Source organism: Chaetodon auriga, chromosome 5 (assembly GCF_051107435.1).
Source record: "Chaetodon auriga isolate fChaAug3 chromosome 5, fChaAug3.hap1, whole genome shotgun sequence".
NCBI classification, from domain to species: Eukaryota; Metazoa; Chordata; class Actinopteri; order Chaetodontiformes; family Chaetodontidae; genus Chaetodon; species Chaetodon auriga.
Window position 1 is genome coordinate 8,308,738 of NC_135078.1, and position 203,763 is coordinate 8,512,500.

Here is a 203,763-nt window from a genome sequence, read left to right on the forward strand (position 1 = left end):
GCAGCTAAACTGGTAGCATTTATGAGCCAGAATCCAACCACGATTTCATACTAACAAAAAAGACTAAAACTAAATCCTGAGAGGGTCTGAATTGAAACACATTACAGTCCAACTGCTGAACACACATGAGCCGACCAAAAAAGGAAGGCAGACAAGAGATTTTACTGTCCTGCTGCTGTCCTGGTGTTTCAGTGTGGACGGAGTTCTGAAAATGGACGTTGTTCTTTAAGAGCGTTTTCAGATTTAGCGGGTTTAATGTGACCATCGTCCGACTGTTTTGACCTAACTGACTGACTCCTGGAGAGGAGGGACGCTGAAGAAACCTTCATCCTGCTGGAGAGAATCCCGATTCAACCAAACCAAAGATCCTTTTTTTTCCAGCAGAGAAGAGATAAGGGGACTGGACTAATGAAGTGAGCGTTTTGTGGATGAGGATATTTATTGGAGACTTTTGGGAATCCCGTCAGGTTTCCCTCCAAAGAAAACTCTTTCTTGAAACTGGGACAAAAACAATGAAATACCAAAAAATCCAGACTGAAGTTCTGTCTGTAGCTTTACTTCTCAGTTTCTTTTTTCTTTTTGCAGCAGCGATGCCAAAGGAGGGCGTGACCAAAGCGAACAGACTGAGAATGCACAACAAACAACGACACAAACATCACAAAATGAACAAAATAAGATGACGAGAAGTATGTATTGTAAAAAAAAAAAGTAACAAAAAATAACAAAAGAAAAAGAAAGGACAAAAGAAACAAAGTCTATTTATCTTGTTGCTCATATCATGCTTCGGCCACTTTGTTTTCAGGTGTTGCTAATTTAAGTTGCAGGAAGGAGGTGGAAGGAGAGAATACTGACATGATTTCTTATAGAAATAATCCCACAGTTCATAACGAGCTGTGCCGAAGATGAAGCCGACACAGCATGTGTTTAAAATGGATTTGGGTTAAAGTCGCTCCATGTTTTTTCTCATCTGAGCAAGTGAAACATTTCTTCCTCTGTGCTCCGTCTGCTCAGTTATTTTTAATCTGACATCTGATCATCTGAGGCACAAACATCATAAAATCCAAAAAGGGCAAATGTTTCCGGTTCCATAGATCCTCTCTCATCTCATAGTAAGTGTTGTCTCATAGAGTATATTTGCTACGCAATACGAGTTTGAATCCATTCACAAGCAATCTCAGATTTGTAAATAGTCCTGTGTCATTACGATACACTTTGTATGAAACCGAGTGAGGAGAAAAGCACAGTTATTACATGGACACCAAATAGGTTTTTGTGCCTGAGAGTTTAAAAAGCTTTAATAATAATAATAATAATCTGAAAACTGTAACTTCCCAAAGACCAACAGAGTGTTGAACCTGTAAATCTACAGTCCAGACCAAAACTCAAAGGGATGTTTCACTGCAGGAAAACACCTTTAATGTTCACACACAAGCGTCTGTAAGAGTTCCTGAGCGGCTTTGGTCACCGTCAGAGAGTCGACATGAAGACCGAACCTCCACACTCGACCTCAGCCATTCGATTATTGTGAATACAAACTGCAGACGTGGAAAATCTGCTCACATCTGAAGTTTTAACTTAAAATAATAAAAGATCTGTTTTAATAAGAAAATCATATTTAAGTTTCTAAATTGGAAAGCTTTTTTTCCCCATGTTTTCCGGTGAGCTCTGAACACAACAGTAAGCCTTGAACAGAAGCTTGATGCATGCTAGCCAGAAGTGTTTCAGACGCTTTATCTCCGTGTAGATCAGTGCTGCGCCGCGATGAGGCGTCCTGATGTTTGTGCTGTGGTGGCAGATCCACAGGACAGACTTTGAACAGCTCTTCAAACTCTTCCAGACGTGTTTGTGTCACTAAAAGTAAAACCGTTTTGAACCAGAGTGAGACATCTCTTTACTCAGAACGCTGATTGATCCAGTGCTGTATATAGAAAAATACAAACCATGTGCTTTTTATATGAGGGGTCGGTGGGACAGAGGTGAAATAATCTGACTCAAACACAGATGTGAATATGAACCAGAGCTCTGAGCAAATTCACCTTCTGTTCACATCCGTCACCATCCAGGACGGAGCTGGAGAGACAAGCCGTCCTCCAGCTGCCCTTTGTTTAAGATACAAGCACACCCGAAATTTCTGACCGAACAGAGACGACCTGGTGACATGTTTACATGTTTCTATGAGAACACATTGCTACAAGTCATTCTGGGAAATGTAGGCAACCCATGACTAAAGTACAATTACACCTGTAAACTCACTGTTTAGTCTTCAGAAGTGAGAAATTCAACCCAAATTTGGTGTTGTGTCATAAATTAAAGGTTCCCAATAGTGAAGAAAACTATAATTAATATGCAGAATGATTTTTTCCTCAATCGGCTGAAAACATAAAAGACTCTCTGTGGATGGAATCGACCCTTTGGATCAGCTGGACAGAGGATGAACGTTGCTCAGGCCTTCTGATGATGATAATCATTTCCTCTGTAATATGACTGACAGACTCTGATGGGACAAACCTGTCATGCCAAACAGAAAGACTCTGTGAATCTGTTTTGACTCGATCTTGTTTGCATGATTTCTCTGACTCCTTTCCCCCCCTTTTTTTTAATGAATGACAAAATGAGATCAAAAACCAAAAAGACGTTGTTCCATAGGAAATAAAGCTGAAATCCAGTTTTGATTCTTATCAGTGATTCTCTCTGTGATTTTATTGCTCCTCTGTGTTTAAGCAGGCAGCTGTACAGAGGATATGTTAAAACCAGCGATAACAGTCTTTTCTGATTCTGCAGCACGACACCAAACCTCCCTGACTTTCTCTGCGCTTACAGGGAAGCGCCAGCAGGAGGTGCTCAGAGCAAATTAGACAAATTGAAATGCAATTAGACCAGCTGAAAAAAGCTGATCCTGGTTTGAGCTGTTCACTCATAAGTTTTAAAGGAGTTCATAGGCAGATGACGACCTGCGGCCCTTAGCGCTGAGCGTTGGAACGGGAGCTAAAGATGCTGCGGTTGTTGCTGCTCCGATGCGGAGAGAGCGAGCAGCGTAGCGCTCTGGTGGAAGGCTACAGGATTGGCAGTGGAGGCGAAGGCGAGAGGCAAACCAAGCCCAGGACATGGATTTTCATGTCAGGCAGGTCGGGCTGGATGGCGTTGCCTCTGGGCACCGTTGGCGAAACTTCTGAAATTTAAACCGGGATAAAGAATCAGCAGTTTGGTTATTCAAACGTGGAATATGAGCTGCTCGAATTATGAAGTTACCCAAGACAGATGACCATGTACGGCCTGATGAATCTGTTGATAAATGGGACTGAGGAGTGTCCTTTGTTGATGATACTGACAGTCGCCTCGTCACAATATTTGTTTCCAGTGTTTACCCCACAGAAGACAAGCAACGACAATTGGGTATATTTCCATTAGAGCTGTGGAAGAAGTGTTAGCTGGGAAAGATGACAGTTCCTTCAGCCATACATCAGCAAACCACTCATTATCAAAAAAAACCTCCAAAACCAATGGAAGGAGCTGCATCTGTGTACAACTTGAAAGCCATTCCATTCGTCAAGCAGACGAGACCTGAGGCAGAGCTCGGACCTGCAGCCTTGCGTCCAAGATCACCATATCATGAAGTTTCTCTACAGTTTTGAGGGGATCGAGAAGCCTTTAAAGGAGCGAACGTGGGGATTAACACGTATGGCGAAATTAAGAAGCGCAAGCAAGGAGAGCAACTCTTTTTTTTAGAAATGGCTCCTTGAATGTTTTTCATAACTTCACTGATGCAGTTTAATTTTTCCAGAGGCAGGGAGGCCTGCATCATGTTGGTATCTAAGGTGAAGCCAGATCTAACGGACCTAACGTCACAAAATCATCCGTGTGACTGAGAAATCCAACACTTCTCTACATTTAACAGCAAGAAGATGCCACTGCGTTGGTTCTGAAGGCGTCATTGTGATCTCTGCCTTGGCTCGCCATGCGCCTGAACTTGCGCTATGCTTCTTTTCATGCTCAACTGTGATTGGAGCATTTCAAAAAGGGGTGTGGCTTCTGTCCTGCACCACGCAAATCACCTGAGATTCTCACTTAAATGTGTTTTGAGCTGAAACGATAACATGAACTCCCACACAGGAGGTTTACTGACCGATCAACAGCTGCCTCTACTTACTGTTAATAATCTGTAACACACACACACACACACACACACACACACACACACACACACACAGAGCGCCGCCTTGACCTCAGCTCTGTCAGTCTGCACACACACAAACTGGACTTTCCACTTTCCAGTCTGATTTCAGAGATTATTCCTGCGAGGATTCCACAAATTCACCAAAACAAACACAGTCAGAGCTTTCAAACATCAATCACAGCTGTTTTTTCACCGTGGGAACCGGATCCCAAACCCCAGGCCAAACACATGATCACACAACCAAGAGTTTCATGTCTTTCTCCTCTGTGTGTTTTTTTTTTTTTTTTTTTATAAAAACGTTCGAGTGAGTCCAGATTAGATTACGTGTAATGAGATTATGGAAGTGGTAGTTTTAATTAGAAGCAGTTAGTGTGAAGGAAGGAAAGCAAACGGAGAGAAAGTGCTGACTGAGAAACAAGCGTGAGGAGGACGAGAAGGGTTTTAGCTGGTCGAGTTTTATTTATTTGAACAAGTTGACATCAGAAAAGACATCAAAGTAATGTGGAGGGAGAGGGAGAAAGCCCTCAGGAAGGGCCCGTTCACAGGCTGAGTAATCGAAAACACTCACAATGTGAAAGACACGTCCAGATACACCGCAGCAGAGACGGCTGCGCGAGTAACGGCTCGTTACATCATTACAGTCAGTGGGTGCTCAGACACCAGGTTGGCGTGGGGGAAATCATTTTTGATGAGAGCTGCAGACAACAGCACTGACATCTGAGTGTGGGGACGTCGATGTACTCAGATTACAAGTCATGGATGGCTTCTGTAAACAAAGATGAAGTCAGTGATATTTAGGGGAAAAGTCACTTTTAAAAAATGCTCCTGGTGTGAAAAGTCAAAGTAAATTGTAAATCTAAAAGAATAAAATCTGCACAAGTGCCTGACAGTTGGAGAGCAGCATGATCATCCCTCTGCAGTGCTGTTTGTTTGTGTCTGCCTGATGAGTGGAGGTCCAGTCTTCACTGAAGGAAGTCTCTGCTGCTGAACATCCACCGGCCGCTTTCTGACTGTGTCTGTGCTGTTTGGTGCTGAGCTGGTGCTTCTTAAAGCTTTTCCACTCAGATCGACTGCCTGCTGAGGCTGATGATGGCAGTCAAGTACATTTATTCAGATAGTGATATCATGTGCCTTAACACAAGAAATATGAACAAATAGAATTGAACATGAATGCATATTTAAATGTATGTAAAGGGAAAACGTTCATAGAAGTCATTCATCCCCTTCCTGGAGTCAGGTGATAATTGTCCGTGGGTCCGTCACTATGAGTCATGTGATCCATTGTTAGCAAAGAATATTCATTATAGGTGCTTTAAAGGCCCAGTGTGAAGGATTTAGTGCCATCTAGTGTTGAGGTTACAGATTGCAACCAACTGAATACCCAATGACTCGCTCTCCACACATTGGCCACTGAAACACAAAAAGGCGCTCATGTTGTGTTTGTCCTTTCTGGGCTACTGTAGAAACATGGTGGAGCAACATGGAAGAGGACCCGCTCGCTGTAAGGGAACGAAAAACAATGAAGCTTATTTTCAGGTGACTGCACACCAATGAAAATATGACTAAAACCTGAGTTTAAGCTCTGAATCCTCAGTTTAACTACAGTATTTCTTCATGTCAGCAAGGTGTGTGTGTGTGTGTGTGTGTGTGTGTGTGTGTGTGTGTGTGTGTGTGTGTGTTTAATGGGTGTAATGGTTTGCTTTTGGTGGTATTTCCTGTCAGGGAGGAAAATATTAAGCAGGCGAGAGGTCGCACTTTCTAAACCAATTAGACATGAAGCCATGGAGGGTTTTTTTTTTTTTTTTAATTGGAAACATGTCAGAGGAGAAAAGTGGGAAAGTTTCACTGTGAGAAAATCTGTCTGCTGTTAACCAACCCGACCACCAGTTCAAACATGAGCGCTTTCACCTTTCGTACTTTAAATCAAGTTAACTGATCACACTTGTCATTTTTAAATCAAATGCAGGACTTTTGCTTGTAACGTAGTATTTTTACATTGTTGTATTGGTACTTTTACTTCAGTCCAGGATCTGAGTGAATGAAAGAATTAAAGTTGATTTGAGAAGAAGAACAAACGCGGACACACTTCTGCCTTCGTCTGTTAAAATGTTTGCTCTCATGTGCCTCTCTCACTCTCACATCACCAATAGCCTCTCAAAATTAAACGTGCACATCAATGTTACAAGAAGAAAACTTGCAGTATCAGACGTCAGACAGCGTAGCTTTGAACTGAACTTTATCGAACCTGCGTCACTGACGACAGATCAGTTTCAGTTCACAGCTCCTCCATGTTCGTTACTTCTTCCTCTGAATTCTGATGAATGTCTGACGTGAACAGACACAAAACTCAGCAGTGACGTCTGATCTTTTCTCATATTTTAAAAAGGTTTTACTTTCTCTAAACTTGGCTAATCAATGGCCACAAAAATCTGGTTTAATGTAATGATGTTAACAGTCAGACACGACAGTCATCTCCTCTGTAAACTGAAAACAACTCTGTTCTCTTCAGAGTCTAAGTGAACATCGCTGGTCCCCCCCGTCAGCGTCTGTTGAGTCCTGCAGCAGTGGTGGGTGGGGTCAGCATGTTTTTCCAGGTTTGATTCACAACAAATGCAATCCTGTCCCGTCTCCAGTGTCGCAGAGTGTAAACAGGACCCAAACTCTCCACCGGAGCTTTAAACGTGGAGCGTCTTCAAGTTCCTCCGCAGGAACGTTTCTCCACTGGTTTCGAGCCGTTTGGTTGAAATGTTCTACAGCAACTGAGAACAAGTTTGCACCTCATGCATGAAACCTGTGGTGATAGATACGGAGGAGGAAGTATTCACATCATTTACTTAAGTAAAAGTACTAATAGTACACTGTAGGAATACTCTGATGCAAATCAAAGTCCTGCATTGTCAGGGGTTAAATGAAAGTTTGTAGAGCAGCCTCAGCATGACCAGGAACAGGGATGTAGAGTATTAAAAGTAAAAGTACTCAGTACAGAAAAATGTCTCCCATGACTCCTCTTCTGTTATATTTTCTGTCATTAGATTATTATTAGTGGTGCATTCAGGTAAAAGCAGGTTTTTACTGCTGTAGCTGGTTGAGGTGAAGCTCATTTTGAACTACTGCAACTAATGATTATTTCCATTTAGTGATTGTGTGTTTGGTTTGTGAAAATTCTGAAAATAGTGTGAAATGTCATCACAGTGTCACACCCAGAGCCCAAAGTGAAGCCTTCACAATGTGTGCTGAGCAAAGAATTCAAAAGAAAAACAAATCTCCACATGCTGCAACCATTGACAAGGTTTTACATAAAATAATGATTTAAATGTCAAATTAGCTGCCAACTAATTTTCTGTCAACCAACTCATTGATTAATCAACTAATTGTACTTGAACAGTTTAATTTCAAATAAAACATCCTATTTTATCAACTTATTATCAATGCCATGTCATGGTTTGTAGCAAAAGTCTTTATTTGTAAAGTAATTAGTAACTAAAGGAGTAAAAAGTACAATATTTCCCTCTGAAGTGATGAAGTGGAGTACAAGGAGAACGTGACAATGAAAGAAAATACTAAGAAAATACTAGAAAATTCATAGCTTACAGTACTTGTGTAAATGTACTTCGTTGCATTCCAGCGCTGTGTGTGTGTGTGTATAATCTGCTGTGTGTATGAGCTCGTTATTTGAGCTATGAGGATAAACTGTGGCGTTCCTTCTGCTTCACATGAATGAAACAAAAACTTAAAAAAATGTTTAAGTCAACTAAAGTATTTTAGGATGCAGAGCTGCTCTGGTGCAAATGGACCCTGAGCGTAAAGATGGCGGAGGAAAACGCCACGAGTCACCCAGTGGATGCTGGGGGTCAGAGGTCACAGCGCCTCTGACTCAGTTATTTACAGCTGAGACTTGGTCAAACACACTGAACTATGATTCATCCAGTTTGACATCGTAGAGCCGTTACTTTGAATATGATTAGGATTAATTATGTCCTCCATGTTGTTTGACCTGATGATCAATGTGTGTTGATTTTCTGAGTTTGCGTGATTTTTTTTTTTTTTTGCTTTGTGTTTATTCTTTGGTTTTGTTGTACTTTTCGTCGTTTCACAGGTGATGATGTGTGTTTGATCATCAGCCACAGAACTCAGATCAGAGCTAACAGGTTTACAGATACACACACACACACACACACACACAGCTATGGACTGTGTGTGTGTGTGTGTGTGTATCTGTAAACTTTGTTTTTGCACTAATTTTAAGTCATGTTAAGCCAACATGCCCCGAAAAAAAAAAAAGTGAACATCTGCAGTTGTTCGACATCAGAGGAAACTGATCATGTGATACGTTTTATTTCAGAAATCCTGAACAGATGGATCCGCCCTGTTCAGTCACGTGTGTGTTTGGTGTCTGCAGTCAGTGTGTGTGTGTGTGTCAGTCAGTTATCAGTCAAAACAGGTTTTACAAGCTTGAATTCCAGATAAAAACACACACAGCTGATAAGATATTAGAGGGGGATTTCACTTGAACGTCACATTTCTTCTTTTGTCTCTCGTTATCTTCACCCTTCTCCTCTTCCTCTCAGTAGATGGATGAGTTGGGAACATCTGTTCAGCATCAGCGCAGAGGGCCCAGATGTCAGCGCGCACACACAGATGCAGTAGAGTGTGTGTGTGTGTGTGTTAACATGTTGTTGTACATGTGATAACGTGTCGTCTGTCTGCTGTCGACCTCCAGCCGCTTCTCTTCTCACAGCTTCAAGTTATCGGCTTTTAATTCCAAGTGTTATACTTCATAATACAGTTTTGTTTTTCAAATTTATTTCTTCTTTATTTCAGGTATTTTCTGTTTACTGGACTTTTTTTTTTTTTTAAATTTGCGACAAAACCTTTTATTTATGTGCAGGTTTGCATTTATTCAAGCACTGTCCTCTGCAAAAAGAAAAAATAAGTTTTACATTCAGGAAAATGCACAAATATTTAACAAATCATATATATATATTTATTTGTTTACATTAGTTTTAGTCAGAAAAATCTAAAAGCACTCCTCCACATAGTTAAATGTTTCAATATTGCATATTTTCATATGTAGTTATTTTTGAAAAGCTTCAATAAATCAGAGCAGAGGCTCTGGACTCAGTTCATACTGGAGCAGGAAAAACATATAACTAAGACACACAAACATCGTCAGTAAACAAAATATGATTGAGATAAAAGTCAGCTTTTACGTGTACTGAAGAATTTGCACTGAGCAAATGAAATGACTAAAATGATTTAAATAACACAGTCTGCTCCTCTGAGCTGTAAGATCAACACTTTAATTCAATATTCAATGAAAGTATGTGAGCATTTCCACAATGTGTGAACCAAAGGAAAGACAAAGGATGAGAAAAGAAATGATCTTTATTTGTTCATCAGTGTAAACATCACTCCTGTGGCTCTGACCGCCTTCACAAAGCAGAAATACATAAAAACTCTTCAGATAACAAAAACACACATTTACTCAACAGATTTCATCTGAAAATAATTTATTGCAGACAAACACAGAAATCAGCGTCGCTCCTGATGCTAAAAAATAAGTTAATGTCTCTCAGCGTCTGCAGGTCAGAGGACTGTTTGCAGGTTTCTCTGAGGCTGTAGCGCCACCTGCTGTCACATAAAATCCTCTCATCAGAGCAGACAATACTTTACAGAGTGTACATGAACTCATCACCACATCTTCTAATACCTTAATCACAGATTTGACTTCCTGTTCTGTCACTTCAGGTTCAGTGATGCTCCAGATGTGAATCCTCTGATACTCAAATAATCCTATTAAAGGAACAGGCAGCTGGTTTTGCATGTTTAAGTACATCAACTACTAATTTGACAGCATTTATCAAATGAAATATGAAATAAGAACAGTCAGTGTTTAGTCTATTTTACATTTCCTGTGTGAAACTTCAATTCTTGTTTTGTCTCTTTGGTTGATGCTCTGACATGAGAGCAGAGTCAACTTCCAAACAGCTGTGCCGCCTTAAACTCTAATCCACACGACCAACAAGCAGATGTGGATTCATCTGCCAATTATTTGCTTTATTCATGTTCTGTTTCTAAAATGTCAGTAAATATTCGTCACAAGTTCACAGAGAGAAGATGTTTTCAAACAGCTCCTTCTGTCTGCCTAGCAGCCTGAAAACTCAACTTATTCAATATCGTACAAGTTAAAGAAAACCAGCAAAATATTCACATTTGAGATGCTGCAGCCACTCGTGGATCAATGTTCTGACAATCATCAAGTTGATAAATCGACTAAATCGACCATTGAACGTTGTGAAAAGGACTGTGCAGATCATAAATGTCGGAGTGTCCTTGAACGCATCAACAGGGTCGGTCGTGATAAAAATGTCCAGCAGTTTTCAAAGAAAAGGTTCAGGTTCTCAGATCTGTCTTAATGCAGCATCACACGCCCATGTGGACAGTTCCAGTAATCATCACTGCATCCATTTTACAACCAAGAGACTCCCCACTCTGATGGTGGATTTGGTCTCACTTTCAGGACCAGTGTGGACAGAAAAAACAGCTACAGACACCAAAACCCTCTTGCAGACATAAGAGTGTTGCATTCAAACTGTGGACCTCTTCAGAAGAATGTTGTCTGAGGATTATTAAAGTATGAACACAGACAAACAAAACATCACTGATATAAAACACATGAGCAGCCAGAGAAGAAGAGAGATCCCATCTGTCATCTCCTTCAGCACACGGACACAAACACACAAACAGCCGTCACAGCTCCAATCTGGAAAAGATTCAGACATTAGATCTGAACAACTTTATCACCAGTTGTCCCAGTTTGGTTTAATGGCACTAACAGGAATCGTTAATATACTCTCATCACATCTTAAACAGTCTGTAGTCTGAAGGAGACCTGAAGCATCTTCTGTGGTTCATCTATGGAGGCCTGAAACTGACAAATTGTGGCAAGAGTTTATCAGACAAGTCAAAATATAGACGAATGCGTCAATATATTCTAATTTCCCCTCAGGGATCAATAAAGTGTTCTGACTGATTCTGGAGTAACATGGTTTGGTAAATACTTTATTACAGAACATAAATTATGTTGTAAAGTGATCAACTTGAAGCTTGTAAAGGGAAAAATAGTATTTTGCTCTTTCTTACCAAATAAATGGATGTTAGAAAGTTTAAAGCTTTATTTTTCTTTCTTTATTTGAATGATTTAAGATATTATTTACTGCTGTACGCAGCAATCTTTTTTGACTTGTCTGACATGTTAAAGGAACAGTGTCATCTCATGACTGTGTGTTGAGTACACAGCTGGTGTTGGGATGTAGGTAGCCTAGCTTAGCATAAAGACTGGAAGCAGGGGGAAAGATGAAAAATACACTGACTGACAGCTCTCTAGTTAACATGATCGTTTGTGCACAAAAGAAACTCCAGCATGTAACTTTGCCTAAAAGTCATTCCTCTCCAGTCTTTATGCTAAGCTAGGCTAATGAAGCCCTGACTCCAGCTGTGTGTCCAGCATGAGACTGACTGAACTCTCCCTTTAAATATTCACAGAACTTGTTCATATTTTGTTTCAGCCATAAATTGAACCAACACACATCTGAGCTGAATTGTGAACCTGTACGATGGCGGCTTTCTTCATCTGTCACATCATCTTACCTAACGATATGTGTTTCTGTAACAGTGGATGGATCACATTAGGCACTTTGAGCTGCAGAGTAAATGCTGCCTGAGAGGATGAATGATAACCTGCAGCAGACGTACAAACCCCCTCAGAGCTCAGGTGAGTCCTTCTGCCAACAGCGGGGTTAGCTGCAGCCTCAGGTGTGACACTGTCTCTGATTGGTCGGTTCCAGCAGCTGTCAGAGATTCCCCCTGTCCCTCATGGCGTCCTGTATCTGTCTGTTTAGCTCAGCGATGATTCGGTCCTCGTGGGTGTAGACTCCGGTCCTCAGCAGAGTGTCTCTCTCCTCCAGCAGGCGGCTCAGGTGTTCGTCAGCGCTCTCATTGACACTCTGAGCGGGGGCGGGGCCACACAGGGAGGAGGCGGGGCCTAATCTGCCCTCCTCCTGCTGCTTTAATCTGTGAGAGAAAATATCAAAATGAAAAGCTGTAAATCTTCACAAATGAGAAGCTTAATATTAACATTATTAGATGATTATTATTATTATTATTATTATTCAGATTAACTGATTGACAGATCGTTTCAGCTGTACACATTTTGATGTGCTAAAGCCAAAGGTTTAATCAACGTTTGTGTATAAATTTTGGACTCACTGGTGGTTTGAACGCCTTTAGTAAAATGTGAAAATGTATCTGATTTCATTTGTTTCTCAGTTTCATTTCTAATGAGGCTTCTGATGCTGTGATGCTGCACTTTGAACCAGTTAATGAAACACGATGATCTGACGTCGTCGTCACCTGTTGAGTTCGTTCCTGATGCTGTCCAGCTCCTGTCTGTCCTGCTGAACAGCCTCCTTCTGCTCTGTTGCTAGGTAACGCAGTCTCATGGCCTCAAGCTCCGCCTGCTGCTTCTTCAGACGCGTCATGGCGTTTTCCTGCTCCCGCTGCAAACACACACACACAAATGAAGCTGTGAATATTCGAGTAACTTTTACACAAATATTTTTTGGTTTTCTCGAGCAGACTGACTTCCAGTTCAGTGATGGTTAAAGACTTCAAGGCTTCCCTCATGGTCACCTTCAGGACCATCACAGTGATTTCAAACACATTCGACTTCCACAGCTTGAATCTAACTCGAGTCCCGACGTCCTGGACTCGTCTAAAGATCCAATCTGAACTGAGAATATTTCAAAATAAACCTCTGACCCCGGTGCTGAAATGTGTGCGTTAAGATGCCAAGAAACTGTTTTTCCTCATTACACAGAGCGGAGTTTGGTGATAAATTTGTCTGGTTTCACATTTTCATAAAACCTCCCTGAGAAAATGCTGCAGGAGCTGAAGAATTCACACGCAGACCAACACCAATACAATGAGAACAGAAAGAAAACTTCATAAAAACGTCTAAAAGTCGTATTTCTCTCAGCTGCTCCGGCCTCCAGCGCAGACTTCCCAAAGTGACCCATAATACCAATCTGGGCTCTGTCTACTGGCTTACAGCTGGATGTTAATACATCAAGGAAACAGTCTGAGATGGGAAAACAAAAGTCTAATCTTTCATTATAAATCAAATGGGACGCAATTTAAAGGTTTACATCCAACAACCTGCTGGGAAAATGAGGCTTCAGAGAGTGACCATATGATCAATGACTTGCGCTGACGTTCCTTCTTCAACGGAGCTCATGACGGCACACAGCTGAGGGCTTTCTGGACGCAGTGTTTGAGCCTGGACTGTCTGCCTCAGCTCGCTCGTTTCTAGGGGTCGCTGCTCCGTCCAAGCTGGACAATAAACAAGGTTGTGAAAAATGTCCAGCCGCTGAATGCTGCCAAATAGTATTAAAACAACACAAACATTTATATTCCACTTACACTGGGGGAAATAACTATTCCACAGGTCTACATTTCTTTCATCAAACATGTTCATAGTGCAGATATTCACATGACATTGAGACCAGACGATGGTATTAACTCGATAAAACTGCACAGATAAAGAAAGCGGAACATTCCAATCCATAACAAAGTGACATGTGATCAAGTGGAAGGACACAGGATCCCTTCCACAAATGTCCTGTTAGGTTTAAGTCGGGCCACTCCAACACCTTTACGTTCTTCCTCTGGAACCAGTTCTCCTCTGCACCGTGGTTTGGACTGCTGTCCTGCTGGAAGGTCCACCTGTGCTTCACCTTCGTCGTCCTGGTGGACACAACAAGTACACGGCTCCATTCAATCATTTGGGTTGTGCCCGTACAATGAGAAGAGGAACATCCCCAAGCCGTGATGCTTCTGCAGGTATGGTTCGTATACTGTTTCTCCTTCACACGTGGTGCATTGTGATGTTGCCAAAAAGAGACACGACATTCTCCAATAATCTACAGGTTTCCACAAATGTAGTGAAGCAAACTTCCAAGGAGCTTCAGTGTGCCTTTTCTTCAGTGATGGAGTCTTGTGGGGTGATGCACTGTATCTGCTGCGTCCAGGTCTGTCTGCACCTCTTTTTGAGTGATTCTTGGCTCTTCGGCAACTCTTCTGACTGCCTGGTTGGAAACCTGCGAGGAGCTCCTGTTAGCAGTCGGTTGATGATAATGTTCCTTCCAGTTGGGGATCTTGAGTCAATACTAAAGTATGGTCTCATTTTCATGTGACTAGCTGCACTGGAAATATGTTTAATGAAAAAAATGTTGACATGTTGAATACTTGTTTCTCCCATTGTACAACTAATTTCTTGATCAGCTTAATCAAAGCGTGAGAATGGGTGAGAAAGCAGTGCCCTTTCATGGCAGTTTATCGGTGTCACCGACAGTTTATCAGTATGTGACTTGAAGTCAACTTCATCTGTCAGGCTGCATCTAACTATTATTTTCATTATGGATTAATCTGACAATTATCTCCTTGATTAACTGTTTAATCCTTTGGTGTATAAAACATCAGAGACCATAGAAAATCACAGTATCATAGAGCACAAGGTGTTTTTCTCCAGTCCAGTCAAAATATTTAAAAGATATTCATCCTTCAATAATGCAAGACCAACAAAAGCTGAAAGTTCTCACAATTGAGAACCTGGAGGCATTTCTTAGGTTACAAAAGGGAACATTATAGTTTACGGAATGACAGCACACGCTGCTGCTCAACCCAGAGAGTCTAAAGATGAGTATAGCATAACTGACTGCAGACTACAAAAACCTACAATCCTAGCTGACTTTTTAGATTTAAAAAAAGACACAAAGTGGGATTTGACCTCTTTGGCAGAGCGTACAGACAGACACTGGCTTGCAATTCACATTTATCAGATAACAGCCAAGAGTTTTACTCTGTAATCTGGTGAAGTCACGATGGAAAAGTTGATACAGCTCGTGAAATCTTGAGAAGTCTGCTAACAGCATCGATCCTGCCTTTGATTTCATGGATGACGACTGGGCTCAGGGAGGCTGTAATGATGGAACACTCTCTTTTTGACAGTGATTACTGTCCACTCTCATTACAGGAAATATCTTCTCATGGACTGAAGTGCAGGAGGAACAGACTGACTAACAGACATCTCCACCCCTCAGCTGCTTTGCTAACCAGATAAAAATGGAAAACGTGCCAACCAGCAGGCTGTGGGCAGTGGGAAGGTGATTTGAGAAACTGGAATCTGTCGGTGTGTTCTGGTGACACAGAGCAGAACGACCAGCCGGCTGATTCTGGATGGGAAAACTAACATTTTCACATTACTGCACGACTCTCTCACACACACACGCGCACACACGCACACACACACACACACACACACACACACACACACACACACACACACACACTGCTTCCATTTTCACACGCCTGATCACCTCACCTCCAACAAGAAAAAAAAACATACATTCACAGACACACATAAAAACACATACAATCTCTCATGAACACATCATTTACACACACACACACACACACACACACACACACACACACACACACACACACACAGACGGTGTGTTGACACAGGCTCAGCTCCCTGTGGACCATTAGCAGTCTGTATTACAGGCCATTTTAAGGCTAATTACTACAAAAACAAACATGCTAAACATTTTCTCTGGTGCCCGCTGCCAAGGACAATCTGAGGCCGAGTCCTGAAACAATTAAAGGACGAGGGGTGATACTGAGGCCTCGACGGGAGGGAGAAGAGGAAGAAGGGGTGAAAGAGAAAAGCTACTAAAACTCAGTACCCTGCAGCAGATATTTCACAGTTATGTCATGAATCTCCCAGCCGCTACAGCTGACACCATTGTGGCGAACAGCACAGGACAAAAACCAGAGAGTTTGTCATTCTTGGTTCAAATTAACAGCAAAATAGGATCAAATGTTTCATGTCTGGACCGAAGGAAATGAAACCTGATCCAACAGAGAACAGCAGGAGTGGGCGGGTTTCTGTCCACCTGCTTCTTTGTGCAATTTATCAATCACATCAATGAGGCTGATGAGGTCAAACATTAAATATATTGTCTTTGTGCTGTTTTCAATTGAGTGCATGTTAAAAGGGATTAGCAAACGATCCCATTCTGTGTTACTTCTCTAATATGTAACTCCTGTTAACCCTTTGCACCACGTATAAGCTCAGCTTTGGAAATGCACCTGGCTGCTATTAGAGAAGTTATGTATTATACAAGCTGGGTACCACAATGGCAGCAAAGCCGAGTGGCGGCGCCGGGTCTTGATGAATACGGCTGATAATCATTCATTAGTTAACATTGGTCCCCACGGCTGCCCTGTGGGGCCGCAGAAAGTTCAGCGCTTGTTTAAATATTTTTAAAGAGTGAAAAAATAAATGAAGAGAACATTCTTCTGAACATACATGAGATCACACAAGAAACATGATATCAGGCGTCATGCTGCTCAACACAGAGGCAGCAGAAAATGACATCCACCGGTTCAAACAGGCACGACGATGCTTAACTAGACAAGCTGTGAGTCACACAGGGACTGAGCGCTCGGAGAGGAAGTCCAGGCGAGCAGGATCGAGCTCTGAGACAGTCAGGGGGCTGATTTTTGGGATGGATGACCAGAGAATGACTTCTTCTCCCCCAGGTTCCCCTCCGTCTTCCCTCCATTACTCACCTCTACTTTCAGAGGTCAACAGTTGGAGCAGCTGTGAGAGGACGTCTCATACAAACACTTTCATCCCATCGCTCACACGTGGACACACTTTTCTCAGCTCAGATGGAGTTTTTCTGAGCAGCCCACCACCTGTGGGAGTTCACGGTGAGTTTTTCAGCACCACTGTGTGAGGTTTTTCGGGGATGTGATGGATAAAAAATATTGAAAGGGACGACTGGGACTCACATTAGAGACAAATGAGCGTGTTTATGCAACAGCTGACAAAAATATGGATACATGTAAAAAGCCTGTTTTCTGTAGAGCTGACAGACTGAAACGGAGGTAACTCTACACCTGAGGGGGTTCAAGGGGAGTTTTCCGGCTCTGATGTACAGTCAAGTGAATATCATTAGAACTTATGAGAGGAAAAGAAAGTCAAAGCTGCTGCTACCCAGGACTGATTCAGGCTGAAACCAGAAAACCTACGACACGACTTTTCGCTGTGCGAGCCACAACCAAAACTTTACTTGGTCTGCATTACATTGCAGCACCGTCAGCTGCAAAGCACCCCTGTTTACTACCTGCCTCTTCGTAAATCACTGCATTATGACTGTGATTCAACTTTGAACACAGCGACGAGGAATAACAGCACAGCGGCACAAAAAGCCCAAAGCAACATTAGCTCTCTCCATATGAAAACAGTGCAAATGATTTTGTCACTACTAACACACAGAGAACTTCACGGTGGTCAAACCAGTCACAGGTTAAAAACTGCTGAAACTGAAGGAAAATACACAAACAGTGCCCAGTTGTTGTGTTGTGATGTTGAAATGTATTGCCAATAGATACTTAAGTGGAAAAAAACATAATCAGTAGCTTGAATTAAGCTATAAGTAACCTGTCTTATCCAAACCTTGACTGCAGCTCTGAGATCAGATTTGTCCCACACAGAGTTAAATACCAATTGTCCAGCAGTGCTGTATCTGCTGTAACTGCGTGGATGTAGTGTCTGAAAGGTTAAGATCAGTATTTTCAGGCTGCTCTGTCGGGTTTTTAGACTGATAAGCCAGAGATAAAACACACAGGAGCTGAGTTTAAGAATGTGGTCTGTTTGTCTGAGATAGAGGCCGCTGGTCTGGTTGAAACGCCTCTTAATACAAAGATTAAAACCACAGATCCCACTGCTGTACTCCTTTAGTATTCTCTGACTACAACTGGGTATATTATTATACTAATACCAATACCAGGCCAACACTTTCTTCTTGTGCCATACAACAAGCCAAAGTTAATAAGTGATCATATTAATGAGTGAAGAAGTTATGACTTCAATGTTCAATTGATTATCTGAAAAGTTGCTGATCAATGTTCTGTAGATCGACTCATTGTTTCAACTCTATCTGACAGTTTCTCTGTGCTCTGAACACATTTCAGTCGGTACCAACAAAGTACCGAGGTTTGATATCCAGCCCTGTCTGTGATTCAAACATACTGTATCTTTAAGCTTCAGGCTGTAGCTGTTTTTTCAACTAGTTGAACAGTTTCCACTCCAGCTGGGGTGACAGACATCTAATGTGGTGACTGTGAGAATCATTCTGGAAAGTAAGTTTGAGTAGGAGGCAGGTACCCTCTGAGGCCCAGAGGAAAGATTTGATGGGCCTCGTGAGGACAGGAACACGTCAGAATGATAATGCCTTATACTAATAATACTGAAATAAAATCTATAACTAAGACAAACTTAATGCAAAATAAATATGTTCAGCATGTGATCATCATCATATCAGCACGCCACCTCAAACGATTCCCTCTTTATTTCTGTGACAGTGCAGCCCTGCTCTGATGACAAACGGGTGATACAGCAGATGTATTATTAATATTTTCTAACATTTCGTTTTTTGTTTGTTGATGTTGGTTTTTGTTATATTCATGTGAAGTGTAATATTTCTGGAAATCCTTAATTTTCTCAAGTAAATGTTTCGACCTCCCTGACCTTCCCCGTCTGGAACATGCCCCTCATACTGGAGCTCCATAATATTCCAGGAATGACCACTGGGAACCATCAGAGAGTCTCCTCTGAGACCAGCAATACTGAAATTCTCCCAGTCGACATGTTACATCTGCTGTTTGACAGACAGATTTATACAAACAGAGTCCCAGCATCATGTGAGAGGACAGTTTTGGTGCAGACGGCCTCTGAGGGATGTCACAGCGTGCGTGCTTTGGCTCTCTGAAGTTATGATGAAGGTGAAGTGGTGTGAACAGGACAACTGATGACCAGGGCCGTATCGAACCTACTGAAATAATACTGATATGTTTCTGAAATGTGTCACTGAGTCTGGAAAACTGGGAAGTACCAGAAACTGGCACTGACTGTTTGTTTGGACTTGTTTACTTCTCCTTCCATCAAATATTTCCTGATTTAGATCAGAATTTTGCTCATTTCACACAGGGATCCAAAGCCAGTGCTCTCTTTGTCTCCATATACAAAACTTTCATGTCAATGTTCTAAACTTTTACAGACTGATTAAAGTAATTTAACTTGATTAAACAGAGAAAACAAAGACAGGTGTCCTGATAAATGAAAATAATGGACAAAGTGGAGTGCTGTCTCCTCCACCTAGATCTCATTCACCAAACATCAAAAAGCATCTTTACAAATGTCTGATTTGTAACATCAGGACTTTCATTTAAGCTGTCAGATTCTGATTTGCTGCCTCAGTTCAGCTCCACGCACTCATGACATGACACCTGCAAGGCCAACTGGTGCCTCAGCTCACATCAGGGCAGCAGTTCTTTCATGGGGTTCTGCTTTGGTGACCTGTACTTTTGTACTGACGGCTCATGTCACTGTTGGATTTACAGATAGAAACATGTTATGAATTCTTTCTTTATGGCCCTTTAAAATGACCAAGTTTAGTTGTCTCTCCCAAAGCAGCTTTTAAAAAGCCAAGTTTAGTTTCCTGACCTTCCACTTAGGCTTTAAAAATACCAAATTTAGCTCCTCGGCTCAGAACTTTAATCTCTTTGTCCCAATATTTTTGCTCTGAAAAGACCAACTTAAGCTCCTTGTCCCAATATTTTGAATTTAAAAAGAGCGAGTCTAACTCTCTGATCTAATACCTCAGTACTGTCTGGATATTAATTCTCGCTCTGCCTCTCCGGCCGCCCGCACCTCCTGGGTTGAAAAGCACATTATTCCTCGGACAAGAATTTTTATGATCCGACTTCAGCTAAACAGAACGCCATGCGAGGCGCTGAGAGGAGAGAATAAATAGGCGAGGAGAGGCCGAGAAAAACCAAACAAGCGCCGGCTTTAAAAACCACCGAGCGCAAAGATGGATGGTCGTGTAAACACAGGCCTGATATTTTATAAAAAGCGAGAGTGTGACATCTGAATAGTTAGCGGCTGGCTAGCTTATTGCTCAACACAATCCCATGGATGATTAATAGGTGGGGGGTGACACTCGGCACTGAACCCCCTTAGAGCTGCATAAATCACACTGTGTTTTCTTTACAATGATGTGGCACTTAGAGGGAAGGAAGGAGGGATGGGAGGGGTGAGAAGGAGAGAGAGAGAGAGAGAACAAATAGAAAGGAAAGGAAAAGACAGGAAGAGAAGCGAAAGACTGAAAACAAACGCTGATTTCAGACTGGGAGACAAAAAAAGAGAAAGGGCATTATGACCACAAAGAAATGAGGTGTGAGACGGACAAAAGATGGGAAAAAGAGGTGTGAGAGAGAAAGAGAGATCTGCATACAGGGAAATGTTAGATAACGTGGAAGCTATAAAAAAAACTGACAGAGACTAAGAGAGGAGGAAAAAGATGGCAAAGAAAGAAAGAGAAAAAGATGGAGAAGGAAGAAAAAAGAGCAGTAAGAGCAATAAAGACTGAAGGAGGCAGAGAAGGACAGAGAAAAGGAGTAGATGTCAAACAAGAAAGAACGAAAAGGGGAGATAGGAGAGGTGACTGAAGGGAGAGATGGAGAGGAATGGGACGGATAAAACAGAAAGAGGAGAAGTGATCGATGCGAAAAGAAAAGGGAGAGAGAGACAGAGGAAGAGGAAAAATGTCTGTCCACTTTTCCAGCTGGTTAATGTCGGTAACAGTTATTAGTTTGTCAGAGAAGGTCTGTGTGTGTGTGTGTTTACATTAGTCTTAGGCTGACTAAAGCCCCACTTAGTGCTGTGTGCATGCCTGTGTGTGCCTGTGCATGTGCATGGGTGTGTGTGTGGTGCTGTTAAGAACTGATGGCTCTCACACATTTCATTGTCTACTTCACCTCAGCTAAATATTTGGCTCTGGTGTAAAAACATACCTCTCACTCGTTCTCTCCCGCTCTTTTCTTGTCTTTCCTTTTACACACACACACACACACACACACACACACACACTCACTCACACACAGATAGCTGTGCCGTGCTGTGCCGAGCCGTGTGCCACTGCCAACCCGAGAATGTCTCCTCCCTTCAGCACCTAAGCTCATGTGTCTTTTTTTTTTTTTTTTTTTTAAAGTCTGTCTGCTTTCATCTCTCAGTACTTTTGTGGTTTGGAGTTTAGTTTCCTGCTTGTATTTTCAGGTATCAGCCTTATTCTACTGTTTACTGATTTCCTGTAGCTGTATCAGACCTACTTGTATCTACAGCTGTCAAAATTGGCCTAAAACGACATTCAATGGTCAGTGGTTGCTTCTAAAAACACACAGGTTTGAACCACTGGATTATCTATCTTTGTCCTTAAGGGGGATAACCAATACAACAACAGACACAGTACTATTATTTCCAAATAAACATGTCTTTTAAAAGGTCTACATACCTACACATTACAGAAAGAGCAAATAAAATAATGTCCTGTAGCTTGACTTCTCATTGTCAGTCAATCAAAGTGCGGTTGTGTGTGCAGTTTCCAATTGGAGTCGGTGTCCACGTGTCCTGGACGATTTCAATGTCCCAGACAAACAGGAGAAATTCTGGTCAAATATTATCTGATTATGGACCCTATTCTCCCATGTTTTTCTATCTAAGTGACTAATGGAGACAGCATTTTTGAGGTTATTCTAGTATTGAGTAAGAACGCAGCTGCCAGGAGACACGAAATGTGCTGCAATGTAATCCGTTTGGATGTTTGTGTACCATCACTGTGCGTCCACCAAAAGTGTTTGTTTTCACCACTGACAGATTCAGACTGTCATTCTAAGTGTCTGTCAACATTATACAGAGGATCCTTAAAGAGATACCTTCATGTTAAAGATCCTTTTTGTTAAAGCAGAAACACCTGTGTCGCTCTCTGCAAAGCCACCAGACTCCATTTACAGAAACAACAATTTTATCATCGTAAAATATGCTTCATTAAAGGCAACAAAAACAAAAAAAGAGATGCAGCGAGAAAGGCGTGTAGAGCCGGAATATTGTCACAACGAACTCGGAAATTAGTTTCACCGGACATTATGACGGGAGCGATTTAAATATGTTGGACTTAAACAAGTAGTTTTTCCAAAAGCGAATATTCATTTTTACAGTCGAATGCATGGATGCATTTCCACCGGTGGTTGTTTTTAATCACAGGTATGTCTGTATGGTATGTATGTGACTAATAAATATTAGTTGAGAAATGTGATACGTTTGAGGTCGTGTACAGTCCTTATCAGAAATGTTTATGTTGCAAGAAAGAAAGTTGTATAAAAATGTAAAAAAAAGATCAGCCCATATATTCTTAACAGATATATATATAGTTAATATCATTCATTCATTAATTAATTTTACTATTTAAAATATTACATCCAAAAAAATAAAGGCTCTTAAAGTCTGCTGCATTGCTGCACATTACATTCTGAAAAGAAATGATACAGCCTCTGCTGCCTTTACACACACCGATCACTCACATACCCACTGTATTTGTACACTCGTGTGTTTGTAGACGCTCCCACAGCCACGGTGTGATGTCAGCAGACAGATGACGGCCGGGCTGAGCTCAGTTTCCTCTGCTCGCTCTGTGTCTTTAAACAGAGCTGTTAAATGTCCCAACATTGTCAGCTTGTCTCCAGCAGCAGATTAAAAACCTGCAGCATCTGAACTCGCCAGACGTCCCGACACAGAAAAACTACCATTATCTGCTGTGAAATATGACTGCTGTCAGGACACAGAGGCCTGGGCTTGGCTTTCCATGTTGTCCTGATTTTGGTTGGTAAGATTTGTCTCAAACATGCATCTTTCAGTTTTGTTAGTTTTTTACTCGAGGTAGAGTTACCTGGATTCCAATGTTTAGATTTGTATCCTTTGCTTTGACTTTACAGGACTGGGATTGTCTTTCATTCTAGCCCATTAACTCCATTTTGCAGCAGTGCTGTCCATCAGTCTTAAGGACATTTTCTATCATCCATGCAGTCCTTGGTTTCACTTCATTTCAATGCACAGTGAAAATAAACTGGGTGAGACTTCACATTGATAATCCATCACAATGAACACAAACACTTCTCTGTGACAGTGACATCACCGTCATGTGCTCATTCATTTTCCACAAGTAAAACTTTCTCTGTTGGTGCGTTCAGGGAGGCTTGGACATCACCCACCTCTACTGTCTGTCTGTGAGAAAAACTGACCTGCTTTTATATCAATGTGCTGTTTTATCTCTTAACACGGCTCTGCGTAGAGCTGAAATGATATGTCAACAGATATTAGCTGTCAACTGTTTTGATAATAAGATCAGATTCACTGGTTCCAGCTTCTTAAATATGGCAATTTGCTGCTTTTCTTGGTTTTCTGTGATTGAAAGTTGTATATGTTTGGGTTTCGGAGTGTTAGTCAGAAAAAAATTGAAAGTCAAAAACTATAACAGTATTTTGAAAAGTTCTTGGGGATATTTTATAGACCAAAGAATGAATCAATTAATCAGGAAAATAATGGGCAAATTAATGGATAATGAAAAATATTATTCACTGCTGTCCTATTTCTGTTTGGCAATCTGATGTCTTTTTTGTGTCAAGACTTTTGGATGCTCCATTTGAAAAGAAACTCGATTTAGTTTTATACACTCATTTCCAAATTCCTCCAGCTAAAACAATACTGCTTAACAAGGTAACTAATGATCTTTTGGACCACAATGTTAGGCCTTTCAAAGTTAACTCTCTAAATCCTTAATGGCCATTTTTCACTGAAACAGCTGAGAGTTTACTGTTAACACCGCTCCCTCTGGATAAACAGTACCTGTTTGAACCTGGCCAGCTCTTTCAAGGCGCGCCCCCACTGCTGCTTGTAGTGCAGCTTTGACTTGGTGGTGGACTCCAGCTTCCTCTCCAGCTCCACCTTAATAACCACAAGAAAAAAACATCAGTCACACACACACACACACACACACACACACACACACACACACCTCTAGACCTGTAGTGCTACTAAAGGTCAAAAACTGGACACCCATAAATGCTGAAAGCATTGAAATCCTGAATGCTGAAAAATAAATACTGAATCAAAAACCTACATGTTCATATAATGTTGCAAAGCAGTCCTTGATGTGCTGCACGTGTATACTGTCAGTGTCGGAATGTAACTTACTCACTCATATACTTACTCAAGGACAGCACTTAAGTACAATGTTGAGTACTTTACTTGAATATGTTCAGTTTATGATACTTTGTACTTTGGCAAATATAGTACTTTTAAGTCCACTCTACTCCACCAACTCTGCTACTCCAAGTATATTTTTAAATACTTTTACTATTACTTGTATTTTTATGTACTTTGAATGCAGGGCTTTTACTTGTAACAATGCGGCATTACTACATTTATTTAAGTAAAATATGTCAGCACTTCCTGTATAAAGTATAGCTGCAACTCATTTCCAACTTTCATCACGTCTGATGTACCAAGTACTAATTACCCTTGGCAGTACTGATGTGGAAAAGCAGCTGATTACCTTCTCTAGAGTCAGTAAGTTGATCTCTGACTGCAGCCTGAACTCAGGCCTGATGTTCTGTTGTTCTCTGTAGAGCTGGAACTCTTTTTCCAGCTGCTTATAACGAGACTCCCCGTCTGCAATCTGGACAACAGAAACACAAGAGAAGAGTAAAAGAAGCCATTATTTTTAGGTAAATTCCCTCTAATGCAAACAAGCGTCCTCCCTCCGTACCTGCTGCAGCAGCCGGGCTCTCTCCTCCTCCATCAGTCGCACTTTGTCTCTTTCCAGGGCCACCCGGTGATCACACTCCTGCTGCAGCCTCCTGCTGCTCTCCTGCAGCTCCCTCTGGGTCAGATCGTGCTCTGCCCGCAGCTCCCTCTGCAGCCTCTGAGTCTGAACATGGGAGAAGAGTCGCTATCACAAAGAATCACTGGAAAACAGGCTTAGAGCGCTGGCTGAGTAAGCTGCATTTTGTGCAGAAAAGTGGGTCATAATTTGATAACATTGTTATTCTGAGTGCCCAATGAACACATTTATAAATGTATTTATTGGACACGTTTAAGCTTCAGTGCTGCAATATGGCACGTTTTAATTTTGCAGAACTGCGTTCATAACCGTCTTTTAAATATAAATTCTACATGTCATAAAAGTGAAAAACTAAAGTCCAATTAGTAAAATACTGCTGGTTCATTTCATATGTATCTGATTCATACAGACACAGGTAGTTGATGACAGAAAATAATTTGCAACTACTTGATCAACCGTTCAAGCCAAATTTCAAGAAAAAACACTGAACATTCACCTGTTCAAGCTCTAAATTCTGAGGATTTGTTGCTTTTGTTTGTTTTATGTAATAATAAGCAAAATGTCTAAAGTGACTGTTGGTCAAACCAAGACATTTGAAAATGCCACCATAACATTTGATAAACCAAATGAATATTAAGATAATTACTGGCAGATGAATCAATAATATAAATAACCATTAGTTGCAGCCCTGTATTTAACAGTATTTGTTGTCAAAGGGAGAAATTTATTATGATGTTTCAGTCAAAATGACCTTCAGACCTGAGCTATAGTCTTTTTTTTAATTGTTATGAATCTTTTCATTCACTTCTGCGTCTGAACTCCCATTAAATTCTACTGATAAGTGTTGTGTGAAGTGTCAGAGGTGAGTCTCACCTCCAGCTCAGCCTCAACCAGCTGTTTCTCTCGTTTCTCCAGATCAGAAAGAGTCTTCTGGAGCTGCTCCTCCAACACATTATACTCCACCTCCTACAAGCAGATGGATATTTGGGGATAAAAAACATGGACAGTCACTATTTGAAAAAGAGTTTTAGCGCCTCATTAAATTCACATTTAAGTGCCCCATGAGTCTGTGTGAGGAGGAAATCTTGCAGTACATCATGTAAGCTTTGTGTGTGTCTGTGTGAGGAGGTGTGAAGTCTCCACCTTCTTCTTGACCAGAGCTTCCCTCTCTCTGTCTCTTCTCCTCCACTCCTCTGCCAGAGCCTGCATGTGGCTCAGCTCTTTCTTCCTCAACTGAAACAAACACCATATTTTTATACCTTTATTTGTGCTCATATTTAATTTGAAATTTTCATTTTGTGTGAACCCAGAGCTTCATGTTGATATAAAAAACGACCCAGTGCTGCTGATCTGTTGCTTTGTTGACATTTTTCCACACGTGAACAGATTGACACACAAACTATGACATAATACTAAAATGCCCATTATGTTCTAAATGTGTCTTTAAATTCTGCCTTTTGAGTAGAAAAAACCCGTTGAAATGTCTAACCGTTCATAAATGTGAATGAAACAAAGTGAAAAAAGTAACATCATTATATCTACAGAATATTAGATATACGACATTGCTTCATTTAATGTTGGAAATTTTTGCGATTCAGTCTTTTTATGAGATTTTTCAGCTGCCTTCAGTCCTGTGTTTACCTGATCATCAAACAGATCCTCCTGCTCTTCCTTCCACATCTCCAGCTCTAGAGCCGTGCGGTACTCCAGGGTGTCTCTGGGGGCGGTCGGAGCCGTTTGGCCCAGCGAGCTGGGGTTCAGGCTGGGCGCAGCAGGTCTGGGTGCTGCAGGGTGGGAGGGTGGCTGCGTGGGGACTGCAGGTTCGTTCTGATGGCATGATGACAAAAACAGGGAAAACATCTCAAGAGGTTTACAGACTCATTGACCGCTTTTTTAGGGACACTTGTAAAATCTAATGCAGTCTAATAGAACAGCTCAACCATAAATTCTCCCTGTACGAAGTAATGTTCAGTTTTGATTGCCATTGTGAGAGCTATTAATTAAACTACAGGTTTACTGCTGAGGTGTAATTTGCAGTAGTGTCTCTCATCCAAAATGAAAGAAAATTCAATATTTTGACACAAAATGTTTAAAATAAATGAAAAAAGGCTATCTAAGACCTATTTAACATTCATGTGCAGATCAGATGAAATGTGAGAATCCAGACAAGTGGGTGGTTTAAAATAAGACATTTTAAAATAATATACACATTACTAAAAACATAAAATAGCATGCATCAGCACATATTCCTTCCTTAGGGTGTCTGAACTCAAAATATTTTATCGTCTATCAAAGGCTAAGCTGTTGCTCAATTCTGTATCAATCAAATCAACCAATCCAATTCATGCACATGCAGATGCAGACACACACACACACACACACACACACACACACACACAACTGTCTCACCTGTGAAGAGTCGGACACGATGACTTCTCTAGCTTTAACCAATCCCAGGTCGTCCAGTGTTGCCACATAGCTCAACTCTGCCACCTTTTCACTGGGTCTGATGGATGGAAACACAGTTGTTGAACAGTGGTTAACAAGTACCATGTGATCAGTCTGTCAGTCAGTGATGTTTCCTACCGGTGTGTTTTGACCACAGGGACCCGGTCCTGGTGAGTCTGTCTCCAGCTCTGCTCTCCTGTTGATGCCAGTAATCTGCTCCTCTCAGAGCGCAGCAGGTGAGACAGCTGGATGGAGGCTCGTCCTATCAGCTGGTCTCTGCTGGTGGAGTCTCTGTGCCAAACCTCCACCACCAGAGGAACTCTACAACACACACAGATACACACAATGAGTTCAAACGCACGGCAAAAAAGACAGCACCTAGACTGAATGCCTCACAGAGAAAAACAATGCCAACACAGTCATATGGCACCACCTGCTGGACAAAAGTGATTTTGCAGAAAACAAAGAAGTGATCATCACAAATCATCAGCAATCTGTAAAGTAGCACTGTTAGAATAGAACACAACTTTATTGATCACCAGGGAGGACAAGTGTCTTTGGCCCATCTTTTCAAATCCATTAAAACAATGTAAAAATAAATACCCTTGGTGACTGAATTCCTTTGCAGATCAACTATTTAACTATATTTTCCTTGATATTTTATGAAAGATTTGGTTATCCTTTATGCAAGTATGTATTATTTTATTCTGACAAACACAGCAACCATAAAGGTGATATATTAAACAAAAATGGAAGTGAAAATGTATTAATTGATTTTTGTATTTGCGTTAATTGTTGCTCCTTCCATCTGTAAAACTAACTGAGCCTCTAAGATTCTACAATATTTTACATAATATACAATACTCTACCAACAGGTCAGTACAGTGCATGTAGATGTGTATACAATTTAAGCATGAAGTATGTAAAGGAACAAGTTCTACCTGTGTGTGTGTGTGTGTGTGTGTGTGTGTGTGTGTGTGTGTGTTCCTACCTGAGGAATGTGTCTTGTAGTTGTTGTGGCAGAGCAGCAAAGTCAAAGGCACAGTAGGACTGAGGCAGAGACACCTCCGTGTTCCTCTGCAGCTCTACTGGAGGATTGGTCATGATGGGAGCTGGACTGCCGAAGAACTGATACGAATACCTGAAATACAACAAATACACAACAATCATTAACCAACAGAATGTGATTGAAACGTGTACCGCAATGAACGGTTGGGCACACTTTCATAAAGGCCGTGTATAAAATGGTTTTGCCTGTTATTTTGATCTATCAAATGTGATTTTGTGTCTTTACAGTGAAGCTTGAGAGTAAGCTGTTATCTCACAACCTTGTGGAGGAAGGTGGGATTGATGTGCGCAAAATATCTACCCATATACATGAACACATTTCACATGTCACATTACAATTTATTTTTTTGCATGAAACCTGAGTTGTGACTCATATAGAAAGCACATGAAGTCTTTCACCTGAGAGTGGCAGCGATGGGGTGAGTCAGACTGAGCTTTCCCAGGCTGCGGAGGTCCAGAGAGAAGCAGAAGTGATGGGCGGAGGATGGGATGGACACTTTGGGAGCCGAAACACTGACAGACGATGCTCCACCCTCAGCTGCAGCTTCAGTCTGACTCTGGTGCTGCACAGGAACCTCCAAATCTGCAGCTGGACACATGACCAAACAAGTTCAATGTTGCTCCTCTTGGTCATCCACAGGCTGACTTCATTTGTCTAACTTCTTGTATGAAAGCTACTTGTGGGATTCCCAGGCTCACCTGCCAGTCCTGCCAGGTCTTTGCCATGTTGAAGCTCCTTCAGCAGACTCTCTGCTTCGCTCTCTGTATGAGAGGAAGGAGAAAGAGGAGGACCAGGAGGAGAAGAATCCGGAAGCTTTCGGACTGGAGAGGAGCTTTGCGGTCTCTGCTCAGCAGGAGGAACAGAGGGAGGGACAGTTGGGTTGGAGCGTGTCTGAGCTCCACTTTCTTCTTTATTCATTAAAGACTGTAAAGACTGGATAAAGGACAGAAGGTCATATGACTGTCAGTCCAAACTGATGCTGAGTGAAGGCTTCTGCTGCGCTGCTGCACAGATACAGGATACTTTTCTGTCCCAGACTGTTGTTATATTGAAGTGAGGGTGACCAACCAACATAACCACCAAACTGAACGAAAACATATGAGAAATCACCACGTGTGTCTCTGTCCCCTTTCATCTCAGCTCCGAGTTTCATTACACTATTGGCATAATCACAGCTTGATTTTACTTTATGCAGAGTAACAAGAAAAACCCAGCTGATACAGGTTCAGGTGTTAGGGGAGCCATCATCATCTTTTGAAGACAAAACTTTATCTATACTTTCGCATGAATCAACATCAATTTGATTATATACTGGCAGTCATCAAAGAAGACATCAGTAAGAACAAAACGAACTTCATAGAGCCTATCATTGCCAAAGAAGGTTTGGCAGTATGGCTCAGGTAAAATTACATTTTTTTTTGTGGAATTTGCAGTCTAATATTACGTTACAAGTTTTTAATAAGTTGTATACCACACTAGCAATCCTCATGTCTGTTAATAAGAGAGAGTTTCTATAATGAATGAAGAAAGACCTCGTCAACACGAAAAACCCGCTTCTTCAGGGATTTTTAGTGCGTGCACATGCACCAAAGGACCCCTGACAGATATGGTAATGTTAGTGAATGTAAACTTATTGGAGAAAAATATCCAAAAATTTGCTTTTGGGTTGTGGTTCACACGTGAAACAAACATCTAGTTCAGTGTCATCTTTGTTTGCCAAGGCCCTCATAAGATGAATCATGACATCATGTCCTTTACTGGGGTGTGGAGAGAAAATAAAAATCCACTGCAATACCTGTGGTGCGACCTCTTCCCTCCTGAGAGTAACAGCCACTCCTACGGTCGGCTGCAGGTCAGCAGGCAGAGCCGGCAGTGTCTGCCTGATGCGTTTAGGAGGTTGTAGTATGAATGCCCCCTCTACCGTCGCTGTCTTGTTCTCCAGATCCACAGAAACAGCAGACAGGGCTGAGAGAGAGATGTCTGTGCTGCCCAGAGACTGATTCCCACAGCACAGGTGGATCTGAGGGGGACAGATGGGGACATATGTTGATACATGGCCAGGTACTAACAGGTAGCGATGACTTGTTCATCACAGACTCTACCTCTCACCTGGAAACTGGACTGCTGCGACAGGAAGGTCTGGAGGATCTGTTTGCTGCTGCGGATGCGCACAGAGGCGCGCTCCGGCTCGAAGTCGGGGCTCAGCAGGTTGTGGAAAGGTTCACTGGTGATGTCGTTCCCCAGGAGAGTGTAGTAGAAGAAGAACTCTGACCCCTCTGCTGACAGTTTCATAGTGCTGGGAATCAACTGAGGGAAAAAACAAGAAGGCACATTTAGCCGTTTTTGCTTGTTCTAAAAATTCATACATTGATACTCTGACTCAATCGAATTGAATCTGACTGAATCGTTTAAGTTTAATATTGTTTGATTCATCACATTTTCAACTGAGGGCTTTCTACTGAACACTACATGCTGTCCCTTCTCCCTGCCATGAGAAAGAACAGGTTCATGTCACACAAGAAATTGGTTTAATTTGGCAGCGACGACAGTCTGTGTCTTCAGTGTCTTCTTATGACACTCTGGGGGACAGACTGTCCTTTCTGAAGTGGTTGAGAGTTAAAGCAATAATGTTTAAATGACAGTTACCACCTGAGATGTTCTTTCGTTGTTAGACGATGATCAATCTGTGAATTTCAGCACATCTAAGAACTCATTTTCTGATTAACTGTTGTAGTTTTATTTCTTCAATTCTTTGCTCAGCGTCAGTTCAGTTGTCAGCTGGGTTTATTATTATGTGTGAAAAGTGGAAAAAGCAAAAATGACTGTCACAGTGAGAACAAATGAGCAAGTTTCCAACCAAGAAAAGAGTGTTTCTCTATTTTCTGCTATCAGCCATGTTTCCAGAATTTCCAGAAGCAGAAATTTCTGTATGCAGCATCACGTTGGTCACATTATCTAAAGTTATCTGATGAAACACTTCGCTGCCTGGCATCAGCTCAGGTCAGAAGTTATCAATCAGAAGTCAAATGAGTACTGTCCTCACCTGTTCTAGTTTGGTAGCAAAGGCCACAGTGACGGACAGGACGAACATGTCAGAGCAGTGATCTGCAGGTCCAATTTGATGGTAACCCTGGTCTGGGATCAGTACGGCCTCCAGGTTGTCTGGGAGCAAGTCAGTTACTGCAGGAGAACCTATAATAACAGAGTTAAAACAGGAGAGGGGCAGGAAGCGCAGAGAGCAGAATGAAAGGTGATAAAAAGTTCATGTAAACAGAACTAAGTGGTGCAAGCAGAGGAGGTCAAGCCAGAAAAGCGCTGGTTCTTTGCAATAACACAAACAACTCACTTTCACCATTAATTCACTGTTTTTCTGCACTTACTGAGGTGGTTCATTTTACCAAACTCCCATACAACAAAACTGTAATCAAATAGGTTTTTTTTTTTTTGCTAGAGCCAGAGTAGTGACAGGTTTATTTTTCAAATCTAAAACGTCCCACCCTTTGGTATAGAGTCACAGTCCTTAAATAATGTAATTTAGGGGATCGTGATCAAATATGCTGGTGTTGTATATTGACATTTAAAAAATGAATACTGGCTCATGTCTTCATCAGATTTTTAAACTTTTAATTATCTACACTGACATCCAGTATGGGTCATAAGACTTACACAACAACTGGAGCTGAACCTGAAGTGACCTTTCACAACTACAGAAAACACTGATGAGCACAATCAATGTTTAAACAGGCTGGAAACATTTGTAGCAGTGCAGACCAGTAGGGAGTGAAAAAGTCAGACATATGAGATATTTTTCAGAGTTTTAACTGTAACGAGGCACTGATAGCAAAGTACACAGCACATGCACAGTTTCTGATATTGAGCACATACTGTACACAGTGTGGGATGTTAACACAGGTCACAGGCTGGCTAATAAATGGACCAGACACTTCAGCATCACAACAGCCATTATTCCGATATTATTTTTAAAGCCCTCATAGCGAAGAAATATTATTACATAAGAACATTACAACTTCACAATTAACTGTGTGGGATATTAAAATTCATCAATTAATTAACTAACTGTATCAACATGTATCACTTTCTAGCTAAGTTTTTGTTGTGTGCCCTGCCTATGTTATATCTTAAAATCAAATGACCAAAATACTTAAGTTTGACACACAAGTAATGGGTGAAGAGGAGCTCTTACAGCACTTTGAATGTAAAAGGTTCTGTACAAAGTGACAAATCATCATCACTGCGCTAAGAAAGGATCTGTAACTTTTACTTTACAAACTGCACATGACAGGGATTTGAGGGATCTGGATCACTGCAGAGTTTTGCAAATATCACACAGAAAATCTGGTGTGATGCAGCACTGACAGCTGGCCAGAGAGACAGAGCAGACAGATCGTAACAAAAAAAAGTTAGTGGAAAAAAAGTGTCTATCTTTAAGAGGCTGTTTTTAGTCAGAAACTTTACTGATGAACATGTTATTTTCCAACATTACACTGATTTACAATCAAATAACCAGTGAACTGGGGTCTCAGTGCCTTGCTAAAAAGGCACCTGATTTGTTAACTTCCTTGTCCCTAGACTTCCCAGTTTGAACCATCACCTCTACATTATGAAATTGCTGCATGGATCAGGGAGATAAATGAGAAGCAATTTTCTGAAATGATATCAACTAATAAATTTACAGCACATATAACATACACGAGAAAAAAAACTGAAGTGAGAATAGCACAAACAAAGCAAGCAGTACTGATGAACCAGCTGACCTTGTCGGGGCGGGGCCTTCTTGGCTTTGAACCTATCAGGAGAGGGTTCCGAGGGCTTGGTATCATTTTCCAGCACCATGCTGAGGAGGAGGGCTGGTCTCTGCTTGGTGTATTTACTGCTCAGCAATGGATACCAGCGAGGCTCCTGGAAACAAATCATGTATTTCCATCACTCAGAACAGGACAAAAATATATTTCTACTAGTCCCAGTGACACTGGATGTCACTGATTATAACACAAATCTCAACAACTTCAACATGTCACCCAGACAGACGGAGAAGAGGTTTACCGTCTTGACTTCCTGTACAGATCGGAGGTCCAGTACGATGTAGCCGACACTCTCTCTCTTCTTACTCACAGAGTCAACAGTGAAACACTGAAGTTTGATGGGAGTCCTCTGCAGTCTGAGAGGATGGAGTTGTAAGATGCATCAATATTACACAGTTTAGCAACATTTTTGCAAAATCCAACACAAGAGATGGATAGAAAAAAATGACATGCCAACAACTATAAATACAGACAGATGAATTATAGTTATTTCCTTGTGGAACATCTAGCAACAGTGATTTGAAGAATAACTTTTCATTGCTACAATTAAGCACAGTCCGTAAACTGAATATCTTTGGATTTTCAGCTGTTTTTGATTGTTTGGCAAAAGCAAAACCCTTGATGATGTCACATTGGGCTGCGAGGTATTTGTGATGTGTATTTTCCATTGTCTGAGGTTTTGTAGATCTATCAGTTAATCCAGAAAAACAGAAAGCCCATCAGACTGACTGATTATGAAAATAATGGTTAGTTGTAGCCCTACAGTCTATCATTAACTAAATCTAATGGTACTTCTCGAGACATCTTCAGACCTGTGTTGGTGGAGCGTCCTGCGGTCGAGCTCCCAGGCCAGCTCAGTGCTGAACTGTGGCTGATCTCTGTGCTCCACTGGGTCTGTGGAAAGCTGCTCACCATCAAAGCCTGCCTGGACCACCAGGCTGAGCCGGGGATTCTTCGGGAAGTGACGACCTGGGGAAGGGAAGATGGGTTTACAAAGCTCAGCTGAACAAATTTTCACTTTAAGTCTCAAAGCTGGTAAACTACCACAAGTCATTGGTCAAACAGCAAAAGATGTTGGAGTTGTCTGGTAGACTTGCTTATCCAGCAGTCAGTGACGCATACCCTTGTTTTGAGTCTTATCTATTGTTGACAGTGCATAGCAATAGATAGGTAATAAATATACAAGTGGTCAGCCTAAGTGGCTTTCTATGTGTGAAAGCCCATGTGACTAGCCAAACTTAAAAAAAAGTTGATTTAAAGGAAAGTCTACTCTGCCTGACTTATCATGAATCAAACAAACAAAATCAAAAATCAACAAATAAGTGCTAAAAGACTACAAAACGACAGTTTTTTGTGAAAAAGGTGCCCATGTCAAACTCACGGTCTGCAGACATAAGAAGCATAGCATAACGTGCAACACGGGTACACATACAGTGCTGTGGCTGCATTTCCACAAGAAAGAAACCGTTCCGTTGTAATATCTGTTTTGTACTGACAAAGTTAAGTTTACATTGCACCCTCCAAAAGCTCTCTCTGAGCTAAATGTGCCTTTAAAAACCGGGTGCTTGGTGACAGATTTAGAAAAGGTCTCCAGCTCTGGAGGTCTTACTGTAACAGAGAACAGCTAATTCCAATTCAGGGTGGCCAAGTTAGCATAACCAGCAGCAACAGGCTGCATTTAAGACAACTTACGTTACAAACCACATTCATGTAACTTCAGCAATGTTACAAATGTTCACTGTATATTTTATTTAAGAAGCTAACAGTGTGCTGTAAACAGGTTATAATCCACCTTCTTGAACTACTTACCCTCCAGGATGGACACAACGATAAGAAGTTGGTCTGTCTTTGTAGCCATGGCGACATTTGACAGCTCTGCCCGAAACTTTTCAGCTGCTTATTATGATCAAACTGCGAAACTCCCTTTTAATTTAGAACTCACTCGTGAACACGACACTTCAACACAGCAGAGATTATGTTTACTCCGGGGTTAACTGTCCGTTGCAGGCAGCAAACGGCCGCTCAGCTTTGTTGTCAAGCTTTGGCGCCACCCATTTTGTTTTAAAAGCGGAAGTGATGACGGAGGCACTTAAGTGTTCAGCGCCCTCTGCTGGTAGGAGGTGGAACAACAGGGTGAGGACAGTATTGGCACTAAGACGTTTTTCATGCAGGACTTTTATTTGTATTTGTAGTATTTCCGAGTAGTAGTAGTAGTAGTAGTAGTAGTAGTAGCAGCAGCAGCAGCAGTAGTAGTAGTAGTATTGCATCTTTTACTTTAGTAAAAGATCTGACTACTTCCACTACTGGTCATTAATCAGCCCATGTTACTGCACTAAACAGGAAAAAATGAGTGTTAATAACACTGATTGATAGTAATTCATTCACTCAATACTCAATACATAGTCTTTTTCCTAATGTTTTAGATAGTCATGAGCCATTCAATACTGTAATCTTAAACTATGCATCACATTTTTAAATTCAAAGCATAAATGAGTCCTGCAGTAGCCTACTGTTAATTATTAAAGGATTAATCTTACTGTGCAAGGCTGTGTCTCCTTTTGTTCAACAAAAACAAATACTGACTAACTCCATAACGTGACTATATAAGAATACTATGGTGGTTTACCATTGTAGATAAAAGTTGGTTAATGTACTGTAGCTTACTTACAAATAGAAAACTCCACAGACAAAAGAATATATATAAACATCCTTTAATCATGATTGCCAAACATATGAATTAAGGCATATACAGTATAAAAAAGCAACAGCAGGTTTCATGTTTATACGATTTCAGTGTGTTATTAACTGGATACACCGGGTGGATGAACTGAACATACCAAGCAGCCTTTATAAGACAACACTGTGTCTCCCAAAAGATGACAGCATTTTGTAAACAGGGTTCATAGCACTATATTCAAGTAATAGAATGATCACTGATACTATGCAGGTAAGGTGTTGTGTAAGTGAGGCAGAGCTGCTGATAGACAGGTTGGGCCATTGGGTTTGGGATTATCCATCCTGTAACTACTTCAACCCCACATGATGTGAACACTACATTACGCTGCATTATGCTACGCTGGCAGGAGTGCTCCTGCATTATTCCAAGATGGTTACCCCTAATGCTAGCCATACCATGACAATGATACAAATAAAATCAAGCCTAAATTAGCCATATTTATTGTGTTACATATTTGTAGGACTCATTTTAATTATCTGAATCAATTGTATAGTGTCAATATACAATTGTACTTGGATGTTTGCAGTCAATTTGACACTTGTCTAACTCTTTTAATTACAGAAAATTCCTTATGTCTCTGGCTCAGAATTACAACAAGCAGGCTAGCCTGACTGGTTTGACCATTGGGCTGCTTTGAATTATGGATCTGTCACATACCATGTGAAGGCATTGTGGTTGAAGTTGATAAACTAGTGGCCATATTGGACTCAGTTGCGCATACAATATCAAATGGCTAGCTAACTACAATATCTGATGAGCTGTCTGTGGTGTTAGTTTGATTAGCTGTTTTATCTGATTCGTACAGTAGCTAATGTTAGCAGAAACTAGTGTTAGCAATAATTAAGCCTTACAGAAGCTAGCAGAAGTTAGTGTTAACATGTTAAGATTAAGGCTCACAGTAGCTAGCAGAGGTTAGTGTTAGCATGTTAACATTAAGCCTCACAGTAGCTAGTAGAAGCTAGTGTTAGCATGTCAATATTAAGGTTAACAGTAGTTAGCAGAAGTTAGTGGTAGCATGTTAACATTAAGCCTTACAGAGGCTAGCAGAAGTTAGTGTTAGCATGTTAACATTAAGCCTTAAAGTAGCTAGCAGAAGCTAGTATCAGCATGTCAATATCAAGGTTTACCGTAGCTAGCAGAAGTTAGTGTTTCATGTTAACATTAAGCCTTGCAGAAGCTAGCAGAAGTTAGTGTTAGCATGTTAACATTAAGGCTCACAGTAGCTAGCAGAAGCTAGTGTTAGCATGTTAATATTAAGGCTGTGTCTGAAATCACTCCCTCTGCTATAGAGTACACTACATTTACATTTACTATTTTATACAATTCGTAGTGTGCAAAAATATCCACCATACAGCGCCCTCAGAAATTACACAATGGAACAAAAAAGTAGTGTACATACCAGGGACTTTCTCCTAACAATCCTATAGTGCAATGCAGCACATTTTGTATAAAAGTGACAATTACAGTTGTGTGATTCAACAGATGTCAGTGATGAAGCAAAATGACGAAGATTAATACGTTTCTGAAAGCCCTGCACACTGTTGAGCCAAGTATGTCCATTATATAGAGATTAGTAAATGACTGAACAAGGGAGTAATTTCCGATGCAGCTTAAGCTAAGTTCCTTTGCTAAATGATCCTGTTAACTGGTTAGCGACCTATCTGTAATTTCTGCAAAAATGCTGCATACAGCTCTATTTATGTTGCTTCAAAGAAACTTATTACCACATTACATGAACAAACATGTTGTGTTGTGAGCAAATGTCAGATGGACACCACAAGTAACAATATCAGTGCCAGACAGAGCGAGCTTTAGATTTACAGTGTGAGAAAAGGACAGAATCAGAAAGATATCAACCACAAGCCAGTCACAGGCAGCCAGACTAAATGTTGCTGGATCCAGGATGAATGATGCACCAGAATCAGCCCAATTCTTGATCCTTTTTTATAGAGAAGTGGCAGTTGCTTGGCACCAATGGTAAAACCTGACAATACTGTCTAGCAGAGGCTCTGCAGTGAGCTAGTTAGCTTGTAGGAGGCATGAGAGCAGGGGCAGGGCAAAGGATTGTAGGACTCCTGACAAGGGTGCTTCCACACGGACACCACTAACAGGAAAAATGTTGGCATTTTACTTAATGGACAATTCCAGTGTGATTTACTGAATTCCTGCACCGTCATGTTGTTTTCTATTGCTGTACTGTGGGTTTTCCAGCTACTGTAGTATGTTGAATTATGTCTTCTATTTCTCTGGTCCTGGTTATTATTCAAAACAATATTCTGAAAAAAGCACTGTTTTAAATTATGACTTGTTACCAGTGAAGAAGAAAGCATCAGTTTTTGGAGCTGTTAGACTATACTCAAAACTAAACTGAATTAAGCATGTTCTCAAACTGCTGTTGAATTATGGCGCTGCAAGCAAATACTTTTAAACACAACTTGTAAGTTCCTACAAACAAGACACACATTTACCAAAGCTGGTGTAACTCTGTGAACTAAACTCCTATGGCCAGTATGAAAAATTGACAAGTTTGACTTACAAATGATGAAGCTTCTTTTTGGTCACAAACTCACTACTATACCTGAGCAAAACACCAAATTCCATTTAGTTTGAGTATAGTGCTGAATGGAGAGGTAATCAGAAAGCCAGAGATGCTGAAAATGAGCAAAAACTCATGTAAACACTGGAATTGTCCTTCAGACAAGCTGGAATTAAAAGTATAACTGGCACATGTGACTTTCATGTTCAAACAAATGCCTTTGGCACGCACTCACTGGCATCCATCATTCACCTAGCCCCAGGCTGTACCTCTCATTTGAGCATTTTCACATTAGAAATCTCTGCTGATGACTGTATGTTGATTATACTCGAGTCAAATACTAAAAGAAATGAGTCACAGTTTCAGCGACAACCCAGCACATCATTTATCAACCCTTAGCACTTTTTGAAGTCATATCCAAAATCCTTGCACACTCTTTTATTCTATATTTTCTCTGGTGTGCACTGAATTTGACACAAGGCAAGTCTCCACTCCTTGACCTAAACAAAGATGACAACTGGAAATGATAGCTCCAGGTTCCAGTTCCAGTCCAGTTGCCATATTTCTTCTACTTTGTTGATCTTGGGAAAGATCAAGGGTTGGGTGAAAATGAACAACTTGGTTAATGTTAAGGCGCTTAGTTTTCACTTGGCATAACAATCTCACCATACGGTACATTTAGCACCTGTCTGGAGCTTTCAATCATATCACATGTGTTTGCAGTTCAAACATAACCCAAATGCAGGAAACCAGGCAGGCAGGTTGATAAAACAAAAAATGAGCTTTTAATAACATAAAAGCTGATTCCAGAAACAGAAAAAGGCAGGAACAAAACTTCTGGAGCAGACTGAGGAGTAACCTAAAAACACAGGAGAAATATGGATTGCTAAAATAATAACTGACTGAGATGACACGAGGAAACCAGACAGGAAAGCTGACAAGAAATTCAAACCATGAACGCAGAAGGCCTGACAACTGAAAGAGGGAAAACATATGGACTAAATACACAAGAGGCTGATTAACTACTGAAACACAGGTGATCGAGAAAACAGGTGGGAAACACAGAGAGGCAGGAAGTAAAAGAAAACCTGATGCATGAGCAGAGTAATCTTCAAAATAAAGCAGGAAACAGACTAAACAAACTCCCCAAACCATAACACAATCACCCAATGCCATGAAATTGAAGGTGGACTACACGGTCCATTCAGAAAAACAACTTTCAGTCTCACCTATGATACTAACATGGACAAGGAGTCCTTGAAGTGCTCACAGGGATGGAAATTTGAATATCCATAATTCCATGGCTGCTGAGGAAGATGGTGTAACATGATTGAAAGCTCCAGATCAGCTGCTGAATGAACCTTATGATGAGACTGTTTTGCCAACTGCTGCACCATCATTAACTGCTGGTGGTAGACAGGAAAGAAACAGCAGCCTCCCGTGTCACAGTAGCATGTGACATTGAATTGGATTGTTTGTTTGTTTTTGTATTTTTGGAAGCCAGTGTCCAAAAGCTCGAGAGGCACAAACTGGGACTAACATTCAAAAAATGACACACATACCCTAAGCTGTAACACAATGGGATATGAGCAACATCATATGTGCAACACACTGTGAATTAGATCACAGGAATATGTGCCTAAAGTACAAACTGCAGCAGATTAACTGGAGTCAGTCAAAGAAACAGTGTCACATAAAGAAAAGCCACATAAATGGGTACTGCGGGTCTTCCCGCTCTGCCCGCTGCCCCCCTGCATGGCTGATGGAGATCAACATAGACTACAATAAAGCATGTTAGTGCTCTGCCATGAATCTGTACAGAATATATACACCACTGGGTTCCTACATGGCACTGGGCAGGTCGATGTGAAGGTTTACTCTCACATAAAGACAATACAATCAACATGGTTACGCTCAAGTACAGGTTAGTAATACAAATGTAGCGTCAGCACTATGGAGGGAGGAGGACCACTTCAATAATCATAATGAGAATAATAAGGATAATAATAGACTTTTTAGCTTCCTAATGCTGTATCCCAATAGGAGTTTAAAAAAACGATCAACACTATTGGGATAATGTAAGTCGTCATCAGTACATTCAGTCATATCATCATCATCATAATACACTAGGATAAATGTGCATTTTATAAAGCCACGGCTGGGCTGAGTGCACTGGGTTGTTTCATTTTATACATGCCGCCTGCTTCTGTCAAAATCCTGCAAAACTGAAAGCTTCAAAAGTCAGTGATCTGGAATCGTACAGATAGGTCCTCCTTCAAAAAGGTCCCGATCCTGGTTTCTGTCCCTCCATCGGCCCGTCTGCTCAGTGATGACGTGTTATAAAACAGGTGGTTGTCATTAGTAAGAAATGAAAGAGGTTTTTAAATGTTTGTTCTCTGCCTCTCAGCGAGGCGAAGCTTATTCAACACCATGGAATTGATGTCTGATAAATCTGCCGTTCCTCATGTGAGACGTGGTCACATGGTCCTACTTCTTCCCATCGCTCTCTGCGGAGGCAAGAGGACAAAACACAGACATTCAGTCACATATTTGCCCTTCAGCTCAGCAGTAGAGTCAATACTTAAGGTGTGTTCAGACTAGAAATGGTGCGATTGCTTACAAAATCTAACAAAAGACATTAGTGCCGGCAGGTTTGCTTTAAGCAGGGCACACTGAAGGAGAGAAGCGTCCATAGAAGCTGAAAATGGTTGAACTTGAGCAGTCTGAACACACCGTTACAGAGCATTCCTGATAGAGCGCACAGGTGAATTTCACAATTGAGAACTAAATCTCAGTTCGAACTTGCAAACATTTGGGAAAAGCTTTCAAGATTAACATAGACAATGAAAAAAAATTCATGAAATTATTGACGGCAACGGGAAAAGGGAAGCCTGATCATCAAGTACAATGGCAACGTCTTCTACAATACAAATTCTGAAGAAAAGGGATGCAAGCAAATACATTTCTCAGGAAACCTGCACCAGTCAATCAAATGCTCGCTCATCATAAACACACCCACAAGTTTGAAGCTCATCACAGACAGACGACCGCCTGCCTCTGTGTAGGTGTGTATGTTTTTTCCACCGGTTATCTAGAACGGTCATATTCAGCTTTTAAGCCCATTTTCACAACATTTTGTAATGATGTCTTTATAACATTAACAACACACCAAACAGTTTTCTTGTGATCACAACATAAATGTCCCTTAAGCCTTCAGATAAACTGATAGATCCAGAGGACAGCAGCCTCGAATGCAAGATGATAACACACACAAGTCCACACACATTAATATAACCATTATGATATTTTCAGATAATGACATAACGAAGTTGTGATTGTAGGAAAACGGTTTATTCACAAGATAAGAGGATAATTAATTAGTGATCGTCAGATATCAGGCCAAAACTTTAGAAAGCGCTGCTGCTTTTGGCTTCTGTGGAAAACTCCTGGTATTCTTCTTCATTCCTTGGCCATTGTGTGCATCCACTGTCAGCATCACTGCTGTTAATCTCCTCTATTTCACAGCAATTACCATTTATAGATAACTGCAGTCATTGCAACAGTAAGGCAATCATCACATTATGCTGTTTAACTGCCTGGCAGGTTCCCTCTGCATTATTTCACACTTTCAAACAAAGGCAGTGATTTATGGCTCCTGAAAATATATGGAAAACACTGCAAAGCAGATAATGATCTACTGGATGGCAATTTAGGCAACAAGACACAAGCCTCAGAGAGCCGATTAAGCTGTGAGCTGTTACCCAGAGGAGAAGGCTTAGATATTTGATTTATTGACCCACCAGAGAGGACGAGACAGTTCTCCAGCTTATTCTGTTCCCAGTTTGTATTTTATGATTTTTCTTTCAGCAATTCACATCATACGATCTAAACTCAGTGGATAATGTATGAGTCTTTGATCCACACTGAGAGTATACCTGAGCTGAAGAAGAAGATTCTGTGCTGAATGCACAGAAACTCACAAATCATGGTTCAATCAACCAGTGCTATGCATGCTATTTAATCATAACCTGATTGAGTGAGCGCTATTAAAACTGACATTTTAGAATATGTGTTTATTTTATAATCTCGTGTACAAAGCTGTGTTATTCAGAATTTGTCCATTAAGCGAGTCTTTATCCCATTTTTATTGTACGTTTTCCAAACACAGGATAGATAGATAGATAGATTTTAAATTTACTAAGATCCAGACAAGCAGGAGCATGGGATAAATTAATTAATGTAATCCAGAACTATTATTTACCACGTTAAACAGGCAAACCCCATGACTAAAGCTATCTAAAATATTGCTTTGAAGCACAGACACTCCCTGGAACCCCCCAATATCTTTCAGGAACAACAGGAAAGCAGAGGAGCAATAAATAATCATGCTCCTGATTGTCACAGTCTTGTATTAACAGCAGATACCTTCAGTCTTTCAAACTTACCAGAAGAGGAATGTCCTGACACCTGCTGACTGGAGACCAGCGACCTGGAGCTCAACCCTTCAACACAGTGAGAAAAGCAGCTGTGAAACATCACATTTCAATAGGAAAAATGTTCTGCAATGCTCCAAATACACAGACAGTGAGACAGCTCAGCCGTTCATCCAACTCTGAGCAAACCACTGACAGTAGCAGATGCTGCTGGGTGAAAGAGAGCTTAAATAGATTCTGCTGAGAATGTAAGCTGACTGATATGGCGGTTGTCCAAACAGGAGGAAAACCAGTTGAAAGACAGTCAAGTCAAGAAGAACGGCTGGGTAGAAATTAGCCGCTGGCAGTCACTTTCAGTTTGACACATTTTGGGCTCAGCTCGTCGTACCTTGGTAGATGTCGTACTGTCCTGACATCAGGTTGTAGCTCATACCCAGGTGTGTGTGATGGTGTGTGTGCAGGTGTCGGGCGAATGACACGTGGTTCCTCTCTCGCTCCGTCTCTCTTTCTCCCTCAGGGGAACCCTTCTCGCCAGGCTGTACCAACACACACGTCTGCAATTACACTTTTTCTCAACCTTTCCTTTCTCCAGCCCCACCAGCAGAGACTTTAATCACTGCATGATCTTACAGTAAAAACACACACACAGCATCTCAGCATCTTTTCATAGTGAATTTAACTCTCAACATCTCATTTCATGTCAGTTTGATTGTTGGATTTTATTATACTTGTTTCATTAAGATGTCATTTGTATTGCCTGAATTTGTGTTTTCGGGCTCCGGTAGGTAAAGTGAGACAGAAAGCAACTCTGTATGATACAGTTTGAAGCCACAGCAGTCATAAAACTTACGCTGCAGCATCACATCATTATCAAGTGGTATGGAACAGCACAGCATGCACACAAGTAATGAGTCACTTTAAAACAGAACTTAAACGATCATATAGGAATATTTGAATGTTCTGTTTTGTGTGTTTTCATCAGCTGTTTTCCAAACTGAGCTGTAGTATGTCAGATCTTTTACAATGTCTTTCCTTCCAGGCAGCAATCAGTTTTTATCTGTCTCACTGCACTTTGAAATTCAACTTGAAGACATCTGAAGCATACTTGATACGGCACACAGTCTCAACAAATGCAATGCCTGCTGTGGTGTCAACGCACGGTGCTGCAGATGAGTGTGCACTACTGCACAAGGAAAACATACCTTTACTTTGACAAGAAAGAAGAAGAGTAAGTGTTTCATTATTTATCTCAAGCAGTTCTCAGCTTTCTACAAGTTGAATATCATTCTGTCGTTAAACTAATGGAAATCAACAGCTGCCTAGAAAAAAGACCACTAAAGGGTTTAATCACACTGCAGTATGTCTAACAAAATGCTCAGCAGTGATGTTGAGCATTCTTAATTACTTATTATATGGGTTAATATGCACCAAAACACTGGCCTGCTCCTGTTAATATTCATTTGTTGGCAGACACTGGCCAGTGTTTTCTTTCTTTCTTTCTTTTTTTTTTTTTTTTTTTTTTTTTTTTTACAATTTTTATATATTCTGATAATAACTCTGCAATATTTTAACTCTCTTTTTCCATTTCTGATTACTGTGCAGCCGATCAGTCTGTTGTTGGTCGCTTGTTCGAAATGTGTCTTTATTGATTTGTCTTCATTCTTTGTGTGTTAATGTAACAGTTACAGTATGTGAGTGTCACACTGGTGTATGTGATGTATGTTCTAGACTCATCATCATCATCATCATTTTCAATAGAAATGTACTAGTGCAATTATAGTGCTCATGTATCAAGCAGCCTCTAACAGCTTCCTGTGTCTTGTCTTTTTAGTCTTTACTTTTTTGTGTGCGCTCATCAGGAAACATCAGATCTGTGCCGTGTGAATGAAAACAAACATCAGAGTGACGCTGTGCTGCAGTGTGGACGTGGCAGTAAAGTGAGCGGTGTCTCACAGCAGGTGATTTTCCGTGGTACTGATGGCTCTGCTGCTGCAGCAGCTCCATGGCCGAGGATGATGACGAGTCGCTGCTCTGCTTGCTGCTCACCACTCCTCTGCTGGCTGTAGTCACCTCCGACTCCTCCCTGCCCGCCGTCTTACCATACAGAGGGTAGTGGAAACCTGGTGAACACAAACAGAGATACATACACAGAGCCACAGAAAAACATGTGCACAAAACACGCACACACGCACAATGACTTTATATATCTATCAAAAGTAAGTTGTACATTTTGAGGCCTTTATTTGCTATATTTAAAGGTGCAGCTGCTGAATATGTCATAGTGTCTATTAGTGCAACCTATTGGATATTCGAGGCTATCAACACAAGGCAGTCTATCTTGAATGTGGGTGTGAGTGCCTTGAAAATTTCAGCAACTTCTGTTGTTTTTAAATGTGCTTTACATAAAGGAAGTGATTTGCTACATGCACTTTGCAGCACCTTCTTTTGCCATTGGCTTTATAATTTCTGCATTTCACTCTTTTGTTTTTTTCTCTGTGTCTTTTATGCTTTAAAATTTTTGTGAAAAACATACGGACCATAAGAATTAAGAATTTGTCTCTTTATAGGTCCCTTTATTTTTGGTTAAAAGTGTAAATTCAACTTAGATATTTACAAAGCTTTTTAGGGTGACTGATACATACATTCATGCATTATATCATTTTGAGGAATTATGTTTTCTTGTGAATGAATTACAGATCTTAAGGGTTTGAAACCCCTTCATTTTCCGAGTAATTACAAAATAAACATTCGTATGTTTTCAGCTAACTTCACTGTCTTGTTAACAAATCTGCTTTGCAAATAGCAAATATGTGGCTAATAGCTAGGTGGCTATCTAAAAGTTTAGGCTTAGAGATGCCTATTTACACATACTGCAGACACAGCGTGACACAATCCCAGTCCCGCTGGATCGGACAGTCTAATGAATATAAATCCAACATTCTTCTTTTGGATCTCTTTTGGTCTCCACCAACTCCTGAGAAAAAATTCTGGCTCATTACCTGCTAAATGTTCGTTTTCATTCATGTTTCTAACTGTGTCTGTCTGCTGTTTGCTGCTAGGCAGGAAGTGTGCAGTGGGCAGAGCTTGTTTGAAGAACACAAGGGCCTTACAATGAGCTAAAGGGGATAAACAGCTGAGTCGGGCTTTAGAGCTGATGGCAATTCAACTGCTTTCATCTCTCACACTTAAACTGACAGGACTTTTGACTTGACTGCTTTTGACATTTGACTGCTGTCAGTACTTAAACATAATCTGGCATTTCAATTGCTTAATCTCTTAATCTTCAAGTGTCAGGTCAAATACTTTAAGCACTTAGAAACAAACTGAAAATCAGCTGTCCACAAACAACTGCAACTTTAAGTGCTTTCAGTACTTATACTTCGTACATATAGAGTACAATACACTTCAACTGACATATCAGACCCAGTGCTTCTACTTCAACTTACACTTCAACTCTGTTAATTCCTTCACTCATAATGTAGCACTAATGCAATATTATGAAGTAACATTTTAGGACATTTAAGGAGTTTTTAAACCTGGAAATTTCCTGGTAAGAGAACACATGAAAAAAACAAACTTTTTCTTGATCCCTGCGTGTTTGTCGCTGTCATTGCATCACTGCATCCACTGTTAATATAAAACGTATTGGTTCATGAAACTTAAAAGGAATAGTTCGACATTTTGAGAAATATGCTTATTTGCTTTCCCAAAATGGTCAATAATTCCTTCAAAGTAAACACAAACTTTTACTCAGACTCCTACCTGGGTAATTGTGGACCAGGGTTGGGGACACCCCTCTATAGGAGGCCCCGCCGCTCTCACACATTGCTAGGTAGGGTGGGTAGGAGGAGTGCTGGTACTGGATGTAAGGCTGCTGGGGGGTCATGGGAGGAGACACTGCTGCCCGGGCACTCTGGGACTCCTCAGACAGCCCTCCCATTGGTTCCTGGCCTTGATCATCTAGCCCCTCCAGCCGGTCTGACTCCTCCATGTCGATGCTGGGCAGGAGATCGTGGGACCCATGGACCCTGGATTTTTTAGCATCCCCACACACACCTCCTCCCCTCTCTCCTCCACTTCCTCCTCCTGAGGTCATCTTGGCTCCGGTAGGCTCCACGGTAGCTCCCCATTCTTTTCCCCTGTCTGCTTCACCCTCCTCGGCCTCCTCCCCATGTTGACTCTGTAGCTCTGAGTATTTGCTGTGAACCAGGCAGTGAGCCCAGGCCGGGCCGTCTGAGGGCTAGATCGATGGGGACAAGTGTTGGTGCTAGTTGCAGTGTTTCCCCTATAATTCTTTGTTAACAGTGGTGGGTGGGAGTCATTTTGGGGTCAGTTCAACTTCGGTCCTCGTCTTTGTCCCAGTTTTTGTTCATATGGCCAGTTGCAGAGCTAAAACTAAATATCTATTTCATAAGTCAAAATGTTAGCCCTTTGGCGTTTTGTCTCTTTTGGGGTTTTTGGAGGGAAAGGAAGGCTAATTTAAGACTTTCATTTGTGCGTTTTCTTTTTAGCAGGGTTGGAGAATTTCTTGCTGCGGTGGCCCACCGCTGCTGAATGACTATAGAGGAAACACTGTGTACTTGAGTGAACAGAACCATAGACAGACCACCTATCACTGGCTCTGGGTGTGATGTTGATGAAGGATGACGACGTTTCAACAGCAGGCGGCCATTCACAGGTGGGATGTAAGGAGAGTGGCATCCGTCTCAATGACACAAATCAAGACACGTCTCACACATGATCAACTGCAGAATTTAGGCCAAACTGAAGGTAAAAACAAACTACCCTCCCAAGCATGGCTTTCATTCAATTCATACAACCTTTTTATATGACCCAGCATGGCTAGAATTAGCAGTTAACTGCATCATGAGATGACATGGTTAAAAATCTGTACAAGCTTTCTGAAAAAGCAGCTCATATCAAAACCAACACTTATGTATTAGAAATGTTTCTTTTGTTTCTTCCTGTGTTTATGTTTTACATTTACAGCTAAAGTGAATTATACATTTCCCCCTGTTAATTCTTACTCTAAACATTAAAAACATTTGCATCCATCAAATCAAACCACATGATCTTGATTTCAACCAAAATGACTAAAGCAGTATGTCAAATTCGAGCTACAGCACCACAGAAGCCACACGGTCTTTGTTATTAGCACCTATTGGTTTGGCTGTACACAATTTGTGATTAATCTCTTTGTGACACTCAACAACAGTCATTAAAGCACACCAACAACACCATCAGCGGCGGCGGCAGGTTATAGACAGAGGGAGAAACTTACACTGGAAAAGGAAACATTTGAGTCCAGATCTGTCTGACTGTTTGGGTTGTGGAGTGATGAAGAAGAGGAAGAGGACGGTGACTTGATGTCATCACAGTCTTTCATCAAGACCTGGTGCTGGTCCACCATGCCACCATGCACAGCCTTTATGCCCAGACTCTGTCCCCTTTCTCCCCTCTCACTCATCTCCACGTAGGAAAGGACGGGTTTGGGACAGCAACCTTTAGCACCATCTGGACCTTTACCTAGCATGGGTCCGCCGGCTGGACCCCCAATCATATGTTTATCATCCTCACTGTCTCTCACCCCCTGTCCTCGCTCACCCCTCTGCTTGCCACTGTGCATCTGGTCACAGCATTTGGAGGCCAATAACAGCTTCTGGTCCATGTATAGTCCTCTGGAGTACTGGCCATAGTATAGTGACTGAGCCAAGGCGGTCTGGGTCTGACTCATGGCCAGCTGGAGCTGAGACTGAGGTGGCCCGTCACTTTTCTTTGAGTCAGAGAACTCATGGGAGGAGCTTTTGTCATCCTCTTTCACCTCTTCCTTTCTGTCTTTCCCTTTCCCATCAAGGGCTGAGCTTTTGTGGAAAGCAACATTGCTGCTGTTTTGCCTGTCTGACTGCATGTACCCCTGCAGGTAGTAGGGCTCGTAGCTGTGGTAGTATGGGGATTGGGGGTCTTTCGATGATGGGGCAGACGCTGTGGGAGGGGTTTTACCAGAGCTACCGTGGTTACTGTTAGAGCTGACCTCTGAAGAGGTTGAGGAGCTAGACTTGGATCTGATTCCATCTGAGCGACATTCGGAAGATCCCCCATCATCTCCAGCATCTGAGATGTCAGAGTAGGCGGGGCTGTTGTTCTTGCTGTTGCTGTCTGTTGTTGCCAGGCAACTACCACTGGGGTCAAGTCGTGATGAACCACCAATGGAGGGACTGGGGGCATTGTCAGTGAAGGTGTAGACCTTGTCAGCCTCAGCTCGGATACTAGCCATCCTGCTCTCCTGGCTCTCTGTGAGCCCATTCATTACATCCTGCTTGCTGAGGTGCTCCTTTAGAAGACTTCCAGAAATTTCCTTGACACCCATTTTAGAACCACAGCCACCATCTTCCATTTTGATTCCAGTGCTGTCACCATTTGGCGTCCTGGTTGGTGCATCTTTATTATGTTTGTCCTTCAGCCTCCGTTTCTCTTTCTTTCTGGTCTCTTTGCTGCATGTAACCAGGGTGGCTTTGACAAGGCTTGGTTCCACAACAATGCTGAGCTTTGGTTTGATGGGTTTCAGAGGAAGGTTTTTACTGGTGAGGCCTACGGCTGCCATGGGTGAGGGCTGCTGTGAGGTGGCAGTATCTGCTGTGCCAGTTGGATATGCTGTATTGGGTATGGCAATCAGCTTGGGGGGAGCAGGGGCTGGAGCAATCGGCCGGTTGGTCCGTGACTTGGACAGCTTCTCTACCTTCCCATTGGCCTTCTTGCCCTTGTCACATGCACCTCCCTTTTTGTCGATCAAACCTTCTGCTTCGAGTTTGGGCATCTCAACCGTGGAGTTCCTGTCTGGTACCATGCAGTTCTCCAGAACCACAGTCATGTTGGAGATGATGGGCAGATTACTGAGGTCATCAATCAGCCCATCTTTCAATAATGAGGTTCTTCTGGTCTTGGAGTTAGCTGTGGGCGTGTGGTCAGTACTGAGGAGTAGTCTTCTGTTCTTAGGAGATCCTACCGTGGTCACCTTATAGAGAGGAGCAGGTTTCTTAGACGAGCTGTTGGCATTGGTGCTGTTGTTTGTCTCTAAGAGGTCATATGTCATGTTGCTGATGGTGTCCTCACAGTCTGATAGTCGTTCCTCACTCTCCCCATCCTTCATGGTTTCCAGCTCAGGCTTCCTCTGCTCCTCAACCTCCAGGTGTGCATGCGTCTGGTGGTAACGCAGGCCGTTGATGTGCTTGTAGCGTTTAGTGCAGTTGGGGTGGGGGCAGTCAATGAGGATGGGCGGGGGAGGTGGTGAGGAGGCACAACCTCCTCCAGGGTCCATGAATGAGGGGTCAGATTTGCCCTGTGGTGTGGATGGGGCACTGCGGGATTTGGCTCGGATCCTCTTCCCATTCCCGTTTTTAATGTCGTCAGTGGAGACCAGACTGAGGTCCAGGTCAGCTGGTGGTTTGTTCTTTCGCTTCCCAGAGGAGATAGAGGAGGTGCTATTGGCAGGTTTCACCTCCTCCACAGTGAAGAAAGAAGGAGGCGTTCGGCAGTTACTGTTGATGAGGTTCAGGCTTCCTCTCCGTCCCTTGCTGTGGATGGGTGCAGTGGTTCCGGCCACACCACCTCCACGGCTCCTGTGCTGTGATAGACCCCTGACTTTGCCAGCAGGGGCCGGCTCAATGCAGGGACGCTCAGCCATGGCCATTCGCATCCGTTTCCCACGGCCACGCCCACCTGGCAACTCAGGGTCACTGGAGGGGGACTCACAAAACCTGGACAGAGGATGAGGAAAAACAAGGGGTTTAGAAGAGAGTTCCTGTTAATAATCACTTACTGACAGGCTGGAAATGCTTGATGATCACATCATGTTGAACCGTATCACATCTTATTGTTTCAAATTGCATTGTTTTACATCGTATTGTATCATATCTTATCCTATCACATCTTACAATATTGAGTTGTCACATTGCAATGTATTGTATCACATGATTTCATATTGCTTTGTTTCACATCATGTTACCTTGTATTGTATCGTGTCATGTTGTTCATGAAAGCTTTTTATGTCCTGATAGATAAACTGAAAAACACATCGAACCATCAAGCTGAAAAGAAGGCCATTTTCCTTGTTGATGCTGTTGTTCTTGAAAGGTTTTAACCCAAGAACAACTTGTTCATATCATCACCCAAATTGAATTCTTGTACCATCAGACAGAAACCTTGGAAGATAACAGATTATCATTCAAGCCTCATGTGGACCACTTTACCAAGACATCAAGGATAAAAAATTGATTTTTTTTTCTGCACAAAGCCTGCTTCTCTTTTGATAACAGAAAAAAAAACTTGTACAATCCACAGTTATCTCTGCATTTGATATTAAGGCATTTTGTATTCACATACCGTCCGTTCTGCTTTGAAGTCTTTTGATGCTGTTTACCAGAGTGCCTCACATCTTAACACTGGAGATGCTTTGTCACACTCACACATTGTTATTTATATCAAAAACCTGTCTGCTTGGATGGGGAAAATGCATTGCTTTATATTTATCTACACAGTTATGCTCTATTTTCAAAGCTGGACCCTGAACCTTGTATCTGTGCTGGCCTTTTAATGCATTAATTATGACACTACATCTCAGGACTGGTTGGTGTTAAATACTCAGTGAATAAATTCTGACCTTGGAAAGACTGTTTTGTGCATTAATCACCTTATTAATGGAACAGACTGCAAAGCATGTTGAGACTAGACTTTCTTGTCCCCCTCTGCGATTTTAAAATGATGATATCTCACATTTCCTGTGATGTTTGTAATTGCGTTTTTACATCAGTGTGTCCCTGAATGCCACTAAAGCTGCTGGAATGTCCAGCTGAAATTTTATGCATTTTCTTTGGCATTTCAAGGGTATTTGTTGCTCTCATGCCTCTAATTGGTTTTGTTTTTAATCTCAAACTTGCTTCCCATATGTGTTTGTTACATTTTCGTGCTTTTAATTCAATCATTGCATCTTTTATCTTGGGTTACAGGTTCATTCAAAGACAGATAATGACTCATCGAAGAGGAAACATATTATTCCACTGCATTATTTTATATAATAAAGTGTATGCGGTGACAAGAGTCCAAATGAAAAAAGCAATTTAGTCCCTGGGTTCTGAGATTAAGCTGTAATTGCCATGACAACAATCATTTACATACAGGAGCAATAATTGAGAGGTTTCAGCCCTGTGAGGAGGGACTGTCACATTTTCCACTCAGCAATTACAAAAACCACTCTCCATTTGTAAAACAGTTGGGATGCAGAGTGGAGAGTGTTTTTGTTAAAGCTCATCATGGAACAACAGCTGACGGCCCCAGAGCCAATTTAGCCTTTTTTTTGTTAATAATAATTTTAGCAACATTAAAGCACTTTAAAAAAATAGGTGCTTCTTTCAGCTAATCAAATAAGCAATCAGCAGCAAATAAAAGTCAATAAAAAAAACAATAAAATGTTTAAACATGATAGATCAAACAGCGTAATATGCCAAGCAGAAGTGAGCCAGAATAATTATATGAGGCCTGTCATTAAATGTGTTTACAATTAGAATAAGAGTTGATGTCAAATATAATGTTAGGCCTGATTTCACCAGGCTGAATGCTCACTACATGTCTGACAGTTGCGATGGACAGAAACGCAGTCGCTGTACATACAGATATTTCTGATCGAAACACACTGTAAAGCATCACCTCATATTCAGTTTTTTTCCTTCTGCGTTGCCTTGTGGTGATGTAAAGAGCCAGTCGCAGTCAAATCTGAGGAAAACAGTTCTCTGTTTTTTGAACTGATATCAACAGTCAGTGGCAGCTACGAGTGTCCAAACATAGAACCAAATATCCTACATGAACAAACGTCATGGAAGCAGTGTTTTCAATATATTAGCTGATGTTTTGCCATGACCATGATGTTTGTGTCCAATTAAACACTGACTGGCTGCATACTAGCTACTAAACATGGTTAGTGATTTACATTAACATTTTCTGCAACCCATGTAAATAATGTTGTATATGACAAGGATGAACAGCTAACCATGCTTGCAACAAACAGATGCTGTGTCCTCAGCTTTATCTCAACCTGTTTTGGAGAGTGTTTGGTACGTAGCCAATACTGATCAACAAACAAACAGTATGCTCAAATCCATTTTACTGTTCCAAATCCAAAATGACTATAGCTGCCATCCTCCAAGCATGAGGATAACTTCTCAACAAGCTAACTTTTCAAGCGCAATTATTTATTTATTTATCTATTAATTTATGTTTACCTAGGAGGAACAATTACTTTTTAAAAATCATTCCTCATTCAAGTCTGCAAGGCCAATCTCAATTAATGTTTAAAGACTGTTTCAGCCACTCATGTAATGTTCACTAACTCAGTGCTGAGTGTTTGGAGTGTTCACTGAGGTTTGATTGTGCAACTCTTTCTTTTTTAGTGTTTCGAGTGCAGTCTGCTGCTCACAGAACTGTCGACCTCCAGTATGGCTGCACTGACTACATACTTTAGCTTTCATAGTACAGGAACTATTTGCTACAGGTGACAACTGCTGGATCATAGTAAATGTTAAAACATAGTGTAACGGTCACACAAGTACGGACGACTCATCACATCAGTCACTCCATAGTATCACTTACACAGCAATATCTATTTGAAGTTAGCTAACATTAGGCACCGGTCAAACCAGACCAGGAGTGCAATTAGGTGACAGTTTTATTGCTTGTGAATTAAACTTTTCATTAGTAGGGTGAAGAATATGTTTTCTTTTAAAAGTTACATTGTATGGCTGTGATTTTTCATAGATCCAACCAAACATCCCAGCTCACTGTTTCTCATAACTCATCTAAGCTCCTCTCATCTTGAGTCTCAGCAGTGAGCTTGTAGAATTTTGAGAATGCTATAAAAAATATTACAGTGTGTCTTGTTTGGTGTGCCTTTAAAGTTCCCTGTGGAGAAGCACAGAGGCAGAGAAAGACAAGAAAAAGTACAAACAGAGTATAACATCACCTTGGAGGAGCCCAGTCATGTTTGGTGCAGTCTAACAGAGTTCCCACATAGGTTCTCTTCCTCCACGTCACATTCACCACCAGAACACCTGTCAATCACACAGGACAGAGACAGAGCGGTTAGTCCTGGATCCGCTGGGACCATAACAGGCTTCTATATGAGTATCAGGCTTAAGAGGTCAGAGAGTGCTGCAATTCTTGGCAACACAATTCACAAGTACATACAAGGTACAATAACACACAACAGGAAAAAAGGTCTCAAAATGCATTTTTATATCATATAAGTTATTTCACAACACATCCAAGCCTGTCTGACTGTCTGAAGGGAGCTTTCTACCTTTTCCTTGTCTTTTTCAGACTTTCTGAGCAGCACGTCCTTTCTTGCATGTATCACCACTCGTTTTACCACTGCACACATTCTAATTTCTTTGTTCTCACTTGTATCTAATGAGGAATCAAGTGAAACACCGATGAAAGACAAATGCACAGAAATCAAAGGAGAGCACTGCACATTAAAAGAAAGAAAAATCAATCTGATGAGCAGCAGTTGGCGGTCAGGAAATGAAAAACTGCAGCAACTCAAAGAACGGAGGCGACTGCTTTAAGAGGCTCAAATTGTTTTCAGAACGGTTCTGATTTTTAGTTACAGTCTGGAAAATTGCTCAAGCTGATTTTAGTCAGCAACATCTGTCGAGGAAAATACAGTCATCCGTTTCTCTGGCCAGGTTTTGGTTGGAAGGAAAGCTTAGTCTTCATGTTTTAAGCTCTAATCTAAGAGTTGACGACCCTTGAGCCATCTAAAATAAGTGTCTCTCTCTTTCTCTTTCTCTCTCTCACACTCTCAGACTGACATTTGAAAACCATTAACCTCCGTTTTGTGATGCGCCAACGGCAACGCTGAGCAAATCAAATTTTGGATGCATTACAGCCTTAAAATGAGGTTTGACTGCAACACACGACTTCTTGCTCTTCAATTAAGACTGATGGTCACCACCATCGCAAAGCACTCTCACAGATAAATGAGAGCTGAGAAACACTGCTGAGTGTGTCGTTCATTTTCACAAGAGGTGCATGGTGATCAGGAAGATTTTGGATTTTCAACAGAAGGCACTAAAATCTCCAAGTAATGAGCTGGATGGATTTGACTAGTCAACAACTTAATATTCCCAGTGTTCTTTAAACACCTCCTTACTAAAGTTGGACACCTTATAAAATATATTTTCTACATTGTACGACAACCTCACATTTATATTCTGTATCACTTTATTCACTGAAGCCATAATGACTGAAAATTTAAACCCAAGACGTTGTGGCGTTTTTCACACCTGCAACATCACATCAGAAGGAAACATTCTACATGAAGTTACTGCATGTAAACATCATATCTTGGGCAACTATGCTTGGTGGAGTGTTCCAGAGAAATTGGAATACTAAATATCTCACCTGGGATATTACTGTCTGTCAAATGGCACTAAAACTGAGTTCGGAATTGTGTCTGATGAAATTTAAGTCATAGCAGAAACATTGGATTTTATGACGACACTGACAAAGACACAATATTTCAGTGTGTGAGTGACTGGATGCTGAGTGGTCAAATAGCACATCTGCACAAACTCAAATTCATCAGAAACCATAAACTTAGAATCACAAAGAAAGTTGTAAAACCAGGTTTCTCATGTCCCAAACATCATATCCTGAATATGATCAAAACCAGTAGTGCACATGTAAATACACTCAGTATGTTCTTCAGTGTTTTCCAGCACAGCGCAAGTGGAACTGAACTAAATCAGTTCCAGTCCACCTTTTGGAATTTGGCCCCATGTCCTCAGAGTCTGTTCAGCTGGACTGAGTTGTTGTCAGGTCTGTTTGGTTTTTAAAACATCTTTGGGTTCTGTTAAGACAGATGAAGGTCTTTAATGGTCAGACATAGATTTTGGAGTTACCATAAATTCCTGTAGTGCACAAAGCCTAGCGTGTGGTCTATGATTTTATTACTTTAAAAGGATTTAAGTTTGACTAAGTTGGCAAACAAACACATACTGACCAACAGTGGTGGAGGAAGTATTCAGATCCTTTACTTAAGTACGAAAAATATCCTGTTACAAGTAAAAGTCCTGCATTGAAAATGTTACTAAGTAAAAGTATGTATGACTAGGAAAATGTAATAATGCAGTTACTAAAGCTAACAGTGCACACACAGCTCGGCTTTTGTTATCCTGAATTTTGTGGACAGATGTCCTAAAATTTTGGTTTCCCTTTCATATATATCCATGATGCTCAGACAGTGATCCTGCTGCACGTCACAGCTGTTTGCTCTTCAGTGGTAGATGCTTCTGTCAAATAAATCAAGATCAGTTCACAATTTATTGTTACTCTCTCCACATATAGCACATGGAGTGCAGAGAATATGATGGTGAGAAAATAGTTGTGCTTAGATGAAGTGCAACTAATGGTTATAAAGTGCAGTCTCACATTTATGCATTGGTTTCATTGTGTACAAATCAACTCTAAGTGGGTCAAGTCTGTATGAATACATTGAAAAATGTATCTTGTTCTGGTTTATTTATGTCCTGTGTTCGCCCACTTTCATTTATTATTGAAATCACTGACGATAGGAAGATTTTCCTGCTTTTTAAGATCTGTTAAGTTCATTTCAGTGACTGTGCTGTAACTCCTGTCCCAGTTCAAGATCTGCAGCCTACAGTAGAGGTTCTCCTCTCCACTCTCATGTACCCAAAAGCCTTGTTGGGCCTGAAATGTGACAGTGTTTCTATTTTTAGTCAGCGTCACTCTGTCTCTTCTTGCGAAGACGCCAAAACACAGACAGTTCATCAGTTTTAGTTTCACTGCCATTAATGTGGGTGTTCATGAAAATATAATGTTCTTCAGAACTTGTATGTCCCTTAAAGCCTGTTTTCAAATTTCTAAATCCTCATGAAATAAACGTCCTGCCTGCTTCACAGTCTGTGCAGAAGCAAACAGTTCTTTTACATGAAGGAGAGCAACGATCAGAAAGTCCTGGAACCAGCTGTCCCTGAATCTGAGCATCACTGACTTCAGGGTTTGTTTGCTATCACTCGATGAAGAAGAGAATGTTCTCTCTCTTCGTTCTTGCCTCCCCACTGCACATATGTTGTAATATCAAACACATCAAATGAAAAAATTAAAAATGAAGTCATTCCTTTTTGCAGGCCGTTTTTACAGCCTCTCTGTTTTCTCATCTGTTGATTTTCTCCTGAACTGAGCCTCTGATTCTGCTGCTAAAATCAAAGAAAAGCTATCACAAATGGAGAAAACCCTGTGAGCCAGTTCAGGCAGTTGCTGCTAAATTCGCATGTGGCATGCCGCACTCTTTGCACCACCAATCCAACGCACTCTCTATCTAAGCTGAGTCCATACGGTGGCCGACAAGGGCAAAGGTGCCCCAAACGGCAAAACGCTGCAAGAGAAAAGTTCTGCAATCACAGAAATGAAGCAGAAGCAAAAACTTACAAACCCACAAAACAAATGCAAAAGAAAAATGCTGCAAATATCAAAAAATACACAAAACCCCAAAACAACTGCAAGAAAGAAATGCTGCAAATTCACTCCACAAAACGGAAGTGCGCCAGGCCACTAGGGGGATTCGACCTGAGGGATGGACCGGTCCCATGGGACCAGACCCTCTTGAAAGACATGAAGAAGAAGAGTTTGCAGTGTTTTGCCGTTTGCCCTTGTCAGCCACCGTAAGTCCATCTTTCCCTCTGCTCTGTCAATCTTCTGTCAATCTGTGTCTTTGCTCTGCACGTATTTCCACAGTCGTATTTTCTGCTACTGCTTTGCTTTAAGCTCTCAGCATGGTCTCTGCTATTCAACAACACTATGTCTCCTAGAAATTACATTTCTGTAGCACTGAACTGTTTTCCCAATTGTGCTACCAAATACAATCATGCCTGGACTTTGTGTAGAGGAAACATTTCTTTGAGTGATGAAGCGCTGCCTTTAGGTGCCACACTAGAGTCGCAGGGAGGTGGTGGGTGATGTGAAGGACTGTGAAACCAACCGAGGTTCATAGTCTGATCCCCCTCTGTGCTCGGTCACAGACTGTATAAAGTCAAGTGGATGTAGCCTCTGGGTCTGAAAAGTGCCTTGAATCTGCATTTTCTCAGCAAAGGGAAACTCCACTAGTTGCAAAAAAATGTCTGGGTTTCTTGAAGTCTATGAGAAAATGACTCCCCTTCTCACTTTTTCCTAATGACTTAATTTTTTCACCTGTTAGTTTCAAGTCTTCTTCAATACAGCATGATGTTCATTTTTTAAATTATGGTCAAATTCAGAGTAAAAAAGACGATAAGGCAGGGTCTGCTTTACGGCGTGGCTACCTTGTTATTAACAATTCACGACCACTGCTAAACGTAATTTATCCACCTATTCTGTTTCCTTTTTTTTAGTGGCTGTATGTCGCATGATTTCATAAGTGAGTTCTTCGTGTCTTTAGGAATAATTTTGTTGCCTGTTTGCGGTGTGTTTTGGAAGGAGGCAGAATGGGAAGGGATTGGGTTGGTCGTACCACAGATCAATGAGCCAATCATCAAGACAGAGCTGCAAACATACTCTGCTGCTCCCTGAAACTGCTCAGAGCCAAGAATTAGTCCTGCATAAAACCAGAGAAAATCGGACAATTTTTTACATTTTTCATTTTTACACTTGAGTTTTGTACAGATTAAGCTAATGTGATATAACATGTTAATCAGTGAGCTTTAAAGGTGCTGGTTGGTAAATTTTGTGACCATTGGAAAGAGTCAGACTAGCTGTTTACCCCTGTTTCCAGTCTTTATGCCAAGCTAAGCTAATAGACTATTGGATGTAGCATTATACTACATTTACCATACAGATATGAGAGTGATATTGATCTCTTCATCTAACTCTCTGCCAGAAAGTGAATTAGGGTATAACAATGCACTTTTCCTTTAATGGCAGATAACATAAATTAGCTACAGTAAACTATACAACTACTGCTGAGTCGTGGTCAAGTCGTGCCATGGACATTGGTCTGACCGTCCTCTTCGTCAGTGATGAGTGGGAGTTGTGCAGTAAATGTTGACAGATTCTATATTTCCCTGATGACCACAGGGGCCACAGACTTGACCTCATCATCCACAGGTCAAAATAACTGTAACAAAATACATAATCAGTGGTGGAATGTACTTTACTTACTTACAAATTTGAGGCACCTGTACTTTATTTATTTCATTTTAGTTACTTTGGAGGTGAGAAAATATTGATATAAAGCATGAATCAGCAATTAATTCTGATGTATAATCATAGATTAAACTACCCAGCAGTCTACAAAGTCATTCAGCTTGTGTGTTTTACTTGGGAAAGGTTTTTTTCTATTCATTATTGCAGTTTTGCATAATAAATGTTCTTAAAATACCTCTGTACTCATGAAATATGTCCCTGTTATACAGTCAAGAGTGCGGTAATAGAAATTGTAAGAAACACGAACATACCGTGATATATACTGTTACTGTCTGTACTTCAAACTATACCGTGATCTAGATTTTAGGTCATACCACCCAGCTCTTCTTCTGACTGTAATCACGCACAGTCCTTGTAATTAATTCATCTGTGGCACCCGGTCAGACAGACAGAAAAACCGACAGTGAGACAGACAGAGCATCTTGAAGTCAGACAGTCTGTGGAGCTGAGCTAAGAGTCGAGCCAATCACCATCTGATTAGTGCTCATCAGACTCCGGCCTCCTGCAGAGAGGAGGAGGGAGGAGAAGAGGAGGGGTCTGAAGCTGAAATGGTGGTCTCATCTTCTTCTTCTCCTCTCTGTCTTTCCAATTAGTATTCTGCTTAATTAACATGCAACCAGCATCTTCCCCTCGTATCCCTCCGCCGTCACGAGGAGGGGGCTCCTGAGCGATAGTCCCCGAGCAGCAGGGAGGACTCCTTGGGATGAAAAACACAAGAAGAAAAAAAAAAAAAACTCTCTCCTGTCTCTTTCTGTCTTTGTTGTTCTTCCTCTCTCTTTAACTCTGACATTATCCATCGAAATCATCCCTCTTCATCCCTCTATCTGTTTCTGTCTGCCTCCATCTTCACATTCCTCTCCATCTCTCCGTCCCCCTGGTGGTTTAGAAATATAGACAAAACCTCTGTTGCCATTCTGTCCATCTTCCCTCTTCTGTCTCCCTCTTTCATCCGTCTATGCACCCATCCTGTCAGCCTGTTCAGACACGGGCTGAATCCATTTTCTCTTATTTATCTCTCCTTCATCTCTCCATCTTTCTCCTTGTTCCTCAGACTCTCCCTGTATTTTCAACAAAACACAGCCTGTGTGTTTGGATGTTAGTGCTGTATCTGTTTTTACATTACAGTGCATTATTCTATATCTGTGTTGGATATATTTGCTAATGGCTGTGCAAACAGTATGTATAACTCCAGGTTTATCATATCTATGTATCCCGTTACTCTGCTTCACTTCACTATTGCTGCTTCTCTTTGTTTACGGACACAAACCTGGAAACATGACGCTTTGATGTTTTCTGTGTGCATTCATTTCCTCCACTGAGGAGACGATGCGTTCAGTGCTGCTTGTTTGTTTGTCTGCTTGTTTGTGAGCAGGAAATCTCCAAAACATAGGAGCAGATTTGAGTGAAGTTTGGTGGAAAGTCCAGCCACGAGCTGCAGAACTCGTTTTTAATATGAATCCAGGAATCTTTCAAAGGACTTCATTCCATCGTGAGATACATGAGGGTGCTGCGGAACATCTGGACTATTTTCCCATGAACTGCTATTCCTCTGACACATGAACAATAAGGAATTCAATTAAAATCATTCTGACATAATTAGCAAATTATGTGTATAAAAAAAAGTGTTTTTGTGTCATATGAAACTTTGAATGTATCATCCTGATGTGTCGTGACTTTCTGTACCGCCTTCCACTCCCTTAACCCCAGATCTACAGACAGCAGTTCAAAGTCAGTCAGGATTACAGGCACTGACAACAGTTTGGCTCACACTGGAGAGCCAGAGAACATTTGACATTTTTCCTTTCTAAATGGCTTAAATGATTAAACTGTTATCAAAATTATAGTCGATTCATTTCCTGATGATCGACTAAATGCTCAGCACCACATTTTTTTATTCTTAAAATCTGGAGAGATGTGCAGCCTTGGATGAGGTTCTGCTCTTTTGAATGTTTTGCCTGAACACTGAAGCTTTATTTGCATAATCTCAGTGTTTATGATCAACATATAGTCCCTTTATGTGTTTATTTTTTCTTTTTTAAGGTTGTCAAGGTCTGCTAGGAAACATTTTAATTCAATTTTGCTGACTGTCTCTGTGGCCTGTCTGGAGAAGTTTTATCCTCCGTCTGCTTGTCTCTCACTTCAGAGTCTGAAGCAGAAGATGTATTATTCACTGTCTATCTGTCCTTCTCTCCTCTCTCCATTTCTCTGGCCTGTTAAGGAGCACTCTATGATATATTCCCTTGTGTTGTGTTTGTTTTTTCTTCTTCTTCTCCTGTTTTATTTTTGCCCGGGCAGAGTGAGCAGCTCCAGTTAATTAATACTGGGCCGGGAAACAAACGCCTCTCCGCCAAACTCAACACTCCACTTCAGAGGCCCCGCGGCTGGCAGAGCGAGATGGGCACTGAGAGATGGGATTTATTCATTAGCAGCCTGCAGTAAGGTATTACACCTCCGCTGAGAGGCCGCAGTGCTGAGCGCTGTCCTCGTTAACGGCCTATCAAAGTGCAGTGGCGTCGAAATCGGCGGATGGATCATCAGGCCGTCTGATCCATCGCCCGGTACTCCCATGGTATCATTTTGTAGTGTTGGACGGGTTTCTGGTTCTACTTTTCTTCTTGTGTTGGACTCGTGATTTTGTGCTGCTCAACGCCAAAGCTGCTCTTATGAGGATACCCAGTAAATGTTTAAAAATAAACTAGATTTTGGTTATTTTTCTTTGGAAAGCACAAAGTGTTTGGAATGATAAAGATGAGAACCATACTTTTTCTTGTGGCATATGTTTTTCAAGGCTGCACAAGTCGTAACAATGCCCAATTTTACTTGGCCAGGAGCGGTGAATCTCTTTAGAGGCCAAACTGTGCTGAGACATTGAGCTTTTTCAATCCGCGTTTTCTCTGCAGAGCAGGTGATATTGACAGGTGATGTTCTGTCTGTGGTGGCTGAATGAAGGAGTAGATGTAACACTGTTGTTTGTCCCCCAATGACAAAATACATCATAGTACACAGTACATCATCAAAGTTCATTTAATCTGACACCTGATTTCATCAGGACAGCACTGTGTGTTTCTGCCTTCCGAAACTGTTAAAAAAAAGTGGTTCATGTGACTGTTTTCTGATCTGCCACATCGATGGTTAAGGTTTGGTCAGGGTTAGGTAGAAGAGCTACTCTGTGAAGCTGAGGGCAAGATAGTTGGTTACAAGGTTAAAAGTCACCAACACAAATTGTTGGTGACCGTTGTTTGTGTCAAATTGTTGTTTTTTTGACACGATTGTCCACCCTCCAACTTCAAGTGCAACGCAAACCCACTGTGGCATCACTCATTGGTTTGTGTACTGCTGTTTTAAAGCCTTGAGTTTGGCATGATGACCCTCTCCATCTTGATTTTTTTTGGAGCTGGGGGGTGGAGCTGGGGAGGATACGCTTTGCTACACCTCTATCCTGATTGGATCTGACTGAGAACCTGAGGACACACCGTGGTAATGACTTGTCAATTACAAGGTAGCCACACCCTTAAGCATACCCTGTGTCATGTTGATTTTAGTCTAAATGGAACCACAATTTACAAAATGAACATCACGCTGTATTGAAGAAGATGTGAAACTCATTAGGAAAGGTTTTCTGAGGAAATAAATCAAGTGGGAAGTAGGGTCATTTTCTATAAACTTACATACAACTTCTTTTGGTAGCAAGTGATGTCACCCCCTGCTGGCCATCAGCACTATACACAATACACTTCTGCATTGGCTTCACTTTTCAGACCCAGAGGCTGCGTCTGTTTATACGGTCTATGATATTTCGATTGTATTTCACTACAGAAATACAAATCAAAAACTCTTGCAGCAACTTGCAGGCTTGTCGGGGTCTTCAGATTCCCCACGCTGATAAAATACAGCCAACATCGTTCAGAGGGATAAAAAATAGAAAGCAGCAGCTTAACAAATTAAACATGTCCTCAGTTTGTCTTACTGTGAACAGATGACGAAAAAGCACAACACTCTGCAAAACTTCATCAGTGTTAAATCCATCAGTAACAAACTCTCAGAGGCTTCACAGAGAACACCATCTCCAAATTTTCAGCAGTATTTTCCTGTAAACCTGCCACCCACAACACAGCTGGGACTTGGTAGAGTCTCTGTCTATGTGTGAGTGGAGAGCAGTTTTACTGCATCTGCTGGCTAACACAGCACAGACGCCAGCATGTGCAAATGTGATAAAATTGCTGCTTTTCTGTAGAGTTGATATTAGAAAATAGGGCAGTGGTGTATTCTGATGCTTTGATGGGACTAAACCAGCGATGACTCAAGTAAAACAACCGGTGCAGGGACTTCTTGAGGAAGGTCACACACCACTGGAGTGGCGTAACAGTGTCATAATGCTGTTCACTGTTTCCTCAAGAGTCATAATTTGCAACCGATGACCATTGAATTCTAAAAACACCAGAGCAAAACCACTCACAGCAGCGACTGGATTCAAAGCCATCCACCAGCAGACAGAGGACGACCAGAGAGGGATCAAGAAGGACATTCACATCTTTGAACCGAGGCAGAGGTTATCATCCAGCTGTACAACTGACCAGAATTCCACATTTAGGTCACATGATAACTGAACCAATGATTCAGAGTTTGAGTGGATGAAAACTCTGGAAATATAGTAGTTATGATTACTTTGTCAAACAACCAACACTGACAGTCAGTCTCATCTTGGAAAAACAGTCCAGTAAACCTGAAAAGCCACTTCTAAGGAGGCAGAAATATTTGCTCAGCTTTGAGCTGTCTGAAAATTGGATGGTGTCCCTTTACAGCTTCTAAATAAAGAGTCTCCAATTACAGCTTCTCCTGCAAACAACGCTGTCTTTAGTTTTAATGAGGGACCAAAACAAAGCATTTGCTGGAATCTTGCACTTGAATGTTCACACCTTACGGAGATTTTGGGGAAACGGCCAAAGTGCAGCTTTCACTCAGGCTGCGTTCAGTAAAAATAGTCTCATCTTGTGATTGTCAGTCTCTTCATCTGTTTAGAGTCACAGATTAAATGGGCAGGCCAAACACAATATCCTCAAATGAGAAACAGTAAAAAAAAAAACTCTGGAACAAAGTGCTGCACCTGACAGAGTGCAGTGAAGGGTACGTCTGGGCTTTTCAACACATCGAGCCAAACAAAAGTCTTGTCAAAGTCAAGTCAAGCTTGCAGATCAGAGAAGCTGCTGACGCCTTTCCACCATCTTGGCTTTCACTGAGGCATGACAAAAGTATTTTATTTAGCCATGTCTGACATGTGAGACTATCCGCATCCTCACATCACAGACTGTTTTTTTTTTTTTTTTGGATACACTCCTCTTCTGTTTCAAGACTTTCGATTTTTTCACATCTCTCAACACACAGGCACACACACACACACACACACACACACACAAGGGGAAACTATATCACTGCTTTGACACATTAACATATTAAAGAAAATTAACAGTGTTTTGGCATATGTTAATGGAAAAATTACAAATAAATGTCAACCACTGTCACCAGAAAATGAAACATTTCTAAATCTGTTTTTGTTCTTTCAAAGACAGTCATTGGTCCGCTGACATCCTCAGGTTAGTTCCACAAAAAACAATAACAACAGAAAACACAAACAAAATAAAAACTGGAAAACTGTGGGCATCATATCTGATGATGCCAGACTCATGTTCATGTTGGATTAAACATTTTCAGCTTCAGGGCAAAACTTATGCTTTGGAAAATTATAGTTATAAAAAGTTAGCATTGTCCTCTAAGTCCTTGGCACTTTAAAATGAAAAGGCATGCACTATTAATAGGTCAGTCTGTTTAAAGACACATTTGTTTGACTTATTTTGGCAATGAGGATATTCCTGGAACTTGGAGCGTATATAACATGATATAATATAGTATAACATTCCTTACCTTCCTCAGTCTCATGCCAGACGATGCCCTCCAGGTTGACGCTGGTCCCGGGCTGGCACGGCCCCAGACAGGCTGAGTCGCCCTCCAGTGCTCCTGAGCCGCCTCCATCCTGGGTGTTTGTACCTATAGACCTCGTCCTCACCGCCAGCTGCTTGGGGCTAGAAGTGGGCATGGCCGGAGGGGAGAAAGAGGGGGCCGAGGGCAGAGAGGATCCAGGGGCCCCGGGGTGGCCTGGAGCAGGGGGAGCTGGTACAGTGAACATGGGGTCCACCTGGAGAGAAAAGGAGAGCATTCATTAAAAATCAGAGAAAGATGCTGCCATGCATGGTGAGATGTACTTTCACTTGAGTTCCACTTTAGTTTTGGTCTTAATCTTTCAGCTCAATTCAGCTGAGTTTCATTAGATTTAATGAAATTTTGGTCAATGTCTGTGCTGAATACTTCTCCAGAAAAAGTGGAGGAGAGAGCGAGAGAGAGAGAGATGATCCAAAATAAGTAAAAAGCTTATTAATGTCATTTTAATATTACTGATGTGACTCTCTAACTCTGATTATTTGAATGTTGGATCTCACTGTATAATGGAAGGACATTTTAGAAGAGGAGACATTTTCTCCAAATGTCATATCATTCATTATTCTATCCGCAGTCTGCACTTAGCAGCTTCCTAATACTGAGTGGCAGCTAATCAGCTCTCGACTAGAAAAGCTTTTTTTTCACCCTGTCTGTTTCGATTCATCTACATGTCTCTATCACGAGTCCATAAGAGGCAAAGATTCCACCCTCGTTCACTCGCTATGGGAGGAGAAACTCCGTTTCCTACCCACACATACATACAGAAGCTGCACATTATAATTAGCTGCCACTTTTGCACAGAGCGGCTTGGCAAAATGTGCAACAGTATAATCAGGCAACATTACTGGAGCTCATCCAGTGTGACTATAACAACGAGAATGGTTTCTCTGTTGACATGGAAAATGAGATTTGTATGCTGTTTAAGTCTTCTGTGAGGATCAGCTTCTCCAAACAGGGGTTCAGCAATATGCAGATTATTTATTGATTTTTGTGGTCTATGGAGAGTCATTCTCCGAGTTTTTGTCCTTGGAATCAGTTGTTCATTCAGCATTTTACGAACCACTTCTGTTTGGGAAAAGCCAACTCTGGTAAGAACGGCTCTTTGTGATAGGATCCTCCTACGACTTTTCAGAAAAACTGCAGTGTAACGCAAGTCAGCTCATACAGCAGCTACAAGGATTCCCAGTGTTCTTTTGATTGGAGTTGAAGTGTTCATGTCACAGCATTTCTGTCTCACTGAAGCTTTTCTGCTTCTTGCCACATTCAACATTTTCTTGACAGAGTCTGTGTTTCCCAAACTTCGACCATTCGTCACATATGACCAATATCCAAAGTAAACATATTTTAAAAAAGTGTACTTTGACAAGTACCAGTATTGGCCTTCAAGGTGAGCCCATGTAACTTTTATTGAACACTAGCCTCCACATGGACAAGCTAATAATACTGGTAAACTGTTGGATAAATGTTCACATATTATGTAACTGTAACACAAATAGTTGTCAGTGAACTGACTCAATGTTCTATACTCAGCAGTATCTACTTACATTTTGCTTATGTTTGCTAACATTGGCCATCTTAACATCACATGCAGACCTAGTTTGGCAGCATCAGCAAAATCCCTGAGTGTACTGAACAGTGCATTTTGTTGCTTCAGAACGTCTCATTTGAGAGAGGAAGAATAATTTCTTCTTTCACAGGTTAAACAGTCTCGCTTCAAAGCAACATTCTGCGATGTGGCCCACTGCAAAAACACAAGCCTGGATCCGCTGAACTCTCAACGTGACTATCTGTTATTTTATTAACAGTAAGCAGTAATTAAATCAAACACTGCAGTCATCCCAGAGGCGATGAAACGCCTGCCTTCAGTTAAACAACTGATTCAGGTCCGGTCCGCATGCAGACTTCCTGTTTTCCTTGTTTTTGAATGCCTAAATGACTGGATTGCCCCGAAAAGTGAAAATGAAAAGTAAATGAAAAGTGAACTCAAAGCTGCTTTTGTTTAGGGGAGAAGAACCCTACAATAAGCAGAAAAACACACAGCACTGACATGGCTGACATGCTGTCAAACAGTTAAATGTCTCTGCATCCAGGCGGTACAGAAAAACATTAACATGTTATTGGAGTGATGTTGGATTTATTGTTAACATAAATAACCTGACTTGTTAAACTTATGAAAGAAGTAGCAGACAAATTCCACTTTCAGCCAGATCTGCATGTGGCATATTAAATGGCTCATTGTCTTGTCACCATCTTATTAAAGACATTTTGCTGCGTCTGTGATCTCTGCCTTGCGTGTAGTTCAGCATTAGTGCAAATAGGGTTAGAAGCTATATGCAAACTGGTCTTCTGTAAGGGAACCAGGGGCAGGCAGGACTTGTTAGAAGATAATAAGATCCAATCCAAAATGAGGTCTGTGAAGACCTCTAACTGATGGCACAGACCAGTGTCAACCCATATTTCCACTGTTTCTAGACTATCCTCAGTGTTTCATAAAACCAAGAACATCATTTTTCAGATTTCAAAGGATGTGAGTGATCTTAACCACTGTAATCACCATGGTTACATGTAATGAAATACTAAGTCACTGGTGCCTATAAGAGCCTCACTCTTATCTTCACCACTTATTATGGTCTCAATTACAACAGCTCTGGGAAATAATTCTGCTGAGAGAGCAGCATCAATCAGCGATGAAGGATTTTTCTCGCCGTTATGACTCAATAAAGATTACAGGCTTGACAGATAACTTGCTGCACGATGTTCTTGAGCGATTTCCTGGTTTGAAAAGAAAAAAAAAAACGTTCTATCCGAGCTGAGTCTGTAAATACTCGAGAAAACAGCAGCGCTTTGTCAAGTCCAACACAGAGCTCTTCTGTGGCGTTTGGTGTCCCAGATAAAGGAGTTGCTCTTCTGTTGTGTTATTATGAAGATCAATGAGTTACTCACACAAGTCGCTCTCGAACCTGAATAGAAAATGCTTCTTTTCTTACTTCTTCGGCGAGAAAAACAAAAGATTCAGAGGTGCTCTGTGCTTTTATCTCAAATGCCTGTGACATTTTTCTTCTACAGCAACTAACACTGCCGAGGTTACTGCCAAGGTTACAAGTGCAGCTCCAGCCCTGCGGACTGGATATCAGCACAATGGGAGCTAAAAAAAACTTTATAGAGACGTCCCTAATCAACCGTGATGCCTTCAGCCATTTTTGAGTGAAATTTTCCACCATCATTATCTAATTGTCAAAATGTTAGTGAGTCAATTTAGGGGGACAAATGGTTTCTGTGAAAATATTTGGGTTTCCCTATGTAGTTACACCTGTGCTCGCAACTTGCAAAACAATTACTTTTCCTTCCGCTGGTCCCAGTGTGGTATGTAAAAGGAACTCACCAGTACTTCAGTGTTCGGGGTTTATTTTTCTATTGTACGGTGTCCCATGCTAACAGTGTCTGTGCGCCAGGTATTATGAGGAGCTTGGCTTCAGCTGTTTGTTGCACTGCATTTATGTTAAAACCCTGATAAACAATGCAAATTTATCATGCAAAATAGTAATAAAACAAAAGACAGATGATCCCTTGTGCTTCATGAAACCGTCTGTTAACTCCCACACAGCTGCTGACAAAGACCACCCAGGATTTCTTCTGCAAAATCACGAAGCAAATTAACTATAAAAGAAGAATCATTATCCCCGGTGATTTCTGTTCTGCCGTTAACGCCTTTTCCTCCCTCATACACCCAGAATAACAACGCTCAATCGCAATTCACACAGGCTATTCAGCCTGGATGCAGAGTCACACAACAAAATAACAATAAAAACACAAGCTGGCTCCCTTGTGTGTTGAATGCTTCAAACAAATCACCCTTTCTCACACTGTTTCTTAATTAAAAATCCTACAATACACACTGAAAAATCACAACATAACCGGACTGCAGATAGCTTTAGCATTAAAGAAGCAGGCCTGAAAATGTGGGAGCACAGTATAACCCAGTGTGACCCTGCCACTGAGCAAGCCAGTCAAAACAATAATCAGTGGATTTATTTCCTTCATAGTGATACATGTTTGGATTCTCTGTGGCTGACTGTAGAGCCGAACAATTAAACTTCATTGAAAGAGACAAATGTCCCATTTCCCACTGTTAATGTGCATCAAGTCTCTAGAAAAGCAGTAATTATGTCAAATTCCAGCTACCGTACTTTGGCTATGGGTTGAATGATGCATCTGTTCTGTTCTAAACACATAAAATGGTGCAACGTTATGTGACACTGCTGATGTGTGTTGCTCAAGAGTCGACTGCCGTGCTAGTTGGTCTTTACTGAAGCTGTAGCTTACTTATGCGGTGCTTTAATGAATGCTAATGTTAGCACGCAAACATGCTCACAGTGAGAATGCTAACATGCTGACATCTATGATGCTTGAGTTTGGTAGTTTCACAGTTTGATGGGAAATACACTTTCCTGGACAGAGTTAGATGAGAACATCAATATCGGTTTCATGTCCTTACAGTAAATTTCACACACAAAGTATTTGTCAACAGTTGAGGCTGATGGGTTTTGGTAATGAAAGTGAAATGTTGACCTGATCATAATCACTGAAATTATTCAAAAATGATGGAGAACAGGAATGTATTAACCAAACCTCATGGCAATCCATCCAGTTGTCGATATATATCACTCAGAACCGCAAATGTCAACCTATGGTGGCATTAGAGGAAAAAGTCAGGGGATCACCGAAGTCAGTACGAACTGATCCTGTGGGGGCAGGAAGGTCTGTACAAAAATGTCATGGCAATCCATCCAAGAGCTGCTGAGATATGAGATTCAGTCGCAAGCAAAGTGGTGAACAAACAGCCGCCAAAATTGGCATCCCATTAACTATACTGCTGTCCTGGCTCAAAATATGGAGCAGATGATCCAGTAAAGTATCATGTTTATATAGCTACTGTATGTTAAAATACTTCCACCCTCTCATGGTAGTTTCTTTTAACCATGAAGATGATCCTTTCCAAGCGGTAAACAGACCTTAACCACTGATTAGAAAATGTCCATGTGAGTAATTCTGAGCAACAACAACTTATTGTGTTGTTTGGGTAAGAGGACTTCAACTTGTGAATCCATGAGCCACTGGTCATGTTTACAGTGTCAGTCTTTTCTCTCCACATCATTCTCTCCTCGCACCAGCTCAAGCTGATTAAAACTCTGTATCACCATTCTCGCCTCAAGCTTCTGCTATCATTGATTTCGGCTGTTGTATTTTTTCCCAGACTCTCCAATATCTTGTTTTGTGAGCCCTTCAGTTTCTGAAAAAGAGAGAAACTCAAGCATTGCTGCTTTAACTAAACCACACAGGAGAGCGCAATACACAAAGACCCAAATAACACTAAAATATGCATGGCCCCTGGAGCCGTGCACAAACACAGAAGCTGTCTTCCTCACTTTCTTTCAGATAAAATCCAGCCCATCCCTCCTCACGGAGGAAGTTACAGAATCACCAAAGTATGAAATCTTTGTGTTCCACAAGAAAAGAGATGTTTTAGTGGGCTTCTTATTTTCACAGACATAGTACTCCGAAACAACATAAAAAAGGCACTCACTCAGAGGCGATAATGGTCAGCAACTCCAGAAACAAAAGCTAATTTTCTTGTGATAACGAGTTAATTATCTGGGAAAAACAAATGTTAAACAATATGACCTTCTGTTTTTTTGGGAGAACTTGCTTTGTATTTATTTGGGGTTTTACACCAGATGACCAGTTCGTCCTCGTCTTCAAAACTAAAGAATGTCATCATAACTTACTTTCCTTCGTATCCATGAAATCCACAAATATCCTCCTCCAATGCCACCTCTTAGCTGTAATCTCTGCTGTCTAAAAACACCTTTCAGTCCTCTTGGTCCTGCTCTCATTACAAACATGTCTGAATTGCCCACAGTCCCTTGTCCCATCCATGGATTTCTCGCTTTTGTTGAGCTGTGACATTTCAGCCATCTGGTAAATAATGCTCATTAAAGGTCAAAACCAGAAATATTAAGTAAACAACATTAGATGGCTTTTCAAAGATCACGTGAGCCACCGCACACACTGTTGAGTAACGCCGTATTCAGACCGCACAATGGCGACGGACAGTGTGTCAGATTAGGTGTTTACAGAGCCATAACTTCATACTGTGACTTTGCCGAGAGACATGACAGACTACACGCTGATCCCCAACCAATCATAGCTTCCTGTCTTTCCAGTCCAGAGAATGACTTTCGGGATGTAAGCAACAATGGTGTCTGAAGTGTGTGTGATGCTGGCTGTCTTGTGTTCTGAAAAAGCCTGAAAAAAAGAAAGAAAAAAGAAGTGTAGCCTCTCCTCTGCTCATCAGTTCCACCTCGCAGCACCGACATCATTCCTCTTTCACTTCACCATGTTTACCGTTGGAGAGCTATGCCCTCGTGCCCACTCGCAGGTTCTGGATTCGCTTTGGCTCTGCGTTAACTAGCTAGCTCATAAAATCCATCAGTGACAGCTGTCATTTCAGGAAAATGGTCAACTGTCTCCAGGTAAAAACAAGAAGCTGCCCTTCTCTATGATGGACATTTAACATAATGGACTCATTGCTTCAAGGAGCGCCTAAAAGGTGCAGCACTAGATTAGAAAGATGGACAGGTGTAGCAACAGCACTGAGGTAAGTGCAGTGTCAGTTCAATTCACTCTCAGGTTCATGGCTATGTTAGATATAAAACTTTATATAAAATCAAAATGGAAAATCTGCTGTCATAATAATTAAGAAGCTGTGTGTTTAATCGATTTCCCCCCTTAAATCCATTTCCGTGTTAAAAGGCAGAGAAAGACAGATCCACTGCAGTTCAAGCTAAAGCAGCTTTGTGTTGAGCCTGAATCACAAACAGCCGTACTAACTTGCATACAGAGCTGGATTTATCCAAATTAATCAGGAGAGGGAGGGGTGGAGGGGAGGCGTCAGGGGAGCCAGCTGAGTTTTCCATTAATTCCGCCTCTAAAATCTATAATTAAACAAAGAGACATTTTTTTATCTTTGGTTTTCATGTTTATTTTTTTAAATCTTCAATCACATTTTTATGCACCGCAGACTACACAGGAATCATGTTGTATGTGTTAAAAAAGAATTTTAATCAAGCCAATGATCCAATTATCCATCCGTCCTTTCATTTATTCATCCATACATCCATCTACCCACCCCCTCACCCTGCACTGTTAATGGAAGGAGTGTTTGGAGAAGCTGCTGAATTTTGTCGACTCGTTTGATGAGAAACTGCTGCCTGAACTGTTTTAATCCCCTCTTCTTCTTCGGCACATCCTGTCCTCTGATTTTCCTCCATCTCCGATCATCCTTCCAACATTCCTTCACTCCTTCACCGCTCTGCTTCTCTTTCTTTCTCATTCCACTTCCTTCCTCTTCTTCCCTTTGCTCCATCTCTTCTCCTCTCCTGCTTTTTTCATTTTTGTCTTGCTTGCCTCTTTCCCTTTTTTCTCCACCTCCTCTTTGACTTTGCTTCCTGGCTTTTTTCCTTCCTCTGCCTTCCTCTTTCCACCTCTACCTCTTCATTTTTTTTCCCTCTTGGGCTCCTGTCCTCATATCTTCTCATCCTTTAATCCTTCTCTTCTTTTCACTCCTTTCTTCCACCTTTCTTCTTAATCCACCTGCTCGGATACTCTTCCCTCATCCTCCCATCCCCTTAATTTTCCTTCACCCTCTCCTTTTCTTTCATCTTGTCCACCTCTGTTACTCTCCTTGTCCCTTTTCTGAGCGTCTTTTTTCTCCTCTCTGCTTTCTGTCGGTCTCTTCTACTCTCCTCTCCACCACTCTCCTTCCCTCATGTTATCCCCTTCTCCTCCCCTTTTCCTTTCCTTTAATCCTTTATTTCTCTTCCTTGTCACTGTTTCATCTGCTCTCCTGCATTAGTCCCACTTGCATCGGTCTTTCTTTCTTTTTCCTCCTCTTTCCTCTCTTCTACCGTCCTTGCCTAACATTCTCCTTTCCTTTCTTCCTTTTTCTACCTATTTCTTGTCTGTTCCTCTTTGCTCCTCCCTGCGTCTTCATCCCCCTCATCCCCCATACACCCTTCTTGTCATCTCTTTTTACATGTTCATTTCTTTCTCCTTTTCCTCCGTCTTTCTTGCCTCGTCCTTCCTTTCCCCCTGCTTGTCCTCATGTTCTCCTCCTCTCTCTCCTCTCCCTCCCCTTCTATTAAATCCCCCAGTGAGCAGCCACACTGACACTTTTTTCCCAGACAGAAATCATCCCTGTCTTTATTGTGAGGCTGCTGAAAAAGGAGGCATTGTGTGTGTGGCGGTGTGCGAATGTGCAGACAATCTGTGGTTTGTGGAGTGTGTGTTTGTGTCACACGTGTGTGTTTTTTTGTGTGTGTTTTTGCGAACGGTAGCCATCTTTCTTTCCCCATTTTCCCTCTCCAGCCTCTCTAATCTCTCTGCTCTCTTTTTCACTCGCTACAGTATCACCATAAGAGTGCGCACACACACACACACACACACACACACACACACACACACACAAACACACACCACTTACCTTTCTATTGAATGACAAGCTCTAATGGCATGACATTACTCACTGCCATAATAACTCCTGCTGCTGCTACAAAACATTTGAAAACTAACAACCACTTTCTTTCCTTCAACAACCACTGCTGCACAATCAACCATTAACAATAATTATGTTAGCCCAATTCTGCATAAATTAATCTCGCAGAGGTGCCGTGTTTGCAAGCAGCGTTTTCATAATGATATAATTATAAAGCATCTGAACTGAGACAGACATCCCAGGCTTTAAATCTGGCGGCTGATGTAACACCAGAGACAGTTTTAATATACAAGAGACTCAATCAGGTTACTGCAGGGAAATCTTAAACCTTTAAGATGGCAGAGCTGACTGGACAAAAACCTGCAACAGAAATGTGAAATACTGCACAATTCAAGTGAACGGGACGTGCCTGGGACCCATTATCTTTTCAAAATGACATTTTAATAACACAATAACCCCAGATGTGACTGTTAGCTCCCTGGTGTGGACTGATAATCCTGTCCCCGAGAAATGATTCTTATATACAACTAATTTGCAACTGCAAATATGTTTTGAAGAAAATGTAATATCTCCCAAATTATGAAGACATGTTAATTAACATGTTTGCCAAGTTCCAAAATGCTGATACGGAACAAATCAGTGATATGTTGAATGACAGTGTATTTCATATATTTTTCTACAACAAGTAAAGCATGACTAAAATAGTGTGTAGCACTTCCCACACTAGTAAAAACATAATCACCAACACAACACCAACATAATCCAGGCAGCAATTATGTTTCTCCTCAGCATAAATTAGGATCATATATAATCCTAAATTTATGAGTTAAGATAGAGATTGTGTTGGGGCTGCACACATGACTACTGACATTTGATACCATGGCAGCATGGGTGACATATCAATACTGGGCGAGACTGAAAATCAACTCAAACTCACACCTTGACCTCATGTTTACATTTTCCTAACATGGACATGTTGTGGCCAATCAAACAACTGGTGAAAAGAACAACTAAACCAAGTAGTGCTTCTTTTTATTATGACTAAGATTGTTGCTTCATCAAGTTTTTATGCCTTAACCTAAGCAAATGGTGGGGGCAGATGAGAGGGCAGTCATGAATCATTTTTGTAGATGTTGCACGTTTGCAGCCAATGGAGGCATCATATCAGAAAATGCTCAAACTGCAGTTCTATCTTTTAGCCTCTTTTAGCTCACTGATTTGATTCTCTGGCAGCTGTGAGCTCTACAGTTGGTTCATTGGCTGTTTGTGTCAAATTTGAGCTAATGACGAGGCCAAACCTCGTTTTGTTTCTGAACACACCCTTAGACGTTTCAAAAGGACTCACATCTCTGCTACATTAAAGTTTACTCGTAAATACAGACCTTTGGACAGAAAACTGAAACTGTTCTGAAACCATTTATGGCGAAAAACAAAAATTCCGAGTTGGTGTATAACTATCAAACACAGACCTGTTTTTTTTTTTTTTTTAAATAAACATTTTTGCATAAAAACAACATTTTTGCACATAATGTGGTACATAATGTGTACTCAGCTATACCTTCAACAAACAGGAATGTGTACAGCACATTATAATACTCGACAGCCTCTGAAACCTGAGAAAATAAAGGCTGTATGAACAAAATCTCTTTCATGCCATGAAGAACACTTTAATGATCCAATTTTAACCACAAATCCAAAACATTGTTTGACTTGACAAATTTTCTCCATTCATTTATTTCCCATCCATTTTCCACCATACTGATTGATTCAGATGAGAGAATCTTAAATTCGATTTTAGATGAGACACTGACTTCCTGAGCAGAGCTGGAACTTCCCTGTGAATGAAAAGGAACAAGACGTCGGGAACGCTGCGGTTAAATAACATATGAAAGGCAGGAAAGAAGAAGACATGATTCTTAGAAGATAATGCCGTACGCTGGGCAGTGATATTATGATGCATTTTCTTGATTTCAGTGTTTCCTTCAGCAGCGGAGGCTGTGGTGAATGAATGCAGATGAAAACCTGCAAGCCCGCAGAGCGTGTGGGCGTACCATCGTACCATGAAGCCCTTTCACACCAGTTGGCATTGATACTTTGATACCTAATGGACTCACAGTCTTGCAGCCTTGACACGAGCTGTTGTACTGCTCTGAAAACACTCCTCTGTGCCTCGAGAAGGGAACAATGTCGAGCAAACAGCTGTCAGCGGTGCCGTTTACTCAACATGCACTTGTTCTTCTTCTTTTGTATTTGAGCTTCTGCACATCATCAAGTCAAGTGAACGTGTTGTTCCTACAGCTACAGTACACCAGTTAATCAAAATGTCAAGATATTGAGGGAATTTTGACACATTTGCCTCTATCAGCTCTGATGATGCAGATGATTGATCACATATATATTATGGAGCTAATCCACTTAGCACCGCCTCCACTACATCTTGTTATCAGCCTTTTCTAATTACTCAGTTACTATTTCTGACATTTATTTTCAGCATATCTATGTATTTATTAAAACAGGCCTCAGTTTTTTTCCCTGTGTCTAAGCAAATTTCTACATCCTCTACAGAATTCTCAGAAAACAGTTTCTATTTTTGATTTGTTCTCAGCATCAACCATCGCTTTAAAGAAAAAACATTTCAATGATGCGTGAAATTAAAGTAAGGAATTAGATGCAGCAAATTATAATTTCTCTTAGTTGTGTTGACAATTTAAAGTGAAGACAGAACCGCCATGAGCCACCAAAAATGTTTGTATTTTTCTCAAGTGCAGGTAAATTATTAAATGATCGAGCACAGTTCATGAATCTACTTTGTAAATGGACAGAGATGAGGGGGAAAAGGAGCTAGACATGACTGATATAATAGAAAGAACTTAAGTTTCTGGTGAGCTCTGAGATCAGCCAGAAGCTGAGCTGAACATCAGCACACAAGACATGTTTCCATCCAAATATTATTGCAATATTAAGCAAATGTTCCTCAAAAACTGCAAAAGACCATGCACAAATTTATGCCTGTTTCCATCCACAAAACACACACACACACACACACACACACACACACACACACACACACACATCTTATAGATATACAAACCAGATATAGGCAGGAGTCCACATCTTCCTCTTCTTTTTTTTTTTCCAGGTACTCAAGTGAGTACCAGGAAATTGGTACTTAACCTGTATAGTGTAGTCTTAATGAATACAATCTTCCTCACTGTCCTCCTCTGTGTCCTCTGCTTCAGCCTCCTGCTCTCCGACATGCTGCACTGCTCAAAGGCAGTGCAAGAGACAATTTAACCACCTTGTTGGCGCTGGAATAACAATCTGGATTGCTTGTATTATTATACTACTTGGACCAAGTCATAATCAGAGACTTAAAGCCTGCTCGCTTTAAGTGCATCCATTCTCTCACAGTGGACTCTCTGTCTAGTTGCAAGGTGGCCTCATACTTCAGAAGAATGGCACATATCGTTGTGTTGCTGAAATAGTGGAGGTCTTGCCACATCTGATTTCAAACTCGTCAGTTAAACCCCTGAGTAATGTGTCTTGTCCCTATCAGCATCAGCACTGGAAACAGTGTGTGTCCTGTGGCCCTCACCATCAACTACTGAAGAGTGAACTGTCCAGTGACCACCATGATCATCATCTTTACATTGTCCAATGGTCAACTTCTTCATCTGAAACCTGTTGGATGTGACCCTCCAAATGTTGCCAATGTCAAGCATGTTAGACAGAAAACACTGAAAATGCTCTGTGCAGATGGTCACTATTACTGTCACTCACTGCAGACCATCTGATACTGTGAGACTTCCCCAGTCACACAGGTGTCAATTCTCTCCACATAACTTCTTCAGAATGGAAGTATTTTTTGCTGCACCTTTTTCTAAATAAAAGCAACGCAGCAGGACAACAGAGCCATTAAATGTTTCACAGTCAGGAACACTGCCATCAGCTGATTTCATGCAGTTCTTGAGGGTGTGTGCAATGCACCAGTTTTGCTAAAGTACCGCTGACAGCGGCCCCATCTGTGTACATGGCAACCATCTCTGTAGTCCAGGCACCCAAACCATGTACAACAATGCACCATGGAAGAGCTTCACAAGTCCATTATGGCCGAGCTCAGTCAGCACCCATCTCAATCAATCAAAGGGAGTCTGAGGTAAACTCACTGTTGATGGACGCACATGCTGTGAACAATCTTGCACACGCACGTTCTAAAACAACTGATGTTACGCATTTTTGTCGTGCATGTGTACCTGCCTACCAGATATGTGCACCTCTGACTACATCACATGAAACTTTATGAAACTATAGGCCTTAATGTTCAAACAGGGTCCCACGCTCTCCATTATAAAACAGTGCTAAGGATCCATACTAAAAATGCAGGTATGAACAAAAGCTGATGGCGTGCATTCATCAACCTCATATCCCGCCCTCTATACGGCCACATCCTACCATAAATGGCCAACGCAAAACAACACATGAATATGCACATATATGAGCCTGCTGATCAATGGCATGTTAGGATGAATCATGGCAACAACTGAGAGGGAGACAAGGAAGACAAGGAATTTTTCTGACACAGAAATTGAGGTTCGTGCTGGTGACGCAGCAGTCAGAAAGCACATATTGTCTGATGGCCACAACAGTGGGGTCACAAAACGAAAGAAAATGCAGTGAGTGTGACAGACAGGACAGGACCAGGAATTTTAAAGCACGGGTCAGATCTGAAAGTGGAGGCAAAAAAAATATAATAAAAAAGGAAAATAATTGCATCCTACCATCAGAGCATGTCTGTGACTCGCGGGGGCAAGGGCACACCAAAACTCAGACCACTGGGAACACAAATAGACTCATGGAAGCAAGTGTGTGCGGCAGACACCATAGTGTCTCCAGTGCGCTCTATCCACCTGACAGCACAGCCGTGTTCACTGCAGCAAATTTACACCCAAAACAATACAACAACTAAAACACTACTTGGTGATGATACATAGTATTAGAGGATCTTACTAAACACTACTGACGGTCTGTTTTACAATGCTTTACTGTTACATATTTAATCTGATCTTTGATTTGTACAACCCATAATCATCACTTCAGCGGTTAGTTAGCATACAGTCTAGCCCTCTCCTCTGTGGGGAATGTGATATAATATTGAGCAGACTTTGATCTAACATTTTGTTTTGAATTATATCTTTTCATATTGAAAGATGCTTATGAAATAGTTATGGCTCACTATAAGTGCAAGTGAAAGTTACACTGCTGGAGGCATCGTTATACAATCTTCACCAGCTCACAGAGGCTGCATTGCCAAAATGTTCGTACAACATGGGTCACAGTTTACGTACAGGTGTAAACCGTTGTGTGACATACGCCTGTTTTAGGCCTCATTTTGTACATATAAACCCCTGGACACCAAACTTTTCCACTGCTTCTGAAGGTCACGTTTGCCTTGTCAAAATGCAACTAATCAACATCACCATGTTTTTTTGGGGTGAAACGTGAATTTGTTCAGGACAAGGAGAATTAAAACTCTTTGTTTTACACCTGCAGATCTCCATCACAAAATTTCCCTCAGGATGGAGACATGAACTGAGGCATACTGATGAAGGTAAGTCTTCAAGAAAAAAAGGCGTTTCAAGGTCACCTATTCATTTGAAAAACTTCAGCTTCAGACTCTTCTCAAATTCACTAGGGGGCTACTTTTGTTTTCTGCCTGTCTGATTTCCATGTTTTCAACCAATAATCTCCCATCAATCACTGCCCAGTGGAGCAGAGAGACAAGACAAAAGCAAAACTCATCCAAGAGCAACAGTCTGTACTTCAGCACTTCAGCACATTTTACACAGAGCGTTAAATTGATGATTGTTCTTCTTTAGCAAAAGGAACAAGAAACAAAATAAAGGCAAAAATAAAGATTTCCTAACAAGGTAAAATATCAGAAAACTGTATTCTGGGATGGAAAATGATGAATAAGGAATAAGCATGACCTTGAACATATCGTGATTGCCCATTTCTGAGTTGTTGACTGATAAGGATGCCTCTCACTGTAGTGCATAATCTTCTTTGTACCTGGAAATCTGAAGAAATAAGTCATTGAGTCGCATACATCTTTTAGGCACTGGGCAGAACAGAGGTCTCCACACCACGATCCAAAAATCACATTAATAACAAAAACTGTTCAAGTCCTGATGAGAATTATGATGTAGTGATACAATGCAGCATTTTTCATGCAAAACTGGAAAAAAAACTGTCTGGTTCCAGCTTCCAAAATGTAAAGACTGGCTGGTCTTTTTCTTTTGTTTTATTCTGTCTTACATCATAGTTAATCCAATATTTTGGGGTTTGGGCCTCTGGTTGAACAAAACATGAAATTTAAAGATGTCACCTTAATGGACTTGGACTAATGGCTATTTTTCACTATTTTCTGACATTTTACAGAGCAAATGATCATTGATTCATTAAGAAAATAATTAGCACAGTAATCTATAATGAAAATAATCCTTTGTCGCAGCCCTCATTTTCATTGTGTAAAAAATGTCCACAGATTGTGTAGGGTGCTCTGAAGTGCAAGAAAGACGTGGTGAAAAGGGAACGAACCAAAGCTAAGACAACGAGTGCACGCAAATACATCAACACAACAACACAAAATGAACAATCATGTTGGATGTGAAAAGAGGCAACTGTTTCACCATATCAGCTAAAAAGTGTCAAAAAAGTCAGCATTTACAGTTGTTCCACTGCCATCAAAGTCTTCTCTCAGGAATGTGGGCTTGAAGTTACCTGATCGGATCACGTCACATTACGTTACGGCAAAAGTTGGGCCAGGTTCAGCTTTTTGCCTGAAATCCCTGTTTGACTGCTCTGAATGTTGAGATTTGTCATTGTTTTACACAGAGAGGTACAGACCTTTTAAATCAATGCTCACTCTTTGCAAAAATTGTGGATGTGACTCAGTTTAACAGCTGTAAATGTTTTCAAGTCTTTGCACATGTCAGATCTGACGTCTCAGCAGACGTGAGTCAAATCCCCGGCAGTTTGTGACTGTTTAGAAATCCACATCAAGAGTTAGGAGTCAGACATTTTGTGCCTTTAGGAAAAGTGTTCAGTGTTTTGGAAAGATGTCTGACGGGCTGCCTGTTAGATAACTGTCTGACCACGCTGTCTGACCGAGGTTCTTTGAAAATGAAAGCCTAAACAACATCAAAGCGCTGATGATTATCAGCCTCAGGTGCAGACTGGACACATGTGACGTGGGTTTGAATCCTGCTGAGCCCCGGTGACCTTTCTCTGATGATAACACGTGAAATAAAAAGGACGATCCACTATTAGCTCCTGTCAGCAGAACTCAGAGGGTAAACCACCGCTAATAGTTAGAGTATGATTATATTTTATTCTTCTTTAAAATGATTTTTAAATCATTAAAATTTGTTTAGTGCTACTTAATTTCTGCCCGAAGAATAACTGATTTTAATTCACAACATCTCTGCCTTTGTCACTCTGTAATAATTCATGTTGAATTAAGAGGCATCATCAACACGTTTCAATGTTTTTCCCTCTTTAGCATCATTAACACATTGTAAGTGTCATGAGGTGAACATGAACAAGGTGCACTAAACCCACACAGCTGCTCTGCAGTGTCGTCATCTACAGGCTGGTGGTTTGGGGCAAAACACTTTAAGTGACAAAATGAAAATCTGTGTTGAAAGTATTACCTGAAAGCTCTGCAGAGGCTCTATTTGAATGTCAAATCAACACATAAAAACAGTACAGTAATAATGTTGTATTTTTTGCACAAAGACTTAATCTGTGTTTCAGAACATTAATTGTCTTTTCTTTAATCTTAATGTGTTCACTCATACAAATCTAATATTTGAACTAAAGAGAGATGCAGTGATTAAAGTGTTTTTTTTTCTCAGCTGTGAAATTGGGAGACGCGTTGGCCCGTTGGCTCTAAATCCTCAAAACGCTTATTGAAAAAACTGTTACATCACTGCTCAGGAAGCTTCGCTCCAGGCTGTTGTTCACTGGCATGATTGTAAGCTCACTGATGCAAAAGCAAAAACAAACTCATTCTCATAACCTCCTATGTGTTGTCTTTGTATTGTACTGCAAAAATGTCCAGACAGTGAAGTCACAGTAGATGCACCTGAATATGCAACAATATGCAATAAACATAAAGCTTGAATGGACACAATCAGTATGATAGTTTTGTGCTTTTAAATACTGAACTTAACAGCATCTTAATCATATTTATTCTTTTTTAATAACCATTCTAAAAAATTCACACATATTGTTAACCTGCCATTACTGTTATGCCGTTATTAACGTCACTGTTTGAACACAGAGTGAAACAAGGTGCTTACTCTGAATTAAAAAGCTTTCATAATCAGCATATAATGAGGTTATTAAGCAGTGCAATAAGGAATGTGCATCACTAACTGAACGGGTTTCATTTTGTCTGGCTGCTGTGAAGTCGCTCACTGCTGTGAACTTGTTTTCTACCAGATTCTTGTTTTTAGTGATACAACGGCTTTTACTTAAAGTAACTTTATAAAAGTAACAATACCATAGAGTATAAATACTTGAGTTCAAGTAGAAAACTATTAACATGAAATGTACTTTAAGTACCAAAAGTAAAAGTATTTATTTTGCAGAATGGCCCGTTTCTGAATCATATATATAACTAGATTAAGATAAAATAAGATAAGAAATTTCCCCACTGTGGGACTAATAAAGGTAGATCTTATCTTAACTAGATTATAAATACTATTGCATATTTGTTCAGTGTCACAGCTGGTTACAGATGTGCCTAATTTTTGTGAACTGCTGGGTATCATTTATTTGTTAATTTTTGGAGTAATCTAATTAATCAATTGTTAGGATTTTGCCTGTAATGATCTGTGTTGCCTTTACATTCATTATAATAAACCACACCTGAAGTTAAATCTATATTTATTGATCCATGAGACGGTGACAATTGGGTTAAAAACACAAGTCAAAGAGCCTTTTCTGTGTGGTGAGTCTGATTTAGCTGTGAGATTTTGATGACATGAATCAAAACAACTGTAATGCTGCTATAACACTTCATAATTCACAAGCCTTTTTTTCAGTGTTGTCTGTTTACCTGCATGGCTTTCTTGTTCACACTCCATCCTGATGCTGGCTCGCTCTGGATCAGCTGTTTATAAGCGACATCACACCCCAGTCACAGCTCTCCCTGAATAAACCAAACGCTGTCAGCGTCGTCACTGGAAACCGAGCCTATGCTAACCTGTTGAAGCTCACCAGGTAAACAGGACGATGGTTTCACAACGTCTCAGCCCGGCAGTTACAGTAAACAGAATATGATGTTTGCATACAAGAAAATAAAACTGCTCAAGAGTCCTGAGGAATAACCGGATATTGACAGGCATGTTAGCACTCCTGTGGGGTGATCAGAATTCAAGATAAACTAATAAAATCCAACAGGAGCAGAGTGTGTTTGTTGTCTCAGCGTCATCCAGCCTGCAGGGATCCAGACTGACAGACAGAAAGTGAGAGCAGAGCAGCCGCTGTCATTCACAGAAAAACTCAAGTGCATCTTATTGTCATGCAGATGAGAGTCTGAGCTTCAGCAGCCACAGAGCTGCTTTTCTTTCTGTCAACAAGGCTGGATCAGAATGGGCGCTTGATTGTTTCAGCTGTTATTTATGATTTTTTTAAAAATGCGACCCTTCTTTCATGATAGTGGGTTGGCTCCAGAGATGGCAATGTTGGTCAATCAGTCTGACTTTGGTCCAGACTGAAATATCTTAACAACTTATCTTAACAGCTACTGGATAGATAGGCATGAAATTTGACATTCATTCATGTTACCACAGGACGAACCCTAATGATTTAGGTGATCCTTTTCAAATGTACCTGCAAAACTACTGAGAGCTTCATTCCTCCATCTATTTCTACATACGATGCATTCAAGCACGTAGTGCACGCAGGTATATGATGTATACCTCCTTATTTTTCAGTCTGCATTCTGTATACCTACTTCTAAATCCCCTCTGTGATGCATTATTCAGCAGTGTGTGCCTATTTTTTCCTCCGATGGCAAAGGTGGGCTCTGCTCTGACAGCCTAGTACTTGGTGCCTTCAACTGGCTGGGTTGGTTAGGTTTACGCATGAGGTTGGTAGGTTAAAGTATGAGGAGTGACAACTGGTTAGGATTAGGGGTAAGAATGCCAGAGTAAGCCAACTGGAGTAGAATTGGGCGGGTCATGTCTTTGCCATTCTCACATGGCCCTACCTGCCCTGTTGGTTCACCTCAAATGATAACGCAACAAAATATGGCCTTTGGTATATTTCATTAATGAAATTAATAGGGAGGATGAAGCAAACTACGCAAACCAAAATTTGCTATGCAATGCTACATCTGTGCTGTTAACCAGCAGCTCAGCTAATAACAGTCCATCACCCGTGCCCTCTCCATCCCGGACCCCAGTCAGAGAGGAACTTTGAATGAAGACTTGAACCGTGGTGAGCACGTTGCAGTAGCAGGAGCTTGTAAATTATGTTAATAACATGTCAGGGCTCAACATTACCATTTGCCTATTACTGTATGTCATGGGAAAAACAGTCAGTCAGTCACATTTGGAGGACCAATTTGGCAACAGGGGGTTTTGGGTGTGTTACAGACAGTGCAGTGCAGGCAGACAGCCGACTGCTTCGGGGGAAATTGAAAACCAAATAAAACAGATTATTAGGCTGACAAATTTCCACTTTTGAATGTTGGGGTAGGATGTGCTGCCCCGTCAGTAATTACGCCAAGGCCACTGGTGAAAAGTATGTTATTGTCACTGTTTGCAATGCAATTAAACCTTTCAGTGACCACTTGTCCTGCATGCTTGGAAGGGGGCATTTTCATGAGAGATGAAGTTTAACAGTTAAAATGTTTTTTGTTACATGTACCTCACCCAAGAAAAGGTATCCCACACCACAAGAGCACTTGTTTCCACATAAAAATACAATAAAATTGCTTTCAATTACTTGAATGCCTCCATTATTTTGACAGCTACCTACAGGTTCCAGTTAGCTTAGTGCAATGTTCATTTCATAATGATCCGATCTCAATGAAGTCAAGCAGCAGATGTTAAGTGACAATGTGCAAACACTACTAATATACTAATATAGAGTCATCTTACATGTTACTGTTTATAACACGGGGCATTTACCCCTCACTGAATAGGTTGCTTTAAAAAAATAACTGCCACATAACTAAAGAGTATACCCACTTCTTCAGGCACCACTACACCACTGCATATCGGATACATCATCAGACGTGCACGAGACGGACTGAAGAACGCGGCTGAAACGACTCCTGTGCCGACACACTGAGGTATGACGACAATCCTGAAGTTGGCTTATAAACTGAGCACACAAGCACCTCTGCCTTCTCTGTACATATATCCAGGCTTTGTTCAACTATTCCATGGAGCCTATTCAGTGCTTCCACAACCGTTCCTGTCAGCAGGGGTGTAATGATCTAATACAATTGTGATTCAATTTATATCAAATGCATCATAAAATCTCATATTCTGCTGGTGATTTGAGTTAATTCAGTTCAATCTTCCAACGACACTAAAACTGTACAATTGAGAGAGCAATTAAAGTGTTTGATTCAATAATTAAACACATCCAACCTCACACCAAGGGGCGAAGCGAGGAGTGACATTTATGGTATTTTGAAAGCCGACGGCAACCCGGTCTGTGAAAGGAAGATGAGAGGTAGGAACGTGTCAGAGCAGGTGGACAGCAGTCTGGACTGGATTCAAGAAATGAAAAGAAACGCGATGCTTCAGCCGTCACACTTTCTGCTGTTTCAAAAACAGAAGCAAAGACCATGATGGCAGCGTAGCGAGTGGTGCGTTCAACCAATCAGGTGTAGGGAGGGTTCATGTTGATGTCTGGGTGAAGGCGGGAACTGTCAATCACTGATCATCCAGTTGACTTAAAGAGGCTCCTTTCTCAAGCAAATATCACTTAAGCCTTTCCTGTTCACGACAAACCTTAGGAAACATTTCTGCAACCAGTGGAAATCAGAAGGCACTCTCAGAAGAAACTGTGGCCAGGCTTTGTAAACACTCTTTGACAAAATGACTGTATATTCAACCAGTCAGTCTTTTATAAAACCAGCGTTTTGGCACAAATCCATTTTACAGGTTTGGATGTTTTCAGGAAGAGTCTTTCATTTTTACAAAAACCTAAAAATGCAATTTAGCTGCAGATAGCATTTTTCTTTCGTGTTGCCTGTGTTTCCCTCAAGCTGAATTATTTCTGGTGCGATATCAGCATTATGTTTTCTTCAGTATCTTATTTCAAGGAATATAAACACACACACAAAGAAGCGCAGCAGTGTTTGATCTCGTCTCAACACAAGCAACTGTAGAAGAACTCGTCTCAATAAAACCCATTCCTGCAGTATACTTGGTCAAAGTCTTAGCCTGGTTTACTTATTCTATTTGAATGCAACTGGCTGTGCTTTGGTCTATCTTTGTTTTCACACATTTTGGTCGAAACAAGTCCTCAAACACAACAGGATGTTTGTCAGTGCCTTCTAAAAGGTTTGGTTAGCTTTAGACAGATACAATTACTGGGTAAAGATTAAAGACGGAGGTTAAAAGACACCATTGACTGTCAGTGAAGAGACATTCTTCTCAATATAAACATAATGTTTTAGCCAAAATGCTTTTTTTCCCTTTTTCTTTTTATTGTTTTCCATTTTTCACATCTCAAATTACCTCAATGTGGTTTCATTTGAAGTGGTGTTTTTCAATTGTCAGGGCCAATAAGATTAAAGAGGATTGGTACTGACACAAAAATGATCATCTATAGTTATCTTTCTTGAAGGAATTTTTAAGAAAGGAAACATCTGATCAAAGGTGAAGAAAAGAAGACTAAGAATCTGACCAAAGTATTCAAGTCAAGTTCTTAATGCTATTTGATTCTCCATGGAAAAGACAACTCTATCCACAGCTTCAGAAGCACCCCTGCAGACACAGGTAAGCATCCCGCGGTCAATATGAGGTTTTAGAAAGCGAAATGGATTATTATTGACTGTGTCTCCAGTGAACCATTGTTTGTGCCAACAGTCAGTGGGTTATATTTAAATCTTCACATCTTAATGTCAAAATGAATCACAGCTTTTAGTGTTTTCGGGTGTGAAAGCCTCTGGAGCGGCACTACAACCATCACAGGACTCTAAAACTCTTCAGTGGAGCCCAGATTACTGTTGACAGGGAATGAATTACAGTCACCACAGAGCTGAGGGTGAGTGTGTGTGTGTGTGTGTGTGTGTGTGTGTGTGTGTGTGTGTGCGCGCGCGTTTCACCGCGGAATGGGAATCCTTCAGATCAACAAATAAACAAAGCAGCCGGGGCAGGCCAGCGTTCCTCCTGTCAGCAGCATCTGCCAGCAGCAGGGAGGACGCTTCGGTTTTTCCTGCCTCCTCTAATCCTGCATCCTCCAAAAAAAAAAAAAAAAAAAAAAAAAACCCTCCTTCTAGACATCCTCCATCTGTTTCTCTTTTTTTCTGCGTCTGTCAGACTCTTTCAGCCTGTGTCCTCTGCTGTCACGTCCAATTCCACCCTCTCTATCAAACATCTCTTTCCCCACTTCACCTCTCCACCCATCCCTCCATTATCCTCCATCTTTGTCTCTCTTGCGGATGACTTATTTAAACCCAAAAATGATTTCACAAGTGGCAACATCCCTGCTGCACCCTTAAACGACTAGAAAATGGACCTCAGAGTGGCTCGTTAAACCTCAGCAGCCCAGCCTGTCAAGCTGCAGCATTTCTGTCTCATTCAGAAAGCTTCTGACCCTCACTCTCACACCTGATTAATCCTGACATGATGTGTATTCTCCCAAATGAAAAAACAAAGCCTGTGCAGATGCAACACAAAGGTGCATATGGAGAGGAGGTTCATTCTTATTCCCTCTCATCTTTGTTGAGTTGATGCTGCACATGTAAAGAGTTGCTTTCTCCTTTAATCTCCAGCAAAAGCAAGGAGGACTGGATTAAATGGTTCCGAAAGGAGGAGGAGGAGGAGGATGGAGATGGAGGACACACTGCTGCTGCTGCTGCTGCTGCTGCCTCCCTCCTCCTCCTCCTCCTCCTTCTCCTTCTCTCTTCATCCCCCCTCCAAAAAAATAAATAAATAAAAAAATCTCATCTCTGTACATCAGCATGGTAAATATCAGCAGACAGACAGTGAGACTGGGAACAATGACACCAGCTGGGCAACAACAATAGGAAATAAATATCATGTGGCAGGCAGGCGGTCATCCAGCCCTCCATTTAAACATTCCTGCTCTGTGTCTGCTGCTGTACAGGCTTCTTTGTGGCCTTCACACCTGCATCTGTCTGACAGTGTGTGCTCTGAATATCAAAAATATTTCATTTCTCTCCTTTTCTTCTATTGCCTCCGACCTATGAATGAAAGAATTGCGCCTGAAACTACTGAATAGAAAGACGAAGCATAGCTGCAGGTGTGAGGTGATAACTGCTGTGTTTGACTTCAAGTTGATGTCTTTTATTATTGGCCTCCAGACAATAAAAGCTGCTTACCTTCTCGGCTCCTCTGTGTTTCTTGGCCGCCGGCGTGTCGTCATGCTGCCGTCTGACAACAATAGCGCCGCCGCCGCTTTTAACTCCACAATCAAGCGCCGTTTTATTGGCAGCGCCGCCGCCGTTACTCCCGCAATTATTGTTATTGTTTACGTTGTTGGTGTTGCTATTATCTCCCATGATCCTGGAGTCCGGCGCGGCGCAGTGGCAGTGTCCGGGGCCGTCGCGGCACAGATGATGCTCGGGCAGGGCGGACGACGGGAGGAAGACGGAGGGAGGAGGAGACGAGCCATCGCTGGGCTTCTCCTTCCTCGTCCGGACTGGAGGAGCAGGAGGAGCGGCGGCGTCCCTGTCCCTCTCTCTGTCTCTCTCCCTCTTCCAGCCCCGGATCACGTTTTTCCCCTTCCTCTCCTCCTTGCCTTTGGCGCAACTGGCAGGAGAGGCCGTGGTCACTTCGGAGACGCCGTTGTTGTTGTTATTGTTGCCGCCGCCGCTGCAGCCGTCCGCGTCTCTGCTGACCGCTGAAATCATCTCCAGACCGTCTCCACCGACGCTGCGTCCTTGAGCCTCCCGACGCTGCTGCTGCTGCTGCTGCTGCTTACCGACCCCGACGCACAACTCGCCGCCGCCGCGCACCGCGACGGCAGCCGCTGATTGATCCGCCGCCTCCGCTTCCTCTCGTCCCTCCCGGCCGCCTCGGCTGCGTTTAAGCGCAGATCGCCTCGGCTCCGACCCGCCGCTGCCGCCGCCACCGCCGACAGGTCCCCGGGTCTGGAGCGAGGGCAGGGCCGCGTGTCTGTCGGCTGAGCCAGCGGCGCTGGAGGAGGAGGAGGAGGAGGAGGTGATGGAGATGGAGGAGGAGGAGGAAGAGGTGGAGGCGGTGTGGATGGGTGACAGCTCCCTGCAGTCCGTCAGCATCCCTCCATTCTCCCCAGCTCTCAGGAAACGGTTCATCTCCTCCTTTCCTTGTGTCCTTTGTCGATCTTCACAATAATCAGCATTCAAGTCATTGTCAGCCCGCCGCAGTGTGGCAGAGAGCACCGAGCTATAGGTGGACACATACAGGTCTGTTATAGGCTGCTGGATCAGGCCTGCTCCATCACAAACTACAACACAGGCTGAGTGACAGCTCTGAGACAGAGGTGCTGGTAGGTAGGGTATTATGAAGCCAAGGTCCCATTTCTAATAAGAACAAAGAAACAGACAGGATGTAAGCCTACCCTGTATTTAACAATGCTAATAAAACACTAAAACAAAATGTACTCATTTCTTTCATCACATAAGAAAATATTGTGATAAAATAGTAAAATAAAATTATAGTATTCTCGTGCATCTGTTTATTTTCTGTGATAATAATACTCTACAGAGTGAATATATTGTTTTGTTGTTTTTCCTCTCCCAATGTGAATAATATCTTGACAAATACCAGAAGCCACAAATTTGATTTAGCAAGGGAAATAGAGTGACTCCTGTCAGAAGATGGCACTGGTTGGCCACACGGAGGCGCTGCAGCGTTTCCTTTATTGTTTAACCGTCTACTCAGGTGTAGCTGATTGGATGCCCACGAAATTTAATGGCCTGGTGCATCTCATCAGCTGCCCCTCTCCAGATCTTTAAAATTGCACGGATTGGTCGCAGGGGGCGCTATAATATCAGTCTGCTTATATTTTCCAACATCATATAGTGAGGGTCTCCAAAGGTAGTCATGACCCTGATGAGGAGCTGAGTAAAACATTTCACTCACGTCCACGTTGATGAAAGATTCTTGTGAACAGTGTACACAGTCAATACCCCAAACATTTGTTTTATTTTATCTGAGGATATTGTGCTCATTTTGAAATTCACTGTCAAAAGTATAAAGGAAAAAAATATAGATTTGTAATGTCATAGGTTGAAATAGCAAAAATCAAAGTGTGAAGTTCTGCAAAGCAGGCGTGAGACACAAATTACGGTGACAAGGAAAAAATAAACAGGCTTAATTTAAAATTTGCACATAAAAATCTAATGACAGCCTTTGGGAGTTAATATTAGATAAAACTGTAACTGCAATTCATACAAAAGCAGTTCAAACAAAAAACTGGGAGGCAGAAGAATAGCAAATATAAATGTATATGTATACAAAATAAAGAGGGATTAATGTGCTCTGATCTCCACAGTATAGAAACCTAGAAATCCTCTCAGCCTGATAGATTAAAGAGCGAGAAAGCAGAATAAACAGAATTAAACTGACGTGAATGAAACTTGTAGAAATCCACAGGTTATTGTCACTCAGCTCACTGCTGTTTGTGTGTGACAAAGTGATATCCAAAGAGACCCCGTCTGTCTCTGTGGCTGTGTGGCGGCGTTGAAGAAATAGTGTTTTGCAAACCAGAACAGTCAACACATAAAGGAATTCATTATCAGACTCACTAAAGGGACAAGTCGAATAAATATAGATAAATGACAATTCAGAGTCATGCAGTAAATACACCAGGAGCCCACAGAGTGTATCAAAGCATTTGATGACAGAATATGAAACTTTTATCATCCTCAAGAAACTGAGTAAATTAAAAAGACATTAGACTTCTCGAACAGTGTTTAGCTGTGTGTGTTTCAGAGCGGTGATGCTGCAGCTGTAGAGGGAAGCAGAGTCGGCGCGCTCTCTTTGTGAAGAAATTTGTTCTGAAAGAATTGGATGCTGGATTTATTGGGAGTTATTGGTTTTAGAGAAGCTCTTGACAGAATGGAAATTATGCCCAGTGTGGGTTTGTGAAGACAGAGACTGATACATCAATATTTTTAGTCTGAGAGTCAGTATTTTGTGCCGGTAGTCATAACTCTTTAGCCTTGGCCCTCATTTATTCTCTCTCCCACAGGACTCATAACTCTGTCACCTGCTCTCATTAGAATTTATTCTTTATTACGCTAAGAAAGGTACATTTTGAGCCCAAGTGGTTACTTCGTCAGGTACAGATGGATCAAACAGGCTTAGGTGTGTGTCACTGGAAAAAAATGCTTTAGTATCTTAAGCCTAACACTGAAACCTAAACCCCAACCTCTAATCCAGCCAACTCAATGCTTGCACATCTTCGAGCATAATTTAAGGTAATAACAATAACAAAAACCAGCATCACACCTATAGGGAATCAGCAGAAACAAAAACATGTCCTGGATTGTGAGCATACAGGTAAGTGTCCCTTTCTTGGAAGGGTCCCTTAAAATTTAAAGAAATGTTTTGCAGTGAAAGTAGAAAACACAGTCAGCTTGTCTATCATTGACCAGAGTCCCTGATAAGAGATTTGGGGCAGGAGGAGGAAGAGGGTCCAGTGAAATGTCTACAGTAAACGGCTGTTGCACCGTACTGTCGTCAAAACCAGACAAACAGAACCACTGTGACACACACTGAGATCATGTTTATTTTGCATGGCTCGAGGAGGTGTGTCATTTATGAACCATGACATGTTCTGCAATATATTGAGGGAAAAACATGTTCGAGAGACAAATGCGAAAGAAATAATCTAAAGCAATGTGACAAGGTCTGCTGAACTGCCTGGGAAAACACGGCAGGGTAGAAGGTGGGTTTATTCAGACGCCAGTGTGCCACATGTCACTGTAAATCAGGCTGATACACAGTATATTAGCTCAGAAAATCTGGGTCAGCCAGTGAAAAGAGCAGCGCAATGGAGAAGTACAGTGCAGACGACTTGTTTCTATTTAGAAGGAAGAACACAATGAGTAAACCTTCCTGCGCTCCGCTCAACGCAACCAGACATCATCATCACCGGTAAGAAAACTTTTTGTGTCCTTTTTCCTCTCAAACGTTTCACAAACTGAAAGTCTCCAGCTTTGATGTTAAAATGTTCTGCAAAACACTTTCCCGAAATGTAATTTAGTAGGTGTAGTGGCTTTCTTTAGTTCTTCTTCTTTTGGGGAGCCACAGTGGATCGTCTGTTTCCAGAGCAGGCCCTGCTGGGATGGAAAGCTGATTTCTATGATCTGCGTATTTGAATTGGCAAAGACTTTTTATACCGGTTGCCCTTTTTGACACAACCCATGCACTGGCTTGTGCATCATCCCCGGTGAAAGGGGAGCAATCCGGAGTCCATTGTCTTGCCCAAGGACCCTTTGACATGTGGACCGGTTTGAACCAACCCTGTGATCAGTAGACGCTGATCACCCCAGCTGTTAGCTTTGTCCATGCTAAATAGCCCCTTTTTCTTCTTCAAGTGTGTTTTTTTCCCTGGAAATTACATTGTAAAATTGAGCTTGGTCTCATAATTAAGGAGTAGACATGAGTTTATTTTGAATAGGATGAAGAGTGTTGAATTATGCGTCTGTAACCTTAAACAATTCCTCCACTGTTTCAGCGTTTTACTCTGAAACATCGTCAGACGTGTGGACAACAAAAAGTATCAAAATCGATGCAACAGCTATCATCTCCTTAATTCCACACATTCTTTGTGAAATCTGGTGCCTACATTACCCACAGTGCAACAGTTCCGCACTACTAGCCTAATATGTTAGTAGCAGCAAATACGGCTAATGTAGCCTGGAGCCTTTAGCCTGCAGCAGAGTTGAGGAGTGGGCTGCAGAGGTCAGGTCAGATCACTTCTGTCTAACCTCACACCCCCAGATTTTTTTTTTTTTTTTCATTTCCAACCAACTCAAGCTGACTCAAATGTCACTTGAGGACATTTATCAGACTTCACTCAGCCTCTGCCTCAAAAGACTGTATACAACATCTCCACATATGCAGTAGTACTCCTCATCACTGGAAACACACTTTGATCAGTGAAGTTCTCTTTTACTTGCTGAGCAAATTTTAATCTGTGCATTTAAACTGCGTCCTCTCAAGTTAGCTTCAAAGTGTCCACTAAAGCCAGGACTGTTGTGTTAACTCGTGCTGCCTGTGGAAAATAAATTAATAATTTATAAGCATCTACAGCGCAGGAACATCTGTGCTGATAAAGCTGTGGTTCCCACACTTCCCCTCCTCCCAATTTACACACAGGCAGGCACACACATTGTTTCCTGTGAACTGGACACAACGACTTTAAAATATTGTCTGAAATTTAAGGTGTACTCCAGGCATTTAGTACTGCATTTCTATCTCCAACTTAGAGGACAGATTTAAAAGAAGCGATCAAATAAAAGTCTGAGACAAATGTGTTGATATTTCATGTTTTTTCGCAGCAGCTCCTGAGCTGCAGTTCATACGGGTTGTGTTTGTGTTTCAAAGGGCGTCTTTCCTCTGTTTACACACCGCAACATGCAGGAGACTCTGTCTGCAGGAATGATTATGTCTCAATATATGTCACTACATCTTAACAGGAATCAAACAAGCGAGCAACTAAACTAAATTGCATTTCACAGCTTTATTTCCAGAGCAGGTGGAATTAAATTGTTCAGCACTGGCTGCTGTAGCATTCAATGGTATTTATTGTATTTCAAAGCAACATGCACACCACCAGAGCAACAAGGGATCCTAATACTACAACGTGAGATTGATTGATATTTCATTAGAATTTGGACAAAGTAAGAAATGAGATTATAAAGAACACAGAGACAAATAAAAATGAGAATACCTGCAATATATGTAAAATGCCAAGAAATGATTGTGTAGCAATATAATACTCATCTCATCATTATCTAACAACACTGATACATTTTTGTCTGGTCTTCTTCTTTCATGGACTATTCAAGCGTTCAGACTTGGTCTAAAGGTTAAAGTTGGTGTAAATAGTCTGGCTTTAGACATGTTGGTAGGCGTATTGACAGAGCCAGGCTGCCTGTCCAAAGAGCCTCCAGTCTTCATGCTGAGCCAGGCTAACCACCTTCTGACTCAAAACACAGACATGACATTTCTCAGTGTTCTCATTTCACTCTCAGAAAGAAAGTGATTGAGCATGTTTACCAAAATCTCGAAATGCTCCTTTAAGGTTAGACTTGACAGACAGAGAATCAGAGACTGACATCTAAACAGTGAGAGAGAGACTTCCTAACATGTTTGTTTACTGTCATTGTGGTCCAGTGACCCACACCTGATATCAGTCAGCCCAGATTACACACAGCCATGAAAGGTAAAAAAAAGTGAAAAAAAGGAGAAGAAAGTATTGTTCCTGTGTAAACTGAGCCAGAAAGAGCTGCAAGGGGAAACACCATGTTCCCACTGACACCAAATATCTCCAATGTCTCTGCCTGTGAAGATTTTATGAGCACAGACCAAAACAGAATAGAATAAGATGCAATTTTAAATTGTGCAGCAAAGTAGGAGAGAGCAAAAATGAAACTTTACTCTCCAAACAAAGCTGGGGAAAATGTCACTGATCAAAGGTTTAAATGCTCACACACACACACACAGACACACACAGACACACACACACACAAAACAGCCAGTCCTGCTGTGTGATTGGCTGTGACATGTGAGACCGGGAGGCCCAGCAGACACTCCCACAGGGAGGTGAAGCAGAGGATCCGGCTGCAGGGTCAGTTCACATCTCAGTTCTCGCAGCAGCAGACAGACGTACGGGACAGCACGACAGACGGGTGTTTGCTTGATAAAACTGCTGAGCGTGATGACAGAGCAGTGTGTGAACCAGCAGACATCGCAGGCAGATGCCAGGAAGTGTAACAGAGGGACTGCAAAGCATGAGGAAAGGGATTATCAGTGAGTTTGGGACTGCAAGCAGAAGATGTCTACATTGTAAAGCGATGTCCTGGAGATGTTGGTGTTAGTTGTTGTGGTAGGAGTAATAGTAGTGTTGTTATGAGTTGCAGTAATGGCATGCTGGTGTTGCGTGTAAGATTAATCAAAGTTGTAGTTGTTATAGGAGTACTAGCACCTCCGTAAGTTCTGAAACAACCAGTCGATGAATCCCGACTGATATAATCAGCCAACGGGCCCTTATCAAAGATTATATTAATCCTTATCTGTGTATACAGACTGTTCACTGATAAGTATAGAAATGTCAAAGATATGTTTAAGGTCATTTAGAAACAGAGTTTCCACTGGACAGTTTGTCCAACAGACACAACTGATCACATTTAAAGCATTCTCAGCAGAAATGTTTGTTTTGTTTGTTTAAGTTATGCATTCATGTTAAAAGTGAATATCAGCTGATTCTAATATTGGATTTTTGAATTCTCACATGTCTGTAGTTCAGATGTAGAAAATGTGGAGGACCGGCAGAGATATGAGAGGCCAATCAATGAGTCTCTCCAGGCCACTGATCTGGAGCAGCAGGAGCTCTCAGGCAGGAGGAAACCAGCATTAGTCAGGTAAACAATGGCGTCATGACAGATCCAAACTAAATACAAAACTATTGTGGTTTTAAAATCACTTCAATCTGTTGTTGTTACTGTAGGTTATAATCAGCAATAATCTGACCAGCACTCCCTCCCTGTAATTTTCATTTTATCCCATCTGGGTGGACAGATCAATTAATATTCAGCAACATGTTATAAATAAATATATTTGAGTTGGAGTACCAAGGGTCACAGACAAGCAGACAATCAAGGTGTGAGGTGTAATATAACTGTTTATTTGATATTGTGTCAGTTGTGTAACAAGTTAATTTTTCTCTGTTTGTGCTTTTAATTTTATTTTGTCTGCAGGTCAAAGACCTTCGATCACACCCTGCTCACGCAGGTTCAGATAGACTCAGACCCCAAGATAGAAAGGAAGAAGTCTCACTACAACCAGGTGAGCATTCATTAAGAATAAACTCATACATATTTTATTACACCTATAAACATTACAGCATGGGCTATATCAGACTGTTGTTTTTTCCAGCTGAGTGATATCAGATATCAGATATCATTTCTGCTGACTGTCACCTGTCAAAGGTTGCTTCAAACAAATAGGGGGCAGCCAGAGTAACCGAAGGAGGCCAGTTTGACAGCAGGGATCACAGTACTGATGTGATTCACAGCAGCTCGGACCAAGACTCTGAGAGTTTAGATTTGCTGTTTGTGAAACAGTGGAAAGACAAAGCAGTTTTGTTGAAATTTATATTGTTTCTGTCAAGTTTGAATGAAGCTCATCTTATTTCAGGGAAAGAGAGAGACTTGAATTCAGAAGGTGTCCGGTTGAATTTTGTTTAACAAGGAAAATATTTGGTATTTCCTTTCTTGGAATTTTATGAGGCCATTTTGTTTATTCATTAGACTCCACAGGCTAAGACAGCTTGTTGAACTCAGCAAACTCTCCACTGGCATACATCTCCCAGATACTACAGTGGTCTAAACTAACACACTATCACCTCTTGAATCATATTGGTCCAAACTGGGAAATACAGGACATTTTCCGGTGCCCCGCCTTGGATCGTCCCACCACCTTCCACTGTCCACATCCCCCCTACATTTAGACAAGGCTACGCAGTGAATCCTAAAATCACCACTGGGGAACCACTTGCTTTAAAATATCAGAGCAACTAGGACTGAGCTAAGTAGTTCCTGCATGAAGTGACTGCAGTCAGGTGGTCAGGATCAGATACCTGGTTGAGAGTGAAATGCTGTGAACATCCCTGCATTATATCAATGAAAACACGACAAGGCAGATCGATTCAGCACTGAATTTATCTATGTATGACCTGATTGTTGAGAGAGGCTGCTGGCAAGAGAGACGATCGGTAGGATTGGGTGATAGTGAAAATGGATGTTAGAGAGTATAAACACAGTCATTGCTGGAGCATGTTTCTGCACCTTGTGGATGCTCTTATGTTTGGCAGATTGGTTACTTTTCCCTCCATGTGACACGCTGAAATGCGTCCCATTGACGTCACAGACAGCCTTTTCTTTTCCTTTTTCTTCTTCTTTTTTTAAATATGGGATATTTACAGGACAATATTTAAAGAGGAGGTATGTCACTGCATTCTAACTGTGTGTGTGTGTGTGTGTGTGTGTGTGTGTGTGTGTGTGTGTGTGTGTGTTGTGTTTCAGCTTTCGAAGAGCAACTGCCAGTACCATAAAATATTTAAGGAAATCAGCAAAGAGGAACAGCTCAGACAGAGTAAGTCTTTAATGATCACAACTATCCCTTCCACCTTAAATACTGAATGAGGAATTAGATAATAGTTGAACAGGATACCTTAAACTCTAGATGATGATTTCAAGGACAGGCTCACATTTTTCAGAAACTGTATAATCTGTACAAATATGTACACAGAAATAGTTTTTGGTTACTGTAACTGTTCTAACCTCGTCTCACCTGTTAGAATAAAAACGTACACTTTTACAAAATGTAGTGTTTTGCAGATTCCCCTCAGTAAACTGATGCCATGCGCTCCTTTGTCAGGTTACACCTGCGCTCTGCAGAAAGACATCCTCTATCAGGGACGAATGTTTGTCTCCGACCACTGGATCTGCTTCCACTCCAAGGTGTTTGGAAAAGACACGAAGGTACCGTGAACTGCAGCAGAACTTTCTTTTTGTGTGTGGTGGTCTTTGGAGCAGAGTCCTCAGACCTTCTGACTCACGGCTCTTGTTTCCATGCCAGCATCTCAAGCCGACATGGCACAGCGTTACAGATTGTGTTTTCTGATGCTATGAGTGTAGGCTGGGTGTTATCACTGCTTTGTGGTGAATACAGTGAGATGTCAACAGCAGCAGTTTGATTTGATGAGAGATGTTGGTCTAAATTATTAACATTCACCTGGAGTCACTTCACAGAAGACTGTCAGTGCAGAGCAGAGATAACAAGGAGCATTCATTTTTATCAAAACACACTTTGTATGTCATCTACTTGGCACTCAAGGACAAGTAAACATAAAGATGGGGTAGATTTTTTTTTTTTTTGACTTCTTGTCATTTTGTTTAACTCTTGTTTTTCTCTGGCCTATCTTTTGTTTACTGTTCATGTCCTGAAACCTCTCACCAAACACTGGAGGGAGTTTTCTCACTCAGCAGCATATTCAGATGTCACAGCAGCTTTTGTTCTTGCAGAGTAGGAACATGCAGTGTTTCCTCTTTGCAGTTGCACTTGCCACGCGTTGTTCACTATTTTATGTTGTTTTCCTCATCACTGAACAAAAGGAATTGCTTTTTTTATATTTGTGAATTCAGATCCAATTACAGATCAGTCTTATGGGCTGTATGCGGCCCAGGGGCCAGAGATTCCACACCCCTGGTTTACACAGTGTACATTTCCACACACCTATAACGAAACGATGTGGATTAGCAAAACATGATAATATGTTAATCCGTGGTGTAGATTCCATATGTGGGAAGTCAGTGAGAGATCATGTTCTGCACTATTGACTCTTAAAATAAAAAAAAGCGTTCTTATTTTATTGGAAAAACTATTTGTGTATCTTTGTGAAACATATGGTGCCAGAGGATTAGGGACCTACTGGCTACTAAACATGCTGCTGCTGTGAGCTACAAAAGCTCAAGTCTGCCACTTTCACAAGCTAGCTACCTTGATCTCTAGTCAGCTAGATTTACAGTTTTTTTTCCATGAGTTTAGCATGGCTGATGGCTCTCAGTACTGCAATACATACTGTAGTAATTGCATTCATCCAAATCTGAATTAAATTAAATAATTTAAACTGCAGATTGTGTTTTCAGTTTTCTCAACAGTTTACAACAAATGTATTTGGCCATCAATCTTCACCGTGCCCCTGAAGTTTTTATGTCCACAGCTGGTACCTTTGACTTTTCAAGAAGCAGATATTTTCTAATACAGTAGTCCACCTCCTATACTGATAATTCAAGCATGAGAGCTTCATGTCAGTCCAAACTGTGTAAGAGCTCCCACTTTGAGTCACCTAACCTTGTCTATGGACATAATGACTTGGAACTTATACTTCCAGAACCAGGGGAAACACATCTCTGTGGTGGGGACTTGATGTATCCAGGTTTACCAAAATTGAGCTCTGCACAAAAACTACACATAAGTGTGTGTTTACTTGCTTACTGTTCACTTTACTTACTTTACATTGTTGTTATAAATGCTGGTGTGATCAGGCCTTTAATCGTGTCTATGACAGTGGGACCACTGCCTCCAACAGGATGAGTGATACTGTACCAACAGAGAGTAAACTAGTCCCTGAGGCCTGAACTGTTCATCCTGGTATTTGTCCGTCCCAGATCGCCATCCCAGTGATGTCCGTCACTCACATCAAGAAGACCAAAACTGCCATCCTGGTGCCAAACGCTCTGGTGATCGCCACCGCCAACGACAGGGTAAGAAGGACGACTCTTAGTTCGTCTTATCAGGATTTCATTGCTCACACATGGACACGTCTTTCGCTAACCTGCCAGGGCTGGTCTTTCTGTGTGTAAAAAAAAATGAAAAACACACACACACACACACACACACAAAAAAAAAAAAAAAAACCCTGCAAACTTAACAGTTAACCTGGTGTGCTTTTGTTGCAGTATGTGTTTGTGTCCTTCCTGTCCAGAGACAACACCTACAAGATTTTGATGTCCGTCTGTCTTCATCTGGAGGTAGGACAGACTTCCCACATGCAGCTATATCTTTTTCATTAGTCACTGTTAGAAGGTCACGGATAGAAAACCTATTAAATGCAAATTTCAAACTATTTTCATGGTTTCATTGATTTTCTGTAAAATTTGACCTTTTGTCTCATCAACCACAAGCAAATGGACTCACAGATGCATGCTGATGAATTTAAAGTGTCACACCCACATGTGTGTACTAATTATTCATGGAAAAGGAGAAACTCACTGTTTTGTTAAAAAAGAAAACTTTGCTTAAATGAATGTAAAATTTAGTGTACGTAGTTCTACTAAATGTTGTATTCAAAGATTTATAACATGACTGTTGCATTTGACTGCATTAGAGTTAGCTAGGTGTACCTAATAAACTGGCAGCTAAGTGTAGCCGTTATAGTGACTTTTAAATGAAGTTGTATTTATTTGTGTAATTGTTTTGCATTTGTTAAGCTTAGTGTTTGTTCATGGAAACAAGCTTTTGTTACTAGTATTGAGATGAATTTCTCTCCAGAACTCTGCAGGCGTCTGTGCAACTGTTTGACTGACAAAAGTTAAAACTGGGGAGAATCAAATCACTTTTGACTTGAGTGAAACTGCTAAGACTTCATGTTTTTCTCTTTTTTAAAATGAGAACTTACAAATATTTTGAGCACAGAATCATATTATATTTGATTATACATCATATGTATATGTACAGGAGAAGAGTCCATGCAGCAGTCCCATCCCCTCCTCAGCTGAGAGCAGCTTCAGAGGTCAGAGTTCAACTCTGTCACCTCGATTCCCTCTGGTAGGTCAGACACATGCTCACCAAAACCACTGAAACACCAGGACAGGGTGCAACACCAGCTACAGCATGATACTGGTGCTGATCATTTGTATAACTGAGTCAATCACATCACTTTGTTGTGCTGCAATATAACAAAAACATCACTTTTCCAATGTCCTTCCCAACGAGTCAGAACATTTTAAACATTATGTTTTAAATAACAGCCAAGTCAAAGGTGAAATTACTGCCATGGAGGGATGGTGACTTGTTTTAGACCAAACTAATGTTAATTGTTTTTTCCTACTCCACTGCATTCAGCTTACATGAGGCTTGAAGCATGAAGCAGATCAATGGACTCATGGGAGCCAGAGTTATAAAATACTAATGAAATACTTGATTTAAGGAGAAATTTATCTTGAAATATGGACAGAAAGAACTCGTTGAGGCTAGCCAGCAGATGGAGCAGAATAACAATGTTCCAAACAAACTAAATTACTAAAAAAAAGACTCATCAACTATCTGACATATTCTCTGTGTGTCTGTGAAGAGTTTTTCAGGTGATTTCAGCGATCTGGACGGAGCAGTGAGGCAGAGGAGGCAGGAGATGGAGGAGAGCAGCAGCTCTGACTCCCAAACCCACGACTACGAGAAGATCGCAGGTATCAACCGACTAATTAGCACCAGAGTAGCAGCCACACGTTACAAATGACCAGCTCATACTTATGAGGATCCACAAATAATAAATAAACTGAAGGATGTAGTGTTTCTTTATGGGTTGTCAAGCTGAATGAGTGATTTAAAAACCCTCTTGGTTTAAAATATATGGTCACAAAGCTGAAAATAGTGCTGTGTTTCTGAGCTGATGAAAACTGTGACAGATGATCTCATAGAATATGATGCATTGCTGGTGATTAAACTGCCCAACAGTATATAAAGTAGTTAGAATGAGCTCAACCTTAAAGATGTACAGCAGTAAAATGCACATTAATGCAGCTGTAATATTAATCCAAAAACATCATATATAATAATAAAACACTGACACAATGAGTACTTCAACTTTTGATACTTTGAGTAAATTTACTTCCATACTTTTACTTAAGTAAGATTTTGAATGCAGGGCTCATTTTCATTTTCCCTTGTAGCACCTTATAGATTTTCCAGAGCTTATCCAAACTGAGGATAACACATAGATGACAATACCAGAACAAAGCCTGAAGGACACGTCAGCGGGTTGAAATACCTGCTCAGAGTCCGGTTGAGCCCTGGTTTTCCAGTTTTAAGTCTTCCCATTCACACCGCTCCTCCTGCTTCTCGTCTCTTCAATGCTGCAGAGTTCCCCGTTCCTCCGTTTCTGGATGTGTTGAAGCACACAGACAGCGCGGCTCCTCCCGAACACCCAGACCACCAGCACAAAGTGAAGAACCAGCATCAGACCCAGCAGAGCTCCGACAACAAGAAGCACGACTCACACCGCGCTGGTACGAACACTGTCCTGACAGCATGAAGGCTGAGGGGTTCTGATCCCACAGATAATCTGACTTTTAGGTTTTTATTCAATATTACTTCAAACTGTCCCATGTTTCCTGATCTTACAGTCCAGGTAACATTTTGTCTTTAGGGTTACTATTTTATACAAATCAACAAAGGACCAATAATCTTTATTTTAATCTCAGATCAATAAGAAAATGTATGTCAGTTTGACAAACTGAGTATTTTTTCTCTTTCCAGGCTCAGAGCTGCTGATTGACGGCAAGACTCTGAAACCAGTTTCTCTCAACACTGTGCTGTTTATCTACCTGTTTCTGTGAGTTTCATTCATTCATTCATTCAAAATTAATGTATTCATTCATTTATTCAGTTCTTCTCGGATTCTTCCATTCATTTTTATTTAGTTATTCAGTCTCTTCGTTCACCAGTACGTACGATGAGACAATTATTCATTTGAATCCCATTCATTCATCCATTCAATTTTATATTCATTCATTCATTTGTATATTAATATATTTATTCATTCACCAACATTTCAGCATTCATTAATCATTTATTTACTCTTCATCATGTATTTATTCATCATCCAGCTGCATATTCGTTATTATTCATAAAAAATGTTGCACTCACTAATTCAGCTGTTTATTAATCTAATAATTCATTCATTCATTAACACTCTCCTTCACTCATTTAGTCATTAAGAGTTTGTTTTTTGGACTATTTCCACTCACACGTTCACTCTCTCCTCTCACTTAATGCATCTTGTCACCCGTCCATCAATCCCTTCTCCATTGACTGGTTGTGTGTGTATGTGTGTGTGTTTTCTCAGAGTGTGTGTCCTGGTCTTGTCTTCCTGTTACCTGGCCTTCAAGATCATCTCATTGGAGCAGAGACTGACAACGCTCGGCTCCATGAGCGAGCTCTCCCACCAGGAGTGAGTTTATGCCTTTTTTTCCAGGAAAACATGGAAAAAACCGGCGTGAGAAACGTTATTCAAACTGATGTGGAGGAGCTTTTTGAAACACCTCGCCTGCCTTCTTAGATCTGAGTGAACAGTGGAGTCTTCAGCTCTCATGACACATACAGTACAATATTATCAATCATATCCTGGTGACTGCAAAACGCAATCTTACATGATTTGCTCTCTTTTGTATTCATCCTGGATGTTTAGGGACACATCTCAGTCTTTTCTCAGGATATTTAAGAATGTCTGTCCTCCATCGTGTCGCTTTCCTAGGAATGACTTTCTGCGGGGGAGTGACGTGAACACAGAGCTTTTCTCTGAACTCCTCACCATCAACCTGATGAAGCTGGAGAAGGTCAGTCTGTCTGTCTGTGTCTTCCCAGTTGGATTGTGAATGAGACTAAAATATCTTTTCATAGTGATTTAAGTTGAGAGAAGATCAGATTCTCCTCCACTGTTCAGCTTCTGAATCCATTCATTCTCCGTAACTTCAGAAATGTTGGTGTTGACCATAGTTCCATCGTTTTTCATTTGTCTTTATAAAAGTCTTTCTTTTTCACATGAACCTAAAGCCCAATCAAAAAGTTTTTCTTTATTTGATGCTGTAATTATCCAGTTCCATTGAGTTTTGAGCCACAGCAAACTTCAGTTCACTCTGTTTTATTTTCAGTTTAATAAGCTGAATTACTGCAGGGTAGGCAGTGGGTAAAACTGTGTTATGGATGTTTTCCCCTTCCACAACATCGCTTCTTCAACACCACACATGTCAGAAGCAGAACAGGAAAGCTTTAATTTCCCAGAGAGCAAAGTGTAACCAGACGCTTGTGGCCGTTGATCAAACATTTATAGTCAGTGATCTGTCCATAGGGAAGCGTGGACGTCATCTGTAAGAAGAGCTATCAGTCAGAAGGAGGCTGACACTCGCCTCCTTCCAAACAGCAGCAGCTGACAACCACGACCATGTTGGAAATTGTGCAAATAAAGTTCACTCTCAACAACAAATGCAAATTTATATATATTAAAAATAAGAGTGAACAATTGGAAATGCAAATATTTATTTATGTCAAATTATACAACAGTGGTGAATTTCATTTCCAATTTCCGTTCCAATGCCCCCAAATATTTTGATAAGTTACACATGAGCAGTGTGTGACAATGTTCTGTTTTATTCATACAGTATGCTGTATATATTTAGATTAAATGACATATGTTTAGATTTTGTTTGTGCTCTGATTAAATAAGATCCAGCATGTTCATCACAGAGATCGGTTTGTTGGGGTAGTTTGTTGCTCAAATCTCACTTTTTAGTGAGGTTGGTATTGATCTTCTCCTCTCACTCTTGAAAAGGAAGCAAATAAATGTATTTACAAAAAAGGAAAAATCAACTCATTAGAATGATGGAAGGCACTCACAGAGCTATAGGCTAGAAGGCCCAGTTTGGATTTGGCATGTTAGCTCGCTTAACCAACAAACCCAGATAACTGCTTGTGATGGATTTAATGTCATTTCATTTTGTCAGTAAATAACATTATCTCTTCCCTCCTGGGTGTGCTCTAATAAGCTCTGCAAGCAATGAGACATGATTAAATTACAGGAGATGGACTCTTATGGAAATGTACCTTTAAAGTTGTTCTGGTCCAGTGGCTATGAGCTACGCTTGATCAATGAAAATATATATATAATGAGATGTAATATAATTACAGGTTACATTAGAATACAATATAGAGTTATCATTATAGTAGATTGTATATTAGTTTAGCCTGTTACTGTGCATTTGAACATCATGTCATACAGCGTAGAATAAACACAGTGTCTGTTGTTCCAGGTACAGAAGAACCTGCAAAGACTGCTGGACGAGGCTGTCTGAGTGTACTGGAAACCAGCATATGAAGACGAAAGTGCTGTATACTGTTCTGTAAATACACTGTAAATATATAGTTTATCGCAGTGGATGTTACAACGTGACAATACTGAGACGTATTGGACAAACATAAAGGGCTTGAAAATGATGATACGCACAATCACTTTAAAAGCTGTTGAAAAGTAACCTGACGCTGGGTGAAAAAGCAGTGTTTCACTTCAATCTGTGGTGGAAAGCTTCACCTGTAACCACACCCAACAGTGATGCCATTGGATACTAGCACACCATGGAGTACACTTCTAGATCACTGCAGCAAGGTGAGAAGTTAAACCTCTGCAGCTGCAGGCCAACCTGTGGTAAACAGCTTACAGGCTGATCAGAAATCAAACCTTCCAGTAGATTTGTAAGTATGATAGTATTGCAACAGTATTGCATGTGCTTGATGGAAATGTAGTGAACACAGTAGTATTTTTTTAAAGACTCACATTTTAAGAGATCAGGTTTGGAAGGCAGTAATATTACTTTCTCTCCATAAAATCTATTTTCACAGCTACTGTTGCTTTATCTACTTTTGGAGCATTGAAAGCTCAGGTTGTGTTCTCTTTATCTTCTGACTTTTGCCTTGTTTGACTGATCATACTGATGTTCTCAGATAGCAAACACAGAAATGTGTTTACATGATGACATTTCTGACTGAAAAGCAGCTCTGGACTTTGGCCCACGCCGACTTGGCTAGAACTGCTTTTACAGACACTGTAGATACTTCACAACCCCTGACTGGGTCTTCTTCATGTTTACCTCGTGCTGCCACAGAGCTGGACACACTGTCATTTCTGATGTGGAATAGAAATGCATAGAACCTAGAGTGCAATGCTGATTCTGCCTTTATGGAGACCCTAACAGCCCTTTTCCACTTCAGGGACTTATCTATCCCATAACCTAAGGCTGTTCATAACGTGAACTACATGAATTTGCAAGCCTTTGGTAAAATCTTCCTCCTTGCCTTCTACAATCTTGATTTACCTTGTCATTTTTCCCTGTCACTGTTTGGTTGTGTGTTGACCCCTGTTTCTGCAAGATGTTGCACTATGATGTGACCTCACATCCCCTTGACCAATCCCAATCAGCAACATGTCTGACTGCAGCTACCTGGAGCTTGCCTTGAGGACCATCACCTCATGAGCAGAGCACAAATTTATTTCTAGAAACTCGAGCAGAGAACACTGAAAATGTGAAAGATATGAAAATCTTCAGCAAACAGCAATGACAATGTAAAATTAAACAAACAAACAAAAAAAAAAGAAGTAATAATTCAGAGCCAGGTCTTATTTGTACCCAACTCAGGAAAAAAATCTCTCCTGCATTCAGGGAGTAGATCTAGTGTCAAGTCTACACATCAGTGCTTCCATCATCATCTTACTGTTCACCACTGACAGTAAACGATGTATGAGCGGCCTTCAGTAAAGTTAGTATGTGCAAAATTTTTATGTGTTTATAACATACTGTAGAATTTTTTTTTTTGTAAATACAAAAGCAAAAAAAAAAAAAAAAAAAAAACAAAGAAAAAAGACAGAGACAATCCCACTGGCCTGTACTGCCACCTGCCACAGTGTCATTCTTAATATGACCACTGGGTGGCGCAGGAAAGAATTTCTCAAATCTTAGGTAGTGGCTTTAAAAGGTCCACACTGCTCTTATGTATGGATGCATCAACTGTAAACTTGACATGCAGCTGCAGCTTCATCAGTCTGATTCTGATTCATTTCCTGCCTGTCTGAGATCCATGCAGTGACTGTTACAGAGATAAAGATGGCTGTGATTTGTAAATATAACAGATTATACACAGAGGGTCTAAATACAGATTTAATGCTGTGATTTTTTTTTTCCTCTTTTGGGGAACAGAGTTCTGAAATAAAGTTTATCTTTGCCTGTACATTTCTGCCTCTTCTTTTCTCTCATTTGCCACTGTTAATGTGCTGTCACTTGTCAGTCTTGGTTAAATGCATTTATTGTGTTAATTCAACTCTTAACTTTATGCTGCATTCAGGTCACATGGGAGTTACTTTGCCCAAGTTTGTGCCTCTCATGTTTCAGAATTTGGGTCACAGAGGAAACAATCAATATCTCTAAAAGATAGTGGAGGCAGTGAAGAGCTCTGCTCCACTTTGTGGTTTAAGAATGCAACAGAAAAGTCATGTGGGGAAAAAAAAGAAAATTATCCATTAAGAAATTAATAAATTATTATTGTCTTTACCAACCAAGACAGAAAATACTGAAACTTCAAGACATACCTATTTAACAGCCGGTCATACCCAGCAGAATCTAAATTAGACCTCATTCAGCTTTAAGCAACACATCACTGATTCGTTCCCAAGGTCTCTTCTTGTAATCCTACCCACTACCCACCATGCACTGGGAGGTTTCTAAGGCGACCCTCACAGTCAACAAACATGACCGCTGCAGCAGAAAGCCCCCACCAAAATGAGTGAGTAATGTTATGGAGTTTTTTCTCTTAAACCCGGTGGCTCAACAGAAAAAAAATACAATTTGGACCTTTAACGAAATACAAATGTTTGATTGCTATAACACAACAGTCAAATCTCAATTTTTAATTTTGAGATAACACAGGAAACGAGGTGCAGTGTGAGCTTCCATCAGAGTCACTGAGTCAGCTTAAGCAAATTAAAATCCGAAACCTAAGAAACTTGAATTTAAGAAAAGAGAGAGCGGATATAAAAAAAAAGAGCAGAGATTTGTTGGACTCAGTTTCTAATCATCCTCCATAGTTTACTAATTTGGAGCCAAACTTTGGTCCACAGTGCCTGAAAGGTAAACTGTCTCCTCATATTCACTCCAAGGCGATCCTCCCACATCCCAACATTCTCAGAACGACATCCCATGATACCCAAACTGTATGTGATGCCATGGAAACAGGACATGAAGAACCAGAGGCTCCTGATGAAGGTAGACACCAGGGGAGGAAACAAACTCACCTCACTGCAAACCATTCAGTCAGAATCATTGAGTGTGTGTGTGTGTGTGTGTGTGTGTGTGTGTGTGTGTGTGTGTGTGTCAGAATGCAGCTCTGGCAGGAATCCCTGTGGTTCCTCTCGAGGAGTCTTTGTGTTTTTGTGGTCGAGAGCGTCTCTGCCCCACTCAGGACTCCACCTCTTCATCCTCCTCTTCCTCTTGTTCCTCGGCTCCTCTCAGCCAGACAGGACTGCCAGCTCATCACTCCTCCCACTTCTCCAGGTAAAACACCTCAGAGACTGAGGACAGGAATCAAGAAAAGTCAAGTTTGCAGGCTGTCAACTGACATGTTAGATTTACTGAATGTTTACTGAAAGAAATCAGTCATGAATAAAATGAAGTATTTGTCACTTCTCTTTGCCCTCTCTGCTTCCCTGCAGGTACAACAGCTCTGTGGTGACGACCAGGCGCCTCTACCAAACCTGAAGACACGTCGCACAAATACTTAGAAACATGCCTGCCTGTGGTTTTCATCACAGCTGTGGATTTTAATGTGTTTATGCAAATACAGTAACAATAGGAAATTGTTCCTTTAGTTCAGTTTGTAAAAGATGAAGTCCCATTTTAAATAAAAAGGAGAACCTGCAAGCTGCACAGTTTTTTAAATGTCAAAATTAAGATTCAAAAGCTGCACAATACAGCTGAGGTAATAAGAATGAGGAGGAGAAACTACAGAGAAGATATGTGAAATACTGTGGCCATGGGAAAACGTATACAGTATACTTATACTTCGTAGGTCTACATATGTCTACATAAAAACTACTGAGACATAAAAAACAAAACAAAAGCAGGCAGAGTATTATGCCCATGTTACTTCCCTAGTTAATTATTATTTTTTATTCACTCATTTAGTTACAGTATTTCTTTAAAATGGCCTTTAAAAGGCCATTGTCAGTATAACAGATGCAGTCTGGTTCTGCAGTTCGCATAGTGACCACAGGGTGTCAGTGTTTGTAGATGTAACCCATCACAGGAGCCTCAGCACCACAGACAGAGCACGTGGTGTATCAGTATGAGTTTTAATAATCTCTGAAATCAGAATTATTTTGACAATCTGATAGACAACATTTCCCCTGTGGTGTTCAATGTGAATTGTATGCCTACTTAATGTAATCAAGTGTCCCATAACAAAATAAGAAGAAAATACAATTTAAAAGCACTTTAAAATTCAGTTACTTGATTGACTTGAATTCATTTACTTTTTATGATTATGTGTTGTTAAAGCCTAACAATTGAATGCAAATATAATGAATAAATTTATATCTGCATTTGAACTCGACTGATTTATTAAGTGACTACTTTAAAATGCTGAAAAAGTTTGTACTTTCTCTAGTGGCACACTCAGGACTAATCAACACCATAGCAACATTGTCAAATTAACAGAAATAACTGCTGACATCATGATAAATACAATCTGAACTTTTAAAGATAAACTGGTTCCTGTCATGTCATGTATGTATTGTCCAGTGTTTGGCTTCAGCATCAAGCACTTTGACAGAGAAGGCAGCTGTTGTTCCCTATGCTAATCACACACACACACACACACACACACACACACACACACACACACACACACACACACACCGTTTGCCTCCATGCGTGCGAGTCGAGGCCTGTGTGAATGTCTCAGTATGTCACCAGCAGTGATGACAAATCTCTTTGTTTCATGCCACCACACACACCAGGTTTGGTTCACTTTGTCCCAACACTTAAATGAACAGATTCGTGTTTACTTTGCTTTATGAGATAAAATCTCTGTTGCTCTCTCATCGTTTCAAGAGCAGTCTCTCTCTCTCCGTTCCTCTCCTTTTCTCTCGACTTGGATGCGCGAGGACGCGTGCCAAAGTGTGGCGCGTAATGGACACCGATCCATCGTTTCGTCTCATGCCTCCTCCTCCTCCTCTCCGCCGTGTTCCCGACATGCTGGGATGTCTCGAGAGTCCAGAGAGAGGAGGAGAGAGAGAGAGAGAAGGAAAGACATGACAATAAATCGTTTGACTCACATCTGCCGGGACGATACGCTCGCCAACTCGAGGATGGATGGACAGATGGACAGATAGAGAGGAAGAACAGACAGTGAAAGGGAGAGTTGGTGTCCTTTACGCACATTACGCACAGATCTTTGCCGTGCGTCCTGGCGCTTCCAGTTTGCAAGAGGCCAGCAGAGGAGTAAATGACTGTTAGTGTGTAACTTTTGCATCTAAATGTTTAGTTTGGACTCCAGTTTTATTACTTATTTCTCCGTGTCTCTGCGGTTGTGTGCCTCCGCTCCGACTCCGTGGTACTAAATGGTGCAGCGCTGTTTCCTGGACGTCCCCGTGGTTTTGGAGCAGGTGTTTATTTCACGGTAACAGTTTGCGTCTCGGTGCATTAGTGACTCTTTGCACTTGTTTCATCGTTTATTCGGGAGGACATGTCGGGACAGAAACCGTCCTTTAAGAGCGGCGGCTCCGCTCAAAGCCGGTTCCAGGTGGATGTGGTGACAGAAGCATCATCCGCGGCCACGGGTTCTGCTCCTGCACCGGCCACCACCGATGGATCCAAGCCGCCTGAAGAGTCCAAAAGCCGGTTCAAGGTGGTGGGTTTTCTGGATTCCGGCGCGCTGGGAAGCGCGATGGACATCGGACTCCCACCTGATGTGACCCACGAGCCGGACACGGCGAGGAGCGACTCGGTCAGCCTCCATTCAACCGGCACGGGACACACGCACATCTCAGACTCCCACTCCAACACCTACTACATGAGGACATTCGGACACAACACCATAGACGCTGTGCCCAACATCGACTTCTACCGGCAGACTGCTGCGCCTTTCGGGGAGAAGCTGACAAGGCCGTCGCTGTCGGAGCTGCACGATGAACTCGACAAAGTAACGACAATAAACCCTGTTTTCAGTACATCCATCACTTAAAATGACTTCAGATTTCACAGCAAAAGCAACATGTTTCAGTGGGAATATTATGAATATTCAGATCTCACAAGTAAGAACAAGTGAAGGTAGAATTCAAACTTTTTACTTTACATTCAAAAGTTTACTTAATTTTTACGAGCAGTCAATTAATATTATTAGTGACTTCATAAGTAATATCAACATAACGCAGGCCAAATATAAAATCTTACTATTTATGGAAAGATAAGTTCATATAAAGAATAACATTTATGATTAAAGAAAATATGAAAATGACTCAAACAGCTCAAACACACTTGCAGAAATATTCCAGTGAGAGAGATGTGGTATTTTACACACTGTAAGTCCTTATAAATTCTGTTGATTTTCTGTATATAACACAAATTTAAAGAGTCAACCGATTACACACCTGAGCTCAGTGTTTAGTTTTCCACAATAATTTGTTTCTTTGCAGAGCACCACCTAGAAGAACTGCAGCTCAAAGTGCTTTACAACAAAGAAATGACATGCACCAAGTGCTTCACCTAGAAAAAAGGCAGAGAATGAACAAAAAAAAAAACAACTTGATAATAATGGTGAAACTGATGCAAATAAGGAGGAAAATAGAATTAAGAGACAGCCTAAGATGGAAAATAAAACCCCTGAATAAGAGCAATAAAGTTAGAAACAGAGTACATAGTATGTAGTCGTAGTATGTAGTCATCATTTCTGTCTTGTCCACCTGACAGAAGTCAGTTTATCTCAGTAAACAGACGTCTTGAGCAGAAAAGCTTTCCAAGCCATCCAAGAGACCCTGAGTGGGTTCAGTGACATCACTGGAGGCATGACCCCCAACACACACACACACACACACACACACTCACACACAGACAGACACACACACACACATGCATGCATGCATGCATGCACACAGGCACACAGACAACACACACAATGCTGCCTCTCATGACCCTGCAGGCATCCCCTGCCACGCTCCCACTCCTCTGACACAGCTAGGTAGCTGTAACATAGACGTACATTGTGCGCTGACAGTGAGCAGTTAGAGTACTCTGACAGCAGGATGCTGGATGGCATTTGAGCTCTCCTTGCAATGACTTCAAAGGTGAAATAACACAGTGTGTGGACTGACATTTTTAGCATGTCACATGGTTAAAGAAATTACATTTTACTCATTTCATGGTGCTAAAATCAACAATTAAATATGAGCAGACCCTTGGATAATGTCACACACAACTCACTGAGGCCTCAACCTGGACTCCACTACAGTATGAATTAAACATCACTGTGTGGTTGGCATGATGAGCACTCATGTGTTCACATTACATACATTCTACCATATTTCTATGCACAGTGAGTCACTTCAACCAGTTCTGAGAAAGTAAAGCTGGGATTTTAGTCTTTGTTAATCCAATTAATAATCATGGCTGGTGGGAGTTTAGGTTCATATTAACTAAGGTTGTCTAGTTAATCTCTTTCTGTCTTTCTCATTATTTCAATATGCATACAACACAGCTTGTGCATTTATATGTATCATGCAGTTAATAAGAAGCAGGACGATGACAATGTTGTGCTGTTTCTCTACTCCAGCATCCTCAGATTTGAGGTGAACAATGAGCAACAGTGATAGGGCATGTTGTAAAATTTGGGCATGAAGGACAATGAGTCTACACTGTACACTTAAATGTGAGCAGCCTCAAACACCCTTAAAGATGAAAGTGGGCACTTTTTAAATTGTCAAAATGGCAAATGCTCATCACAAGTCACCAGATCCAACATTTCACAAACTAATTCAACTTTTAAATCCAAAATTCATCTATTTTATTTAGAATTCAACTGTTAAAAAACACCCTGTTTTAATAGTGTGCTCATGATAATATATGTATCTCTTCACAACTAACAAATCTGTGTGATTTTCATTCATTAATGAAATAAAATAATTCATCAAAATTCATGTTCAAACCTAAGATACAGTATATTGATTTTCTGTTGATAAACAAATTGATTACCATCTTTTCATGTCCATTAACTGTCCACCTCTCTGTCTTTCCTTCATTCCCATCTTGGCTGTGATTGGTTGTCAGGAGCCATTTGAGGACGGTCTGGCTAATGGAGAGGAGCCATCAGCAGCTGAGGAGGCGGCGGCCTTGGCGGCAAAGGAGGGAAAAGCAGGAATTGTCAAGTTTGGTTGGGTCAAAGGAGTCTTGGTTAGTTTTCTGTACACGGAGAAATGTTAAAGGAGCGTTCTGCTGTTTCTCCCTGTGACGTTCAATGTAATCTGATCAAATACAAGTTAGTAACCAGAGAGAGGACCACACCTTGTTTCACCATTGTAGTTTTACTAATCTAATTGTGCCACTCACCTTCTATCTGGGAATACGTGCTGGTCCTCACAAGATTGCCTGTGTATGTATGTGTGTGTGTGTGTGTGTGTGTGTGTGTGTGTGTGTGTGTTTCAGATCCGCTGCATGCTGAATATTTGGGGTGTGATGCTCTTCATCCGAATGTCCTGGATTGTCGGACAGGCTGGAATAGGTCAGTACAAATAAAGTCTGACTTGAGGAGAGGTGTGAGCGCAGTCTCCTTGAAGGGGCTTCCTGCCTCCAGACTGGCCAATCAGGGGAAAACTTTTCTCTGTAGATGTATTATTAGGACGCAACATGTAGTAGATGTAGTGGTTCAACAATGGAGAAAAGTTGGGTTAGCGTGCTTGCTAAAATGGTCAAGTAAGTGTCATTAAAATCTTTTGTTTCGGCAACTTCACTGTTGTTTTGTTTGTTTGTTTGTTTGTATTATTTCCATGTGATAGGACTGACCATTGCGATCATTCTGATGGCCACTCTGGTCACCACCATCACTGGTCTGTCCACCTCTGCTATAGCAACCAATGGCTTCGTACGAGGAGGTGAGACAGCAACATGTACACAAGCTTTTCATTTGAAAATGTTCCTGTTTTGTTAGTTTATCGTCCAGTTTAGTCCTGAAATACAGAGGATTCAGGGTCTGTTCGAACAACAAAATCGAGGTTTTTGAAAACCTTAACCAGCTGTGAAAATATTGGCAACAACAGACTTGCAGACCAGTAAAACATGATCAGACTGCAGAATCGCTCACAGTTGTCTAGTTATGAAAATCCAACACACTTGATGTACTAATGATAACTGCAGTTGCACCAAGGCTCCTACAGGTGGTCATAGGAAAAGATGCATCTTTTCAACAGATGTAACATCCCTTGAAAGTCATGACTTTACCAGCATATTTCAATTTGAAGCAAATTAAAGGCCCCTGTGTTTGCACCTATTGTCCCTGTAAAAGTCTTTCTGAGTAAGACACTTGATCCCTAAAGTTAACCAGTGCCACATAATGGAACAATGATTAACTCCCTATGCTACTGCTGGCCAGGAGGAGCATACTACCTGATCTCCAGGAGCCTCGGGCCGGAGTTCGGAGGCTCCATTGGTCTCATCTTTGCCTTTGCCAACGCCGTGGCTGTGGCCATGTACGTCGTAGGCTTCGCAGAGACAGTCGTTGAGATGCTTAATGTGAGAAGTACTTCTGTACAACCGTTCAATCATCTGTCTGTCTGTCTATTGAGCGCTGATTTTGATTTTGCTCGTGTTCCTGCTTTGGTTGTTGGTTGCAGGATGTTGATGCTCTGATGACGGACGAGCTAAATGACATTCGTATTGTCGGGACTTTGACCGTTATCCTGCTGCTGGGAATCTCTGTAGCTGGTATGGAGTGGGAAGCCAAGGTAGGACTGTCAATCCACAAGATGACAGAAAACAGTGGACTCACAAAGTCCTCTGCTGACATCTCAAAGACTGACACATGATGCACATACTAAATTGTTACGGCCTTTAACAGCTGCTATAGTGGTGTCCAGAAAACATGCATCAAAGTCAGACTGTAACTGAATTTTCTTCACTTTTTATAGAAAGAAATCTAAACTAATGATACTGCAGCTATTGTGCAAATTTTTATATTTTTCACACTTTTCGTCCAGCACCACCGTAACTATTGGATGGATTATCATCAAAGACGTTCAGGCATTCATGTTCCCAGCAGGATGAATTGTAATTGCTTAGACTGATCCTCCATCTCATGCTATCATCAGATCAATGTGTCAATTTCTTGACAGCTGTGTCCTGGTATAAGCCAATCAGTCAAGTGGTTGGTATGAACACACTGTGTGCAGTTTGGTAACTGTTGTTGCCAGTTAGGATCACCAACATATTCAAATTCTTAGTGTAATCAGTGTGATGGTTACAATCAGGACCCTGATCAGTGATTCTCTCCAGGTGTGAAGTAGCTCCCCAGATAGCAATGGGATAATTTGATCTGAGAACATCAAAATATCATAGCTTCCCTTACTTATACCTCTCTTCCCAATTCATTCTTTCTCTTTGTCTTTCCGTCCATCAGGCTCAGATTGTCCTCCTGGTGATCCTGCTGGCAGCCATTGCTAACTACTTCATAGGAACCTTCATGCCAACAGAGAGCAAAGAGCCCAAAGGATTCTTTGGCTACCACAGTCAGTCTGCGTGGGCTTGGTTTTGTCCAGACTCTATTCTACATATGATCTAATAAGTCAAAAGTGTCCCCTACCTAACAAGTGTTAGAATTTTAAAGCCTAGCCTATGTATTCCTCTGTTTTGGCTCTCTCCTCCTACAGCTGCCATCTTGTTAGAGAACCTGGGTCCAGACTTTAGAGAGGAGGAGACGTTCTTCTCAGTGTTCGCCATCTTCTTCCCTGCAGCCACTGGGATCCTGGCTGGAGCCAACATCTCTGGAGATCTCAGTGTGAGGTTTACGTTTTTCTCCTTTCTTTAAGTGCATTTTATAGTGTTTGACATGCTTATTATGTTTGATTGATGGCTAACAGTGAAAAACAGCCCTTAAAAGTAGAGAAACAAAAAATTAGAATGATGCTGAGAATGTTGTTTTTTGCTGACATGCTGAACTTGTAGCTCTCATCTTGCTGCACTGACATAGTCAGTGGTCAGTACATGTATACTGATTTCAGTGTTCAGTGATCTCAGAGGTGTAGCTGATTCAAAACTTGGAACAATCTGTGCATCAGGATCTCTGCCACAGTTCTGGACTTGTTTTGGTCTTACCTGAGAGGCTGAGACTTCTTTGTTTCGCTTGCAAATGATCAGAACAAACATTTCTTGTGGTGTGTTCCAAGGTTCAATCCTAAGCCCCGTTCTTTTCTTTCTTTACACACTGCTGTTAGGTTCTATTACCTGAGAACATGGTGTCAGTTTCCATTGATATGCAGATGAACCACAACTCTGTATCTGTGATTCATCTGATCATTTCAGCTGTGTCAACACTCTTGTAAATTGAACTGCAGAAATCAGCGATTGTTCGAGAAAAAAATGCTTTTTACCACTTAGAGAACATTGCAGTGAAGTCAGTTAGTGAAACTTGGTATTAAGTCTTTGAGCTGCTTGAGGCTCAAGACAAATTTGCACTTTGAGCTGAGCAGTAAACAGTAAACCTGAATCTCACTATGTCTCCATCTTCAGGACCCTCAGTCAGCAATCCCTAAAGGTACTCTGCTGGCCATCCTCATCACAGGAGTCACTTACGTGGCTGTTGCCATCTCTGCAGGTAATGTTATACACTTGAGGTCAACACTTTTATTGAAGTAAAACAGAAAATAAACTACAAATAATCTTGTATAAAATTTAAAGACCATAGCAGATGTCTGTGATGTCATTGATGTCTGTATAAATCAGAGGAAAATGTCCGGTGGGAGTGCCAGGTGTAACTACATGCAGAATGCACTGGGATCAGAATGTGATCAGATCAACCAGAGCACATCTGGACTCTACCTTCCAGGCTGCAGCAGGTGGAGGCAGTGGAGGTAGCCTGTCCACTGACTGTTTTCACAGTAATGTCAGTGTTTGCATTGGTTTTCTCCCCCTGCAGGCTCCTGCATCGTCCGGGATGCCACCGGTGACCACAACGACACGGTGAGTGACACGGTGAACTGTACCGATGCCGCCTGCACATTGGGCTACGACTTCTCCATCTGCAAGGAGGGAGGCTGCCAGTACGGCCTGATGAACGACTTCCAGGTAACACTGCAGCTCACGATGACACATTCAGCTCAGGGGTAGAGTTGAGGAATTTATTTAAAAGAAAAACTTGAAATTGTTTTAATTGTTATCTTCATAGTTTTGAATGTATTTTTTCTTTCTATGTCTGCACCGACTGCATTATTTGTGTACAGGTGTGAGCTGGTCTTGTTGCATATTTGAAACTGATTTTGGGTTGTATTATGTGTATTTTGGATGTCATGTGGACCCCACGAAAAACAGTTTCAGCCTTGGTGAGACTAATTGGCGCCCTAATGACTGAAATTGAATTCCTGTGTTATTTTACATTATCTCACTGATTTCAAATTAGGTCAGTTTGAAACAAAGAACTCATTTTGTCACAAAATTGTGTCGACAGATGACAGATTGGAAAGTAAATGAAACCTTTGCCTTCAGTTCCTCTTCCAAATAAGTTCCATTAAACTGGGGGTTTGTTAAAAACTTCTATTGTTGTGTGTTATGGTCTGACAGCTTGTGCTCCTTACTCTGTTGTAGCCATGGTCCTGACCGGTGATTAAAATATGATTACAGCTGATAGCACTGATGAGGAAATCTGCAATGCTAAGGTCTAAGATTCCAAGTTGACTTGTACAATACTCACAAGATGTGATATTTTGAAACGAATATTTAAATATATTGATATGAAAATGTGGTAGTAGCATTTTGGGATGGATAGTAGAGAGGTAGCAAGAAATAAGGGGAGACGGGGGGAAAGAGGAGGGGAATGATGATGCAAACGAGTTGTGAGTTATGTTTTGGTTACAGTGCAAAGTTTGTGTGTTAACCACTAAACCACAGGTTGTCCTGATAGTATGGATATTGAGAAATAAGGACTTGTAATGTGATGAGCAACCAGGTAGACGCTTTTATTGTTTATTTCTCTCAAAGAGCTTAACAAGCTCAGGAATGTGTGTTACATAAAGGCCAACACACACTGGCAGAGTGTGACGTGTATCAAAACACCCACAGCTATTGTTTTCTATGGAAGCCCACACACTGGTGTCAGGATACGTTTCCCATCGTCGACACGCATCAGCTGTCCACAAAAGCAGGAATTTCATCACCCTCACTCACTGGATTAACAGATTCAGGCAATTTACCCTGGCAACATCCTCTATAGACATGTAGGTTAGCAGGTGCTGCTTTGAACATCACCTGATGATATAACACAGTTACAAAACTCTCTAAAATTACAATATATGTTGTTTCTATAGCATCATGAGCCTTTTGTTTTATTTGTTCATGCTTTATCCATTGTATTCTAGTTTTTAACAGATTTTTTAAGGTGGGTTGTCTCTCTTCATAGGATCAAATGTTTTTCTTAATATAAAGTCTCAAAGGACATTTGATTTTGCCACAATATTAATTCTGTTCTGATGGAGCACCAGGCACTTCGGCTCAGTGGGTGAATATTTGTGTTTTAATGACAAAAATGGAAATGAGGTGAATGAGTTGAGCTCGTTAACAGACTGTGTGTCAGATTAGAAAACACCTTCAGATGCTGTTGTGACTGTTAAACACGAGTATGAATCGTGTCAGACTGCTGCTGTGATCCTGTTTCTCTGCATGTGGTCATAGATGCCTGCACTGTGTGTGTGTGTGTGTGTGTGTGTGTGTGTGTGTGTGTGTGTGTGTGTGTGTGTGTGTGTGTGTGTGTGTGCATGCGTGTGTGTGCATGTGTGTGAGAGACAGAGCTGTTCTCAAACAAAGTGCAGCAGTGATAATAGTGCCTGTTGTCTTCAGTCACAAGGTTCTTGCTGGTTGGAGCCAGAGCTGAATGAGAGCATTGACAATGTCCACCTACACACACACACACACACACACACACACACACACACACACACACACGCACACACACCTCATTGCCACTGATATCGCTGACATGGTGCACAGTCTTGTCCATTCCTACAGACACAAACGCTTCTTGGTTAATTATCTTCATTTTAGAATCATAAACAATATTATTATCTGCACACAGTATCTGATGGAAGCAGCAGACAAATGGGGGCTGGGGGGGTTGCAAGTTGTGTTCTGGTGAACTTGAACTTGACATTCTGATTTCTGAACCCTTGATAAGGTATTGTACGCGTGCATATGGCGGGGCTGTAGAATACACCACCGAATCACCTCCACACCCACATCCAACTAAAGGATGATGACTAGAAAACTCAACCCAGTAAACTACCTGAGTCATGTGACTTGTTAACAAACCTTGAATGCTTTGTAATTGGTCAGTGTGAACCTAAAGGTGTGTGTGTGTGTGTGTGTTGTCCAGGTGATGAGTCTGGTGTCCGGCTTCGGTCCTCTGATCTCTGCAGGGATTTTTTCAGCCACGCTGTCTTCAGCTCTGGCCTCGCTGGTCAGCGCACCCAAAGTTTTCCAGGTCAGAAATCGACAAATTGTGCTCAATTTATTACTAGATAACCAACAAGAGCATGACTTTGCACAGACACAACTTGAAATGTTAACAATAACCCATCATTGTTTAGGGTGGCCATCAGTAACTACACCTCTCGAAGTAAAGAGCACTGTCTTTTATTTACAAAGCCATAATTAATAAGCTACATTTTATTTATCATCACTTTGAGGACTTTTCAAGATTCATGGAATCTTGGAATTGGAAACATGAAATAAGAAATAGGCGTTCACCTATAATGCTTCACATAGGTGGAATAAGCTTCATGACTAAACTCATTTTTCACTTTTGAACAGTTGAATTTTCTGTTGAATGATGTTTTATGTAATGAATGCTCCTGTTTGTCTTGATGCTTTGTCCCTCTCTCATGTACATGAAGAAGACTGGCGCTTTTGCTGACTGGTACTTGTTGATTATGTATTTGCAGGGCACCATTCCCGTGATTATGTAACCCTTTTCACCATCGGCTCGTGAAATGTGAAACCCTTTACTTAACACTAAATAAAGAATTAAAGCTCCTCAAACTCAAATTTATACTCATATGGTGAAAGAGACATCTCAGTGTAAATTAACTGTCTAGGGTAAATTATGACTCTCACTGTCTTGATAGTAATGTAAATAGAAATACATAAAACACCATGAACACGAGGCAAAAACACACAAACACTGAATCTCAGTTTAGAGAACGTATTGACAATAGTTTAATACAAATGCCAACCTTTTAATATGAAAAATAAAAAAATAAAATAAAACACCCGGGATTTCTTTAATAAATTGTCTTAGTTTCTGAGTGCACTCTTTAAGTTTGATTTAGCAAGCTTGCTTTTGGATCGTTGGCGCGCATTAAAAGTTGGAGCTCAGGCAGACAACAGTACCTCCGTGTGGGAAAATGGAAACGGCTCCTACCGCAGTGAAATCCTCCTTTGGTCTCTCGTCTGCAGCAGCAACAGCAGCAATGAGCAGCAGTATCCACAACCTCTCCAACCAGAGGGAAAAGTCGGTCCTCGGCCCTCAGCACACACAGCCACGACATCCGCTGAAGCTCCTCAGCTCAGGCAGCCTCCTCCGACGTCCGTGCGGGGAAAGTAATGCGACAGCGTCTCTCCCACAATGGCGGCGGCTAAGCTAACTCAGCTAGCTCAAATTTGCAGCAGAAAACAGACACGCTCGGTCGGCAACTCACAGTCCGTAACTCTGTAATTTAAGAGCGTGTCGGCTGACAAACCGTTAACAGTCTAACTGAACAAAAATAAAAAAAATATAAACACGGGGTAGTCTGTCTCCTCACTCTCGTGTCTCTCTCCATGCGCTACGCCATTATCCTCCTGCTTCTTCTCGTCGCTTCTTTTCTTTCTGCGCACTTTTCTCCTACTTCCTCTCACACCCAGGTGAACCGGAAATGAAACTTTGAAGATCATTACTACAAAATACAACTTTTAACATTTTTAAAGTATCGAACCAGCAATGAAATACATTTTTAAAGGCACATATTTTAACTGTAAATTAAATATATTTTAACCTCTTATTTATCATGTGACTTTGAATGTAACCATGACAACTGAATAATAATCAGGCATCTCATCAACACTTGAAAATATCCACACATTTAAATGACAAGAAAACAATATCTAAATAGAACTGATATTTATCAGGTTATTACACTCTCCCCCCACCAATGTAAGGCATGCCCTCATGACTTGGTAGTTTTCAAAACATAAACAACCATGGCACAATTTGGTAAGTGAGTGTTAAACAAGAATAACTGATATGATTAGGCTACCACTGGGACACCTATATACTTGTAAAAACAAGAAACATATCTCACTGCAGGGGCTGCTACGACACTGGGTTGCCCTGGGGCATCATATGTTAACTTTAAGGGGGGTCTTCTGACTCTCTGAGTTCGTCTAGTCATAGTGTCAGTGTCAGTCTCTGTGTTTCTTTGTGACAAGGGAGTCTCTACGTCCAGGGTTTCATCTCTCTCAGTCTTTTCTTGGGTCTCACTTGTCTCTTGTAACTCAATGTTCCCTTTTGTCTTTCCAGACTCAGGTCCATTTCCTCCGTTGTCCATTCCTTGTTCCTCCACACAGTCCTGTGTCACTCCTTGCTCAACTGCTTCTTGTTGTCCAACTTGATCATCGAAAACAACATCCAGATCCAGACTGAATGGTTCCGACATTTCATCATCCGTCCTACACTTGAGAGGGTCAACAGATAGTTCATACCACATTCCATATTCCTCATCCTCTGAGTCTGTGTACTCATTTCCAGCAGCATCATCTGGTCTGATCTCTCCTCTTCCAGATTCCTCATCTATTGTCACCTGTTGTGTCTTTTCCTTTCCTGATTGTTCTCTGTGTTGCCTCTTTTTCCTCCGTCGAAGGACTCTCCTACTAGGTGTAGGGTCTACATCAGGGACTTGATCGGGGGAGACCTTTTGTGCGAGTGGCAGGAGATGGTTTCGATGGAGGATTTTGATGGGTCCATTTCCATCTTCTGGTCTCAACCGGAACACTGGCAAGTTTGGCATTTGACTTTCCACAACATACGGGTTTGAGGCCCAGCGGTCTGCCAGCTTATGCTTTCCTTGTAATCCTAGGTTCCGTAACAAGACTCTGTCTCCTGGCAATAGCTGTGAGAAACGGATTTTCTTGTCATATCTCCTCTTGTTGCCATCATTTTGCTTGGTAGCAAGGGACTCTGCAAGTTCGTAAGCAGCTTTTAACTCCTTTCTCATGTCAGTAACATACTTGAGATAAGTTTTCTGCTGTGTGCCATCACTGGATGTTCCAAAACATAGATCCACAGGCAATCTGGCTTCACGCCCAAACATCAGGAAATATGGTGAAAACCCAGTGGCTTCATTTGGAGTACAATTATAGGCGTGGACGAGGTGTGAAATGTATTGACTCCACTTTTTCTTCTTGTTTGGCTCCAAGGTCCCTAACATGTCTAACAATGTCCTGTTAAACCTTTCAGGCTGAGGGTCCCCTTGAGGATGATAGGGTGTCGTTCTTGATTTCTCAACCCCAAGTGTGCTCAGTACTTCATAGATAAGGCGACTCTCGAAGTCTCTCCCTTGATCACTGTGCATTCTCTTTGGCAGTCCATAGTGAATGAAATACTTCTCAAGTAACACTTTTGCCACTGTAGAGGCCTTTTGGTCCCTCGTTGGAAAAGCTTGAGCGTAGCGGGTGTAGTGATCGGTAATGACCAGAACATTTTCTGTGTTGCTCGAATCTGGTTCAATAGACAGAAAGTCCATACACACAAGGTCCAGTGGGCCATTACTTTGCAAATGAGACAGAGGAGCAACTTTCTTTGGAAGGGTCTTCCTCTTTATGCACCGCACACAGGATTTGCAGTACTCTTCAACATCTGACTTCATCCGAGGCCAGTAGAAACGATCTTTGATCAGGCCATAGGTCTTGTCAAGGCCCAGGTGACCTGAATCATCATGCAGTGATTTCATTACCATGTTCCTGTACTTTTCTGGCAGGACTAGCTGAAAACGGCTGGATTTGCCAGGCGGACTTGTGACTCGGTACATGACTCCTTGTTTCATGTTTAACCGATCCCACTCTCTCAAAAGCAGGGAACAGGTTCGATGTTTTGTCTTGTCAACTTGGGTTACATCTCCTTGGCTCAGGGCTGACCACACTTGACTGATGCCAGGATCCTCTTGCTGAGCAGTTGACAGCTCAACTGGACTCAGGACAGGCATTTCCTTGACACACAGGGTAGTCAGATTGCAGTAGGCTTGTGGGATAGCCTGCATAGAGAGCCCCAAGTGGTCAATCACTCTTCCTGAGAATGAGTTCCTCTTTATAGTCACCACAGACATCTGGCACATAGCTTTCACACCTGTGGCAGGTATGTCTGTCCATTCTTGCTTTTGAGTTGGTGTCGGATGTGGACGGCGAGAGAGAGCGTCCGCATCAATGTTTTGAACACCCGATCTGTACTTGAGACTGAAATTGTAGGTAGACAATGCAGCAAGCCAGCGGTGACCTGTTGCATCCAGCTTGGCAGATGTCAACACATATGTCAGTGGGTTGTTGTCTGTCCTCACCTCAAACTTTGTCCCATACAAGTAGTCATGCAGCTTATCAACGACTGCCCACTTCAGTGCCAGGAACTCCAATTTATGTGCAGGGTAGTGTCTCTCAGATGGGGTAAGGCTGCGACTGATGAAAGCAACTGGTCTTAACCCTTCACCTTGGTCTTGGTACAACACGCCACCTAGTCCTTCTTGGCTAGCGTCCACATGTAGCACATAGGGTAGCTGTGGGTTTGCAAAAGCCAGCACAGGAGCTTGAGTAAGCCTCCGCTTCAGCTCTCTGAAGGCTTGTTCGCATTTTTCATCCCACCTACAACCAAAGGGCTCAGATGGATTTAGGTAGGTGTCACCCTGTTTCATTTTGGATTTCTTGGCAGCTGGTGGGTAGCCGGACAACAGCTGGTTGAGGGGGTGGGCTACTTTGGAGTAGTCCTTCACAAAGCGTCTGTAGTATCCACAGAACCCAAGGAACGACCGCAGAGCAGTCACAGTGCTTGGTCTGGGCCATGTGGTTACAGCTTCAGTCTTTCCTGGATCTGTTGATACACCATCTTGGGATATGATGTGCCCAACATAAGTCACTGACGGTTGACAAAACTGGCATTTATCCAGTGACAGCTTGAGACCTTCGTCTTTGAGGCGGTCGAGCACCTTTAACAGCCTGGTCTCATGCTCTTCAAGCGTCGCTCCAAACACAATGAGATCATCGAGATAGACCAAGACCTCAAGCAAGTTCATATCTCCAACAGTTTGTTCCATTATTCGCTGAAAAGTTGCAGGAGCTCCTGTCACTCCTTGTGGCATTCGTTCAAATTGATAGAAGCCAGCGGGACAGATAAAAGCCGTCTTCTCTTTGTCACTTTCATTCATAGGCACTTGATAGTAACCACTGCGGAGGTCTAGAACACTAAACCATTTGCTTCCACTGAGACAAGCCAGAGCATCTTCGATTCTTGGCACTGTGTATTGGTCAGGTACAGTGCGGCGGTTCAGAGTCCTGAAGTCCACACACATCCTTATTTTTCCGGTTTTCTTTCTCACCACCACAATTGGCGAGGCATAAGGACTACGTGACTCAGTGATGATCCCTGCATCTTTCAGTTGTGACAGATGCTGTCTCAGTGCCTCCACATCTGCAGGCGCCAGCCGGCGAGACCTCTCTCGAAATGGTTTGTCATCAGTGGTTTTGATAGTGTGCTGTGTGCTTTTACTGCATCCTACATCAAACTCATGAGTAGAGAAAACCTCACTGCGTTCCATCATTTTTCCGACCAATCTTTTCTTCCATTCCTCAGGGACAGGCGAGTCTCCAAAGTTAAAAGAGGAAGGGGTCACTTTTTCAGCTGACTTAGTGTCGGACTCTTCCTTTGCAGGAGATGATGACACAACGTCGACTGGGAACAAGTGGGCAATTGGTATCCCTCTAGTCAAAGTGATTTCTCGGGAAGACACATTTCTGACTAGCACAGTAATTCTCTTAGACATCACAACAGTAGAAGCTTGCAACTCTGGTCTTACCAGGAGCTGTTCTGGAAACCTTGATTCCTCTGCAGGTTCCTCAGGTGAGTCCACGAGAATGGCTTGAGTGCCCGGCATTCCTCGGAACTTTGGCACACCAGTCACTCTGGCTATTCCTCCAGGCCGCAAGGTGACAGGTTTGTTTTGAGTGAACCACACAGTTCCTCTTTTGTGACTGTCGTCATCAGGTGGGAGTTCTGAAAGCTCATTGAAAACTTGTTTGAATACTGGATGCATGTGTAGGGTGCTCACAAAGTTTTCTCCTCCTTTTTCTTTGCAGCATTTGAGCAGTCGTCTCACAGTTGGTGTGTTTGTGCCAACAATGATGGAAGCTTCACCTCTCACAACTGGGTCGGGACAAACCAACACAAGGGCATCAATGGTCTCAGCCACTCCTACATCAGCTTCCAAAAACTCCAGCTTAAGTGACAGATAGCCATCGTAAGGGTAATCAGCAGGACTGAGACCCCATATCTCTAAGACGCTGATAGGTGTCAATGGCAAATGTGTCAAATATCTGTCGTAGAAGGATCTGTACAGTAGAGTCACCTGAGATCCAGAGTCGAGTATGGCTTTAGAATAGATGCCTTCAATTTGCACTGATACAACAGAGCTAGGGCCCACTAAGCCTTCTGGTATAGTGTCATCCACTTTTTCATCTGGGTTGATGCACCTGGTGGAACGTGTTTCAACCACCGGGAAGCCAGGCCGTTCCTTTACTGGTTCCCGCGGTAGTTTCCCGATTTCTTTGTCAGTTTGATGAGGCGCTTGTTGACTTTTTGTAGGTTTTCCTCACCTTCACAGTCTCTTTTAAAGTGTCCATCCTCCCCACATCTATAACAAAATATTCCAGATCTATCCCCTTCATTACCAGATCTTTGTGGGGTTGCATTTTTTTTGTATTTTGTCTTGGCAGGGATTTCAGATTGTGGTCTTTGGGTGTCTGACTGCGTTGCAACTGTAGCAGCTTTGAGATTGAGCATTTCAGCTTTCATGACACTGATGTCTTTTTTCAACTGCTCCACTTCAGGACTGACTTTGGTTTCAGGAGCAGACTTGGAAACTGAAGTGACAGACTGTGACATCACTGTGCTCTTAGCATCATTTCTGCTCTGAAGCATATCCTCTTCTTCCCTCACCTCCTTCAACAACTCATTGAAAGTGGGAGGATCTCGCAGCTTGTGTGTCATGCGGATGCGAAGTGCGATCATGTCTTGTTGCAATGCACCTCTCACAACTTGCTCAATGCGCAGCTGGTTCATGTCAGACAGTTCCACTCCTCCTTTCCGGAAAACACAGTGTAACAGTTTATCTAGCCTCAACAGGTAGGTAGACAACTTTTCACCTTCATTTTGATATGTGTGTCTGAACTTGACGAGGAGATCAGCTGGACTCTCAGTTGTTCCAAATGCTGTTTCCAAAGCTTGCATATAGTCATATGAAGTTGCATCAGGGCTCTGTGCTCTTAGAAACCTCACTATGTCAGCAGCAGGACCTTTAAGGCATTCCACTATCCTTTGTTTCTTCACATTGTCACTGCACTGCCACTCTTCCAACAAGTTCATTGTCTGCTCTGCCCATGCATCATACTCTTCCTCCCCACTAGGAGTGGGTTTTACTCCAGAGAACAGGCGGAGCTTTCGGTAACTGTGATTATCAGCAGGCACTGTGTTACATTTATCCACTAGGGAGCTGATGGCATTTATCAGTGCAGTGTTCATATCAAGGGATGAAGGGCTGAGTAGGCCTTTAACATCAGTGATAGTCTTCCCTTCATTTTCCAGAAACGACATCAGTTTAGCTTCAAACTCTTGACTTTCTACAGGAGCTGTGAGCACATGAGCAGGCCAAGGCCCAGCCTCTCCAGGAAGTCCAACAAAGTCAGGTATGGTTTGCTTAGTCAGGTCAGTGGATGTCTTAATCAGGACAAACTGTGTTTTGGAAGCTATGTCAAAACAGCGATCAGCTATCTCAGCTTTCCCAAATGCCTTAACGTGACTCAAAGCTTGAAGCAGAATATCGTCTGGGACATCAGAGCTAACATCACTCAAAATTACTGCATTTTCACAAGCTAGCTGCTTCCTTTTACACCAAGCCCCAATCTCTGTAGCATCCATTTTCTCAGCTCAAGACAGAAAAAAAATTCTGTAAATGCAATTACTTTATCAGTGCACTCAATATTGCAAAATGTTAGCAATACAGCTCAATATAGACTCAGGTGTGGAAAAAAAGTTATCAATTTTTCAAAACAATCCCGGACGAGCCCCCAAAAATGTAACCCTTTTCACCATCGGCTCGTGAAATGTGAAACCCTTTACTTAACACTAAATAAAGAATTAAAGCTCCTCAAACTCAAATTTATACTCATATGGTGAAAGAGACATCTCAGTGTAAATTAACTGTCTAGGGTAAATTATGACTCTCACTGTCTTGATAGTAATGTAAATAGAAATACATAAAACACCATGAACACGAGGCAAAAACACACAAACACTGAATCTCAGTTTAGAGAACGTATTGACAATAGTTTAATACAAATGCCAACCTTTTAATATGAAAAATAAAAAAATAAAATAAAACACCCGGGATTTCTTTAATAAATTGTCTTAGTTTCTGAGTGCACTCTTTAAGTTTGATTTAGCAAGCTTGCTTTTGGATCGTTGGCGCGCATTAAAAGTTGGAGCTCAGGCAGACAACAGTACCTCCGTGTGGGAAAATGGAAACGGCTCCTACCGCAGTGAAATCCTCCTTTGGTCTCTCGTCTGCAGCAGCAACAGCAGCAATGAGCAGCAGTATCCACAACCTCTCCAACCAGAGGGAAAAGTCGGTCCTCGGCCCTCAGCACACACAGCCACGACATCCGCTGAAGCTCCTCAGCTCAGGCAGCCTCCTCCGACGTCCGTGCGGGGAAAGTAATGCGACAGCGTCTCTCCCACAATGGCGGCGGCTAAGCTAACTCAGCTAGCTCAAATTTGCAGCAGAAAACAGACACGCTCGGTCGGCAACTCACAGTCCGTAACTCTGTAATTTAAGAGCGTGTCGGCTGACAAACCGTTAACAGTCTAACTGAACAAAAATAAAAAAAATATAAACACGGGGTAGTCTGTCTCCTCACTCTCGTGTCTCTCTCCATGCGCTACGCCATTATCCTCCTGCTTCTTCTCGTCGCTTCTTTTCTTTCTGCGCACTTTTCTCCTACTTCCTCTCACACCCAGGTGAACCGGAAATGAAACTTTGAAGATCATTACTACAAAATACAACTTTTAACATTTTTAAAGTATCGAACCAGCAATGAAATACATTTTTAAAGGCACATATTTTAACTGTAAATTAAATATATTTTAACCTCTTATTTATCATGTGACTTTGAATGTAACCATGACAACTGAATAATAATCAGGCATCTCATCAACACTTGAAAATATCCACACATTTAAATGACAAGAAAACAATATCTAAATAGAACTGATATTTATCAGGTTATTACAATTAAATAATGGTTATCTATCTATCTATCTATCTATCTATCTATCTAATTATCTATGTGCAGAACACAGACTGTGACGATTTGAATAATAAAAGGATTTATCGTCACATCACTGATCACTGAGAGATGTTCTGTGTAGATCCAGTTACTCAAAAAAACAAGCAAAGGCAAAACTCAAGAACAAGCATGGCCGAGACATGTTACTAGGTTAGCAAGTACAACAATCTGGCAGAAACTGGTGAGGAGATCCGGGATTTTATCCCGTGGCTGGTGATTATGGACTGGCTGCAGCTGTGGTGACTGATTGGCATGGGGAGCAGGTGTGGGAGCCATGACTGCAGGGAACCACCCAGTCCAGACACACACACACACACACACACACACACACACACACACACACACACACACACACACACACACACAACACACAGTAATTGATGTGAAATACGAAGAACCCTGAACTCAAAGTCACTTAATCGCTTTTTTCATAGCTTCTTCATAGCTTTTACTTGCGTCTCAAGGTCCTCATCAGTGAACGAAGTTTGCTCAGTTGTCATGGAGGTGGCTCAAAATTTGGACCACATGGAATCCACATTAGTGCTACACAGGCCTTTATTTTCATCCTGAGCCTGATCCAGCCACACCAACAGCAAAAAGTCAATGTTTTAATGTCCAGTCTCTGTCTTCAACCAGCTCCACAAATGAAATGGATGAATGAATAAAGGTTGTTGTGATTCCAGGCTCTGTGTAAGGACAACATCTATCCAGGGCTGGGTGTGTTTGCAAAGGGTTACGGAAAGAACAACGAGCCCCTCCGTGGTTATGTCCTGACCTTCTGCATCGGTCTCGCCTTCATCCTCATTGGTAGGCTGCTGTGTGTCGCTGCTCCATCCAAATACAAACTTTCATTTTTATTCTTTGAATGACAGGACAGTAGCTAACGCTCCTGATGAATACGCATAAGAAACAGAATGAACAATTGCTCTTGAATATTGAACCTCTGTGTTGTTGTCTGTTAGCCGAGTTGAACATCATTGCTCCCATCATCTCCAACTTCTTCCTGGCCTCATACGCTCTCATTAACTTCTCCGTCTTCCATGCGTCCTTGGCCAACTCTCCAGGTAAACTGAACTCTTACTGGAGCCACGCTTTCACTGATTCCAGTCTTGATATATGATGACATTTACCTGAGACATGCCTTGAATTGGGTTCTAGTGATGTAACAGTTGACTTGGCCTTTTAAAAGGTGAAAAGGTCTCGTTTTTAATACAGAAGGGTGAAAATGACAAATATTATCTTATTAAAAAAGTATTTCCTCTGTGGTACTGGGGGATTGTTAGGTTCAGGTCTCAGGATGTCAGACTTTTGTCTCAAGACTAGATTAAAGTCACCTTGGATACAATCCTCTTTCTGCTCAATTGGCCTAAATTTAAAATACTTGCATGCATAAAGTAGCAAATGAAATAGTAGGGTAAACGTCAACTTCTGGTCTTAGCAAGGTATTTCTTAGGTTCAAAGCCGACATTGCTACTAAAAGAGAGCCTGTTGCCTGTTGTCTCGCCTTCAACACTGGTAGTATTGGATTTTTGGAGTGACCCAAACTGGCCAAAGTCTGGGTTGTACAATAACAAGTATATTTTCAAAGCTAGAACTGCACTTGAAGCAGAACTAATATAATTGGCTGAGTTAAAAACTAATGAAACGGTCTGTACAGCTTAGAGTTAGTTTAGTGGCAGTTTAATTGGAAGAACAATTTTAATAATAGTCTGTGTCAAAGGATGTGTGGATTGTTAAAACTGAATAACAAACATGAAATTTAAAAAAAACAATTTAAAGCATTGACTTTTAACTTGCTAGCCTACTTGTACGGCCAGTCTGAAAGGCCTGCAAAGCTAACTAGCAATCACATTTAATTCAGCCAGTGAAGTAACTCCTGCCTCCATCAAGGCTTTGGGAAATATTTGCATCATTAAAACTCTGGTTATCTCTGCTAAAGATAGCTTTAGCAGTCATTTTGTAGAATATCTTGCTGTCTGGCTCTTGTAATTGCATTCTCGTCTCTCACCACAGGGTGGCGCCCCAGCTTCAAGTACTACAACATGTGGGTGTCTCTTGCTGGGGCGATCCTGTGCTGTGTGGTGATGTTTGTCATCAACTGGTGGGCAGCTTTGGTCACTCTGCTCATCATCCTCGCTCTCTACATCTACGTCAGCTACAAGAAACCTGGTCAGAACGCCATCACCTCACATCTTATCTTTTCTAACTGCTAACGATAAAACTAATCAGATACCAGCCACAAGAAAAGTCACACTGTATTGTACTTATTCCACTCATATTTGCTTATCTACCTTGGTCTAACTGGTGTCTGTGCTGTTTCCTGTAGACGTGAACTGGGGCTCATCCACTCAGGCTCTGATCTACAACCAAGCTCTGACTCACTGTCTGAACCTCACAGGAGTCGAGGACCACGTTAAGAACTTCAGGTCAGCTTGAGGGTTCGGCTTTGATTCTGGGTTCAGACTGTTGCACTGTTGAAGGTTTTACACTAACTCAGACCCCTAATGCTAAAATCTGTATCAATTTATACTGTTTTACAGGGATTTAGATACAAGTTCCAGCAGAAAACTATTTAAAGAAATAAAAATGTGAAAACCAGTGGAAAACAGCTAGTTTAAAAATGATTTTACCTCAATTTCCTGATTTGACAAGCGCACCGTGTGATGTCTGCCAAAAGCAAAGCTGAAAGTCCTCTTAAACCTGCTTGAATCTGATGTTTCAGGGAATGTCCAAGTGATTGACTTCCATGTTTACAGGCCACAGTGTTTGGTGCTGACTGGATACCCAAACTCTCGTCCTGCTCTGGTTCAACTGGTTCATTCTTACACCAAGAACGTCGGCCTCATGGTCTGCGGTCACATCAGGACTGTATGTACAGATTAAAAGTTTTAGGAAACATCTCACCATGATCATCACAATCCACTGGAGCTTGTTAAAAGTCTTGCCCTTCGTCCTCTCCTGTCCTCTGTTCAGGTGTCCCGTCGGCCGAACTTTAAGGAGTTGTCCCTGGATCACGCCCGCTGTCAACGCTGGCTCAATAAAAAACGCATCAAGGCCTTTTATACAAGCGTTTTCGCTGACAACCTGAGGCACGGGACGCAGTTCCTCCTGCAGGTATGAACACCTGGCTGAAGATTATATGTCAAACCTCTTAAGAAATGCTGTTTTCTTGTGGCGTTGTGCCGTCAGGTCTATCAAGTGAACGTCTCATTAATTGTTAAAATCATCTCAATGTGGGAGCGATGGCAGGATTTCATGCTGGGTTCTTAATTTCATTATTGGCTCTTCTCCACTTTGATTTGAAGTCTTTTTTTCAGCTGCTCTGGGAATTCAAAGCAGCGACAGGAACAATCCATGAAGCAAATTTCTCCAAACTTGCATTTTTCTCGACTCAACACACATTGAACCTGTTCATGCACTTTCTCATACACACCCCGACTTTCTTTCTCTATTTTCTTTTCTTCTGGGCATCTTGTTGTTTAATCATTTTATACCATATTTTCTAATTAATTTGAGCTCATTAAAGTAAAAAATAACTCATTATCATAGTTAATGTATGCATTGTCACTTCTCTTTCCTCTGATTTTCAGGCTGTTGGTTTGGGACGTCTGAAGCCCAACACGGTGGTCATGGGTTACAAGACCAACTGGAGTGACGGAGACATGAGAGACGTGGATATTTACATCAACACTATACAGTAAGGACTGATGTGTCTTTTAAAAAGAGGGCAAAAGACCCCCATGAGTATTTTGTACAGTACAGGGGAAAAAAACAGCCTAACATGAGTTTATCCAACAGTTTGTGGAATGTATGTAGATGTTTTTATTTAGGAAGCACATTCATTTTTCATTTGGAACTTCTCTACAACAAAAGTCACTAACAATGGATTCATCATGATGATAAAAATCTTATATATCATTACATTAAAGAATATGAGCTATGTTTACTGTGCTATATGAGATCACACCTATTTGTGTTCTCTGTTATGAACATTTAGTTTTTGCATTCCTGTACAATAATAATCTGAAATGGAAATTATTATTACTCAAATAATTAGAGGTTTTTTTTATTAAAAGACTAATGAAAGCAGGATAGAAAGTAAATAATATTATCTGTTCTTTGTTTCAGCGACGCCTTTGACCTGCAGTTTGGAGTGGTGATCCTTCGACTGCAGGATGGACTGGATATTTCTCACATCCAGGGGCAAGGTACATCTGTGTTTTTCTCTCTGTCTATCTTCTATCTACCTAAGGCATGGACTGTATCCATCTCACTGTCTGTCCTCCTAGATGAGCTGCTGTCGTCTCACGAGAAGCCACCAGTGGGCAGTAAGGAGGTGGTGGTCTCTGTCACTCTGGCTAAGGACTCAGACTCTGACTCCTGTCCTTCAAAAACCACCAGCAACCAGAGCAGCCCGCTCATCATGAGAGGTAAAGCAGGAAAACTGAGTCACTTGGGAAGACAGAGAACAGGATTTCTTTATGTCAAAGTGCTTCCTTGACTTCACCTTGTGTCATATTATTTCATGTGATGTTTTCTGCTACAGAGACCAAGTCTCCTCTGAGTCTGACTGACCAGCGTCTGTTGGAGAGCAGCCAGCAGTTTAAGAAGAAACAGGGCAAAGGAACTATAGATGTCTGGTGGTTGTTTGACGATGGAGGTCAGTAAAGATGGTTTCAGCACAGCAAAGCTTGGCTTCAGACCTGCTTAAAGCATACATGATGCATGCTTTAAGTTGATAAGTTTACTGTGATTCTTCATTTCAGCAGCACAGTGTGACTTTAAACAGCAGCCATCTATCATCACACTTTAAAAAGTCCAGTAACAACAAGCAGCTCATGTCTTCTGAAATCAAATGACAATTACAGGAAAACATGAGCTGCACATTTTGCTCCAGAATGAGGCTAATATCTGTGAGGACGATAGTGCATGAGATCAATTTTGTTTTCAGTCTCTCTTCAGTCACGTGACCACAGTTTCAGTCTCGTCTGCTATGTCACTGAACCTTTTTTGTCTCTAAACTCTTTACGACTAACTGCTGATTTTTTTAAATTTTATTTTTATTGTTTATTTTTATGCAAACAGGAGAAGGATTGAAACCGAGCATTAACTTGTAGCCGTAAAGTGTTTGTTTGTGTTTGCAGGTCTGACTCTGCTGATTCCCTTCCTGCTGACCAACAGAAGCAAGTGGGGTGACTGCAGGATCCGGGTCTTCATCGGCGGCAAGATCAACCGCATCGACCACGACCGGCGAGCGTGAGTGATATGAGCTGTGATCTTATTCACGGGTGGAAAAAAAAAAAAAAAAATCTTCACAGCTGTTTCCCCTAGACTGTTCTTCATCCCGACTCCCCTGTTTATTTGTACTCTCTACATACTGCATGTTCATTGTGGTCTGTGTGTCCCGTCAGGATGGCCACACTGCTCAGCAGGTTCAGAATTGACTTCTCCGACATCAACGTCCTCGGGGACATCAACATCAAACCCAAGAAACACAAGTGAGACCTCTTGAAAAAAACAATAAATTATTAGATTTTTTAAAAATGACATTTTAGTTGGGAGTCTTTGTTTTCAAGTCACAGGGTGCCATCTTCACTGAACATGTTCAAATGCTACACAAAGCAGCTTTAAAATGAAAAGGAAAAGATTGTTTCGACGCCTTTAAAATGCAAGAAAAAGCTTGAAACGGTTGCCGATTAAAGATGGAGCTGTTACAGCTCTTAACGGTGCTGTGATACAGTGATGTGTCTGTGTGGTTTTGCAGTAAGCTGACTTTTAAGGAGCTGATCGAGCCCTACAGGCTGAAGGAAGAGGACATGGAGCAGGACGCTGCAGAGAGGCTGAAGGCCCAGGAACCCTGGAGGATCACTGACAACGAACTGGAGCTCTACAAGGCCAAGGTCCACCCACACACTGCACACATATCAACTCTGACCAGTCGCACGGCTGTGTTAGTGCTGTTTAAGAAGGGAAAGGTGATGTCATGCTGTGTGCGTTTTTCAGACCAACCGTCAGATCAGACTGAACGAGCTGCTGAAGGAGCACTCCAGCACAGCGAAACTCATCGTCATGTAAGAACTTCAGATTTTTGTTCAAGCAGTTCGTCCTCTTCACCATCAGTGTCAGATTAAAGAACTGCAACCACGATTATTTTCATTCTGCGTTCATCTGTGGATTCTTTTCTCAGTCCTACATGGCGCAGTGTACTGCTTTGAAACACACGTAAATCTGTGTGTGTCTGTCTGTAGGAGTATGCCTCTGGCCAGGAAGGGCACGGTGTCGAGCGTCCTCTACATGTGCTGGCTGGAAACTCTATCCAAAGACCTCCCACCTCTGCTGCTGGTCCGAGGAAACCACCAGAGCGTCCTCACCTTCTACTCCTAACACACACACTCACACTCACACACACACACACACACACACACACACACACACACACAAACACACCCACACTTTTATGGGGTGTGTGGTCTTGGTGTTTATTTATTACAGTATTACACTGCCTACAGCTGCACAAGAAAAAAAATGATCATGCTTCAGTTTTGTGTCACACATCTGAAACTCTCCTGCTATAAAAAAGTGTTTAAGACTAATTTTGGTTGAATTTTAGTAAATTTCTCATATTAGTTAAGTTCCAGTTAACAAAATAATCAACCCAATCAACATTTAGATGGCCGTTTCTTTTACCTTCAACAGTAACAGGCTGTATATTGTGAGGCTTCTGTGCATTTTGTGTGAATGAGAGTAACTGCAGTAAATGTTAACTCGTTTTGTCCAATTGTATTTAGAATGACAAAATCATGATTTCAGAATGTTTGTTGGTATTGGAATGAAGTTTCAGGCAGCAGGACACTGTATCTCTGCTAACATTTTTTTGTACATCATTTTATTAAAGTGTTAACTAAACCACATGTTTCTGCCCAGTCTGTTTGTAGTTGGCTTTTAAGAATTAATTGTGAAGTATTTTTGTGTCTGGACCCCAAAATGTTCCAAAGAAATTGGTATCAAGGGAGGAGGAGTTTGACACCAAGCTAATAAAGTGCTACCTGATCAATAAACATGAAATAATCTTAAAGCAGTGACAGAAGGTAAATAAGTACATTTAAGAAAGTACTGTACTTTCTGAAGGATTTCTGAACAAAATGACTGTTGGACAACTCTACAGCTGTCAGTGATGACGCTTTTGACAGTTTGAGATGAGGTTTTAAAGTCGGTGTGACTAGACATTTCTTCCATGTTATCTTAGAATTAATATTATTTGGAATGTCCCCTCGTGGGACTAACAAAAGACATATTGAATTGAATTGAATTGGGAATCATGTGGGCCTTGATATGTGCCCAGATTTACACTGCTCCCCTGTTTTGTCCTCAGAGGAGAGCTGGTCCTTTTTTAAAATAGGAGGCAAGCAGCTGTGCCTTGATATGTTTCTTGACTCCAACTTGAGGTCCCTCAGCTCATCTGTGAGCTTCTTGTTCACCGCTGTCACTTTGTCATGGTGTGCCTGGAGAGCACAGAATTCTCCCTCTGATGCCATGAACTTTGTCTTGAAGTCTCTCAAAGCCCATTGGCACTTTTGGAGCTTGTTTATTGCATCACAAGGCTGCTGAGCCAATATGCGCCTCAGCTCCTCAATGTCCTTGTCCTTTTCCGTCAGTAGTTCTAGTTTTTTCCCAGAAATCTGGTTCTGACAGTGCTGGCTGTGCACCACATGGTGAGATGAGAATGCAGCTCTTGCTTTATCCCTCATTTTCTCTCCGCTCAGCGTGATATTAGAGATCAGTGACACCTGTGGTGCTACGGTTAAGCTTAAGTGTCTTGTTCTCAAGCCCGAGGAACTTGTTGCTGTTGCTTTGTGGAACTATAGCTCTTCTTCAGCAGGACCAGCGCTGAAGTATTCTGGCTGATCTCATAACTCTGAGCTCTGAATTGATCATTCATTTGTGCAGAAGTTGTTTTCATCACATGTACTTCCTCCTGAGCCTTGATCAAGTTTTGACTGCAGAGGTTTCTCTCAGACTTGAACATTTCATTTTCATTCGGACACAATCAACAAACTAAGTTGAGTTAGCGAGCTTGGTCATTGACATTTAACTCATGTTAATTTATAATCTATTCAAAAGTCCGAGGTAAGATGATCCTCCATTGATTTGTTGTAATATCTACATGAAGGACCAGGCTCAACCTTAACATTTGTTGAGCTATTTCAAGTTTTGTATGATTTATTGTGTTGCTTTTCTCCCCATCTGTGGTGAGAAAACTTGTAATTGTGTTTTGTTTCTTATGATAAAACAGTTCAGAAAAATGAGACCATTGTTTCATAATGATGAGACACAGAGGTGATGATCATGAGGAGATCCTAGAATTTTTATTCTGTGAATGCATTATGTGCAGTAAATTCTTGTGTAAGTTGTGTAGTTTAAAACAGAACTTCATCTTTACTATCAGAGTCTGACACCGATTTACTAACACAGATGAATTCGCTTTATTTTTGACAACACAGCCTGCAGGCTGCGTTCATAACCAGCAAAGGCAGCCGACCGGAAAAAAGTGTTGCAAAGTGCTGCAAAGCCTGTTCAAAGGGCGAATGTACTGCATTCAGGGCTCCCTGTAAAATCCAGGCTCCATGTTTCTGAATGAACAAAATCAATGTTCGTCAGACATCACAGCTTGAACAAAACAAGTGTTACATAAAAATACCATTTAAGCTAGACATAATAAATGCAATCATGATAAAATAAATAAAACAACATGAAAGCAAAATAGAATAGTGCGACAAATAAACAAAAGAAATCCCTGAGATAAGTCAAACAACAATTCTCTGGCGGTTCTTTTCATTTGCCTTTGAAACATCATGACTAACACTAAAACAATTTTAGACAGTGAATAACGAAACGTTCAGTGACAGAGGACCTGTTGGCATTTTTGTCAAAAACAAAACAAAACAAAACAAAACAAAACAAAACAAAATAAATTGATGCTGTCGAAAATACTGTATCTGAAGGATGACTTGAAGGCATCACCGTTATGTTGTTGTGTTGCGCCGCTGTTGCTCTTGAACGCAGCCCGTTAGCCTTTGTCCCAGACAAACTACCTTCCGGATAGACAGAGAACAGCTGAGAACAGCCCGGAACTGAAGGCAAGGTAAGGCCTTTAAATTGTTTCACCGTAAAATGTTCAAATGAAATATCGTTAATTGAACGCAGCTTCGAATAAACCAAATAAAGATGTCATTTCCAGGTTCGTGCAGGAAGCAGAGAGCTGCTTCAGAAGAGTTTAAAACCTTGTCAGTCCTTTCTGTTAGCACTCACTCACTGATGTGTCAGATATCCAGGTGTGACTGAATGTAACAGTGCTTGTCCTGCTCTGTGTACAGTCTGACATAAGGACACCACAGCAAAAGCACCATAAACCTGCGTGACGTGAACTTCACCACTGTGGCAACGTTGACACTGAAACACGTGTTTCGCAACATGCAGCCTGTAGCTAAGCTGCGTTTTGTAACAGTGTGACTTCACAGATGGATTGACAGCCGTTTGCACCTAAACCAGAGAACTTCGTATCTCTGAAAGACGTCATGAGCTCAGAGAGAACAGCCAGTTATCAGCTGTGTGATGATGCATTTTACAGCTAATCCAGGAGCGTTTTTAGACAGTTTTTAAAGAAGTTGGAGAACTTTCTCAGCCCACCTGAGTAAATGTACTTAGTTACATTTGACCCCTGGAAATACTGAGGTCATGCAGTCAAATTTAAAGAAGTCTGAAAGATGCTGGAACCAGCTTTTATGTGTAGATTGTAAACTCTACCAAGGCGGATACTTTTTGTTTGAACTAGTTTATGTTATGTTGTTACGCCTTCCTCCCAGATCTGTTTTTGTTTGTGATGCCTGCTCACATATTTATGTGACGTCATTTTCATCATCCAGTCAGAATGATGAGCCTCCAGCTGAATATGAAGGAGGAGATGGTGGAGAGGTTTCTGGATGCTGCAGCCAGAGGAGACTTGGCCCAGGTGTCCACGCTGCTGTCCAATACCCCCTCGCTCATCAACCAGACAGGATACAGCAGCTGGACGGCGCTGATGTTCGCCGCTCGTAATGGACACTACCATGTGGTAGAAGCGCTGCTGTCACATGGGTACAGAGAGACGAGATGAAAACAGAGCATAAAGAAATGTGTATTTGAGTATAGAACACTCAACCTGTAGCATTGTGTTCCCCCCATGTCTTAAACAAAAGCTACACCTTCGACTCATTGCTGTCTCTAATCTCTTTGTTTTTAATCTTCAAGCTGTGACAAGTTCTCCGTGAACACTTCGTCACAGACCGCCTACGATATCGCCAAGTTCTGGGGCCACAGACACATCTCCAACCTGCTGGGCCGGACAGACGACGGCTGCCACCGAGTCCTGCCGGGCTCTGACCTCAACCAGCACGAGAACTACTTCAGCAGAGAGATGCTGGACCGGCTGAGTGGGAAGAGGACAGACCAGGTCTGGTTAGAGGCCAAACAGAGCCACCCAGATACAGTCTTCCTCCTGTTCTCCAACCTCAGCCCCATGGTCAGCAGCTCCCGGGACGAGGACGGCGCAGAGGTAGGCGACTGAAGGCAGATGTTACTGATATTTTGGAAGCAGCTGAACCGTCTCCATGTTTGGAAATGAGTTGGGATGCTCTGCCCAGATTCTGCTGAACACATCTGAAAACAATCGCACTGCGTGTATTAGCAACACACAAGCAGAATATTATCAACATTGAAGTTGACTCCCAAAGCACCAGCCAGGCTGAGGTAGAGTCTGGTGGGAAATACATTTCCCATGGTAATTAATGAACAGTTCCCAAAGGAAATTCTCACCAAAAACCAGAGACGGTTGTGAAGCTCAGAGGAAATGATATCAGGAAACGATTGACAGAAATATTCAGAGACGTTTCCCTCCTGCAGCACTGCTTTTCAGTCTGACGTCAGAGATTCAAGTTGTTATCTAACCACTGTGATCCGAACTCTAACAGGTCGAGACCAAGCTGTGTCGGTTCAGATGTGACGCAGTCAAAGACCTTCTCCAGAAACCCGCCACTGTGATCATCTTCCTCGGAGTGGAGAAGAAGAAAAAGCCCTCCTCCTCCTCCTCGTCTCAGACACAGGAGGGCATCCAGGAGCCTGCTGCTTGGTTTGCCCTCAGCACAGATGAAGACGCTGCTGAACTTCTTAAACGCTGCAGAGAAAAGAACTGCTCCTTTCCAAAGTCGCCCAACAGAGATCTGCTGAACTTCACTGAGGAAGAGGCTGGTGAGGAATTAGGGTCTTGGCTACCAGTGTGTTTTTACATACTTGAGTATTTTCAATACATGTTAAGTGTACTTGAAAGCTAAGGATGAACAGGATGGACTGTACATAAATGTCCTCAGGTGTCTTATGCGTTCAGTGCACATTAATGGCTGCTGGTCCTTGAAATATTTGGCACCTCTTAATCATCTGATCCTTGGAAAATATTGCTCACTTCTGTTTTCATTCTCACTGACAGCCTGATACAGCATTGTGGATGCTTGGACTTAAGATATTAATAAAACAAGCTTTACTGTAGTACATTTATTAAAAGTATTCTTTCAATCTGTTGAGAGTAAGTAAATATTTAGATATATTTTAAGTATGCTTAAGTATATGTTTTTTTTCTCGGGTCTTCGTCCTCCAGGAGTTGTGGCTCAGGCTCGATCGGTGTTGGCCTGGCACAGCCGCTACAGCTTCTGTCCGACATGTGGCAGCAGCACCAAGCTGGAGGAGGGAGGATACAAGAGGAGCTGCCTGAACTCTGACTGCAGGAGCCTGAAGGGCGTTCACAACACCTGCTACCCACGAGTCGGTACGAAGCTCCAACTGCACCTAACTCATGTGCTCTTGTATAAATGCCAGTGACACTATATAATATAATCTAAAATTACTTGTCAAATACTCAACTGGTCAAGCAAAACAAGTGATTTGAGTGGGAACTTTTCACTGTTTTCTGACATTTTTAAGACCAGTTCATTAATAGATTAACTGAGAATGATCAAATGTTCTTAGGTCTACTTCAAAAAGGAGCATTGTTAGGAAGATGAAGTGTGACTGAACGGTATAATAATGAAGTCTGCGGTAATGAACAACCTTCTTCCTCTGTCCTGTGTGTGTTTTCAGATCCAGTGGTCATCATGCTGGTAATCCATCCGGATGGAAACCAGTGTTTACTGGGAAGGAAGAAGATCTTTCCAGTTGGCATGTTCTCCTGTCTGGCTGGATTCATAGAACCTGGTAACTAACACAGACACACACATTGCATTGACTCACATGCATTGAAACGTTAACCCTGAACTTGTGACTGACTGTGTACACCAGTCTGTCTCTCTGCAACCTGATAAACACACTGTACAGAAAGAAAAGAGGGACCTCGTCTTCCCCTCATGTCCTGCAGGGGAGACGATGGAGGAGGCGGTGAGGAGGGAGGTGGAGGAGGAGAGCGGTGTGAAGGTGGGACCGGTTCAGTATGTCTCCTGTCAGCCCTGGCCGATGCCCTCCAACCTCATGATTGGCTGCCTTGCTGTTGCCTTGTCAACCGACATCAAAGTGGATGAGAATGAGATAGAGGAAGCTCAATGGTTCACACGGCAACAGGTACAAACATAACAAAGTCTGCTACTTCTACTGTTAGCACAAAATGTTGTTTGGTGTTTCTGTATTAAAGCGAAGTAGAAGTGATGGTGGACAGCCAGAGGAGACAGACCAGAGGTTTACGATGAACAGTTCTACAGAATGAAGAAAATAGATTTTGTCTTTATAAAAACTAATTGAAAACACTTGTTTCGTGTAAACAGTCTCAGACAGACAGAAATCTCACTTTTTGCTTATTTGTTTAGGTGATTGAGTCCTTACTCAGAGGAGCTCATCCGGCCTTCACTGTCCCTCCCAGACAGACCATCGCCCACCAGCTAATCAGACACTGGATTGGCATGAACTCAAACCTCTAACCTCCAACCTTTAGCACTTGACCTCCAGCAAACTGAGGCAGACCTGCAGGTGGTCAAATGGGTCTGAAAAACCAGCAGATGTCTGAACTGTTGCTCCTTTATTGTGAAAAACCAGCTGCCAGTAGAAGGAATCACAAAATTCTTCATGTTGTACAGGAGGCAGCGCTTTAGCATGTTTTAACAGCCATTTACTGTTAAATGACTCCAAATCATTTAACGCACTGCCTGCATGTGCACTGATAGAATCTGTCAACAGTTGGAGGCAAAGACAGAACTGTACAAAATGGAAAAGATGACAAAGAATACACTCCTAGTTGAAAGGGACTGGAGGTACACTTGGGAACTGGCAGTGTGACGATGGATAAAATAAAAGGCAACAATGCAAAGGTGAATGAGAAATGGTGAAAGTCCACTACATGGTTATAATACCAGACAAATGCAGAAAGCCTTCATCAGTCTGTGCATCACACAGCTGGAACAGAAACAGGAATGTGAGTAAGTGGACCAACCACAACTACACCTTCACATTCTGATAAATCACACTAGAGACTTAAAACACTGCAAAACAAACATTTTAATGTTGGAGCATAATTTGAAGTCAAAACCAATATAAAAAAAACCCTCTAATTTTAATGAATGTCTGAATAAGTACAGTTTAATGACTGCTCATAAGTTGGCATTATGTTCAAGCAACACTGAGATTTTCTATTTTCTTTTACACTTCACCAAAAACATTTATATGGGGTCCCAATTTTAAATAAATAATAAGTTCTACCATCCATCAGAGTCTCAGCAATATAAATCCTTCACAAAATCAAATGTCAGCCATCTTTAAAAATGCATTGAATGTAGCTTAATACAGTATTCACAAGCTCAGATTAACTGATTGATAGAAACATTGAAACAACTTTGATTTTCCCCTGATAAATCCTCTTGTACAGTTTTACTACAGTGGGGTCAAAACAGCGAAATTCCTGACCACTGATGTTGATAATTGATGTGCAAACTTTCGACAAACTGAAATGAACTACAAACATTAAATTAAAAACTAATTCTTATCCAGTTCTCTGTGTCTGTGGCCACGTTTTGTCCAACCTGTTACTGAAGTTAATGTATGCATGTTACATGCACGATAACATGCTAAACATTACATACTACACATTAGCATGCTAACAAGATAACTGATGCTGATTCAGTTGTATTGCATTATACAGAGAAGTGTTTGTATTATTTAGCTCACCCTCACTGACACATATAAATGACACTGCTAAATATGGTTTGTAATAGATTACATGTCAGTCGGCAGTGTCACCCACCTCCTGTATTCTGTATATGTTGCTCAGATGCCTGTTGGCCTGTTTCAACATGTGGCTGCTGTTCCCTTTTCTTGATGCTGTTTTCCAGTATTTAAATAATAATATGATGGCTTTCAAAACTGTTCCCTTTGATATTTTGATAAAATCAGATTTTTTTTCACATGAAGTATTTAGATAATAATGTATTAATTGATTTGAGGGGGGCCAGCAGGGGAGGCCAGTTAGGTGGACCATGTTCTTGAAGCATCCAACCAGATGTTAGGGCTGACCTCCTACACAGGCATGGTCACTGGAGCCTGTGTGTGCGGCAGCTGCACCTGGGCCGTCTACAGGTGACGGGGCATCATCACACCTGTCTGAGTGGAGCCTCTGTCACACGTGTCCTGGGTGCCTTTCTCCTGTCTCTTTTCCTCCTTTTGCCCTGTAAACAAAAACAAACAGACTATCTGGTGTCAGCTGATGAAGAGTCTTTGCAGTGACTGTGTTTCATTTGCACTCGTGCACTGATGTGTGAGCTGGGTGTACTTACGTAGTTTTCCCCACTGGTCCTGTCCAGGTGTTGCTGGGTGTGGAGGAGTTGTTCTCTCTCGGCCTGCTCTTAGTATTTGGCCTGCTCCTCCTCTGACAGAGACTTCCACTGTGGACAGACGACAACACAGTGCCAACACACACGCAAACACCAACATAAAAACATTCACAGACACACAACTGTGAGCATGTTTTTTTTTTTTGCCTTAATTTTGATTGTCAACAGTTGAAATAAATGTGGGGAAACAGAAAGAATGCGTGAAACAGGGTCACAGTGGTGAGACTCTTTGGCCATTGCTACAGTATGATCATTTGTAACCATGCTATCAAGCTAGCATACAATGTCATGCATGTTCTTATGTTAACATTAGCATGATAAAGTGCAAATATTACATGGAAAATATCACTAATGTAATTACTGACAGTTGTTAACATGCCAGCTGTAGACTTGTTAGCATCTTGTTTTTAGCATTCAATTCAAAAAGCAAAGATGTGCCAGGCTAGCTTAGACTGACAAACAATTTTAGAGGAGCCATGACTGCATGTAAAGTCAATGCAAAAAGACCTTAATGGATGAAGAATAGCTAAGTTGTCTTCAATTTGTATCCATGTAGGAATTTTGTTTTCTGCTGTGTAATGGACGTTACAGCCACAAGGAGCGAGCAGCACATCCATAGTCTTTTACTCTAATCTATCCATGTGAGCCTTCACCTCGCATGCAGCACTAATGGTTCTGTCTTCATCTGCAGTTTTTGCACTGTTTGCTATATAATCAGTCTCACAGATCAGATAAGAACACTCAGCCTGTCCGCTCACTGTACTCAGAAAGGAAGAGTTTATCATATACTCAGCCTCACTGGTCATCTGATAATCACAGTGACTGTTTGTGTCAGCCATGCATTCAGGAAAACTCCATGTAACAGCCGCTTCTTTCTGCTGTAATATCTCAGATAAGTCCACTTCTCTGCTCTTGTCCTCTTCCGGAGGAAAGCAGCTGTTAGCTTCCTGTGTCTGAGGCAGCAGAGCAGCGTCAGCTATGAAAACTGCATCTGGATGATGGCAGTTCATGGCATCGTCAGGATGATCAGACTGGGGAGAGACCAGCTGGTGCTCTGTGATTACTGGAGAATCAGAAACGTATTCTGTGACCATTTGGAGGGCTGACAGTTTCATGATGAGGACACTGACTGACAGTGGGGAGGTGTCTTCATGTAGGTCCTCTGTTGAGGAGTGCTGAGAGGTCGGACCAACTGTGATGAGGTTTTTCTCTCCGAGCACATCGGTCACCTGGAAGTCCTTTATGTCCAGGACTTTTCTCTCTGTCATTTTCTGTTGAAGGGAACAATTGATTGGATTTCAATCAGGAAAGATTAGAGCTCGAACAAATGCATACATCTTCCCCTAAATCTTCCCCTAAACGGTGTGAAAATCAAGATTACAGGGATGGATCCCATGATCTGCCAGCAACATAGCTGCTTAAATGCTCCAAAATGAGCAGAGTTGAAAGGTTACACTAAAGTAAAGACTTGCTTCAATCATGTTAAATTAAATCCAGGGAAATTCTTATTTACTGGATTCATTTTATGATGACTCAAAGTTTCACGCTGCTAAACTACCCATCTAATAATAAACCTCATCTATCTGCCAATCAGATGAGTTCATTTCAATTTTATACATAATATAAAACCAATATGTTTTTCAGAATTGTATACAATCACAATTTTTTGTAAAAAACCAAAAGGTTGAATTTTTCTTATTCATACTGAGATGGCACCGCAGATGTTCGCCTCAGTGAATCTGCTTCTTCATTAAGGAAAGTTGGTGCAAAGATGTCACAATGTTGAAGAAATCAGGTTTGGATTCTGATTATTTTGTCTTTTCAAGACACTGAGACTAATTTCCTGAAAAATCCTCAAAGGATCAAAACTGCTCAGAGAGAAGATGCAGAGTTTGTTCTTTACTTTAAGAAAAGTCGGTCTTGAGAGCTGAATATGAGATTAAACAACTGATGGCTCCTGAGTTCTTGTTGGATTTGGCTCTAACTCTCAGTCTGGCAGAACACTTGATATGAAAAGCAAGCCAGAACCACGACGACACCCCGGCTTTGAGAAAAAGAAACTCTGCTGTAAAGAGCAGATCACCTGGTGGCTTGTGTCCATCAGCCACTGGCCTGCTGTGCTGCTCCAAGGGCTGGAGATCGGCGGGAAGAAGTAGGACTTGTACCTGCACAGTAATGGCAGAACAGAGACAATTTATTTGAACACTAAAAAAAGAGAAAGATAGTCAAGTCATTTTGGCCTTTTGGAGCGGACATGAGGCTTGTCTTATCTTTTGAACATATTGCAGTTGTCTTTCTTGACATTATATTTGCCATTTGGTCTGTTGTTTGTTCTTTATTGGAGCATTGGATGTGATCATGTGTGTGTTGACTCACATCGTCCTGGACAGGATGGAGATGATGAACACAGTAACAGCCAGCAGCAGCAAAGGAGTCACTGCAGCCACAGCTGGTACCTCATCTGAAACACATTCATGGTTAGTTCCCCTCAACAACTGAAGGGAGTTATTTTGAAACCAGAATCAAAGGATTACTGTGTGTAAAAGCTCCTTTTTCCTCCACCTGGAATCACTCTGTAGATAACCCACTAAACCAGTGATGAGAAACACTGTATCTGCATCTTATAAAACATACAAAAGTATCAGTGACTAGCTGCCTGGACTGCTGACCAGGGACCACTGAATCATGTCATCAAGTACAGAGGTTTCCACTGATCAGAAATAATTTTCCAGGCCATGTCCAGGCATTTTTTCTTCCTTAATGTTGCACATGTGGTATCACATTGGTGATGCTTTATTAATTTGCTTGTGCTTTGTCGATTTGCTTGTGTTTTCTTAAGTTGCCATGCACTGAGCTCTCAGGGACACCGTACATATATGTTGTATATGCCTTAAAGCAAACATGAGTGGGTAACCAACATCACTACAAATGTATGTCATGAAGGCTATAAAGTTACACCATTATTACACCAAACAGGAAATGACAAAATGCTTTAATTATTTGAGTAGCAGGTCATATTTTACTTGGCAGTATTTCAAGTATTTGTTGGCTCTCTACTTTATTTAGATTAGATTATTATTAGATGATATTCTGCTTTTAGATAAGGACCAAGACCAAAACAAATCTTCAGAACAACCAGTTGTATTCACCAAAGTCTGTTCTCACGGGGATGATGTCTCTGGAAACATTATCAGCCAACAGGAGAAGAGAGTACTCAGTGTTGGGCTTCAGGTTGAGCAGGGTGTGCTGCCGTTGGTCTGGCCACAAAGACAGAGCTGGAAATGAGAGAACGTTCTCTGTATTACAGATAGATTCTAAAAAAAACAGCTTGCAAATCTGTCTTAAAACACATTCAAGTGGGATTTCGTATTAAAAAACACTGTCACATACAGTTAGTTATGAAAATACAACTTTTCATTAAACTGAACAGGAAACCCAGACTGATGCTGTGCCACATTTCAGAAGAAAAGCCCTCTGTAAACCTACTTCGTATCTCTGAGTCTTTCCTCAGCATCACTCTGTATCTGTTCACTCTGATTGGTCTGGACTTCTTTTGCCACAGCCACACAAATGTCACACTCGTCTTGGTCACGTCGATCACCTTCAGTTTGACCGCCTCCATCAGAGCTGAGAAAACACAAAAAACATGTCCTGTCAGACGTCTCTGTGACAGTATATCAGATATATCATATAAAAGCTGAGGATCCCATGATCAACAACACTTCTATTGGGAATCATGATGAGCAGCACAAGTTTTCTTCTGACTGGGATCATGTTTACCTCCCTGCTGCAGACTGGCAGGCAGTGACAGAGGAGATCCACAGTGCTGATTGAAGACAGGGAACACAGTGATCAGGTGGGACTCATCAGGGTCCACATCTGTAAACACACCACACACGCACGGTTATATGCTTGTACATGCTGTAAATAGAACATACTGTGTCGGAATAAACATATGCAGCGTGTTATATCTTCTTAATCTGTATTCACCTCAGTTCAAGAGTGAACAGGTCTTTGCTTGAGATTCCATTTTGCTCACAAATCTACACAGTAGTTTCATTTATAAAAATGGCTCAGTAATTTCCTGGTCAGCATAGTTTTAGTCAAAAAGGACAAAATGGTGCTTTTGACCTGTCACATAAACATGCATCAACAGTGCATCTGCCTGATGAATTTGTCACATCTTCACACTGACTGATGCATCTTTACCTAAATGACTGACAAGTATCTTCTCTGGTACATTTGAATATTTTTCCGAATGAATAATTCAGAGAAACAGTGAGGTTTTGAATATTCCAACACAATTGCACCTTGTATGACAGTGGAGGTGGTGAAGCTGTCCACTGTAGTCCAGCGTCTGGGGGATGGACGAGTCTCAGAGTGCCACTGAACAGCAAAATGACTGACAGGTGGGACAGAGGGTGGGGCTGTGAGGTTCACCCATTGCACCAGAAGGCCTTCAATAGCAGGGAAAGAGCTGGAAACCCACAAGTTTCTGACTGAGGGGAGAGCTGCAGAACAAAATGATTGCCATAACCTGCATGAATATCAACATACCAACATACTGTAATTAGCTGCCAATTTTCAAATGTCTTATTATGGAGATGCCTACAGGCACATTAACACTCCATACAGGCTGTCCCAGCTGACAATGAGCAGGAAGCCGGATTCATGTGGACAGGTTGTGGGTGACAGGTCGATAAATCATGATCTCAGTATTAACTAGAGACACCAGCCACACAGCACCATCCCACACGCTGCATGGCTTAAAATGCTTTCTTTTAAATAACCGAGTCAAAACACGTGAAATAAGCATCATTCAGCTGCTGCATTTCTGTTTCAACAAGTAAACATCAACAGAGAAGTTTGACTGGAGAAGTGCTGTGTTGCAAGAACTTTTATCTGAGCATCATGTTGCTTCCGTCTCGATTAGAAAACACACAATTGTGAACGGACAGCCAGGATATTGCACAAATAGAGAGACAAAGTTTTAGATTTGATAGTGTCAGTTTAAAAGTTGCCAATCATGATTGTCAATTTAAGAGATGAACATAATTCTGAGTATGTGTGTGTGGGTGGGTGTCATGATGTGGAGACATAAATCTGTTTAGACAGTCACATTGTGGGGACTTGTCTTCCTTATGTGGACAAAATGCAGGTCCCCCAATGTAAATCATTCAATTTTAGGCCGAAGACTGGGGTTAAGGTTAGGGTAAGGTTAGGGTTATGCAAGTAGCGGTTATGATTTTGGTTAGGGTAAATCTCCAGGAGATGATTCTCAGTCTAAGTCTCTAATTAACTATTTCCACATAATAACCAGAGTGTCACTCACCGTTCTGTCTTTGTATGTCAATGCTGAGATGTGCAGCAGGTCCGTACCCAGCCATGTTGAAGGCTGTAACTGTGACACTGCAGTTCCCCTCCTCCACCACCAGGAGTGCTGTCACCTCTGTGACGTTTAGAATTAAAGGGCCCTGCAGCAGCCGCTTCTTCACCGGCTCATAGCTCACCTGGTATCCAAGGATGTGACCTCCGGCATCAAGGAGGTCGAGGTCCTGCAGAATCGGGATGTTTAGCTTCAGTCTCTGGATGAAATTGTACATTATTTGTAATTCAAATTTTAGTTGTTTGTTTGCTGTCAGTTTGAGCCTAATGTTAGTAACAAAAAAATTTCAATTTTAGTCCACAATTTTTTTTCTCTCCTAGAACCTGTAATGTTAGTTAACATTACTGACAGAGAGAGAACTTTTCCGAAACATGAGATGCTGCTTATTAGTGCAATGTTATGCCTGGTCAAACAGCTAAATCAACTGCTTTACTAATCAGGAGCTCCTCTACAGTATGTGACTCCACAGATGCATGCAGATCTTCCTTTGTGTTAAAACAGTATTTAGTTCTTGTCCATGTTTCATATTGTCATTTAATTGTCATTTATTGAAGAAAATATACATTTTGTATACATGTATGAATGTCTGTTTCTTGGGAAATATTTTGACATATTTCAACCGAAGGACAATTTTGGCTTGGACCATCAAAGATAAGTCAGGAGAGGCTTGAAATGACTTATCTTTACATGCTGAAAAGGGCGACCCATTTGACTTTTCCAGCTACTATTCAATGTACCTTCCACATGAGATGAAGGAGAAATGATCCTGCAGAGTCTGTTTCCTCCACTCTGTAGCACACCTCTGGAGGCTTGGAGGGAACTGGCAATGAAAACTTTAATGTCAATGGTTTATTTCATTGTGCCAGGTATGGATGCTTCCTCTCAGTCTTTCTTAGCATTCAGCCCTCAGCCGATAATTCAATCTCTGGTTGAACGTAAACTCTTACCCCTGTCCAGCGTCCTCATGGTGACGTCAGAGCTCCAGTCACTCCAGATGCCAGACTCCTCTCTGCAGGCCACAGCAGCTCTGTAGATGGTAAACGGCAGGAGGTCTCTGATTTTGTAGGTCAGTGTCTGATCTCGATGTGCAGGGACAGAATCTGGAGCCTGGAAACCAGCAAAAAACTAGACTAGATCCAGAGAGCATTCTTGAAGCACATGTTCTTCAATGTCTCCATCACCCATTTTGAAAGAAACGTTTATTTATTTATTTTAGGGTTAAAGGCCTTACACAGCATGAGCGGGAGTGTTTGTATGTCCTGGGTCTAACCTGGGTCCATTTGTTAGTGTGGTTGACTCTGTAGTGAAGTCGACAGCTGCCGTCACTGCTGCTTCTCCAAGACACATCAACAGAGTCCCCAGTGGAGCCGAGTACAGTTAAGACGGGCGGAGACGGTTTGACTGAGGACAAGAGACAAGGAGAGGAGAGGACTTTATCTATTTAATCTTAAGTTCATGTTTGTCCTCAAGTCAGTCTCTGGATGGAAATTTCACATCGGAAATGGCAGAGGAAGACAGCTGTTAGTAAGCTGGCATTATATTCATTGGAGGAGTGATCAAATGTCTGGGCCACTGACCTGCATCATAAAGAAACACAGTGTGAGGATGGGACCAGATCTCACCGCCCATCATGTAGTTTCTTATCCTGGCTGTTATGTTGAGGACGGCTGCCGGGTTGAAGATTCCCTGACAGGATACGATTTGATCCATGCTGAAGAAGAAAAAAGAGAGAAGGCAGAGATTAAGACCTGAGGGATTAGTTTTCAATATCACACATGTGATAGAAAGAAAAAGATGCAAAGTCGCTGAATCTATACACTTTTCTAAATGAAGAAAAGCAGCACGGACTAGCTCCTGTACTTCTGAAACACATGAAATCATTAGCTCTTGGTTAAAGCTGGAGTATATACAGCTTTATCACAGAGCCTACAGCTGGAGTATGATTTAAAGTGAATTTTGGTAGTCAGTCATCTCCCTCCAGTCAGAGTTTACCTGCGGAAGATGAGCGAGACCTCAGACTCAGTGTGGCGGTTTGACTCCTCAGTCCACTCACATGCCATGGATCTATGTGATATCTGGTAGTAACAGGACATGTTCAGGGTCTCTGCAGGACAAAGAACAGGAAGGTCCCGTTTTAACAACACACAGCACTCATAAGGCCACTTTTCATTAAAATGAGAAAAATGGTGGTTCCAGTTGGACTGATGGCGTTAAATAAGACTTCTGATTGGTATTGTGACTTACACTTTGTTGGGATAAATGAGAGAAAATGTTGTAAATGTGTGTGGATGGTCGTGTGTATATGTGCACACATGGGTTCATGTGTGTGTACTCACTCTGTATAGATGAGGGAGGTCGAGGGCCACAGTCTCTGAGGTCAGTGACACACTCTCGCTTGTCCTTTTCACACAGCTTCAGATCAGAGTCCCTCACCGTCACCTCTGACACACAAACACAGAGAGGCAGGACTGTCACTCTCTGTAGTGACATACACGGAGCCTATAGCTAGAGCAAAACAAAGCCTGATGATTCAGCTTTTTAGTTAGAAATGACACCAGGACAGGCCTTTAGTCACTGCCTGTCTGCATTAAATGTGGATTACGTTAGTGGCTATCAATCCCAACCTGGGGGTCAGGATGAAAACTTTCAATTTTTTTTATTTTAGTTTCTTGTATTTCTTGTTTGTACTTTCTTGTAAAATACTGCATAGTTTTAAGGCCTTAAAGCCTTGAATATTAAATTCGAATCTCTTTTTATTGTTGTTTTTATTTAGTTGACACACAGACTGAAAAAAACAAACAAAAAAAAAACACTTCTGTCTAGACCTTAGATTAATCCCTGTCTGGAAAACCAACCATCGGGTTTAACATTTAGATAACAGCAGAATGCCACATGCAGCTTTTATTGAGAAAGGGTTTTGGGTAACTCACCATGGGAAAACACACAGAGGAAGTTCATCACTGTCCAGGCAGCAAGGTGCAGTTTAGGAATCCATATGTCCATCTTAACTGGCAAAAATGACAATATGTTCAAAAGGTCAGTTCATGAACACCCAAAAATGTCCATACGTGTCCTACACCCACCATCTAAATGACCTAAAGACAGTTCAGAAAACCTACAGAGAACGTGCTGTTTTTATCTCTGAAGTGTTCATGATGAGGAAGCCTCTACAGATCGAGTCGCTGAGGTGGCTGTAGTCAGGAAATTGCTCCATGCCTGTAAGCGACACCCATCAACACATCAATGCGTGTTAGAATTTTAGTTTCCTCGGAGATGACCGCTGTTTGTCTGTCGCCTCCCATGAAAATGAACCTGCACTGCAGTGAAATGACCAGTTAATTAAAACAGTTAAAGGTGTAACACGAAGAATGAAGAATGAAGAATTTCACCCTCTTCTCTATCGTCAGCCACACAGCAGCATGGCTCTGGGATTTCACCGTCTCAGTCTGGGATTTTCTGCATTTGTGTTTGAAAGAAGCTACATGAATGCAATTTCTTCTTCTTCTTCTTCTTATCATCATCAGTGCTCTCTCTTGTGGACCAACGACATCATGAAGACCTTGCTTCTAAATGAAATCAACACTGACATATTGCCTGTACGAACATTCACTGTCCTGACAGGATAAATCTCACTGGTTGAGATTCTCATGCTCAATCAGTGATCTCCTGTTAGCAGCATGGTCTTTGACCTCAAGCCACTCGTGTCATATTTAAGTTATTTTCTGGACTATTTAAATATGTTTTGAAATCATATGAACAGCTTTTCCCTAAATATCTAAATACTATATGGTGATGAGTTCCAAATGTGTGGATGGGCAACGCACGAAGAGATTTTTGATGGATTACCAGCCCGGGCCCACCGGAATCACCTTCATCCTACCTGCTCTCATTGACTATCTCCTCAGAGTAAGCTCCTCATTTATAATTCATGTCATCAAAATGTCTAGAAGAAGAGCCTGTCACTCAGTCTGTGGTTCATGAGCTGCTGGAGCAGCAGAAGTCTTTTTACAAAGAATTGCTTGAGCAACAGGAGAAGAAATTGAGAGAGCACATGGCATACGAAATTATGGCTACACTGAACCCCCAAGACCAACTATCCTGAAAGTCCTCCTGTTTAAAGATAAGGAAGAAATCCTGAAATGTTTAGTTGATGTAGCACTGGTTGTTTTATTATTTTCGTTTCTCTTCAACGACTTTGGGATGAAGGTGAGGCTTCATTCCTCTCCTGACCAGTTTTTAACTTCTTTGTGTGTAATATCTATGTGTCAACGCACAATCCTCGAGATGGATGCTGACATGCATTCCACACATGGCACACATTCTCATGGTGAGTCTGTGAAGATTCTCTTTCATCCAGGTCATGGTACGTCTAAGTGCTTCCAAAGGCAAATGGACTTGTTTGTGGTTCTAGAAGACGTTTCGCCTCTCGTCCAAAAGGCTTCTTCAGTTCTAACTGGCTGGTGGGGAGTCTCAGGCATTCGTCCTCTCACAGGATCGTAGCTCTGCCCAGCATCATGCAAGTCGTCAGAGTTACATGAGTCAAGGTGTTGATGGCTCCACAGGTGTTGACCCGCCCACCCATCATGTGACTCAATGGGGTCACATGCCTCCTGGTGTGAATGGCTGTTAAGGTGCCACCTTAGACCACCTCCTCTGTTCAGTGCTGGTCTGTCCAGTTTGACATGGATGGCTTCTTTCACTCCTCTTTCAAACCATTGGTCTTCAATGCCCAAAATATGTACATCATTGTCCTCAAAGGAATGTCCCATGTCCTTGAGATGTAGCTGGACTGCTGAGTCTTGACCTGTTATAGATAAGTGGATGTTTTAGTGTTACAGACTGTGTGACTGGTGTCACTGTTCATCAGTGAGTAATGGGCTGAGAAGACGCTGTTCTTGTGTCTGATTTTGGTGTGCAGTGCTCTGTAGCGACTAACAGAGGGGGGAAGTTGGAACAGGTTGTGTCCAGAGTGTGATGGACCTACAGTGACTTCTTACATGCTAAATGCAGGCATCAGGTAAGACTCGTGCAGAGCCTCACAGGGTCACTGTGAGGGTTACTGAGCTGATTTCATGTTCTACATCTTCTGTTTTTCTTCCCTTTTATTCAGTGTGATTTGTGTCACACAAAGATCGTTTTTGTGTTGCACAAACAACATGACATCTGTTTATTAGGTAATAGGTTCTTCTTCGAAATGCAATATTCTCTTGAATAAGGCATTCAACCTGCAACTGCTGTCTCTCTCTCTCACACACACACACAAACACACAGAGTGAAGAAATGCCAAACAGTTAATTACCAAAACTCAACTGTTCCTCATTTATTTTTCACTTTCTTTTCTTCGAAGGCAAATTTTCAGCTCCTCTCTGCTCATTTTTTTCTTTTTCTTATAGAAAATGGAAACAAAAATTGCCTTGTATAAACATTTAAAAATGACAAACAGCAAAATAAACAAAGAAAAAAAGAAACAAACAAACAAAAGAAAGAAAGAGGATTAATCCTTCCTATGGACTTGTCTGTTGTCTGCCTCAGTGTTGGTCTGCACACTGTGCAGTGAATTACAGCAGTGAACAAGCTTTCTAAGCTCACACTCTCCATTTATATACACACAACGAACTGGAGTGCATTACTGCTGCTGGAGACAAAAAGTCTAAACACAAGTAGTCCTTGAAGTTCACTGAGGTGTTGTTGGGTTTCATGACCTTGGGGCATTTGAAACCTGTTAAAACATCAAGTTAATGCATGTCAGACAAACGTTTCCCCTCTCAGTCCTGAAAAACAGATGTCTTTGCAGTGGTTTTTCCAGGCAACAGAGATAAAAAATAAAGATGGGTACAGCAAAGAGAATCTGGTTATTTACAAAAGAGACAAGAAGTGAATCAGACCAAAATAATATGTGCTGAGTAACATTTCCCCACTGAACGAGAAGACAATCCTACGATCACACGTTCAACTGACAAACCATTTCTGTTGGATTTGAGTACAAAAGCTGCGCCACATGTTGTGAGCAGAGTTGATGATGTTTGTGAAACTACACGTAGGAGAGAATTTTGTCTTGGATTACCTCGATGGCCCGCATACAGATTTGCAAAGACAAGTGTGAGACACTGGCGCTCAGGAAGACTGACGTCAGCACGATTTTCTTGAGCAGCTACTGATATTTACAATCGATCTGTTTGGAGGTGACTGTGGCACAAATTTACAGTAAAAGAGGTTCAGGAAGTTCCAGAGAAACATGCAGACCAGAGGATTCACTGTTCAGGTTTTGTGTTTTCTTACTAAATACCCGCAGACGGGCAGGAGGAGGTGATACAGTAAATATGATAGAATCTGAGATGTTAAGTTAAAGGTGAAGATCTGTCTGAAAACTGGGTTTGGTACTAAATTCATTCATCCTACACATTACAAACTTCTTAAGCACACTCATACATCGTTGACAAAACGGCTTCAAAAGATTTGATTATCTTGATTTTAGAGGCGCCGATGAGGTTCAGGTAACAAAATGAACACATTGTGAAGAAGACATGACTCCAGCTGTTTAAAAATGGCGTCTAGTATGGACAGCTTGTACTGACGTCTAAAATAGTTGAAGACCAAGATATGACGAATCCGTGTTCGTGCACACCTACAAGGGATTCCTGCAGCGCCACAAGCTGATAATCAGCCTTCTGATTTTTATCGTGTTATTCACTCTGACATTATGGTCAAGTGTTGGCTGCTGTGCTTCCTCCTATTTTAACATCTGAGCTGCTAAATGTGTTCTCTGACTTAGGTGTGGATTTTTTGTGGCATACAATCAGCTGCAAAGGGACATAAAGGCGAGCTTTTCTTCATTACTTTAATACCTCAGATCCCTTCTGACTCCATTTCCCAGTGGCCCAGCCTGTATTTTCAGCTTATAAATTAAATCTCCAGAGCTGATCTTTGATTTTTTGTTATCTTTTTCGCCGTGGCTTCGCATTTTGGTCTTAGCATGGTCACTTTTAAAGACAGCCAGTACACTCATCACTTCACTTGTTGGCAGTTTCAGTTAAGAAAAATCATCATGAACCTTTAAAAAGCGGGTTGAACCTCTGTCTGGATGTTCTTTCACTGTGCACATACAGGTGTGTGGTTATTTCTACACACAAAGGCATCACTTTGGTACAAGCATATTGCTCCTTTACATCCATTCTGATTTCTATTTGTGTGTCTCACCTCTGCTTTCTCTCTGAAGAGGGAAATGGACTCGAGAGCGATGCAACAGGACACACACAGCTGCTGATCCTGCACGTGGCAGGACTCAAACCTGTGACCCTTCCATCACCGTCTCTCTTAAGTTAATCTTTTTAAGTTCATGATTAGGAGTGCAGGAGAGAGGTGCATAGGCCAGAAAAAAACACATTTAGCAGGAAAAAAAGACAACATGACAGTTCAAACTGAAGCTGTGGTAAAAAAAACGAAAAAAACTAAGCACCCACATTTCCCCAGTGAGCGACAGCACGGAGAAGCTCCAGCGCTCGAAAAGGACTGGCTGTTATCAAAGTTCTCCAAAACACCCTGGATGTGTCCTTCAGCCAGTGCAGTGTTTCAAGCTCCCTAAGTGGAGGAAAGCAGTCAGAGTTTACCCGAACTGAGCGGAGCCGGGACGAACCAGACTGGTTTCATGATGAGTCCAAGTGTGTGTTTGTGTCAGTATGTGCATCTCTGTGTGTGTCTGTGTATAGCAGTGTGTGTTATTTGTTGCGCAGCAGCTCCAGCTGGTCCTGGTATTCAGTGAACAGTCTCTGGAATCGCAGGTTTTCACCGATGACGGGTAAAACCTCCCGCAGCAACTCCCGCTTACGCAGACCCTGAACACACAGAAAACAAGGACGGCAAACAGTGAGCAGCACGTACGCACTCGGTGGAGGGGCGGCAGAGCGAGCTGTGGCTAACATATTAGCACTGAGAGCTCTGTTTGTACAGGCCAAAACAGGAACAAATAAATCAACCACACTTCTGATAATCAATCACATGTGGAAGGCAAACTTTTTGAAAACAATCAGAAAAGTTTCAAGTGAAGACAAAACAGCAGACGGTGGAGAGTCGTACCAGAGTGGTGGGCTCCCAGGCTGAAGCCGCTGATTTGTGGACGGGGCCCAGCAGCTCCTTACAGAGTTCTCTGAGACGATACTCGGAGCCTGTAGGGGGAACACACACGCGCACACACCGTTGGTGTTTTTTTTTTTACTCTTGTTGGTCAGTAGAAAGTGTGTTAAATCATTAGACAGTGATAGTTTGTTACCTTCGTTGACGAGGAAACGGGCGTAGATGAGCAGCCAGTAGCGATACTCCTGCGCTGACTGGAGAGTCAGAGCAGACGCCAGCTGATTCTCCAGGAAGGCCAGCGTCATGCTCTGCTGCAGGTGGTGAGGGGTGGAGGAGAGGCGGGACGCCAGACGACCAGCACTGCAGGGACCACAGAGATTCATTTACTGCTTTATCACTTCACCTGGAGTATGAACCGGTGGTAAGATGAAGAAATTACATGTCATTGTCATACTTGAGGTTGCGTCCCTGCATGACAGTCAGTGGCCCTGAGGACACAGGTGCATCGTGGGTAGGTAGGCAGCTCCTGAAGTCAGCACACTGGACCAGAGAGTCTCCTTTATCTGCTATCAGAGTCCTGAGAGAGACAGAGTGTCATTCTTGAAGGTTATATTGGAAATCATTCCGTTAGTGTCCTCAATGGATGCCTTGCAGTTTAATCACAGCGTAGAATCGCACACCATAGAGTCAATCAATACAATACTTCATAACACAGCCAAACTCCTCATCAGTATTATTTGTAGCAGCTGTGTCAGTGTGTCAGACTGCGTCTCCACTCTTTAGCTTCTCACCATGTCTCCAGTGACAAGCTGAAGCAGTACGACTTTCCGTTGGACAGTCCAATGATTGGAACTCCCTGCTGAGTCAGCAGAGACTGAGACACTGTGATGTCAGCACCTACAGGCACAAACAACATGTTTTTAGGAAGAACAGCATGACTGCATTCTCCAGACTCAAGAATATTCATTGCTACCTTAGTCAATACAACGTGGTTTGAAACCATCTTCATGCAACATCTCAGTCTTCAACTAAACTCTTTTTATAAATGATCATGTGTTAAATGTACATATAGACTAGAAGCAGGTAGCGTGGTCCTGTCCACAGCTCAAAAACACACCTGCTTACAGCTTTAATTTAAACTCTGAGTATCATTTATTTAACACATATTAAAAACTTGACAATTCAGAATTGTAGGGGGAGGCGTGCTCTGGAACATGCTGCAGTGTCTCACCAGATAAAATGGTCAGCAGAGACTCGTTCTTCACCAGAGCCTTCTGTTTCTGAACGTCCCTGCACACAGACAGATAACAGTCAGATAAGGCTACATGAAAACCTTCAACTGACGCTGCCTTTCCATCAGCCGGTGCAGAGGAAAACAGCTCTGCAACAGGCTGAAAATGACATCGACTTAAATCCATGTTTCTCTCAACATGTAAATATCTCTGGAATTTAAGTTATGCACCATCATTTTCACCTCGATTCAGGATCAAGTGTGGAAAACTCAACCACATGACATTTCTAAAAGAACATGTGAGCACTGACCAGACGGACAGCGTCGCTCCAGCCGTCAGAACCATGACGAAGTGGGCGGAGCAGTGCAGAGCTGACACGTGTGTGGCCAGCTGGATGGCCGGAAGGAGCCGCCGCCCACAGGAAGAGAACACAGACAACATCCTGTCCTGACAGGCGACAGCGAGGATGTCACTGAGGGGGAGGAAGAGCAGAAAGAACTGATATAGTATAATTCAGACGGTTATCTATTATATGACAGTGTTTTTCCACAGAAGTGCAAGTGAAACAATTCAAGCAGAAAGACAAAGTCTATCTGTTTTCATCACGACATGAGACGTGTTCTACCTGCTCCCTGCTGCAGTGACCACCGAGCTGGGCAGCAGTGTGTTCCAGTCCCGTCCATCTCTGGAGCATCGCAGCTGGCTGAGCCTCGTACCTGCGACCACCGACACCTCGTTCTCCACCTCCAGAAACACTGACGGCTCCATGCTCACCTGCACACACACACACACACACACACACAGACACGGACATATTCCATTTACAGCTCATCAGGTCTGTAAACAACAGCCTCATCCTAACTGACTGATACGTGATGTTAATATGGGAGATCTGTACAGAGTTACCTTCCTTTGATCTGACTGAGATCTCTCTCTCTCTCTCTCTCACTCACACACACACACACTGCGTTACCTGCAGACTGAAGGCCTTCTTTATGCTTGGTGTTGGTAGTTTGAGAGCAGCTGCAGCAGCTGGAGGAGCTGGCACCCTGGTGGGCTCTCTCTCTGCTGGGGGAGTTATCTGACAGGAAGAGCAGGCACAAAACACTCTTATTTCTCTCTTCCAAGGACATCTGTCCTCCAGGAGCTTAGACAAACCCTTTGTAATCCTACTTGCCATTTAATTTTAAAAAGCTGTTAGATTTGAAACATTTCTAGTATAAAATATATCAAATGAAAAAGAGGATTTGACTCTAACTACAGAGATAAAAACTAAATATGTTCTTCCTTTTGTTTATCAATGTCTTTATAAATTAATAAATGGACCTCTTTCACTGATGTACCAGATCAGTGACACCTCCATCTATCCATTCATCTTTCCCTCTGTCTCTCTACCTGAGTGAAGGGTTGGGCAATGGGAGCGGCCATCTTGTCTTTCCTGGGCCGACCCTTCTTCCTCTTCTCCACCACCTCTCCTCCATCCATCAGCAGCTCGGGTTTCCTCTTGCTGAATGTCAGGTTTTTGTTGATAGCTGCCATCTTGTCTTCGCTGTCACTGCTGGTGTCTTCTTTGGATTTTATGTCTTTCAGGGTAGAGATGCCATCTTTTTGCCTGTTGGACCGACAGAAAAGTCATCATTTTCCATGTTGTCCACCCTGCACATCTTAACTACTTCACTTGTACTGAGTCAGGCACCTGTCCAGAGGCGTGAGTCCCGCGGTAGAGGAGATGGCGGCTGTGACCCCCGGCGTGGCCTTTGACCTTTCTGTGAACCTGGAGTCCAAAGCTTTCATTGGTTCAATCTTGGAGGCTGAAGTGAGCAGCAGGCACGGCTTCACGCTGGAATATCAGAAAAGAAAAAGAAGACAAGGAGGGAATGAGGAGAAGGAGAAGTCAACAGACTCAGAAATAATATGGCAGAAACAGGAAATAGAACAGAAAAGCAACAGCTTGCTGTCAGCTTGTACCCATCCTTGTTGTCCTCTAGGCCCTTGGCGGCGCTGCTGGGTGGAGGTGAGGTGAGCATGGGGTCGTGGCTGGGCCTAAGCCCCAGAGAAGAGGCCTGTCCTGGGCTGGAGTCAGAGCTGAGCTGGGAGGTGAGCTGGTTGGACATGGAGGAGCCAGAGGGCAAGATGGGAGCGCTGTTGAACAGAGCCGGCGAGAAGTCCCTGCAGACAAAGAGGGACAGTGATCCACTGCCGTTCTTATGTTTTCTATACTACAGCTACTACTGCTAGAATATGAGCTGGGGGTCACTCTGACTCAAGTAGAGGTCTTCACGAGTCCTCTCAGTTCCTGGTAACTAGAAGAGACCCGTTATGCAACCACAGTCTAAATCATATTCAGTCTAATCAGATCTGACAGAATCCAGTCCTGCCTCTGTGTGTGAGTATGTCTGACACCCCACTAATATCCAACCTCTATCATGTCTAATCAGATGGTGTGATCATCATCATCATCATCATCAGGAGAAAAGAATGTTTTTGGAGGCACAGACTGAAATGTGTAATTCAGCAAAAACGACACACTGCTGCTGTTATCCGCCTCTGCTGCTCATTAACTGGCTGGTCTTCTCTCTCTGTTAGGTTCTGTCACAGTCCACCATATTTTGAATCTGGTCTAATTATCCTTGAGTCAATATATCAGACCCGTTGTGCTGTTACAATGTTGTGGTGGAGAGTTTTCACTTTTTTTCTGTTTCTAGGGGTACAGGCAGGTCTCTCTGTTTCTGTTTCTGTGCGATCAGTCATCTTGTAAATGAAAGCTCTGTCCACCAGTGGAAATCAGGTGTTTTCTTACCCTGTGTCCAGCTGAGCGATGCAGAGCGGCGTGATGCGTCTTCTGCCGTCTGCGGTTCTGGTTTCCACCTGCTTCTTCAGAAGGTTCTGCCAGACAACAAAAGAAAACATCTTAGAAATAAATTTAAGCTTCAAAACTATCACTGTTTTGACGGCTTTCGAAAATGGAGCCCTGGAAAAAGAATAAATATGTATCTAAAGAATAACAAAATGCAAGCTGAGCCTTGGAATACTGCAGATTTCTCCATTAATCCATGCAGAGTCAAAAACTCTGCTTCAGTTTCCCACCTTCCTGATGTCCTCCAGAGACTCTCCGTTCATCATGCTGTTCAGTTTGGGGGCTGAGGATTCGGGCCCAGCGCTGCCCGGTCCTGAGTTGGCCTGGGCTGAGTTTTGTCGCTCCTGCTGGTATTTGAGCATCTCGGGGTTCTCTATGATGGTGGTGGAAAGCTGAGCCTCTGTGCTGGTTATAGCCAGACTCTTACCGTAGATGTTCTGGTGGATGCTGTTCTGTATGACAGACGAAGACAAGTTTGATTGATTAAACACACAGGTTGGAAACTAGTATTATGACATACAGAAGAGGACAAAGACTTGAGGTTAATGATGCTGAGACAAGAGTGCAAACATGATCTGGTTTCAGTATAGGAGTCATTTGTTTTGTTGAGGTAAATATTGTTTTTTTTGGCTGGAAAGCATACACTCTGATGATCAGAACATGATCAACCAGATGTGATTTCATGATGTGTGTCTAACCTTCTCCTCCTCACTCAGTGGGTCTCCCAGTTCATCCAATGAGAAGTCTAGATAGGCCACAGTGCCATCCATGGAACACACCAACATCCCCAGACCTGTCAGAGTCCTGACACACACACACACACACACACAAGCACACACATCAAGCTCAGAGATACAGAGGGGTGCACCAGTGATGTTTTATAGTCTTCTTCATAAGTGTAACACCATGGAGAATAATATGGAATAGAGGTGGATACACTGTGCCAGAGCCAGTCCTCACTCTGCACTGCAACCAAAAACGTCCTGAAGACAACAAGTTCTCTTCCATAGATTGTTTGTAAAAACAGACATTAGTAAGACCTTCTGACAGGACACCTGGAACCGCAATCAAGGTCAAGTATCACTCTTTCTATTCAAAATTAATTAAAACCATGAAAATGTTTTGTAAAACCTTCTCAAAGCCTGAAGGAGCAGTTGTTATGTGAGTGATGTCACCTTAACATTAAGTCTCAGCTCAGGCAGGGAGACACTGATGTGTGTGTGGTTGATCACATAATGCCTGAATAACACTCACCAGGAAATGTCCATGATCGATTTATCAAACAGATCATGGATGACCACCAGGGGGCGCTTCAGAGAGGTCAGCTGAGGATGAGAAGCAGACAGCCAGCATTAGTGAGACACCCTTCATATGTTTATCCTCATTTAACAGTTAAGAAAACAAGGTCTAATCACTCAGTTAGGCTCAGTGAGGTAAAGACACATGAGAGTTACTTCCGGACTTTACAGACTGAGGAACCTGCATCTCTGGAAAAGACTTCTATGGTTGACCATTTTTTATGCACTGCAAAAGAAAGTGTGAACTGACCCAGACGGAGAGCGATCGGTCTTTGCTGCCGACAGCGCAGCAGCAGTACGGACAGCTGGGTTTGGGAGAGCTGCCGTTCTTCTGCTTCTTCTTAAAGATCTTTGGGTTGAATTTCTACAGGAAAGAGAGAGACCAGATCAGTACACAGACAGATTTTGGGTGAAGTATGCCTTTAAAGGCTGAACAGGTGACTAAAACGTCCTTACCACCACAGTGACAGCTTTACGGTGGCCCACAAAGTCCATATTAGTCTTCCAGCCGTCTCTCTCCACGATCTGAGCGGTGGGACCAGAGTTGTTCATGGCGTGTGCTGACACCAAGTACTGACCGTCTGGGGACCAGGACAGACGCAGGACGTGAGTCGTCCCACCACACTGAGATACGGAGAGAGAAAACGGACGTGTGACGAATCAAAAGAAAACCTGAATAAATGAGTGAAAATGCATAAGAGTCCAGATAACGCCAACCACCTGCTCCCACAGAGCAACACACACATCTGACAGCCCGTTTGTACCTCGCTGAAGGGTTTGGTGATGTTGGCATCCATCTGCCAGTCCACTGTCCTCCACACTTTGAGACTGTGGTCGTCGGCCTGGGAGGCGATGTACTTTCCCACTGGATCCCACGTCAGACCTTTAACCAATCCAGTGTGTCCCCGCAGACACGTCACCATCTCTGGAGAGACAAAGAGGACAGAGACATGAAGGTTATACTGGATAGTGGCTCACTTCTAAGAAACAAAAAATCACGGAGTCAAAGGTCACTTTCACACCAGAGCTGTTTGGTCCCCTTTAAACGGACCAGAGTTCGTTTCCTCGGATAGTCCGCTTTGTTTGGGCAGGTGTGAGAGCTCATCTGAACTCTGGTGTGGACCAAACAAGCGAACTCTGGTCCGCCTGAGAACGTGGGTCTCGGTTCGCTTGCAAGTGAACCCTGGTTCGGTTTGTATGCAGTGTGAAAGCTCACCAGACCAAACACAGGACCAAATGTACATAGTGACGCTATATGCAGTGCATCCAGGGTAGAGGAAGTACAGCGCGCACTCCAAACCAAAACAAACATGGCGAGAGGACAGACGTGGACAGATGAAGAGCTCAAAGCTCTCCTTGAAATATGGTCAGATGACCACATAAACCCACATCTGACATCCACTCACAAAAACAATGACATTTTTAAACAGTTTAGTGAGAAAATGGGGGAATGGGTTTTAAACGAACGAACTTCACATGATGCTCCATGTTTACTGTTGTTTTTCCGGGCCGGGAGGGAGGGATTTCCCCTCGTACTTTGTCCAATCGACGAGCGCCCCTTTCAACCACGTGATGCTGCTCAGAAAGCTTGGTGCACTTTAGAAATCACAGTGTGAAAGCAGAACTGAAACAAGTGATAAATGCAACAATGCTGCAACTTTCAGCTCCCCAATCGAACCGAGTCTGCTTGGTCAGGTGTGAAAACGACCAAAGTCAAGTGGGGCTGTGCAAAACGTTTAAGATGTCATTATTATTAGAAATGTTACATTTTAAAATGTAGGTTCTTTTCACTCCAGACAAACGTGTTTGGACTGATTCACACAGCTGCGATGCTGTGGACAGGGTGAGCTCTGCTTTCAGTGTCTCCTACCTGGAAACTTGCGAGCATTCCAGATAACGATGGTGTTGTCCACGCTGCAGGAGGCCAGCCACACGTCATGAGGAGACCACGCCACGTCCATCACATCTGAAACACACACAATGAGTGTATTACTGGTTTCACTGTGGAGTTTTTGATCTCTAGTAGTGCTATGGAGTGGTTTTTCTACGAGTGGGTCACCATTTTGCTTATCTCGTGCACACACACAAGCACAGTCCTTCCAATGGTTTCACACTGTTCCACTGATCTACAGGTGGATATGTAGCAATGCACCAACAAAGGCAGGAAAGAAGAAGAGCGCAAGCTCATAAACATGACAAGCTAGTAAACAATGCTGGATTAAAATTCTTTAAACATCTAGGATGGCTTTGTCTCACCTCCAGTGTGGTTTCTCAGGATGGTGACACACCGCCACTGCTCCACATTGGCCAGCTTACTGCTCGAGCCGAACACTGTGCTCGGGCCGATGAAGCTACCAACAAAACACACGTGCGGTCAAAATCAAACGGCTCCCATCAGCAGCATTTCATTTCATTGAAATTTACAACCCTGTCCGTGGTCGAAAACAACCAATAAATCACCTCAAAATGCAGCATTACTTTCTAAAATATATCATGAGCACTTGCACAGTATTTGCATGTGTGTGTGTGTGTATATACATACGCAGCTCTCTTCCACACCATGACCAGCTTGTCGTCTCCTCCTGATGCCAGGTACAGCCCGTTGTTGGACCAGCGCACACAGTTCACACACGCTGCAGAGACAAGCACACTGTGACTGTTCATTCCCGTCATAGACATAACTTGCATCGTGGATTTGTGCTGACAAGGCTGTCTGTCACGGTGGCCGTTAATGATACCTGCACTGCAAAACGATCTTATTTTTAGACGATCTTATTGTTAGATTGTTCTGACTGCTTGTACATTTCTCCTGTTCCTGCGCAGTGCAGCAGCTTGTGTGTTGTGCGGGACAGATGAGGCTATTTTAATCTGTTTTGGTGCCTGTTACAGAAGCAGTGTCTGCCTCTATGTTGATCACAGAGACAAAAAAAGTGCAGCAGGATTTAAACAGGAATTTGAAACTAGTGGGAAGATAACGCCATATTTGGCGCGTCAGAATCAGTCGGTACCAGAGTGACGACATCAACGCTAAAAAAGAGAAACGTGAAACAAGTAATCTTTTGATAGAAGATGACTCAATCCACAGCGGCAGTGTTCCTTTGAATGTTCTTTTATGTCTTCCTTTCTGGAGTCGTCTTTCCTCTTAACACTTAATCCATGATGATGGCCCCACCATGAGAATCTGGGTCTGTTTCTGGGCATGCAGAGCTACCGCGAGCAGCAAAAATGAAATAATACATCAGTAAAACATGGCTTTTTTTCCTTCTTGTGTGCATCTCATAGATGTTCTATTGATTTTCTGGTGCCAATCCGCCTGCAGCCAGCTTCTGTCTGTGTCTGTGACAGGACAGCTGGTTATAGAGACAATAACGGCACAGCAGAGGTCGGAGGCAGCAGGGATTGAACAGATGGACACTTGCGTAGTGCTTTCATGCTTCACCGTCACTATTACTGAAAGCAACTGCACTTTCAGTGATAGGAAGGCATATTTATGTATTTCGTCTGAGTTGTGTATCCAAAAGGCGATTCGCTTACTCAGCTTTTAGAGTCTTATCTATTGTCCTTAAAGATGCCTCAATCAACATTTGTGTGCTGTATTTTATTTGCTTGGGATATTCAGACTGTCCGTGCCATTATGTGGTCTTTGTGTGTGTGTGTGTGTGTGTGTGTGTGTGTTATAATGAAATGCCAGACCGCCCAAACACAATTTTTCCACATATTGTGCAGAATGAAGTTTGACAGTAATGAAGGGCCTTTTAGACGTGCTGTGCTGACCGTGGTGAAACGCTTCCTTCAGCTCAGAGTGACGCATAATCCAACCTGCTCTTTCTCTGCAGAAGCGGCAGCAGCAGTGTTTGGTGCACTTTGAGAGTACATACACTGCTGATAGTAAAGCTGTATAAGTTTTAGAGCTGCACACAAAGGTGTCTTCATGAACAAATATATCAAGTAACCAAACATCTACATTCAACAGGCTTATTTGAACCAACATGAAAATGAATACAGATAAGGCTGGTTACCTAGGTGATTGTCCATCTGGCAAAGCATTTTGGGAATATTCTCGTTCTTCTCGTCCTCCTCTCTCAGGACCGGTGCCATGTTCCAGATCATCACCTTGCCAGAATCCTCTCCTACATTAAAAAAAACAAAACAAAAACGTCCTATTCAGCCCTGACTTATTGTTTCATAACAGGATGATAAAGACATCTTTGTGCATTCATTTGAAAACCTCATCTGAGGAATGAAAAAAAACATGTTATGGGCTGCAAAATAAACCTGCAGTCTGCAGCTGAACATGGTTCAGAGAAGGTGAACTATGGTACTGATCTTACCTTGACCACCGGTGGCAAATTTTGTCCCATCGGGGTGGATGTCAACTGAAAATATGGGTTTGCCTGTGAAACACATAAGTCGACATCTAATGACATTTATCAAACCACAGTTTTCATGGATTCATAGACGCAAGCTAACAACCCATAATAACTGCGAACAGACAAAACAAAGCAGTTGTTCAGGGAGAAAACATTATATGGGACACGTTTGAACACAACGCAGGAGCATCACAGTGTTTCATTACGAGGCTTCGTACTGCTGGCCTGATGGAAAATTCCTAAACTCGCCTGTGATTTTCCACAGCTAAGTCAGAGCACGTCCACCATCTCAAAGTGTGCCGTCTGTCCTGGTTTTTGTCAGTGACTGGATTAGCTCAACATGCATTCTGGGATTTTTCTGTAAAATGGACCAATATGTTTAATCCTCTAAAGTTACTTAGATCATATATTTAATGTATTTTTATAGATAAGATAAATAACTAACTTAGAAGTAAGTATGTTTGCAGGTGTATTAAATAGTGTTGCCACGTCGGATGTCTGGGAGTAAAAAAGAACATCTAACAGAACAACAGTATCTTTGAGTTTAGACTGCTGGTCAGACAAAACTACACATCTGAAAATGTCACCATGTGTTCTGAGAAACTCTGACGAGCATGTCTCACTATTTCATGATTATTTTCAATTTGTGGGGGCGCAACTCAATAAATCAGTTAATGCTTAGTCTATAAAATATCAAGAGTGACAAATGTTGATCAGTGCTTCCCAAAGCCCAAGATGATGTCCTCAAATGTTTTGTTTTGTCCAAAACGCAAAGATATTCAGGTTACTGTCAGAGAGGATCAAAAAAAAAAGCAGAAAATACTCACATTTAAGAATCAGAGGATTTTGACTTAAAAAGACAAACTGATGATCAGATTAATCAATTACTCAGTGAAGCTCCAGTAACTTTATGATTGTCATAAAAAGTATTGACAAATTAATTGACATAATTGCAGCCCTATTATATTATTTGACTGCAGCTTTTGTTTCAGTTTTTACTTTTGCCTTCATCATTTCTCCATGTCTCTAAGTAAATGCCGATGTAACGCATTATAACTCGCACACACTGGAAGGAGAAGGATGCTAGTTGATTTTTTGAGTGTCCAAAGTGCGATGAGTACTGAAAGCCAGCCAAACATCTCCTGGATGCAGTTTTTAAATGAGGGATTTGCTTGCTGACAGATATGGACCGCTAGTTAAGATAGAAATGTCACTTGTCCATTTGGTTTTGTGGGATGTTTTGTTGCACAATTGCACATCTGTGGGCTGCTTCACAGCCTCAATGACTAATCTTACACACTATTTATTTTGCTCTACTCTCATGACAACAAACGCTAGCTGCAGCCTCAGTTCAGGCCATTTCCCCTATCGGTTAACTTTCCAAACTGACAGCTTGGACATTTCACCAGCAGATACTCTTTTTTTTTTTTTTAGCTCTACGTCAAGCTTGTCCGCTATCACTAAATAACACGTGTCTGCTAAAATGCCGTATGCGACATCGAAAGCATGAAATAATAAAGTCACTTTACGACAGCAACTTCGATATGGGTCATCTGGCAGGTTAAGTTAGCTAGCGTGAGAGCATCTGAGCTAGCCGGGGGGGGCTAACTAGCTAGCTAGCTAAGGTTAGCAAACACTAATACATTTGGAACAGCGAGAAGTGATACTGATAATGACAAAAACAGCAGCTGAGTGTGATCACTTGTTCAACTGAGTCTGGTATATGAGTGACTATTCAGTGACAAGCAAGTCAAACAAGTCACACAAGTGTCGACCACCACCATCATGTCTCCTTATCAATTCACCCCCCTCCCGACAACAAAAGCCCAACTTGGTCCAACAGATTCCTGCACAAGCTTACCGTTGTGGCTCACCCAGCTCGGCTTCAGCAGCTTCATTTTCAACCCGATTTTTTTGTTTCCTCCTCACTTATTTTCAACAAGCAATCCATCCAGCGATCAGTTCACTTGGAGAACTAACGCTATCCCCCCTCCCTTTGTCTCAAACTCTGACCGACACTTTGTTGTTTTTGTGATTCAACTCCATCTCTGCAGCAGCATCCCAGACTCTCAGAGCCGAGCTGCAGCAGACAGGATGCCCCGGACGACAGGCGAGGTGACACCAGGAAGTTCAGCAAGTGTTTCCGTTATTTTTGACCGCGGACCGGAAAGCGTGCGAGGCAGCTGTCATAATAATTTCGCGAGGAGGAACTTTGTCAATTTTTAAAGATAGAATTCAAGAAAACAGTCAGTGCCATGTTTTTATTGATTTAATGTCCTTGTTTACTAATAGTATTAAACCTTGAGAGCAAAGTATCTATAAAATGCGTCACATCGGTGTCAATTTTTTTTCATACGTTTTTTATTTTGAAAAGTCATATAAACTGTAGTGCGCAAACTCAGAATTTAAAAGTATGAAGAGGCAGTGGGTATTCTATTACTGTATTACCATTTCAGTCGATTCTTACAGAAAATATTTACTTTGATGAAAACACGAGATAGATATGGAAAATATGGTGTTATCTTCTTTCTGTAAAAAAGTCTCCACTTAGGTTTACTGCTTTCTGCAGGCTGAGAGTGAGCTTGGCTTTGCACCGTGGTGCTGTAAAATCTTTCTCATCAAATTTCTGTATATTTGTGGAACATTTCACATTCCAGGAAAAGAAGTCAAGAACAATTCATTCCAAGCCAAACTGTGTTTCAACTTTTTTTCAGCAGAAAAGTACATTTTAATAGTGTCTGTTTACGTGTAATTTCCTATTATCAGTTTTCTCCATTTCTTTCTTTCTTTCTTTCTTTCTTTCTTTCTTCTTTTTTTTTCCAGTATTCAATTTATTGCAATCGCTATTTTTGTTTTAGGAGGTAGAAAACCGTGTAATATGTTCTTAACTGCTGGGTTTTATGGCACTATGCTACCATTCAAAACCTGAAATGAAAGTTACATGTTCTGTTTACAACAATTTACTTTGGTAAATCCATCTATTTTTAGACAAATATATCATCATTTTGATGAACGTCTGCTCTGTGCATCACATGTCCAACAATAATTAAAATTATTAAAACAGAAAAGAAGATGAAGATCCTTGAATCATTACTGCACAGCACAAGATGTTCAAGACAACATTGTGATTTTATTCACAGTCACAGTTAATGGAACAATTCCGTTTCACACTGGAATAACGGAACTGAGAGCTTCATTTGAGCCTCGATTCCGAGTGAATTTGTAAATAACATATATTACAAACATCCAGCCAGTGGAAAAAGGGCTGAAAGAGTGGAATAATTTCTCATTTTCATGGCTTCAGTGAAATTCAGTAAACCAGTTATTTATTCCCACAGAGAGATTGAGTTTTTCTATTTTTAAAAATCAAGTAAAAGTATATACATAACCTATAAAAAGAGAAAAAAGAAAGAACAAAAACAATCAGGTTTCTTCAGAGAAGTTTCTTCTCGAAAATGATATTGAGTATCATTACTATCCCAACTGTGTATAAATCAGATCATACATGGTCAAAATATTTCTGTTACAAGACGATCCCAAAACAAAATGATTACAAAAACACATCCATATATTTTCTTGTGAGATTTACAGTTGGTAGTTTTTAATTGTCTTGACGATAAATGTTAATCAAGTTTAGCATCACAGAATCTGTTAAATTTCACTTCATTTCTCTGATGATGAAAGTACAAAGATAAATTAACAGTCAATACCGTCAGTGTAAACAGCAGATGTCCAAAACATCACTCAAGTTTCTGCAAAATTGAGTTGTAGGAGCAAGGACACCTGATATTATTCTTATCTGGTAATGGAAGAAAATTATGCTACTACTGCATTTGGCACCAAATCAAACCGAACCAAGGCTGAGTCAAAAAAAAAAAAAAAAAAGGCTTTGTGTTCCCTAAACTCTGCAGCATTGTACCAGCATCTGCATATGGAAATCAATGAAGAGAAACAGTATTTCTTCTTCTCGACCAAACATAATCTCAGTGTGTTTCAGACAGGTTTCACCCTGCACAAATAACTAACTGAAAAGGTTGATATATGAGGATTAAGACAGACAATGTGTTCTAAACTGTAACTGCTCAAAACTGGAATATGTATGAATAGTGGAAAAGCAGATCATTCTGGTTTGGGAAACATTTATTATTGATATTTGCAATTTTTCCGCAGTTAAAGCACATCTGAATCTTTTATACCTGACATTTATTCAATCATACCACAGACAGATTTGGGGTGGAGTACACCTTCTAGTCCTGAAAGTGTAAAGAGCCCAGTGCTATATTTAACTTTCATTATGTACCTGATTATTGGTTTTATAGCATTCTATAAACTAGGTTTACTGTCTACAGGACATTTTAATTTCCTGCAGAAGACCTCAGCTGAACTGAATGTGCAGACTAGAGGTGAGCTACAGTACTGAGACCTGCAGGGGGCAGTGTAGAGTTGTATTAGTGGAGGTAGCAGCACAGTTCATCTCCACCACAGACAGTGTCCCATCCGATCCAAGTCTGTTTGAGTAAGACACAAAACTTGTGTTGGATCTTCTCACAACAGTGTTTAAATGAGCACTTTAGTCCAGTTTTTGAAACACTTTTCTGATTATTTTCTTGGAATCACTTCTCCAAAATGATTTGAGCAAAAACTGAAAAGTACAACCTTCACGAAGGCAGGACTTACGATAAAGTGTTTCAGCTTTGTAGCCTTACGGGCTTCACAAGATTTTAAAAATGCCCACACAGTATCCTGAGGACCAGTCAGTTCCTTAATATGAGGCCTGAGATCTTTCAGTTTTTGAGATGTGGGATGTTTTTTGGTAGGTGGGGGGGGGGGCTTCATGGACCTGATGTCCCTCTGAAAGTGGCTTCGATTTGCTCCAGTGTCTTGCCCTTTGTTTCCGGGATGAAGACAATGGTGAAGATGACATTGACGGTGCACATAGAGGCGAAAAGCCAGAAGGTTCCAGCGCTGGTGAGAAGATTCTGGAAGAGGTCACAGTTATATTGACGTGGATGTCGCAGTGATTTTGGAAAGGCCATAGATGGAGGTTTGACAATAGATACACTGTATATACAGCTAGAGCTACAACTACAGATTATATTATCAAATCATTTGTTGATTCATTTTTCAATTACTCCATTAATCATTAATTATTTAGTTCATAAAATGTCAGAAAATAGTAACAAACAAACCCATTTTGACAATTTCCCACAGCCCACAGTGAAGCCTTAAATGGCTTATTCAGTCAAATCAACAAAAGCCAAAGATATTCAGTTTATAAAGATATAAAAGCAGTAAATTTTCACACTGGAGAAACTGGAACCAGACAATGTTGAGCATTTTCTTGATAAATGACTAACAGTAAATGATTATTTGAATTAAATGTTTCAACTCTAATTTTAATCAAACTGGAAGAGTGGACAGATCTAACACAGCCGAAACATAATGCCCCTCAAAGCATCTGAAAATAGGGAAAGTCACAATTTTTACTTAAGTAAAACTACATCAGTATTAGCATCAAAATATACTTAGATTATCAAAAATAAAAGCACTCACTATGCAGAATGGCATGTTTCAGAAAAATGTATATTATATAATTGGATTAGATTATATTGTTGATGCATAAATGTGTTCATCACTTTGATGCTGAAGCTGGTTAAGGTGACTTAACTTGACATAATTCATCTACAGAGTAGCTTGTGAATTTCCTCTTTGGGATCAATAAAGTTTTATCTTAATCTATAATATTACATCCTAATTTATTTGTTGATTATAGTTTGTATAATTATACTAAATATGCAAAGTAAGTAGGTACTTAAGTTTTCAAATAAATGTTGTGGAGTAAAAAGTACAATATTTGCATCTGAATTGCAGTATAAGTATAAAGTATAAGTACCTCAAAACTGTACCTAATTACAGGACTTCAGTAAACGTATTTAATCACTTTCCATTACAAATTTTGAATTTGTGAGAAAAAGAGGGAGGGGAGTTTGTATGTCTATTTACATATACTATATTATATTTTGCGATGTGTATTATTTCGTTAATCAGAAAAAAAACAAAACCCTGAAATAGTGTCCGGTTGAGGACTTACCATCATGTCTTGGAAGGTTTTGGTGACAACGAAGGCCATGCTCCAGTTGGTGAGGACACAGACAGCGCTGGCAAACCCCCTTACTTTGACAGGGAAAATCTCTGACATGACCAGCCACGGGATTGGACCCCAACCAAGAGCAAAACCTGAACACAATAACAAATTATTAAGGTGGTAAGATCCATATGTTCTTGAAAATTACCTTCACCTGTGTAGCTGCCCTAAATTGTGTCTAAGTTGACTTAGCTCCTCTGGGGGATTCGACATTTTGCAGATGACACTCAACTTTAGCTCTGTGAATTTGCACCTTTGGACTCTTGATTCATCATTTTGATCCAAGCAATTCAATATAAAAACTTTCTTTCTTTCTTTCTTTCTTTCTTCATTAATTTTGCCTGAATTGGAGTATCTCACCTGTGATGAAGACACCCATGCTGGCCAGTGCCAGCCAGGCCAAGTCAGCGTGAGGTTCTTCGGCAGCCTTACTCTGGATGTCCAGCATCAAGACGTTCAGCGTGGAGGTGCTGTGAGGCTTGGACATCAGGTAGAAGTAAACACCGAACGCTGAGGTGCTGATCGTCATGGCAACACCTTTATTATCGGGAAAACAAACAAAATCTGTCATGACAGACACGACTCACATTTGCTGCCTGGGTGCCTCCCAAAGGAATTTTTTATATTAAAAAAGCGCATTTGTTTGAAATACCAAATTTGATAGAAAATACCTGAGATGATGAGAAGGGCTTTCCTTCCAGCTTTGTCCATTATTAGTGCTGCCACTCCTGTAAAGACGACCTGAACCAGACCCACGATCACTGAGGCCAGGTCACTCTCCTGAAAAACAAGATCCACGGAAAACTTACAAAAAGGTGCTATGGCTTTCTGACATGTTTGTCCATGAAAGTACACTTCTGCGTGTGACTTCTGAATTTCTAAAACTGAGTTTTGTTTGCATTCAGATTCAGTTGTAGGCTGTTTTTTTAAAGAGGAATAGTATAATCTTAAAAGTTTAACGATTGAGAACATTTCATCAAGTTCTGACTTGATGAGTTATCATTTCAGTTATCATATACTCTAGCACCAAGTAATTCATTAATATTTTCACCTAAAATTGCATCTAAGCACTTTATCAAGTACCAGAGGACACGAAAAGAGCTCAATTACAAATAAAAATGAGAGGACCAGGACAAAATTGACGATATCGGATGATTGTTGTGTAGTGCACATGACAGAATTACACATTTTTAATTTGTTACTGCCTGGACAGCTGAGACCCTGTGTTAATTTCCCATTAAGAAATAACAATGACCCCCTCACCTTAAAATGTGCCTGTTCAAATATGTTCTCAGCGTAGAACATGATAGCATTGATCCCCGTCATCTGCTGAAATATCATCAGCATGATGCCGATCACCAGAGGCTTGTAGACACCAGGGTCCTTCAGGTCGGACATGTGGAAACTAGAGCCCTGAGAGGAAGCAGGTCAACAATACAGTCAGTGAGACCTTTCATCGTCCGAGACTACAGACTAGACCACTTAACTTCAATGTTTCCAACAGTGGTGGCATTAGCATTAAGGAGAAAGGTGGTGCCTTAAATTTTCTTGTCATTTGTTTATTCAAGCCTTGACTTCTGCAGTGCCTCCTGTGGTGACCTCACTCAGTACTCTGTCCGTTGCCTTTCCCTTTCATCAAAAACCACATATTCACTGGCTGACACTGTCCACTGGATCACAACCAAGCCAACCAACCGCAGGCTCACCTGCTCATCACAGGCGTCTTCGATGCGGGCACACTCCCATTCGACGGGGGCGTCCGGTCCTCGCAGGAAGCGCAGCGCCTCCTCAGCCTCCCGCCTCTTGCCCTGTGACAGCAGGAACCGGGGCGTCTCTGGCATGAAGCACATACACACCAACAGCAGCGTAGGAGGGATGGAGCTGCAGATCGCCAGCCAGCGCCAGTCCAGGAAGAGACCTGCGGGATGAGTTCACACACTCAGGATTAGGAGCTGGCTCTGATTCCTCTCCAAGAATTTAGATTTTCCAATAACTGTGGAAATTCTGTTATCGACAGTGACAAATACGCTGTCTGCAGTTTCACGCTCGTTATGCTGCTTAAGCAAATACTAATCTTTCAACCTCTGCTCAGTGGTTAGTTTCAACTAACTGATGCTACGTTTCTATGTCAGTCACTGTTAGGACTCTCGTAAAGTAGAGTCCCTGCTTAAAGAGTAACTTAACACCTGTGTTGACCTCCAGTGGTTCAATTTCTCTGCTTGCTGCAGTGATGGACAGGTGTAGTCCAGGATACCATGACCTCACTGATGGGTGTGGTTACAGGTACAACAAAGTGCTTTTCTTACCACACCTAACCACAGCCACACCTTTTGACTTGCTAAATAAACTGTTTTCAGTGTTTGTACAGGCTATTGTACTTTCTGTCTGAGTGGTTATCCCCATTTTTATCCTCACACTGTTGCTGCTGCAAACACCTAACCTCACATGACTCATAGCATGACTTAATATTTTATAGAGAGTAAGACAGAACTGGAAATGATAGTTTTCACTGAGATATTTAAAGAATCGGTCTTTCATGTTGCCCAGCCTCCCTTTAGCTGATAACATCCTAACATGTCTCTTCTCTTTGCTCTTACAATTTCCATACTTCACAGATGTTACACAATTAGACATGTTCTTAGCCTCTAGAAATAGAACTTTTATTCTATGTAATATCATTTGTCTCCTTAAATAAAAAAAATCCAAGACGTGAATGTCTTTTCTTGTTCCCATGTAGACCTTCATCTAATGAGAAAATGGTACAGCAGCAGCTGCAAAGATATTTTTCCCTAACATCAAATGAATAAAACACACTTCTCCTATGTTGCTTCTATATTCTGATTTCATTCATCTGAAGTATGGAAGGATTGGTACACTAGAAGAACCCTGAGGTGCTGACCCCCTTACGGATTATGGGACCACCAAACAGAAAGGTGAATCCTGCTGAAAATTAAAGGACAATTAAAAAAATTCTAAATTCACACCACAACAACAGATGCCTTTGTCCTCTAGTCCCCATTTTGAGTTTTTCCGCCAGCTGCGTTCAAAGGACGCCAGGCACTGAACTGTCCATGTCAGACTGAAGTCTGTAGAACACAGCGGAGCTTTGTCAAGTCCAGGTTTCCTCACAAATGTTTTCATGTGCCGCATCTAAAAATATGCTTCCCAGCTAATCTGATCGTTCCACTGAATTTTCTGCAATGTTCACCTTTTTGCTGAACAGCAGCTGGTTTGTGACTAAGTTTGCTAGCTATCAAACAAGATTACATGGAACATATTTCCTCATTCTACATTAAGTTATTCCATCTGGGGATTAAGTTCTCTTAACTGTGACTGAGATAAAAATGTGCCATGAAATGTGAGGAACTGTAAGCAGATCTTCAGTTCATGGAATCATTTATTTGGTAACCTGATGCTTTTTTCTCATCCTTTATATGACATTAACTAAATAAATACCAAAGTTGTTACACATTAAATGGGCCATTTAATCCAAATGACATAACAGCCACATTTTTTCACTGACCTCTAACACAAGACAATTCAGCTCATGTGACACACCAGCTTGTATTGAGTAAACGTGAATGCCATGCAGTTAACAAGATTAGCAAGAAGCAGCAATTTTCCACACAGGTCAACCAATGAGGCTGCTGTTGAAGTGGCAGCACAGGACTGTGATCATATCTGAGGATGATCACGTCACATGATGGCCGGGATTTGATCATCTCTTCTCCACAGCCTCTGATCCAGACAGTGAAACAGTCCAGCAACCTCGGGAAAAGCACTTTAAACTCAACTGTGTGCTGTCACAGGGTGTTTGACAAAGCAGCAAAGAGACTTAAGACAGATAATAAACCAGAAAGAGCAGATTTGTTGCCTGCATTGTGGAGCCGGTGGATGTTCTCTCAGTGATTCAGCTTGTAAACCGCCGTGTTAGAGTGACCTCATGCTTTTCTTTCTCATGTTCATTGAAACGTTCGGCCAGTTTCAGAAACCTGGAGCCAAACTTGAGAGATTGAAGGATGCCACAAACACTTCAAAGCTGAGTTGACATACCTGCGAGATACACTCCCATGATGCCTAGCACCACCATGAGTTGCACACATGTGCCTAACGTCCCGCGTACCCGCTCGTGTGCCATCTCAGAGATATACAGCTGCATGAAGAGAGAAAATCACACAGGAATCAGAACATCAGAGTGACTGACAGCAACTGTCACTGATATTTTAGCTATTTTACCAGAGGCTTTTCTCCATAGAAGCAAGTAAAACGCTGCTTTATAAATTACTTATATGATTAATTGATTATCAAATAGTTACCAGTTAATTTTCAATCAATGATTAATTGATTATCTGACAAATTATTTCACCTCTAAATTCATTCATCTCATAAAATATATTCTAGAAGAACAATTAATTAAACAAATTATTGAGACATTTTTATGAATATGGAAACTTGAAAACACTTTAAGATATGTTAATATCCTGTGTTGATGCAGAAACGGGACCAATGCTAACTAACCCTCACTGGACAAAACTGAAAAAGACGGCCAGGTGCTTCTTACCGGGACGACCAGCGACGTGACTCCACTGGCGAGGCCGGTGAGCACCCTGCCGAGGTAAAGCATCCACACGTTCTGTGCTGCGATGATGATGGTGAAACCAAAGACGAACGGCAGTGAGCTGAACATCAGACTGAGTTTCCTGCCGATCCTCTCCACCATCCAACCGCCCAGCAAGCCGCCCACCGCTGCTCCCACGGTCACTATGGACTGAACAACAGAAAAGACAAGAGATGACTTTGATAATTATATTCATATTGGACCAATTCTAATGCTCCAAGTTATGTCGAAGTAAGAATTAGATGCGTAAGTTGTTGCCTTTTTATTAAATGTGTACTTTTTGCTGACTAGCTTTTCTACTATTAATGATGCTGATTTAATTCTGAGTGTGACATTTGCGCTCTATGTAGTACCTTTAAAAATGTCCACAATATAATTAAAAAAAATTGTAAAAAGCAGCACATTTGCATTTAAAAATTACATATATTCATCATCTACTCTTGGTTTAAATAACTTGGTTGCATTTTCAGGAAGTAATCCCTATTTAGCCTCAAGCATGTTTCGCTTCATACATGAGTAACCAAAGTCAACCAAACCTTTCATTTTAATTGTGTTTGACTTTTTTTTACTATGAGAGTTCTTTTCTGTGTTTCTTCACAGTGCAACTTGGTTTTGAACTCAGTGAATCCAACGAGTGCTTGGACAACATGTGATGACATTTAAACTGCTGATGAGTGAAAAACACACTGCCCAAAAGTTGTTGTGCTTTGAGGCATGTGATATTAAATCATACCCCAAACCAAGAGGCCTGGTTATCATCCAGCCGCAGCCGAGGATCTGCAATCCTAGTCAGTTCGGGGATGGCGGGAGAGCTGTATCCCAACACAAACCCGAAGCTCATGGGACCCAGGACAGATGCAAACGTTGCCAGGTACAACTTCTTGTTCTTTACTTTACTGTGGGGTGAAAGAGGAAGGAGGAGGTAAATGTCAAAGGTGAGTGTGCCAAACATGATCAAAGGACAGTTCAGAGGCTTACACAAGTACGCTTGCACATTAAAATGCCCTTAGTTAAAGATTAGTAACCTTAGGTTCTCTGTAAGATGACATTCTGAGGAGTCTAAGAGCAGTTTAAGAATTAAAATAATGTAATATATATTCTGTCTATGTTCTTTTTGCATTGCATGGGTGCATTTAAAAGGAGCTGCATGTTCTAAATGTTTGCTAATGACATACAGTGAAGCATCCTAAAGCATCCTATCCTAGCAAAGTAACATGACTCCTAACGAATATTTTTAAGGGTAAGATAAAAACAGAGTTGAATCCATATTGTATGGTGGTGTCTGAGGTTTGTCAGCACACTGATAATGTGGTAGAAAAGGATTTGGAGTGTGATGACACCGCATTTCAATGACCTCCCCATTGTGCTTGCAAGTTTTAGCTCCACGACTACAAACAATGCAAACTTTCCATTTCTGCTGAGCAGTTCTGCATGCAGGTTGTACAGTTATACATTATGAATGTATATATCCTACTGCTGTCAAACCTTGTTGGATGATGTGACTGTTTGTCTGGGAACTTGCGAAGGACATTTTTCACTATTAACTGACAGTTTATTGTCTCAACGATGACATGACGGCTGCATAGTAAAGCAACTGAATTGGGCAGAGTGATTACATCAAAACGATCATGTAACGTGAATTCAGATATTTTAAACTTACCAGCACTGTTTGCCTATTGATTACACGTGACATGTTAAGGATGTGCTTTGGAGGAAATGGGCTCAAACATGGAAAACCACTGGAATGTTTCTTCAACAATTCGTCTTTGTCTGTTTATTTAGATAACCCTCAGCTGAAGTAGCAAAACCAGTAGCTACTCTTCCAGTTGATCATGCAGGATACAGACTGCAGTTACAGTGAGCTAGCTGCGTAGTTGTGTGTTGACTGACCTCAGATAAGCATCCTGCTCAGACATGAGCCCAGATGGATCCTCATCTCCACCCTCCGCATCCAGCAGCCTTCTCCTCTCGTCCTGGATGTCCATACTGACAGCAGTTATGTTCCTAGTTGTTTTTCTTGTTCACCTTTTACAAGTCAAGCAAGACCGAAACTTAGCAGGTACCGCACAAACCGGCGACCGTGCCAGGATGAGGTGGGTTTCGAAAAACAAACGACGGAGTATTACAAGTAGCCGTGGAGTAACGTTAAGCATCGGTCATTTCAGTGGTGACAAGCTCACCAGTGACACATCGCCGAAGATATCTGAGAGACTCCTCGCTTCCTCCACCGGCTGCCGACCTGCTTTGTCAACATTTCAGTCAGCTGATCAAAGTGCGTGCCTGTTATTTCCCGTTTTCAAAATAAAACACTTCCTTTTGCTTCCACGGCAGATAGTTATCCGCTTCGCCAAAGACTCGTCCCACTTCTTGTATAGGAACTACAGAGGTGCGATTTAACCACTGTCAGCTTTAAACATTAGATTGTCTAAAGAAATTTTGGCATGACCTTTTCCACAGAGGATTAGCAGCTAGCCTAAACTGCAGCCATTTGTAGTGGCAAAGCGACGAGCTGGTAGCCTTGACGTTGTTATACGCTACTTAAAGTTTACATAGTAGCTATAACAATATTAACAGCGGTAGACACTAAATTTTACATGAGTTGACTCTATCCTGGCGGGATTGAAACGGCACCGGAAAGAGCAGGAAGAGAAGCTCTCACTCGAAGCAAAATAATCTTTGTTTAGAAAATAAAAGTCTCTGACTCCGCGGCTTGAGTGTTGAAGTTGGTTTCCATGGTGACGTCGAGATTTACCCTGACATAGCATTTCTAAAATGCCAGCAAAGTAAAAATACACAGGGAGAAAGTGACTAAGCTGATGTAAAGCTTATATCAACAATTTGAATGACACAATGGACACTTTTCAGGAGAGAACTGACCAGTCTGTAAGTGTTTGTTGCAAAACAATGGCAAAGTAGCTATGTGGAAGTTACACCCAGCTACAGTAATTTATATGTGGCGACAAGCCCCGTTAGCATAACGTAGCTACAGTTTATGAGGTAGCTTAACGTTAACAGCAGAGTTACATGAAAAGAAGTGCAGAAGTTGAATTGCTATTTTCGTCTATGTCTCATTGAAAGGCATTTGAACTGTACTCTTCTTCTTCTTCTTCTTCTTCTTCTTATTATTATTATTATTATTATTATTATTATGAATATTATTATTATTAACATTAACATTAAGCACAGTTCTCAAACTGTTACTGATGCTGAAAACTACACATGAACATAACTGGATGCCAAAATCCACAGTATTTTTAAAGAAGTAGACATGCCTCACTAAATGTCTTGTTTCTGTTTTTTATTTTACTATTATTTAGGAAATGAATATGTTTTGATTGTCAGTCTAGTCCTTGTTTTGTAGGCTGCCCCCCCTCAAGTAAACTGAAATGTTTTGGTATTTAATGTAAAATCTTTGTCAATCGATTGTCCTCCAGCAGGGAGAAGAGCACAGTTTATCTTCCAAAGGTGTGACAGAAGAGGAGCTGAATGACACCAGAAGAAAAAACACCCTCAATCAGTTTTTTATTTCCAGTAAAATCTTCCTGGCACCGGCAGATGAACGTCCCCAAAGACCAGAGCTGAAGGGGAGCTTCATCATTCAGAGCAAGGCTGCAGAGCAGTGAGAATCATTAACCAAATGAAATCAAAGATAGACACATTTTCAGGAATGAATGAAAAAGTTCTACCTTAGCCTCACTTTCAGCTACGTGTTGTGAATTTACACCATAGTATTTTCCTGTAAGGTTTACTGAAATGGCGATCAGGTGTGTTTTCTACAAGAGAAGCAAAGATTGAATCTCTGTTACAAATACTAGAAAACCAAATAGGAGGGATCTTTTCTGTGTGTGATCAGGGTTGGATAATGCTTCTGATGTTTTTCTTTGCAGTTACACAAATGGAAAACAGGCAATGGGAAAGTGTCAGTATGAAAAGGCTGTGATCTGCTTCTCCAAAGCCATCACACTGCAGCCAGAACAGGTGATGGACACAAGGTTCAAACTTACTCTACAGGGCAGTACTGACACACGGCATTTTTATTTACATTGTCTTAACCATTGTTATGTTAAATTGATCATACATACATGACACATACTCAGCTCATGCTTTCAGTTCACCTGTGTGCTTTCACTTCTGGTATTTTTGCTAGTGTCTGCTTGTGTGAGATGTTTCAATAAGCTCCAGACACACTGTTGGTATATTTTTATTATTATTATTATTATTATTATTATTATTATTATTATTATTATTATTATTATTATTATTATTTTAGACTCAGCTGTATGTGAGCCAGGCTGAGGCCTACCTGCAGCTGTGTGACTTCCAGTCAGCAGCAGTCTGTTATAAACGGGCCTGGCTCCGGGAGCCAGGAGCCTTCAGAACCCGTTTGGCCTTCGTCTATTATCTCCAGGTAAGAGTCCCCACAACATTTCTCTGTTCTCACTGTTTAATGGTACTTTTACACGTACAGTAACAGGAAAAATAAATCGTGAGTTACGCATCTGTCCAGAGCCATGTGATATAAAACTGTTGCATGATTTAATGAATAACCTGTCACATAAATCATGTAGCGAAATGTGTGATGATGCTATTTTAACCTTTCATTTACATTCTTTAATCCAAGTAGAATACATTTTATATACTGTGAAAAGAAAAAAAAAACCTTTAAAAATTTTTTGCTCTCAATGTAACATTCGAAAACTGCAATGATGCCCAGTGTTTCTCTGTCATGCATGTTCTTAATATCATTCACCTTGGAATTCAGCTTTATTCTGCTCTTGCAGTGATTATACCCGTACCATTCATGGAATTCTCAGATAAATGCCTAAACCTAAAACAATTCAATGGTTATCTTTCCTGTTTTCCTCAGGGCCAGTGTTTGTTTGACAGAGGCCTTTTCCTGGAGGCTCTGGAGGCCTTCAACAAGGCTGCTGAGGTGAAGCCTGGCTGCAGGGCGTACGAGGTCAGAAGGTCAGGAATCTGCGTACTAAGATCTCAATCAGTGTTGTGCATTTGTGCTGTCTATGGAGATATGACATCAGATCCATGCTGTATAAGTTGGTAGATTTCAATGTAGCAGACAAGAAATTCCAGTCACTTGTTATCTGATTATGGACCCTACTTTCCCATGTTTTTGTCTCTAAGTGACGAATGGAGACAACAATTTTGTAAGTTTTTCCAGTATTGAGTGAGAGCGCAGTAATGTAATCCCCCTGAGTGTTTGCACACTGTCAATGTACATCCACTAAAAGTGTTTTTGTCACTGACAGGCTCAGATTGTTATTCTAAGTGTCTAACATCATGAAAGGGTCCCTACAGAGATGGACCTTTTTCTTAAAAAGTAAGATTCTTTTTGCTTAACCACAAACAGCTGTTATATCGCTCTCACCAAAGCCACCAGAGTCCATTTACAGAAACGGTAATTTTATCATTGGAAAACACTTCATTCAAAGGTGACAGAAACAATATAAAACTCATCGAAACCTTCTTGGTTCATCCTTCAGGGTTCCAACAATCACCACCAGTTCTGGATTTGTTGAAATAAATCCATAACTCACCATATTGGGAGAGGAACGAGAGAGAGGGTGGACATCAGAAAAGCAGAGGGGGAAATAGTGTGTAGAGTCAGAATATTTGGGAATTATTTTCACTGGACATTAGGACAGGAGAGATTTGAATCTATTGGACTTCGACAGATTTTCCCAGTAAAATTAAACAGTAATTACATGACAACAGAAACTCTAACTCCTGTCTGTCATGCAGTGCACTCAGCTGTGGTGGTGCTGCTTGTTTTCGACATTGATTGATTTTTTTATTATTCAAATACATATTTGGATTTAGAATATTCGTTGACAGCCCTAGTTCTCATTCTACTTTTGTTTCTACTTCACATGTATCGTTCATTAATGTATTTCGCATCTTGTATCCCAGCCTGGCCTGTCTGACAGCTGCAGGTCACCACTCTGACTGTCTGAAGCTGGTGAACGACTGGATGGTGTCAGATGGTCCCACCTCTGAGCTTTACGTCCTCAGAGCACAAATGCACAAACTGCTTAATCAGGTAACAACTGCAGGGGCTTCTTACACTTCAAATACAACTAAAACCAGCAGCATATACTCTTTACATGTCAGGCAGTTAGCTGATGCTGTAAAGGATCAGTTAAATAGGACAGCAGAATGATCTTAAACCTGTTGGGCCGCATCCCTGCAAACAACCAATAGCAAGGCCACAGAGAACAGAAGGAACAAAATGTTTTGTATCAGGACTTAATCTGTTTAGTTTCTCCAACTAACAGTACAAAAATAAAATCAGAAGATTTAGTTAGTTTAGTAAGTTAGTGCTCTGAATAAACATATTTCAATAATTAATATTTGGTGTATCTAAATATTTAGACATAGAAAATTAGTTGGTACAGACTGGGTTAGAGAACACTCGTACTATAAAAAATTGCATATAGTGTCTTAAATATACTACAGCTATTGTAAACATACAATTAGTGGTTTCCCTCTGACCCAGACATCACAATGTTATCGAGATGTGAAGTCAGCGTTGGCTTTGGACCCAGTGTGTCCTGAGGCTGGAGTCCTGCTGCTGCAGCTGCAGGAAGCCAGTGAACAGGCCAGACAAAAGGCCTTGGACAGAACTTTGAACGGCCAGCTGCCTGAAGCCCTCTGCATGATCAATATCGCTTTGGAGAACTGCCCACAGGACGGACGCCTTTACCTGTTCAGGTAAGACATGAGGGGTGAAATCTGTAGGACGCATTTCATGGTATTCTTTGTTATTAACTACATGAATCAATTGACAAAAAAAACCATTGCTTTATTAATTAACTAATAAATCAGTTTAATTCAGATCCAGTTGAGCTAAATTCGATTCTGTTAAAATAAATTCTCTCTAATTCACTCTAATTCTCTGTCCATTAGAGGGACTCTGTACCGACTCCTGAAAGACTTCACAGCAGCCATCGAGGATCTGGTCCAGGCTGTGGAGCTGAGCGAGGAGGAGGAGGAGGGTGGAGGTCAGGCAGAGGCCAGAGATGGAAAGGATGACTCTGTGCAAGAGGAGGCACAGTTTCAGCTGGTCCTCACCTACAATGATTTTGCTGTTCAGTGCTTCAGCAGAGGCCTCTACGCTGAGGCGACACTGCTTCTCAATAAGGCCATCGAGGAGGAGAAGGGCCAGGCGGGCCTATACCTGAACCGAGGAGGTGAGGCTACGGACACTTGGTCCACGAGTAACCGTTTCTGTGTGTGTAGCTGGTAAAATTTGAGCATTCACTAGTCACCCTGTGTGTGAATGTGTGTGTACATATCTTTCTTTACACACAAACACAATCATCATCATTCAATGGAGAAAAGTGGTTTAAAAGCCAGGAATAATCCAAATAACTGTTGAGTCATCACTGTGGATCAACAACACAGTGAATCAGAAAATACTTGCTAATTTTCCCTTTCAGGCTGAATTCTGTCACTCCCTGCATGTCGAAAGTGTCTAGTGTCAGACAGGTGCGACCTGACAAACCTGATCAACATTCCTCAGCAGGAGAGTATGAAGAGCTTCTCCAGCCACAATAAATAAACAGTTAATAGTGTGTCAACAATCTAACTGAATATCATGTATTCACTAAATGTATTTTGGATTTAAGTTTTAAGCTGCTTGCCGAATGAACCCGGTGTTCTAAACATACTAATACAAAAATTATTCGGCAATTTATCAATTAGTTGATTGACAGAAAATGCATAGTTTTGATGAGTGATTAATCATTAATTGGTCCTAACTTCTCATATGTGTTGATCTGATATAATTGGAAACTGAATATTTTAGGGTTTTGGACTATTAGTTGTGCAAAACAAGATATCTGAAGATGTCACCTCGGGCTCTGGAAAGTTGTGATGGCAAATTTTCATTGTCCTATAACATTTTACTGACCAAATAATTAATCACAGTAAGAATACTAATTTGATTGCACACCTGATGTATGAAATCCTGAAACTCTGGGACCTATATTATTGGTTTTCAAAGTAATTAAACTGGTTAGAATCATCCAGTTATTTATCAGTATGTGGTTTTGTGTCAGACTGTTTCTTTAAGCAGGGTGATTGGTGTTATGCTCTGGCTGACTACCAGCAGGCTGAGGAGATGATGCGGCCTGATGACCCTGCTCTCCGGCTCCGCCTCGCAGTCCTCCACAACACGCTGGGCTCTATCTGCTTCCAGGATGGGTCAGAACCACACAAACACACACATGAATGCACAAATTAACACCCACACAAACACATTCAAACAGTGAAACCTCGAGAGAAAGGTCATTAAATCTTGTTCAGATGCTATATTTGTCAGTGGGTTTGTGTGTGTCTGCATCTACAGGCATTTCCAGGAGGCAGCTGACATGTTTTCTCTAGCCATCCAGTACAACCCCGCAGCCAGTCAGTACTATGAGAGCAGATCAAAGGCCTTCCGAAAGCTCCTAAACATGAAGTGTGCCAGACGGGACTTCATCTGCATGTTGGTCTTGGATCCCACCAATGAGGAGGTCAGAGCTTCATATCAGCATCCACTTACACATTTCTGAAGGATTTTGGTCAATTAAAGCATTGTAGAAAATTGTCTTTTAATGAGATTAATATAATTTGAACTTTTCCATGTTACTTTTGGTCCATCAGTAAATATGGCACACCAATATTAATATGAATATTGAGATACTGGTGTGTCAGTTATCATTCTTGGGTGAAAACCTCTCATATTATGCATTCAGTTGTGGTTTATTTCAGATCAACTTCTTTACATTAATGCAATTAAGATCTTTTTGGTCCAAATCAGTAAATTGTTTGTGTGTGTGTGTGTGTGTGTGTGTGTGTGTGTGTGTGTGTGTGTGTATAGCTGCCTCCTATGCTTATGAGTCTTTTCCCTGGCTGCAGCTTGTCTGATGTTTTGTCCAGTCCAACAGGACAAGCAGTCAAAATTCAGCTGATGGACACCATCCAGGCCTGCACCTCCTCCTCCGATCAACAAAAGTCAGCAACACAAGAGTTCACTCACACACACACGTTACAAGTTAAAAAATCATTGTATCTCTTTGGTACCTGGGAGATTGCAGTTTGCTGCTGGTTGCAACCGAGCAGCTAGATGGAAACACCCTGACTAATTCTCTTTCTGCAGTGACCATTGGTGTTACTCACTCATTTACAGTGAGTGCCTCCAATCGTGCAGTGGTACTCCAGCTGAGTGAAAACATGTAGAACTACACAAATGATACTGATATGGTCTAAATTAGACATGAATTTTTGAATGTTTTTATTGATTGAAATGACATTCAGCTCATTGTCAATGCATAAAAGTACAACTGTTCCTTGTTTCTCCAAATTAGGACTGCATGTAATCAGCAGGGTGCTTAGACAAGTGAGTCATGTGTTGTGTTATGTTCTTAGACTGAGTGAGAAGCTCCAGAAGATGACTCTGACCAGCCAATCAGAGGAGCCATCTGAAGCACAAAGGGAGCTGAAATTGTGTCTAAACCAAGAGGAGATGGAGATAAACACAAAGAGCCCTCTACAGGTATTGATGGGACAATCAGAAACAATCACAGTAGTAGGACTACATGTCCATTTCGGTTTTGTTTCTGAAAGTTGATTTGAATCGAAAACAAAAATCCTAAACAGCGGATCAAGATACTTGTATAACTAGACAGAAAATATTCATATTTAGCAAGTGACACCATGTGAAACCATACAAAGCATTCTAGCCACCCAGAAATAATACCATGATGAAAGTCCCCTAAACACAAGCTACAGACATTTCAAACCTCGTGAGTATTTAATACCCAAACTTTGTGTGTAAACATTTATAAAAGAGAGTGCAACATGCAAGCTTTGATTTGCAACGTGAGATAATTTCCCCTCTTGTTGAATTTGACACATTTCATCAAAACACAGCGAAAGCCCTGTCACACTCAAATGTATGCAGTGTAGTGTCATTCTGAACTACAGTTGTTCTTCTGTGTTGACTGTAGGTTAAGAAAGCGGTTTCTATTGTTACGCCATGACCCACCAACTGCGCACCACGCTGGGCCACGCCTCGCCACATGCCACCCGCCACCGCCATTCACACAGTGGGACAAGACCAGTCCACCTTTACATGAGAGGAGGTTGTACTACAACAAGATCTTTGAGGTGTTCTCAGAGCCTGTCTTAGAAGCGATAGTGGAATTTCACACAGTGGGGAAAAAATAAGTTCTAAATATTGTTTTATCTACTTCTACATGCTTGTTACATCCATTTCTCTTTGTGACAGACTTTAAAATTGTACTACAAAGACAAAAAGTAAATGTTACACCTTCATTATCTTAAATTCATTCCTACATAAATGAGATCAGTGAGGCAGACTGCAGAGTACAAATCAGCAGTAGCAACACTTTTCTGAAACACTGTGTTATTATCCTTTAATTAGGATACTACTATGTCATGTAGACCAATAGGTGGCAGCAGAGGCACAATTTTCATATGAAGGTATTTCTTAGGCTGCTCTACTGCTATGTTTGACTCTCAATATCTTGTTTAATGCGTGATGTGACATCTAAATATCTGGGGACTGGTTCTGGAATTTCAGCACTTACATTGCTCTCTGTTTGTCTTTATTTCTTAAAGCTTTTTTCATGTCTTTGAGTCAATATCTCTTTTTTTTCTTGCGTATCAAGGTAGTATGTGTATCTTCATAAACATTTAGAACATTAAATTCATTTCTCCACCATATTAACAGCACCTGTTCTCTAAAGCCAAGCAGTGTCTGACTCAGAGTTGTGAAGCCCCCAAAGGATGTACCGTGACAGAGGTTGACCCTTTCAGTTCTACCACAGATCAAATCTGAATTAGTCTAAAAGGGTATTACTTTCTCAGACAATTCCTCACGCTACACCAGAGAGCACATTTATTGACTGGTAAAGTGCAGCAGGGTCTCAGCTCAAGCAGAGAGCTGTCTTATCCAGCTCAAACTCATCACCTGTGGATCTGAAACAGTGGTTGCGTGGAGAGCTTGAGAGAGGAGCTTCAATCCACACACCTGGGTAATGTATTGAACTGGCACTGGTGTTGGATTTCTTGTTTTAGAAAGTACAAAGATGATCTGATGATTCTGCTGGTGAGGTGTGTGTGTGTGGAGGGTGGGTGTCAGGTGTAGTCAGATGACGAGCACCTTGTTTAAAGGTCAAAATCAAATTGCACCTTAATGACTTCTCTCCAGTGACCCGAACTAATACGCTGGGTTCTGTTGTTCAGCACAAGTAGTGGGTCTGATCATTGGTCAGAGTATATCACAGGTAATGAAGCTGTGTTGTGGCTGCAGATCTCTGAGATGCAGCTGACCTCACAGCATTAACAACAGCTGTGGCAACAACTGACACGCAAAGAAGGGGCCTGTGGCACACTGGCTGCTGACTCACCATAGAAAGTACCCACACCACATAGTTAAAAACACAAACATACCGAACATACCAGAGTGTGTTGCAGTCACTTCACGTCGTGCACTTTGGTGCTTAATTAACTCTATTGAAAATGGATACAGCATATTTTCTCTTTACTGTCTCTGAATAGGCCACCACATGTGGAATATTTGAGAAAGTGCTCTTTCCTAGTGTAGAAGTCATATTTTTTTTTTTATTTATTCAGATGTATTTATTATATTTCGATACCCACTGAAATTCCACGCCGACATGGAATGTGGGTGCAGACGACCACGGAGGAGACGACCACGCTCACGCTCGTGTCAGTCAACGCATATTGTGTTGACACTGTCGTCTGCTGGGCACTGCGGCCGTCTAATACGACCTGCGGCGGACGGGCGCGGGCTCAGACCCTCAGATGGTGTGCACGTGATTGTATGTTTCCGATCCTGTGAGGACCCCGGGTCATCCTAAGGGTCAGTTGAACCATTTTGCTGGTTCTCGCAATGGCTCTGTTAAGGTTGGAGCTTGAATTTGGAGTCAACATTCGGATTTGGTTGGTGTTTCTGCACGTGTACTGTTAAGGTCAGCAATTAGAGACGGTAAAAAGTCTTCACAAGTACAGTAACACAGTCTTAAATGTGTGTGGGCTTCAGCCCCTCAGTAGAGTGGATAGACAGTGGTCGTAAAGGAGCTGAAAAGTGTTTCACACTTGTGCAATAAAAGGCTCAAGTTACCGTCCTGTCAGGGCTGGGAGGCGCAGCCAGCCGGGTCGTGCCGGTGGCCCAGCCAGCCAGCCAGGTTTCTGAGGCCAGACAAAAACACCATTCTTTGGGCACAGGAGCTGACGGCTTGGCCCCGGATCAAAACATTCCCTGGTGGAGGGGAGGTTCATTCACGTTTTGGCTGGAGGCTGTTTTGTCTAAGATCCGCAGAACACGTTTGTAGTCTTTGGGTAGTGTTCGGAGCAGGTGACGTGCGTGGACGCACAGCTCCATGTCCTCCTGAAGCGAAAGTGGAAGGGGATCTGTGGGCTTGGAATTGGATTAGTGTTGTTAGACTGGAGTGAGCCTTGAAGTATGTGTCAGTCAGAGTTTTTGAAAGTGGTCGACTTCTGCCAAGTACATATCACTGCGTTATGATAATGGCTTGGATGGTCGAGCGCGTTAAAATTCCATCCTGTCCTTATAGATCAGTTAAAAACAGGGTCACAACATTTCATTTTATTTTCAAAATATTACAAAATGATCAAAAACAAACACACACTACGCTGAATATGCAGTCTTCCATACTGCAATAAATAACATATTAATAAAGGTTTTCACCAGAAACATTACACAGTCTGAACAAAGCACACTGGAGACAGAGGTCATAGCCAAAGCTGCTCGGTGAGTGAACTAGAGTTAAGAGACAGAGGAGTCCACCTGCTGATCCAGAAACACGTCAAGATGCTTCTGTCGGGTTACAGACTGACGTCTGAGCCGCCGTTTCCCTTCGCACCAACGTGAGATGCTCCTTATGACACGTTTGGCACGTTGAGGATGTATAAAAACAGTAAAATTTGCTTTACAGTCTTGTAATTCTTTCAAATGAATTCAGCCGCGTGCTTCCTTTCTTTGAGAGAGATAGGAAAGAGAAAGAGGAGGGGGAGGGACAGACAGGCGAGCAGACGAAGGGTGTCCCCTGAGGAACATTTCTAAAGACAATTTATATATTTTGGAGAGATAAAACATCTGCCTGTTTGTTCTTCTCATAAATTTTCCAGTCAGTTTTACTGGCTTGTCTCAGCCACCGTCTCCCTGTTCGTGCTGTGTGTGTTCTTTCGTAGCGTGCTGCCTGTCCTCAACTTTGGACAAGTGCTTCAGGCAGCTGCGTTCTTATTGGGTCTTTGAGGGCACCCGAGACCCGATTCGCCCTTTGTTCTTGCCCTTCAATTTTAGAACCTCGTCAGGGTGCTTTTGTTCCTTTACATGCTGGCTACAGTAGCTTGTGGTTTCCCAACAGTCACTGCTGACCTTAAATATTCTACCAGCCAAAAATGATTCTTTGGAGAAGAAAAGGAACTTCCTCATGACGGTTGGTTTCCTGCTAAAGCAGATTAACTTACCAGCCACATACAGGTTTATCAGCATTTGGCTGACAGTTATTTGGTGATATTCCCTTTTCCCTCTCATAGCCAACCACTATCTCTGCCTGTTCTTCAGGATGAAGTCCTCCTACGTTAGACCTGACAGTTTTTGGGTTCACTTCCAGCCGTTCATCTCTTTGAGCTTGCTGATACTGGTCCCTTTGATAGGCGTGGAGGGTGGGGGGTTGTATAGAGGCAGCGTGGGGGTACTACAGCCTCGTGTCCACAGTTTCTCCGTGGGGACTGTCCACACGGTCCGAGATGATGACTTCTTTGGCTTGCCTGTCTTCTCTTTAGAAGTACCAGGGGACATGGACTGGAGAGGGAACAATGAGGAAGCAGAATTAGGGCGACATAAAGGACATTTGAGCTTGACTGACAGTGGATGATGCTGCTACCACACAGTCAATTTCTAAACTAAATAATACGACCTTTCACTTTCTATCTAGTCCATGCAATCTAGTCATTCATCCTGCCCTGTCCAGGTGCTCTGAGCCTCAGCTCTCCTTCTTATTTAGATATAATAAATGTAACATACGCAGCAGCAGAGAGTGAAGCAGCTGAGCTTTGCAGCATTTTGTCCCGTCCCTGCATAGCGGTTCTTCTTTGGCAGCAGCAGTATGAAGGACACAGCCAGAGACAGATGGTAGAAGCTGTGGACATAGGCATAGTCCCACTCCTACAAGGGAAAGAGTACAGCACATTCAACTTAAGGTTGATAGTTGGCTGCCTTTTTAATAGTTGTATATTAATAAACAACACCAACATATTTTGTTAAAAGATGAAGCTGCACATGAGCAAATTCACTCTTAAATAGGACTCAAAACACTATGTGATTGGTTAATGGATTACTTACGAAATATTTAGACATGAGGTGGAAATTGATGATCTAGTTTAACTATAAATAAGTGAGAATGTATGGCAAGAAACAATCTCACTATCTACACCACAAGTATGGTATTTTCTGATACGTAGGTGTTAGTGTTACTATGATGATCGTCACCTCAAAGTAGAAGCGCAGCATCAGAGCGAGAGCACCAAAGCAGCAGCCCGGACCGACTTGCTGTGTGTACACTTTCTTCTCTGGATACACCGCCCTCAACTGCTTCATCTTCTGCAGCTGAAATTACAATGATATCAACAGATTAGACACACATGAAATTCAAGAGGGAGATTGGTTGATTTGATGGCAAGAGGAAAGAGAAAGAAGAAAAGTGGAGGCGAGGGTGGAGAAAAAGAAGAGTGCAAGAACAGGATCAAAGAGCTTTTGAGAAGAGAAGAAGAAAAATGACAATAAGTAGAAAGAGGAAAAAAAATGACTCGAAAAGTGAAAGTGGCCAAGGGTGGAGATCGTGAAGGAGAAGATGGAAAACATGGTAAATCAGAAGAATTAATGAAAAGAATGAAGGAGATGGAGTAGAATAAAGACACTGTGTTTAACACCAACTCATAGCTGACTGTGGACAGGAACCTGCCATTCTAAGGCCACTCACCCATTTGACAGTAATGATGAAAACAGCTGATCCGATAGGTCCAGAGTATATCCCATAGCCCCAGCGATCCTGGTAAACCCTCACAGCAGTCGTCAACACTCCAAACATGGTTATACTTGAGCGCTGGGGTTCATCAAAGTCGCCCAGAGCTGAGACAAGGACACACATGCTGCATGTGAGACAGGAGTCATACTTTTCCACTGGGCCACTGAAAAATTAATGTAACAGCGTTGCATTTATTTTTCATATCAGACTAACAGGCAGGCTAATTTTTGTTTAATGAAAACCAAACTTACACTTGTCCTTACTTATCTAGGGACCTCGAAGCTCTTAGAAGTCCCATAAATCCAGTATGAAGCTTAAGAATCTGAAGGTTTTAAGTTCGGCAAAAATGACATCAGGGCCTTTTCACAGTTTGCACTCTGGTGTCTTCCATGAGGATATTTTGCATGTTATGTAATATTTAACAGCTGAACCATGAAAAAAAAAAAAAACACGAGAATATCCTCATCCCCCAAATATCCTGGAGGCTTACCTGCCAGGCAATAATGGACTTGCAAATCAATCCAAATCAATGCGCCACATCAGAACAGCTCTCAAATACATTGGCCCGGGCACAACAGATGGTTTGCATCATGTCCATTTGAATGAAAAAATCTCTATTCACTGAGTGAATTTTTGAATCTCAGCTTGGATTTGATATTTAGCCAATCATTTTTACACGCAGTACCATCCGACAAAGAGGGAGGACCAATCAGTGAGGTCAGCTGTCGAAGCAGTTGGACCTTTACAGCACACGATTTAAAGCCCCTTGTTGCTAAACCTCAGAGGCTTAGATGGGCAGATGGGAGAGGAGCAAATATATTAGTGTGTATATGTGTGTGTATGTGTGTGTGTGATCATATGAGAGAGTAACAGCGAGCATGTCTGAACACATGTGATTTGACTTCAAAGACACTACAGACGTTATCAACAACTGTTGCAGAGCTGTTTTTTTTAACCTTGTGCTTTCCAAGTGTAGCTGTTGAATACTGCTCATATTGTTATTTGGTAATCACATGAAATAATTCAGTGTTGTTTTTTAGCTTGGCTGTACAAAAAAAATCCTATTTGTCAGAAAGATCAACAAAAGAGACCTATGCAAGGATACATTTTTGAATGAAGACAAATGGAAAGATGTGTAGGTGGTCATTGTGTGAGCAGGCTTGGAGCTTTGCATCCTTCTCAAGGTCGTGATTTTGGCCATTCAGACAGTAAACCTGCTGCAACCAGTAACCAGTCAAACACATTCTGTAACATAGTAGAGTGTGACAGACTGTATGAGGACTTACCTATAAGTGTGACCCACATGGACAGAGCTGTCCCGTAAACACTGAAGTACTCCAGAATGTCATATCTCATGAAGCACAGGATGGAGAGGCCTGGTCCATCACATGCATGGTAGATCTACAGAAAGACAAAGAAGTTCTAATACTGGATTCGGATTCAGCAAAATGCTTCTGAACCCTAGACTTACTTCTGCTCGTATAAAGACTTTACAACTTCCAGGATACAAATGCTGATTAAATCGGTGAGCCGGTGAGTTGAACAGCAAATGACAAACAGAAAAACGAACTTGAGCCATGAGCGTATTCTCACCGCAGTGAAGAACATGGTGAAGAAGTACACCATGGCCTCCATGTGGAAGCCCCTCTTGGCCGCCACGCTGGCTGTAGGCAGGAACACCAGGCTGCTGACTGTAGGAAGCAGCATCTTGGCAATAAATGCACCCATGGTGAAGAGACAGCAAACGCAACTCAAATACAAACTGTGTATTTGACAGGAAGGAGTGAAGAAGATAAAGTGTAAGCTGTGTACACAATGGGATGTCAACTAGGAAAGAAGATGTCCTCAGGTCCCTTAGTCCTTATTGTGTGTGATGGTTGAGTCTAGTAGTGTGTGGCTGAACTAGAGAATGCATATGCAGCACATACACTCCCACGCACCCTGAACACACCCAGCTGTCCAGTTCGGTCCTTTAAAGTTTAAATGTCCCGCAGGCTGGCAGGTCTACAGAGGCCTGTATGTGCAGTGTCATGATTGGGCAGCTGTTTGCATACCAGTGCAACATGGGAGGGGCAAGGGCTAGGATGCCATGTTGTCGCATATCTGTGGACTATTCCAAGATGGGGATGAACACGGTCAGCTAAATTACTCTCAGTGATTGTTCTGCCTGTTGTGGCAACAAACAAAATGGGTTTGTGACCGAACATCAGGTTGGAATGAGAGTGTGAAACCTATTATGGCAACCATCCCTCCTTGAGCAAGACACTGACTCCCAATCCAGTCTCCATACTTTTAATACGCTTGTAATGTTCGTACTAAATGATTCAGTACATAGTTCATGTGCAATGCCACTGTTGAGGATATGGTTGTCATGTTTCAAGATACTTCCCATTCAGTTCAGTGAACGGCGCTCACCCAGCATATGTGCCAAAGAAGCTTTCTCACTTTGTGGCTTTCTTCCTGTTACCTGTACATACGTACATACAAGATTAAAGTATTTAAAAAATGTTATTGAAAGCACTGAAGGATTTTGGTGAACGGTCCATTTAGTGTGTGGGACACTGAATCCCACAAATGATCTGGGCTTGCTATCTGACCTATCATCTCCTTATGGAGGTCAGCATGTAGTTTCAGTTATTGTCTAGACAGCTTTGCACGGCGACAAGGAGTAAAGCTTGAATTTCAGTTAGCAATGCTTTCAGGCCAGTCTCTGATGCTTTATATCAGCTGGATGAGAGAGGAAAAAATGTGCAGTTGGTGAGTCCAACTTTCTACAGACAACATGTTTGCTCACTGCTGTTTGGAGACAGTTTGTAGTTTTTATTTGTCACTTCCTTTGGAGAGCAGATTTTCATCCTCTTATAATTTAAACTTAATAATAATAATAAAACAACTAAAAAAATATAGTGCTCAATTCAATTAAAAGAAACACTCAATTATTATTTTTTATTTTTTTTGCAAATTAGATTTTAACCAAGTCTGGAGTACCACTCCAGGTCAACAGATGGAATCTTGTAGAGGACATTAAAACAGCTGTCATGGGCTTCTGTTTGTTGTGGCCATGTGACGTGGCGTTGAGCCCAGCCTGCTGAGTTAGTCCCATTAAAGTAAAGACATTCACCCAGCACTGGTCAGGGTGGTAAATACTTCTGGTGTGGAAAATGCCCCAGTCTGCTGCTCTGGCAGTGAGAGAGCAGTAAAAAAACACACACGATTTCATTTTCATTTCTCTCATTTTTCATCTCAATATGATTCTGACGACACAGCTGACTCTACTGCTGCTCTCTTGGCATTTGAAAAACAGACTGACCTAATAATGGCCATTTCCATTCATTCCTAATGTCATAAATGTAGTTCTGGCCCCAAATACTGCCTCATCCAAATGTCTTGGCACTCACATGAGCAGTACACTCAAAAGGGATATCAGCTTAGTCCACATCATCAGAAAGCGCAGCAGACAACCCCTCAGCTCATCTGTTCAGTCTGGTATAACAGCTGAGATTGCCAAAAAGAAAAAAGAAAAAAATAATAGCTGCACATTACATGTCCCAAAGAAACTCGGACATTGTTCTGGAGTGACACATTATTGTACATTTTAATTTTTTTGTCACAAACAAGATTGCATTCACATACACTTCTGCAGAGGAGGCCAAAATGTCAAAACTTGGAAACATAAAACCAAAACAGTCTTCATGGCTACATAGAGTTGAAGACTGGAGACCCAAAGTGGGTCTTTGGAAGACTTACTCATACTGGACATCCATGTGTGAATGCATAATTAATGAATAAATAACTTTGATTGGAGAGGGACTGAGGAAAGTCCAAAAAGAGCTGAGAACAATCAGACCCATGAAGACCAGTGTATACCACAAGAGCGAAGTGGAAACTTAGGTTTTTTGTAATATGAGAGAACTGACCCTTTTAAATCATAGTGGAGTCAAAGCACTATGTCAGTTGAATGTGCAGTAAACAGCAACAATTTCTTGAAAGTCCAACATTTTATATAAACAGTGGCCACCTGCCATATAAGGCTAATTTCTGTTACCTCCTCTTAGTGAAGCCATATTTGACTCTGTGCTGCACTGTTGGTCCCAGCAAGGTTTCCAGTATGAATGTCTTCAACGATCCCATGATGGGGTTGAGGCAGCAGTTGCCCTCCTCTCAGCTGTTACACCTGCTCATGGTGTTGAGGCAGCGACACAAAGGGTGCAGTATTGCTGAGGGGTTTCACCCCATGCCTCAGATTCTCGGAGTGTTTCAGTAACCTGAGCTGCCGGGGACGAGACTGGAAACAAACTCTCAGGCGTGATGGTTTTGGAAACGCTGCTGTGGCCTAACCACGCCCTCTGCCGGGAACTTCTCTGCAGATTTAAAGCTCCTCTTGTGTTTCAAATGGGTCTGCCATCTTTGTGTTCCCACCTAGAACCTACCAGGCTGATAAGTGTTTGCATAAGAAGACATAGTTTATAAAGTAGTTTGTATTTTGTAATATGCACACATTAAAACCCTTAGCTCAGCATAATGAAATAAATGTCATTCTTGCAGCCGAACTGGCACCACTGTGGTTGCAGGTTGCACTTTCTATGAGAGGAATGTGCATGTGTCCCACCCACCCACCTGTGGGTGAAAAGTAATTTGCCACAATGAGAGCAGAGCAAGTCTTCATTAGTACAACTGTCATTGATGGCATGAGTCAGATGACCTTAGATGACCCCAACCCAAGCCCATACCCACCCTCCAAGACTTGGTCAACGAGGTCAAGTCTGGTGTGGACTTTGGAATGAACCATGTGAAAGTTGGAGAAAGGCTGAAGGCCCGAACATGCTCCACAGCACACACGGACAGTGGCTGCACAGGCAGTTCTGTTTATATTTCGTTATGTGTGTGTGTATTTGAGGACGTGTCTACGCATGTGTAGACTGCTTGTACAGTTTGTGTGTACAAGTCACGCTGTCATAAATTTTGAGCTGACCCTTAAGGCATGGACAGGTGATGAAATCGACTTTACGTTGTCCCTTGTGGCTACACTGACTGACGTGGAAGGTGTGACTGATACTGGATTCTTGAGGCTGATACTAGTATAGCTAGTTAGGTTTTTTTTTTTTTTTTTAAATCTGATAATGATTTATCAGCTTGACATAAACAAACAATCTTGATACTGATCACTTGGATTTTTTTTTTGAATAATAAACAGTGGGATATTTTACAGTGCAAAAGTCTACTCAGTGTTGACAGTGTTGTTTCTGAATGTACACAAATCTAGTTTGGCATTTCTGTGCTGCAAATCCTCGTTACTTATTGATATCTCACAGATATATATGTATGTGTTATTTATTTTACTTATTTTTAATTAAGTAGCTGAATACGAACTACTACTACTACTACGAATGACAACTGTTGACCACAGTGACAATTTCTTGATACTCGTGAGATGATTTTGACAAATATATATGAACACATCTTTGAATTTATTTCACTGCAAGAAAAGAAGAATTGTCTGATGGAAAACATCATTTTAAGTCAAACATTCGCTCTGGCAGAAGGTCTGTGATGGACGACATCGGTTTTTTCCGCTGATGACCATCCTGGCATCAACGCTCACTCGGATAAAAAGTTAATCTGCAGCATGTCACTCAGCAGCCATCACTGAGAGAACGTAGATACTAGAAAAGCTCATCTGGTGTCACCTTTTCATCTCTCCAAATGTCTAGTTGATATGGACTGTTGTGGCAGTGAAATGTGAGGACCCTCAGTTCTTCTTGTCCAGGAGAGTTTGTGGCCTGTGGTGACTTTCACCTCAGGACCTCTCAGTCTAAACACGGCGGGTTAGTGTGGGAATGTAGAACAGACTTCCTGGACGCATCTGAAAAAACACTGGGCTTCCTTTTGATTCAGTAATAAATAGCTGTGACCTCTGACCCTCGGGCCTTCTTTCACAAATAATTGGAGGGCAGTGCTTATGTTTCAGCCAGCTAGTCACTCAGGACGAATGGGAACCAGTGTGAGTGGAGCACTTCACCTTAATTCTGGTGTTATTTTACCTTGTCGGCGAATGGTCATCTTGATCGTGACATTTTATATGTTGCTTTTAATTCATCAGATATTTTATTCTAATTCTTTGTTTTGATATAGATTCCAATAAAACCCTCTATTTGCACTGTTAATTATATAGCGCAGCTTAATAAGCAGGAAATTATATTTTTCCTTCAGTTTCCCTTACAGAGACTTTTGGCTGCTCTCCTCCCCCATCAAACTTTAATTAAATGCTAAGCCTTGTTTTTCTCTGGATGCTGTCATTTGAAGGATTGTTTCAAAAAGTCTCAGACCAAGAAACAGCCGTCTACAACAGTGAATTGCACATGAGTGAGATAATGTATAAGATGTACTTTAATTCAACAATGCCATCTGCAAAACTATTCATGGCACAAAATCAAGACAGAATCGTGACAACGTAACAAAGTAACAGTATCTTCAACGTAACGTTCAGCGTGGCTCCAGTTCATCATGTCTTTTCGTTTTCCCAGGAAAATTTCTGAGTAGTACAGGAGCTGATGCATTTCATCTTGACAGCAGACCAAAACTAGAATTAAACCTCATTAATTAAACCCTTTGACCTTTTGGATATAAAATGTCATCACTTCATCATGTTATCCTATGAGGCTTTGTCATAATTAGCGTATGAATTATGTATGAATTTTGACCAAAAACATGTTTTGTGAAGCACAGTGACCTTTTACCTTTGACCCTCAAAATCTGATCAGTTCATCCTTGAGGTCAAGGACATAGGGACGGACAGACAACCCAAAAAATAGTGCCTTCGGCCATGGCTGTGACTAGCACGGAGGCATAAAAACTGCTGCTTCTCTGGACTCAATTTAAGAGAGTCAAAAAAAAAATATAACACGCCAGCCAGAGTGAACAGTGAGTGGTTTTTAGTACAGAATGTCAGTTCAGTGATCACTGATATCAGTAGCAAAACACCAAAGCAGTGATCAGTTATTACCAGATGTGTTGCAAAAGTGAAGAACTCAAGAACTCTGTCATGTGAAGAAAGTCGTTCCAGCAGTTAAATGACTCTTATAAAATCCATATTCACTTAACCAGCAGAAATACTCATGTGGTTTAACCAATGCTGTTTAAAATATGAATGACAATTTTCTCTTTTTTCGAGTTTGTCTTCCAGTCCAGTGTTTTCAGGAAGAAGTGTGTTTTGTTTCACACATTTTGACGCTTTTTTTAATTTCATTTTTTTCTGCTTTCTGCGGTCGTATTTATAACGCTTTAATTGCTCTTTTGTCTGCATGCCCCAACTCTAATGACTCCAGACTTTGTTTGGCATGCTGCAAATGGGCACACACAAAAACACACCCATGGGACTGTTCTAAGCCCTCGTGCAACACGTTTTCTCTACAGCTTTCATTTTTTTGTCGAGTGGAGGGTGGTGGGCTTTAATTAGTGGTGGTGGTGGGCAGGGCTTGTTCCTCTGGTCTGGCAGCCACCCTGATTTTTGTCTATCTGCTTAGAAATCTGGCAATGGAGCAGAGGGACGGCTAATGTAGCCAACAGACACACCAGTGGCAGACTTAGAAGAAGAAGAGAAATAGATGGAGAATGAGAGAAAGTCAAAGAGATTAAACATTTTTGACAGGAGTAGCAGCTCAAGGTGTGTTTGCCAAGCCCAGTGATCAATACATGTGTCATTTCCAATGAAACTCTAGGTCCTGGATTATTTAACTCCCCCAGGAACCACATCACCAAGGACAGAAACCTGAAGGATCCCAGCTTAAGCACGTTACATAAAGTCTGTGTGAGTATGTGCTGAGCCGTATACATGAATGGAATTAAATGAGGGATCAAGAAAGAGAAAAGGGAGTAATCAAGAGAACAAGTGCAAAGCTGCAAAGAGACAGCTGAAGAAACACAGAGAAGCGAAGAAAGGAGTGTGACCAAAAGAGTAGAGAAAGAAACATTCAGCGAGGAGGAGAGGGAGGGGTGAGAAATAACAGCAGAAAAAGGGAGAGAAAAACATGGGAGAGAAGAGGAGAATCGTAATAAAGCCAGAGGGAGGGAGACAGACAGATGAGGAAAAAGAGGGGAAGACGACATGGTGGGCAGACATGGTGGTCCTCAGACGTCTGCTCGTCCTCCTCTCATCATTCACTCTTCTTTCCTCGCCTCTCATTCCTCTGTCTGAATTGCTGTCCTCCCATCTGTTTTTGGCTTCCTCAGTGTGTTTCGGAGAAGTAGGAATCCCAGATCACCATCACTTAAAGGAGTATTTCACCTGAGGAAGGAAGTAGTTCATGTTGCAAAACTGCATCATATCATGTAACACACTGTGAAGTGTCCACTTACTTCAAAACAACTGGAGATAAATTGGTCAAAGTTCTTTCAAAATTGAAGGGGTCCTTATCAAAATTGCTTCCTGATATTCAGCATTTATGTTAAAAAAATGACTAGAGGACACTATATCTTATATATACTGTATATGTCCTTCATATATCCTCTTTAGACTCCATCACCTGTCTGCAGATCACCTCAGTTGTAACTGGTCCGTCTGTCTGTTGACACAAACGCCACTTTTAAGTTTGCACTCGTGCCATACATCGTTGGAAGGCAAACGTTCTTATGATTCAATTGATGCAAACCATTTAAAGATACAATTACAACAGCAATCAATCCCAACAACAACCAAACAAACATTCATAAAATAGAGCCAACTCACCTACTGTATGAAGTCTCATAAGTAATCCACCAGTGGTGAATTTAAAAAAAAAAAAAAAAAAAACAGAGAAAACAATCTGGTTACACTTGCAATGGCCCAGATGATCCAATCCAGTAAAATATTCATTCCAAAACTGTAATAATCCACAGTAAGATGTTTTATCATCTCAAATTAGCTGGCAACATGCTAATTTTCCCTGTTTCTCCATTATAATTCCAGTCAGCATGTACACATTGGTGACATGTTGGTCTAAAGATGCCCACAGCACACAGACTTTTTGACTGACACCTCACTTGACCAATTATGTTGTTCCATCTCCAAAGAGTCTGCATTGAAAGGAAGGACCTTGCTCTCTTCTTTTGTGTAAAGATCAAGGCAGTTGAAAGCAGTTGTGCAGATGACTGGTACTTTGTATAGCCAATGAAATTCCAAAAATGAAGATATGCTGCTTCAATGGGTAATTTACAGCTAGGAACAGTGCAAAATAGGGAAATTACACAGGGTTTGAAATGATAAATATTGTAAATGGCCTAACTATAAAGCTATAAAGCTTAAATGTAAGGATACCACCCCAAAATGTGACTGTAGATGGCCTAAATATAGATTGCCTGAATATAAATATAAATATTTATCAAAAAATGCCAAGACATACCATTAGAAAAACATGTAAAATATTCATTTTCTGTGCTACTGTTCTTCAGTTTTTATCAAAGTTGAGCTTGGGTAAACCTTCATGCTGTGGTCCCATTGTGTTTTCCAGCCAATAAGTCCCAGATAAGTTAAACTGCAGACATCTATTTGCAAAAAACAAAAAAAAACAAAAAAAAACAAAAAAAAAATTCGGGCAGAAGTAAAGACCTTCTAATCTAGTATGTTCAAACCTCTACTAATCTGGGGATAAAATTTACATTTCAAAAGAGACCAAACATCCAACTCGAAGAAAAATATGAAACAGACAAAATAAAATGTGTGCATGGCAAGATAAAGAAGTTTTTTTTAACTTAAAATAGTCAGAAAATATTGAATCACATATGACAAATGATTAGGGACAGCACTGAAGTTCAGAAAGACAAAGTTGGGGACTACTCGGTGAACATAACAGAACATGTGGCTGTGAGATAGAGCCTGATACTTTTTTCATGAGATGGTGGAGACCAAACCAGAGCTAACATGTATGTTGGATAAAATGAATATGATTTCAATAGATGAGAATGTTTCTTTGTGTCTATAAGATGTGTAACTCTACTGCTGACCACCGATTGATTACACATCCGCTATAACAACTTGATAAGATGACAGCATGTCAGGGCTGCAGTTTTAAGAGCAGCAAAATCATCAGGATGTCATTTTAAAAGATCTTTATTAACTTGCCCCACCTGCTGCTGCTCGCTCATGTCTGTCAAACTGCCATCTCCTCTGGCATATCTGCATCCACAGGATCTGCATACTGAGCTCATGTATCCAATTCACTCAGCGGTGCAATATCAGAGGGAGGCTGGCAACTGTTCACATGGTAAGTTTTTACACGTCTGTAGATCTAAATTGTGTTAGATGTGATTTTTATCCAGTCTCTTTTGTGGTGAAATGATCTGCCACCTGTTGCCATCACTGGAGTAGAAGGATAAAATACAATTTTCAGAACTCCACTTCATCCTAGTTCGTTCCACAAATATGAAAGAATAGCTTCAGTTATCATCAGTTGGGAACTTGGGAGGTCACATATCTTACACCATTAAAACGTCAATAGTTGTTATTGTTGGGCAGATATGAGGCTGAAATACAGTTCTTGTGTCACATTAACTACAACTATCATAAAAACATCATGGTTTTTGTGTGTGCACGATTATACTAGTACTCAATATTTTGTTGGCTTCCAAAAACGCCATATCAGGGCAATCTGAGAAACATGAATGAGAGTGTTTCTTCCGGAAACTTGTGTTTCAGCTCATTATGGAGGGAGAAGACCCAAGGGAGTAGAGCACTGTGGGAAGTAGGTTATAGTTCCTCTCTGTCTCCAATCTGCCTGTCTGTGTCTTTCTATGTTTGATTGTCTGTCAGAGTGATACTCTTCATCCCAACAACAGATTCCTGGGCAAAGATGGAGGCAGATAGTAGGCAGGTGTGATAGAGATATGAATGTAAAATAAATGTGAAGTTTATATTTGCACGGATTTTTTTATTTCCAGTAGACTTCAGATGCTACAGTGATTTAGAGAAAAGCAGTCAGTGTGTGTGAAAGCAGAGCAGCCAGCCCGGGTTGCTCCTGTTTTTTTTTTTTTTTACTCCTCTGATCCTCCCACCTTCTCCCTCTGCTGCCACTCTGCTGCTCCTGCTGACTGGGGAGGAGGAGGAAGAGGGATGCAGGGAGAGCACACCTTACCTCCCTCCCTTCCTCTCTTTCTTCCTCCCTCTGTCTGTCTCTCCCTCTTCACTCCACAGCGACAGCAGCACTCATCAACACACCACAACACACCACCGCTGTCG

General features: G+C 41.6%; 12 protein-coding genes across 16 annotated transcripts in view; 6 read left to right on the forward strand and 6 right to left on the reverse strand.

Moving 5' to 3' along the window:
* Positions 1–9,541: 9,541 nt before the first annotated feature.
* On the reverse strand, positions 9,542–35,447 carry cep120 (centrosomal protein 120). Of its 2 annotated transcripts, none has more exons than XM_076731905.1 (20): positions 35,194–35,447; positions 34,197–34,353; positions 33,626–33,740; positions 33,337–33,481; positions 31,605–31,753; positions 30,671–30,868; positions 30,357–30,581; positions 29,260–29,485; positions 28,960–29,149; positions 28,484–28,633; positions 27,631–27,813; positions 27,454–27,550; positions 26,686–26,871; positions 26,188–26,277; positions 25,918–26,010; positions 24,970–25,131; positions 24,757–24,879; positions 24,048–24,146; positions 12,587–12,732; positions 9,542–12,247 (listed from the first exon to the last, which is right to left on the reverse strand). In XM_076731905.1, the coding sequence occupies exons 1-20, from the start codon at positions 35,240–35,242 to the stop codon at positions 12,028–12,030; spliced, it is 3,003 nt and encodes a 1,000-aa protein (XP_076588020.1). In that variant the 5' UTR covers positions 35,243–35,447; the 3' UTR covers positions 9,542–12,027. The 2 variants fall into 2 exon arrangements, with proteins under 2 accessions (XP_076588020.1, XP_076588019.1); XM_076731904.1 differs by having other exon boundaries at positions 29,260–29,494.
* Positions 35,448–36,078: 631 nt separating this feature from the next.
* On the reverse strand, positions 36,079–89,550 carry znf608 (zinc finger protein 608). Its single transcript, XM_076730315.1, has 9 exons — positions 88,483–89,550; positions 65,258–65,528; positions 54,099–54,186; positions 48,372–50,844; positions 46,853–47,330; positions 45,044–45,210; positions 43,479–43,626; positions 43,103–43,159; positions 36,079–41,164 (listed from the first exon to the last, which is right to left on the reverse strand). Exons 1-9 carry the CDS (start codon positions 89,434–89,436, stop codon positions 41,145–41,147), a joined length of 4,656 nt encoding a protein of 1,551 aa, XP_076586430.1. The 5' UTR covers positions 89,437–89,550; the 3' UTR covers positions 36,079–41,144.
* A 5,486-nt stretch (positions 89,551–95,036) lies between these two features.
* Positions 95,037–105,006, forward strand: gramd2b (GRAM domain containing 2B). Its single transcript, XM_076730488.1, has 14 exons — positions 95,037–95,128; positions 95,620–95,739; positions 96,076–96,163; positions 97,402–97,471; positions 97,757–97,860; positions 99,550–99,645; positions 99,841–99,912; positions 100,619–100,708; positions 101,235–101,346; positions 102,019–102,165; positions 102,416–102,491; positions 103,005–103,109; positions 103,413–103,494; positions 104,965–105,006. Exons 1-14 carry the CDS (start codon positions 95,037–95,039, stop codon positions 105,004–105,006), a joined length of 1,296 nt encoding a protein of 431 aa, XP_076586603.1.
* A 2,425-nt stretch (positions 105,007–107,431) lies between these two features.
* LOC143321293 (sperm-associated microtubule inner protein 10-like) lies at positions 107,432–109,459 on the forward strand. Its single transcript, XM_076731568.1, has 4 exons — positions 107,432–107,485; positions 107,859–107,964; positions 108,077–108,252; positions 108,411–109,459. Exons 1-4 carry the CDS (start codon positions 107,451–107,453, stop codon positions 108,454–108,456), a joined length of 363 nt encoding a protein of 120 aa, XP_076587683.1. The 5' UTR covers positions 107,432–107,450; the 3' UTR covers positions 108,457–109,459.
* Positions 109,460–110,031: 572 nt separating this feature from the next.
* Positions 110,032–135,494, forward strand: LOC143320442 (solute carrier family 12 member 2). 2 transcript variants are annotated; one of them, XM_076730088.1, is made up of 27 exons: positions 110,043–110,899; positions 113,020–113,142; positions 113,395–113,470; positions 113,745–113,840; positions 114,338–114,477; positions 114,579–114,689; positions 115,361–115,469; positions 115,611–115,738; positions 116,470–116,554; positions 116,876–117,024; positions 119,321–119,428; positions 129,267–129,390; positions 129,546–129,647; positions 130,597–130,752; positions 130,910–131,009; positions 131,340–131,451; positions 131,557–131,697; positions 132,174–132,280; positions 132,712–132,791; positions 132,873–133,013; positions 133,130–133,243; positions 133,728–133,839; positions 133,995–134,081; positions 134,348–134,483; positions 134,587–134,654; positions 134,832–134,975; positions 135,037–135,141. In XM_076730088.1, the coding sequence occupies exons 1-26, from the start codon at positions 110,444–110,446 to the stop codon at positions 134,965–134,967; spliced, it is 3,297 nt and encodes a 1,098-aa protein (XP_076586203.1). In that variant the 5' UTR covers positions 110,043–110,443; the 3' UTR covers positions 134,968–134,975; positions 135,037–135,141. The 2 variants fall into 2 exon arrangements, with proteins under 2 accessions (XP_076586202.1, XP_076586203.1); XM_076730087.1 differs by having other exon boundaries at positions 110,032–110,899; positions 134,832–135,494.
* A 2,165-nt stretch (positions 135,495–137,659) lies between these two features.
* Positions 137,660–142,637, forward strand: nudt12 (nudix (nucleoside diphosphate linked moiety X)-type motif 12). 3 transcript variants are annotated; one of them, XM_076731909.1, is made up of 8 exons: positions 137,660–137,725; positions 138,507–138,717; positions 138,871–139,174; positions 139,590–139,866; positions 140,270–140,437; positions 140,749–140,862; positions 141,023–141,222; positions 141,465–142,637. In XM_076731909.1, exons 2-8 carry the CDS (start codon positions 138,512–138,514, stop codon positions 141,573–141,575), a joined length of 1,380 nt encoding a protein of 459 aa, XP_076588024.1. In that variant the 5' UTR covers positions 137,660–137,725; positions 138,507–138,511; the 3' UTR covers positions 141,576–142,637. The 3 variants fall into 3 exon arrangements, with proteins under 3 accessions (XP_076588024.1, XP_076588025.1, XP_076588026.1); XM_076731910.1 differs by having other exon boundaries at positions 137,694–137,725; positions 138,511–138,717; XM_076731911.1 differs by lacking the exon at positions 137,660–137,725 and adding an exon at positions 138,022–138,063.
* Positions 142,638–144,100: 1,463 nt separating this feature from the next.
* LOC143320654 (interleukin-6 receptor subunit beta) lies at positions 144,101–151,866 on the reverse strand. The gene is made up of 15 exons (XM_076730489.1): positions 151,794–151,866; positions 151,200–151,304; positions 150,856–150,967; positions 150,441–150,574; positions 150,134–150,264; positions 149,811–149,970; positions 149,601–149,683; positions 148,810–149,032; positions 147,788–147,988; positions 147,258–147,356; positions 146,964–147,104; positions 146,627–146,752; positions 145,854–145,938; positions 145,561–145,642; positions 144,101–144,748 (listed from the first exon to the last, which is right to left on the reverse strand). The coding sequence occupies exons 1-15, from the start codon at positions 151,864–151,866 to the stop codon at positions 144,101–144,103; spliced, it is 2,403 nt and encodes an 800-aa protein (XP_076586604.1).
* A 2,288-nt stretch (positions 151,867–154,154) lies between these two features.
* On the reverse strand, positions 154,155–168,795 carry hira (histone cell cycle regulator a). The gene is made up of 25 exons (XM_076731494.1): positions 168,552–168,795; positions 166,652–166,714; positions 166,340–166,450; positions 164,863–164,953; positions 164,577–164,671; positions 164,191–164,286; positions 163,085–163,245; positions 162,777–162,944; positions 162,571–162,684; positions 162,277–162,347; positions 161,721–161,826; positions 161,253–161,474; positions 160,966–161,051; positions 160,134–160,334; positions 159,862–160,005; positions 159,561–159,777; positions 159,139–159,246; positions 158,791–158,939; positions 158,476–158,637; positions 158,165–158,223; positions 157,725–157,830; positions 157,388–157,510; positions 157,130–157,293; positions 156,937–157,025; positions 154,155–156,695 (listed from the first exon to the last, which is right to left on the reverse strand). Exons 1-25 carry the CDS (start codon positions 168,586–168,588, stop codon positions 156,579–156,581), a joined length of 3,060 nt encoding a protein of 1,019 aa, XP_076587609.1. The 5' UTR covers positions 168,589–168,795; the 3' UTR covers positions 154,155–156,578.
* A 1,005-nt stretch (positions 168,796–169,800) lies between these two features.
* Positions 169,801–179,729, reverse strand: slc2a8 (solute carrier family 2 member 8). Its single transcript, XM_076731915.1, has 10 exons — positions 179,344–179,729; positions 178,187–178,349; positions 177,397–177,603; positions 176,889–176,988; positions 174,542–174,753; positions 174,099–174,248; positions 173,507–173,615; positions 173,196–173,372; positions 172,782–172,927; positions 169,801–171,669 (listed from the first exon to the last, which is right to left on the reverse strand). The coding sequence occupies exons 1-10, from the start codon at positions 179,436–179,438 to the stop codon at positions 171,523–171,525; spliced, it is 1,506 nt and encodes a 501-aa protein (XP_076588030.1). The 5' UTR covers positions 179,439–179,729; the 3' UTR covers positions 169,801–171,522.
* Positions 179,730–180,239: 510 nt separating this feature from the next.
* Positions 180,240–190,780, forward strand: LOC143320655 (tetratricopeptide repeat protein 16-like). The gene is made up of 14 exons (XM_076730491.1): positions 180,240–180,336; positions 180,888–181,072; positions 181,341–181,431; positions 181,724–181,861; positions 182,321–182,421; positions 183,382–183,511; positions 183,968–184,182; positions 184,378–184,661; positions 185,532–185,676; positions 185,822–185,987; positions 186,335–186,443; positions 188,117–188,139; positions 189,176–189,309; positions 190,717–190,780. Exons 1-14 carry the CDS (start codon positions 180,304–180,306, stop codon positions 190,778–190,780), a joined length of 1,818 nt encoding a protein of 605 aa, XP_076586606.1. The 5' UTR covers positions 180,240–180,303.
* A 351-nt stretch (positions 190,781–191,131) lies between these two features.
* mymk (myomaker, myoblast fusion factor) lies at positions 191,132–194,282 on the reverse strand. The gene is made up of 6 exons (XM_076731903.1): positions 194,148–194,282; positions 193,841–193,955; positions 192,510–192,658; positions 192,020–192,136; positions 191,555–191,695; positions 191,132–191,332 (listed from the first exon to the last, which is right to left on the reverse strand). The coding sequence occupies exons 1-6, from the start codon at positions 194,280–194,282 to the stop codon at positions 191,132–191,134; spliced, it is 858 nt and encodes a 285-aa protein (XP_076588018.1).
* Positions 194,283–203,753: 9,471 nt separating this feature from the next.
* The window catches only part of LOC143321018 (ADAMTS-like protein 2), a 26,514-nt gene continuing 26,504 nt past the window's right edge, over positions 203,754–203,763 (forward strand). Inside the window, exon 1 of the mRNA XM_076731115.1 lies at positions 203,754–203,763. This exon is cut by the window's right edge and continues 159 nt beyond it. The gene's annotated coding sequence lies outside the window, so the exon portion shown is untranslated.

Bases quoted from the DNA above. Each gene is read 5' to 3' on its own strand.
- cep120 (XM_076731904.1), bottom strand. From the start codon at position 35,242: ATGGCTACAAAGACAGACCAACTTCTTATCGTTGTGTCCATCCTGGAG. The intron at 27,551-27,630 runs GTAGGAAACATC...TCCATCCATCAG, and splicing joins CCTGTGGTCAAAACACACCG to ACCCAGTGAAAAGGTGGCAG. The intron at 26,011-26,187 runs GTGGAGACTTCA...ATCTGCTTGTAG, and splicing joins AAGCTCTGGTCAAGAAGAAG to GAGGTGGAGTATAATGTGTT.
- znf608 (XM_076730315.1), bottom strand. From the start codon at position 89,436: ATGAACCGTTTCCTGAGAGCTGGGGAGAATGGAGGGATGCTGACGGAC. The intron at 47,331-48,371 runs GTAAGTTTCTCC...CCATCGATCTAG, and splicing joins CAAATGTTTCCTTTTCCAGT to CCCTCAGACGGCCCGGCCTG. The intron at 41,165-43,102 runs GTAAGTTTGAAA...TTGCCTCCGCAG, and splicing joins GTCAGGACATTCCTCTTCTG to AGAGCGATGGGAAGAAGTAG.
- gramd2b (XM_076730488.1), top strand. From the start codon at position 95,037: ATGACAGAGCAGTGTGTGAACCAGCAGACATCGCAGGCAGATGCCAGG. The intron at 95,129-95,619 runs GTGAGTTTGGGA...ACATGTCTGTAG, and splicing joins CATGAGGAAAGGGATTATCA to TTCAGATGTAGAAAATGTGG. The intron at 97,861-99,549 runs GTACCGTGAACT...TGTCCGTCCCAG, and splicing joins TGTTTGGAAAAGACACGAAG to ATCGCCATCCCAGTGATGTC.
- LOC143321293 (XM_076731568.1), top strand. From the start codon at position 107,451: ATGACCGCTGCAGCAGAAAGCCCCCACCAAAATGA. The intron at 107,486-107,858 runs GTGAGTAATGTT...ATTCACTCCAAG, and splicing joins GAAAGCCCCCACCAAAATGA to GCGATCCTCCCACATCCCAA. The intron at 107,965-108,076 runs GTAGACACCAGG...TGTGTGTGTCAG, and splicing joins ACCAGAGGCTCCTGATGAAG to AATGCAGCTCTGGCAGGAAT.
- LOC143320442 (XM_076730087.1), top strand. From the start codon at position 110,444: ATGTCGGGACAGAAACCGTCCTTTAAGAGCGGCGGCTCCGCTCAAAGC. The intron at 131,010-131,339 runs GTCAGCTTGAGG...CCATGTTTACAG, and splicing joins GACCACGTTAAGAACTTCAG to GCCACAGTGTTTGGTGCTGA. The intron at 131,452-131,556 runs GTATGTACAGAT...TCCTCTGTTCAG, and splicing joins TCTGCGGTCACATCAGGACT to GTGTCCCGTCGGCCGAACTT.
- nudt12 (XM_076731909.1), top strand. From the start codon at position 138,512: ATGATGAGCCTCCAGCTGAATATGAAGGAGGAGATGGTGGAGAGGTTT. The intron at 140,438-140,748 runs GTACGAAGCTCC...GTGTGTTTTCAG, and splicing joins CACCTGCTACCCACGAGTCG to ATCCAGTGGTCATCATGCTG. The intron at 141,223-141,464 runs GTACAAACATAA...TTATTTGTTTAG, and splicing joins AATGGTTCACACGGCAACAG to GTGATTGAGTCCTTACTCAG.
- LOC143320654 (XM_076730489.1), bottom strand. From the start codon at position 151,866: ATGGACATATGGATTCCTAAACTGCACCTTGCTGCCTGGACAGTGATG. The intron at 150,575-150,855 runs GTAAACTCTGAC...TTTCTTCTTCAG, and splicing joins GTCTCGCTCATCTTCCGCAG to CATGGATCAAATCGTATCCT. The intron at 147,357-147,787 runs GTGCAATTGTGT...GTGTGTTTACAG, and splicing joins CACCTCCACTGTCATACAAG to ATGTGGACCCTGATGAGTCC.
- hira (XM_076731494.1), bottom strand. From the start codon at position 168,588: ATGAAGCTGCTGAAGCCGAGCTGGGTGAGCCACAACG. The intron at 163,246-164,190 runs GTAGGAGACACT...TTGTCTCTCCAG, and splicing joins GAATGCTCGCAAGTTTCCAG to AGATGGTGACGTGTCTGCGG. The intron at 157,026-157,129 runs GTAACAAACTAT...TTCCCCCTACAG, and splicing joins CCGTTTCCTCGTCAACGAAG to GCTCCGAGTATCGTCTCAGA.
- slc2a8 (XM_076731915.1), bottom strand. From the start codon at position 179,438: ATGGACATCCAGGACGAGAGGAGAAGGCTGCTGGATGCGGAGGGTGGA. The intron at 173,373-173,506 runs GTATTTTCTATC...CCGATAATAAAG, and splicing joins AGCCCTTCTCATCATCTCAG to GTGTTGCCATGACGATCAGC. The intron at 172,928-173,195 runs GTGAGATACTCC...TATTGTGTTCAG, and splicing joins CATGGGTGTCTTCATCACAG to GTTTTGCTCTTGGTTGGGGT.
- LOC143320655 (XM_076730491.1), top strand. From the start codon at position 180,304: ATGGACACTTTTCAGGAGAGAACTGACCAGTCT. The intron at 181,862-182,320 runs GTAAGAGTCCCC...TGTTTTCCTCAG, and splicing joins CCTTCGTCTATTATCTCCAG to GGCCAGTGTTTGTTTGACAG. The intron at 184,662-185,531 runs GTGAGGCTACGG...GTTTTGTGTCAG, and splicing joins CCTATACCTGAACCGAGGAG to ACTGTTTCTTTAAGCAGGGT.
- mymk (XM_076731903.1), bottom strand. From the start codon at position 194,282: ATGGGTGCATTTATTGCCAAGATGCTGCTTCCTACAGTCAGCAGCCTG. The intron at 192,137-192,509 runs GTGAGTGGCCTT...TTGTAATTTCAG, and splicing joins TCATCATTACTGTCAAATGG to CTGCAGAAGATGAAGCAGTT. The intron at 191,696-192,019 runs GTGACGATCATC...TTTCCCTTGTAG, and splicing joins TGCTGCGCTTCTACTTTGAG to GAGTGGGACTATGCCTATGT.